The sequence below is a fragment of the Strix uralensis genome, chromosome 13 (assembly GCF_047716275.1).
Source record: "Strix uralensis isolate ZFMK-TIS-50842 chromosome 13, bStrUra1, whole genome shotgun sequence".
Classification (NCBI taxonomy): domain Eukaryota; kingdom Metazoa; phylum Chordata; class Aves; order Strigiformes; family Strigidae; genus Strix; species Strix uralensis.
This window is the reverse complement of record NC_133984.1, coordinates 20706097-20993266: the sequence shown is the minus strand read 5'-3', so window position 1 is coordinate 20993266 and position 287170 is coordinate 20706097. Positions and strand designations below refer to the sequence as shown.

Genomic DNA, 287170 nt, shown 5'->3' with positions numbered 1-287170 from the left:
AAGTCCTCCTGTTTATTCCCCGTATTTCTTGCATAAGTTCTTGTGATTACTTTTTGTGATTGCACCCAGCATATATCAGGAGTAACTCTGTGAAGTCAGCAGGTCATGTTTCGCTGTCGCTTACATGAATGTCAATCCAAATGATTCTACTGATTGGCAAGGAGTTATTTCAGATTTACTTGCATGAGGGTAAAGGAAGAATTTGGACCATTAAAATGAATTCTGTGTGAAATAGGTCTAGGCCAGGAGGATTAAGCATGTTTCTCTAATTGCTAGATGTGTTATATTGCATGTAATCAGTGTAGTGGCAATAAAATATGATTGCCACACCCGGAATATTTCATCACTGAGCTTTTTGGATCCTATAATTGTCCTTCCCTTGTTACTGTGCTCACATTAATAAGGTGCAGGGTTTTACATAATTGGGAAAATAAAAAATAATTTTAAAAGAGAACTTTAGCTGAGGTATGCATGCAAGCAGAGCATACCATGTAGTTTGTGCTACAGCAAAGCAGCAGAATGTGAGGTAGAAAAAGTCAGCTTTTGAGGTTTTATTACTTTTTGCTTTGTGATGACTGGCTTCGAGCCCACACATTTCTTGAATACACAATAGGGAGTTGGGCAAGACTGCAGAAATAAATTTTATTAACACACAATCACTGCAGCACCAGACAGAATAATCTCCTTTAGTCTCCTCTAGCTGGCAGAGTCCTCTTTGTACCAGGTCAAGTCAATTAGCAGTATAATGTACGACAGGTTTTATTTAAAAAGGGTTTAATTAAAGTTTTGTTACAAAGCTCATACAAACTAACAATCTGTCTTTTAGGGATATGTATTATGTAGAAATTGATTTTAACTTAAACACTAATTTATAGACTGTCCCCTTTAATAAGTATAATTCCTGGGAAGATATTAAGGTCCTCCTGCCCCAAATAAATTCAGGTGCTGATTCAGCAAAACACATAATTACTAAGGACTTCAATGAGGCCACTCATGCACTAAAAGCTGAAGGTGTGCTTCAGCACTTTGCTGAATTGGGACCTTACTGTCCAATTCAGCCATGTCTACTGAGAAAGATATCTAAAAGAATTAGTGATGTCTTTAAAATATCTCAAACAGACCATTAAAGATGGGAACATGCCCTACTGCTAGATATAGATGGTTTTTCACTAGTCCTGGTATCTTCTCAGTTCTTACATCTAAATACAATGATTTGCCTGTTACCTGTGTATATATTTTTCAAAAAAAAATTGACAATCCTTTTTTTTTTTTTTCTTCTCTCCACAAGAGAGCAAAGGCTGGCTTCCCAGCAGATGTAGCTAAGCACAGCTGCATTAACTTAAATGGAGCTATGTCAGTTTATGCCAATTGAGGATTGCACCCCAAAAGTTTATTTAAGTAGACTTTCTTAATGAAAACTAGCTATGTTATTGTACTGATTGCTAACTATAAACATTCACTTTATTCTATTCCCTATAGAACAATAATACCCCAAAAGTTGAAGAATATATCGCATTTCAGGATAACTTATATTTCATCATTGTGTATGACTTTATTTATTTATTTACAAGCTATATAATTTAAAATAAGAAACGGGTAGATAGAAAGGATTTCTGTGTAGAAAAGATACCAGGTCTTTTTCTGGCTTTCTCCTGGGCAGTGTGGTTATATTACATCAAAACCTTTGGATAATTAATTTGCTCAGTGGCTAGGGAAGCAGGCAGACTGGGTTCTGTAGTCAGCCTTGGAGACACCACTGAACTTGCTACATGTGTATAGCACGTGCAGGAGCCCAGGAATGATGGACCCCACTGGGGCAGCCAAAACAGGTAGGTCGGATGCTCCCCCCATGCTGTGAGCAGCACTGGGAAAGACCCAGCAGCACCTCTTTCATCAGCTTACAGCCATGAAGCCACAGCAATGGCTGGCGACACCAAGAAGCCTTAGGAGGCATCTGTCTTCTCTTCACAGCATATTTGGGAAAGTTGTGCCTTTTTGTTGTAATGTTTATTACCAAAGCAAAGCCCCCTCATTTTTTATTTTTACTTTTTAAATCCTTGAGACACATGGAACAGCAGGCCAGAATTTGCTTTGATTAATCTTCAGTCTGGTTCTACTGTGTTCTTCACCATGGTATAAATCTAGACTGCAGCTGGTAGGGGGTTGTATGCTCAAAAAAAAAAAAAGTTGTCTCAGCACCACAACATTCAAAGTAGAAAGCTTGTGTTGCCTACTTCTAAGTCTGAATAGTCTGAAAACCAAAATATAATTCAGATACTACTTTTTCTGCTGCCTTCTGCCTGAGCACAACAGAGATGAGGCAGGGAAGGCAGGTACGTATTTGAAATCTGTGAGAAAATAATAAAATGGGAGGGGCAAACAAGTGAATTCAGAAAACCTGTAGAAAGGAATAGAGAAAAACTTGTCCCTCAGAATTTATTTCAAGTCCTACACTGATGGCTACTGTCACAGATCCCTTGATTTCAGTGAGGCCTCTGACACTGTAAGCTGCTCAGGCTGTTTCATCTTGATGGTCTTACTCGTTTCAGCATAGCTGTTGGGTGGGGATGCTTGGCCCTAATATACATCATAGGCTGCCTGCTAGCTAGAAGAACAGGCTTGCTCATTTAAAATTGAATCAGGCTTTGAGCTTATGTTTGCAACAGAGAAACATAAGAAATGAAATAGTTTGCAAGAAAACCTTAAGCAACCTGATAGATTCTCAAACCAAATTCATCAAGATTTGTCCAGGATTAATGCCCAGTCCCCTTGCAAGTTAAATGCATGCCAGCCATAGCATATTTTACAAAACCCAAAAGTGCCTATGATTTGTTCTGCGATCCCCAGCACACAACAGGGTGCAGGGTTCTGCTGGAATAACCATCAGGCTCAGGTGTGCTGGGAGGCACAAGGCACAGCCTGTGCTCCTAACAGAGGTTACGAGGCTGAGGGAGGTCTGACCCATGCAATTAAACAGAAATATTTTCACTGATTGAATTTCTTGTTGGCCAGTCAAGAAACATGGGGTATTTTTACTTGCCATTTTACAAGTGTAAGTCTGTGTGACCGTGTTGTTCACAGTATATGGGAATAAGGGGGAGACGAGTATTTAAGGTCTTGAGTACTATTTTCCTGGCTCTGTGTATACACACACACAAGCGTATGCTAGATGTGTTGGAATGGCTGTGTTGGAGTGTGTGCAAACCCATACAAGTGTGAGCACTGACAAAGGGTCGAGGCTGATGGTATGCGGCAGTGAGAGGCAGGGTGTCAGGGATTAGCTGCTGTGTAAGCTACTGTCTGAAGTTGCAAGATGTTGAACACTAGCCAGTGCCAGGTGACTAAGCTTTCAGGTACACAGTTAACTTTTAAGGTCCTGCAGTCTTCACAAAGACTCTTGAAGGTTTAAAGTTAAGTGTGTTTTTAAAAGCGCCATTGGGTTTGGGGCCAAATTGATCAGTATTTTAAGAGTTCAAGCCCAGAACTGTAAAGCAGAATAAACCCAGGCCTGCATGTGCAAAAGCCTAATGTGTTAGCCCACTCTTTCATCCACCCTTTCCTCCCCTCCCCTCCAGAAACAGTCTCACCCAATTTTACTGTACTGTAATGGAAAATAGGAACCAGAACGCGCTTAGGCCTCCTTTACCAATTTTTTTAGTGTCCAAATAGGTCCCACAGAGCTTCTCACCAAGTGATTCTGCTTCTCTCAGTCAAAGTACCCATGTGGGATAAAATACAAACAGCATTAATCCTAAAAGACAAAGTACAGCAGAAGAAAGAATTGCGATGAGAATTAAAATATCTGTAAATTAATTTAGCTAGCATCCACTCTCCTTTTAACATTTGGAGTGATCTTCCTCTGGAAAAAAATAAATTAAGGTCAACACACAAACTTCCTCTGCTTCCTGGAATTCTTACATATTTTCACTATGATAACATGATTTGTGTGTGTGTAAATGCAAGGGGAGAGGCGGCCGAAAGCTGGCGGAGAGCCCCCTCCCCCTCGGTCCTGGGAGAATGCCTGAAGCATGAGCTCAGCTGTTCGGGCTCCGCGCATGGTGTCATACACTTCCACAAGCAAATTCACAGTGACATTAAGAAAAGAAGATCTGGGGCCCTAGTCTCTGAAGTGTTCACAGTGTCCATGAGACAGCTCCTACATAAAGGGCTGTTTATTTGTTGAATTATCAAATTGTTACCCATGGAGGGGGTTGAAAATATCGGAGCAGTCCTGGGATTTTCTTTGGTACGGTCACAAAAATGTGTTTTCTTCTGTGTTAGTTTTCTCTGACAGAAACACAGGTCTTTGCATTTCTGTGTCTCCCCCCTCCTCCCTCATATATAAATATTCTGGAAAAAAAAAAAAAAAAAAAAAGCAGCAGCCTAGAATTAGCCATTAATTAAGTCCTTTACAGGTTTAAAATAAATAGTTGATGAAAGCTTAGGAAGAAGACCTCAGCACAAAGCATGTCTGTACGACATAGTGTGCTTCTGAGAAACAGAATTTAAATGATTTGCATATGGGCACCTAAATATTTAATGGTTTTGCAGTTTAGGAAAACAGGCTTAAAACTATGCTGTGCAGTCTATGATCTTATCTGGCTCTGTTGGCTATGTTGGGTCAAATGTGTTGTTATTGTTAGGGCCTGATCCTGGAATTTCAGAAGCTGTTGGAGCACTCAGCACCGTTTTAAACTGAGGCTCCTCTTCAGTGTCGTATCAGCGCGCAGCTGAGGCTAGTACACGTTCAGGTTTCTAAAGCTGCTAGAGTGTTTGAGACCCTTTAAGTCAAAACCTGGCAATGTTGTTCTCCTTACAAAGAAGTTTCACACTTGCATCGTATCAGTTCTCAAGCCGCCTTACAGCCCCTTCTTTCTTTCCCCTGTCCCCATCCCCCAGCCGTGGCCCGCTATGTACATGCTCCCAAACTCAGCTAAGCATTTCGTGAGTGTGCAGGGCTGAATGCACATTCACAGGAAACAAAACCGTGAGATACTTTCAAAAATGCAGACACACAAAACACTTCTAGACAGCTACAGGCAGGTGCAGCGTTTTACGCTTCAGATGACTGTCCAGTTTTACAGCGCAGGACGGGGGCATTCTGATGAGACTGCTCTCCAAGGCCACAGTAAAATATTAACTGAATGGAAAAGTTAAATAAAAAGAAGCAGCTCTTCCCAGTGGAATTGTAGCATTCTCTCCTCTTCACATTCTTTTGAGCTCATTCATTCCTTTGAGCTGCAATAACAAGTCAGCTATTTGTATATGGTGAGACTTGTAATGGAGAAGAGAGACAAATCTGCTCAGAAGTAAAATCCTGTCTCGCTGCACTTTTTGCAGCGATCACTATGCTTCTTCCCCAGCTGCAGATAGACTTCATCGCAGTTCCACTTCCAGGCAGCCTAGCTCTTTGGCACAGACCCCTGGTCCCTGTGATTTAGCGATCAGGTCTCCCATCACAAACATGCATCCAAATAACCAGCATTTTTGGACCCCTTGCTCCAAGTAGTCCATCAGCTAAACGCTGGGGCTGAGGAGGCCGATAGCCCTGGGGGTTCTTAATATCATGCAGAGTCAGGTTTTACTGGTCCAATCCTGGTTACCCAAAATTCCTGTTGACACCAATGGGAGTTGCAGGTGCTTGAAAACCTCTCAGATATATGGATTGCTTCATTCATCATTCAGCTGCAGCCTTGTCTGGACAGGAGGACAGTAACCTTTAAAGAGCAACACCTCACAACCATTAAGCAACTAATATTTTATGCATTTGTATCACAGTTGGCTCCAAAGCCAACCTTGGCAAGTGTCTGGGGGTTTCTCTTGAGAGTAATTTTGTCTGTTTATACTGCTGTTCTGTTTAAGGTGTTTAAGGGTTGTTTCCTTGATCCTTCTTCATTAGAGGTAATTGAATAGTTTAGCAGCCCAATCATTGTTTGGCTGAGTTTTCCAGTCAACAACCCACTGATTGAATAATCGCTCACAAGATACAGAGGCACAGAAAGATAAGTTTATCACAATTTTCTAGCACTCGGAACATCTTCAAAGTGCTTGGCAGGCCACTAATTACATTTTTATAAACAGCTGCGGATTCAGATCTTGCCAAAATGCAGGAAGATTCCTGTAGCCCGTGATTTCAATTTCCCTACAACTTCACTGGTGACTTGGGCAACGACATCCTTTGCACAGGCTCCTCACTTGGGGGAAAAAAATTCCCTCCAGTTGCTTTGCAAGGAGGTTCTGCGCAACCCCAGGTGCCAACCCCTTCCTGCAGGTCTCCAAGCAGCTCCGTGTTGTTTCTGTGCTAAGAAATATCCTTTCACCACCCCCAGCGAGACAGAGTTTACCTCCTGCCTGAGGCAGAGCTGCAGCTCAGCCATGCCAATTATAAAAGATGCCTCCCAAACGTGTATTCCTGGTTTCCAGAGTGACTCTGAGGTGCTACCACACCTATCTTTAGAGTGGCTAAAAGTTACCAAGAGGCAATGTGGTCACAGGGAGTCACATACCGTGGTGATGAGCGTAGCATGAATCGCGAACTAGACGGCTGAGGACGCTTGGATTCTCGACCCAGAATCTCTAACTGACAAAGGGAAATTCTTTGTGTGTATGTGTGAATTGCTTTCTGGCTCTCCTTGCATTGCTGGGACATACCGTGCTTGGCTTCCCTCATACGCATTAAGCCCAAAGTTTCACTTGCCTGTTTCCCCACCCCTGCAGGCTGTGTGGGCAGTCCTAGCTGGGGGGGGAGGTAGCCAGAGGATCAGTTGGCCAAGTTGTATGGCCAGGTTCAAAACGGCTGTCAAACAGGGATCATTAACAGTGAAGATGGGAACTATCGTATTCAAACACAGAAGAACTTTCTGGAAAGAAATGTGATGATTGAACATTGTGCCCACCATGTTTGTACCACAGCTTAGCTGGCATCATCTCTGTACCAGAGGTGAGCCCCAACTGAGAAAACTGCTTTTAGCTCCATGCTGCTCCGCCTCGTTGTTACGAGAGAGGTTGGTGCTGGTCTCTTCTCACAGGTGATTAGTGACAGAACGAGGGGGAACGGCTTTAAACTCCAACAGGGGAGGTTCAGACTGGACATTAGGAAAAAATTTTTCACAGAAAGAGTGGTCAGACAGTGGAATAGGCTGCCCAGGGAGGTGGTGGAGTCACCATCCCTGGACGTGTTTAAGGGTCGTTTGGATGAGATGCTGGGGCATGTGGTGTAGGGGAGAACTTTGTAGAGTAGGGCTGATGGTGGGACTCGATGATCCCAAGGGTCTTTTCCAACCTGAATGATTCTGTGTTACTGACTTCAGTTCAGCTGTCTTGAAAACACTTTCCCATAGCCCCTACAGAAACTGTAATATGTGTTCATACTAACATCTTACAAAAGCCTTCAAAACAGTGTGAATCCTGGTGAATTTTGAATGTGAGATTGCTTACATCCTAGAACTGCTGACTCCCCAAAAGCCTCAGAATCATTGTACCAGAAATTGTATCAAGATCTGTGATAAGTGTCCGGAGGGCAATGCAGCTAGAGCAGAGTGGCATGACTACTCCATACAGGGAAAGGAGTACAGTAATTTGGCTAGCAGGCTAGGGTTAGGGTCACCTGTGCTATAGGTATTTCAAATCCATCCAATTAAACAATGTTAATTAACAGTGGTTCTTTTTTCTAGAATAGTCATAGCTGTTCTTCCTTGTCTAATAATGGAAGAATGCCACCAGCTTCAAAAGTGATTTCTAAGGACTGATTAAGGAATATTTGTTCAACTTAGAGAAGAATAAAGTCCTACATATATGTTAATACAACCCCACTAACACAGAATGGCTTTTTGTTGTTCTCCTCTGTCTGGAACGTGAGCAATTTATGGTCTGCTGCTGCATCTAATTAGTGTATCTGATCCTTAAATTGAAGCAGGAGAGACTTGTGATTTTTAAGTCCAACATTTCCTGGCTCTATCATTGAAAAAAAGGCTTCATCGAAGACTCAAGAGATAGAGTATTATGGTATTTAAAAGCCTAAGTTGGATACAGCCAGAAAATAAAGGCGTGATCTTAAGCAGTCGCATGGCTGTCTTGGTTCAGATTCCCAACATAGAGTGAAGGTAAACTGCATTCAACATAGATATGTGGGAAGAACTTGGCCTTGTATAGCTCCCTCCTTGGTACTAGCCAAGATAAAAATACATCAGGATTACCAGCAGCTAGGAAACTAACATATGGTGCTACCGCAGAATGACATACTAATATATTTTAGAAAACCATTATTTTTCTCTTTTTGTGTAGTTCCTCATTAATCTAGATGCCATTCATTCTCTGCCTAGATTTTTCCTGCATTTTTCCCATGAAAAGAGAGGATATGCTTGAATTAATTTAATTGCCCAATGTTTTGTTCAAATAGCTGTGGCAGAAATAACTTTTAGGAGCCAGGTTAAAGAGCCCCCTTGGCTGCAGCGGTTAACGCTCATTGTTGCTGTCAGCCCCTCTGCATTGATTCAGGATCATACTGCTATTAGTGTTGAAGTGGCTTGGGAAGTTGCGGTGCTTCCTTTTCTCTCTCACTCTCTCCTTTCTTTTTCCTGCAAGATCAAGAAGATCTCACCGTAATCTGGGAGCAAGTTATTTTCAAATACTTTAGGAAGAGCCAGAGTACTCAAAAGGAATTTAGAGGTTTATTTCCAAGGCAGCTGAAAATTGTCTTTGAATGAGCAGGCCTGATCCTTCCCTGGTGTAAATCGCTGTGCTTCTGTGGGGCTATACTGTCTACGTGAAGTGGGCATCAGCCAGGTGACATCCCCTACAACTGGAAGTCATCCACCCACCTTTTCCATCCTCCCATGGCAAAACAGAACTTCCCTCAGCTGTGTAAGCTGCAGTTGATGCTGCTCCAAACAACAGCGGGTGCCCAAGAACTGCAGAGCAGAGCAGGGTAATCGCCATCCCCTTTCTGACAGGGGAAGTGCCTTCCTCGTCCCAGCCCCAGCCGCCCTCGCTGGGCAGAAGGTGTGGAGGGAAACTGGTTCCTGTACTTCGCACTGTCTTTATCTGCGAAGGTTAGACAGGCTGGTCGTGTGAGGGCTGCACCCTCTTCTGCGGTTCCCAAAGTTAATCTATTCCGCACTGTACAAAAACAAGTGAGGGTGAAGTGACAAGACAAAAGAAAATGCAATCCTGTTGATTCTGTTGTTTCTGCCACTGCTGTCAGCCCTGAAGGTTTTGTATTTTAGTAAACAGAGAACTCATAATGACATGCAAGTTACTTGAGAAAAGTGATAGTAAAACAGAGAGTTCTTTTTTGGAGAAAAATACGAAAACAAAAACATACTCTGAACACTGAGATGGGTATGCACCAAAGAGAGCATGCAGCAGAATTGTCAGCATCTTTCGCTAAATCCCACAAATGCCATTGAACTTTCGTAAACAGCTAATGACTGAACCATAAAGGTCCAAAATCTCACGGGCTCTTTTGTTGGTCTGTAAAGGCCACTGTCAGTGGGCAGGTAGCCTGCTGCTGAGGCTGCAGTACTGTAGGGCACGTCCTGGCAGCAGCAGCCTTCAGCAAGTGGTTGGTCAGAGACAGACCCATCTCCACCGGGGAGCGTTTCCCTTGGGGAAGGGAAGGCAACAGAGGGGGTAGCTGGGATTAGAGGTGTGAGCACAGTAGAAGGACCAAGAGAAAGTCTTAAGGAGTAGTAGGACCAAATGAAAAAAACACTGTGCAAGAATGTGTCGGGTGACCAGGAGCAGAAGGTGGGCAGGAGAACAGCAGGACCTAGGGCGACAGGCTTGGAGGACACACGTGCCCAAATGCCCACTGGCTCATGGGGGTATTCTTTCTTTCTAATTTTTAAAAGTGTTCAATTCAACTATCACTCTTAGCCCTAATGAACAGAGAGATACTATCCCCACCATCCTTTTGCACGTCCATGTTGTGTAACTTGCTTGTGATGGATCTGTACCTAAAATAGTTAAATTCAAGCTGTTTCTTGAGCTATAGGAGAAGTGTGAGGCTGTACCTGTCACATAATTTAAAGACGCTCTATGAAATCTTCTGAGTAATTTCCTTTGGGGGGTGGGGTGGTGCAATTTCTCAGAACAGTGCCTTCTTAGTAATTTTAATAACAAAATGTATAATTCTGAATGGATGCCATAGTTGTGCAAGTCATGCTGCTATTGTATTGGACATAGAAATGTATCTTAATAGCTGGTATTCGTTCCTGCACTGAAGGGAAGTAGAGCTTTATTTTTTGGCTCAAGAAATCTGACACTAGTTGAGACAACACACATTTTTATACAAGGCTGCAGCCGCTAGCAAATGGATGCATATTTTTATGACAGGATATGCTCAGTAGCCCTGGGAAACCAAGATTTGAAATCAATAATTTCTAGTAAATCACAAACTGACATTGGCAACATCCTACTCTGGCTGAATATCTGTATCATCACAGACACTCTTCTTTAATAAACAGAACATACGATGTTTCACGCATTGGTTTTGCATTTTCTTGACAACTGCATAAAAGTATAATTTCCATGCTTGATCCAAGGGATCTCTGACAAAGGGAAGAGGATAACATTTGTTTCTGTGGGCTTTATGGTTTGAAATCTCAGGGCCAATTCTGCCATCAGGTAGTTTATGAATATTCATGTAAATTGTTTTGAGTTGAAGAATATGTAACTTTGCCATGTATCTGGCATGGAAAGAATAGTTTGACAGTCACGAAATAGAGAATGCTTTAAAAAATAGTGTCAGCTCTAGCAACGAGAGGACAACTCTAGGAACGAAAGGGAAAATTAAGGAAGAAAGGTGTGTGCTTCCTGAGGGAAGCAAAATTATGTGATCCTGTCTTAGAAACAATGACTATAGAACCATTTATGCAGACTTAGATATTTAAAGCAATTTGGAGTCTCTTGTACCAGATATGGGCCAGAATTGGCATTTCTGTTGACTTCTAGAGGAATTGAGGTGGGTCCATATGTTCCTGATCATTGCATGTGTATGTGAACTGTATGATCCAGCAGTGAGAAAACAGCAAAGCTAGAATTATTACTAAGCCTTTTTTTGCATTATTATATCTTCTGAGTGTTGCCTTCCTTGCAGTCAGGTGCAGGAGTCAAACAAGAGTGTCCCATTGCCCAGGGCTATTGTTAACTTGGAAATTTGGCAAGCGACACCTGTCAGTCTTTGCTCCTCATCTGATACCCCTTCCACAGGCTGGAAGCTGCTTTTGTGCCCACTTGGCTGCTGGAGCTCTGCAGCTACTGACAAATGTGAGGTAACGCTTGGAAAAAATGCATCCCCTGGGTAGTGGCAGGCACTGCAAACGCGGGCTCATTTCAGTGATGCCTCTGCCATTTGCATGTACGCTTTCGGTTGAGCATATGATGGCTTTTATTCCTAGATGTAAGTGAGGCTGCAGGTGAAATGTGCAGTGGCCTCAGCCCTGCCATCCCACTTCCTGCAGCCCAGCACCTTCCATGAGAAAGGCCAGCACACAGTCTGTGCTCGCCAGGCAAAGCCAGCAGCAGCCACGCAGGGAGCACGCGTCATAAATCAAGAGGGAAGATGTTTCATGCACAAGTCAGAACTGGAGAAATGCCATTAATTAGCAAACTTTTTCAATGTATTGTTGCTAACAATACAACTATTAAATGTGATATTATGTTCACTTGTATCATCTTCTGTATTTTTAATGGAAAATCTTATTAGCTGCAAGGCAATCGGAATTTAAATGACCGTAAGTCCCATACAAAGACAGTTAAACATGTTGGTCATAATTCAGCCTTTCTATAGAATATTTTGGCCTCGACGAAGGTGTATCAGGTATTTGATATTCTTCTAGCACTGCTTCCTAGACTCAGTCCTGGTGGAAATCTGCAGTTAGAGCACTTTGCAACTTGGTATGGCCTGATTGCAAGTAGAGTTGGAGAGTTAAAATATTGCAGAGCTAAATCCTGTAGGCCAGACTTCACTCAGGTCAAAAATTAAATGCCTGGATGAGATCAACAGACTTCTCTTTACATGAAAAGATTTTGAGTAGTGATCTTGAGTTTGGGATGTCAGTAGGGCTGGGATTTTGCCTCATGCGAGCAGGACTTCATCAGTGCTGATGGTGCAGATGTATCTGTGTGCTTACCTAAGCACTCAAGTAATCCCTTTGGTTTCTGAGAGAGTCATACATAAGAGAGTCAAGCACGTGCTTAAGTGGATCTTTGAGCTATGCAAATAATCGATTTCTGTATTTAAAATATAAGTTCAAAGTAGATCAATTTGGAACAAGCATTTGGCAGCCAAGCAGACTGATTTTTTTGATGATTTTAACCTATACTTTAGTAGAAGCTACATACTTCATGCTATGTACCTTTCGATGAAAATATGAAGAAATTACTAATAGCGTTGTTATCTCCTAACTCCTAAGCACAGAGATTCTGGTTAGATCTGTGTCTGGTTTTCTGTACAAAAGACAAAATCAGCATTCACTTTGATTTATAGAATTTCCTAAACTAGTTCATGTACCCACTGACATGTTAGCGTGCCTGTCCATCCTTTGATGATTTTTACCTATACACTCTTCCATGGACACTCATGTAAATAATGACCTACTGAAGGAAAAATTGATCAGGTGTGTTCTTCTTTCATGTCCAAATCAGCAAAGGCCGTGCTGAAACCCTTTAGTTAACTGCTCACAAACAAAAGATTTTTCCTTGAATCTCCCTATTTTCCTAAGAGTAATGTTTCTTACAAAAATTAGAATTGATACATTAACAATTATACGTATTTTTCTACATGACTTATAAAATTACTTAATGTAGCAAGCATTACTGAGGAAATTAAAATTGCTTATTGATGCAATTTATCTATTTTCAGGTATTTCCCACATACTTTTACTAGGAAAAAAGGGACATCCAATTAAACACATTCAGAAATGATCTGAGATGCTGTTTTGCTCAACACATGAAGTTACTGATGTTAATAGTATAATGGGTTTCAGAAATGAATTGAAATTTTGCATGCATTAGAAATCTCATCGCCAATATATTATAGTGTACTATGGGGGAAGTACACAGAGGATGTGAGCCCTCCTGGTTCTGAGCATCAGCCAGTTCGTTACAAATTGTCTACCCTTAGGAAGAAACTTGCTAAGAAATTTGCACTGCTACGTGCAATTTGTCCTGCAGTTGTTCAGTAAAGGTTTCTTTTCTGTCTTCTGAAGCATCAGCTATTGCCTGTGGTCAGAGACAAGATACCAAATTAGCTAGATCACGGGTCTAATCCAGCATAAGAAGTGCAATGCTGTCCAGTCAAGCCTAAGGTTCATCAGGCCCAATATCCGTGCCTTGAAGTGGCTGCCACTAGACCCTTTAGGAAGGAACCTGCTTTGTACACAAGGCCTGGACAGAGAGAGTCCTTCCTCCCTTCATATTGCCTGCCAGCTTCCAGCATTTAGTGGTTCAGAACCAGAGGTCACATCCAGACCTTCGTGTTAAATACCCACTGATGAATTTGCCCTCCACAAGTACTTCCAATCCCTTTTGAACCCATTTATTCTAAAATATCCATCCATAGTAATGATCTCCACAGTTTAATTAAGTGCTTTTGAAAATGGATAACTCTGATATCCCGAAGAAAAATACTGGTTAGATGCACCTTTGATCTGATGGGAATTCTTATGTTCTTATTTATATTACCCTGACCTGCAGTTATGCCACAGTTGTCTTCATTCCTTCAAAGCAAATGCAGTTAGATTTGGGGGGGATTCTGTAATTTTCTATCAGAGCAATAATTTAATCTTCTTTTATATTCTTCCTTATCACCTTATTTATGTTTGGCCTAATAATAATTATCTTTGCTGTGGGATGGAGTTGTCTACATCCCAGTTCATACATCTCTCCCTTGAATTTTGCACCTCATGCTCACGTGCCAAGGGTTTGTGGTTTGGATAGAATTAGGACAAACTCATGTTTTAGCTTATGAAGTCTTATGTATATCTGTTGCAGTTCATGTGATTTTACTCCCCAGGGGCTTTGCTTTGCATTTTAGCTCCCAGTAAACATACACTCAAAGTGTATTTCAGCCAAAGCCATTGATTTCACCTGATTTCAGGTCAAAAACATGCAAGTAGCAAGCATCACATGATTTCCATCCGATTCTGGGTCACTGACAAATTTCTGAATCCTTCAGTGAATCTGTGGTGAATCCTTGCACTACTCAATTGCTGCTTCCCTTCAGTGTACAAGATGTGCTGTGGAGCAGCCCTCGTCTGCTCAGACTTTTGTTGTCCTTACGGACGTCAGGAACACCCAGAGGCCAGCTGGGAGTCAGACATGGTTCTCCTGGGAGAACAGAGTCCCAGCATTAAGGTTACCTGGATGTGCAGTTTTAGCATGTTTAATTCACACCAGCCTTGAAAGATGCAAATCTTTTCTCTAGCCCTTGGCCATCTTGTATTGGCAGTGCCTGTTGCTCACGCAGCTCGAGATCGTCTCTGAGGGCATGATCCTTTCACTTGGTGAACATAACATTGGGCAGTTATTTAGCACATGGCAGCTTTCCAGCTATCAGTTCTCTTTAGGTAAAAAGATACTGCTTTTTCAAAAACAAAGCGTTGGACCTGTTTGGGGTTTTTTTTCCAGAAAAGATACGGTTCAGTGCACTCTTTTCATCAGTTCATTATTTTTTAGATACAGTTATAACTTCTCAGCTCTCAGACAATTTAGAAAGAAATGACGCTAGTTTTATTAAGTGAACAAAGCAAATTGTATTTTCTATGGTCATTAAAGATGCTAAGTAAAATAATGGCAAACTGCTATAAAATTGATAAAGAACAGGATTAATCCCAGCCAGACAGGCCTGGGTTTGATGCCCTTGTGGGAAGCATTTAAGGTACTAGGATGCATTTTGGCAAGCCTCAGTCTATGGCCATAACAACAGCCTTAATGCCCTTCAAATTGCCCCTTTTTCTGCAGAAGCCCACAGCTCACCTTTTCAAAATAAGACAGAAGCACAATAATAAGGTAGTCTGCAGTTTACTTAGGGTAGGCCTAACCTAGGAAGATATAATGCTGCCCTGAAGAAGCCAGTAAATGTTTTGTCCTTGATTCCAGAGCAGCCAGGGATTCCCCCAGGTCAACTGTAGTAAATACGCCTAAAGAAAGGGCTCATGATTTAATCACCAAAGACCAAAATTGCAGCCCTGAAATCCCCTCTTAGCCATTACCCATCGCTGAAAATGACTGATCTCTGTAAGGGTGTTACATTTTTGTTAAATGCTTACACTGCCTGGAATTAGGCTTCTGGTACAGCCAAACCTGTCCTTGTTGTGACACTGTCGAGCATCCCAGCACGTACCTCACAGCTTTGCCTGTTCGCTCCAGAGCACCATGGGGACACTTGGCACGGGGCTGCCAGAGTGAAATCCAGACCTCCAGAGGGTAGGTGCAGAAAATGTTGCCACAATTCTGTTGTGGACTAACCAACTGATAAACGTACTTGTCTCAATTTGATTTCCATCTGAGAGCATATCCCACCTTACAGAGGAGAGCACAAACCACTGTCTGGCAAGCAGATCTCCCTGACAGCTAAAGACAACAGCATCATTCCTGCTGCATCAGCGGGTACAGGCAGCACTCCTATACACCCTACTCCAGTCATCTTCCTTTGGGGAAGTCCTTTGGTCTATAGTTTTATGAAGTGAACAAAGCAAATGACAGTCCTTAGGACTTTTGCCACTTGTCAGGAACTTAGATGTCTGGCAAGAGTCATGAATGACATGATTTGTCCAAAACTTCTGGACAAATGACTGCTGTGCACTGTAGGTGCTGCACAGAAAAATTGACATGGACCTACCACACGTTCATCATCTGATCATGGTGTTGTCAGTAGATCCAGTATACCCATGGAATGTGGGAATCCCTGTGTGTCCCACACGTTTCATACGTGCATATTTTAGTCCAGAAAAACTCCAGGCAGATAGATGGGAACCCTTACACACACGTATACCTTCAGGGGAGGGTTCCAGACGTTGCATACTGGGCAGACAGCGGCACCTCCTTGCAGGTGGAGCTTAATTCATGCATGATGAACGCGTGTCTCCACTGAGCTTGCTCATTTTAAGTGACTCCTGCTCAGCCTGTTGGCTCCTCTAGGTCCCATGCTGATGCCCTAATGCAGTGTTTGAGCCCCGGCACCTCAGGCAGGGCTGTAGATTCAATCTGGGCAGCCCAACAAACCCAGACATCAGGTGTTGATACGCCTCCCCTTAGACACAAAAACCTTTTCAGATCTGGCCCTCAGAGTCTGGATAATTCAGGGTGCTCGCACCCACATAAATTTATTATTTTTGTGCTTCTTTTTTTCAATAGACAAAATAGATTGAAGTAATTTTAAATAATATAGAAGGCAAAATCATTACAAAGCAAACCAATAAACTTCCAAACTAAAGTAACACAAATACTGCTCAGGGGAGTGGGCCCATTATTACAGCAGTCACAGGAAAACTAGAGGCTTCAGCAAAGGTGAAGACAAATTTTTCCCTGTCGATGAACTGATATTCCTGATATTTATTAACTCGGGGTACAATGATGGATTTGGTCTGTAAGTTTACTGGAAGTTGAAGATGACTGACGTGTGGAAAACTTTCAGGAAAGTGATGCCAGATTCTGGCTCCACTTGTATGTATTTGGCCACAGTAATTGAGTTTTATTCAAATAATTTTCTTCTTAATTTTATAGAGAATAATTTACTAATATTAGTATTTTAGGAATGATTTAAAAAATCAGACATTTTATTAGAAATGGTGCTATGTCTTCCACATGTCATCCATTGAGTCAGTGTACCAGGACGGGGTTTCTAGCATCTCCAATGTATCAGGACAGGAGTGACAGTTGTACTGATTTAGCAAGGTAATGAAATGAAATTATACCAGCAATTATTTGTGGACCCAGTGTGCTCTCCTAGCTGCCTGCAGCTTGTTCTTCCCAGTCCTTTCCGCACAATCCAAGAGGAGGTCTGAATAGGTTCTCAGCTTTCAGTTGATGGTCTGTCAAAATTAATATTCAGAGATTGCAGCTTGTAACAAGCACATTTATAGTCATATGAGAAGTGCGTGGTTTTATGAGAGCTCTTTATTCAGAATTGTATCTGTCTTCAAAAATACATGTACATAGCACAACGGGGGAAAATGAAACAACTCTGCTGTTTCCTTCTTGGTAACCTGGCTTCACCTGTGTGAGATGAGTTTAACCCTTTTATGAGAGTTAAGAGCACTGAATATCATATTGTAATGGCATAAAGAGACAGGAAACTACGCTTTTTAAGAATAACTCAAACCTTGACACTTCATGCCTCGGGGTATCTTTTCAGTGATCTGTCCACTTTGATTTAGAAAAAAAAAAAAAAAAAATCTCCCTTAATTGCCAGTCTATGTCTGAGCTACCCTACTTTTGTACTCCATGAACTTGAAGCTCCACAAAGAAGGCGCTGAACATGCTAAGCAGCTTTTGGCGTGTTAAAATACCGTCCACAGGCTGCATGATTTTCGGCTTCATGCACAGAAGAAAGAAAAAACATTTAAATTCTTGGATCTGTGAGGTTTCCAGTTTCTAAAGAGAAGAAAGTGTTACTTCCCCTTTAAGCCTGGAGCCGTTCGTGTGTGTGTGTGTGTGTGTGAGCGTGTGTGTGTATGTGTGTGTGTGTGAGAGTGTGTGTGTGTCTCCTCCTCTTTGAGTGACACAGCACTTAGATATGCCTATCAGTAACTTAAACCCCACAAACTCCACCTTCTAAGTGAGGAAGCTGTGGGTTGATGGAAATGTAGTGAGCAGATTGAGACAGACAGTGAATCATTAGCAAACTGCAACGCCAGGATGAACTTGTCTGGAACCTAAAAGGAGAAAACCGTCTCGGAGTCCTCTGCGGTGCTGGGCTTTGCGAAATACAGCCAAAGTGGATCTAAAAGCCGGTTGATCCCCAGTCCAAGATGCTGCTGGTTTCCCAGCGGGTAGAAGCACCACGCATGGAGCCACATATTCCAGTAAGTAGCATTTGAAATCGATAGGGACTGGGAAAGTAGGAGCTGATGGAGAAGGACTGAAACACCCTCGGAGTAGTCGCTGGCCCAGGCTCGGCGCGGCTGAGCCGGAGCCGCTCTGGGCCGGGGTTGGAAAGTTTGCAGACGCGGTTCAAGAAAGTGCCCACCTTGTGCTGGCTCTGCCCGGCACTTTGTGTCTGTGGGGGCTGCGCCGGGGCGCGGAGAGGGAAGGAACCAGAAACTTGGGGTAAAAATTTCGCCCTCGTCCCTGGTGAGGGCGGCTGTCAGTCCAGGGAGAGGAGGGAGCTGTCGCTGGCGGCGGGCGGGAGGGGGCCCGTGGGCTTTAAAATGGTGGTGAACAAGGTGATCTCCAGGGCGGTGCGTTCTGCGGGGCAGCCGGTGTGTGGCGGCGGAGGGGCCGCTCCGGGGCTCGGGGCGGGCAGCGCCCGGGATCGGCGGGGAGCCCCGGCGGCGGCCGCTCCGCGGGTTTGCGTGTCATTGCTGGGCTGCGGGGAAGAGGAGGAGGAGGAGGAGGATGCCGCCGGTCTCGGCCGGGGTGTGAAACGGCGGCGGCCCGGGGGGAGCGGGGCTGAGGAGCCGCCGGTGCCCCCAGCGGCGCCAGCTCGGGGTGTCCCCGAGGAACAGCCGTGCGGCCGGGCTGCCTCAGCCCAGCGCGGGGGGGGCGGGGGGGGGTCATTTAAACTTCGATCAAACGGGCAGGGAAGGGTAAACCCGGCATCGCAAGGGGACTCCTCCGGGAAGGTGTCACACGCCGAGGGGCTAGTGCTGGTCTATATTATTCTTATTTTTTTAATAACTCCTGGTATTTGCGGTGTGCCCGGTTATTTGGGGAGGCTGAAGCGCACGCTGTATAGGCAGGATTTGGAACAAAAGGCTCCGCCGAGCCCAGAAGGAGCCCTCGGTTATTCCTGAAAAGAGTGCGGAGCCCAGCGCCGAGGCTCCTTCCCGGCCAGGGTGCGTGTGTGCGCTTCTCGGAACGGGAACAGCCCGAAAGTGCGGGAGATGGTGCAAACGCGGCGCGTGTGCCGCTCTCTCCGCGACTATACGTGTATTTGAAATAAAATGCATGCTGACTCACGATTTAAACTGTTTTGGTTTCTCATCCTGTGATTAAGATCGGGGTTTAGAGCAATTGCAGGGTAAACAAGGCGCTCGCTGACTCGGTCCCACGTCTCCCTCTAAGGCAGGGGCTGCCCCTCTCCCCCAGCCGACCGGCGAGCCCTCCTCCCGGTCCCTCCTCCGCCGCCTCCCCGGCCTGTTGCTCGGCCCGGGGGAGCGGCGGGGCCGAGGGCACCGCGGCTTTTGTTCGGGCTTGGCTGGCGGGGGGTTGTCACCAGGGTGACTCGGTGGGATCCCGGGGAGAACGGCCGTTTCTTGGAAGAAAACGGGCTTTGGTTTCCTTTCACACCGCTCCCCCCCCCCCCCCCCCCCCCCGGAACAATAAATTAAAAGGCCGCTTTTGTTTTCCACGGTGCTCCCGGCAGGGCGGCGGGGGGAGGCGGCGGAGCCCGGGGCCGGGGAACGGGGCCGGGAGGCGCCGCGGAGCCGCGGCCGCTGCCCGGCGCGATCGGGGCCGCGGCCCCGGGGCCGGTGCGGACGCGCGATCGCTTCGTCTCTTCCCGGCGGCACCAGATGCGCCTCTCGGGCACCGGCCGCTCGCAGGAGCCTCCTGGCACGGGCGCTGCACGAAGAGCCTGCCTCCTCCTCCGGCACCGGGGGGGACCCCGCAGTCCCTCCCCCGACCCGCCAGCGGGGAGATTAACTGCGTCTGGCCCCTTCCCCGAGCCGGGGGCGGAGGCGCCGGGCTCCCCCCGCCCCGCCGCCGGGCTCCCCCCCCCACTGCTGTGTGGCTGCCCCGGCTGGGGAGGGAGGAGGGAGGAGGGAGGGGTGCGGGAGCGCCGGGAGGGGCGAGGTACTCCCCCTGTTATATAATGTGAGTGTTTCCCTGTTTAGCCCTGTAATCCCCGGGTAATGCCTAATGCCCGTGCCCCGGGGGGGCTGGGGGGGGGGAGGGCTGCCCCTCCCGGAGCTCCCCCTCTGGGCCGAGCTGATGGGGAAATAAAGCTGCTGATGGGCGAGGTGGACCATATGGTGCCTCCGGGAGAGAGGGAGCCGGAACGGCCTTGAACCTGCCGGAGCCAGCAGCTGTTTGCTGCCGCCCCCGCCCCGGGCAGCGGATCCGATCAGCCCGGCCCCCCCCCGGCCCGGCGGCTGGCGCAGGGCATCCCCCGGATCGGCGGGGGCCGCCCCCCCCCGCCGGCAGCGACTCCTCCCCGCCGCCCCCCGGGACGGATTTTTGTGTATCCCCGTGCGAGGAGCTGAGTGCGCGCAGAGTAACGGCGGGGTGGGGGCACGAATAGTGCGGGGGGTGCCAGGGCTGGGGGGGCGGACACACGCGTCGGTGGGAGAAGCTGCCTCGGGGAGGGGGGGTAGGGGGGTAGGATGCTGCTTGCCTGCCCACGGCCGCACTCTCCAAGTTACAGGCAGGCAGGAGCAGTTTGAGCAAGTTCTACGCTAGCACCTAAAAAAGCAGCGATCTAGTTCTGGCACTGACCATTTTCAGTTCTCTCTCCCTGCCATATGTTTGGAAGGGGAAAAAAAAAGCAATTTGGGAAAGATGCTCTCAGCCGAAGGGAGGAGGTGGGCTGAGGGAGCGAGATACAAGGAAATTCCATGTTAGGAAAGCATTAGCAAGGGGTGACTTCTAATGTTTTCCTGCCACTGACGTTGACAGTGACACACATGTGTGGGTTGAAATTGGAACGTCACTGAGTTTTTAAACTCAACCAGGAAATAGTCTGTTGCTCAGGGATAAAAAACAAATAGTATGTATTGTAAGGCAGGTAACATGCAGTTAACAGCTCCTCTCGAGTGAGTGAAAAGCTGTTTAATGTTTAGAATTGAACAGCTCAAATTTAATTTAGCTTTTTGTTTTCAGAGTTTTGGGGGTTTTTAACGAGGTGTTTCATCTCTATTTTTAATCCTTTTAACTAATACTTCAGAATCAGAAAAGCAAATATTGACAGGGCTTCGCTTTTAGTCCCGTATAACTTAGTAGTTCGAACCTGCAAAGTCTCTTGGGTTGTTTTTTTTTAAAAGCTAAGGTAGTTGTTAAAGGGTTTGGGGGGGATTAGTAATTACAGGAGGCAGTTATATTTTTTTTAAATTCTTTTGTATGGCTTCCTGTTACACAGGTTGAAGTGTTTTATAAATACAGTGTGTTTGGTTTTGTTTTTTTACTGATCTTGTTACAAATGTTACAATGTGGTATCATTCAGAGATTTAAAATGGGATTAGGGAGCTATTGTGCTAGATGCTTTCTGAACATACAGGAAGATTTACAGCAAGAGTTCACGATCCAAGGTGTCAGGCTGACACTCTTGCCCCGACTTAAATAAATGGTCACTAACCTGCCTGGATGCAACTGCAGGACAAGGATCGACCTAAGAACTGGCTTCATGAGAGACAAAAGTTAGGAAGGCAGAAGGTAACACAAGGGCAAGGGTAACAGTAAGTAAAATCCCTGAGTCGTCCTGTAGGTTAAGTACAGCGCAACTCACTGGTTCCCAGTCATTTAATCAATAAATGTTCTATGTTACTTGCTACTCTGATGAAAGTCGCCTTAAAATAACTTTTATGAGTACGTAGCCATGGGAAAGTGAAGTAAATCTTGCAGAAGCTGTGACAAATGAATTTATCCAAACTGGGGGATGTGGTAGTAGAAGGTTGTCTGAGCTCCTTAAATAGGGAAAAAGGCAGGATCCCCAGGTTTTCATTGTTCCCTTGTGCTGGCTGTTTCTGAGTGTCAGCGGTTTTCAACATTTAGGCGAAGGTGACTATAAGTTACAATTCATTAGTAATTGGTATGGTCTCCAAATAAAGATAGCTAAATCAGTTTAAATGATGCTGGCGCCTCTCCAAGGAGCCCTCTTTATATCTGACACATTTGCCATTCACTTCTTTAAGGAACAATTAATATTGTACACTGCTATTTTTTTCTCTATGGGAAGAGCAGTAGTGCAACTCATTACAAAGGTTTTTTTACCTGATGTTCCAGTTTGACTTGCTACGTTTAAAAAAAAAAAAAAAAAAAAGTATTTTGAACTGAAGGAAGCAGAAGACACACCAAGGCTTTGCGTTGAACTGTTTTATATCAATATTGATTTTTTAAGGGGGTTTGTGTTATAAAGAGGGAGCCTTTATCCCCCTGAGCTCTTTGGCAATTATCTTCCTGCCATAAATGTTGATACGCACATAATGGATGTAACTAAAAAATCTCCTTATCCCAGCAGAAAAGGCTGACTGTTTGTTGGAGCAGAGAGAATGCTGAGAGTGTGAATAGACAAACCCATATGTCGCTGGTGAGAGAGATAAATGATGGACGAACAGGAGTTGGTTACTATGGATCAGCACAATAAACCAATTCCCATCATACACCTCTCTTAATAATATACCAGTTTCAATGCCATTGACGGGTAACCTAGGTAGCACCAGTCAACTGTAAGTTTTTCAACTGTTCTTTTATACATCTCAAAGAACAGTTGGGACTGTTCTAATTTTTTCAGATGTTGAGTGCTAAAATTATGCAGAACTTCCTTCCTTGCCAGTAATTTTGAAGGGGAACTTTAGAGCATTGCTGTAAAATGCCAAATGTGCACGATACCTTTGTGTACTCATAATAAGTTTTGTTCCATGCACCCATAAAAGGGGTGCACTGGAAAAGGCAATTGCTTAACAAATCTGTGAAGAAACTGTTTAGGCATTTAGTATTACCATCATTAGTGTCGTTTTGCATTGGAGTGGATATTGGAAGATACTGGAGTATTGTTTTAAGTGAAAATAGCAAAAGAACAATGCTGTTTTATTTTTAAAAAAAACACAGCCCTGCAGAATAGGCAGCGATCAATAACACAGTTTTAACTTTCTGTAACCCATTTCAGGGCTGCCAGCAGCTGAAGGGAGACTTTGCAAAACAGTCTGTGCTTGCATCACGGTCTCCTTCCCGTGTTCTTTATTATTACTGCTAGCGCTTTGCACAGAAAATTGAAGTCTTTGTCAGTTAAAGGTTTCACTTTATGTCCTTGTCTTCTGGTAGATATTTTTCATTGCAGTTGCTGTGGACCGGCCTGTTAGCTCTGTTCAAAATGAAAGTATATCTCAGGGTGACAGCGTAAGCAGGGCTCATGGCTCTTGGGATACGACTCCATCGTTTTTGAAGTCACCAGTTGCGCTACCAGAGAGTGGTGCAGTCAGAGAGGGATAACTAGCAAATGCAAATGAGCTATGAAGAGTCTTTATTCCTCTTGGGAAGCCTCCTCGCTGATAATAATTTTAATTTTTTAAATGGAAGAAAATGTGTTACAAAGTCATTACTTTCCTTCGAGAGGCAAATACTTACTTTGTGCAGAATTTACTTGCAAAGTTGCAGTAGCTCCTTTTAGAGCTGTTTACTGTGCTGTGCATCTGGGATCTACTGAAGGGTGTTTGTTAGGCCAGGCGGTGGGAGAGTACACCAGTCCTCCTCCTATCTGGGCCCAGCCTAGCAGTCCTTTTTCATTTTATATTACATGAGACTCAGATTTGATCCTAGAATTAAGGGCCTAAGGATCAGGCCCTTGAGTAGGGAAGGGGGATTGTTATGTGCCCCCCACCCTGCTCACTCTCGCCTGTTGGAAGTAGTGAGATGGAAACGAAGCAGAGCGACAGATAATAGTCTCTGCAGGCTGAATTTTAGCTGGCCCTTTGCTCCTGTGGAGGAACAGTTGTGCCCAAAGGGTAGAGCAGAGGATAGAGTCATGAGTTCCCTTCCTCCCCTCCCCACCAGGCAGCCTGGCCAGCGGGACTGGCTGGGGGACGCGGGCTGTGCCCAGGGAGCCCGCGGCCAGTGGCTGTGTCTATGGGGCCAGTGGAGTGCGAGTGGGGCCCAGGCGTGGGAGGTTGCAGGGGAATGCGGGATTTCGTATGGCCCTTGGCTCCGAGCGCTGTCTCATCACTACAATGAGCCATTGATAAGCACTGACCTGATTAAAGGGTGGCTGCTCACGGGAGGCTGGGGCGCGCCCCGGGCTTCGAGCGGGGGCTGCCGGACTGACCAGAATTGCTCTTTGGGAATGGGTGTCCGGGCTGAGGAGGGGGAAACCAGAATTCATCGTCGTAGCCGGTCTAAAGGCAGGTGTCGTATTATGACTTGTTGAAATCCGCTCTGCTTTTCCCTGCAAGGGACTTGGCAGTTTTATTGATAAAGAAGTGTTACATAAGTACCCCATCAGGCATGTCCTAATTTGTTAATAATTGATGATCTGGGTAGTACAGAAATACCAGTGGTGTTAATGCACTCCCACACTAATGTGCAATCTCTGCAAGCCCCCTGTTTTGCTTTTACTTTAATTGTAATACAGACTTTTTCTTTTTTTTTTTTTTTTCTTTTTTCTTTTTCTTTTGAATTTACCTGGTGATCCAACCACAGCTGCCTGTTGTGCTTTCCCGTTCAGGCAGGGACAGCTGGGGGCTCAGCCTGTGGCAGACATGATATAGATTACCTCAGCAGGGGAGGGTGTTAACTATGTTATTGTTTCACCCCATGTCAGGCAATCTATTGAGTGGCATCAGTGTTAGCCCGGGCGGAAGCCAGTTTTTTGCACCTTCCACCTTTGGAGGTAAGGTGTAAGTCAAGTGGGACGGACGCGGTGGTGCGTCTGCAGTTTCTGCGCCAGGATTTGTCAGTGCGGGGAAGACAGGGCACTTCTGCACAGCTCAGAGCAAGCACCCTTCTGTTTCTCCCCTTCTGATAACAGGCTGTATTTGCATGGATTTAAAAACAGGCTACTTTTGTCGTGCCACAGCTAGAGAGATTGGAAAAAACAGTTACTTCTGTTGACACGCACAAAAAAAATACCTTACTGGATATTATCAACATGATCTGGCTGCCTCTTTGTTTTGCATTGTTTTTCTTTTGCATTTCTGGGGAAGTTTCTTTTTCTCTAGAATTAAGTACCTCAGAATTCCGAGTGGGTTCAGGAGTTACACCTACCCGAGACATACCTATTTATTGTTTTTAGAATAACACAGCATATTTACTCTGTTGTGGGCAATGAAATCCATTACCTGCATTAAAATCAGAAGCAGCAAGCTAACTTTCTAGTTATGTTGTGAAATATAATGCCATTGTTCGCTTTTATTAACGTCTCAAGGTTGATTATATGGCAGTTAGAAGCCTGTTCTGCTGTGCAAAAGGCTGTCTTTAATTTCAAGTGGTTGATCCTGATCAGGCAGTTAGAGTGGCTGTAGCAACAATTGCTTGGAGCTCTAAATCACTTTTGTCACAAGATCTGCCTGGTGGTATTGGCTGCTCGAAGACTTACTCCGACTTTTCAGCATTACCCTTTGGTTGGATTGCAGTGGTGAGGGATTTGCCAATCTTGCCTGTTCTTTGTGCCTAATTCTGAAAGACTGGCAAGCTTTATGCTATGTTTTCTGAAGAGGGCCCAGCTTTACTAAGCTGCCTGTCTGTCAGGGATTAATTTAACCTCTAATTACTACATTTTCTTCACAGTTTGCTGCACATGAGCGTGTTATAACAAAAGCACAAAGAAGTATGTCATTTTATTTAGCCACTACTCTGAAATTAATTTAGGGGGTATAGAGTCAGATCTGACACACTTGGTGTTAAAATAATTGTGCTGGCATTAGAATTAAAGTACATAATCTTGTTGTTTCTAATGATACAACAGTACTAGTGTAAATAGAGTTGTTAACTCGTTAGTCATAGCCACAGTAATAGAAATGATATCTCGTTACAGAGAAATACTCAAATAAACATAGCAGCAAAAGTTTCCCCCAAATAATTCATGATTTCCCCAAAATAATTCACGGTTTCTGCTTGATTCCCGTCCACCATTTGAATTAGGATTACATGTTTTTTCTAAAAAGGTCTTCCAAATTGCAATAAACAAACATTTACAAGGGCTTGGGTTTCTTCCAGCCTGGATAATGATTTTTGAAATTTTTTTTTTTTTTTTCATGCGGCATCTTGGGAACAGTACAAAAGGCCATATGTCCTCTTCTGCCTGCTCACACTGACATCAGCGATGCTGCAGTTCATGTTGCCTTGAGAGCACTGTGTAGTCTTGAAGAAAGGGAAGTGAGTCTGTTTCTGTTATGAAACATAGGATGACTTTCTTCTTTTCCAGCAGTGTGTTCTGTAATATTTACAACAAAGGGTTTTTTTTTTTTTCCTTTGGGAAGGTTTGGTGTGGGAAATGCAGCCTATCTCCAGTTTAGGTAAGTGTAGTTAAAAGGGCTGTTGTTGTTACATAAGAAATCTGCAGTAGCCGTCTCTTCGTTCTGCCCCGTGTCCATCACCTTGGAGCAGGCTTGTTGAAATGACTTTGAAAATGTAATTTCTCACATCGGGTTGGATCTGCAAAATCGTTGGTTATGTACTGACGATTTATTTCTAGTGGAAACAGAAGATTGGTTGTATATTTTTGTGTCATGTATTTGAGTTATAAAGCACGGGCCCAACCTAGTAATTCTCCTTCAGTAAAAACTGTAAGTGCATTTGATGGGAAACTTCCCCCAAAGATTCCCCAAGGTCAGACAGGACACAGTTACAGAGTCAAATCTTGTAGTCCCTTTCTCAAAAGGAGAATTAATGTGGCATCGTTATCCAGGCTTGTGACAACAGTGACACAGGATTACCAAAAAGACTAATGGAAGGAGATGGATGATTGATTCTCTTTACAGTAGTAGATCAGGTTATTTCTCTGAATTCTTTCTTCAGTTCTCTCAATTCCCAAACTGTAACCAGTTACTGTAATTATTTACTCTAATTACTTCCAATCTACAAGTAAATTGAACATAAATTAAGATCAACTGATGTAAGGGACAGGATGGTTCAGTGAGCTGACAGTAAGGTATGGAGACGATTTGCTGATCAGTAGTTGCAGGGGATGGCTGTTTGATAGCTGTGTGGAGTGAGTGCTAAGTCCCTGCTCTAATTTTTGTGGATATGAGTTTTCATATAACAGTTCAGAGATTTCCTAAGGTCGAAGCCAAGCCCAAGTAATGCCTACTCTAATTTCAAAACTGTCACGATTTTGTTTCAAAGGGTCTGAATATCACAGGCCTCCAGAGGTGGAGGCAAATTTTTCCCATTTTAGCAAATGGGAATAATGGTGCTTTACTTTAACCTTCACACTAAGCATCCTTAACCAGTTAAATATTTTGTAAATCAGAAGTGCTTGTTACTAGCTGAGGTCTTTAGGGACTTTTCACATAGTTGGAAATGATATTCAAAATAAAGGTAGGTACATCTTACTCTAAGACCCCCTCAAGTGTGAATGATAGTTCTATTTCTTTGTTTTGGCTATAATGCCGACACAGGTGGATTTCCCCCCCCCCCCCCCCCCCCCCCCCCCCCCCCCCCGACATCACATCATAATATCTTCCTTTTCGCTGGAACTTCAGAATTGGATATAGGGGGAAAGAAGATACTTCAAGACAAAAATGGCATCTACTCTCAGGAATGTATTTTTATGTTTCATTCTCCGTCACAGATCTCCATAGGTTAAGTTTTGGGCAAAGGTGAACAAATGAATACTTTACGAAGACATTTGTCACACACAGTTCCACTCACACCTGAGAAGCTTTTTCCCCGTACATTAGGATGTAACATTTAGCATGTAAGCATTTTCATTCATTTAAGTGTGCAACACTTATTTTCATGTGGCTATCAGAATAGGCACTGAGTATAATTTAATTTTTGCTTTGACTAGTTACTTTAAATCTTACTAGGATTTTCACAATTCCAAATTTACATAGGGAAATAATTTCCGAATTCATCTGGTACTTCAGTAACCCACTAGGTCATGCTGATGGTCAGGTACTTTTAAGGACTTCACTTTTCCTGTTCCTTTAACTTACTTATTTTCTTCATTAACTGTGTTGATTTAAATAAAGTCACAGAGACTGAAAAAATCCCAAGTATATACAATCTTGCAGTCAGAAATACAGGCAAAAGGTTTTGATCTCTGACTGCCAAATGGTGACTCATTAAAAAGGAATTTTTGTTCCTCCCTTTTCAAAGGGTTACTCACTACCAGGCAGTAAATATCTAGTTTTGATGCCACTGCATTGAAATGCCTGACATTGTTGGTGTATTAAATCCAAACTCTGTAAGATTATTTGATCACAGGCTTCATGAAGTTTTGTTTTGTTGTTTTTCTTGATTAAAAAAAACCTGTTGGGGGATTTGCTTCAAGCTTTACCCTGTCAGTTTGAGTACAGTCTAAAATGAAATATGTTTAGATTTTAATAACAGAGGACCCTTTCCATACTTTAAGTACTGGGTCATTCAAATTATTTTTAAACACAGAGGACCATGCAAGCACTAACTTCTTTCTAATTTTGCATTGGGTAACATCAGACAAGGACGTTGGAATTTGTCTAAATCAAAGAATTCTCTTTGTATTCCACATCAAGGGTTGTGTGCTAAGCATTTTCTAATATTGCATTGCATAAAGCTGAAAATAAATTGTACTGAAGAGACACATTCAAAACCCAACCAAAGGCATTATCTTTTTCTCAATTTCCATATTAATCTTGACTCTTCAAGCCATCTCCTTTGTTTTCCTGTTCTTACCTGTTCTACACAGTTGATGGAAGGGCACAATGGCTTGTTTGAATCCTCCATCTCATCTCCTTATTTATGGATTGGTTGGTTTGAACTTTACATAGCGTTGAAAGGTTGTTTTCTAGTTTGCAGCAACACTTGTGTTTGACTTGAAGCAGAAGGAGAGCACGTTCAGGCTTTTCAGTCTATATGAGAAGTGAATCTTGGTCCGTGATCCCAGAAGGTAGATCAGCCTTAATTTCAAGTGAAAGTCCTGCATCTTCAAGTAACTTCCAATGTCAATTAAAGTTCAATGTTCTTGATTTCCAGAGATATATATGAGTCAAATCTAAAGTTTAGGGCAAGTGTGAAGGATGTAAGAGAAAATGTAGATGTTTCTTCTGATACCAGTCTCCCCTCCCCTGCAGGGCTCCTACAGTCTGTCAGCTGTAATGGAGTGATTTGATTACTTTGTAGTGTTAAGCTAAAAGAATAAATCTAAGCGCCTTGGGAATGGGGAACCAATCCAACAATCAGAAACAAACAAGTTAATAAATGTGAAGCATTTCTGCACGGTGCTGCTGCAGAAATGCTACTTCCAGAGATGCTTGGAGGCAGCCATGACTATTGGACCAGTCAATTAGTGTAAGTATGTTCACTGTACACACCACCATTAATTGGATGCTGGGGGAAGTACTTGGTGTTTTTGAAGGAGAAGTGTGTGTCTTCTGTTGGTTATAAATTATGAAAATCTTGAATGTCTCAGGCTGAACTGTTTATTGCTCACCCCCTTGCTTCCCAGTCACTCTAACCTACATGGAAAAAGCTTGACTTAGGCAGTCTTCATTGCCCTTTCTTTAAAATCATTCTGGCTCTATACATCATCTACAAATTCTTTTTTTCCCCTTGTCCACTATTCTCTCCCCCCACCTCAGCTCCCCAAACCCTGGCCTGAAATAGAGCATTTGAGTGACTGTCCACAGAGGCAGTTTGAAACCCAAATTATCCCCTCAGACTGGTTTCTGATGCCCACGTGGCAGGCTACGTACAGTCTGGAGTCATTGGTAAGGGCACCATGCATAGAAATATTGTGAGCTATAGCAGCAGTGTCAAGTGCTGTTGTGTAAGAAAACCCCTCCTACTCACCTGCATGGAACTGATTTTGGATGTTGGAACTTGGGCAGATAAGGCATGGATTAATTACCCTGAGTCTTATGCCAGCCTGTAGCTTTAATTTTATACCTAAGAATGGCGATAATGGCAAACTAGTGGGTAAATGGCCAGTTCTGGCTGCCCACAAGTCCTCCCTTTGGATCATCTATACTGGTAACTCTGTGTCTATTATTCAGGATTTAAAGTGGTCACCCACTTTGCAGCCTTCAGCTAGTTCAGCGAACATCCCTTTGTTGGTGTTCACACCCAGAACAGAAACAGGTGTCGGCCTTTGTATGAGGACTGCAAAAAATGTACCATTGAATGCTTTGCCATCTGCTACCCAAAACGTAGTGAAGCAAACTGTTAAACTTCACGTGGAGCTTAGGGTTTGATTAACTTAAATTACCCTCCTGTTGTACATGTTTGCAATGCCGACGGGATTAGGTGGCATATATTTTCAAGAAATACATGTTCATTATTAAGAAAGGTTAAGCAATAACTTCTAGTGGTCATTTCCTTTTGGAGCATAGCTGTGTCTGTAGCGTAATTTGTTTGTTTGTGTATACTGCTGGATCCTGGCGAGGAGGTGGACCAGCGCTACAGGCACGAGCTCAGTGGCGCTGGCTGGCCCAGCTGCAGGGGCTGGTGCTGCCGAGCTGCCGATGGAGAGCCAGAGACCGCGGGGCGTAGAGGTGAAGAGGTCCAAAGTATGAGGAGGCAATGGTAGGGGAGAGAGAGCAGGGACGGGCTGGGACTGAAGGGAGGGCGAAGCCAAGGAGACAGAGGGAGAGCTGAGGAAGCCGGGCAGGTATCTGCAGGGAGGATGGAGGCACAGCAGGTCCAGGCCCACCTCGGAAGGGCTGGGATCCCTCATGTGCCTGGTCCGCCAGGTCCACCATCAGCTAGTGCTTCTACTCAAGCAGTAAGTGTTTCCTGTGTGCAGACTTGTTCTATGCGCCTTCAGCCTGCAGAGAGTGCTTTTCTTTATCTCCATTGTCTTTTTTAAGTTTGCAACTCTTGTTTTTTTCCTTGTACTCTTGCTTTCATACTTCTGTTGTGATTGCCCCACTGGAGAAATGGGAGTCTCTTAGCAGCAGTGAAGAGATGCTCCAGGGAGCTAACCCTGTGTCGCCTCTTCAGAGGCAGGCAGAGCTGCGGTGGGGAGCAGGCACAGTGCCGGGGCTGCACACCTTTGATTGCCCTGTGATCACAGGCATGTGTTGGTTTGGTTTATTTTGTTAGAAGGATTTTTCTTTGGGTGAGTGCAGTGCTTGGGCAGCCCAGCTACTGAACAGCTGACCGAAGCACGCAGCTGCTATTCAGTGTGCAGCTGCAGTACATGCCAGTTGGGTTTTGAGTCGGTGCTAACACTGGGACAAAAGTCAAGGTATGTCTGTGCTGCTGTCCTTGTTGTGTAAATTGACTGGTTCAGGCGGAAACAGTGAAGACTGCTTTCACCTGGCTAACCTGCTGGTTACTGCCAGCAGGACAGCTATGGCTGCATGAGGTAAGTTTGAGCTGCAGAAGTTGCTTAAGACATTAAGTAAATAATCTGGCACTCTACCCACACGGAACAGCAGAAGTGCCCGGAGCAGCGTGGCTAGCCTTCCCCGGGCCAGCCTCGCGGGCACGTCTGCATGAGATCGGTGTGCCTCACTGTGCCCAGGAAGCTGGTTCAAAAGATCAGCTGAGCTGCTCATGAACCATCTTCCCAAATCTCCTTCAAGAGAAATTTGGGATCTTAAGGTGACCTTGGATTCTGTCAACCTAAGATGGTAATGTCCTCTTTTACAGCAGGCTCTGAAGCATTGTAGCTTCTCCAGTAAGGAGATGTAATTCAGCGTTTATAAAGGCAGACAGGAAAGTAAAAGATTCTTTGGTTCTCTCTGAGACCGTTTTCACACGTAGAAAGAATGAGTCACTCGACATTTCATTATTGAATAGGAACTGATTTACAAGTGTGTATGCTCCAAGATGAATGTTGGTGGATGAACTATGGTTTCCTCCATGACCATGCTGTAAATGGGCTTCAGCCAGTTTGATGTAATTCATTCTGTGGCACTGTGCTGTCTTTTGAAATGGAAGCATCATCCTTCTTATGATCTTCTGAAGGTTAGAAGGCCGATTAACATGGAAATTCTTGATTAGCTTTAATTCAGCTCTACTACTGCAGGAAAGCATAGTTCCTGAATTGCACAAAGACAGACTCTTCAAACACGGATCCAGATCAGCGTACTGGAGATCCTGTTGGTAGGTGTGGTGACTATGATTAATATTTACTTGATGCCTTTCATCTTCCAAGTACTTTACACAGAACAAGCATTTCATCTTCACAAAAGACGTATGAGTTAGGTGAAATAAGTTTTACTGTCTCTGCTTTATTAATAAAGGCAGGGAAACTGAAGCAAAGAGATTAAAGTAGTTTGCTTATGGTTACAAAGAAGGCTAGTGCTGAAACTGTGTAATTTCTGGTTTCTGTTTCTGTGTCCAGACTAATATCTCTTCTTTGTAAGAAGCAGCAGCAGGACAAACTTTTGAGTAAGAACATCATAAGAATTTAGTGAGGCAACTTAGCAGATGTTGCAGCTGCACCTGCGGCACCTAACGCTGGTGCCCCGCTGGGTGATGCAGTGCTCTCCTCCCTTGGCACTGCAGTCTCTCATCCACCCTTACGGAAGCATCACCACAGATTGCTGCTTGAGTCGCAAAGCATCCGTCGACCTTTTCTTAGGCTGATACAATGGCTCAGTTTAGTCACTGCTCCGGCTGGACCACTGGAGACATAAGTACGTGTTGAGATTTCTGGAGTAAAAGAGTTTCTGCTGGAGTGACTATGATACATACATGTATGTTCTATGGTGCATACATGATTTTATTCAGCTCAATGACTTCTTGAGATGTTTCTTTGGAGATGCTCTAGAAAGTGCTTAAATTATATTGTTGAGTTTTAAGCATGCAAGTGGTCACATTAATATGGAAAAATTATTTGTTTACCTTTGGCTTGGATAGGGTTACTCATAGAGCTCAGCTTTAAGTATATGCTCGAGTGCATTGCTGAATCAGGGCCCTAGTTAACAACAAAGGCTGTGTCACCCTGAACTGCAGACTGGCAGAGAAGCTGTTGAGGGCCCAAAGGTAGTTTTTGGTTTAAAGAGCTTCCTATCAAGATGAGTCAGTGGACAAAGCTTAACATCTGAGAAAGTTCTTATCTGAGAAGGCATCTGACCTTTTGAAAGAGAAACCTCCTTTGTAGATGCATACGAGTTGTGTGCACCCTCTATCAGATTGTACAGCCGGTTGACTGTAATGGAAATCCTCACCTGGGGAGGCCGTGCCGGCCGAGCGGGAAGCCTCCCTCCCTCTTTGCAAGGAAGAGCAATTGCGTTTTAGTTCCTCCAGTCCCACCTTCATGAAGGAAGAGAAGATGTCCTTGCCTGAAACTGGAGTCTGCTCAAGATGGCAGCTGTAGAAGCCACTTCATTCAGTCTAGATTTGACTGTAAATTCAGTCTCCTGTTTCATGTGGAGTAACAGTTTTTACGCTGCAGTGAGGAGTCACTCAGCGAGAGAAGGGAGACAGGAGAGCAGAGCAATGCAGCCCTGTTCTCCTCGTAAGGCCATGGTTCAAAATGTTTAATTAGTTGTTTTGAAACAGTGGCTCTTCTCCTTTGAGGAAGGAATGATGTATCAGCAAAAGCTGACCAAATTGATGTAGCAAATCAATTCTATGGTAATCCGTTTATTTAAACTTTGGTACTTAATTTTATAAGCGCTTCTCAAGTGTTCCTGTGCTCCCGTTCATTAACCAGTATTCTTTTATGCTATTGCTTGGAGGTTTGTGCTGCAGATAGCAAAATGGCCAGGACATGCCACTCGAAACTGCCTCTAAATGTAATCCAAGCAGGTCTGCAATAATAGTGCTAAAAGAAGAGCTGTTTAGCGGCATTATTAATGGGCAAAGAGTTCAGGCAGGATTATGAAAAAGTAAATTTTTATTAAGAGTGGAGGAGCTAGAAGAATGGACTGATTGCCCTGAGTCCTCTGGGCCCTCGAGCAATCAATTTCCCTTTCTAGTATTCAGTTACTTGCTAATTGTATTGATTTTTATCAAATATGTGTACAAATCAATTTTATATTTTAGTGCTGTTAAAAGCTTCCTTCCTTCCTCACAGGCAGGGCTGCTCTGATCATTCTCATTGTCTTCCTTTATTTTAATGCTTTTATCTTAATGCATATTTTCGTTAGGACACACATGTTTTTCTTTAGGACATTTAACCAGGTAGGGATTTTACGTAGATGCTCAGGGTTGGAGCAAGTAGGCATCTCTCAGACAAAACCTCTGTGAACTCAGTGGAACTGTCTGCTTAAGTAAAAATTGCAGGAAAGGGATGTGTTGTGTTGTAAAATGGGTGGGTGCAAGTGACCATATAGTGTGACCCCCTGAAGAGCAGGAAGCACTGCTAGCGCAGGAGGTGAATTGTGTTGCGGAAAGATTGTAACCAGAAACAAAGAAGGGGATAAATGCTGAACATGACGCACTCTTATTGAATAAACATGAAAATGAAGTCAGGGAGACAAAAATTAAACTCCTGAAATAATGTGAGCTGTTTTATCAGTACGGCCTCCATCGTTTTTGAAAACCAAGTCATCACTTGAGCACTTCAAGTGAAGTGGATGCTGGAGACATCTCCAAGCAAAGTGAATGTATTGAGCTCTGAACAAAATAAAACAACATTCTCCATTTGTGTTTGTTTATGCCCGTGGCGATTTAAATTGTTCCTGTCAAACGTACCTATTTTCTGAGATAGCGCACGCTCGCGCTCTATTTTAATGTAAGCCGCACAGTTTGGAGTTGAGGAGAATCTCCCTGGCTGTGTGTGTAAGCCTGAGAGATTGACTCTGGTAATTGAAATGTTTGGGGTATGCACAGCCATGCCGGAGATGCTGGGAGAGGCTTTGAACTTTTAATGGTGTGAGCAGTAGTCATGAGAACAAGGAAAGCTAGAGCTCTGCTTTTCCACTTGCCTCTGACTTAATATTACACTGCAGAGTTTTTGACACTGTGTTTTCTGCTCTTACTGTCAGGACACTTAAAAGACTTTTATCCTTTTTTTCAGGAGCTAAGAGTTGCATTAGCAAGTGTCCAGGTATACACATAGCCAGTAAAAATGCACTTTACATTAAATAATACAGCGGTAGAAGCATAAAGCATTTTATATTTTACGCTGATCACTTTGGTCTTTTTGTTCTCCTCCCTGGTTCTGCTGCTGTTTCTTCATTACACAGTGATCCCAGCTGGGAAAGTCAGCAGAAACCACAGGTTTCTCAGCCTCTCTTGTCTGCCAGTAGCTGCTCCCAGAGGCGGTGCTGTGGTATGAGAAGACATACCCAAGCCCTCCTGCCAGTTCAAATGGCCCTAGGAACTGGGGTGGGGGTTCACCAGGAGCCCCCAGACCACCGCTCAGTAAGAAGCAGGCGCCTTTTGTGCCCCGCAACAGAGTTTTGCTGTGCTCCCGAACTGCCACGGTGGCTTTTCTTGCTACAGGGTGCTTGATATTTTCAGATCCAGTGTAGGCACCGCAACCATAATCATCAGTATAATGTTTTAGAAGCTGGTTAGGAGAAACCAGTCTTATTCTCCTTTGATGTCTGTGCGCAGTGAGATTCCTCGCTGCATTCCCAGCTGGAGCGAGGGGGATGTATTCTGCTGTGTGAATAACTGCTGCCCCGGGAACCCGGAGGGCAGGGGCTCACTGGGAGGAGAACCTCTGCTAGTGCAGCCTCTGGCTCCGCATCATCTTGCAGACCGTGAGCGCGTTTTTGTCGTTGGGTTTATACAGCACCTCTTGTACGAGAAATCACAAACTGGATAAGCTGTATGAGGGGTCATTATAACACAGAGAAGATAAATGTACCGGTTCTGCTGGAGGCTGTCCTCAGGCTGTTTGTTATGTGTCTCTAACACTGTCACTACATCACACACTTCCTCGATCTCCGTATTACCCTACAAGCCTGTCTAATGGGATCCTCTGTTGCTGATTCCGGCTTACCCTGACCTACTTCTTTCTTGTGTCCCAGCAAGCTGTCAGGAGCTATCAGAGCACTGGGAGCTGAAATAAACACTCACTGAGGGGAAAAGCAAGGCTGTCTCTGGTGAATTTAATTAGCTTTGTTTAACTGGCTTGTTTGCTTTGTAAATCACATCATTTTTAGTCAAATTTAAGGGATAAAAAAATCTGTAATTAAAATCAAATGATGCACGACCTTATTAAAAGTCAAGGGTTTTAGAAGTTCAGTACAAAAAAATCATTTAGTTTGTAACATGTTTGCAGCACTCTGAATATTTTAGGGGGAAGAAGGATGAATTTGAGATGCTTTTTGGTTTTGGGGTCTTTCTTCAGACAGGAGGGAGATTGTTATTACTGAGTCAACATCTTTTTGATTTAAAAAAAAAAAAAGTCTTTTTGTTTTTAAATTAATACTTGAGTCTTTTCATCAATATTGCAAGCTTGCTGGATAAAATTTTTGAATCCAAATAAAGGTTCTTACTGTTCCTTTCTGTCCTGCGGTCTAAGCATCAGTGTATTATCCATAGTTTGAAGCCCTGCTGTTGTGTGAGACCATGGTTTAAATCATGGCTTCCCTTTGCACTTCTGTTGCATTTTTGAGCATAGAACAGAAGTCATTGTAATTTTGGCTCTGCCAGACAAATGAAGCACTGACTCGGGAAGTCATCACTGGGTTGAATTTGAAAGTGCTTATAGTATTCTTATCAGACAGTGTGTTACGTCTTTCAGGTGCTTTACTGCATTTCAGTGTGGCACATATTTCTTTTAACAATTGATGTTCTTGCTCTTGTCAGCATAGGGTCTAATCCTCTTGCTGTTGAAAATGATAAAAGCCCTATGAATTCCTAATATGTCTTATCAAAATCTGGCTAAAATATAAAATGTCTGACCCCAACTTCTGATTCTTCTTCAGCAGAAATATGTTTCTTCCTTGCACCACACATGCATATTGATAGAGCTTCCTGAGTACATGTCTTATAGAAATACACCCGTCCTTGTGCTGAGGCACGAACAGAAAAGGATTAAAGGACCACTGAGAAAGAAATGGGTATGGATGAACTTGCAGTGTGCAAAAAAGGTAAAATACGGGATAAAATGACTACCCAAGAGTATGAGAGGAATTAAAAATCTGTTTCGCAAGCTGCAGTACTTCTTCCAGTCCTTTGAAAAGGATGTAAGATTGGCCAACTTGCAGTACTGCACTGAGAATTACTCGTGGTAATAACTTTACTGAGGAGTATAACGAGTAGCCTGATTGTTCAGTCACTTCTGAGTAACTCACTAACTTACTGATCACTGCAAGATTGCAGAGGAGGAAAAGAGAAATGTTCTTTCCTCAGTAGGAGTTTTGGAAGTCCCTTGGCTCCACTGGAGCGCGTGGGGCTGGAAGCTCTCTGCTGTGCCAGGGGTGGAAGCTGTATGGAGGTCTTACCAAAAGAAACGCACTGGGAGACTTCAGTGGTTTGACAGAATTGAATCAAAACAAGAATAGTCTGGTGAGTGGAGTAAACCAGCACTAAACTGTTAAGTCCAGTGAACTAGGTTTGCTGAGTTACAGCAGTGGAGAAGAGAGAAGGAAAACTAAGACATCCCAGTTGAAGAATTCGTATATCTTGAATGACTCCACTGAATGAAGACCAGAAAATTTGAAGTATTATAACTTCAGAAACTTTGCACGCATTCTGCTGCTTTACCGGATCCTGCCTCTCCCTTGTGGATTGAGGTCTTAAGTATTTTTGGCATCTGTAGCTGAGATGTGTAGAGTAGGAGGCATACAAGTACTTCTCCTGGGTCATTGCTCCAGAGAAAGCGGGTGAGCTGGATATCGTGGAGTTTTTATCACAGGCATGGAAGCAGACATGTTTTATAATTTGATCCAGTGTGAATAGCAAGAAAAATGTTATGGTCTTAATACCCTAGCAGGAAGATGAGTGGTGGAGCAGTGAGATAACAAGGGGGCTAAAGCTAAATGCTCATTTGGACCCATAGCTGCTGAGTGCAGCTCGCTGCGGCGGAGAACCGGGTGTGAGGACAAGGAGACTTCGGTGCTGTGGGAAAGTGGGTATTTAGTGTGTTTAGCAACAAACATGTGATTAATAGATGCGCGCCTGTCATCTCTGCGATAGCACCATAGTCCCTCCATTCATCTCCCCAGCCGCTGGGGGAGGGGAGCAGGAGAGCGGCTCCAGGCTCAGAGAGCACGTTTGCTCTTGGTGTAAATCAGGAGCCGAGAAGGGGATCTGTCCCAGCGCCTCCCTCTGCGCTTAGAAAAGTGCCTGGCGTGTTCTGGGCAGCGCCGTAATCTGAATAATAAACACTTAATTCCAAGATCATCATATTTGGCTGAGGTTGTTCTGTTAAATGATGCTTTGCTTAGAGGACACAGAAAGGGGCAAATGTTCAGTAAGACTTGAATCGTTTAACTTAAATCAACCTCCTCCTACCCACTATTGACATATCAAGAGAACCAATGAGGCATGTTTAATTACACATGCACCGAGTTTACAATTAGTCTGCAGACAGTGATTTTTTTAATTTATTTTTTTCTTCTGACGCAGCAAGGAAAGATTTGATCCTGCAAGAGGTCTTACTCGCTGTAATACGAGCAGGGCTGGGTTGTTTTGGTTGGTTTTTTTTTTTTTTTGCATTTTAAATATAAGTGGAATGTTTTTATCTTCTAGGTCAAATGATTTAATCTGATGCTCTAATGTTACATGGTTTAGCAATCCGTCTGCTCCCCTTCTGCTTGTAATAAGTGACAAAAGTACGGCTTCTTGCTTGATAAATGGGTTAACAGTATTCACAAGGCAGGTAATAGAAATCCATATTAATAGGTGGAAATTGGCTCTTGATGCCAGGCAGGAGAGTCTAATGAAAGTATTATTGTTTTAGCTTCCAGCTCCTTTGGAAGCTGAAAGCTAAATGCCTGTATTACATTCTTATTACCTATTTATCACACCATATAGCTGAGTGGATGTTTATTAAATTACATTCATGTTTAATGCCTGTTTGTATACTTTTCACTGAACGTGTTCTCAAAGGAAATTTTCTGGAAGCGTTTCAGAAATGCACAACTATTTTCCCATTCTCTTTTTATAAATTAAAACCATTGTTGCCAACTGTCAATATACAATTGGCTTGGAAATTAAATTGTTTCCTGCTAAGCTGTAAGAACCAGCTAAACCTGCTCTATTTAATTTAGGAAATAAATATTTAAAAATCTGAAAAACACACGGTGTTCTTGGGTAGTGTTGATTCTATTTTAGTCTTTGAAAATACTCAAGATCCCAAGAGTTGGGCTTACCTAGTTTCAGCTTTAATTTAACATTAAATTGCTTCATCAGGGATTTTATATATGACCTTCTGTATGTTTGTGATTCTTTTGAGAATATTTAAAATAGTACTGAATACCATCAAAGATAAGAAATTAGGAGCCTGTTTATTAATATACCTACTTATGGTGCTTCTCCAGTTTTGCATTCTTATTTTCTTCTTAAGCAGCACTTTCAATTCATTCCATCTGGTTTAAAAGGAAAAAAAAAGGAGAAAAAAAAATGAAACAACCCAACCCCAAAACCCCAGCACAGCTTAAATATTCCCACATAGATTTGACCTGGAGAGTGCTGGGATCTCAAGGGGTTTCTGCACATTCTGGGGAAAAAAAAAAAAGAAAAGGTGGGCTCGCATTTTCTTTCACTTTTGTTAGTCACAGCTCATCCCCCTCGTCAGAGCACTGTGATCACGCAGCACATCACACAGGTGATGCTGCTTCGGTCACAGCGTGAGTCAGGTGAGGACCATGGCTGGTAGCCGAGGGCTCCTGGTTGCATCTCTACCTGGTCTGGCAGAGTCACACCGCTTCCTTTCCTGACCCAGCATCCTGCCTTGATGCCTGTGTCCTCCAAGACAAGAGGGATGCCTGGCTTCTCTGGAAACTCTGTTTACTGGTCCTGGGCTGCAGACACCCATGGTTGGAAACCTGTGCCAGTTTAAGCAATCTAAAAGAGGGGGTTTGGCTCCCACTGTCACACAGAGAAATATGCGTAATGTGTAGAAATCTGAAGTGTGTGTTCTTTCACTTCACCAAGTTATTAGCAGATGCCTCAGAAATACCTGGGACTTGATGTGGGTGAGTCTTGTGCTTGCAGAGAGCCTCAGTGGCTCTTGCAGGCACCCTGATCATGGATGACAGCAGCCTGAGTGCCAGTGAAATGCAGGGGCTCCTGCCTATGAAATCCTGCTTGGAGGATCAGGCTGTAAGATCTGGACTCAGATGAGAAAGACCAAGGGTTTTTTAATCAAAGGCTTTGATAGGTCTTGTCTACTTGAAGTTTAAGTTCAGTGGAATATTGTATTGATCCATCAATGCAACCTGTTAAATACTGCAATCTGAAGTATGCTTACTTGTGTATGTTAAGACTAAATAAAATAAATTAGAGCTGCTACATGCATTTCAGCTCTGCTGTGCAGATAATAATGCAAACACTCTCATTTCTGTAATGTGCAGGTTAATCACTTGATCACTTTTACTAAAATTTTGCTGCCACTGCCCTTTAAAGAGCTAATCTTTGTCATTAGTGGGTCCTAAAAATGCACAGTGAAGATACTTCCAAGTTAGAGTGAAACAAAATCTGTATAAAAGAATGTCATGTTATGCTCCACTTAGTACTGATTTACATTATTAATTTAACAGAACATTCAAAATACAGTTGTAATCATGCTACCAATTTTTTTTCAGTGGTGGGGAGAAACAAGAAATTGATCTCCTGGAGTGTGTGGAACGTATGAGAAGGCAGTATTTTGAAAAAATTTTAGCAGACTTATGGGTTTTGAAATTTCAGCTATCTTGCATCAGCAAATATTAACATTTTAAGAGCCTTTGCAAGTGTTCCTTAGATTTTATATATATAAAAATATATACACACTAAGAAAAGTTAATATATACTTGTATATGTATGTATAGAGAGAAGTTGCATCTCTGTTCAGCATCTTAGGTGTCATGGGAATAAGCTCTAAACTGTTATTCTTTCAGTTTTAATAACCTTAAGTTCCTTTTCAGTACTTGTACCTCTGCTTTACCTTTGTGTTCACTCAATTTGATAAAGACTCTATGGACTAATTAGTTTCATTTCTGCTTATGGCTGGTCTCTAATAGTTTTCATTCTTTTGGCTTCTCCGCTCTTGATCAATGCTTCAGTATGTTTGCTGTAAGCACTGCAGGGAATGATTGTTCTCTTTTCTGTACGCCAGTAAAACACATTTCAGCACTTTACTGGTTCCCTGTTTTGTAACACCTTTAAAATATGGATCAGTTTGAGTCAAAATGCATACAGTGCTTTCTTAAATCGTATTGATAGAAACATTGCATTAGATCCTTTTTCGTGTAGCGTAACAGTACAACAGAATTTATAGCATTGGAAGTAATCTGAAAGACATCCATAATAATATTTTCTGACCAGCCTTAATTTCTTTTCTTATTCCAGGCATCTGTAATTGACTGTGTTAACTTTTTTGTTTAATGAAGTTCTTTAAGATGAGACTTTGCCAACTGATGTTTGGGCAAGTCTTTAATAAGATTTTTTATTTTATGAAGTTATTATCTTACTCTCCAGCAGTCTGTGCGTATTTGAGTTATGTGAGCCCTTATTCTGTCCTTGGAAGTCGACATGAAGTGCTCAGCATGAGGTAGAGATCTTGTAGATCCTACGCTTAATATGAAAGCAGTTCATGGGACTGCAAACAACAGTAAAACCACTTACAGGTTTAATATGTTTGGATAGGGAATGCCCAAGAAAATGTATTTCTGAGCCCTGTGTTGTTTGTTAAGTCACGCTGACGCACAGCCGAGGGCCCGAGGAAAAGTTCAGGAACGGCAGAGCTTGACGGCGTAGAAATCGAGGGAGAAACTTGTCCGTGGAGCATTTCTGTTGAGATAGTTTGTCGGCTGTTTATTGATTGCGCAGGTCATTGGTGAAAGGTCAACAGCTCTGCTGTGTCGGCAGATAAAGATAGAGGAATGGCATGTTGGGGTCACATTGGAAAGGAATTCAGTCACGCTAAAGAAAGAACATTTTAAACCTTTATTTACTCAAAAAGGCTTGCGAGGTATTGAGCTTGCACATTTACAACCCTTCAGTGTAAGATTAAGAAACCTTATTCGCAGCTTTCCCTAGTTTTCCCCTTTGCTTGACAATCTGTTGTGAGAGTTGAACAATTTTTAGGTTATCACTGTAATTCCTTGTGCCTGCTTTTGTTTCTTGCAAAGCATTAGAAGGATATTTCTTTGTGCAAAGAAAGGCTGGTAATTTTTTCTGAACTAACAAATTTTGAAGCGATTATGCTCTGATTAATTTAAAATTCTTTTTTTCCTTTTTTTCTCAAAGTGCCTATAGAGTGCTGAGCACTGTTTATGCAGTTTATTTCTATCGTGTTTTGCTTTTACCCTATTGGAAGGTAACTATTACATGGCAGAGCTGAGATTTAACATATCTGAAAGGTAAACTGTTTATGTTCAGGACAGAACTTAAATCAGGAGGACTCGGGTCTTGTCTGCACGAGGTAGTTACACTGATCATCAGCTGGTGTATGCTGTGGTTTAGACAAGCTTGGGTAAAACCACTCCTTTTCATTTTATTTACCTCCATTAGGAACCGATTTAAATGAAAACTAATAGGCCATTATTATACTTTAGAAAAAGTGTTCTTATACAGTTTAAGCTCACCCTTTTAACTAACCTGATGCAGACTTGTTGTGCAAGCAAGGTGTAAGTAGATGGCTAGCTGTTTTCGGGAGTTGGGAGCCAAAACACCTTCCAATAAGCATGGTATTTTCTCTAATGCAAAGTCCTGGTCCAGACCTTCACTGTCACCAAATTCCATTTAATCCCTGGAAGTGGTGCAGAGCCTCTTCAGTACAAGGAACTTCATCCAGACACAAGGATACCTTCTGGAGAGACACCTCTGACAACCCCTTGGCAAAGTGGGTGGCAAAAAGCATGCCTGTTTCCTTTGTCAGGTTTGGCATGAAGGCAATATGAGAATAAGATTTGCCTTTATAGAAGATGTGAGAAAAGGTTTGTATGTTGGAGACAGGGTTTTTTGACTGATGATTTTAATATTGCCACTTACTCTGGGCTTCTAAACTCCAAAATTACATTAAAAAAAAAATCATGTCTCTTTCTCCAGTGACTCAAAGCCCCTGAGTTTATGATCAGGGTAGATTTTTTAATATTTTAATATTAAAACTAATAAATCCTGCCTGTTAGATCTTCCAAGATTGCTCAGGTAGTTTGCTTCCCCCCCGCCAGCCTTGATGCAAAGCACTATGTAAAGATAAACACTTCTGCTTTCATGCAGTTCCATGAAGACACTTAAAACTGCTCTAGAGAAGATGCTAAGGAGCACACCCAGGCACCAGACATGTCCCCGCCAGCATCCTTGTGCACCCTCTGCATCACCACTGCCAGGCAGGGCTTCTTGCTCAACTTTATAGGTTGATATTTTCAAGTGCACTCAGTTACTTTCCGTACCTCACAGGGAACACAATAAAAAATAAATTTCACTTGTGTTTTGCAATCACCTTATCTCTGCTCTTCCCCAGCAGCCCACGTGTGTGGGTGGAAGATGACGGTATCCCTGCAGGCTCTGCCCATGGAGCAGGGTCCAGGGGCTGCTGTGCCCTGCTCTGGCACGGCCCTAACAGTCAGAGCATTAGAGAAGCTGCTTCCAGCTGTTGGTGTAAGACAGCTGCGGTGGGAGCTGCGTTTTGGGTGAATTTTTGATAATATGGGGAAGAAAGCTTTTCAGAGGCTAAGACTGATGTGATGCTGAGCGCAGGATTTATTTAGTGTTATTGATGTGTGGCAATACTATGATTCCTCATAGGTCTTCTGAATACTGGAGGAGAGGGTAAGAGGTGTGTATTATGTTAGATCGACTGTAATAAAAAAAAAAAAAAACACCAAAGTAAAAACAACTAAACTGAATTTTAGTTTAATTTATTAAGGAAAAAGGAGTCTAGAAGATGCAAGGGATACACTGCTACTTGCCTGTAGTTGCTGAATCACATCCTGCTCCATCCAGAAGTAACTACATGTTGGTATCTAAATGCTGTTGAGTCACCTCTGCAATGTGAAGTGGTGATTTACATTCATACGTGAGAAGAGTATGTCCGTTTAATGGTTTAAAAAAACCCTGCTTTTGTAAGGGGCTGCCGCAGAAGAAAAATCTCTGGAAGGGGTTAAGACTTCCATTGGCAACAGGCAGGGAAAACTTTGCAAGGAACCTGCCCCACGTAGCTGCTGGGAGAAGGTGTGGAGATCGCAAATACCCAGCTGGCAGCCTTGGCCAGAAACGCATCCAGGAGGCTGGTGCGTGGTCTCGAAACCTGAAGCAGAGCCTGGGGAGCAGACTCCTACAACTACCAGCAGAGTAACTTGCCAGCACCGTGCCCAAAACACCATGACCGTGCTTTCTGGTGTGTGTGCCCTCCTCTTGCAGAGAATCAGGCCTTTGTCTGAACAACTCCTTTCTCCTTTTCTTTCTGAAGTTTTCAGTTGGCGACTAGGAAGGCGGGGGGTGGGGGGGGAGCAGCCTGCAAGGATGAAGCAGCTCATGAAAAGAAAGCTGCTGAATAGGCAAATTGTTTTATCTGGATGGGTTTTGTGTTCCTGACTCTGTGTTGCAAGGGAAGGTACAGTAGAAACTGTGTTCTGGCTCATGCACTCCTGCTCCAGCCAGAAGATCGCTCTTTCTCCTGCTGCTTCTGATGCTCAAAATCTCTGAGCACGTGTTATCTTTTTCCTCCTCCCCCTAAAGAAATCCATTTACTGCTGATGGCATTTTTATTTAGTAACGGCCGTGTTTACACACTGTAAAAAATGTGAACTAGTCTCAAGGATTCTGCAGCTTTGTGCGCCCCCGCAAAGTGGTATTTCCTATGGCAGTTGACTCCAAAAAGGTCCTGTGTTTCCAACCTCGTTTGCTTAACAGTCTGGAAAGAAATCTGGGAAGTTGAGGATAAATCATCTGCATGAGCTATAGAAGGAAATTTGAAATCCCAGGCTTGGAGTGGGGACCCCAACTTGCTCTGGCATTGGCTGAATCTTCTTCTGTTTCTTGCTTCTTCCTTCAAAAAAACTTTAGGACTAGCTGAGGCTCTGGTCAGCTGGTGGTCACTTTGGTAGGCTGTGTAATCCCAGGCTCCAACATCAGATGTGTTGATAGTCTTTGAAATGGAGAGGCGATGGCCTCCGTATTATTAAAGGTCATAAGGCATCTGGTACAAGCTGAAGGGATTTTGTACTGTGAAGGCAAAAGAGCAAAAAGGATGTATACATTTTTAAAAGAAGAAAAGAAAAGAAAGAAATGATAGTAAATTTAATGCCTCAGCTTCAACACTGCAGGGAGGGACACGAAGGTGGGATGTGTGTGTCCAGGCAAAAAATTCCTGATTAAATAAGTCCTGTTGATTCAGAGCCCTTGAAAAGATAATTCCTCATCTGATACGACTGGTTTTTTTTCCCATCCTGACCTGTGTCAGTGAGTCTCTGAAAATCCTCATCAGTGTTGGGGGAGAGGAATGGGGCTGCTGGTTTCTTAACGTGCTGAAATTGTAATTTAAGAATAAGGGGGGCTTTAGGGCTGCTAGAAGTTTTCTTGCTTTTCATCTGAGAATAAAGTGCTAAGGCATCCCCCTGCTCAAAGGTAGAAAAACAGTGAGCAGGACTCTCCACAGACACAATGGCTCTATCTTGCTCTATTATGCCACAAAGGAGTGGCTTGCTTAATCTCTGAAATTAATAGAGCAGAGAGGAAACGGCTCTTAAAGAGATGTGTGTCTGCTTCCTTCCTGTGCATAGCACGGGGAGCCTGGGGCTGTGAGGTAATGTCATTTCACATAACTAGAGGGCTCTTCTTATAAAGGACAATTACAGTAAGTGTAGCGAGTCTGGAATTTTTGACTTTTCAGTGTTGTTTTCCTGCTACAGCGGTGGGGATTTTTATCTAAAACCTGATGTATTATTTTGGTGAAAGATGATGCTGTGAGAGTTTGTCCCACATTTGATTTTCGAGAGAATTTTTTTTTCTGCTCTGCCTCTTGTTTAGTGGCATCAGAGAGAAACCAGCCTGCTGCTCCATTCCCTGCCATGCTTAGTACAATAGTCTAAACGTGTTTTGAGCTGTTGTCCTAGGAGAATGTCAGTTCAACCAGAATTAACGGAGTGTATTCTAGTAGAACAGCTCCTTTTTCACACTGTGTTGGCCCTTTATAGCAGTGTGTTACTCTTGGTGTGAAGCCAAATTGACTGATAAGCAATGGACTAGATTTTCCTGCATGTGGTCAAGGCTGCTCACATCTATCCAAGCATTTTTAGCATTAGGAAAAGACCTAGCACTTAGAAAACTAAACCCCACCTAGCCATTGTCGCTTCAGAGGGAGTGAGAGAATAGAAAAAATTAGCTTGCCAAGAAGCCTTTAGGTTTTTTTAATTGCTTCGGGGAGAAAGATGGGAAGACCAGGAAGAGATACCATAGGGACCAGGGCTCCTGGGTACCATGCTGCCTCCAGCCTGTTTGACTTGGGAACAGGGGGATGATGCTCAGCATTTTTCAGGAGCTGACTTTAGTTGCATGAAGCTTTGCTCTTCATTCATTCCTTAACTTTTGTTAATAATTTATGTGTGATACTGCACAGTAAAAATATCCCTCCAACACTGCATTTTAAACCACTGTGTAGAGCAGCATAATATAATCCAGCCATGTTGTGTATCTTGTGCATTTATTAAAAAGAAAGGATGCACGAAGTGTTTGTTTTTCAAGTCACAATCAGGGGAATCTGTAATAAAATGACTATCTATAAAATACAGGACAGTTTGTTCCCTGCTAGCAGCATGATGTATTTTACATATGAACAATGGTAGGTTGCTTTGCAGAAAATGTGTTTTTGATATAAAGATTATCAGTGCTGCCACCCCTCTTCCCTCATTTATTATGGGACTCACCACAGCAAAATTGCCGAGCTCCAAGTGCTTTTTCAGCTTTCATTCAGCTGCATGATTTGTAATGACTGTGGTGAGCTGGGGAAAGGAGGAAGTTTAAATTTGGGCAGTTGTGCATCTATCCACAGTTAACGAGGCATCTAATTTCTCTGCAAATTCAATACAGCTTTACCACAGTCCTGGCTGTAGCTTCAAGTATGCTGTAGTATTTTTCAATTTGTTTTTGTACCTTTGCTGTTATCTGTGTGTGTTAAGCTCCATCTATTTGTGATTTTATTTATTTGAAATACGAGATAAAGAACTGGCTTTGTATCAGTGCTGCTCACTAATGGCCAAGTGGGCTCAGCAACCTTTTGACTGCCTGACTCCACACTACCTATGGATACTGAAAAGGGACAATATTCAGTGGAGATGGTATCACTGCAGTGTCCTTTTCCTCTTGAGGAGTTTTCAGGAGCACCGAGTAGCTACATGCATCTGTCTGAACCATCACTTTAACACCCTGCACCAGATCTCCCTTACGTGTGTCGATAAAGCTTAGCTTCAGAGTTACTGCAAGCCCTTGGGGGCAGGGACCATCTTTTCTTCTGGTTTTGGGCAGGTACCTAGCACCAACGCTTGTGACCCTGTCTGTCTTGCAAGGAATTACTGTGATTCACGTAATACTGAGAACGGACGGCAGCACAGCACAAGGTGGGATGGCTGCAGTTTAAAATAGAAGATGGCATAATGAAGTTCTTAGGCTGAACGCCAACGTAAAATTAGCATGTAACCTCCCCCTTAGTATTTGCCTGTTAATTGGGTGTCACTGTCTGTATTGACATAGTTTTCAGAGATTGTTACAGCAATAGTAACATGATTGAAATGCATTGCATAAAATTATAATATCCATCAAAGTTTTCTCCTGGTGGGGGCTTAGATCATCCAGCCCACAGCTGGGAATGGTATTATTTTACTTGTTCTATTATAGACAACCAGACACATATGCAGCCCTCAGACGCACAAGAATGTGTCTGCAAGGTGAAATAATAAGCATATACTAGACAGGCCACAGGATTATAAGGCTATTTAAATGAGAAGAAGTTGGAGGCAAAGATGAGAAAGAATGGAAATATATGGCTTGTAATTATACCCCCTTTCACCTTCCAGCTAGGACTTCTTAAACCAGATCAGGGCACTGGGCTTTCTCATCTTAAAGGCAGGTCCAAGCATCCTGGAATAGGTTGACTAGGAGGATTTCCATCACATCCTTTCATTGGAATTTTTTTTTTTTTTTTTCACTATGTCTTAATGCAGTGCCTTTCATGAATTTTGATGTCAAGTTTCAACAACTTGCAAAAAGTTTTCACTGCTGGCTGTTCTCCCAAAAAAGACGTCCTGAGCTGCTGTTGCTGAGCTTCCCTCTGTGGCCCAGGGCCTTTCTGCAATCCTGTGAAGGTCTAGGGTCCCACGTGTGCAGGGCTGCCTGTTCCTTATACATTGCAATGCCTCCCCTTCCCATGCAGTCACTATCTCTCTTTGGGGGCCTCTGTGATGTGAGGGCCCATCGGCTGGCCTGTGATAGCTTTGCCCGTTCATTTTCCCCAGCTGTTTCTCTTCCCCCTCATAACCAGCATGGAGTTAGAGGGAGGCTGGGGCTGGATGCAGACTCTGGGGTCCTGTGCCATACACCACAGGAGTACCAGAAGGCTGGCAGTTTGCATTTTAATAACTCCCTCATTATGTATTTGTCTGATTTTGTCAATATTTTGCATTTTTTAACTTTTGCTGACTGTAGATGTTGTGGACTATCAAGTCAATAATTAGATTTGCTGATTTTAAACACCTCAGTTATAAATCAGGGCAGCCCAGTGCTTTGGCTGGAAAGCAGCTGTCCTGTATGTGGAAGGCAGAAGATTTGAGAAAAGTATTGCATGCAGATTTACTGTTGTTAGGAATTCCTTCATGAACATACTTAAAATGTGGTGGATTGATCGTTTTTCAGAAATAAAAATTACAGAAATTAAATCTTCATCACAGGATGTAGCATCACTGTGCCTGTCAAGTGAGCGTGGTTCTTTTCACACTGAGTAGGAGTGCCACAGACTTCACCTTCAGTTTATTCCACCTGTCTAATGAGGTTGGGGTTTTTTTGTTTCACCTAAAGCTTGAGCTAACGGCAAAAACATTAAATGCAAATTGCACCTTCAGGGTCCCCTTTGAATCTCACAGCACAGCTTGCACTGCAGTTGAAGCTAGGTTTATCTTGATTGTTGTCTAAGGCTTTGGAATTATAAATGTTTGTGTTAGACACATACTTTCTCTTCCATGTAGTGCAGTTATTTGTATTGCACATGGGGTTTGAAACAAGTCAGATATGGTGAATGCAGAAACAATAAAATCTCTTTATATGCACAGGTATGCGGATGGCGAGAATAAGCACTGGTATTGTTACAAAAGATGTGGCAATCATTTCGTTCTCAAAAGAGCTAACAGTGCGTAGATACGCCAAGAAATGCCCACTGAAATCAGCAGGAAGGTTTCCAGTTGTTTCAGCAGCTCAGGTCCCGTTATAAAACAGAACAGAGATTATTCTGAATATAGAATACCTCAAAGACAGATTCCAGAAAGGAGAAGACCAGGTTCTGCTTTTATTTTAAAAAATATTACTGACAAGCACTGAGATACCCGAACAGAAACGTGTTCGGTACATGAGGCAGTGGAGAGCCTGGACCCGATGAGATCTGCAGTTGGCACTGGAATGTGGCAGAATGGGTCCTGGAAGGACATCTGCCCAAAGGAGCACCCAGGAACAAGTGAGCATAGAAGAAGGCAAGTTTTGCTTTAAATTTGTGTCTGAAACCAAGAGAAAGTTGTGTGCAGATGTGTTGGAGAAGTAGGCAAAGCAGCATTAGAGGTTGCATTATTTCTCTTACTGTAAATAGCTTTTTGTTCAGCATGGAAAGACAACAGCTCTTCCTGGGGTTATTTGCTGTTCTTGCATGACTGTTTGATGGTTCAGCTCATTAATGACCAGGTTTCTATTAAAAGTATTTTGTTGTTTGACAGCCATGTGCTTCAGAAGCCAGGAACGTATCATGAGCTGGTGAAGGCTTCTGCCGCTTTCTCATATGGAGATAAACATAAACACATTTTTGTGGGGTAACAAAAATTCCTCCTTGCTCCTGGATTACCCTTAGAGTTAAGCACAAACCATTAGCAAGTCAAGGAAATGTACCTGAGGTTAATTCTCCTTCCCTCCCATTCAATCCATGAGCTTCTACGCATTTTAAATGAAAAAAAAAAAAATTGTTCAACCACTTTCAGAAACCCAAAACTAATATGTGATAGTGAGAGATCCAGGCCGTGGCAACGCGAGAGCTGTCTAGGAATCCCATCGCAGCTCCGTTTTGGCATAATTAAACGGGCAGTCCCGATGAGCTGGTGGTTTTCAGAGTCATTGTGCAAGAGCTGCCAGAGGCACCTTCCCGGCACCCGTGCCGCCCTGGCAGCAGGATGGATTTATCGACGCACAAAATCTTGTCTTGCACAACCGCTTGGTGAACAAACGTGGCGACACGGTGTCTGATCGGCTCATGCAGTTTTTGCAGGGAATCACTTTTTCTTCACTGGGTTGAGGAATCAGGCCTTGTGCTTTGCTGTCAGTGCCGCTCGCTTGCAGGCAGCCCGATAAGCTCCTTCCCTGCAGTTCAGTTTCATGTCCCACATTGTATCGTAAATGAGCAAAGTTTATTTTCAGGGTGTTGCTCATATTGACACTTCTGGCTTAGTGTCTGTCTTGTTACAGAACAGTTTTATCTTGCAAAAATCAGGAAACACCGTGTAAGGGAACATGCTGTGTGCTGCTGGAGAAGAAACTTCCTTAAATCAAAGTCTACCCCCGTGTAACCCCATTTCTTCCATGCGTTATTTTTGGTGTGTCGCTGTGTACTAACACAAAGTGCTTCAAATTGGGTTCAGTATTCTGAGTTAATTCTTAATTGGTCATGACCAAATATAATACACATTTGATTTTTCAAAAATGATCAGCAGTACACATGGCATGATCTGGAAGGTTCTGGATGATCAGTTAGGACCTGTCGATTCTCCAGTGATATAATAAGGCATGTTTACTTGCAGTAAATAGAAACTACAAAAAGGTAAGACAATTATTGTAAAAAGAAAGGACTAATCCAGGAGCACGGAGGGGTTTTTTTACTGGAGGACTGATAAATTGTGGTGTATTTTTCCTCTAAAGATACACTTGACATTTATCTTTCCCTGTCCACATATAATTAACAGGGAAACAAAAGAGGAAAATTGTGTTCAACTTAAGGTGTTTAAGAGGAAAAGAGGGAGAGTTTTATTAGAGAAATACACGCTGTATCTGATTCCACTTCCTTACTCCTTATGCCGTCATTTGCACGTGGATAAAGTGAATATAATACGCTGCCAGGTTAGAAAAGTACTATTTTACATCCATTGTCCAAATGATTGCTCAAAGAAGCAAGGTGAAGGACTAGGTCTTCGGTGGGCTTCTGCCTTGGATTTTTTAATGGAAGCAAATTTAAGATGACTGTAAAAGGGAGAGGGAGAAATATAACGTCTGAAACCTCCTAACTCATGTGTCTAATCATAGTACACCTTTTTTGTGCATCAGCACCTCTCACATCTATACAGAGCTCCAGGAATATCATTCTTTAGCAGTCTGTACACTGGTACCAGAAGGAGTAAAAAATAGGTCAAGTTTTAAAATTTTTGTTGATCTTACAAAATTCACGCAGTTAAAAATGCGCAGTTTGTTTTAGATTTGAGTACAAATAGGTATGAAACAAGGGGTCAGCTTTTTTCATTAAAAAAAAAATAAATTAGGCAATGGGTTTGGCTTTTTATTTGGTTTTGGCTCCAGATCTGACTCACATGTTTGTATAAGAAAGCCTGCACTAAAGAGTGCAAGGTCAGGTCTTGGTGTGCTCAGACGTGGCATGGAGGGAAGGGGAAGAATTGCTGCGATACGTAAGGTTGACGTTTCCTGCCCATTTCCTATATCATGTCTGGCAAATCTAGTGACTGAAGCACAGGAAACCAGGTACAGTTTCTCTGCAGTCCCCGCAAGCAACTTCAATAGGAAATAGCTTTGTTTTGAAGAACTGAAGCTCTCTTCCTTCAAAGCAACCGCAGCAGTGGGACGAGGTGTACGGGGTTGGGTATGCACCACACCACAGTATGGTACCAGTGGCGCTGGGGGGCACTAGGAGGGACTCTACTGAAAATTCAGTTCAGAAGAGAAGTTGGCTCTCTGTTAGGAACTTGGGAATGGGAGACTTGTGAAGTGCGTATCGATGCTCACAATGCTGGCAGGAGTTTTGCATAGCAGTAAGGATGGAGGTGAGGAGTTGCAGCCATGGTAAGCAGCACTTGGAAGTGCTCAAGTTAGTCCATTTGAAGAACTTGTGTTCCCTTTGACAAAGCAGTACCTGACAGCCTCTGTGCCATGATGAAATAACTCATACCTCAACCACTTTTTAGTGGCTAACCTGTTTAAATCTCCATTGCATTTGCAATCAGTCAGTGCTTTTCAGCTGGAGTTCGGCAACTTCCACCTGAGGGGCTGTCATTTCTTATAAAGGACGGTCATCTTACCACGCCTAAGATCTCCCTGTTCACCAGACCTGAATAAGCTAAGGGGACTTTCTCTTGGTGCAATTCAGCTTGAGACTGCTGAGACTACATGGGCACAGAGCACACAACGTCCTGCTGAGGTCCCAGCATGGCCCAGCACAGCGGCATTAATGCAGTGCTCACCCGTGCTAATTAGTCCCAGAGCTAGCTCAATGCAGCCTTGCCTTCAGGATGTCTGAGCCCCAGGGAAGGAAATACAATCTAAAGTGATGTAGGGATCTCAGGCAGCTCTGTTGAAATGAAGTGAACCTCACCTCTTTGGTCTAGGGTTAAACTGGTGCTCCTTCAATTCCCTTAATGCCCTGAAACTTGAAGGTGGACACAACGCTGTGTTTAGTGACAGATCAGAGCACTTCCAGCAAATCCAAACTTTTGTTCCCAGTTTGCAAGGTCCTTGTAGCTCCCCAGTAACGCTCCATAGTGCCATCCGGACATGACAGTTGTTTCCTGATCGTTACAGCAGTTATATCCTCACCAGACTGTAACTGTAACTGAAAGAGGAAGTTCCTCCCATTCTTTCAGAAAAAATGAAGAGCTACCCGCCCTCCAGCTCTGTATTTTAGGAGATTTCATAGTTCTTTCAGGTTTGCAAAGTTTGGTGCGAATGGCAGCGTGTGGCTCGCCTGGGCAGTGACTTGCCATTGGTTGCTATCCTGGCAAGTTGGGTTCTTCCAGCCCCTTCTCCTCGAAGGTGGACAAGGTGTCCCCACGTGCATGACTGCGGGTGGCTGAAGGCCTTTGGGGAAGGAATGGCTTTATTCTTGACAAATCACTGGATTCAGTGATGGCTGTGATAAGTTAATACAGAAAAAGAGCTTTTCCTTCGCTTTCCAACACTGGGGGAAAAGCATGCTCTTGAGCTTGAAAACTTTTAGGGGAAGTAGTGTAATTCTTGTGGGTAAACTGAAATGTCATAACTTAAAAGGCAACAACAGTTTTTTTCATCCTAAACTAGGTACATACAGTTTAAGTGTTCTGACCTTTCAAGAATGTGTTTGCTCAACTCCAGACATCGTGTCTGTATTAGAAAATGGAAGGGTAATTTACTGTTGATGTTTGAAAGTATACAGTGAGTTTTCCTGTAATTCCATTGTTTCTTAGTAAAGGCCACCTCTTGCAACCCACAGTTTTCAGTTGAGGAGCCCTTAGCAGGATGAGGACCATACCCCAGGATGTCAGCCTCGCATCCTGGGTGGAGGGGAAGCCTCTACTCATTTAAAAATTAAGTCCTGTAAGAAAGGGCTCAGAAAAAAACAAAGTACCTGTATTTTTTTTCTTCTTCACCTGATGCTCATGTTACATAATGTGAACACTTCGAATGAATAACTGTGATACTCTTGATTGAACACATGCTATGCTTAAAAAGAAAAAAGAACTCTGACCAGAAAAAAAAAAAAAAAGAAAAACTGCAGGTGTGTATTGTAGATGTAGTGCACAGTACGTGCTGCTGCGTCCTGTGCATCTCAGCCTTGCTCTGGTGCTGCTGCAGAGCCCAGGGACACCTTCCCAGCCCTGATGCTCTTTCCCCCGTTCTCACACCTCCCAGACATACAGCCATACCTGTGGTAGGGTAGAAGCAGCTAATGAACAGTTTGTTTGGAAAGTCCCATTATCATTTAAAGAATTTTAATAACAGAGTGTTTGACAGCAGGTAGTAATGGGAGAGAAGATAAGTGTAAATGGGGAAATGAGGAGCCCATTTATGAAGCACTCACAAGGTCTAAGGGTTTTCAGGTTATCTTGTCCCCTTGAAATTAAATTGGAGCCAAGTGTCTAGGCTCATCTGCAAACCTCAGCTAAGGCACTTAATGAAAAAATGGTTCCTTTACATAATTCCCTTCCCTTCACCATTAATGGGATGTATGGGATTCCATCAGTACTTCCTCTGTAAATCAAGATATTGGAGACTATCTCCATATCCACCTCTAGCTTGGTGTAGAAAGCATTTCAGATTCAAAGCTTCAAAGGTCAATCATCTGATTAATACTGCCATTCCCACGATGAGTTTTCTCTCTCTCTGTTGTAAACCGGTAGTTTTGAAATGCCTCGTACAGATAACTCTGAAAACATTTCCTACGCACTCAGACTTGACCCAGCTGCTATAGCTGCGTGTTGGAACTGGTGGTGCTGCAGCCCTTTTCGAAAGTTCCTCTAGAGGATGCAGGAGCAAGCTTGGGGCCACGCCCCAGCCATCCAGGAGGCTTCTGCAAGATAGTCCCACTACAGTCAGCAGGGAGTTTTCAAGCTCTGTTTTTTCATCCTGTAGTACATCTCCTTCCCAGAGTTTTACAAAGACACCAGGACCACGTAGAGTATTCCCGAACCGAGCAGCATGCTTCATTCTGTGTATTCAAAACTACCTCCTCTGTTATGACAGATAACTGCAGTCTGGCTACAAAATCTGTAACAGGGATTGGTAACCCTCCAGGATGATACTTGGCACTCAAGAGCTAACACATGTTTTTGTTACATGAGCATGAGTCTAATAAAATGGCTCACTGGTTTAATATGCCTCTTTGTAAAAACAAGACGGAGTTGGATTTAGAAATTGTGATGATTTGGCAAGTTCAATTATTAACTTCTCTTGCAGGGTTAAGCTTTGACCAGAAATTTGCCATGAACCCATGGGCACATCCTGCTAGGAAACAACATGCAGAAATCCTTCACTGTCCTCTTTGATTTATCTGCACAGTGCACACTTGGAGCGTAGAGCTGTATTTTCCCTGGAGGAAGTCACAGCAACCTCCATCACCACTCCAGAGCTCTAATGTTTTAATGTTTTAGTACTTTGATATAGTTCTGCTCTGCTCAGGACAATACATCTAAGGAAACTTTGGCAGGTCCTGTTGTATAGCCTGCTTTCACCATGTTTTGGGAGAAAAGTTGAATGTGGTGAGAAGCCCAAGCTATGTTAGCTATGCAGTGTCCTGTGGGATTGTTTCTGAACACAGCAGCTAAAGATAGAAGTGCACCATAGAGATGCTAAAAATACTGTCCAACTCTACGGTGGTTGTTTAGCATTTGGAGCGCTATAGTTGGCCTTACACAGACAAAGAGAAGATGCAGTTTTGCAATTTGAATATGCAAATGAAATCCTGATCTTGCAAATGTGCAATCATATGCTCAAATCTAAAAAGACCGCTTGTATTCCTGAAGTTAAGCCTTGGCAAGATTAAGAGTTTAATCAGTCAGATACGGTGTCATCAGAAGTTAGTGTGATTGCATGGCAATGTGGAGACTTTACTTCAAAAAACAACAAAAAAAATCACGTTGCGTGATTAAGATCAGATTTTACATTTCACATGTTGATACTTGGAACCGTGTTGTCTGATAAATCATCTCTTATTAACGCAGTAGGTTGCAAATAGTTTCTTCTTTACATTTATATGCATGATTTAGTAAACAGTATTTTAATATCAGTGGGAACACATGCTATGCTTCATAGCTTTCAACTGTGTGACCTTTAAAGGCAGAACAAAGGCTTAGAAATTAGAGTTTACATAAAACTGAGAAGTGTAGAAAGCTTGAAAGGCTGTGTAATTCACTTCTGCAGCAAGAACACCATTTCCTCTAACATTGTTTGCATAAGTCAGCATTTATGTTGTCAATTTGCAGTGATGAATGTGTGATTAACATTGCTTCTAGGACAGAGGGAAACTGGTATCTATAGCAAGTCAAGAGGTTCTTTGGTTAAAAACTGAGTAACTTAAAGCATTGCATTTTCTCTTGGAGAGAATTTCTCCAAATCCTGTGTATTTTTAATTCACTCCTTTAGTCAATTGTAATGAAAGAGCAAAGAGTGAAATCCCATCCCTGCTGAAGTCAGTGTCCCAAAATATTTATTTCATTGAGGCCAGGATTTCAACGGCTTTATACGGGATGAGGATTTCAGGGGTGGGGTGATGGTCTACGGTTTTGGGTTTTCAGTACCACTCTTGCAGAATCCCTTTAAAGGTCCCTGGGTAAGTAACAGGTACTGTTCAAAGAGTGTGTGTTGTAGGAGCCAGAGCTGCATGCTGGTCCGGGCGTCAATCTGGTCCATGAGGAAGGAAGCCTGCAAATAACATGTTGCCAGTGAACCGTGTTCCTATTCCAGTTAATGCATGCTGAGAGTAGTGGAGTTGCTGTGTAGGTAAAGATGAGAGTGGTAGGATAAAATGAAGTAGTCAGAAACAAATTAAATATTCAGTACCAGACTCTTTTGCTTTACAAAACATTTCTGCTTCCAGCTAAGACTTCTCTCTACACACATGTTCAGTGAGAGACTCAGTAGCTTCATGATCTTTTTACTCTAAGTGAGGCTTGTTTTTATGGTTCTGTATTAATCAATATCCTGTTTATTGTTTCATTTCTTGAAAGGCAGAGGAACATCCAGGAGGCTAACAAAGGCCCTTGTGAATGTGTAGGAGGGGAGCCGTTCGGGACATTTCCTTTCCTTGCCCGTTTGTTCCATCCTTCTTAGAGTTGTGCTCCGGTTTCTGCCACCACTTAGCAGAAACTTCAAACTGCTCTTTTAAATGTTTTGTCCCCTGCCAAGCCTAGAGAAGAGCTCTGGATGCAGTAATGCATTGCTTTCCAGCACAGAAAGTAACCAGAAAGCTACTCATGAGTCAGACGTACGCACGCGCGGTGTTAGCGTTCAGGTGTAGTCACACAGGTGAGGTTGGAGTTGTTATTCTTTGGGGGAGTAAGTGTGAGTACTTCAGCTGTTGAAACAAAAAAGCCTTTTTTTCAGACTGAAATCCCACTGTTTCTTATTGTTCTGAGATTTTGAGAGCTCGTTGGCCCCAGGTTTGACCTAATTGAAGGTTTTGCCTCCAGGCTGTTAATTCCCCAACCATATCTTTTGACAAAATGGAACCTGTAGTTTGATAAAACTGCAGGAGCAAGTCTTCTGGGATTTTTAAAAATAATGCAATATGTAGTGGAAAAGAAGTGTCAGACTGGGTTTTACCTGGTTATGTAGTAAATGGTAAACCTGTCTCATAATTTAGGAACATATAAAGCCTGTTCCTTGTACTTAGCTCCTGTTAACTTGTGGTCATTGCATAACACTGCCAGTTGTTAGGGGCTCAAAAACGGAGAGACAAAAGTGTCTTTAAAATCCCGGTAGATCCAAGTAGCAAAACCATCATTTTTTGTTCAGTGGAGAGGATCTGCAATTCTTCAGCCTAGCTATTGCCGTGAGAAATTAATGTAGTCTACAAAATTACTGGAAAGTGTTCCATAGGACTTTGAAATTAACGGACTATAAAAAAAGATATAAAACAATACTGCTGGTATTAAAACTGAGGTAAGATGAGGTAATACTGATGGAAAGGTGTTGAGTCTAAGATTGATCTTGATTTAAGGCCAGATATGAAAGAAATGCTCTTGTACTACAGCTTAAAAACCGAGAGGCAGAGAACTTGTTCTGTCTTCAGCTGTCTAGTTAATAACACTTGTCATTAAATGGAATGTGGAAGTTACAGCCAAACAATATGCGTGACGTGATTGCTGTAAGTCTTCAGATGACTAATTAAGAGGCATCTGTACAGAGATCTCCTGCTAGCAGTACAACACAGGAGCAAGCAGTAGTCCTGTTCCTCCAGATCCATTTGTCAACAGCAATTTTTCTCCTGGAAAAATTTCCATTTTAACAGTGCCGTTAATACCGAAAGCAGATGAATTGCTAAGGAAAGACAAGATGGGAAGGCTCTGAACATTTGTTTTGATAGGGCAGATCTCTGTTGGTGCCTTCTAGATGAGACTGGTGATTCTGTCTGACCTGAAAAGTAACAAAGATACTGGTTTGGGGTTTTTTCATTTTTCTTTTCTTTATAGTGAGTGTTACTTGGTCTCTTGCATGCGGCTGGCTTGTGTGGGATGGCCAAATAGGTATATTCTGGGCTATGTTTTTTTCACCTTGGAACTGATCCTACATTGATATCTTCACACAGACATTCATGATATTGTCGGTAATTTGACACAAGGGTAATCAGAAAAACCTTGTTCACAAACTCGCTGCTATGTAGCCTGTAAGATGTTCCAGTTCAAAGCAGGATATAGATGACATATATTTCTGTCATTATGAACGTAACTGCAGTCCCACAAATTGGTATGAGAAAATCGTATCTGTCGTATTTCCTTCCCCTTAATTTTTGGTTAAGATTTAGAAAAAAAAAAGCTAATACCTTAGGCTCTTGGTAGTCCAGGTTGAATTTCCTGTTAGTTTCTGTGGTTTTAAGCTTATTGTAAGATCACATCTTTCCGGTTTTGTATAGTCATGATGTTTTGGATTTTTGTGCTTACCAACTAAATGGTGCAGTTCTGAGTATTTGCAGCCAGGATTACTTCCTATAATGCATGGTGACTCGTGGGGAAGAAGGCCATGTAGACAAAAGAAAGTGCCAGGTTGGCAGTCACCATTTAAAAGTTCACATATATTCAGCAGTCACACAGGAGACCTGTTGCACTGCAGCAATGTAACAGGGAAGGGGAATTGGTTGTCGCTCTGGAGCAACAGTCCAAGGAAGCAAAGCCACTTGCTGTGGGCTCGGTGATGTACATGAGGTGTCTGTCAGCCCAGATCCAGCTGATGCATACAGGCATGGGAGCAACTGCCCTGTTAGTTCCTATATTTTTGCACTCACAGCAGGGAGCATTGCCACCTTTATTAGGCGAAAGCACACGCCTTGTTTTCTTCTTTCTCTTTTAACACAGCTTGAGGTTCCTGATTTACTGGAGAAGATCACAATAAGTGGTGACAGTAATGGGACAAAGGATCACAGCACACTGCCGTCAAGTCCACTGATGTTTGTTGTACTGATGGGAGATCAAATTCTACAAATGTATCAGTGGTGTTTAGGAGACGTTTTACATGTGCATAGCCTAAGTAGCAACTTCCAATCTATGTTAATATACTTGTTTTAAAGACGGCAGATTTCATATTGCCACTGTAAATTATAAATTGGGAGAAACTGTAGTTCCAGGTAAAAATAATCTACATAATGTATATAAGCTAGCCAATAGCTAATGTCCTTCCATGGTTAAAATGACTGCTTACATCCCCAGTGCCTCTTTCTACGTCCTCCCTTCCAGTTGCCTATTTCCATGAGCGTGATGAATAGAAGGAGATCCACCCCGTGAATTTTCCCTGTTCATAATCCTTTCTCCACTACCACACCTCATTACAAATGGATCTGCCACCTTTCCAGCCTACAAATACCCGACAGACCCCGAAGCAAACTCTACTCTAGTACTTCTTAGCTGAGGAGTTGGGGTATTGCTATTTTTAAGCATAGTGAAACACATCTCTGATAGCTTGGAATCGCAATGTGATCTCTTTCCTGACAATGTGAAGTGACAACTTTACGTCCATCCATGCTGAAATCACTGGAAATCGGAAGGGTCAAACAGCCTAAAGCAGTAGGGAGAATGTGACTTTAGCTTAAGTTTAATCTTAGTACAGAGAAAGTGTATGGTAGTTTTAATTGCATGAACCTCCTTGAGTTTTCCTTGTAGGCTGAGATGTGACTTTGATAAAGCATAATTTATGTTCCTCGTAGTCATGGACTGCTGTGGCTACTCACTGGTCAGCAGGAGGCATTTTTTTCTTGGATTCAGATTTACGATGTGAGTTTCTGTTACTAAACTGCAGCCAGCCTGCACGAATGGAAACTTGCAGATGTGCTAATTGCACTAATGCAGTGCCAGGTTCTGCTGTAGTTAAATGGGATCTTTGCCCATGAGCATTTGGGTTTTGTTGCTCATGTGCAAGCCAGAGTGCTACTGAAAGCAGCATGTCTGATAGTTCAAGCAGGGTTGCAAGTAACTGCTGCCATTTAAAAGGTAGTATGATATCAGATCCACTTTGCAGCCTTCAAACACACAGTCAAATTCATGAACTGTCCTTTAAGTTTAGCAGGACATTAAAATCTGTCTAGAGTGTGGATAAATGAGCAATAGCACAAACCTTTCCAAATTGTGTATTTAAGGCACAGGAGAAAAATTTGTGACGTTTTCTTGTTTTATATGGAAAATTGCCAGTTTCATTTTCTCATTACATGACTGTTTTTGTCAGAACAGATAGAAATGTTTTGGGCTGATGGGCAGATAGCTCTCGCTGAAGCTTGTTGAAGACACAGAGACTGAAGTCTTGATCACTGGATGCTGCAAACAGTTTGCCTCTGGCAAATACATCCAGTTTTGGCAGTGTCTAGTGTTTGAAAGAGACTGAGAGTGATAGATCCTCTGGTCAGCTCAGTTGAGCAGACCTTAGACTCAGGTTTTATACTTTGCAGAGGGGAAAAAAAAGTTTGCAATATACCTTGAAAAAAATGCTGGAAAAAAGACTTCTACTCAGGCTGCTGTGTTGCTCAGCTCTTCCATCAAAATTAAACGTGCTCTCTCTGTCAAAATAATTCAGATATGCCAGATCTTAGCAGCCTGTTGGTGACCTGGATTCTCCATGTTTCTGAGGCACCAGTATCTTGCTCTGAGAGGCTTTGTGCAAACCTGCCACAACATGAGCAAATCCCATTATCTGTGGTGAGACCGATATTTTCCCCAACTGCCCTGTCTCCTTTTACCATCATTTCTCTTCTTCAATCAAACAGAAAAGCCAACACCTGGGATTTCCCAAGAGTTACAAGGGTCTTGAGATTCCCAGTGAACGAAGGTTATCTGACTCCCATTCTGGATATCCCAGTCATGGATCCATAGATTTCATGCTCTTAAATCAAGAGAGTCTCCACTATGATGGTGTGTGCTGGAGCAGGGGGAAGTGGCCTAGCCGCCGAAGTAGAACGCAGCGCAGACTCTACAGACATTGGTTCAAAACGGCAATGTCCCATCGGGCTCAGTTCTCACTTGAAGAAGCTGCGTAGGTGTGGGAATCGCTGCTGTAGGTTGGATCTCTCAATGGCAGTGAGTGGGGTGGGGTGGTTGCAGATCAATAATCAGCACCCTGCGGTTGCTGTAAATCAAGGCTTGAATCTCTGACAGGCTGCAGAAGCCAGGAAGAGGCACAGAAATACCTCGCTTAACGTTTTTCCTCTCTCTCATTTCTGCATTATGTTGACCTAAACAGGAATCTCTGGTTAGATTTGGCTTATTTCTGGCAGAAGGAGGATCATTGCAAGGCGGGAGAAACAAGGCTCTCCTGAGCGAGCTGCAGTGGCTCTTTCCTCCCAGTTACCGTGCAGGCGAAGGAGCAAGTGACGGGTGGAGAATTAACAGGGGCTGGCAGCAGGGCCATGGGGCAGCCTGGCTCACGTGGAGAGCTGGAGTGGCAACTGAGGACAGCTAATGTATTAAGGAAAGGAGGAAGGCCGAGTGTCAGCAAAGCAGGGAGCCAGTCCAGAGGTGGCTGTTCAGTTGGTTATTAAAATCCAATGGAACCATCACAGTTTATTAACAATTTGTTCTCCCTGCTTCAGTTTTTGCTACTTTCAGCCTTCCTTTCTCCCTTCATTGAGAAATAGTAAGTTACTCAAGGCCAGCACCACCTCCTGAGTTTGTAAAGTGCCTGACACAAAAAGTCACCTGAGCGGTCAACTTCAAAGAGCTCAGTCTAGGAGAGGGTGCAGCCAAGGACTAGTTTTGCTTGCTGAGTCCATCTTCTTCCTTGCACAAGAGAAGCCTGTGGAGCACTCTGCCCACACGCAGGGAATTGGTGCTGGGCAAAGAGGTAGCGTGTGACAAATTAGATGTTTGTAACCACAGCTGTATAACTTCCTTGGATGGATCAGGGTAAACAGTTATTATTTATTCTTGTTATACTGCCATTATGAGCTAGCAGCACTACTTGTTTGTAACTTGGGTCTCTCCCGGAAAGACAGCCTGTTGGTTTTGAGAGGACAGTAGTGCTGGGATCATGGCACTCTCACTTCTAAAAGCAAACCTGAGATAATGGAGAACTCATAATTGAATATTACCCGAACTGGAGGGCCTGCCTTTGTTTCCCAGGTATTCCCAAACAGAAGTTAGCCTGTGCATGCTAATGCATTTTAATGAATTTTGACAAGGTCGCAAGAGCCCCTTTGTTGCTTGTCTGCTTTGTCCTTGCTTGCACATATGAATGAAGCTTTCCCATACATAGCCATAGACAGCCTTCAGCCAGCTTAAATGTGTGTGTGTGTGTTATGTGTTTCTAAAATACTTCTATTTGCTTCTCAGGTATTCAGTTTGAAGCAGAGCTGCCCAACATACTAATCAGCAGACAAAGGGGAAGAACATATTTTGGTGCTTTTCTTGTTTTTGTTGAAGCCCTCTCAAAGAAGAGGGGAAAGAGTTGGAATAAATCAGCTCCTTCCTGGAGAATCTGGGGCCAGATGAAGGAAATGGGCAGTAAAAATGTATTTAGTAAGGGAAGGGTCTAGAAAAGGATAGATAGGCTTTAAAGAGATCGTATTGAGATGTCTGAGAGTACTGGATGAATGATCTGCGACAAGCAGCTTCTTGAATTAGTTAGGTCAGGAGCTCCTGGTCCTAAAAGCTGTAGTGGCTCAGCAATGATCTCCTGCCACTGTTGTTGTTAGCGTGTCCGAGTCAGCCAGTGTCCCTGTAATATGACGCTGCATTACTGTCCCTTGCACCGGTCAGGGCTGCCACAGTGTCACGTTCATGGAGAGCAGTCACTGGGAGCTGAGGAGAAGAATGCTGGCTCCTCACAGCCCGCACCAGCACAGAGCATGCTGTGCGGGAGTAACCACCACCTGTGTTTCAGTGGAAAACACCGAAACAAACCTCCCAGCTAGCCTGTCCAGCCCAGGAAGGGACTTCTGTATGTAGCTGATACTTCATACTTAAGTGCCTGGTGAAATACTGTCATCTATTTTTTTCATTTGTGATGTGCTTGATGCAAAGGGCAGATGATACCCAGGTGTCCGTTCTAACCAAAATTACTCTTATGATTTGTTTAGTTGCTTTAAGGACAAGTATCTTTCTCTCTCAAATTTGGGGCTGTAGCCAAATCTCTCTTAAGCAAAAGCAATGCTACTTAATTGTGTGGAGTTACACCTGCCTGTGCGGGGGGAAATTGGTCTTCCGGATTTTACGGTCCTTGTGCAAATATTCACCTGGGAAACAGGAGTCTTGCTTTTCAAGAGAACATGACACCCAACTAATTTCACTGCTTCTTTTACAGCCAGGCTTCTCACAAGGGCTAAGCAACAGCACCCTATTTAAAAATCCTGTCTCAGTTTTGGAATGCCCATGCCATCTGAAAGCTATGGCCTTATTTTATCTGTTTATATCTAGTAATAGTCTTGGGGAAATGGAGTTTTGTTTTCCCATCACATTTACTCCCCAGTGCAACAGTGAAAAAGCTGTTTTTCAAAGTGTTTAGAAAGCCCAAATTTTTCCCCAATAACTCAGAGCATAGGAATGTCCTATGGCAAAAGAAGCACTGGCAAGGACATGCATGCCAGCATGTCAGCTGGCCAAGTATGGGAGATCCCCCACCACTTCCTGCCTGAAGGTTCCCAGGGTGCAACTTGGGAACACACTGTGTTTATTTTGGATGTGTGAAGCCCCTGTAAATATTCTCTATACATGTCTGGGTTTAAATATATGTAGTTATGCTCTACCAACATGTTTCAGCCTACACAGGGCAACATCTGTTGAAACATGCAACTCTGGCTTAGTTTTAGCAAAGAAAATGAAGGAAAACAATTTCATCCATCATTAGACCAACACTTGGGAGAAGATTTAGGCCTTGTTCCATTTCCTAAAGCTAAGCAAATTTTGGCCTCATCAGCCCAGAGGAATAATCAAATCACTGATGCTTCAGCTGTCTCTGGCTGTGATGTAAAGGCAGTCTCTCGCAGAGCAAGGATTCAAAGCCCGCGTAGCACTGCTGACTGGAGAGGGCTGTCAGGTAACCAGAGAATGGTTCAGCATCGGTTCTCGCTTGCCAGTGGTTTGTTGAGTGCAACCACTGTTAAAGCAATGCAACTGCAGGTCACAGGGGAGAAGCACTGATTGCTCTAGTAAGGGATAACTCTTAGAGCGTAAAGGGGGAATATCCATGTAAAAAGATCTCTTTGCCACAATGCCATTCAAAACTGCTGTGTCTTTTGATGGAGGGAGGGTGAGCTCCTAGAACCTGAAAAGCAGCTCTCCATAGTATACAGACCTGCTTTTCCATCTGCCATGATGACAATGTGCAATTAACTTGTATCCTCTCACTCTCCTCCAAATGTCTGTGTAAGCTGTATACTAGCATGGCAATGTACAATGCTAATCCTAAACTGCATCTGTAGCCTAAGCAGCTGTAGGCACAAATCTGCAATCTTCTCTTTGCCCACCAATTTAGAAATAAGTGATGAGAGAGCATTTGTGTGAGTCCAGCTGAGTAAGCCACCGGGCATCTCTCCCATGTTCCCAGGTCAGAACAATGCACGTTTGTGGTCGATTGCCTGAAGACAGGCTGAATGTATGGGTGGACGTTGGCCATTTGCACAGGGACCTTCATGTGCATATTGCAGAAGGAGCCACACAGGATGTGCCCACCTTGTGCCCTGAAGCCCCCGCACACCCTACGGTGATAGTCCTGTGACACTGTTGTCTCAGAGCACCAAAGCTGCTGGCCATTGCGTAGTGACTCTTAGGCAAAACTGTGATGTGCTTAATAATTAGTGTAAAATTTAGAAGGTTGTCATACCCACCAGAGCCCTGGAGTGGATCTGGTTACACTGGGGTTAGGTGGTGGGGCTTTTTTTGGTGATATGAGCTGTTAGTAGATGTCAATTTTTTTCATGGGACTAGATGACTGGCAGCACTTGCAATCGTCACCCAGAGCTGGAAGAGGCTTTACTGTGAGCCGGCTTAGAGGAACAGTGACTTTCTATGATTTTCCCATTGCTGATTAGATACTTTTCTAAATGCTACCTCCCTTTATTGATAAACAAGGATATAATGCTTATTTCCCTTAACTTGAAGCAGCAATGTTAACGTCTGATTACTCCTATGACATGCAGGTCATGCTTGTTAAAATTGAAAGCCACAGATGATTATATTTGGAAGAGATTGCCATATCACACTGAATTAGTAATAGAAGCGTTGTTTTCAGTTTCACTTCCTTTATATGTACAAGGCAGGTTTTCTTCCCTAAGATTTGTGGATTTACAACTCTACCGTTTCTTGTAGATCAAGATATTTATACAAATGTATTTTGAAGACACTTCCGTTTTTATGAATGAGTTTCAAAAGAACAAAGCCCATACTGCCTTACGCTTAGAAGAATAAACAAAAATTAAGAGGTTTAGCTGTTGCTTACTGTTTCTGAAATCTAAAACATCTGTGATTAGGACTCTTGAAAGTCTGTTTAGATAGATAGTTGAGAATTTGTTCTGTTTTGGTTTGTTTAGAAAGTATGCCCGTTATTTCAGATGTTCTGCCTATAAAAAATGTAAAACAATTTAGTTGTCTCAGGTCTGAATTTAATCTGAGTCACTGGCAGAAGGTCACTAAATTCAGTCCAGGGTTTCATTCAGATCTGCCATTTAGACCTAAAAAATGTTACCATAAAAATGTTGGCATGTTTGTTATGCAGGGAGTATAATGTCTTAATTGAAATGGTACCAGAAACTATTTAAAAAACTTCTATTACAGTTCACATGACAGACAGTATTTTATAGCTCCAACATCTGTTTTAAGGCCAACGTGTGAGATTTAGCCTTTGTCTGACTGTAACTCTCTTGATTTCAGTGAAGTTGTACCCACTTAAATCCTGATCGAATTTGTCTCACATGAGTGGTTTTTTAATTGTATGATTTAATTTTCTTTATCTCCACGCCAGTGTTACAGTATGGAGCTTCAGACATGTTAGAATAAGGTCAATAACAGATCCTTTCTTCTTCCTTTTTATTTTCACAGTTACAGGGATCCATTAAAAGAAAGCTGGAAGATGATAGCTCTCCTGCCTCCAGTGGCATGCCTGATGTCATTTTCCCAAACGACAGTAAAAGACTTTGTCTTGACGATGTAAACCTTGCCATGGGCCAAGGTGCCAATCCCAATGTGGCATGTCCAGAAATGCAAAGTCCTCCATTCTCCACCAGTCACAGCGCTTCTTCCCTGGGAGTTGCAGGTCACTCAGTGCTCCTCGAAAACAATCACATGAATGGCGGTGGCATTGGTTCCCCGTTTTCAGTGCCACCCAACACGGAAATAAATCAGAAGGGGTCAATAGGAGGGCAAAACAATAACATTGTCCACTATGATGAGAAAGGAAACAGCTTACAGTCAGTGGACCAAGAGCTGCAAGATCTGTTGGAAGAGCTGACAAAAATGCCTGATCCTTCTCCCAATGACCTGGATCTAGAGAAGATTTTGTGCAGCAAGGCTGAAGAGCCACTTGGGCTGAGTCATGCTCAACCAAGCATAAGTACCACTCCAAAGTCCTCCCCACAGACTTCCCACTTGGAGAACCATGTTACTAACAAAGATTTTTCTCCGGGCTGCAATCCAACCAGTGGAGGATCTCCTCAGATGAGACCATCATCTGCTGGAGCTAACTTCCAAGTTCCTCCCTCAAACAAAGCTGCTGCATCACCCATCTCTACAGCAGCTCAGAGCAAGAACCAGCCACCACCTATGCTTCCAGTACCCTTACCCAACATACCTGGTTCCAACTGGCACGCTCAGCAGCTAAAGCAGCTGGCAGCTAGCAAGCAGGTGTCTAGTACTAAGCAGCAAGTACAGACTCCCAGCTGGCCAACTATGTCTCCTCCTGGTCTCTCTCCGCCTTACAGGGCAGGATCTTCCCCCCACCATCAACCTTTCAGTCCTCAAAATGTTATGGTGTCTGGCATGCCTGCTAATAATTTACCAGGAAACAACATTCAGAGTCCTCAAAACACTCTGCTTTCAAGCATGACTTCCAGCAGCACCCCATCCAATGGCCCCTCTCCTCCTTATGGGTCTGAGAAGCTCTCCAGTCCAGCTCTGAACCAGCAGCCCTTCAGCCCGCAGAGCTCCATGCTGCCCACCCTGACAGCAGGCAGCTTACCAGCCAACAACATTAAAAGTCCACAGAACAACTTGGTTGCCAGCATGGCCTCCACAAATACTGGACCTTCTCCACCGTACAGGCCCGAAAAGCTGTCGAGCCCAGCTCTGCATCAGCAGCCCTTCAGTCCTCAAGGTACATTAATCTCTAACATCACTCCCACCAGCACCCCCACAAATATGCAGAGCTCGCTTTTTAAATCAATGACTACAAACCAGTCCAAAAATATGAACATAATTATGCAGCAGCCATCCAGTAGCTTACAGCCAGGTCTGGTGAATGAGAGCCCTGTTAGCCAAGAGCAGTTTTCTTTCAATAACACCAAACCACTGTCTCACTTTGCCTCAGAGTCAGCTACTCAAAAGATGTCACCTCTGACAGCAGGACAAGGGCAGCAGTCCCTCATTCACTATCTCCAGCAGCAGCAGCAGCAGCAGGCAGCTCCAGCCACGCAGCAGTCCCAGCAGGCTAACAACAGCCAGTTTCTCCAGCAGCAGTTTCGACAGCTGATACAGCCACATCGGATGCAGAGACACATGCAGCCTGCCACACTGCCATCTCAAAGCAGACAGGTGAGAACGTCTCTTCTGTCTTATAGGGCTTATGTGAAAATATTGACTGATTTATTATTTTTACTTTCCTTTGTGTTTCAAATGTGATGTCGCTAAACTTCTGGGGTGTGCGCAGTGTACGCATGGACAAGGCAATAACAACATTCTGGTGTTATCAGAGTAACTTTATTTCTTCAGTTGAAATGTACTGTAATTCCACCATGCATTGTCTCTGCTAGCCCAGTGGAGAACTTTGTGCTATTAGGCAAAACACATTTCATACCACCAAAATAAATTATTTTATATGTATAGGTGATTTTCTTACTTAGCTTCTATTGTAAGCTGTAGGACGTTCCTGTAACATGTTTCCCATCATCCTTTTAGTGGGATTTTTTTTTTTTTTCTTAGTGTCCTTCAATAAATTAACCTCTGTGTTATGCTTCTGAGGCTAGAAAAGATCGGGTGGGGTAAGAACTGAAGTTAAAATATGACTCCTTCATGGACAGCAGGTCAAACAGTACAGCTCCCGAATAGCAAAGAAGCAGACTTGAAATACCTGTTACTAGCATGTGCCAGAAGCAATGCCCTGCTTTGGATGAGGGCCATTCCCCACCCTTTGTTGATCTGCGATACTAACCAAAAATGCGGCTGGCAGGAGTGAGACACAGCTCTGATTTCTCTCCAGCAACCTTCTCCCTGAGACTCAAGGAGAGGTGCAAAGCACTATCTGCTACTACCCCAGATAAGAGAGGCTTACTGTGAACGGGGACTTCAGAGCAAGGAAGGGCTTGGGACTAGTCTGAGAGCAGTCTGGGTGTAAGGAATAAATAACTATCTTTTCGTTAGGAAGAATAGTAGGAATCATTGAACCTCACCACCAAAGCCATGTACCTTGCTAGGCTGAACCAGCACCCTGGAAGCAGAATCCTTCAAGCCGCTTAGCTGTGCACACAGGCACTCCATCAACTCCTCGTGAAGGATTGGAACACTTTTCACCCAGCAAACCAGAGACTGATCCCTGAAGCTCAGCTAGGATCTGCTCAAGAGCGTGGTGCTTAGCTGGGGAATACCCTCCAGAGCCTGGGTTTCTTTGCTCTTCTTCCCTGCTGAGTGACTGGTTCTTATAAAGGTAGATTTCTTCGGTGTAGGTGGCTTGGTTTAACCTTGTCCTATGATAGCAATGAGAAATAAGGGAATAGTTACTGAAAGTCAGCTTCTTAGTGGTAAATCAATGAGGTGCATTTCTACTGTGCCACTTTAGGACTGACTCACTCTTTTCCAAGTTGTGCACACTCCGTACTCCTTTGCTTTGACACAGCAGCTTGAAACAGACAGCTGGGAAGGACTTGCTGAATTTTCTTATCCAAATCAAAACCATGTAACAGTATGGCATATATAGTTTACTTTAAAGGGTTATCAATATAAGGCCCCTAATTCACCAAAGGCTTGAAGCAATTCTGTTGCTTGAAGCACTTGAGGAACCTGTTTGTGTTCAGTGGGACCTGAACTAAGCACAAAGTAGAGGGTCTTGCTGGCTTGGGAACTAGGAGTATGGATGGACGTACGATTGAAAGTAAGTTGCTGCAGCTTTATGAATTACTGCCCATCAGCAGGTTTATTCTGGAGGCAGTGTGGGTGAAGAATACATTCACGGTGTTTCACTGCGTCTCAGATGATGGCTAGTAAGTTGTTAACTGCAGTAACATGATTGCTTTTGATCATATGTCCATAACCTTTGAGCATTTTTTTTTTCTGGCTCCGCCACTGGGTGTGTGGAATTGCCACGTCCCTGTTGGATTCCTGAGGTTTCCTGTGCCCTAGTTTTCCCTACTTTGCATTTTTGTCTTACACCTCTGAACCCCCTACATTATTGATTAGCCAAAAAAAAAAAAAAAAAAAGAGCAAAAATTCCTGCAGTGAGTCTCTTTATTTGGCCAAAATAGCCCCTCTTCCAGCAACTTTCCTAGTGCTCTGCCTGTGCTGCATTTTTAGCTGATTCTCACTGTCAGAGAGAGAGTTGTTGTAATTTGGTGGCTATCAGTAAAGATCAAGGACAGTTAAGACAATGATTGCGTTTTACATTTTCAGACTAGTTAGGTAAGCTTATGGTGCCTCCCTCATTTTACAAGTAAGACTTATTACAATAATTATACACCAGATGACAGTGCTTCAGTTTTACAGTCTGTTGAGCTGCTGAAGAAAGATGGTGGATGTTCAGGAATGGAACTTTTTGTTAGGTTTTGATAACTTAACTGCAAATCTCACAGAAGAAAATGGAACCTGAGTGCTGAATTAAAAAAAAAAACATTACATAGAAAAATTAATCTAGGTAGGAAACCTTAAAATTCTGGGATACTTGCTAAGTTTCTTTGAATCTAGATGTAGATCTGTTATTTCTCTGCAATGGATTTCTTATTTACATTGAGACATTGATACTGAAATTTTGGACCTGACTTGCTATGTACCAATTTTACTCCATTATAGTGAAATCGCTCCAGTGACTGGTTTTGATTTCCAACAGTGTACCTGGAGCTGAATTAGAGCTTTGCAGAATTTTCTCCTGAGGCAGGTGATGAATAGGACTTTTCAAGCATAGAGCAGTTGTTTCATTAAAAGGCAAAATGTTAACGATTCAGAAGACAGGGGAGACAACTTCTGCATCTTCAAAAATCAGTAACCTTCTGGTGGAAAAATGCCTTTTTTAGGCTCATTCACAGAAATTTGCTCAAAGAAAAATAACAGCATTCCCTGGAATGTTGTTTAGTGTTTAAAAGTCACCCCATTACTCTGCGTGTGTGTCTGTAAATGTGACTAAAATTTGTAGAAATAAGGCGTAGTACTCTCTTCTTTTGAGCAAGAGGTGCAGCTTTGTACAGAAGAAGAATGTGGATGGTGGCCAGTTGGAGGGAGAACAATAAACCATGAAATTTGATCCTTGTAGCAGGCAGAGCAACACGGGGAAGAGAGCAGTGGCTGAGACATAGATCCAGAGTGAGCTTTTTGCTGTTGTTTTAATGTGTATTAAAGCAAAGACTCCACGTTCCAAAAGCTGAGTTACTACTGGCACCTCACAGCTCTTCCATTTTCCTACTTCATGATACATCTCTTAAGCGTAATCCGTCTGCATCCCAGATCCTGTATTGCCTGGACAACGGGTAGATCTGATAAGGGCTAATCTTTTCCCATCTGAAGCACTATGTCTTTATTGTTGAGCATTGATGGATATTGATTGAGGCACTGACAGTTTGCATTGTGCGATATTGCAAAGCCTGGTGGTGCTAACACTGCTCTTGCGGATATGGGCAGGTTTTCATTTTACTCATGTAGGACTGATGCTTGCTGAGTGAAATTATACTCAAAGGTCTGGACTCGTAAATCCACAATATAAAGATGGTAGTAAATGCCAGAGAGTCCAAGACAGTCTCTGGAACTATCACATGCTGTTTTCTGGGCTTGAGCTTAGCCACTTGACTGTATTGGCTGTTTCTGGGCTCATGGAAAGCTGCATTTGCCCAGGCAGGTTGAATAGTTGGGCATCTCCCTGATTTTCATGTCTAAATACAGTTTGTACTTGCAGATCTCCGATTCTGGCACATCAGAGATATTGGGCCCAATTCTGCCTTCAGCAATGCTGATGCAGGATCCCTGCTTCCAGAAGAGCTCTTTTTTTACTCCCACCCATATACGAACAGACACAGGTCTTTGCGAACAGAAAGGAGGGTTCCCCTGAAGGCAGGAAAATGAGCCGGTGATCTTTGCAGTTTAAGTCAGGATGAATAAAAGAAAACCCTTTGGGTGGCTATTACTTCCCCAAGCCCAAGTTTGAGTTAAAATTTGAGTCTCGGGGAGGAGGGCAGTATTCCCCACTGCTCTGTGTGTAAAATGTTGAAAACCAAACCACTACTTAAAAGGTTGTTTTGTTGGGGGGGATGTAGCTAATAAACAGCTATTGTTTGGGTGGGACACACTGTGCACTTCTGAGCTCCACTTGCACTGTAGGAACCGAATGTGCTATTCTTAGAGCTCTCTGCATTCCTGCTGGCATCCAGATAGTTGTATACTGGATTGTCAGTGAAGGGTATATTTGTTTCAGCTCCATTGCCAAAAATGATGGTAGAGGAAAAATGGTAGGAGAAGAGACAGAGAGAAAAATAATATTATTTGCAGTAAAAAGGGCTGCATTTTACTACATGTGGACTGCATCTGAGATAGTGAAGAACATGCTTGAAGGCTTAAAAAAAAAAACTTTGTAAAGGACTTTACAGTGTTTCTTTAACTGTGGTAAAAGCAGCAATACAGTATCTGAGTTGGCAGAGTAAATTATAGGTTGCAGAGAAACACCAAAACCCCTGAGCTAGATTAAATATACTAGGGGAAAAAAATTAAACAAAAAATCTTGTTTCTGAGCATGAGTTCTCTAAATATAGAAACAAAACTGAAGAAGAAATGCACTGTTATAAAGAGCAAACTGACCCGGAGCTTAGATGTCAAAGGTTAAATAAATATAATGCAATACAAAATACAACTTTTGTTAATATAAACAGAAATGTTAATACCATGGACTGATTCCTGGGTGTCCTATGTTATGTGAAGTTATTTCTGCCTGTGAAAAGTCAGTGCACCGTGACTGTTAGGTGAAACTGTTCTGATTCAGCAGCACTTTATGTTTATAAGCCCTGATGCAGATTGATTAAGAGTTTGGAAGAGCAGAGAACACAGCCCACAGCATCTGAGTACATACAGTCCTTTTGTAAGTACAGGGGAAAATCATGTTTTATTTGGGATTTCCGAGATGTCACAAGGAGTCTTCCTAAGACATAAAGCAACTACAGTATCATGTATTAATAATAAGACCAAAATTACTGGCCAGATTTCATCTGCAGTTTCACACACACCCCCTTTTTCTTTAAGTGTCAAACTTATCTTTAAAGCCACTTTGAATGAAGTTCCATTGGTATTTCCCTCTTCTCTTTTCTCTTCCCTCTTCTCTTCTCTTCTCTTCTCTTCTCTTCTCTTCTCTTCTCTTCTCTTCTCTTCTCTTCTCTTCTCTTCTCTTCTCTTCTCTTCTCTTCCCTTCCCTTCCCTTCCCTTCCCTTCCCTTCCCTTCCCTTCCCTTCCCTTCCCTTCCCTTCCCTTCCCTTCCCTTCCCTTCCCTTCCCTTCCCTTCCCTTCCCTTCCCTTCCCTTCCCTTCCCTTCCCTTCCCTTCCCTTCCCTTCCCTTCCCTTCCCTTCCCTTCCCTTCCCTTCCCTTCCCTTCCCTTCCCTTCCCTTCCCTTCCCTCCCCTCCCCTCCCCTCCCCTCCCCTCCCCTCCCCTCCCCTCCCCTCCCCTCCCCTCCCCTCCTCTCCTCTCCATTTCTTTTTCTTCCCTTTCCTCTCCCCCCTTTTAATTTCTTTTCTTTTTCTTCCCTTTCCCCATCCCTTCTCTTTTCCCCTCCCTTCCCTTTTTTCCTCTGGAAAAAGTTTTAAAAATATTACCTTTTTTTTTTCCTTTTACTAATGCTGTGGAGAAGAAAAACAGATTTGATTTCAAAGGGCAATGGTAGCACAATACCAAAGCAGAGCCTTTGAGAGAATGGAGAGCTTTTGAAGGCAAAGCAACAAGCCCTTCAGCTAATTAAGTGCCTTTGAATAGGTGAATAAAGGAAGCTGATGATGAATCTGGATTACAGAGAGCAATAAGGCTGAGTCTGGTGTTTGACCTCTCCACACATGTAAAAACATCTTCTTGATGTACAGATGGTCATTACTGAATTTATATTTATCTGTACACTTGCAACTGAGGTGGTTTTTTGTTTCAAACTTGGAGATTCTCCCCTCCCTTCTTTCAAGAGAGTCCAAAAGGAGTTTGACTGAAACTATCAGACTGCCATCTTCTCCCTTCCCCTCCCTCCCCTGCAAATAAATAACTTAAGATAAGTTTTGGAAAGTAAGGAGTAAGCTTATGGAAGGAAATGGGCTGTTTGGCCTCAGCATGCCAACAGTTATACAGCATTTTCAGAAGTGCAGTAATCAAGATAAATCTTAGTTCACATCTGATCTTCTTAGCCCATTGGTTTTTAAATTGCATGTGTTTGTCATCTTCTGTAGGTTACAGGTATTCCAAAGCATTTCTCTGTTGTAGTGGAGCCCTTGTAGCCATGTCTTAACCTTCCCAGTTCTTTGGTTTGTATTTTAAGATGTTTACAGACATTGGTATTTCTATCAGCTCTGCCTAATGCCCTCATCATTCCTTCCACTTTAGCTATCTGTTGTGCTGAAAGCACTTTTGGACACCACATAGCACATCATTAGGGGAAGCAATCTGCAGAGGAGAAGCTTGTAAATAGATCAAATCCTTCTGAACACCGTGTGGGGAGCATCCTCCCTCAAAATCACCCTCCTTTTGGATCTGAAATTAATGGGGACACTACATCAAAGTTGCAGCACTTCCCTCGATCCAGCATGGTCTTTCCCTTAGTTATGACCTGTTTAATAAAATGGAAGATGTTCTGCCAGCAATTTAGCTCTTAGGACACAGACAACTCTATGGGAATCTCATGCTGGACAAATTAAAATCCACTTGGAAAGAAAAAAGAGACTTGGGGTACTATAAACACCAGAGAGGGGTGCTGGGAGGTGTTCAAGAAAGTCCTTCTCTTCGTTACCTGCAGGACAATGAAGCGATGTGTGTGCAGGCCAACATGGTATTGTCCAGGGTTTTGGTGGAGAAAGGCAAGAGGAAGTAGTACTCATGTGCTGTGAACACGTAGATGGAAATGTGACTTATCCCAGAGAAATTTAGGACAAGGTGCTGAATTTCAGCCCGAGAGACTTCTTTTGATGAGTTTCCTGGTGCCCAGGTCACAGGCTGTATGTCAGTGCTCTATCCCCCCTCCTCCCCCACGCCTGGCAGGGCCGTACAGCCTCGGGTGAGCGGAGGAGAGTGTGCCATCGCACAGAGGTTCTGCACTAACTCTAAAAAAAAACCCCTTGCTTTTGTGGTTTTGAGCTTTGAGCAACAGACGGTCATTTCCTTCTGCTCTGCAGTGCAGGGTGGGAGAGAACCTCTTCTCTCAAAGGTGTAGGGAAAGTGGTGGTATCGTGCTAAAAAGCGTCTGATTCATGTGATGTGAATCAAATGAATTTTGATGTTCTGACACCCAGTTGTACCAAAACCACTCAGATCCTGCCAGCCTAGGTAGGCAGTTTCTCTTGGGTTTTTTAGGCAGCTTGGTAGCAGTATTCACGTGTTTTCCTGGGCTAAACATTGGCTGAATCAGGCCCCAACTCCAGATTTTCTTGTTTTTCTTTTTTTCAAGTAACTCATTTGCTTCCTTTATTACCACAAAAAACCCACATCCATATGCAGACATCTTTAATTTATAAACAGCTGAGCAAAAGGTTTTGAAAATACATTTTTTTCTCAACTGTGCCCTTAGATGCAATGAAGTTCTAAACTCCATAGGAATCTAGGGAAAGACTCAGCGGCCTTCTCATGACTTCATAATGAATGCCATAATTTCCTTCTGTGTATCATTCTTAAAAATAACAACAGGAATAGTGGTTAGGGGTGGGTAAGACACAGTACTTGCATCCTCACTTACAAGTCAGTGCACCCATAATTCTTATATAGAAAAGGTGTGTTCATGGCCCAGCATGCTGATGAATAGCAATGAGGAAATCGTTTCCATTACCCTATTGTACACCCAGCTCGTTTCATCTGTGCTGTAAATTCCCATTAATATCAGACCATCTTAATTCCATTTTTCCCCACATTTGTGGAAGATAGGTTTGTTCGTTGTCTGTATTTGCTCTATCTTTCTTAGTAAATGGCAGTTTGAGGAGCTTATTTTGAACTAAAAGCAGCCTGGCTTTCAGAAAATGTGCTCACTTCCCTAAAACCATGCCCTTCTTACTACCTCAAATTTGATGCCTACATTAATTATTAATTTTACTACTTTTTGCAGTGGTACTGTGAGAGAGCATGGTTTGTACCCTTGATTTTTGGGGTGGTTTTTACCTAGTGTTGTCTTGTAGGAGTCTAAAATTACATCTGTATTCCACAGGGCAGAAATACTTACAGAACCAAAGTCTAATTTAACAATTAGAATAAAAAACAAACAAATAAATAAGAGAGTCCCTCAGATGCTGTTAAATCATGTGCCTGGCGCCGGACGGCGGTTCAGCAGGGTGGGGTGACTGGAGCAGCCTACTTTGTCCTTCTGCTCCTCTCCTCTGTCATTTCTCCCTCACTGCAGTAAACGCTGCACACAAAATAAAAGTACAAACATGTTTTGTTTCAGATGCAATACCTAGAAATAACTTTCCTGGTAAAATGAACTCAGTCTCTTTTTTCTTTTTCTCTGGGCATTTTGGAGAAATTTCAGTGTGTGGGTGGGGGAAAACAAAGCCGTGGCTGTAAACAGGAACTGATATTGTCTCCACGTCTGAATGGGGAGAGAAACTGAACTGGCCTCGGTGGTTCTCTTGTACATCTGCGAGTCTGGAAACACTGGGATGATTCACAGTTTGCTGATTAATACAGGAGCAAGCAAAATGGTGTGAATTAACGGCCATTACAGAGCTGTGCTGGATGGCAAATATCCCCCTAGAACAAATGATCTTTCACGAAGATTGCTTAGAGGAAGAGGTAATGGGTCTTAAATACAAATTAGAAGCAGTCCCATCAAAGCTGTTAACATTAAGGTTTGAAAGCCAAACACTATTATGAGCTGTCTTCAAAAACTGTACATTTAGGAAGCATATCAGTCTGCCGTGTTGGCTGTGTAATATTTCTGTCTCGAGCACTTTGGACTATTTCAAGCAGCCAGCACTAATAATTGATAGAAATCCACAATCAGAGTGTAGCAGCTCTTCGTAGGGCTTTGAAGGCTAATCACTCAATTACATGTATGTTTTAAAGTTAAATTTTTTATAGCATCTATGAAGGCAAATATTATCATTATCAGTGTGTAATTCTTGAAAGCTCTACTGTTAACAAAAAGTAATTCTATATTACAGTTTAACCCTTTGCATATGGGAATGTTAAGAAGGTAGGAAATACATTACTTCAGCATAAATAATACTTTCTGTATAACCAGCAAAATTATTTAACATAGTGAATGAGTAATGTAAACGTGATACCTTAGATCGGTGTCAGACAGATGCAGATGTGAGTGCAGGTTATGGACAAGCTGTGCTGAGCTATTTTTCCCCATTACAAAACTGATAAGAGACCCGTGAGGAGGGTAAGCCCTGTAATGTAGACAAAATAGTATGATATCCTAAGACATTACATTAACAGCTTGATCTTGTAAAGATTCAAACACACACACCTAAATTTACGCAGTGGGAGGTCATTCCAGGACAACTACAGGAATATTTCTGAGAGCAGAGTGAATCATGTATGTGTATAGTCTTTGTATGCTCAAGAAAGTCCAAAGGTGGAGGAGAAGGATGCAGCAAAGGGCACAGTAATCATTGGCAATGGCATATTAGTGCTACACAAAAAAAGAGAGTTGGAAGCTTTGGTGCATTTGTTCTTACCTCACCTCAAGTTTACATCTGAATTATTTTTGGCTTTTCTGTTCTGTGTGTTGTGTTTTGGTTTGTTTTTTTTTTTTTCTTGAGGGTTAGGACCAGCATTTTGTAAATGTGCCAGACTTTGAATAAGTGTATGTTTTAATCAGTCCAGTGATTATTTGCAGTCCTCCGGGTTTTGTTTTTTAGAGTCATGAATGGCAAAAGCAAAATTTGCCCCTTGCCAGGAAGAAAAGCTGCCCCCTCCTCTCAGGCACAGGAATAACAAAAGCAAATGAGGAAAAAATAAATTTCTTGACAACGACTTTTTCCCTCTCTTTTTCTTTTGTGATTGCAGGCTGCTAATGTTAATGTGTTTCTTCCCTTTCCAGAAAGATGAGGACATGCTATCCTGGGATACCGGTAGTATGTATCCCTGTCATAAACAAATCCATTTCTCTCAGTACTTAAATACTCTTTTGTAAGCTTCTCTTTGCATAATAAATGTGTTTAATATTTCCTTTACTCTCCGGCATTATTAAGTATAAACTGTTACTGTGCTGGATTGAAGGGTAGTTTACACGGCAGTTGTGTTTGGATAGTCTGTTTTCTTTTACCATTGCTCCGAAGGGCGTGTTTAAGCAATGAATGAATGATCGTATGAGCATTATTTTTTTGTTTCGTACAACCCCCTTTTTCTCCTCCTTTCCAGCTCAGTCAGCACACTTTCTGCAGAAGCATTTTAGTTTTCTACGTGGAAATGGGGCGTTTCGTAGAATAGATGCATAACAAGGATGAGATACTTTTTTCTCCTTTCCCTCTTCTCCCAAGAGATACCCTGTGACTTCCTCTATTAGTCCATTAATCGCCGTAGCTCAAAATTCAGTCTGATCAAAGGAGCAGAACTAGGTTGAAAAGTGCAGATTCTGGCAATTGACTTGACTGTTTAGATTCCCTGCTGAGCTCATTTAGAGCTGGAATTAAGCTATTCCTGCTGTATTTTTCGTCCTTGGCTCAGCAATAGTGCTGCGCCTAGCGCCGCACCGGGGAGTGCTGACGGCAGCGCGGCCGTTCCCACATCCCGGACCCAGGCTGCTCTGGAGAGCAGCCTCCAGGATCTAAGGAGCTGAATCTCCCTGTGCCAGGAGAAAGCTGAGTAATCTTGTCTTAGTTTGATAAGAAGGTCTGTGTTTAGATTGCGTTCGTTTTTCGACTGCAGAAAAAGTGGAGAACCTGTTAACTGAAGGTGCCGGAGTCAGTATTGATCATTCTGTGGTTTTTAATTTAAGCATCAGGTTTCTGTCTCTTGCAGCTCTCTGTACCGAGGTTGGGGCACGTGTTATGAGTGGGAAGGAAAGAATTTTTAAAAAGTGTAAACGGGAAATTTGTAAACAACATGAAGTTTCTTGTAAAAGTTTTCTTTACGGCGCAATGACTCACTTAAGGAATACAGTTGTTTTTAATGCTTATTTATATGCAGTTAGAAGCTGGTGCTGCTTTCTCATTAATAGTCTTGTTGGTTCTTGTTTGCTTAAGGCAAAAATGCAGACTGCCCATACCTGTGTTGTTCGCTGCAGATTAAGATCTGATTTTGCAATCCTTACACATCTCAAATTCCTATTGATGTAACCAGGAGTTACAAGTTCTCCAGGAATAGTGCTGGACTCTTGATGTCATTATTTGTGACTCTACAGTTCCCCAAAGTGTGCTAATATTTCTCAAAGAGAGGTAGACTCATTTGATGTGTAAGTTCTTATCTCATTAAAGTGAATTATAGTTACTGAAATGTGAATGGCATTCTATTATCAGAAAATATTATGTATTTAATGGTTTAAGAGTGCTTAAGGTCAGCAAGAACAGAGAAATGCTGATAACATCACCATAGTCTGTGTGATGGTCCTGAAATTGAGTAATCTTTAACTGAAAAAAGTTTTGCTAGACATATCGATGTTTTCCCATAGTTTAGGACTTTGTCTAAAGTTCCTAACATTTATTTATGTTGTATTACTTTAAAAAAAAAAACAAAAAAAAACAAACCACAAAGCCTGACCATTTAATAAGACCCTTTTTTTATTAAGAAAAAATATTGTCAGTGAGGGGGGAAATGGACAAATTTGTTTCATGACCAGACCAAAGGCTGAGCTTTTTTCTACATAGATACATAGGCATATATCTATATGTCTATAAATTTTAATTTTAAAAAGAACTGTGACCTTCATCAGGGACCCCATGTGCAATAAGATTATAAAGGAACTCCTGACTCGGGTGTGCTGCTCCATTCTAGTTTGACACAATATATAAAGCTACTGTGCTCTAGCTTACGGAGGTTTCCTCGTACTTTATAAAGCATCTGTCTGTATGGCAAGCTAAAATCTTGTGCTTTTTTTGTGATTTCTAGTTTTTTCTGCTTATAACAGTATTGAGGTTTTTCATAAGATGAAATGCTCTCTAGCTGCATTTAAAATATACATTTTTGCCTATTTCTGTCTTGATCAAGTCAGAGGGAGGGTACCTACCTGCTGTCTAGATTACTGTCAAACTTAACTGAAAGTGAAGTTGAATTGTACTCTGTTCTCCTAACAGAGCCTATTTTCTCCTTCTGTCTGGGTACTAAAAGGCTTTTACTGCTACACTAACATTTTCCAAATGAAACGTTTTTGCCAATTTCTGAAGAAATAGCAGAACAAGTACCACCTTAGACATGCTGGAAGGAGTCCTGCGCCATGGATTATAAACTGAAACAGTTGGCCAGAATAAGGAATTAAAGTAATCCCTGATATTAGGAACATGAAAATAAGATGACCTTCTATATATGCCCTGTGTGAGTTTCTAACCCAGTTGCACTATAGGCTCCCCTTTATCGCTGTTCCTCCATACCTTTACTGTGCAGAAAACAAAAGACCAGCCGTTCAGCTGGGAAACTGGAACACATGCTTGCAAATATTACAGACTTTAAATGCATTGTATTTTTAACAGTAGTTCGTGATTGGAATGACAGGAAGGAAATGAGCAGAAAACATCCTATTCTATCTCTATATAAAATCTTGCTTGTGAAAGATACAGTTACCACAATAATGATCAGACGCTAATTGATTCATTGTGCTGGGAGACAAGTGCTGAGCGGAGGAGCCAGCGGGGTCATTTTCTTCCTCCGACTCCACTTTGGTTGTTTGCTGAGGAAGGGCAGGAGAGGGTTATAAAGCTGCTGCCACTACATTCAGCGCATGTTTTTCTCAGAAAAGAAGAGACACCGCCAGCCAAGATCTCTTTCCTTTGGAAATTGTGGCTGGGAAGGGCCCCTTTGGCTCGGCAGACAAAGTGGGCAGTCAGACAGCCCCTTTCCTGAATCCCAGGCAGGCACCAGACGGCTGAAGGAAGAGAGGCACCAGGCTGAATTAGATTGCCTCCTGCTTTGGACAGTAAGGCAGAGAGGCAGGCTTAATTGCTTTGCAGCTGTTCATTTTTTCCCCTTCTCCCTCCCCTGCCCTCCTCTCCCTCCTCCCAGCTGACCCCGGCGGCAGCCGCAGCTGTAGCCCCAAGGAAACCTCCCCAACTTGGGGAGAAGTATCTGTCAGCCTTTATACCCTTCCCTCAAGTCCAGCAGCAAATGGGAAGAGAAGTAAAGTATTAAGGAAAAAAAGACTCTTTGGCGTAACCTAGTAATTTGTTGCTTTTTTTTCTGGGTTAGTTTGCACAGGAGTGTCTGATCGCTGCTTGTGGCAAGGGGTGGGCAGGGCCAGGGGACAGGCAGACATCTCTGGTGGCATCCTTTCAGGAGAGGCAGCTGGGTGTCATCGCTGGCAGGTCCTGGCATCCTGTCTGAGGGGACAAACCGAGAGAGCCTTTGAACGAGCCCCCTGCGATGTGGCACTCCCTGCAGCGGGATTTACGAGACATTTGAGATTTCCGCTCTGGAGCTGTGATACCGTTTACGGAGATCTCCCAGACTGCTGCCTGGCAGCGTGAATGTCAGTTGGGGTTGATTTGGTGGTGCTCTCACTGGTGAAAGAGCCTCGACATCAAAATGTTCTTGACCTGACTATTAAAGGAAAAGCTCTTTTGAACCTCAGAGAACTTGCAGGGCTTTCCAGCCCTCAAAAACTGGCTCAGGCCAGGCTTGCAGATTTGCATGTATCTCATAATCCCAAACTGTCTGAACCTCGTGTTTGTCCAGGAAACAGAGTTTGTTTTCTTAATTGCCCTCACTCCATTCCCAGATTTAAAAATTTAAAAAGGTGTTTCTGTGCCTTAGCAATGAGTCTGCAGTCAGCATTCAGCTCACCTGCTTTGCAGAGAGGGGCTTTGCTCGCCTGCTGCTCAGCCAGCCTTCCTGGGTCTGTTCACCTCCAGCAGCAATGTCAAGCTAACCCAATTTTGCAGCTGGTATCGAGTGCCAGAGGCCAGCTTTGTAGATGTCTCTTTAATTCCTGCACTTGCAGAATTTAGTGTATATTTTCCCTCCAGTTCCACTGACTCACACAGTCCTTGGGGGTGGAGGCAGTGGGAGAACAAGAAGGCTATAACCCAGGTCTAATTTACTCATCTGGTAAAGCCAGTCGTCAGTGAGCCTTTCCCCTCTCTGTCCACAAAGATAGTCCCTCTCGGGAGTCTGTTTGGCCTCCCAGTTATAATTATGGCATCAGTAGTTTCATACTTGACTGTCCTCCTAGGCCGACTGCATCTCCTCTGCTGGGGTGTCATGTCTGGGTGATAGCATTAAAACATGAAATGCCCAGTGAGCCGACAGTACGACGCAGGGCATGCAGCCCCGCGCTGCTTGGGAGCACGGGTTGTCATGGCACACTAATCTCTTTATGCGGGACATATTTGCTGCTTATTTTTTATGATATCCTTAACAGCATAAACCAGAACTTGAGGTGGGCACCAGTGCGGGTTTTTGGCACGTTTCTTTTGAGGCACAAAACTCTAATGGGGATCTTGGCTCAGGGCCACTGGAGAGATGGAGGGTGTCATTCCTGGAGAGGTAGAGCAGCTACCAGATGCTTTGGTGGTCAGAGGGATTTGTGTCTGTAAGAAATGGATTTAGAAATAAGGTAAGGTAGCATGTAAGTGACTTCTTTTTGTTTCTAATCTGTTCAATATGCAGCCTACAATAGCTCTGCCAGTTAGATTTGAATTAAAACCGGCTCCACAAGGTACAAAGGCTCTCGAGCCTCATTGCCGAGACCGGAAATCCATTGTGGCGTCCTGATTAGTGCTGGTGAAATCGGAAACCTTTCTTGGGGCAGATAACAATCTCGCAAATGAAAATATAACCTGTTAATCCTGAATTTTAACAAGGATGGTTATGCAACTCCAGACCAGACGCAGGATGCGTCCTATCCATGTGCCCCTTGGTCAGTAAGGGTTTGCTGATCCGGGAGGGGTGGGATTGCACCCTTGCAGTACCCTCTCCCCAAAGCACCCCTGCTTTACACCAGGGCTGTGGCCAGAGGCAGGAGGAGGGGTGCTGGGAGGTGAGGCTCAGTGCAGAAATTGGGGTTCACCTGTTGGGACTGACCCCTCTGAAGCTCTTGGCTGAAGTATCTTACGACGGGGCCTCTATTTAATGTTCCTCCCCATGCCAGTTGCTGCTGCCAGAGGAGGGGTGGTCTGGCTGGGGTCATCCGTGCTTTTTCAGTCCTATAATGGTCCCTTTAATTACGGGTAACAATAGGTTCTGTTTTTTCCTATGTTAATAACAAGTTCCAGGGTATAAATAACTCTGCAATTAAAACAAAACGCCTAACGATTTACCATTTGACACCTATGCAGTCTGCTGGAGCCTTGTCTGTGCAAGGAATTTTTTCTCCTGCCCTGAATATTTTATAATTGTTTTACAAAGAGCAGGTGGATGCTCCAGTCATTAAGAAATGCCAACCAAGGTACATTGTGGCACCAGGGAGCAGAGAACAAATAGCTATGCCTGTGCTGTGGCTGTAGAGAGCTCTCCTTTTCCACATGCAGACAGGGTTTGTTTGACTACTTCTGTATATTGACCTTTGTTTTTTAAGAAAAACACAAACAATCAGGATTGCTTTATTGTAGGACCCATTAACTCCTTCAGAGACTTTGTGGTGTCTGTTGATAAGAGCAGCACATGTGTGGCCATGTACTGCAGGGAGACACTTCTGCTGCTCTCCTGAATTTGGATGTTTGCAGGCCCATGCTGCCTGTCCCTTGCTTTGTGCATTTGGAAGAGTCAGTCTATATGTAAAAATATGTGGAAATAGGCCTGGGGACTCTAATCACATTGGCCAAGGAGACAGCGAGTATGGGGTGAGGGGAATTCACCTCTGCTTTCGGGGCAGGGCATGGAGCGCTGTCTCTCATTTCTGAGACTGGCTGGGATGGTTTTGATGTGGAGCCTGCGAATGGAGTTGCTTGAATACACAAGCGTGCCTAAAAATGTAAAAATAAAAGCAGTGCTATTTTAAGACTTTAGAATCAGAGATTATAAATAGCCCAACTGGTGTGTTACTCCTGGATGGGTGTGTCGGTACTAAAACATCACCACAACTGTCAGTTCCCTTTGAAGCAGCTTGTCGGCTAATGACCGCGGCTTTGGAGCCTCCTCTGCGTTTCCATGTTCTCTCGATAAGCACAGGTCAATGACAAGATGCACTCCAGGCTGACGTGTCCATCACACCAGCCCTCGCTTTGCTGGCTTGGGCCTGTGAGCACACACAAGTGGAAAGGTGGGTGCACGCTGGCGGGGAGCGCTGCGGAGCTGGGATTCGGTGGTGGGAGGTAGTGTTAGCAGGGTACAGTGGAGCTCGCTCTGCTGAGCACAAACCGTGGAGCCAGGGCTGCTGAACACGGGACAAAGGGTGAAATAACTGCAAGGTGAAGTGCTGGTGTGGGACTTGTGAGATGTGGGTTCAGCACTCTCCATTGTCAGCCTTCCTCTGTGCCTGGTTGGGATTCATCTTCCTGCTCCCATCATTTAGGCTCCTCCTGTGGCCAGTGGGGGAAAAGCTCTTCAGATGATAATTTCACCTCATCCTAATGTGCACCTCCAAGATGTGATGGATGGTCTGTGGTGAGGGAAGCCTGGACAACAGGCTTAGGCTTGGCCCTTATCTGCTGAAGGTACCTTTATTCCTCCATCTTTGGAAGCAGCAGCAGCTGTGGTGATCTAGTATACAAAAGTCTGTGAAGTTGAAAGACATATAGTACCTGAAATAGCTGACTTCTGCCTCCGAAAGCATTTTTGTTTCTGTCTGGTTTTCCAGTGCGGTGGCTGGGAAGAAGTACCCTTGATGGTGTTCCACCACCTCAGTACCGCGGGCGAGCGGCTGGGGAACAGGCTCTTCTCGGGTGGCTGTTTCTGAGAGGAATTCTGGCCGACTCCTGCACCAAGTAATGATATGTTTATTTGCAATATATGGAGCCAGGAGACATCTCTGGATGATAAGGATCTGGAGACTAGTAAACAAAAGAAGGCAAGGTTGGAACTCAAACTGTAAGAAGGCTTGTTTGGGTCTAAAGAAAACAACTATAAAACCAAATAATGACGGTGTTCAAAAAGGTCTGCAGTGGTGTATCTCAGGACAAGGTGCAAATGTATCTGCCAAGCCCCTGCACTGGTAGGACGCCAAAATCTTGGTTGTTCTTACAGGGAGCTCTAAGCAGTCTGTACCCAGAAGGTGAAGAAAAAGGAGCTTGTTGGCAGCTCCTTCTTTTCGTAATAGATAGAAGTGGGCCAGGAATCTCTCCTGGTTTAGCTGAGTCTTCCCCAGGAAGGGGGAGCTTATTTCATGTTCTCTCAGTGGAGGAAAGCTTGCAAATAGGCTGTGTGTAGCCTAAAAGAAGCAGAACACCCTGATGTCTGAAGGTTTCCAAGAGTTCATGCTGAATTCTTCCTCCGTAGCCTGCTTGTAACACAGAGGAGCTATGTCCTGACGTGATGCTGCCCTAGCACAGAACAAGCCACTTGTATTTTATGGTGATAGAGAAGATGATTTCCATCAAGAAACAAATGGGGACAACAGCAGTGACAAATAAAGATCTTAAGGGTTCAAAACTGATAAGCTGACAGCTCTGTTTTCAAACCTGGATGTCTTGAACATGACCTAGAAACAGTATTTTGGCAGTGTGCTGACTGCAGCGGGCACCTGCGTTCTCTGCACTGCTGAAAATCAGGGAGCTTCTGGGGGCAGCCTGGATGTGGATGTGGAGATGAGAAGTTACAGTAAGTGCCAGGTCAAAAGTTAAAGCCTTTGTCTGAAAGTGAAGTTGTTACTTCGATCTGAAAATGGGGACTTTTCCCATTGCTCGCTGTGGTCAGAGTTGCTCCTGGAGGGCAACAGAAGGACTGATTTAATGCTCCATGTCTTTTTTCTTTTACACTGAACTCTTAATTATGCCTGCATTTCACTGCAGATTAGCAGGGAGTGCGGTGTGGAGCCCAAGACCCCTGGGGTGCAGCGAGTGCCCAGATCTCCTCTGCCCTGGCCCTGGGGTGTGTTTATAGACGAGATCTGCGGCTCTGCGAGGATGCACACACACACACGCACACTCTTACGGTATGAAGAAGCTCAGTTTGCTTTTTATTCCACCCCCCCTTCTTCTTTTCTATAATCATTGCAGAACAGGAACAAATGAGTGTGTCACTTTAAACCATGAAACCACTTAGTCCGTAAAGACAGATTTGGCGTCTTTGTGCTGGCAGTGACAGGCCAGTGCGGCGCTCCATAGTGATCCCACTGTTCTCCCTCTGCCCCGCACCCCGCCGCCGCTCCCCACCCCCTCCGAGATTTGCTCCGTGTTTGCCTGCCTCTGTTTTTGTGGTTGGTAACCAGCAAAAGAATGGAATGGATTTAATGATTTGTTGGCTGCGGTGCCAGCATGATTAAGTCAATAAAGCTGGAAGCTGAAAACAGTGTAGTTACAGTATATGACTTTAACCTTGTTAATGCATGTTTATGTCCTCCTGCCCACTGTATAGCTGTACATTGCATAAAGAAGATCTGACCAATCTTTAACCCATTAAATAATTCATAAAGTGAGAGCAGACATCAGCTACTTGCGGAGCGGATCAGTAACCATGGGGTCAGCAATAACTTTGGCTCCCTGGACCATATCCAGCATGTTTAAACTCTGGTGATGTCACCAGGCAAGCTTCTAACCTTAATCATTTGGATGGGAACAAAGGGAAGTTAACTGTTGACATGCGGTGTCTCCGTGGAAGAAACACTTGTGAGTGCTCTGCAACATCTCTGCCTCACAGGGGCTGGGGACTAGCTCCAGCCTCCTTGCTTCTTTTCTACACTTCCCCCTTTCCTTACAGCAAAAGCGCAGCTGGCCAAGTGTTCAAAGGCACATGTTGCCTAGACTCCTATTATCTCAAGTGACAGAGGCACCAAAATCCCACAGAATTTCAGAGCAATGTTGGCTGACTTGAGAAGATGGTATTTGGAGGCACTTGGATGGTTTTTTCATTGTGGATAAATTTTGAATGAAAAGTATCTCCTGCCGTGAAAAGACAAAGAAGGACATATAATGGGAATGGAAGCGAGCAGAAGCCAGGGATGCAGAAGAGGATGAGGAGTGAAACAGGACTGTTCTCACCGCAGTAAAAGCTCTGGCGATAAAATATCAAGCAGGACTTACAGGAAAATCCTAGGATTCTCACCCATAACTACCTCAGCCAGCCTCTTCTTTTCGTACCAAGTCAAAACACAGGGCTGACTTCTCGTAGCACACAGCCCTCTTTACACAGCTCCCAGCTGGGCACCGAGGGATCCTCCAGGTGCGGTGATGTCCGTAGTTGTTGAAACAGCTTCTTTTGCTGGCACTTAAGGAGCGAGTCATGGGATCACGGGGCGTGTGGCCGGGACATGCTGCGCTTCGCTGGTCTGTGCAGCCAGGTTAGAGGCCCTCAGGGACCATTACAACTTACTGCAGTTTAGTGCCGTTCTGAGATGCAACCAGCTGTGGCCGGACCCAGAGGACAGATGCAGAGAGGAGGACGCGACAAAATCTCGTATGTGGAGTGAAGCAGATTTTAAAAGCCCTTCGACCTCTCACCGGTGAGTAGCATGGAGCACAGTTCTGCTGCAGGTCTTTGGGGTCATAACTCGAGGGCATGGGAGAAGCACCGTTTCAGGAGGCTGAAGACATAACCCCCACACTGCACTGGAAACGGACCCTCATCCTCCTATTCAGGGAGTAACTTTTTTGGGGGGGGAAACTGAGACAGAGGGAGAAATGAAGCGACCTGTCCATAGTCGTGTGAAGAAACCATGTATGATGGCAGTGGAAACTGAACCTGGTCACGTGAGCCTGAGTCCATACAGCCAGCTTTTATCCTGTGACTCAGTCATGAAACAAACTCACCGTTCTAGATCATCTCCTTTAGAGGTGGCTTGGGAGTTCACCTTTAATGATCCCATTTTCTACGTCTCCTGACAAATTGCATGCTCACAGTCTCGTGAGCTAACCCTCCATTGTGTGCCCACAGGGACACTTGCTTGTGCAAGTAAACTCATCGGAGGCTGATGTGCCTACCTGCACAGCATATATCCAGGTGTGTTTGCAAAGAGACCTCTGTGATGTGCACGTCTTCATGGCTAGGACTGTTGGGGCTATTAAAGGCACCCAGGTAAAAACTCTTACACGGTTATTTGTGAGCCAGATGGCTGCGTACAGCAGAGCATATCTCAGAATCCACTACATCAGCCCAGAAGTGAATTTTCCAGGTGCCAAAAGATACGCACCTTGAGTTGGAGATTAGAGCCGGGACCTTCAGCCTGCTGTTGCTGGCATCTGCAGCCAGAGACCGGGGGGGAGACTGACCCCCAGAGCTAGTGCTGATTATTCTCAATCACTCAGTTATTCCCTGTTGCTTTATAGGTGTGGTAACGAATACGTTCAAATTAATTTACCCTGCTTTTTTTTGGGGGGGTGGGGGGTGTTGGTTTGTTCTCTTCTTGACGTAATCCAGAGCAGCAGTCTCTGCTACAGAGAAGATGCTTTAGAATTTATGGCAAGTCAAATCTGATCTGAGTAGAAATTCCATGTTCTGTTTTCTTTGTTTTTAGCTCAGAACATTGTGTGATGCGCCTGAAAATCTTTCCTTACCGGTCTATTGATTTCGATGAATGAACCCACATACACCTAGTGATGTTTTATTATCGCTCACCCACCATAGGGTATATAGCAGCTGGTAATTTTTGTGCATTGACTGCATTTTTTTTCTGCTTGATGGAAAACAGAGTTGCTCCAAGCATATGCTAATGCTGAATGGGGGGGTCCCAACTTCTGACCCATAGCTAATATCCTGCAAGTCACATGAAGCTACCAAGGATTCTTGAGCTGGAGTTCGAAATGCCTATGTTATCAGCAAATAAACACCATTAATTGCTTCTAATATGTCGTGCAGTGGTTAAATGACAAGATCCTTATTAATATGCGTGTATATCAGCCTTTTCAGTGTGTGTGAGGGGGAGTATGAAGTGGTAAAATTATTTAAAATTAGTGGGGAATATTTACAGGAAGGCATAAAGAACTGTCAGTTGAGGAAAGCAGCATTTTATGTTCTTGTCCCGGATGACCTTGCTCCAAGGACAAATCAGAGCTTGATGAAATGAAGCTGCAGATGGCTAGTGATCTCAACTCTGTAATAATGAAATGACACAAGAAAAAAATGAGACATCTACAGTTTGTAAATACAATCTGAATGGAAGGGGAGAAAAGGAATTTTTAAGGGGAGATTGAGTTGACTTGGTTACAGCAGTTCAGCTTCGGGTGTTTTAATAATAATTTCCATTTAAAAAAATAATGGAATCGCTCCTTGTTCCCCTAACTCAAGGTCACCTTAATACATTTTTCGTTTTTAACATGTCAATATCTTGGTTTTAAAAATTTGATCATTTGATCATGAGGACTACCTAGTCACAGCTTACTTTGTATCCATTATTTTAGCATATTATTTATCACTGCATTTTGTTTTGTAAGTCATGGTGGTGATTTTTGGCACCTGATTAGATCTGATACAGCCATTTTAGGTGTTTGAATAGTTTCATCTGCTAGGAAAGAGTAAGCTTGTGAGTGGTTTTATACTGAAAAAGTGATGTGATACTTTGTGCCAGAGGGTGCTTTGTTTGTGCACTTACATGAGAAATCGGGAGTATATACTGTTGGGTTTTGCATACAGGCAGGTTTTCATGCAAAGGGCTTCTCAGAAGTGGTTAGGCAGCCAACTGCTATTGAAAGTTAACAAGACTCGGGCATCTGTCTCTGCAAATTGAACCTGTGCATGAAAAAGAAAAAGAAATTCATGGAAACATTAACTTCGAGAAATCAAGGGATTCGCAAATCTCTGTGATCCAGACCACCTCACTGCAGTTCGCAGAGCTTTTCAGAAATGGGCAGGTAGAGAACTGATTTCTCCCAGTAGCTCAAGATTTCCTGACTTTCACTTTGTTAGAGTGAAATCTTCACTTTTTTTTATCAGATTTTTTCTGCTCTCCCTAATACATAAATTCGCCAGTCACTGCATTTCTCTGTCGGGTGTTGAGCTAACCCGGCTCCTTTTGAATCTCATCGACACCTCCGAGAGCATGCCTTGACATAACACAAGGATTACTTGAGTCAAACCACTTTATAGATACGAGATGTTGTAGTTTGTCATCACAGCTAGTGCAACCTTGTAGAGACAGGCAGAAGGACTACCAGCCGAAATTGGGTGAGATAAATACGGTTTTAGATTATCTCATTGAATTTATAGGCAAGCTGCCCTCCATGGGAACAAGAGTGTGGTGTCAAGGGTTGGAGAATCATGATAGCTGTACAAGCCAAATATAAATATTTTGTTCTTTGCAGAGAATTCAATTTTGGATCTTGACTATATGTTATATAGACAGGTACAAACCACCCATGTCTGCATCTTTGGGTGTATACACATAAAAACAGTAAGATACAGTTTATGTTAAAGTATGGTGGTACAAAGACTGGTGGGGATGAGTCTAGCCCTAGAGCATTGCTCTCAGCTGGAAGAAAAGTGCATTAACACTGCAGGTACCTAGGTCCCATTGCCATCAGGAGTCTGGCAGAGCCTCTGCGGGTCTCTACTCCTCCTGAAAGGTTTGTCTTTCACTTGGGATGGTGGAGCAGAGCTGTTCTCTGGGCTGCCTTCACGCGTGGCCAGGGAGTTCACCTGGGCCAAAGGATCTATCTGCAGGGGAGCTGCTGTTGCTGGAGTCTCGATCATGCATCCTTACAAGCACCGCAACCCCTGGGAGGTTGTGTGTGTGTCTGTGATACACCAACTCTCCCATCCGTGTTGTGCCTCAGGCTCTTGGCTGCTCCCAGAGTTGTTCCCCATGTTCTTTCTAACAACGTGATGCTGGTAACAGCATCACAGCTTGATTCCAACTTGCCTGCTAAAGGATGTGTTTTCGTCTAAGAGAAAAATCACTGTTTCAATAATTCACTCTGCATTTTCTGTCTCTCTGTTGATCTGATTGCTGCTGCTCTTCAACGGCATGTTTTGATGGATGAAACCAGCTCTGAAAATATTGGTAGAGTCTTTGCACAAAAGCTTTAACTAATCAGATTAATTTTTTTAAGAGGGGACATGTATTCAGTTTCCATCTTATTAAAATTCTGGGTGCATTTTTAAAAGCACTTTGGATACTTTGATGGGATTTTGTTTTGTTTTCAACAGCATGCCGTGTAAGAGCAGCTATAGGGAAATTAGTGTTTCATCTGCTTTGCTTGAGGGGAGGAGATCCTGATACAATTGCTAGACAGGTGTGGTGATATTGTCATTGCTCCTAGTAAAGAAGGAGGACTACCTTTGAAGGAAGCTGTGCATGCTCATGCTGTATGAAAAGAAAGAAAAACTTAAAAGAACTTTTCTTTTTAAACAAAACCGTATACCCGTGGATCACTTACAATCTTCAAACAAAGCCTTTTCCTGACTGACAGCCCCCAAGATAAGCTTAGAAACTTGAGTCTGGTAGTATTTCACATGCTTGTATATCAAGTAAGTGAGTGAAAGATGGGTAAAAAAAAAGATCCACTGAGGTGCACAGTTTGTTTTATCAATGTTCATACATTGTTTTAAAACAAACACGCAAACAAACAAAAAGCTTTGGAGTATTTCTGAACTGAAAGACTGTTTTATCTCAAAGAGCATCTCTGAATTGTGAGCAGAATAGAGGAGAGAGAAAAGACAGAAAACTTCCAAAGAGCAAAAGGAGAGTTTTGTTAAAGGCAAGAAGCAGAGGCAAGAAGCATACATAACCCCCGACTTCTGCATGAAGCAAAGGATCATGGCATCTCACAGACATCACACTCTTGAGTGGGCTGACATGATCATTCTGCCAAACCATGACCCTGGATTTTGTTTGCTTTGTTTGCATGCATTGGCCAAACAGATTCACCATCTTAGTACCTACTTGGATTAACAGCTGTGGAGGCAAGGATCCTCCTTTGTGAAGGTGGCATCAAGGTTTCCTGTGGGGCCGCACAAGGTTACGAGACACCGGGAGTCTGTGTGTGGCTTCTTTGTGGATCTGGACATGAAACTCTTACAACCGTGAAATTCTATGAGTGAGACAACTTTAATACTATTACTGTTTTAATTGCTTATTTTGTAGTATTTGAGGAGTTGTTGTGCCTAGGAGTCTTAGTCCTGGACTTCAGAGCAAAGTCTTGCCCAGGCATGAAAGCCCCCCCCCCCCAAGGAGATGCAAGCACACCTCCTAGACAGGAGACCATCCACTGGCAGGTAGGCGGGAGCACAGGGACATGCAGAGGCATTAGCTTGAAACTAGTATTTGCATTTCCTCACCCGAGTACAGAACTCCCCATACGTAACAGATGTTCTTAAAATACAGAACAAAACTTGGTTAGTGAAACTTCACCCCACCCCTAGAGAATAGCTGTCCCTGCAGATCCACCGAGAGTCCCCGGCCAAGCAGGCAGGGCCTCGGAGCAGAGCAGTGGCACTGGCTCCTGTCAAGTCCTGTAGCCATGTTTTTCCTCTCTGGTGTGGTTTTTTTTTTTTTTTTTTACTGTGTGATGTCTTGGTAAATACTTGAAGCTATGTTATCTTTGGTTACAAAAAAAAAAAACCTGGTGCAAAAAGCAGTTTGTCCCTTTCTCGTATTTGCAGCAAACATTTACCCTGAGCGACCCATTTCCTTTCGTCTTTTCCTTTCATGCTGGGGTGCTGTGGCTCATCTCCACAACCCTTCTGTTTTAAGCTCTATAATTACTGGATTCAGCTGGATGCCCCATTGAAAGTGGAGGGAATATTTCTCAAATCAGCAGTGTCTTTTGTAATGGAATAAACTTTTTAAATGCAGGTACTATACACATTTTTAATTAGACACATTTCTGTTCTTCCACTGCTGCTAACGCTTTCAGTTAGGAAGTGCAGTTCTTCCCCGACTCTGCAAATATCTACCGAAATTTGCAAAGCTGCCTGTCTCTCTCTCAGTAACCTTGCTGTGACCTGGTTATCTGTTAGAACCACAAAGAATTCAGTCTTTAATTAGTCCATCTGTTAACTATTGAAATTCATGGCTTAGTTTTATTGTCTGGGTCTGTAACATAATGCTGAATGGTCTCACCTGGCAGCTTATTTCTTATAAAGCAAATGTGCCTTTCCAAGAGCCATTTTGGTGCAGATAACTGTCTTTTCAGCATTGGACAAATGACTCTGTCTAGCAGCCTGCAGTCCCCTTCATGCCCTCACTGAAATAAATTGTACATCTCCAATAGCTCTGGGCTTAAGTCAATACAATTTAACATGTACATTTCTTTGTTATATTCTTTGGAGTTACACCGTAAGAGCAGATGGGAAACTTTAATAATGATAAATGAGTTTAGTGTTTTCACATAGTCCTAAAAAACAATGAATGCCCGTTATTAAAGATTAGAGGGATTTTTACATATTTGACACAGGGCAATTAAAGCTCTAGCTCAGATCCTCAGAAAGTCTTGCTTTTAAATTCTTTTTGGACTGTTTGTTAATGAGGATTCAGAGGAATCAGAGGCCATAAATTTCTTCATTCTCGCTTAAGTGAAGCCACAAAGTGATTACTGGGTATATAACTAAGTGCTGAGGACTGGAGTTTATCAACCGCATTCACATAGAACAATTCATCTCCGTGCTTATTTACTGCAGTTGTGCATCTTACATGTAATCAGATGATGGGGCTGGGCAGGTCGAGCTCATCAGTGGATTTTTAGAAGGATGTAGATTCATAAATATACGTGGTAGGTCTCAGTGGGACTGTTCGCACACTTTCCATTAAGTGGTGGCCCAAATATTTTGTTGGACCAGACCCACACGCTCACTACAGTCGGACGCAGTAATTTGCAGATGGCGTTTGCCCAGCCTGAACAGCCTGCCATTGTGCACCGGCTGGGCAGCTGGGAGGGACTGGTTCCACTGGGCTGTGCAACGGCTTTTACAATTACAGTCAGTGGCGGAATACCGACAGAAACAGTATACCTTCCCGCAAACCCGGAACCTGATTCTTTTCTCCTTGCTCTCAAAACTAGTGCATAAGCTACTCAGTCAAAACCGTGGTTAGCCCCTGTGCCTTTGTGAACAGAAATTGCCACACTGGGAAGCCCAGGGAGTGCTGCAGGAGCTCCGGACCTGCTGTGCGACACTTTGCCTAGCAACAGAAACACATGCTCTCCAACACATGCTCTCCAATTCCAGGTCTGCGTGGCGTGCCGTTTGGTTAGGGATTCTGCCCATTTGATGTTTTAATATGAGTTTTTGGAGGGAAGACTGGCAAAAAACCCAATACCTACATGCAAACACATTTTTTTTTTTTTTTTAAGTTGAAGAATTAGAATCCCCCGTAGCCATCTGTGCCCTCCGGTGTAGCTTACAGCTGGCTCAGCTGCACGCCCCTTTGCGTGTGAACACCCGTTTCCATCGTTCCCGACTTCGACACTAGAATCCTCCTCTCTTTGCTGTCTTCCTGAATTTTAAAATGGGATAGTCCAAACTACAGACAAGTCAAGATTATGGCTTGTTTGACTTGGCCTTACTATGGGAAGGAAAGTGATTTTTCTTGGGGAGTGATGAAAAGGAAAAATGTTTAAAGTTCATTACCCTTTGGTACAGATAGCAGTGTCCTTTAGACTACACCAGAGCTATTCTTAGTCATGACGTTTAAGTGGTTATTTTTTATTGTAAGGGAATACAGTAGTTCCCACTAGTGGTGAAAAGAGAGAACTTTTTCCTTTTTCTTTTTTTTCTTTTTTTGGCTTAACCTAAATGTGAACTTGTAGAAGGCAAGATTTTTAATTCATTCCGTGTCTTCCCATGTATGCTATTTTGTCCTAATTTCCCCAAAAGCAAAATTTATATCTATAGATTGTTTCTTTACTGGCTAATTAAGTATTATACAACTCTGCTCTGAAAAACTCAGCAACGCATTCTGTATATTTGCAAATGAACTTTGCTGATTGTCATTATTGCTATAGGGTGCCTGCAGAAAATCCCATATAATTAAGCTGTTGTACTGCCACAGCACAAGAGCTGCAATTAGTAATGTGATTTACACTTCTTTACCATTAATAATATGGAAAAATCAACATTATTTTCTTGATGATGTTTAGGAGAAATTAGAATGAGGTGGACATGATTAGGAAAAGAGACTTTAATGTTATGACTTGTTAATGCAATAGCCCTGAGCAAGACATCAGAATGATTGTCCTTGCACTAAACTCATTTGCTTCAGTAAGCACAGACCCTCTGCACGCAACAAGACAAGTTTGGAGGAAATTGGATAGATGGCAGGGATTTTGGTGGTATGAACATTTCAGTGTCTTTCATGTGCAGAGTACACAAACTGAATCCCTCCACTTTCAAATATTCCCCTAGAGGCAATCTGCATTATTCAAAGCTTAACTATGGCTGCAGAATCCTGTCTGACATGAAAGCAGAGTGCTAGCTTTACATGAACTTTCATATTTACATCTGTAGTAAATCATATTTACTTTTTTCCTCCCCTCCCTCTTTTTCTGTGGGAGAGAGGGAGTAAAATGGGTAGGAGGGGAGGGGGAGGAGGAGAGATGTCCACCAGAATTGTAAGCAAAGCACCAGTAATAAAGTCTAGTCTTATGAGACTGCCCATGAATAGGAATGATAATGAGAGCAGTGATGAGCTGCAGGTTTGTGTCTTTTAGTAAATTATCTAGCAGGCATTTACATTTCATCAATTGTGCTTTTGCATAATAGACCAAAGTGCTACAACAAAAGGAGGCACCATAAAAATGAGTAATTTCAGTGACCTTCTTGGTAATCACTCTTACAAAGAATATCTTGGAAGTAGCTGGGTGATTCCTCATGGTGAAGCTGCTGTGGAAAGGCGCCCCAGGCCCAAGAAGCCTGCCTGGTGACAAATGCCTTCCAAGGCTTTCTCCTGGCCACTCTGAAACATGGCTCGTATCCTGTTTTCTCCATCTGAGCATGCTTCTAATTGTCAGATGTCAAAAGGCAACAACCATTTTCTTCTTGCTTATCTCCTGATAACATTGATTCTCAAACAAAGGATGTGGGCTTCCATTCTGAAAACAAAGGAAGCATGGCCCAGCTAAGGATGCTGGATATAATATACATACTTCTCCCTGCCAGTAATAACAAAACACCATAAATAATACAGAAGCTGGATGTGAAAATGGAGAAAGGGGAATACACTGGTACTGCTGTGCCTGGGTACAGCACTTCCAGGATCGCTTCCCTTCTTGTCCTCAGTGAGGCCTTGACTTCTTCCCTCATTTTTTTTTCTTGTATTTCCCTGACTACCTGACAGATCCTAAGATGTTCAGACTTCTTTTTTTTTTTTTTTCCCCCTTTTGGGTTGTGTCTTTATGGTGTTCTTATCATTTTTTTTTTTCTTTTCTCCCCACAATGCTCTTTCTTTGGAGGCAAGCCCTAGCTGGTGAGAACCATCTCAGATCTTTCACTGGGGACTTACAGCGAGGCCAGTTTGCATCAGCCAGGAATCAGACCGAGTGCATTACTGATTTGTGCCTGGCCATGGCCTGACCCTACATTTTGTCATGCTCTCCCCTCCTTTCACAATTAGCTCTCCTTGTTTGTCCTATCATGGAACCCACAAGAACCACTTCAGTCCGAGGACCATGTCTTCCTCATCTTTCTGGGTCCCTGGTCTGATGGCACCTTTTCTCCTCTTCTGCCTTTAGTTTGCTGTTTACTTTTACTGTAGGCTTCTCCTTTATGTTCAGTTGCCAAATCTTACCCTGATGCAACTTTTCTTTCCTTATGTCTTTCAGTGTAACAGTTGGGGAACTGGTGGGAAATGTGACGCTTTACTCACATCCCTTCTGCCAGCCAGGCAGCCACGTGACTCCAGTAATGGTAGTGAATCAGTCCCATAGCCTTGGGCTAGTCACAAAGAATTTTGGATTAACCTTTTGCTTCTCTCACTTCTTCTTGTGCTGATCCTCAGAAATCAGAGCAGTGCCCTGCCCCTCACTGTCCTCACCGTGACATGCGGGTCCATGCGAATCCACAAGGTGTTTTGGCCTTGGGACAGCCAAAGACCGGAGAGAGGGCATCAGCAGAGAGGATAAGGGCTTCTGTTGTTATCTCCCTGATGAGATTAATTTTCTTTTTTCATCTTTCTTGGCAGGATCAAAATCCTGGAATTGTTGCCAGACTTCAGGAGCCGGGCTCCATCCCAAGCGGAGGCTCTGTGCCGGCACCAGCCACGGTGAATGGATACACGATGAGGAACCATTTACTGAAGCAGCAAATAATGAAAAGACAGCTGATGCAGGTACGATGCCGAGTGCCTCTGTGGATTGCTGTGCTGTCCACCTCACTGGGAAGGACAGGACTAACTGGAATGGGGAAATCACCAGTCAGCAAACACTACGAAGTGAACCTGGAATTGCTGGGTTGAGTCAGACTAGGGCTGTGGTGAGTCCAGGATGTCATGCCCAAGAGAGGCCAAGGCCAAGTGCTGCTCAGCAAGTCTGAGTGCAGCTCTGCCCACTCGTATGCAAGGGAAGGATTCAGTCACCTCCATATCATTGCTGTCATCCTTGGTCAGCCGCACAGTTGGGAGGGAAGATGAAGAGAAGGGAGGCTTGGAGGGTGAGTCAGCCCCAGGAGAGATGTTCTCCATGCTTGCCTTTCTCTCTGGTTCCCTGGGGAGTTACCAGAGCAGATATTAGGCTTCAGTTTGTCCTGGACTTAGCTGGACTCTAGCAACAGAAGTCCCTGTATGAGGTTTGTAACATGCTGTGTGAAGGAGCAGGGATGGGAGAGTCCCACAGATGGGTTGGGTGAAGCAGCACTGAACATTTGCCTCTGACTTTCTGAGCGTGCTGCTGCGTTTGGGTCAAGGAGGCTCATTTCTTTGGATGGGAAATGAGAAGAGTAGTGCAATGAAACCCTCAGCAAAGCACTGTCCTGCTCATTGATCAAACTCCCTTTCAAAACCAACTCTGCCTCTTTGTCATCAGTTGGCTTCAGGCTTATCTGTGCTGCTCTAACACAGCGGGAGCCAGGCCTCAGCTTCCACCGTCCACGAGGAGTTCCCCAGGTCACAGCTGCCATCCTCAGCAAGGATGCAAGTGCGATGGCAGGTCCTGGGGTTCAATAGTGGGAGACGCAAATTGGGTCACTTGGAGGAAGCCAGCAATGCCTTGCGCGGGCAGCACCTGCGGAGGATCCCTGGCTTCCTGTGGTTTACCGCTGTGTTCTGATTAGAAGTGGCAACCAGCACAAAAGGTGATGGTACACACGAGCAGAGCTGTCCTCCAGACAGGGTAATGGCCACCAGCAGTCTCCTCTTCGTCGGTGTGTCCCTGCAATGCTGCCACAGATCCTGTTTGTTCACTAATAGACTTTTGGGCACCTTTTGTCCCCGGATCTGGCACTTCAGAGAACACGTCCAAATAGTCAGCACGAGAGGCGCTGGGGAGACGCCAGGATCCCTGCAGCCTCCGGCTGTGCTGCACTTCACTCAGAAGCTGGTGAACATGAGGGTGTCCAGCTCCCCTTGGGCTGCCTGCACAGCATCTGCTGAAGGCTGCGCGTCCTAATGCTGGGCTGTTGTCAGGACACCTTTGCAAGAAGGGGCATGGGAGAAATTAAGATCTGGTCTGAAATGAACTGTCTGAGCTGAGTCTCATCAGAGGTGTGTGTGTGTGTAGGGGAGGGATTGTTAATGATGACAGTGGCTACACTTCAAGTGTCTGCTGCTGTTCTTGCTTGTCAGGAGGCTGCAACTTGACTATTATGCCCCTTGTTTTCCAGGAAAAGCAGAGACAGAATATGCTGGGAGTAACATCCGAGCAGAGGAGCTTGTTTGCGGCTCAGCAGATCAATCAGTTTCAAGGTAAGGAGGGAAACGGTGTGTTATAAAAAGCCTCGAGGAGCCAGGGCCTGGGGTCTGATTAAATACAGGGTGCTTAATGATTCTCTGCCCTGAAATAAAAACATTTCACATTTTATCACATATCACAAGATTGACCCATTTCCTTATCGCTCCAGTAATAACTCTGTTACAAAGAGCACAGAGGAGAGGCCCATGTAATGAAAGAGAAAGACAGCACAGCAGCCTTTTAAGGCTCTGCCATGTTTCCAGGGTGAACGTGTGCTCACCAGCTAACGTGTCCCTTTGTGCGCAGCCGTGCAGCAGCCCCTTCCCGCTGACTGCAGCCAGGTGATGCCAGCTCCTCCGCCCAACCACCGCATGCTGCCGTCTAACCCAGCCATGCTCCAGAGCACCTTGGGCTCTGGCATGGCCCCGGCCACCGCCAGCCAGAGCAGCGGGACAATGGTGATGATTCCGCACAACTCTGGCAAGCAGCAGGGGATTTTTCCACCTAATTCTGACTTCAACATCCCGCTGCGGCCAAGCCAGAACTCACTGGGCATGAACTCGGGGTGCCAAACAGCACACAGCCACTCTGCTGCGCGGCCAGGAATGCCGATGGCAGGCTTCAGTTCTGCTTCCTTAGCAAATCATTCTGCAACTCAGCAACACTTGAGGCAGCCGAGCATGCCAAGAATCCCTAACGTCTACCCCAACTCATCTGCCCAGATGTGGACGCCGACCGCTGTGCCAAGAATGCCAAATCAAAGCCAAATGGATACCAGCCTGCAGCAGTTCTCCGGTAACACTCTCTTCTCCAAACAGAACGTGCGACCAAGTGCACCGGGTCAGCAGTTCTCCCAGCAGGCCGTAGTGCCCCCAAACCAGATCGCTCCCAGCGTCCAGGTCAGACAGATGCAAAAACTGAGCATGGGGCAGTCTGGCCAGGGCTTGAGCTCAATGAGTAATCAGAACTTGAGACACAATTTAACCAGAGGACCGTTGCCAGCTATGAATGTTATGAAATCAATGCCACAGGGAGTGTCCAGTTTTAACCAGCTCAACCCTGCCTCGGGCCTTGGCCCGCCGAGCTACCCTTCCACGGGCCAGCCGCCCGACGCCTTCAGCAGGATGAGCGCCGCCGCCGAGCTGCCGCAGTATGACTTTGTGTCCCAGCACAGCAATTCGGTCATGCCCGCAAACTGCAGTGACACTGACTTCCTCGACTCCCTCATGAAGAACAGCAGCAGCAACGACGAAGAGTGGTTGAACAATCTGACAATGATAGACGACATTTTGGGACAGCATGCTCAAAGCTCCGGACACGTTTAGCTCGGAGAGAAGCAGCCTCGTTGTGTATAACGTACGTATGGCTTTTGAACATAACAGACAACCCGTGAAAGCCGCCGCCTCTTTCAGTACAGAATGAATAGACTCAGCCAATTCTTTGCCTGCATCAAAGTTTAATATTGGCAGTTTTTCAGATGACTGTATATATTTGAATATTTTGTAAATTATGTTTTCCTAAACCTTAAATGTAGAAGTATTTATACTTCTTTGCTGGACTGTTTGTAAATAAATCTATAGCATACCTTTTGGTTTTATTATAGGGATTTCATTATACCTTGTTATAAATATGCAAATAATATTGTTAGTTTCAGTAATACTGTGTATTACAGCATAAAATACTTATGTTTTTGACATAACTTAACACATGAACTAGGGGTGTCATTGCAACCAGACTAAGCAGAAATCAAATGTGGCATCTGTTCTCCCATATCAAGAGGAAAGATTGAAAAGTTGCATTGAAAAAAAATAAAATCCATAAAAGGAGCTGCTGATTCCCTCGTAGCTGAGTCTCACAGCCCGATTCTGGTATGTAGGTCCCATCTGGGCTCCCGGTGCATTCAGGGATCTGCCCGCAGAGATCCATTTGCAAGAACGTGGCCACGTTCTCAACTTGACACACTCCAGCAGGTCGATTCGACCGACACCGTGCCGTCCGTTGTCCTGCAGTGAGTGTGTGCTTGCGGTGTTCCAGGCGCTGCCCGGCGTGTGTGTGCGCGCGTGTGCGGGCATCGCGGGCCGGCGAGGCTCTGCGCCGCCTGAAGCGGGTGGCGCGGGAGATGCTGCCAGGCGACTGTACCCTTCCGTAAAAACGTAGCTCTGGTTTGCACACCTCTGCCATGTATATTTGTAGTGTACAGGTGATTTGTTCCTGGTTTTAAGGCTTTTCATAATTTCTGTTTTAATGTGAGACTTTTTTCAGGGGAAAAGTCTATAAACATTAATAGTTAATTTTTGATGTTTTTCTGTCAGCTACTATTGTCCTATGTATATTTAAGAGTCTGTTTATAAAAGATTCACTGTACTGTAAACTTCTTAAAATGTTCATACTTTGTGTAATCATATTTTAATAGTCACGTCATACTTCGCAATACATTTGTAATATAACGTCAGCTTCAAGCACAGAATGTTTTTTTTCTTCATACCATAATAAACTGCCAGGGGAAAACTGCATATAGTTTATGTGCTCATTTCTCAGCTACAGTGTTTCATACCTGCAGATATTTGAATTAATTTGATTTGTCCAGGATGCTACAACGTCAATCTAATAACCTGTACAAATGTGTGTGTGCTGTTAGTAAAAGAAATGGGCTAGACAAAGAATTGAAGCAGGCTTTAATTTTATTTTAAGGTGTGATTTCTTAGGCCTGCTCTCCTTTTCCAGTGTAATTATAGGTGAACGTGATATTAATCTCTGTTGGGTTTTTCTTTACATAGCACCATGTTTATTTAAGTGACAGTTCTTATTTCTAAATGCCCGTACCAGTTGGCCCATCAGAAAATAGAGCCGTGCCCAGCGTGAGGCGGTGAGGAGAGCTGGTGGGGCTCTGCAGTGCACTCCCACCTGGCTCGTTCCACAACCCCAGCGAGGGTGGTGCCGGGTACAGCACATCACTCCTTTGACACAGAAATGACAGGAGAGCTGGTGTCTGCCCTTGGAGGAGGGGTGGGAAGGAACAGGAACATTTTGGCAATCTTAAATAAATGCACAAATAGAATCTGTAGCTAAAATTGCCTCATTTAAACGGGGCCAGACACCACCTCAGCTTCCTAGGGCTGGTGGAGAAGACGTGTCAGTGCTGCCCTTTGTCCTGGGCACACTGTGGTCATGGCCAAGCCTGAGGAAATCTCCGGGGGGGATCTCCCTCAAATTGATCCATGCTGGAGGGAGGGGTTTGGCACCCTGGTGTGGGTCCTTCTAGAAGCCTGTTCTCCAGAGCTGGATGGCCGAAAACAGCTCCTGAAGTCCAAAATGAGAGGGGCCAGACAGAGTTTAAAGCAGTCGAGAACAAGCTCTGCTGCCAGTGCTCAGGTGGGCCAGAGACCTCTCTCAGGCACAACCACCCCCGGCCTTGTCGGAGATCTGTGTGGCTTTGTGATGGCAAAGGCAGGTCCTCGTGGTGCAAGAGGCTCCGAGGGGAATGACCCCGAACCGGCTTCGTCCTGAGAATGGCGTGTACTTCTGTGAAACCAGGGTGAGGAGGAAAGAAGCCAGTTTTTCCAGCAAAGGAAGTCAGCCCCACCAAACAATTGCCCAAAATGGGCTGTAAAACTCAGCAAGTGTCTGAATGAGACAGAAATGCCGACTCGCCTCCAGACAGCAGAGAGGGGGAGAAATGCCTGTGAGTACGTCTGTGGCGAGGACAAAGGTGAGTTTGTTTGGCTGTGAAAACTGGCACCGTTTCAGCAGCTTTTCTGTCGTGAGCTGTGTCCTGCCAGGGAGCAGTGCTGGCTGCGGTCGGGCTTCGCTGCTTTATGGAGCAGCGGGTCTGACCACAGGTCTGGGAGCCAGCAGCGCCTCGCCCCCTCCGGGCCAGCAGCACAGCGGTCACAGATGGCAGAGAAGGCTACTGCCCACAGGCTCTTCTTTAGGATATTAATAAAACTAACAAAAATGCCCTCTTTTCATTCTTCATTTTGTTTGTGTCAAAGCACCTTTCAGCTTTTCACTTCTGCAAGATTTGGGTTACAAATGCTGTGGGGGGGACGTCTTCAAAAGCCAACTGTTTCCCACAGAATTTATCTTGTACCTGCGTTGTGTACCCACTTGTTTTCACTCTGGTTTTTTGTCTAGCTTTTGAGCTGCTAGAGCTTTTCACCCCTCCGTATCACAGTTCCTCACGTCTTGAGGGAATGATGATCTTTCCTTGCCACAGGGGTGCTGTGAGGAGTCAGGACTATATCGAGCTTGGAAGAGCAGGACTAAGTATTATTGTTATCTTGCTGTCTCTGGTTGTACTTGTAACTGCTGATTCTTCAACATATCTTTTGGGGGATTGGCACATAACTGCATGGCCAGTGCTCTGCTTGGGTTGCAGCTCGGGCTGGAGCACAAAGCACAGGGATGTGCAGGGTGAAGGCGTGATGACCGCAGGGTAATGTTTCAGCAACCGGAGCACTAACACTGCAGTTCTGGTTGGTGTCAGGTAATGCCTCTATCACAATAAATCGTCTGTTTTGTTCGACAAAAAATACCTTTTTACTTTGCCTTCCCTTTTTCTTCTCTCCATTTAAAGTGTGAAAATGCCCAAGGTTTGATCCTGCCTTCGCCTTCACGGTCCATATCACTAAGGCAAATAGTTAGAGCTAGTGAGGAAGACTAAATCCTTCTGCACGGTTCTCCCATTGTATTTACTACCAGATCACACCTCAAGGCGTACGTAGAATTACACCATGAGCCAAATTCTGCTGCCTTGCGTGCAGTGTAAACACAGAATAGGTCTCCTGAAGGCAGTGGTATAGCACGGGATTTACACAGGCATAAATAAGAGCAGCATCTGGTGCTGTGGAAGCGCAAAATGAATTTGGATTTCTAAAATAGTTACAAGGAACGAAGTGTCTGAGAGCACTCGCTGTTGAAAGCTATCATTTATTTCCCAAACAAGTTACATCACCAGACTGCCCTCATAATTATGGCCATGAAAACAGAGGCAAGGCAGTAAGCTTTTTCCTCTTGGATTCTAAAATAACATCAAATGCCTATAAAGGCCAGAATTTCCAAAGACCTGAGCTCACTAAAAGCCTGTCTGTCTGAAAGGTTAGTAGCATAGGTAAGTTGGACTTACTACAGAAAAATTCTCATTGTGAATTGTATTAATCTAAAGCAGCGCATTTTTGACAAAGGCAAAACAGAAAAACACATCATTCCCATCAGAAAGCATGCAGGGAGTGCCTAGGGATAGATGTCATGGGAGCCTGGATCAGGCAATTTCCCTGGGAAGCCTGGCCCTGACTTATGCAGAACCTGAGCTCTGCTGCTCGGTGGCTCTCCAGGATTGATTACATGTCTTTCTTAAGAAGCTTTCAACAAAGGAAGCTGCACTGATGTTGAAGTGTAAGGTCAAGTTCTCCTCTTGTGTAGGATGTCGTAAATCAAGAGCTATTCCACTGCCTGCAGCAGGGTAACCCCTGATTTACACCAGTGTGGGAGCAGGAGCGAGCACCTGGTGAGAGGCTGGCACTTGCCTCGCGGCCCTGCCCCGATGGCCCCGCGTGGCAGGAGAGGTGATGGGGATGCGCAGGGTGGCCCTGGGAGAGGACCTGCTCTGCGCTGGCACTGGGCTGAGGGGCCGGCGAGGATGAGGGAAGGCGTGAGGGCGAGCGGCCGGCCACTGCGCCGGCTCTGCCCCCTCCCCTGCTGCGTGTCTGCACGGAAGGGCAGGTGGCACACGCTCCCGGGGGAACACTTGGCCCTGGCACATCTGCCCAACCATCTCTTCAGGCTGAGCTCAGGTTTTGGTGCTTAATGCCAAATTAATGCCTGTTTCACCTTCTATTCCCTGCTGTATATACAGCAAATCTAAAAATAAAAAAAAAAAATAGTCTGAAAGAGAGTGAGGTGTTTTAAATACCAATAATGGTCTCTCCTGGGCAAGCTAAAACACAAGTACTGGTTGGCAGCTGCAGGAGTTACTGAGAACTTAAGACTCTGGCTGGTCAAGAGGCCTCCTGTGTACAATCCTGCATAAAACCGGGGAAAGGCGCCTTATTAAAGCAGCCAGGCTGAAACCAGTAGAGCTGTAGTTAATCACAGCCATTTTCTTTGCTCCCTGCCCGCTCACTTGATGGTTTTGTAGCACTGCACAGAACAAATATGCTGTTTTATACACGTCTTGATCCATTTCCCATTACGCGGCAGGTCTGGGACTTGGCTTTCACCCTCGCTCTGCCTGAGGCAGCCATGTGCCTCACAAGGGCTCGCGCTGTCTGTGTTGGGCCGTGTGTGTTGGTGTTGGGCTGTGTGTGTTGGTGTTGGGCTGTGTGTGAGTGTTGGTGTTGGGCTGTGTGCCCTCTGTGTGGCCAAGCACTCATGACCATGCACGTGGTAGGGCCATGGAGCCTGGTTTCTTTGCTTTTCTGAGCTCAGAAAGTAGAGATGGTTGGAATTTTTTTCTTAAGTTTGACATGACAGTGGTCTGGGTTGCATCACGGCTATGTGTCAATTAAAACAACCCACAGCTACAGCAATGATTTGTCCCCACAGCCAAAAGGGCCTTTTGCTGTGTGGCTGAACCCTGCTGTTGGTCTCACATGTGTCAGAGCCAGAAACCAGTGAGACACTCCTGGGTTTTGTGCATCACAATTTGGTTTTGCCCTTATCAAGGTTTATGATCCTGCAATTTAATGTCTGAAATTTAAACCGTTTGGTTAGAAAAGAAAAAAGAAATGCCATTTTAAGCTCAGAGTCAGATTTGTATCAAAAAAGGACATATTAATTGTTCTGATGTTGTTTTAATCCCTTTTCAAGGAGCGAAAAGACCCGAGTGCTGACCCTGCTTGGTTTCACGTCCTGAAGCTGTGCTGTGCTTGATGAATGGCTGGGACAGACAAGACCTGGGGCAGTGGCAGGAGGTAGTGAGACTGGCCTATTTTCACTCCCTGAAGGGAAACCAGCCCGAAGCTATAAAGTTGTGAAATCTCTTTTTTTCTTTGCTAATATAGAGCTGTGCTTGACTCCATCCAGCTGCAGAAACATGCTTTGTTTCAAGTTTACAGACTGCTCCTTGTCAGACCTGCCGGCTTTGTATGGCAGCCGGGGAAACAGAATTACCTGGCAGACCAGGACCTGTGTTCTTTTCCTCTTCTCAGCCCATAAATTATTATTCTCTTTCACCTATTAGCTGGCTACACTATTTGCCTAAGCGGTTCCCATTAACCCCCTGTTTGAGCCTCACAATCTTTAATAAATATATATATTTTTTCCTGTGCCCTTTCAGGCTAGTTGATGATGTCCATTAGCAGTGGGGGACCGTGAGGCACGAAAGGCTCAGGACTCGAATCCCAAAGATATTTAAGTGCCTAATGAGGCAGGCAGACACCAGTAGGATTTTTCAAGTGTAGTTAAGCAGGACTAGCAGCCATGTCTCATAGCCCGTGGGTTGTGTATTACCGTCAGTAGCTGTGCACCAGTTTGGACTTTGTTTTACAGATCTGGGAGGAGAAGCTGGTTGTTTCTGTATGGCCTGTTGTGGGCAAAATGGGACTGTGAGTCAGGCCCCTCTGTGTCCTAATTTTCCAACCTCAAGAGCCAGTTGGCTCATTCTGTCCAGGGAGAGCATGCAGTCCGGCAGGTAGGCAGTGGAGGATGAACCATCGATTTCACCCATCTTCTGTGCAAGTTCTTTGCTTTACTCAGCACCTTGTTCCCAGCTCTGGGACGCGGCACACCTCGCTGCCGCAGGGATGGGGCTCATTGTGAAAACGTGAGTGGTTCACTCTTCTTGGCCAACAAACTCTTTGAAAGCGCCACCTGTGCATCTCAAAGAGCAGGTGGAGTCCTACTTCTGCTTCAAACCTCCAGATCTTTACTCTGTTAAGGTCTTTGGCTTATGACCAGTGGTTGAAATAATGTAGCAGTATACTACCAATACTAATGCAGCAAGTACCCAGACAGCTCACAAGGGAAAGACCTGTGGGGAGACAGCAGGAGAAAAGGGACAGATCTGAGTTTGATCCATCTCCAGAGGAAGCAGGAGGTTCCCATCGCAGCAGGACAATGGACACACGTGCTGGGGGGAGCAGCCCGGCGTTAGCCGCAGTGCAGCACAGCTCCTCCTGTGTGGGCTGGGACTGTTGCTTCTCCGGGTAGCGGGGTGCACTCTTCCCATGAGAATGCCAGGTTGGCCGTGGCCGGGTTGCCAAAGTGGGATTGCTGTGAATGTAACATCACCTGGGGAGAACCTGAACTGAAGGACAGAGGGAGAGGGAGGGAGAGAGGGCACACCAATGCACGGGAGACTGATATCAGGGCTAGGACTTCACTTACAGCCTCAAGTGACCCCTCTCTGCACAGGGATGATCTCTCCCCAAATCCTGTAGCACGGTCACCTCCCCCAGAGCCTGTGCTCAGACCAGAACATGCAGAAATGTTAGTGGAGAGCTGGGAGTGTGGTTGGGTGGGATTGTGCAGCCGAGCGCCATGGGATACTGTTTTGGGGCTCTGCAGAGCCCTTTCCTTTGCTTGGGGAGGCTTTCGAGCCCAGTGCTGTGCTTGTCACTATAAATCAGAGGCTACTAGTGTCCCAGCCAAGCTCTGCACCTCAGTTTATCCACCCATAAAATTGAGATAGTCCCCCTTCCACAGAGATAGTTTGAGGGATAATTGGTTAACACTGATAAAGTGCTTTGAGCAGCTAGGACTGTAAAAGTGCCAAGTATTATTATTAGTCCCATGTCTTTGCTTTACTGTGTCAACCAGATCAAGGAGCCTCGTGGTACCGTAGCAGCCTCCTGCAGCACCCGCTCCCCTCACAGCACAGGCCATGCAAAGCAGATTAGCCTACAGCTGGCCTTTTCAGGCCAAAAGCAGCAGTTCCCGTTGCCTGCAGCGGGTGACTGAGTATCCAAAGAAAAATTTAAACTAAATACTTGTAAATGCTTGGCTGCAACAGGCTGAGTTTTGCTGCTTGAGTGACTGAGAACCCAATCCCTTGTTGAAAAGGGAAATGAGTTTTTACACCAATGAATTTCAGGCCATGCTCTGAACCTACCTGGAAAATCAGTGTTTTGTTGGTCTTTCACAATTTGTGCGGGCAATTGTGCATTTGTAGTTATTTGCAGCCAGCCGCTCAGACACTGAGTTCATGCTGTTCAGCTACATGAGTACTCCAAGTGGGTATCTGCTCTTGGACTCGTAATTCAGCTTTAACATGACCAGTTTTTCTCCAAACAGCAGCTGGCATTTATAGCTGTTCTGACTCTTTAATTAAGGTATGCTTTTGTGGTTTTGTTTGGGTTTTTTTTTTTGGTATCTATCTCCTCTCACACCTATACATTTCCTCTTTTTTCTTCACATAATCTTTCACACATGTGACAATAACCTGTGGACTGCCATGTCTGGCTGTGAAGAATGGTTGATGGGAATCCAAGGCTGTAAGAGGTGAACTGGTGAGTATTTGGAAAGTGCCCCCCTTCTTCCTGGTTGTCTACTTTGTGAAACTTAATTATCTTGAGACCCCTAGTGTATTTTGAATTTGGTACAATTAATCAACAGTTCAAAATCATCTAGTGGGGGGGGTGTGCCTAGACACACAGAGAAATAATTGCATCAGACTCATTCTCAGAGGAAACTTGCTAGAAGTGAGTTGTGATATGAGTTCAGCATTCAACAGAGAAGAGCCAAATGTTGTTTTCTAGAGGCAGCAAAAAAAGATCATTGCACCTTGCAATGGCTACCAGTGTGTAAGCCAGAAAACATGCCCACATTTCCAGCTGCTGTGCCAAAAGCTAACATGCTAAGCCATGTGTAGATCCACCATCACAGGCACACGCTTCTCAAGCACTCTGTAACTCACAGGGATATGTAACCGCCTCATGATTTTACCCACTGTTTCATCTTGCAGACATCTCCGTGATTGACTGGTTTAGAAGCTCAAACACCTGACACCTCTTGAGCTTCTTATGGCTGGCTAATGTACCCAAGAGTGTAGCAAGACACCATCTGCAACCGTGCTTGGCCTGGCATGAAATCAGACAGGGAGGCTCTTTTCATCTTCTTGCACCTTAAGGTCTGATCCCAGAATAATGTTTTCATTTTAATTGTCTGTCAGTAGATAATTTTATTCCTGGTGTCAGCATCCACAATAAGCATGAGAAGAGTTTTGCCTCTGACTGTGGCAGTAATGATAGCTGTAGTACCTCTTGTCCACATCCTCAAATCATCCTCAAACTTAAACTGTGAGCTATTCTAGAGAACAAATATATTCTTTGTGTATTTTATGCAGTGCCCAACACAATGAGGCCCTGGTCTCTAGACGCTACCATAATACTACTAATAAATAATAACTCAACACTGAGATTAACACTGCCACACAGAGGCTTTCTGATTTGGTACATTAACTTCTTATTCTTTTCATGCTGTGAATGTAAGCTGTAGCTGGAGATGCAAAGTGCTGTGAAGATTACTGTAAGTACTCTGATCTTCTGAACCCTGAATGGAGGTCGCTGTTGTATAATAAATTGCATTAAAATATAAATGAAAAGAAATCATGTACAATTTTTCTAGCAAGAATTATTCACAAGAAGCTTATGGAAGAAATGACTGCATCAGCTCCAATAAAAGCCATTATTTCTTTCAGGTGGCTGCTTGGAGCTTTACTAATTGTCTGAAGAAACCTGTCTCAGCACCTGATGTGATACCTGGGTCTTCCGAAGACTCCACTTGTCTTAGTGATTTTGCAGAGCTGAGAGGGGTTTTGTTTCACTCATTAGATCAACTAAAGAAATTCTGCTTCATAAAAAAATGATTTTCTCCTACTCACCAGAGTGCAAAGATGAGCCAGGCTAGCTGATCCACAGCAGCATGGCTCTTTCAGTCCCATGGGAATGATCTTTGGTCCCACGGGAGTTAAGAGAAACCTTCATTGACTGCCGCAATGGAGAATCCTGCTAACACTATGAATGCCAGTTGTTTCTAATCCTGCCAATAAATGGCAATTTTCTCTAACAATGGGAAAGAAAATTGCATCTGAAACTCAGTTTCTCTTCTCCCGACCATGACATATTTAGGCAAACTGACTATGGTGGTGGGTTTTCTTTTTTATTATAAAGAATAACAAGATTAGATCCATTTTTCCTACAAAACATAGTCAGGGGAAATTTGAATTAAACCAAAATCAATAAAGCATGAGCTCCGGAGAACCCAAAAGAAACTATATTCTAAATTCCTCTAGCTGTGCACTGGCAGCCTCTGCTGATACAGGCTTGAATGCAACCTGAAGTTCATCACCAACACCTGAGAGCGCAGAATTTCTTCCAAATTAACGGATCCACTGGGCTTTGGAGAAACAAATCAGTAAAGCTCTGGGGGGTAGTGGTGCCTGGAACAGCTTGCCAACTCATTGATTGCCTACCCTGCATAAGCAGTCACTTCTGTTGACAATATGACAGCAAATACTATCACAGAAATCAAGCAAAAATATGTTCTGATCTAAATAGATGCATGTTTCTAAAGAGGAAGGAGGAAGGGCTTTCCCAGTGCTGATCTTTCTGCAGGCTCTCTGGCGGATCCTGTGACCTCGGAACTCTTTGCTGTTCAGCAACCGCAGCCTGCTGCCTGGAGCCTGTCCGGATTTTAAAGCTAACTCCTCTTCGTTGGGGGATGACAGCTGGGAGGGGCTGTGCCGTATTTTCAAAGTGCACAAATAATCCACCGTGAGCAGTAAATGCTGGTGAAAATGGTTTCCCTTCCTGTCCTGTCACCTGCCATGACTCTTGTACTATAAAATAAAGAGTATTTCTGAACAGATCATGTATCAACTCTCTTTTGACAGCCCACCTCTGCTGTGCTCCCTGGCATACTTAAAGTGATGCTTAAAGTACCTCTTACATGCTGAATTTTAAGTGATTCAGGCACTACTGTGGCTTAAGTTGTACACGTGTGGACCTTGAAGGAGGGTGTTGGGGGGGTCCATTTTACACAGTTTTACGCTGATAAAACTGTTTGATGCCAACGTGCTGTGCTTGTAATGAGGTGTTTTAATGTTAAGCACTTCATTGCTGCAGTCTCAGCTGCCCTGTGTCACTCGTTCTGTCGGGATTTGAATGAAACCTCAGCCCTTCGGAGAACTTCAGAGCACAGAGCAAAAGCAAAGCACTTACCAGGCATTTGTCTAAAAGCTCCTTCTGTTTTATGAGGTCTATTTACACATTTAACAGGTAACTTTCTATTGCAGTTTACATTTAAGTGTACTTGAAACTTATTTCCTTGTGTGCTATTTAATTTAAGAGGATTTTCTTCTATATCTCTTAATTTGGGGCATTGTTCTGATGGTACTAAAATTAATTCTACTAACAGTTCTGGTAATTCAGCAGATATTACTAACTTCCATTTGTTTGCTTCTTTTCATCCACGTTCAATCCAGTTCTCTTAAAACCTTTTACTTACTATGCAAATTAGGTATGATACACGCGAGAATGAGTTTGCCTTCCTGTGAAATGCAGCTATTTCTCAAATAAAACATGCTAACTGCTTCTAATATTTGCATGGAGAAAATAATGGGGATTTTTTCCTACCTAAATATAGAATCAGGAAGTACCTGATAGTAATTTTCTCTGTCTTTGAAGACAAAGAATCAGCATCTAATAGGAGGTATCTGTCTACTAGCCGCAGCAGATGTGTATATATACATATATATGTATATGTATGCTTCAGTTGCCATGTGCCAGGTTTTGGTGACAGCACTACTGTGCATGCAAAACCTAGGTATCTGAAAGCTAGCATCTGCCCAATTTCACAATAACAAGTACGTACATTCAGTCAGTGTCTCTGAAAATGGTTCCCAAAATACAGTTGCTATTTCCAGACCTTGGGAGTCGCAGGATCCAGAAATACAACCAGCCTCTTACATAACTCACCTTATTGCTATTGTGAATCAAGCAGCAAGGTGCAGATTTTTTTTTTTTAGGGGCTAAAGATGTTTTATTTGGTAACATGGCAGTTGATAAAGAAATGATTAGGCTAATTGAGGGAAAAGCTAGACAGAAATAGGTTAAAGCGGTCTTAAAGTACGGCTTAAAAGAATTAAATCTGGCAGTCTTTATTTAGCAGGGACAAAAATAAACATCAAATTAGCCAACAAAGGACAATAACAGGAAACAAAGGGTGTAAGTGGCACAGTACTAGAAAAGCAAAAGAATCACTGATATACCATATCTTTTCTAATATCTAACACACAAAAGAAAAAAAATGTACAAATATGAACATATAGACATATGTATGTATGATATGTGCAACACTATATTGTCTTTTCCATTTTATCTGTCACAACTATAACCAAGTGAACTTGCGAGGTAGATGGATATAAATCATCTTCAACTTGACATATGGGCTTGATTTAAAGATGCAGACTCCCCACCTCCACTTAGGTTTGCCTCTCTACTTTACAGAATAGTAGGAAAACAAGTTAATATTATTATTATCAGGTATGGTTATGCTCCCAAACTGCACCTTGTTGTCATCAATCTCATAATGCCTAGGCATCTCAGTTCCACACGCATATTTATTATTTGCATTATGATAGTGCTACAAGACCCTGTTATGGATCAGAACCAACACAAAGGGTGGTCCTGCCCTGAGAGCTTTACAAAGCATGAAATGAGAGAACTGAGGAATAGAGGCAGGAGAGGCAGCCTAAAGAAATGTGACATTGTATTGTACACATTAGAGGAAAGAAAAATTTTAAGGACAGTTTTGAAGAAAAATTATCAGTAACTTCTGTTTATAGGATCCTTGGAAATAAAAGGCAGCCAGCAGAATGCACAAAAGAACCTGTTTAAACATATCACAAGCAGGCTGTGAAAACTGGCATCATGAGCTGACTGGAGTGGCAGTTAGATCTCAGCAGTGAATGGAAATGGCAAGTAAGGTGAAGACAGGCTACCAAGGCCTTCCAGAGTAAAGACATGTAGGTAAGGATCGACATGATAGAGTAGGCTGAGCCAGCACAGGGATGAAAAGAGAGGAATAACACGGTGAAAATGACAGACTAAGAAAAATGGCCTTTGTAGCAATGTTCTCAATAAGTATGAGCAAGACAAGGTTATATTTTCCAAGGCCGAAGGAAAGGATGTTGCAGTAATTGAGATTTGAGAAGATGGAATTTTTAGCTATATGGACAGTTTCAGACATAGTTCGAACATAAAGGGCTAGGGAAAGGTCTGAGTCAAAGACGATTACGTACGGGCAGATAATAGTGCAATAGATAAAGTAGAGAGTACTTGTGAGCGAATACTTGTCACTATTTTAACTGTATTGAGCTTAAAATGACATTAGGGTTGTTAATTAACCAGTTTTTATCCAGATGGCCCGGGGATTGGAGGCTGAAGTATTTGTGTGCTGTCTGGGCTGATTACGATACCGGCACCATATGCTGCAATACAAAAGAACGAGGACCAGGCTCAGACATACAGAGACAACCTAAACATCCCAGAACCCCACTCACACACAAAACTTGAATAACATATGCTCTCGCAGATCCAAATAGCCACCAATAGTGAATCATCAGTCAGGCGACTCAAAGCACGTTTCTTCCAGTCACATCATCTTCAGGCATCTGACTGTGCAGGTGTGGGACTCACGGGGCATTTGTGACTGCGTGCAGCAGAAGAGCAAGTCCCACTGAACAGTCCTAAGAAGGTAATAGAGACACAAGTCAAGAGTTTAGTTAGGAAAGCATGCCAATCTGCAGTGAAGAGGCATAGCAATGAAAAATCTGAGTGGGAATTGTCTGAACTGTGGTTGTAGTACACATTATCTGGGGATAAAATGTAGAGTGACTAGAGGAGCGACTCAAGGGGAAAGGTCTGATTAGTATCTACTGGAAGCTGGAAAGCATGTAAGAAAAAGCCCCTCAAAAAGGTGCCAGTAGGTGGGTTAGAAATGTAGGAGGAAAAGAAGGGAGAAGGCAGTCACCGAACAAGGGTGGAGAGTATTTCACTTGACAGATTAGTGTGGAATAGTAGTTGTGATCATTAAAGGTCATACAAACAAGAGGCTGAGTTGAGACTTTCTCTTTATAAAGAAATGCAAAGGGCATAAACAAGGTTCGAAAAGATCTTGGACAAAACTGATGGGAAGAAATTTATGAGAGCATTTGTGGAGAGCACTTTTAGTGATCTGAACCATGAAGTATCAGAAATGAATAAGGCAAAAAAAAAAAAAATCTTTCTAGTTCTTATGCTGTCAGAGAAAAGCTTTAAAATGTGATCTGAATGAATGATCAAATAAGGACCCTCTGTGGTATACACAAACATGTATGTGGACCAATAAATGTATATCTATACATATAAATGATATATATAAACCAATACATTGATTTATGATTTATGGTTGGAAATACCACACTGGAATCAATCAAAGCAAGTCTTCAGACTTGCATCAGTGCATTTTCTAGCTAGTCTTTACTGAAAGGATGATGTCAGAAGCAAAGGTGTATCACACCAGAAGATGACAGACAAGATTGCCCGCATGAGGGAGGTGAACTAACGTTCCATCTCCTTTTGCTCACTGCTTGCTTCTGCTGCTTATTAATGTAAAACACACAGTTCCGTGCTTATTGTAGAAAAATATTTTTTACTCCAGAAACAATTTTTCCATCATAAGAGGCACCAGTCCAATTCCCTTGTGGATTTTTTTGTTTTGATTTTTCTAAAGATGTTGGAATTCCAGATGTAAATTGTTGATAGTAAAGGAGACACCTAAAGCTAATGAATAAAATTAGTTTTAAAATGATTGTCTTGTGGCTCCTTCTGAAAGTACATCTTGTCTGGTACAAATGCATAGTTCACCTCAAAGCGGTTTTAGCTCAGAATTGGCTGTTCAGATGGTGTAACTATTTGTTCATAGACAACAAATGACTGGCAAAATTAAACTGGAGAAAGACTTTTTCAGGAAGATATGGAAAAGCAGAGGTGATGGTTTGGTACGACAGGTGATGATCTCCCTCCAAAGGAGATAGCACCGGCACTGTGCTGGTGCGAAGCGGGCGCTGCTGGAGCTGTGAGATCTGGGTGAAACTGGGTATGAAACTCCTAAGTGCTTGGGCTCATGAATGAGCCCAAAGGTACTTTTGGTTTATATTATTCTCTTTATATTTTTTCTTTTATCAGCTCTTCTGTGGTATCCAGTCCTGAGAGGAGAGAGGCATTGTCCTTCTACTGACAGGGGAACAATTCAGGTCCGGCCACACCACCCAAGAAGCTGGACACAGTTGTTTTGTAATTTAAAAATACGTTTTATAGTTTCAAAAATGTTTTGTAATATCACAAATCCCCTTCACCTGAGAGCACACAGCATTAGTCAGCAAGGGGTCCCCAAATTACCACCTTGCCCCCTAGATGTACCCAGCTGCTCTCTGCACAGTGGCAATGGGCCATTTTATGAAGGATTTTTTTTTCTTTTTTAAATCTTACGTGAATAATCCTTCTGGCACCTGCATCGCCAATTTTTTCACTTCTTATCAGTTTTTACTTGTAGTCTGGGAGCATCCAGAAGGCTCGGGCTGCGGGGCGGCCTCCGATCCTCCGTGGCCATCCACCGCTCACCCTGCTCCGCTCTACACTGGACGCACGTCCCGTGTTTTCCTTTCCTCCGCTCCCTTTTTCCCGGCTGTTTCATTGAGGAATGTTCTGCCTGCCGGGAGACGGAGCCGGTAACAGCCCCAGGCTACACAGGACCCCGCGGGGCGGCGAGCGAAGGGCTTCCCCGCACTCGGCCCGGCCCGGCTCCCCTCACAGGCTCCGCGGCCGGTTCCCGCCGCCGCCCCGCGGCCTCCCCCACGGCCTACAGCTCCCGGCAGGCACCGGGGCAGCGCCCCGCGGGGCGGAGCGGGCGCCGGCCCGTCACGTGATCGGGCGCGGTGGGCCCGCGCGGGGCGGGGCGCGCTCGGTGCCGCACTCGGGCCCGTGACGGCGACGGCGGCCGCGTCGCGGTGAGTGTCCGTGGGGCCCGCGTTGGGCAGCGGGGTTACCCCGGCGGGGTCTGCTGTTGTCCCCGCGCCCCCCGCCCCTCCCCGCGCCGGGGATCTTTTCCTCCCGTGCTCGGCCGCCCGCCGGTATGCCCCGCCGGGGGCTGCTGCCGGCCCGGGCCTTCCCGCCGGCCCAGCCCCTCTCCCGCAGGGCACGGCACACCTCGCGGTCCCCGTCGCTCGCCTCTTCGCCTCCCGGGGTGGTCTGGGGGTCGCTGGAGGTTTCTGTGAGGGCGCCCCTTGCCGCCCCGAGCGCTCTGGGAGCCCCGCGGTGCCTGCCCGCCGCCCGCACTCACCTGCGGCCGCCGCCCGCGGAGCCCCGGCAGGGCTCGGCTGCTGAGGCTGGGTGTCGCTGGGTGTTGCTGTTCGGCTCCGGATTCTCCTCACTCACGCCCTGATGTGCTGAATCAGTCTGGAAGCGAGACAGTGCTGCAGCGCGTAGCCCAGCGCCGTGGCTTAGCAAAGACACCTTTGAACTGTAATTTTTACCTTTCCTGGAAAAAGCAGTTCTCTCCTGTAATATGAAAATACTCCGAGTGCTCTTGACTCGCTTTCAGGCTTTTAAGTCAATGTAGTATTCTTTTTTTTGACTGCATTAAATTTGGTTCTGAAGCGTGTGAGTTCTTTCAGTGTTCACAGCTGAAAAGCTGAAACCTTCCATCTCAGAGCAAACGTTTTTAGTTAATTTAAACCAAAAAGATGATGGACTGTTTCTCCTTCCTGGTCTTTGCCCTGTAGCAGTCAAAAAGCACAATTCCTACTTCGTGTGATTGGTGGTTTTTTGTTTGGTTGGTTTTATGTTGGGTTTTTTTTCAATGTACATGTAATTAAGAGCATAAGAAGGGTATTACCTTTTTTCTTTCCACAGAAAGCCCCATTTTTCTTGGTGCTATAGAAAACAATATAGACAAATTAAGTTTTAAAATTGTGTAGATGTTAAGTGTTTTGCAGTTGGCCTGTAGATTGACTTGTCACGGTAGGTACTAATCAAAACTGATGCTTAAAAAGTACCTTGGCTCTACTGCATAATACCTGTTTGGGGCAGTATTGTGCTCGTTGCTTGCTAATAGTCATGTATTTGTTTATCATTAACCAGATTTGAAGGGCAGATATCATGGTACAGGATTAGCACTGTGCAAAACCAGAACGTGTTTCCTACTATAGTTTTCTTTTTAATGTTAAATTGTGGTTTAGGTGTTAAAAAAGTTAGGCTGTAGTTATTAACAGAGCTGATAAGTGCAATGAGCCTTAACATACAGAACTTTTGGGGCTATATGTAGCTTTATTGTGTGACAAGCATCACAAGAGATGAGATATAGAGGTGTTTTCAGTAAAATGCAGGATTTGCCCTTTTAGCACTGTTTATGATTCGACACTTGGTCAGAAGGAAACTTTGGAAAGATGCACTTGCCAGAGAGACAGGCATCACTGGGGTTGAGCAAACTCTAGTGTTAATGTATTCCTGACATGTAGGGTTACAGTGTTAACTAACAGTAGTTAATTTAGAATGCAAGACTAATCTAATGAGAAGTAACTGTAAATCTTTAATATTGTGTGTGTTCTTTTAAAGGAGACAGCATACTAATTTTTCTAAGAACTTGAATCAGGCAAAAAAAAAAGTTTTGTTTCATGGTCTATACCTTCTGACTTTGTCAAGTTACATAGCAGATTTCATATGAAAGTCTTTCCTGAATGTATTTGGGAAAAGAAACAAATAAATGGCTGTATTCTTTAGGAAGGGATGAGAGAGGAAATGCTTAATTGTGTGCAGAAAGATGCCCAAATATGTATGGGGAACATAAGCATGGTTGAAACTCTACATAAGATTTACACATTAGCAACATTTCAAAACTGTATCTTAAAGTTTTAGACGAGAAAGTTCTTCTCAGTTCCAGCTACTTGATGCCAAACCTCCTGACACAAGATAAAACATAAAAAGAACTAATATTGTGTGTTTCCGTTCTCTGGAATGTTTTTAGTAGCAAATATTCAGGGGTTTGCTTCCTTTCTGAAGTTTTTTTAAAAGTAACATCAATTGAAATATTCTGGCAGTGCTAACAATGTCTTCCTACCTGTTCCATTCTTGTCAGGGGCCAGCTTCAGCACAAAAGTCAAACGTTGTTTGAAAGTTGGAGGAATGAACACACTGCTGTCCTCTCGTCTCACACCGAAGTGGGCCTGTCTGTATTTTCTACAATTGAAATGACTTATTAAACCTGGAGGCTTCTGAACAAGAGAAAACAAAAGTAAGTGTTTTCAAGTAGACTGGGTTACGCTATTGTGTAAGATAGGGTGTGGGTTTTTCACCAAAATCTAGGTAATTGGTATGCAGCCTCTTTGCTGGGTTGGTGCATGCAGTGAATGGAAAGGCTGTATGCCAGAGACTCTGTGTGATGTGACACACTAATGCATAACATAGACAGACAGATGTGGAATACAGAAGTATCAAACTTTCTGTACCTGGCAAAGTACCCACCTGTTAATTGAAAGAGAGCACACGTGGAAGTGTGGTGCTGCCCCATGGATGACTTAGGCAGGGTTGTCCCAGTTTCCCCTTTCTTAGGGTCTGAAGCAAAGAACAGTTTTTGGGATGACTTCATCAGAGTCCTTAGTCTGCTTCTTTTTAAACAGAGACAAACTCAGAATGGTACTTTCTCTGTGGTATTATGTGTATTGAGAGAAGCAATTCCTGTAGTGGAAGAAGGAACTAAACACAGCAGATGAAAGAGGATGAGTCTGATGCATCGGTTGCACATGCTCTCAAAGGAAAGTTGGAGGAAAGCCTGAGTAGGGGATGTCACTTTAATCGTTAACAGTGTCATTTTTTTTAATACAGTATATCATTATATAACAGATACAATTTCCATTTCTCTTGTGGAATCATCAGTTAAATCTTTAGCAATAGAACTGCAGTGGCCTAAGGGGATATCTTTCAAGAAGAATGAGCAGAGAGCAACTGAAGGCTTTCTTAATAGAAAACTTTGAAGTTGTATTTGCTATCCCATAGGCTTTCCTGTCAACGGCATCAGCTTTTGACAATGTGGGAGGTATATATTCCCTGCAGGGGATGCAGAGCAGAGAAAATAGACTGGGTGGGTTTAGAAAGCCACAGATCAGCCTTCAGGCATAGGTTTTCTACAGATGTAATGCTGATTCTGGAGGTAATGTGACAAATGGTTCCTAAAAAAAACCCACTCACTTCTGACATGCCCCCTAATCTAGCTAGATTTAACAGCTACTGGCTGTACAGGGCTACATGCATAGAGGGAAAGCTGCTGCTTTCTTTGATCCACTCACATGACTGAACTTTAACTTTAGAACGCAGTTAGCAGAGTAAATATTAAGAAAGAGTCAGGAAGAAAGGTAACTATGACAAGAGAAAGATATTATTCATAGAACAAATACAGGAGAAGCAGTAAGCAAGTACAAGTGGACAGAAATAATTGTTAGCATAAATTACAAGCAGTAGACCTCTGACAATTGCTAGAAAACAGGCCTTAACAAATATTTATTGCCACTGAAGTAGGTGCTGCTTTTCCTTGTTACTGTGGTATAAAGCATGAGAAATATCTAACTACCAGATCAGAGTCCATCAGTGGATGAGTTATTGAGTGTCCATGATGGTATGTGTCCTGCTGTATCATCTCTCTTTGTGAGTGAGCTTGTAATTCTCTTACAAGAAAGTGTGCCAGGATAAACACCAGGGATATCACCCTAAGATACACTTTCAGTGCAATTTGAAAGGAGGAAGCAGTTGGGTTGATAATTAGAGAAAATAATGTTACAAACTTCTATGTTGGGTCTTGTTGGAAGTTGTGATTTGCTTTGAAAATAGGGTGGGAGTCAAATTGCATAAGAAGTTAAAACAGTAAAAGAAAAACCTTCAAATGGTGATAGGAGAAATATCAATCAAGAGAGAACTGAAGATTTTTTTACTCCCTCCAGCTATTATTTATTCAATACCTGGCTTCCATGTACAAGGTACAAGATTTATTTTTTTAAAGAAACACATACACAGAAGTGTGTAGGATCTGGTGGCACTGAGAAAATATTTGCCAAGCTTTCTGCCAAGCTGTCTACTTGCTGCCACTTGTAGAACTTCATTGTCAGGATGCTACTTTTTGTTAGTGCAAGGTCTTCTTTCTAATATCTTCACAACTACCTGGTATAGTGAGCCTATAAAATAGGAGTGGACAGGCAACTGGTGCACTTCTGATTTGTTTGCTGAATTAGCAGTCACTTGACTGTTGTGAACTTTTGTTTGCACTTGTTCATCTTGAGTCCTTTGGGGACAATGACTTGCCCTTTCAAGTAGAGGGCACATTAGGGAACAAGAGAATGCTTTTTCTGGGAGAGGGAGCGCTTCTGATTCTTCACAAACAAATTCAGCAGTCCGTGTTGAGTTGTTCAGCTTGCTCTTCACAGTCTAGCAGAGAACTGGCAACATGAGGGATTCTGGAGTGCATTTTTCTTAATGACAGAAAGCCTGGTGGAGATTTGGCGTTTAGTAAACAGGTAACTTCAGATTGCAAGTTTTTTTTCTAAGAAGTGATACATTTTTGTAGGATGCAGAAATTTTTTGTAATGCATTACTGAGGAATTTAAGTGACTTAGAAACTTCAGTGTGGAAGGGCAGATACTAGTATGCCTTCTACATGCACATATCCCATTGAGGCTTGTACTGCTGGCATGCTTCTTGTGTTCTCGTTATGGCTTGAATTGAGAAGGCTTTCAAAGAGACTTGAAAGCTCATATGGTTAACTTGGAAAATGTAGATTTAGTAAGTACATGCAAAGGGAGAATATCATTTAGACATCAAGAGAGAAGACCCACTGGTGGCATAATCCAGTCTCAGATCAGTAGAATCATGAGGATCCCCTTGAGGAAAGGTAAGGGCCGCAGACTCTGTTACTGAGAGGTTGCACTTGGAAGGATTTTACACCTTGTAACTGTGACAGTAAAGAAGGAATAGGAGATTCTGTGATCTAGCAATCCATCTTGACTCCAAAGATCCACTCTGGAATAAGTGCAGGTAGAAGTTTATGACCTGAGATGCAAAGGTGGCTTGTTGGTGTACATCATAGGAGAGATTTGCCCTTGAACTCTGATGGTAAGAAATCATGAGTGCTCTCCTGAGTGGTTTAATAGACCCTCTTCCTTTTCCTGTTTAAGTGATACATCTCACAGGTAAGTCAGTTTTCCTTTCTTTCTGTTTGCCGTCAGTTGCGTAAGTGACAGGTAATTGCTACTGGCCACAAGTAAATACATGTAACTGATGCCTGAACTGGCTTTGCTCTAGGCATGTTTTTGAAGTCAGTACTGTATGACTTTTAAATGTTAAAATCTGGTTTTAATTAAGTAGTCTAAATGTATCAGGACAGAGAGCATAAGCAACATCATTATGATTAATGATCAGGGGACTGGAGCACCTCTTGTATGAAGAAGGGCTGTGGGCGTTGGGGTTGTTCAGCCTGGAGAAGAGAAGGCTCTGGGGAGACCTTAATAGTGGCCTCCCAGTACTGAAAGGGGGCTACAGGAAAGATGGGGACAAACTTTTTAGCAAGGCTTCTTGCAACAGGACAAGGGGTAATGGTTTTAAACTAGAAGAGGATAGATGTAGACTAGATGTAAGGGAGACATTTTTTATGATGAGGGTGGTGAAACACTGGAACAGGTTGCCCAGAGAGGTGGTAGATGCCTCATCCCTGGAAACATTCCAGGCCAGGTTGGACGGGGCTGTGAGGAACCTGAATTAACTGAAGATGTCTCTGCTCTTTGCAGGGGGGTTGGACTAGATGACCTTTAAAGGTCCTTTCCAACCCAAACTATTCTATGATTATTTCTAAAAAAAATAGTTTTGCTTCTAGTTTTTATGGGTTTTTTCTTATTTTCTTTGGAAATAAATATAAGCAAGTATTTCTGTGGTGTGGATTTTCTGTGGATTTTTTGGTGTTTTGGTTTTTTTTTTTAACTTCATCTGTTTGGAATGCTCTGCCTTATGCTACTTACTTTTTGTAGCTTTGTTAAACTTTGGAGACTTCTCTTACCTTATTTTTGTTTCTGTTACTGCGTATAGTTCCTTTGTGCTAAAATATAACTGGTAAAATGAGAGTGAAAGATGTACGCATTTCTATGGGCTTGATTAGTCAATTGTGGCACTTTGGTTTCACTGTGTTTCTTTTGGGTTGATTGCTGCTGTTTGGTTAGGGACAGCTCATGTCTGGAAAACTGCCTTCATTGCTGTAGATAATTCTTGTGGCTTGTTTTGTATCCCTGTATATCTTCATATATAATTCTAAAATTTTATTAACCTTTAATGAGATGAATGACTACTCTTGACTTCGTTAGATTAAATGCTCATTTACTAGTGTTAAAGATGCTGATGCTTGTTTTGATGACTCTCATATGGTAACTTAGATGCTGTTGGTGGCTTGACCCTTCAGAACTGTTGCTTTTCCATATATTTTTTTCTTTTAAAGGATTTATGTTCCTTTCTGCTTAATACTTAGAGTGAAATACTTTTTTTTTTTACTCCCTTCATGGCTGTCTTAGTTTAATTTTGCTACAGTCTTGGAAATTCCTAGAGTTCTCCTCTATTCTATGTGTTATCCCTGAAAACCTATGTATTATGTGTTATCTCTTCTGTGCAGTTGTGGTGGTGACAGATGTGGTTTTGTTTTTAGGACTTTGTATTTTATGCTTTTAATTTTATTATGTGAAACACGATGCACTATATTCATACTGCCTCTGTGGGTTGTTACTGTACCAAATAAAACTCTACAATCTTTGTGTAACACCAGCATACCTTGTCATTATAAACCTGCTTTTTCATTTTTTGCATCTTCTGTTAAAGTGAGAGTGCAAGCAGCTTTTTCTGTATGCCCACACTAACATACACTAACCTCTCAAACACAGTGAAAAATTGTTTACTAATATAATACTGTTGTTCTTCTCTTTGCAATAATTCCTTATTTGGTATCAGGTCTAACTATGAAAATAACTTCATTTTTATCTAGACTGGCAAATGCCTTGCAGATCTGAAATGATTAACCCAGTGCACTGATTGCTTTCAAGTGTCATATAATTGTTGAGTTGTAACTGTAACTCTCTTTAGAAGTGCTCTAGTTGTCTTCTGAATTACTATGACAACAAATGAAGGGGCTTAGTAAATTTTCTAACTATATTTTTAGGAGAGGCCTTGGAGATGCACAAATCAACTGGAGCAGGATTATGAGAACTTTGGCGTTATCCTGTGTCATGGTTACTGACGTGTGACAGAAATCGGAATGCTTCTAGAAAATGTTCAGCAAACTTTTTGTTGTTCATTTTTACTCTATTGATAAATCTGATTCTGGTAAAAGCAAATAATTCTCAAGTTTATCCAGGTGCCCTTATATTTTTTACATATATATATACACACACACTAACTTTTCAGCTGTGTCACTAATGTTTTTTCATCATGTTTACCTCTTACTCAGTATATTCTGTAAATGTCTTCTGTGTATGGTAATTTAGCAGTTTAATTTCCTCAATCTTTCCAGATTAATATATTGAATATAGACTATACAGAGTTTAAAACTTCATTTCGCATTGTATTGTCAAAATTGCCATTGCTCCAAATGATTGATACAGGTACAGATTTGGAAGCGTTTTTTTCCAAAGCTTTAATCCACTGACGGAGGGTCAAAAATATAAAATATCTGCAAACTGGTGCCAATTTACTTGATGCAGTTTACTTCACCTCAGATGTTTGTGGTAGTAATCCTTTGGCAGATGCAGATTATGTTGTGTTTGGGCACAAACTAGTTCTTTATAGATTGACGCAAGCGTGGCTCAGTTATACAATACAATAGTTAAAAATTATTTGGTGTGACTCTCATGTGAAGATGAAGCCTTAAAAGGACTAACAAAATGTCAAATGAGCTTTAATTTGTTCCTGTATCACTAACAATGAGAACTAGTTTCACCGGGCTGTTGTCAATCTAAATGCGGTTTATAAGAGTCTTGGTGGTGTTTCCAAGGTGCACTGCACACACCCTCTAACCTCTTGGCAGTGAAGAACCTTAAGGAAGGAGTAGCTGGTCATTTCAGGTTTCTTAACCCTCAAAAGCTTACTTACACGTTTTAAGGTTTATTTAGGTTTTTTGTGTGGCATTATGCTTGTGTCTGTCGGCATTTATTCATAAAGAGCAGATAGCGTCCTTGAATTGACTTCTTAAAATCTGGCCTTCAGTGCAAACCCTTTCAAATGTCGGTGTGCCTCCATTCCCATGAATCCTAGGAAGCACAAGTATAAATATAATCTTTAAAGAAAATACAGATCCCGAGTAGTTTAATTGTTATTGTAAGATCATTGGAGCCTACATTTCTTGGTAGTGTTACTATATTAAGTTCTGGTAACTTTAACAAAGCTTTGTTTATTAGTTCAAGTTAAATCCAGTAAAATTGCTTTGTCTCCTTGCTATTCTAGATTCGGGGAAGAATGTTCAACTGTTTGTAACTGCAGAATATCATAAACAAAGTTGTCTGATTTGTTTTAAATTTGCAGAGTAATGGTACTTCTGGTCGGCTGCTGACAAGCATGGGGTTTTTATGGTTTTTAGTTTTTGTGCAAGAATAGAAGTATGTATGGGTGATACTGGGGAATAAAATGTGTTTGCAGTGGAAAACTACTTGCAAGATTTTTCCCTGGGTGGAAGGACTACTGCTGCTCTGTGATAATGAGAAAGTTGTAGCTATTTTAAGACTATGATGGAGTGTGTTTTTGAATTGTTCGTGGCAATATTACTGTGGGAGGTTGCCAGAAGCTGTTTCTACAATTTGACAGAAAGAGAAATAATATTATAAAAGGAACTATTCCATGTTCGTTTTAAATGCTTCTGAAAACTTGTTTGCTCTTTTGTTACAGAGGAGTCCACTTCCTTAAGGGTGTGCCCTTGTTTGATGGGTACTTCTAAATGAGAGCTTAATCTTGTCTGTTGCCTGAAGATCACAGAAGCAGAGAGTAATTCACGTTGGAAGGGACGTCAGGAGGTGTCTCTAGTTCAGCCCCTTGCTCAAAGCAGGATCAGACCTAGTTGCTCAAAGCTTTATTCATTTGGGTCTTAAAAACCTCTGAGGATAGAGACAGCAGCCTCCCTGGGCCCTGTTTTCACTGCCTGACTGCCCTTACAGTGCAAAAGTATTTTTTTTTTTTCCCTTAAATCAGTCTGGAATCTAGTTTGTTTCACTTTCTGTTGTGTCTTGTCCTTTCATCACTCACCACTTTGAGGACCCTGGCGCTGTCTTCTCAGTAACCACCTCAGAGGTACTGGTGGGCAGCTGTGAGGTCCCATTGAAGCTGTCCCTTCTTCAGGCTGAAGGATCCCCAGCTCCCTCAGCCCCTCATTACAGGGCAGGCGCTCCAGGTCCTGGTCCTCTTGGGGACCCTCTGCTGAACTTGCCGCAGTTTGTCGATGCCTGTCTTGTACTGAGGTCCAAAAGTGGACACTGTTCTAAAATGCTGTCTAATGGGTGTTCTATAATGTGAAGTTTAATTACTTGACCATAGTTTACCTATAGGAATCGGGGAAATATGTGTGGTTATAAATGTGATTATTAGTATTTGGATTTTTAAAGTGATTGGATTTCAAAGCAAAATTTAGGTAGCCGTAAAAGAATTCCTCCACTTACATACCGACGTAATAACTTGCATTAATTTTAGTGAAAATGTTTGGATTTTGAAAAAAATCTGACAGATAGCTTACCTTCAATACATATTTATTCAACTTAGCTCTGAATAAGTCTAATTTGCATCATTAAAGTGTTGGAAATTAAGCAGTAGATAGTTGTAATTCTATAATGAAATATTCTATAGAAATTGAAGTTAAGTGAGTGAACACATTCTCGCTGTAAAGTATGTTTAAAGAAATTGGTCTCAGGGAGAGTTGGGGGAATTTTACGCAAAATAAACTTTAACATACACAGAAACACACACACAAAGGTCTGCTGCAAGAGCTGCACAGACACCTTGTGTGTTTGAAGTGGCCTGGCGGGGGGGGTGGCAGGGTGGAGGGGAGGCGAGCTCTGTCCTGCTGTATTGTCAGGTTCTACAAAGAGAAATTTTCCGGAGAATCTGAAAGGATCTCTGCTTATTCCTTACAATTTATACTGAGGTTTGGAAAAGTTATAGTCAGTGTTCTGGAGTCAGGTGATTATTTCATGTAATGCTACAGTTCAGCCAAAACTTAGTGAATGTGGAGTGAGGAAATAATACAGAAAGCAAAGGAGGAGACAGAAGGCTTTTCAAACACTTCATACCGTTCCCTGTGTGAGCAGCAGAAGTATGCTACGGTTGGAGGTAGTATTGAAAGGCGTAAGGAATGTCTGAACTTTTGTCCTGATGAGCTTTGGTTGGCACTAAGGTGAGTGTCCAAGATCCTGGGTGGGCTGGTGTGGCCTCTGCTGAAGCTTGTCTTTCTGTGGCTTCACTGGTGGAGTAGCTGCGGTCACAAGATCAACAGCTAGTTTGGGTGTGCCTGTACCTGCTACAGCCAAAATTTCCATTTTGCAGTGTGGTTCTATTCAGGGTTGCCACATCTTTTAAAAGTCACTTTTCTAGGGCTTGTTTATGCTCACTTGTCTCTCGTGGTTGGTGCAGCCTTAATTGAAATTTATGTGAGCTCTAGTTAAAACCACTTTCTATGCTGACATAGAAAAACTGGGGCTGCTGTGCCTTTGTCTCTTCGTCTCACCTGGTGTTTCTCAAATAAAATATGAACAAAACCCACTTCATATGGAAAACATTTTAAAACAAGCTTGTGAGTGAATACACCTTTTACCTTTATAAATATCTGGTTATTAGAAAACTTAAGCTTCTATAAATTAAGGAAAGTCATCTGAACAAATACTGGATGTTCACAAGTTAACATAGCAATACAGAAAAAGTTAAATTACCTTAAGTTTTATATTATGCAAGACATTGCAAGGAAGAAAAAATTGTGAAAATATCTTCTCTTAATCTTCTGAATTTTATAGTCAAAACATTAGTGTCCAGTGTTGCAATAGTTTTTCTGTGGAAGGTAGTTTGAAAGAACAATGATTTAATGTTGATTGCTAATAGCTTTTCATTTAAATTGTTGACGTTGCACTAAAATTAGGTCAGGACCCCTCTGTTGCAGTGTTTGGAGAAAACTGAGACTGCCGAACACCCAGAAGGGAAGTAATACCTCTGTGTGATACGGTCACACAGGCTAGGTGGCATTCGAAAATTTTTTTATTTTTCAACTTAATGTGGGTTCCTTTTTTTTTTTTTTTGTGGAGAAGTGTGGGTTTTATACTGATAACCTGTATCGCTGAATATTGCAGTTTTAAACACAATGTCAGGTTTCCTATGTTTTCTTTATGAGATAAGGAAGACTTGGGCAGTGTAAGAAGGTCGTGGTTTTCCACCTTCTTGCACAGACACATGTCTGTACTGTTACAGTAACATCAAAGCATTTTGGATCTTACAGTTTAATCTGTAGCTATCACTTGTGTAGGACTGGTGCAAGGTCACTATGAGCCCACTGTTATGCAGGAGCATGGGCTGATTTGTCATGGTGCAGAGACCTGTGCAAACTTTTTTCAGTGTTGAGAGGAAAGTCCTTATTAAGTCTTCAAGGTTTCATTTATGGAATAGAAACAAAGACTGTGTGGTCTGTAATCACCCATCACCACCCCCCTAACCAAGCAACCAACCACTCTTCAAGATTGCTGTACGGTGTCAAATTGGCTCGACGAAGGGCGTGTGACTAGGGAAAGGGAAGTATAATTTGGTACGAAGTTACTGTTTGGAGTAACTTCAAGTATGAGCATTTTCTCAGTGTTTTTTCTAGAGATCCCTTGTGCAATGGGAGGAAATGATTAAGAAGATGAATCCTGTGTCATGCGGTTCTGTCTTTAATCAATACTATTTAAAAAAAAAAAAGAATCCTTTTCCTTTAAACATATCAAGGCTATTCGGATGGCTGGATACTCCCCCTTCTGGTGTGCAAACTGAAGTTTCAGTCTAGGAAATGGGGGATTGTTTTTAAATGTAGAAGTACTGTGGAACTCCTGCTTTTTTCCTCCTTTTTTTTTTTTTTTTTGAACTTGAAATACTTGAGTATATGAACATGCTTGTGATTTCCAGAACTGTGCAATAAGTTTATAGTTTGTTCCTGTTTTCCTAAATTAAAAGTCCTAATACAAATGTCCCAAGTAGGTTGCATTTCATAGTATGTGTATCCAGTCACTTAAAACAAGCACTCTAATGTCTGTTGACTAAGCTAATAATAGTATTCAAACAGCTGAATTCCAAAATACATCTTGAGTCAGAATATTCCTTATAATAAGAACCAATCCGAGAGCTAGTAATGAATTTCGTGTTAGATTTGGATGCTTTTAAATAGTGACCTTCAATTACAAGGCATTGTGTAAGTTTTTAAATTAATAGTAACTTGTAAAACATTCTTGGAAGCTCTTGATGTCTACCTGTGGACCTCCAAAGTCTAAAATCTCTCCTGTAAATAATATGTAGTCCAGGAGGAAGTTTAAATCTCCAATTTGTGCTTTCTCATCAGATACCCAGTATGGCCTCATCATCAACACCTAAATATAATTCAAACTCCTTGGAGAGTTCTTCAAGTAAAAGGGTGAGTGTAACTTTTTTCATGTTTTTTACCTTAGAGGTTCGAGAATTCATTATCTTCCATATTTGGGTAGAAAAATGAGTATTTGAATGACTTTTTTTCTTGAATGTATATACTTATTTTTATTGCTAAAATTCTAATGCCGTTAAATGTGTTGATTTAAATATCTTTCAGAGTGAATGAGCAAAATACTCTCTGTATCACAAGTTACGAGAGCCTCCTTAAAATCAATTCTAATATACTTACTCTTATCCGTGCTTTCTACATTGAAATATTTTGTGACATTCTTGAAAATTTTTGGCACTTTGCTGTAGAAAGATTCTGTGCTGCAGTTGATAAGATAAACCTAGTTATGTTTTGCTGGCTCACTTTTAAAATGTTCATTGGTAGCGGGAAAGACATTAAAGCAATCTAAATGACATTCTCCTCTGCTTTTTGATGTGCATGGCTGAAGAAAAAAACATAACCTGTGTGCAAGAAAACAGAAACTAAGGTTTTATTTGGCTTTTTAAACATTTCTTCCAAACCAAATATTATTTTCTATTAATCAGTCTTAAAAACTACTGAACATTGGAAAGTCACAAATGAGTAGATTGTGTGTAATAGTTGTGAGTACATTGCTTAAGTGATTTCAGTTGATCTGTTCTTCCAAGCCCGGCATACATGGAAAATTAAATGCACAAAACTTTCAGAGAACTTACAGTAGAGAAATTCAATTCCAATTTAATGCAAATAGAGTTAACCATTCTTTTTGAAGGAGAAAGACTAAAACGTGCTTACATTTCAGATCTGTTCAATCTTTTTAATAGTTTCAGTCTAGGAGAGTGGTGTGTGTTCCTGTTTTGGTTCAGTCTGTCGATTTCTACCATGGAAAAACCTGTTCTTTCCCATGAGAAATTACCTTTAAGATTTTTTTTAACCTGGAACTTGAAGGAATTGTAAATAAAATATGATGTGCTGTTGTACTTCTCTTTCTTTAGACTCTAAAAGATGGAACTAACTGGGAACAAAATGAAGAAATACCTCGTCTGCCGGGAGAGACTAGAGTTACAGGTATGAAGCTATACAGCTGCTTAATGCAGTGTATGTTTAGGAGTCTGGCATATACACATATCTGGATTGTTTTGTAATTTGGACTGGTTTGGGCTGGGGATGGGGATAAGTCATGCTAAAATGTCATTAATTTTTATCTTAACTTTTTATTTTTAATTAACTTTTTTTTAATTAACTTTTAATTTTTATCTTGACTTTTTATCTTAACTCTTTAAAATCTTTAAAACTCTTCAAAATCTTGGTTTCCACACATGGCAGATGCTCCAATACAAAGAAATTGCAAGTCAAGATGTGTCATAATTGTATCTACAGACTAAGTAGCATGTGTCTAGTAATGAGAGCTCCTCCAAGCTTTCCAAAGTCAAGAGAATTCTACATGCCACCCACTATGTATTGATTTCTTGTACAGTAGTGTGGAACCTTAGCCCAAGCTGTGACTATCTTAAGTATAATCTTATGCTTCCTTGACACAACACGTAGCTACTATACGCTTGTTAGCCTTTACATACAGTAATGTTGTGGCATAAGGAAGATTAATGTATTGTGTACAGTGGTTTCTTACTTGATGGAGGCTCTTCCTGGAATGGAGCCTTCCACTCATGGAAGTTTGTGTTGAAGTATCAGAATGCAACTGAAAGTGGTCTCTCTTATTTGTGAAGCTTCTCCTTTCCCCCTTGCCTGAGGATATGTTAGGTGGGCTTGTAAACAAGATTGGCCAAGGTGACACCAAAGTGGTGATTCAGAGGAAGTAGTTACATTTTCAATGAGGAAAGTTGTGGGGAAGGCATGAGGGAGAGGGTGTGGGACTCAGATGAACGTTTGGTATGATCCTTATGAAAATTGTCTGTGCTTTGGGACAGCACCCTGGAAGGAGGATGCTCGTTGTGGAAGACAGATAAGTAGACTGGGCTAAAGAAATGAGGGGACAGGGAGAAATAGGTGGTTTGTAGTGCTTCACTTAAGTCTTTAATGGCGTTGCTTCAGTTAAATCTTTCTTGAGTAGTATGTGTTAGTACTCATTTTGTTACTGTCCTTGCTGAAACACTGCTGATGGCTCTGCTGTATTTGATTGCCTCAAATTGAAATGTAATGTTTCTCTTCAGGATGGTGGGTTCCCTAAACACTTTACAACTTAAACTATGTAATTCAATGCAGAATTGGTTACAGAGCACTGAAAGATGGAATACTATCAACAGAAGAATGTATTTGTTCTGGGATAGTGAATAGACGGTTTGGTAATCACAGAGAGGACTTGAATCTACTTGCTGTGCTGTGTCCTGCCCTCTCCCCTGTAGTGCCGAGAAAGAGAAGAGCACAAATGTAACTAGGGAAGGCTACTGAAACCTGCTGATTTAATTTGGGCAAGTTTAGTATATGAATCTTTCACATTTTCTTAATAATTCAAGTGGGCAGAATTCAGATTTATTACTTTTCAAATTCATTCATCTCTCAGAGTGGCTCTTATGAGTGCGGCTCGCTTTATTTTACTGCTACTTAACTGATGCTGTCCTTAGCTCTGATATTTTCTTTTTGCAATCTTTAAGAAATGCTGCATTTCTTACAGACAAGGATGTTATTTATATGTGTCCATTTAATGGCCCCGTTAAAGGAAGAGTGTACATCACAAACTACAGGCTGTACCTAAGAAGTGTGGAAAATGTGAGTAATATGCCACAATTACTTCCGTGAGATGAGTTGGCTTTAAACCCCCTTCCCTTCACCCCCACTGCCTTTGATTTATTTTGTGGCCAGTTCATTTGCTTTAGTTTTGGCACACGTATGCTTGTGGAATTGCATGGGAGGCTTTTTACTTGAAATAGTTTGTAATGTTTGTAATAACCATATCTTAATTGTGTAATGACTAAATAGTAATTGCCTTTGTGCCACTGAGAAATTGGTATAAAAATGGAAATTCTTTAAAGCTAAATGTGTTATAAAAGTGTGGGTTTTGCCTGGTAAAATTACAGTTTAATCACTTACACTGAACTGATACCTTTATCTTTTGTCAGTTGGAGCTTTTCTAATAGGTGTTCCCTTTACACTTATTCTGTGATAGATCAAGGGCAGCAGCTAATGGTGTGTAATACTTCTTAAAATGGCTATCAGTAAACCAAGATTTTGATTCTCCTTGCTGTTGCAAGAGAAAAATACTTTGATAATAGAACCACGTGTGGGAGGGGAGAGTAACAGTGTGTTTGATAAGCAGCAATATGAAAGAGAATAAAATGCGCTTGTTATCTGTTTCATAATATGGTTGGGTTTTTTTAAGTAAAGTTTAGGACTCTTGAACTGAGGTCTTTGTCACTGCAGCTAGCTCTACTAGTGACATCTTTTTCATTTTGTTCTACTTTATTCTGTGTATCAATAAAGCAGCCTTAGCAAGCAAAGGCTCTCAGAAGTATGTAGCAGAAGGCATCTTTCAGGGTGTTGCCACCTTTTTTCCCTGCATACTGTATTATGCATGAAGTATTTTTCTTGCATGTTAAATTGGATGATGTTCAAGGCTGTAGAGTGACTGTACAGACGTTGTGATATGTTGGGAGGGGAGACTCAGTTAAATGCAGAAACACACTTTTGCTTCCTGTATGTATTTCACATCTCCTTTCTATTCTAGAATGCATAAGAACAGTTTGCTTGAGTCCTCTTTTCACATTAAACTTCTCCTTACTCAAACTTTCCTTGCAGGATCCAGTTGTGGTATTGAATGTTCCACTGGGTGTAATTTCAAGGATTGAAAAAATGGGAGGAGCTTCAAGCAGAGGAGAGAACTCTTACGGATTAGATATAACCTGTAAAGTAAGACTTTCCAATAATTCAGTAGGAAATGAAATCTAAAAGTTCCTTTTCTCACTACTTACCTATTTTTAGGAATGAAAAAACACATCTTCCTCAAAGCTGAATTTAAAAAGAGCTTTTTGGAACTGGACGGGGAAATACCTTTTGTATAAAGGGCTATTTAACTGTCCTCTCTGCATACGAGGAGAGGGATTGCTCTTCCTTTCCAAATCACTAACTGACAAGAGGTTTTGCACAGTAGTCTTGTTTTAGGGCGTTATTCCTGCAGTGCTTCATTATTTAATTTATTCTAAAAGTGATTTTTTTTATAATCCTAAAATCTTTGAAGAACCCCTCAAATGGGGCTTTTGTAAGCTGTAAAGGCAGTGAAAAGCGTATGTAACAGCTATCTCTATTTCTTTAGTCTCACAAAAAATTCATGTTGCCATGAAAAAGTATAGTCGTAGGGGAGTTCCTAGTGGATAATTCAGGATCCTTTATTTGTCTCATTAATGGAGTATGTATACACATTTGATTCTTAGTAGTTAATGCGCAGATTGCTTATTTTTGACGTTAGCGATGAGAAAATAGCTAGAGACAGTGTAGTCTAGACAGATTGTTGGCAAATTTTCATTTTGAAAACACAGAGTAACTCCCATCCTGCAAACATTCAGTAGCCCATGAGACTTTTTAGTGAATCAGATAGTCATATCTGATGGCTTTATGCCAAAGCAGCGTTTGCACCACACAGAATGTGGTACTGCTTTATTTGTAGAATTCTTATGCTCTATTCTATTTTATGAGATAAGAAATAAAACTGAACATTCACAATGGTTTGAGGTGTGTTGCAGGCAGATTCTAAATCATGTTTAGTGTATAATATAGCATTTGTACATCAGATAAAAGTATCTTACTGCTTCGGTTCACTTAAAAGATAATGCCTTTGTTTTAGGATATGAGAAATTTACGGTTTGCATTAAAACAAGAAGGGCACAGTAGAAGAGATATATTTGAAGTTCTCACAAAATATGCTTTTCCCCAGTCACATAACTTGGTAAGTTACATCATTTATACTATTGAGTTGTCTTAATGCAGAGTTCTTGCCAATTAACTTTAACTGTTTTACCTAGTAATGGACATCATGGCTGCTTAAAAAGAATAAACACAGAATCTGGTGTCAGCATAAACTGAAGAGTATTCATGTTTTTATTTTGTACGTTTACAACACTTACATCTATGTATTTGTAAAATTATGGATGCTATATGCTATACTTCAGGTAAACTACCGAGCACCTCTGATCCATACAGATTTCATTGCTTAGAGACTGCAAGTTATCCTCCCTAATTAGGAAATATAGTAGTACATGCCTTGATTTCTTGAAAATGTTAAACCGCTGGGCAGTCTCCAAGGCAATGATAAATATGAATCGCCAAGAGTTTTACTTCAGGAAAAGAAGGCATGGGAAGATAACACTTGTTTTACAGATGAAACTGATGAAAAATGAAACAGGCAGCTAATAGAGTAATGAATTTACACAGATTTATTTCAGGTTAAAAAAAATTTTTGTGGAAGGAATTGAGCAACAGTCACGTTAACTAAGCGTTATCTTCTCTTTCTTTGCCAAAATCTGTGTACTGTGCTGGGTGGATCATTTTGACAACTCTTCAGTAAATCCTTTATTTTGTCTTTTACAAAATTCAGTTTACGTTTTATTGGGGTGCTTTCATTTAGGATAATTGCATAAGAACTCTCTTCACAAAACGTTGGAGGGTTCTGCTATGAATTTTTAAGAACTTTGTTCAGACAGTTGTTGAGTATATGAGGCTGCAGCAAGAATCTTTATTTCCTTTTCCAAAGATACATGTCAATCAATGGTCTATACTCTATAAGCATTTAATTCTTTAAAACTTCTTTGCAGAAGTTTTGCATTCTGTATGCAAACAGTCTGTGGAAAGAAAGCATAAGAAAAAAATAAATGCTTTTGCTTGGAATATTTTATAGTGTTGATGAATAGGTCTTAAGAAATGAAACTGAGATTTCTACATTTGGGTAGGTGTGAGGAGTTGTACTCACAAAAACTGTTGTAGAAGTAGTGAATATATCTCTAACTTTACTGCTGGCATTTTATGCATCTTACAATAGAGAATGATTGAAAACATAACAGGATATATGGACTTCAGAAGGATAATGGAAAAGAGCGAGAAAGCTATATGTAGAAATATCAAACTATAGAGAAGTTTAGGTCAAAAGGGGCTTCTGGACATCATCTGGTCCAGGATTCTGTTGCAAACAGGGCCTTAGATTAGTTATCCAGGGCACGGTTAAGCCTAGTCTTGAGTATTTCCCTGTGAGGTAGATTCCGTCATGTGTCTGGGCAATCTCATCCAATGTTTAATCGTTCTCATGGTGAAGAATTTTTTTTTTTCCCTTACATTGAGGACCTGTGTGGATTTGTGTGTAGTGAATGTGGACAAATTAAGTTGTAACTGACTTAGGAGAGTCCCTTGTGGGATATTTTTTTATGGTATCCCATCCAACTACAGGGCTTGAATAACATGATGATGAGATGTGGCTTGTATTAGGTTTTGTCATCCAAAAAGACCTGGTGTTCCTGTCTAGTGATGGTAGTGAGTAATGTGTGCACACTTCCTGCTTTATTTGTTGCACCTGTTGGACCTAGTAAAGCTCATCATTACGTGCCCTGGACCATTTTGAATGTAACTTGCCAACAAAAGTTATGCTCAGTAACAAAAGGCTTGGTCAAGGCAGAGGAAATTTTGCATTCAGATTCAGTAAAGCACAGAACTTGAAGATAGTGACAACATGGAGAATGGTTGTACTCTATATCTCCTAGCTATGTCTGGAGCAGGGTATAACCATTAGAAATTATGATTACTTAGGAGTAAAATAAAGGGAGCCTATGTTATATCATGAAGTTGCACCTGACCTTATTTTCTAATGTCATAAATGAGCCGTTAACTTTAAAATGAGCTAAGCAAGTATGTGATATTTTTGATGTGCTTTCACCATATTTTAGCAAGCAGCTTAAATTCATCCTACCAAAGGTGGGTGTTTCTGCCTGGTTGTTCATTCCTGTCTTGGTTTTTCCTGCTGCATGAGTTTGGGGCTGCATGACGAACCAGGTAGGGAACTGAAAGGGACTAAAGATAAGCAAAGAGAAAAAAAATAAAAGCTTTACCCTGAGTCATTTCCTCAATCTTGTTAGCCCAGTGTGAGGATGGGGTTGGAGCATCTGTGGGTGGGTATGAATGAAGAAGAATGATGGGACTGCCTCTTTCACGGGCTGAATATGACAATGTCTGAGCTGTGCATGCCTGCCTTCTCCTATGAACATATGCTAACACTGACTGTGCAGCCAGCTCGGTCAGGGAGATCTTCTGTAAAGAACGTGCTGTGGCTTCTCATGACAACTGGGTGAAAATGGCAGCCCTCTGCTACTCAAATGCTGAGCTCTGGCTTTTCTCTGGTCTCCTTCTCTCTACTTTCCAATGCAGCTCACTTATCCACCACAAAATATTCTGGTTTCTGACTTAGTCTTGTCCACTTTGAGGAGACCTGGTTTGAAATCGGTATGCACCAGAACCAGTGCAAGAGAGAGCATGCGAGTGGAACAGGGAGCAGGCAGGAGAGAAGAGAGAGGGGTGTCCTATTTTTCACAGTGTTAAACTGGTAATTTTTCTCAGACCACCTTGTGGAACTGCATCATTGATCTTCAGCTGGTTTGGCAACACTGATGCTTGTATAGCTGTGCAGTAGAAAGAAGGTATCAGGACAATAAAGGTCTAACCCTTTACTATCCTGATTTTTATCTGTATTTTTATACTGTATGCCAGATTTTTATCTGACTGATTTTTATCTGTAATGAAACCATATCCTTAGAGCTGATCCTAAACAAGAACTTTTAGAGATGCCATGCTTCCATTTTTCTTCATGCTATACCATTCTTGGACAAATGGGTGGTAAATATAGCCCAAAACATTATTTCTGAGTGGAGTGTGCTTATTGTTTGCAAGATTTTTCTCCATCACCATCCTAACAGCAGTGTTTGAGAGCCTGTAATAAATCACAGGTCTGTTTGCAACTGTTCATCTGTGTCTTAACATTGTCCTACGTGCCTACTTCCAGAAGCTAATTCTTGTCTCTTTCCAGTTTGAGTATAGGTTGGATTCAGATCTTGAATCAATTACATAATATAAAACCTAATAGCTGACTGACAGCTTACTTGATATGGAACAGGCAGCTGCTATCCATAATCCTCTGTTGCATTTGCAAACTTGTGCTAATTGAATCATTGCTGAAAGTGTTTTTAAAAAAGTTTTTTAAACAAAAAAACCCAACCCCCCCCAAATTAGATGTAGTACTTCACAAAAGATAAGATATATTTAGTCTCTGTAGCTTAGTTTCTGCATAGCAGCTGCTTCACTTCCTGATCTTACCTTGAAACTACACGTCATCATTTTTATAAGATTATTTGCCACCATAATACCTGCATAATACATATTTATTTCTAACCATGATAGCTCTGTGGAATGCCAGTTTTGACGAGAGACACTGGTAGTCATGCTGTCTGACTTCGACCTCTCCCACTCCCGGTGTAGCTAGTTATCCTGGTAATTCAAAATGTCTGAGAGTCAGATCATACCAGTGTTGCTATTGGACCTACAAAGATGATTTTAGATGGCAGTGAGGCCTGTTTGATGGAGCACTTGATTTTGCAAAAAACATCTTGACTTGAGGCTTCATTCTGAATGGCTTATGTCAGTCTCGGTGCAATAATGGTGTAAGGTTACCATATTTGCAAATGATGAGAAGTTAATTGTGTAAATATAATGTCTGATCTTAGTCTTTAGATGAACAGGTAAGATGTAACTGGCTGAGTTGTAGTAATGGCATATTGAAGGCGAGTATAATGATATCTTTATTTTTAAACACTGAGAAACTGACAGTCTTTTCACCCAGTAAAAGCTTAGTGATTTATAATACATGAAAAGCATAAACCAGTAAGTAAGGAATAGAAAAAACAATTTACTTTCTTTGCATGTGTGCAACACCTTCTTGTTCTAGTTTTGCTGCTTTCTTCTTTTGTAATGCATAAAGATTGGTCAACTATTTAATAAATTATATATATGTTATATGCTCATGTACAAGTAGAAGTTGTATTTATGTACTGTGATTCCATAAATAGAGTAAATATATAACTATTTGTAAATAGACTGCTTGCCAAACTGTACTGTCAGATTGCAGCTGCTCTCTCCTTTATCTCGCAGAACTACATTGTGTTGTGAGCAACCAGTGTATCGCATATTATTTTTGTGTGCAAAATAGTAATGATAAATTGAATGTTGAAGGCAAGCACTTAGTCTGTAGGAGGACTGAAAAAGAGACTGTGTGTGTTGAAATTGCTGGTTAGCACCTGCAAGGAAGTAAACAGAATTATTTGCACAGTGAAGCATAAAAAGTAGCTTACCAAAAATATTACAAGATTTGAAAGCCTTTTGTATAGTAGCCTTCTGCTTCAAGTGAAGCAGTAGACCTCTGCTTTTTAGGCTATGGATCTGCAGTGATATCCCTTTTTCCATTCTATGCAAAGAGGCTTTAATTTGCTTTTCCAAAGATCTTAACTGATGTATTATGTCCTGTTTTTACCAACTACAGGTATTGATAAGTCCCAAGCCTTGCACTCCATAAGTTTTCTGAGTGGTGATTTGCTATACTGTTTTTTATTTCTTACTTTTTTAATGCTTTCCTTGTTTTCTTCTCTCTGTTTCCTGTGGCAGATGAAAAGAATTTGAAACTGATTTTTAATTAGTTGATAGACTAATAGGAATTGATAGACTTCCATCAGACATGTAGCACTAGTCTTCATCAAACTCAGAACAGATATGGTCAGTACATTGGAAGTGATTGCAAACTATCCCACTTCGAACCCAACATGTGAGATAAAACCAGTAATCAGTATAATTTAAGGTAAATCTGTGCCTTGTGCAAGTGGCTTTTGGTTAGCTGGTCTCGGTGGTGAGAGGAGAGAGGCCATCTCAGGCTTGTTGCCTGAAACACTGATTTATTGAGCAGGTGGTCTACCTGAAGCTTGTACTGTTGCTTGTACTTAGTCAGTATCCAACCAAACTAATCTAGAGTTGGCTCAGGTATACCTGTAGAAACCACAGTTATGCTTTCTGATTATATTTTCATGATTTTAAAAAGCCTGTTCATGATCTAAAAAAAAAACCCACAAACAAACCACACTGTTCTTTTACTGCAGTATTGTTCTGAACCTGAATGTCTCTTGGGTGTATGTTTTATTTTTTTTTAAGTTTCCAACCATTTTTGTCAAATTTAGACACATCTGTTGAAGCTGCAGTTGATTGAATTCCTGGAAAAATCGACTGGGTGCAATAGGAGCTGTGGAGAAGTGCTTTCTGTTGGAGAGGCAGGATTAATGACGAGAGAAGGGAATAGAATTTTGTGTGTGGAGGAAGGAAAGAAATGAGTGGGAGTTAAGGTGGAGGCTCAGAGTACCTCAAGTATTGCTTGGGGAGAAGGAGGGTTTAGCAGGGATATACCATAGATGTGGAGGGAAGGAAAGATGTGAAGAAGGCACGAAGCAGAGCTAGCTGACTTTTTATTAAACCCTCTTGTTTGAAAGGCTTGCCTGTGTGCGTAATGACGCACTGAGAGAGGTTGGCAGGGCTTTTCTGCTTTGTGGGGTCATGCGATTCCTACAGCTGGTCTTGTAGTTTGCCTCTCCAACTTTCCTCTGCCCTCTGCCCTCTGAAGGATATAAATGTACAGCCAGCTGGTCCATACTAAATGCCTGTGGGCAGTGAAGTAACTTCCCTGTTTTCATCCTGACATGAGATGTGTGTCTGTATGTGAGAGGCACTAATATGAAGGAACCTGTATCCACAAAAACCTAAGCCATGTATTTTTACTAAGATAGTACCTCTCAAATCTTACATCAAGTGATAAGAGAACCAATGCAGCATATATTGTAAATGACACAATTTCTTCTTCCCATAATTTCTTTGTCCCTTTTTCCTGCTGCACAGTAGAACTGCATTCAGATTATATCCACCGTGATGTGAAAGCTTCAGCAATGTTAAGTTAATCAAGACATAGATACAAACATACTGCATTTAATCTGTAAATTTGGGTTATTTAGGACAAAAGTGGAAATATGTGGATCATGCAGATGTGAAGCTTACCTGAACTATAACAAACCCTTCTGGGATCTAAATATGTATTTATCACATTGATTTGTTCACTGTTGTGGGGTTTGTCAATTTGGTGCATCAGAATAATAAAAGGTTCAATTCAACAAAGAATGTTATTAAATAGAAATTATTTCACATTGCTCATTATCACATTTTGTTTCTAACAAATAAAAGTAATGTACGAATGTGTGCTAAATATGGCTTGTATTGATGCAGTAAGAAATTACAATTGTATCCAGGCATATATCTTATGTTTGCTTAAGTATATAATTCTGAGTATTAAAATGGTTATAAATGAGTTGCTTGTTACACTGAAGTTAAACTGTAGTTTGAAATTGAATAGAATTACATGAAATGAGTATAAATGTATGCAGTTTTAAATACTTCTACTTGGGCTTTTCTGCTGTGTCATGTTGGGATACATATATATATACAAATTTTACTTTCATCTAATCAGCTGCTTAAGCAGACATGAATGTATGAAAATCTTAAGTTGAGAAATTACTTTAAACTGTATATTGTTGAATGCAACCATGCTATGATTGTCAGAGTCAAAAATGAAGCATTTTTACTCTTTGAAGAGTAAAAGAGAGTGCTTTATATATTGCTTTGAATGTTTTGTTGTGAGAGACAGACCTAAGGTATGGTGGGGATGTTGCTGTATTTCAGACTCTGGCATTTAGCTTGGACTAAAGCTCAGGCCATCTTCACAGAATACTTCAAGACTTGAAATATAAGGTCTTAAGTGAAAGGCTGTTGAGGGTGGTGGGGGCAGCATTCAGATCTTTAATCTCTTTTGCACAATGAATAAGACTTTCAGTAGTAACCAGATTAACTGTACAGTCTGTACACAATATGCACACATAAAGGTGTGTATATACATTTTTGTTATAACTTAGTCAGCTCCTGCAGAAGAAAAATAATTTTTGGTCTTCAGGGTTTTAGATGCTGTTCATTTGAAAATGCTGTTCTTGTTGGAGTATACTTCAGGAGTTTTCTCTGAATTACTCATACAAAAATCTAAGACCAAACTTTGCTCCATACACCTTTGCATTCATTGTAGTGTTCTGTTACTTGTTAGACTTCAGATTTTTGCTGGTTGATCCATGCTACTAATGATTTTCTTTCTTTAGCAATATAGGAAGAATTTGCACTACCTGGAATGTCAACAGAGCTGATTGTCAACTTTAATAGTTGTGGGTTGCGTGACTCAAAGCTTTTGTAGCAGATATAGTAAAGCTGCTGTAGCTAAGTGTTTTAAATGAAACATGCTGTACATATTAGGACATTGTTCTTTCAGAAAGGAGTCTGTCCATCCCCTCCTCATGCATAGTAAATTTAACTCTGTTTTTTAAAAGGTGAAAACAAAATACACTTTTCCATCTGATTTCTTGTGGATTCTTTTGTGGGTGACATGAGCAGCATAGCTGCCATTTCTTTGTTTCTAGTTTGGAGCAGAACCTTCTTTATTTTTATCAGTAAAATCTTCTATGTAACAGCTATCACAGTGCACTGTAATAAACTCATGTATTTTACTGATCAAGGCTTAAGCTGGGTAGTTTTTACATTCTCATGAGGAAACTTGCAGTAAGTAGCAATTTAAGTAACATATTCCTGCCTTTGAGACATCTTTTAAGTGATCTGATAAGATTCCAGTGTTTCTGTTTCCTACTGTTATAAGATTCTCGTTTGTCTCTGGTTCCTTGGTGAATTCTTAGCATAGTTGCTCTTTGGGATATAGCAAATTCCTCTGGGGAGGAGGGGATGATTCTTGTGTGCAGCTATTTATTAATAGTTCAGCAAATCAGTTGCTTTAGCAATATTCCTAGTTTGCAATCAAAACACACAGCCAACCTTTTTCAGTTTTTCTGCTTAACTTCTGATACTTGCATTTATTTCTACTGGAATGTTTTTTTTCTGATACATAGATGTCCACCTCTTTCCTTTTCCTTTCTTCATCTCTCCCTCCATCCCTCTTGGTGGCAGTTTACTTAGTCAAAAGAATCTGTAATGTTTACTTACACTGAAGGCCTACTCCTTTAAAAATGTTGAAGACATTCAGAAAACACAATTTGGGAATGCATTGTTTACTTCTGCCAATGAATGTTCTTGCTCTGAAATACTGATTTAATTTAAAATTCCAGTTTCTAAAACTAGTGGGATAAAGTATCTTGTGTGAGCAGTAACGTTCTTTTAAAATACTTGTTGATTTCGAATACATGAGAAAAAACTCCTCCTTTTGGAGTGAATTAAGTTTTGTGTTTTGATTAGAGCTGTTTGTTTGCTGTTTAAACCATTGTAACACATTAGGCTAAGCAGAATTGCCGTGAGCAATTAGGGTCTGCCTTCATAAGATCTAAAGAAACCTCCATCTGGGCTGATGGTGCACTTAGGAAGCATTGCTTTAGTAATCATGGCACCTTAAGAACCACGATTTTTTTCTTGCTTGCCAGGTTTTCTGCATTTCTGCTTAGTTAAGTCTATGCCTGTGAAAATTATGTAGGTTTGGGATGATCAGTTTAGCATTCAATTTCTTCTTTTAATGTCTTTGAATCGCTAGGAGACTTTCAGCTTTTTTGTTACAAATGAGCTGTGATGGGCTCTTGAATGCTTTCTCCTCTGGCTGCTGTTGCTCAAGTTAGCTCAGGACAACACATTCTCCTCTGCATTTTATTTTTTTTTTTTTTTTAAAACAACTTAGTTTCATGCTCCAGTTGGCATCTGAAGAATTTGCAAGCCACCAAATTCAATTTTCTCAATGAAGGAGATCCTTAAAATAAACATTACTTTTGCTTTCATCATAAACTGTAAAAACAAACCAAGGAAAAAAAGGGTTAGTTAGGTAATGCAGCCCACTTGGAATTGGTTGAAAGGACAAGAAAGCTAAAAGGTATGAGGAAGTTGGGTGAGGATGCTGCGTTTGTTGTATAAATGTGTCTTGCGACTGAGCAACAAAGCAAGAGAAAAATAGATAGTGTAACCTGCTAGCAACATAGTTTGTTTCATTTTCAATAGCAACTTTTAAATTTTCATGGAGTTTTACAGTAAACTGGATTTCCGTTAGTAAGGATCAATTGGGAAGGGAATGTAGAAAGAAGGCTCCTTCCTAATGACAATGAATAGCAATTAAAACCTTTTTACACTTTCAATTTAGTATCTAAAATTTTATGTAGTAATTGCAGCTGTATCTATCGGAGAAATTTTGGTGAGAAGACAGTAGTTTATTTGGTGAGGACGTGAAATATGGAAAATAAGTTGATATAAACTATTTTAAAATATTTCAACCTCCTGACAGTAAAAAAAATCCAACCGTTTAAGATTTGTAATTTTTATTATTTTATCACTTCTTGTTTTAACTATTGTCACATTTTCATTATTTCATTAGCAGATCTGTATTGTTGGTTACTTCTTGCTTTACGGTCTTATAAATATCAGATATAAATGGAGAGAATGAGGCTGGCATGGAAAAGTCAGTCCTATTTTGTGGTGGACATCAGGTATAACTGATGATGAGCCCTCAGATTTGCCATTTTCAGTCAGAGTTTGGTAATAAGCTTCTTTTACATCCTACAGCTTTTTTTTGCATATGCAAATGAAGAAAAGTTTTCTGAAAATGGATGGATGGTGTACAATCCAATGTCCGAATACAGGAGACAAGTGAGTTGCTAAAGTTGCAGTTGCCTGGTGTTTTCATATCTGACTACTTTACACAGAGGAATTATTGTTTGTACATTTCTCTTATCAGCTGGGGGGGGGTGGGACGGGGGATGGGGGACGGACAAGAATAGAAGAAGATGGAAATAATTACAATTGCTGTTTAAACCATTTGAAAAAAAGTAAAGAAAATAAATAAAACACTGGAACCTTTAAAAAAAAAATAGAATGTCACAGGAAGGTAGCCTTTGCTCTTTGAAGGAAGTTATTGATAACTCTTACAATGTGCCACTGTTAACTGAGCAGGGGGCAGGGAGAATGTGCCAATTACATAACTACAGTGTCCTAAATATAGATTTGATTTGGTCTTTGATTTGGTCTACGTCTTCCTCAAGTGAAGGCGGGGGGGGGGGGGGGGGGAAGGCATCTTATTTTAGAAACAGCACTGCTTTACAGAAGTTACTTATATGTTTTTCGGTAGTCTACCTTGCTCTTTAGGTGATTTTGAAAAAATGTCAGTGAAAGAGAATGATATTATTTAATTTTAAAATGTCTTTTAGACAATTTTTTTTGCTTTAAATATGTTTTTTTAAAGAAAAAATTAAATAGCAAACAATAAGGACTTCCTTAGATTTTTTTTTTCCCTCCATAGTTTTTCAGTTCAAGGTTTAGAGGCCTAAGACCCAAAAAAAGGTAAAATACAAACACCCACACAAACCCCACTGTGCATGTGCCTGTGTGGTGGGCTTATCAGTCTTTCTCAATTTCCTGGCTGCTGTTTGTGAAATGCCTTACTGATCAGACTGCGACTAAAAAGTTGTTTCTCAGTAAGAAAGCTACCCTGAATCTTATTTTTAACCTGAAGGTAGTATCAGGCTACAGGGAAGAAAGGTTCAGACAAGACTTCATCCCCCCATCTTTTCAGCAGGCGAAATGGAAAGGCAGAGCTTTGAGAGAGGAGAGAAGGCAATTTTCTTTCCTCATTCCCACAGTTAAAGAAATACATCTACTAGTTTTATTCATTGTTTTGGAACTTGATTTAAGAATAGAATTGTGTATGTAAGAGTGTATGAGATAGCTGTGCAGTTGTTTAAGGCTGTGAATCCATCAGCAATGAGCTGTTTTGCAAGGTCTTGTAATCTTTTCTATTGTTTTGAAACAGTACTGTAGTTAGGTTAAATTGGTAGGTTGTTGCCACCATGTGGCCATAATGTCCCGTAAAATTCAAGAGCAGAATTATTGTTTGTACAGCCAAAAACACATTGAAAAACTTTGTGTTACATTTTAGGGACTGCCTAATGAACGGTGGCGAGTAACTTTTATTAATGAACATTACGGACTGTGTGACACATACCCATCGCTCTTAGTAGTGCCATATAATGCAACAGATGATGATCTCAAGAAAGTTGCTGCCTTTAGGTCCCGAAATAGAATCCCGGTGAGTATTATGTGGGGAAAGTTACCTTATAGTGTAGCTATAAGTTTTAAGTATGCATCTAAACAACTTTTTGATGAGCACGACACAAAGGATGCTTTTTTTGGAAATGGTTACAGCAAAGTAGTTTTGATTGGCTGGTGTTTTTTACTGCTTGAAACTCGTGTCTTTGCCAAGCCACATTTCCATTTCTCCCCCACAACAATCACCCGTTCCAGCTTTGTTGGTTTTAGCTTGACTTTTCTAGTAACAACTGCCAGTATTGCAGATTCCCTTTTCTTAATGAAGTATGAGCCTTAGACTGCCATCTGTACTAATTTGTTGACTATTGTTGTATGCACATAAAATGTGATAGCAAATGTTATCTTCCCGTAAGCAAACTGCATAGCATTTAAACATAGTTCCAGTGGTCAGTCCTAAAATAAGACCTCATGCATGGTCTCTGCAGTCAATTCTTGCTCTTTTTAGTTTTTTTAAATTGGGCTGTGGAATTGAAGATAAACCCATTTGACTTTTTGGGTATATTTCTCTAAAATTCTTTGAGGTAAGAGAATTTTTATGTATCAACTCTTTACAGCACTCTAGAAAATACTAATTTCTATCACAATGCGGTCTGTTCTAACTAATATTTCAATTTGGCAAACTCAGAAGAAGTGCTAGATTCTTAGCCAGTATCAGAAAGCTGCCTTGAATCTCAGTTAATTTCAAACAGATGTGAAACTCAGTATGATAAATATTTATTAGATATGGTATTTACTGACAGGCTAGGCCTATAATTATAAATTTACTCTCTCTGTATGTACACGTATGTATATGTATAATATATAACGTGTACAAAATATATATCTGAAATATACAGTGTGTGCATATAGTTCTTATAACCCAGCTGTATCTTCTCTGTCATCTCAGAATTCATGACAGGGCTTTTATATGCCCATACAGTGAAAGTCATTTCCTTGGTAATAGTAATTCTGTTCTTGTCAGGAAATAACCAATCATACTGACCCCCACACACACTGACAGCTCTCGTTTCTAGATATACAACTAAGGGTTGTATTTCAAGAGTGAATCTGAGGATTGTTTTTTTAAACTCTGATGGTCTTTCACTCTATAACCCACAATTTTCAGACAGGGTGAGAATACTGTTTCTTAATATTCTTCAACGATGAAGTTGAAGGTTTTGCCTGCTTCTTGGGCTGCTTATCTTTAATCTCTTGCACTGCAGTCTGTTCCCTGGGCAGCTCACTATCTCTTGTTTGTGGAAGTCCCTGCTGGCTCAGAACAACAACAGAGCCAGCGTGCACTTTGCTGCAATGCCTTCTCTTTGTAAAGAGGGCTGAAGAACAAAATGTACTTTAAAGAGAAGGGGAAACATTCAAGATGCTGCAGGAAGGTTGAACTTTCCTTCCTTATCCAAAAAAAGGGAAAAGTTCTTATAGAACTGGAGCATCTTAGTCACCATTTCTACAATGAGTTCATTCTTCTGAATTGTTTCTTAGTTTCAGCAGGCATTGCTACGTTTATTTCCAGTTTGCTTTTCAGAATTATTTGTGCAACAAAAGAGTTGTAGGAAAATATTAAAATGCAGAGGATTATATAGGTAAGTATAATTTCAATAAGTTAAATATGTAAGAGAATGAGCTCTTTTAAAGATCGTTATTATTAAATTTTATGAGACTGAAGTGGGAGCAGTTGAGATGTCTGGGGATTATCTTGTGAAGAAATAAATTAAAAAATGTTAATTTTCATATTAAAGAATGCAACTTTAAAATTTAAGTTATGATTTTTTTAATAAAATGTATTTCTTCTAATGTGTTTTGGACATGTGACTAGGTTCTGTCATGGATTCATCCGGAGACTCAAGCTGTTATTATGCGCTGCAGTCAACCCCTTGTTGGAATGAGTGGCAAGCGGAATAAAGATGATGAAAGATATCTTGATATCATCAGGGAGGCTAACGGGCAAATCTCAAAACTGACCATCTATGATGCTAGGCCCAATGTCAATGCAGTCGCAAACAAGGTAAACAGATGCTTTATAGTCTTATTTGTGAAGGGGGGTGGGGAGGAGTATTAGTTTGAAGTTTCCTGAGAGGAGATTTTTGGGAACAGTAGTAATCTTAATGTAGATAAATTTACATAATTAAATATATATTTACATAATTAAATACTGAGGCTCAAGGCCATGAAGGCCATGAATGCCTAAAGCGGGTCATAAGCAGGGTTTCAGGACCATACATGGATTTCCAGACACACTTTACCCTCTCTCTTATCAGTCAAGCACAGATCTTAGCGTGAGACTGCAATCAGCTATGACTATGCTCTGCACTGTGAGGTAGGTGTAGGCTGAGCTGTAGAGCATGTCCTCTGTTGGAATGACATGCCACCTCTGTGCAAGCCACAGCTCAGCTTCATATTCTCTGGGAAAGTCTATCCTGGAAAGGCCATGTGCATAAAGCCAAGCCCACTGATAAGTATCCTTTGTCTGGTTCTTTCTAACCATTACATGAACCATTTCAGACCTATCCAGGCATCCAGCAAATAAAGAGAATGTGATGAATAAGTTAACTTGGGCCTCGCACTCTATACAGCAGTATGGGTATGATCTTGGATACCTAGATACCTGTTCTCCTTAGGTGCCTGTAGTCGGTAAGTGCAGTAACAGAAGTAGTGTTTCCATCTGACAAAGTGACCTTTTCTTTGCTAATTTGCACTCAAAGCCTAAATGGGATCAGAATCATAAAACAGCCCAGGTTGGAAGGGACCCAGAAAGATCATCTGGTCCAACCTTTCAAGAAGAAAAGGTGTCCCTGTGCCTTGATTTCCTCTCTGCCCCCCCTCAACTCCGGTGAGGACCAGATTGTTCAGGCATACTTGAGTAATACCAGTCACAGAGTGTCAGTGTTGTGTTTGTCACAGAGCACAGCAGACATGGATGTGCTCCCTGTGTCAGTGAAAAGCCTAGTTAGGGGCAGGTGGTGAAGGACACAATTTTAATACTTTCTTCATAGGAGAACATACCAACTTCACTCCCTCCATGTCTAGGATAGTCCGTTACCTGCTGAACCTCAAGCATAAACGAAGTGGATGTGCTTTTCAGTACTTACAGTGAAGTTGTGTGTCTGCACAGCAAAGAGCATGAGAGATACCAGCTCAAGTGGGTTTGAGATCTCAGTGAAACAATGTGTTTATCTGGGAGAGAAGGAAGTCTAGCTTCTGAGTAGTTTTTTGCACAAAATGAACACTAATTTAGTGGAACTCTTCAGTGTTTGTGCTGAAAGGAATTTGAAATGATGAAACTTGTTTGCCTGTAGAAAGTTTATATGTAACAAATGTGAACTTGCTTCAGAATTCAAGAGGGACAATAATGTTAGTGTTTTGCTCTGTGCAACTTAAAACGCACGCATCTGTACCTTTATAGCCCTCTTCTCTATAATAGAGAATATAATTTATTAAGCAAGAAATAGGGCTTTTTTTTTTTTTGTATAGCACACATTCTTTCAGAGACTCTATCCTGGGGGCTGTTTGGCTAGGTTTTAATCTGAAGGTTTGTATTTTGAGGGTCTGCCTCTATTGCTTGCATTTTACTCTATGAATTGCATTATCCTCTGCAGACTGAATTTTTATGGGTGAACAAAACATGTAATCCTTTTGTTTGCATTGTGGGAGGAATGTCAATTCTTACATTAACTTATTTTTTTTCCCAGTTCTTGGACAAACTAAAATTTTTATCCCATTTGTTTCAAAGATGTATTACATCCAGACTTTATACACACATACTCACTGAAGTATGAAGCACAGTTTTCAGCTCTTTAAAATGGTCTATGTGTTTCACCCATGTTTTAATTAAGTCCTGATATATCTAAATAAAAAAATACTCAAATCATAGCAGTAAAAGCAGTAGGGTGCATTTCCGGGTCTGAGGGACTGTGACATAGAGTGAGAGCCAGTGTTGATCAGCACTGAACAAATTTTTCTTGAACAGCTTAAGCGTAAGCAAAATCTTGGGCTATGCTACTTGTGCATTCCTGTGTTCTTTTTACATAGGTCAAGACCACACGGTCAGTAGGAGTTGCAGCAGCCCTGATGCTAAAATTACAATCATTCCTCACCAGGACTTCATAATACTCGAAGGAAAGAGAAAAATACAATCATTACTTCTTTTAGCCCAGAGCCTGGCAGCTCTGAATACCCCCACATCTGAGGAAGGAGATAGAGAGCATAGAATAGAGATACTGTGCTACTGTACGGAAACGTAGGTGGTTCTAATGGGAGCTATATCGTAATTTAGGTTGTTGTCTGATGTGTAGCTTGTGGCTGTAATGGCTTATAAAGGCAGAATTTATTTATCACAATTCATGGCATGGCATGTTTTTGCTGTCTGCAGGAACTGCTGCTATTTTGCAGTTACCTTTGGAAAAATCTCATCACTGGCACTGTGTCCAAAAAATATGTGTGGTTTTCCCACTTCCTTTTGTGACCGGGCACATCCTCTGCTGTGGTGGCGATTAAATAACACCACAAGGAGAACAGACTTCCTGCTTACAGGACTCTTTAATTTCTTAATGATCTAAATACATGGTTAGTCTTCAGCAATAAAATTTAATGTTAAAAAAGTTACTTTAAACTTTAATGTTTTTACGAATTTACTACTTAGAGGCAGAATCTAAGATTCTTTAATTCTTAAATGAAACTTAGTTTATTCTGAACTGAACTCTTGGCCAAACATTTTATGATTTTTATCTATTTCAATATCAGTTCAATTTTAGTAGTAAATAACTAGGCAATTTTAAACACAGGAACGATTTTTTCTTTGGTAGCAAGTTTGCACTGGTAAACCTGAGACTTACTCTCTTGAATTAGTGGTGTAAAGAAACAGACGAATCCTTTCGACTGGATTTTTCTAATTGATACAGAAACAAAGAAATGAGCAATTTTATTCCCTGGAAGTGGTGATTTACTATGTTACAAGTAATTGCTGTTTTGTGTGCTGTGCTTTACATTTTAATTTAACCTTAATAATCTGCCTGGGAAGTAAGTTGATTCCTTCTATATTCAGAATCTTGAGTTTGTTTAATCCTTGGTGGGAAAAGTGAACATAAATGAAGAAAAAATACTGAATTTGTAATGTCAGTTGGTCAAGGAAAAGCTGTTTCCACCACGAATCTCAAAACTAATGAGGAAAGTACAAAGGTCTTTTTATTCTTAAAGCAGTCTGAGTCCTGACTGATGTGATGCTGGCCCACTGTCCCTCACCTGGCTAGTTCAATCCTATTTGAAGGTCTCCAGGCTCAACAGTACAAACAACCTTTTACTGTTAATCTAAAATCATTAGTTTTTCCTTTTAGGGTTACTCCCTTGAGGTTTTGAAAGGAGCTAGGCTCACTGGAGCAACTTGAATGTCTTTCTGGCTGTGTGCTATACTTAATAAATACATTTTGTCCTTCTGGACAAGCCCCTATGTATTCTTCTCCAGCATTTGCCCCTCCAAAGCTTGTATCTGAGACTGGCGTTTTAAAGAAGCAACTGAATATATTGCCCAACTACAAAACAAAGTATAAACAAAATTCAGTCCCTTCTTGCCCTGTTGAAAACCTGCTACAACAGTGTATATATGACTGAAGTTAATTTTAGATCTCTTGTTTGTAGGCAACTGGGGGAGGATACGAAGGTGAAGATGCATATCCCAATGCAGAACTTTTCTTCTTGGACATTCATAATATTCATGTCATGCGGGAATCTTTGAAGAAATTGAAGGACATTGTTTATCCTAATGTGGAAGAATCACACTGGTTGTCAAGTCTGGAATCAACCCATTGGTTAGAACATATAAAGGTAGCTTTCTGCTGTTTGAAATAATGTGTGTCCAAATCTGTCGTATCAGACTTGGTTTCTTTGCTAGACTTTGAGATAGTCCTGATATGGAACACATCAAACTACTTGGACTACAGAAACAGCATCACTGAGCGTTGGCTTTTTGTCAACTAGTCTTAGAGTATGTTATGAGGTATCATTACTAAGCAACAGTAGGTGAAATTCAGTGTTTACTGTCTGCCTCAAGTCGAATGTCAGTCTTTAAAAGAGGAAAGCATTATTAGTCTGATTGTCTTTACATGTGTGAGAACTGATTTATTTTGGTTTCTAGCAGTACAGGACTATAGATAACTGTCACTGTGAAGGATTAATAGTTACTTTAGGTGTCGGTATGTATGTGACTATTTTGTGAATTACAGTTTTGTAAATAAATATTGTAAATTCTGTAATTTTCATCTTGTAGCACAAACAAAATACTTAAACTGGTAATTCACCAGTGTTCTTACTAGTTGACCTTTGAACCTTTTGCCTCAAGTACAGCTGTGCAGAAGTATTTAGAATAATATGTAATGAATCCTACTTAATAAAAATTTTCATTTTAAGTTAATATTTAGAAAATAAGCATATTAGAAGAATACAAGTTCCTTTTTCCAACAACTGAGATATTTCAGTAATTTAGTTCAAAGAAAGGAGCCAAATGAAATACAGAGTTTTTAGAGAGTATATGCTATGGTAAATCCTCCCTTTCTTTAAAAAAGAAGCTTATGTTCTTTGGTTTATCGAGGTTACTGTTTTCTGCCCCATTTTTTAAGAATTTGCTGTGAGATGAATTAGATCTTACTAAGGGATTAGGGAACCAATCTGTTTCTCTTTCTATACAAGAAATTTAGTTGATCTCCTAGAAAATTCTTTTCCAGTTAACTACACCATTCTCTGTAATGGAAACAATATCAATTTAGATACTGTGTAGATACAAAGAAATCAATTTATTTTTGGTCGAATGATAACGCTAATCTGTGTTGTTTGGTGTCTGTTCCTCTTTGTTAGCTTGTCCTGACAGGAGCTATTCAAGTGGCAGACAAGGTGTCCTCAGGAAGGAGCTCCGTGGTGGTTCACTGCAGCGATGGCTGGGACCGGACAGCACAGCTGACATCGCTGGCCATGTTGATGCTAGACAGCTACTACAGAACAATTGAAGGCTTTGAAGTTCTGGTGCAAAAAGAGTGGATAAGCTTTGGACACAAATTTGCATCGGTAAGAGGAGATAATTGCAAGGACTAGGCAACGTTAACATTCTAAAAAGCTTTTAATGTTAAACTACTCATTGTGTCAAGATTTGACAATTCTTCTCATTATTTTGGAATTCTGATTTAAAACGTTTCCAGGTAAATCTGAGCAGAGCTTTTGTTTCTGGACTTGCTTAGTTAATATTTTTTTGCTTTTTCTGAGAACTGATACTTTGTCCTTTACACCCTTTTAAAAACACAGAATTGCTGGGGTTACTGTGGTTATTGAGCAAAGAAAATGAGAAGGCAGAAAAATTATGTTTAAACAAACTTTTCAGAAGATCAAATAAGACTGGGACATGAGGCTTTTCCCTCACCCTCCCTTTGGATTATTTTGAATGTCATGAAATGCAGATGAATGAGTCTGACCAATGTCTTTTAAGTGATGTTTTGAAAGCTTCTTCCAAGACTTGTCATAATAGCTCTCCAGAGGCTGTCACTGGGAATGCTGGCTCTAGTTCTGTTCAGTTGTCTTCTGGATGCTTAGAAGGTTAAGTAGAAATTGTCTATAGCAAGTCCTTAATATCCTACCTGTGTATAATGCAAAGTCAAGGGTGTTTGTATTAGGAAACTTTTCAGAGTCTTAGCGGAACTTCTCTTAAATTTGGCAGCTAACCATTTAACCAGGAAATCTGTGAGGAACCTGGCGAAGCAAAATAGGTTGCCAGGGAGAGTGTGCTGGGATATGTAAACATAAAACTTAAGTTGGAAGCTTTACGACAGTGTTATGTGTTGATGCTGAACCTTGTAATTCACAGTAAGAAGTTTCCACACCTTCAGTAGAAGTTATTTGCACAGACAATTTGTCCCTAGTGGAATATTCTAAAAATACTACTTAATATTGCTAAAGTTGGGAAAATGGCAATCTGGAAAAAATCAAGAAATGGAAAAGTATACCTGTGTGTGTATTTCATGCCCATTTTACATTTGCAAAAGTGTCTCAGACATTTGGAAATTCATGTATAGCTACTCAGCATGAATCACTTCACTATTTAAGTGTGCTTGTCTTTGATTGGACATTCTAAAGGTGCTTTGAGGCTTAGATTTGCATTTTGATTGTTGGGAGTGATACCTGCTCTAGTCCAACTTTTTGCGTACTTACCTGTAGTCTTCTAGTAGTGACATGTTATAAACCTTCGAAGTATTCTGTCTTGGTACTGCCACAGGAAAACACTGGCTTGCCTTTTTATTCTCATATTTTACTTTGTATTTTTAAAAAACGTTATAGTCATGATGCAGATAAAATTAGGAAACTTGTAGCCTAGTGCATATGTTATGGTTTAATACAAAGCTTAAAAGGTGTTCTGTGTGTCCTTCACCATTATGAATAAATTCAACTGATCTATGATTCTTTTTATTAAGCCATTAATTTTAATTTGAGTAGTCAGAGGAGTTTGTTCTCTCTCAACAGGTAACATTTTTCTCCTGTTAGCGAGGTAGGACTTTTAGACCCCTTCCAGATGACTAGCTCAGTCCACTGGTTCATCGCTGACAATGTAGCAGCAACAAGGGTGACTTAAATAGCTTGCTTTTGCTTAAACTACTATTATATTTTCCCTCCTTGCTCGCTCAAGTAGCAGTCTTTGGAAATGGTTGAAGCCCCTCTCCCTTAGCCAGCTGCTGTTTTCTGAGTGTACTGTATATGGTGATTTCATGAGTTGTTCAGCCTGTAGTGACGGTAGTCCTCTTCCAGAGTGTTCTGTAGAAGGGGTTGAGTCACCATCCCTGGAGGTACGTAGAAGATGTGTGGATGTGGCGCTTAGGGACATGGTTTAGTGGTGGACTTGGCTGTGTTAGGTTAACGGTTGGACTTGATGATATTAAAGGTCTTTCCCAACCTAAACGATTCTGTGATAAAAACTGATAATGCAAGCAGAAAATATTTTGATCGTATATGCTCTGTTTCAGTTTGGTGTAATTACTTGATAGAACTGTGAGTTTTAGTATTGAAGACTAGGCACTTCAGTGCAGTTAGCATTTCCTGAACCTCATCTCTGCAGCTATTGTTGTTACACCTTCCCTCAGGTGGGGAGCTGGAGAAGAGTAGGGTGTTTCTTATACTGGCTGGGTTAGAACAAGCTTCATGATTTCATGTTACCAGGGTTGCAGTTTGGATGTTTTAATAAGAAATAACTAAATCGCAGCCTACTTAATAGTTCCTCTCTGTATTTTCTAACGAAGCTCACAGTAAGTTTCCTTGTTGAAAAGGAATTCCCTACCCCAGCTTTTCTGTGTATAGTGACCTTAGTACACTATCCAGATGATAAAATTGCTTGCTATGTGGAATGATGTTCTAATAATGCATTCTAATATAAAAAAATGACACAGACATAATTATAGATGGAAAATACTCAGACGTCCTAAAACTGCTAGCCATAGTCAAAGTGGAAGGACTTTCACTCCTTACTGAACACATGTATGACTGTTAACAGATACCACATATTTTAAACTATGAAAACTGAAGAGCAAGGAGGCCGATTTGTTTGTCTTCCCTATAGTGCTTTTCTAGTCATTTGCTACTGTTGACTGAGTTCAGCTACAATGCCCCATCTTCAATTCTATTATTTTAAACTATCCTGCAAATCATTGTACAGAGTAGTGTACTGGTTTTATGATTTTTCACTTTTTTAAGACATTAAGCCTGCTATCTTATAGGCAGATAGACAACATTTTAGTTCAACATACATGCTCTTCTTTTGTCTCCTCCAGGCAAGTGTATTCAAGCAGAATTATGGAGTTAATAGAATCTCTTTTCCCTGAATCTCTTATCTGTTCTCAGCTATCAAATATGAAAAGGAATGAAACAGCTTTTACCAAACCTACTTTCTGTCTGTGGGGAGAATTCCTTTGATTGTTACTTTGGACTTCCCAGAATAAGCGGCTCACCCAAACTTTAAAAATGTGCGTTACTTTTCTGTCAAGAACATGAACGTTTCTTTGAGCTCGCTCATGTTCACTGTCTACCCCAGGGTGAATCTTTAGGTTCAAATGTGGAAGGGGAAGAGGAGAATCTCTGTGGATAGTTTGATCTAGGTTCTCCAGTGGCTTAAATTATGAAAGAAGACAAAGTATGTAATTTGGCTTTTAACAAACTTATTACGTAAATATAGTTCAAAATACGTCTTGATTATTTGCAAAGTAATAGATGCTTTAACAGTTCAGCTTGTCCAACAACTAGCAGGTTTTTGTAACAGGACCAATTACCACTTTGGAATTTTTCTCAGACACCTTTGGAACAACTTTACAGTATTTCTGTATATCTGAATCTCTCATCCTTGGTGCAATAAGTAAAACTAATAATTATTACAGAAGCATTAATATTCTTGCACAAAATAAGAAATAATGCCTATTGGCCATAAAATAGACTGTTTCAGTTAACAGGAGGCTGTATTGCTTCATTTCAGAGAATAGGCCATGGTGATAAAAATCATGCTGATGCAGACAGATCGCCCATCTTTCTCCAGTTTATTGATTGTGTGTGGCAGATGTCCAAACAGGTATGTTATATCATTCTTCAGAGGTAACACTGCTAAGAGATTACTGAATTAAAAACCTAGATCTTTATTTAAGCAAAAAAGGTATTTGAAGAGGACAGTATACCCCTCTGATACTGTAGTCAAAAAGGAGTGTATTGACTTTTAAACTGTGCCATCTCTCTACCCAATTTCTAAAAGTGGTATATGAGCTGTAGTTATCTTGCTTAACATGACGTTGGCTATGCATGCAAGGCTGGTCTGTCTTGGATATGGGCTTCTCAAAAAGATATTGAGAGATGTGATCCAGCAGAATGCTTTTACAGGAATTGCATCCAACTCTCTTTAATAGGGTCGGTTGTTTCATTTTAACCATTTTTGTGAAGCTGTCCCTTGAACTACAGGGACAAATGTTTTGTCAAAGCTTGAAAAGGAAACTTGGGAGCTGTTGACTGCTGTGATTTAAATGTTGTATTTTCAATAAGTAATGAAACAAAGCAGCAAACTTAGTCTGTTTAGGGCCAAGGATTAGGAACTAAACCCTTATTTTCCTGTGCTGCACAATAGAGAGTGCACTGTGGATACCTTACCCTGTCTTGCTAGTAAAAATTTAACTGTAACCATTCTATATCTTATTCCTCTTTTTAGAAATTAAAGGTAATTAGAACATTTTGAGAAGAGTTCTTTTCAGTGAGTAGATTGAGAAAGTGGAACACCTTATGTCATCTGATTATTTACTCCGCTATACAGTATATGAAAGTTTTATCTTAAAAATTATTGGTAGATGTATTCAGGCTTCTAAACGCCACCTTTAGCCTCTTAACCAGGGCATGTGCATCTCTTTCCTTTATGATATAAAGAACTAATTTGTCTTTTCTGTTTTTAGTTTCCTACAGCCTTTGAATTCAACGAGCAGTTCTTGATTACAATCCTGGATCACTTGTACAGCTGCCGCTTTGGTACTTTCTTGTATAACAGTGAGTCTCTTAGAGAAAAAGAGGTTAGTCAAACCACTGATTGTTTAATTGTACTGCTGTCTTGACTCTAGATGATTACAAAAAGTTTTGGTTGTATTGTATTTGGTTATATTCCTTGCATGACAGTGGTTTTGAACTTCTTTGTTCTTGTAGAACAGTTGCATGGTAAATTCCTTGGGTTTAGTAGCTTAAAGACTATACAGTCGCTAAAATACTTGTCAAGCACTGGGTTTGGGATATTTCTAATACAGTAACTTACTATGCTTCTACGTAAATCAGAGGTGTATTAGTTTTAGAATGTAATCATGACTTCTATGATGCATTTCCTGATTTTTTTGCAGATATTTACTGTTCTTATTTCAATTTCATTTTAGAAAGTGTCTGAGAAAACATTATCGTTATGGTCTTTGATAAACAGTGAAAAGTCTAAATACACCAATCCTTTTTATACTAAAGAGCTAAACCGAGCACTCTATCCAGTAGCCAGTATGCGTCACTTAGAGCTCTGGGTTAATTACTACATCAGGTGGAACCCAAGAATTCGGCAACAAGTAAGTAAATTCTCTATAATGTACAAAGTGCTTTTAGACTTAAGAAATAGGATTTTGTGTCACAACTGACTTGTAGAACAGTACCTGTGATCTGTTCAGGTTTTTAATACTTGTAAAGATGGAGAAAAAAGGTGAAAATGATTATTCAGTTCTCTCCTTTTTTTTCTTTTTTTTTTTTTTTTGACTCAGCTCTTCTCAGAGCACTGAGCTTATTTCGCTGCTTAGTATCAAGTCATCCTCAAGCTCTTTCTAACCCCTTCTCTTGGGGACAGGGCTGGGGGGGCATTTTTTAAGGGCATTTGATGCTATTAAAGGGTGAATGACAGTGTTTAGAAATAGGGCTTACTGATCCCTGAAGAGTTAGGGCATTAGCATCACAAACACGCTTAATTGCATTTGCTTGGTCTGTCTTCTTTTTCCCAGAGAGTGTATGAAGTCTTTTACAAATTAAGATGACCTATTCGGTCCTTTATCTTTCAAAAATGCTCTCTGTATTGATGGCTTATGGTAAGATTTATTTTTTTTTTTATGTAACTTGGATGATCCAACATTGTTTACACTGTAACTGTTGGATGAAAGCTGTTGTTGAAAATTATACACGTGGATCAGATTGGAAGCCCAGGAAAGCTTTTATCACATTACACATAGTTCAGTTCTGTGCTTTTAATGTTTTGTACATGGACACTCAGTGCTTGTTTTGCAGTCTTGCTAGAAATCTCAGCAATGTGGCATGTAAAGATGGTGTACAGAGACTTACTTGTCCTTCTTAATAAGTTGTGGAGTTTGGAGTAGGAAAAGATAAAGGAGCAATCTTTGACAGCAGCAGCCTTCACAATCCAGCCCCTGGAATGAATCAGGAGTTTTCAAGCAATGCACTTCCTTTTCTGCAGCTGTATTTACTTTATTTATCCTGTATTATTTACAACACTTTAGAGGCTGCAAGAAAGACAGTTTGCTGTATTTTCTTACAAGTATGTGGCCAGTTTTAATTTGAGGTTCTAGTTTTAAAGCGCTTGTTGCTTCTGTGAAAGATGAGGGCATTTTGCAAAAGGTGAATCCAAAGATTTATTTTAAAAAGTGAAGGATTATAGGGCATGCAAATTAGCTGTAAATCTACTTAAAAATGCGCTTTGCCATTATTCAGGAAAGGTTTTTGGCAGGAGTTCTTATTAGAAATGCAAACCCATGTGATAATCTTCCATGCTGCTGCTACTACTGGTCCCTCATTTTCACCATTTTTATATGCAAAATGCTACTTTTTTTTTTGCTGCACACGAAATCCATACTTCATCTTGACTTAAGCAACTGAATAGTGGACATGTGGCCTGAAACAGTTTTTCAGTGACCTTTCTTAGTGCCATTACTTAGAAACATGTTCTGCATCAGACTTCAGTCTAATGAAGAGTCTGGTCTGTTACTAGCAAAATCATTAACCCTACATCTCTGATCATCTTACGAAGTACATTCGGTCATTGATCTAACTTCCACAGTTGCTTCAACATTCGTCACCGTCCTCATCTGGGGTGCACAGGGAGTGGTGCACCTAATAGTGCTGGTTCAGCTGGTTTTGAACTGGCAAGGAGTTGGCATTTGCTCCTGAAACTGTGCTGCTAATAGCTTGTAATTACAGGCAGTTAACTGTGGAAACAGCAGCAACTTCCTGACAGGTTTTATACAGCTGAAGGTAACTTCAGGTTTTATATGTGTCTTGAACATTTGTAATACTTATTTTCTATTTGAAAAAGGAAGCTAAGCTTAAAATGGAAACAGTTAAGATGCTCTTTCTGTGAGTAGTCTCCTGAAACCTAGGGCAGTTGATTTTAAACACATTAAAGTTTACTTACAGAATTCAGTAATAAAGTTCTGCATTTATTTCACTTGTTTATTTACACAACGTTGCAAATTTACTATTAAAAACTGAAGTAAATTTCATCAGTAAGTGAAGTTACTTAATCTGAAGACGTGAATTTCATCTTAGTCTGATCAGTGTGGCTAAAATAGTCGGTCTGGCTAAAGACTCTTTTTAGGGAAGATGATGAGACATCTGACCTCTGGAATCTGAAACCTTTTAATAAGTCAAGAAAAAAGAGAAAAGCTTTGGACAAGGTATTCACACCTATCTTCCACACGGTATTAGATAATAAGAAAATAAAATCCTTATGCTCCAGGAAGTGCTGGCTGATTTTATTGAGGTAGGAAGAACTGTTCTGTGTAAAGATTTTCTTTGGGTGAGAAGAACTGGAAGGCAGAGGGCTCTTGCATTATAGAAATCAGTATTTCTGTTTAGCTACAACTTGTTACAGATGTTGGAAACTACAAATACTGAGAGTAATGCCAGGAAAACACAAATACTACAGCAGCCTAACTGTACAAGCAGTTGCACTGAAGTGATAAGACTAATATAGATCTCTTTCTAGCAGCCAAATCCAGTGGAGCAGCGTTACATGGAGCTCCTTGCGTTACGTGATGATTATATAAGGAGACTTGAAGAACTGCAGATCACAAATAATTCTAAGATACCCAATTCATCAGCCTCATCAGCATCTCCCTCACAAATGATGTCCCAAGTACAAACACATTTTTGAAGAAAATGTTGGCTTCGTTCTATACTGTAATAGCAAGTGGTGCTTAACGTAGATCTATCGTATAAAGAGGGATATTTTAATGCCTTACATTAGACTGTCCTAACACAAATTATTTTAGACTGTCTTCGTTTGAGGAGGACTTCAAAATAAACAAAACCAACTCTTCAGTTACGTGCCTTTCGGAACCTGTGGACTGGGAACATTAGTAATCAACTTCTAGTTATGGAGGGCTTTAAGAATTATTTTTGAAAGTCTGGTACAATTGAAATTAAATCGATTTATTGTTTTCATAAGAATGCTTTAATTTATTACGTTCTAGGTCGATGTTCCTATAAGGAAGTTCATGCTTAGTCTTACACGTCATGCATAAACACATTAATGGCAATAGGAATATTCACATTGTGTAAAATTAGGTATGTGCGTATTCCTGTTAGGAATACGTTTGTGGAGTTCATGAGATAAAAATAAATTATATTGTAAGATTTCAGAGACAAGTGTTGAAATTTTATGGTTACCTGAGAATTCCAAATTTTTCTTTTTTGAAATAAAGAAAAATATGGAAGGGTTTTCACTGATATGCTTCTAAGTAAGAAGTTCAAATAGCTCAAAAGATATAAAAATAAAAGAAAAATCTATTTTTTATTGTAAACTGATTTTATATTTTTTTTAAACAAATGACAATTGTACTAGATTCTGAGAAATCCTGTTTGGGCTAACTGTTCAGCACTAAAGTATATTATAAATTATCACTGTTGGCAATATTGGTTCTTTGGATTAATACAGAATAAAATGGTTCTGAAGAAGATTTATATAATTAAAAACAGACCCACAGAGACATTGCTTAGATATCCAGCAATAGCCATAGTATTAAAGCTTGTGTTTATCTTCTGAAAGTAAATGTGCCTGTTTAAAGGAGCTTTTATACCAAAGTAGGCAAAAATTTTCAGTTATAAATACTGTTGAAAATTTTACATTTATAGCTTACTGTTTAATTGAACTTTTTTGTTCAACAAATTTATTCTCAAGTATTTAAGGGACTTCAGTATACAAGATTTGCATATAGTGCGTGCGCTTATATTGAACCTTCCAGTGAATTCTAGCTTCAGTCCTTCATTTCAGAGGCTTCTTGTAAACCTTTAATTTGTTCCTTTCAGGTATTTTTTAGATAGTTACGAGCATTTCTTATGACAGTACAAACCTTTCTACTTGATATTTAATTAAAATTTTGCATCTTCTCAGAAGTTTAATGATATTTCAGGCAATCCAGGAAATACTGCAATTCAGAATCTGTAGAGGACTCTAATATGGTTCTTTTAAAGGAGATATTTTAATGCTTGAGGCTTCTGTCACTGTAAATTATTGTACATGTGGGGAGTTTTGATCCGCAAGATAGAAATATATATAAATTAAGTTTTGTGTAAGTATATATAATATAGTTTATTAGAAATTCTGCAAGTTTATAAAGTGTAAATAGTTTGCGTATGAAAACTAAATTTAAAGCTATAGTTCCAAAAAATAGAGTTTAGAGGACATCTGAATATTTTTAGAACAGTATTTTTTCAAAGGAATAAAAGTATACCGCCTCTTGATTTAATTCAGTATATACACTGAATTGCACTATTTTTTCAGGGAAGCTCAGAGCATACGATATGTGTGTTCTAAATACCCATGATTTATATGACTTATTTTTGTCCTCTAAATTTCATTCTCCCGTCAATGTTCTTCAGTATGTGTTTCCAAAATAACAGCATTGTCCCAAAATCTTGACATGTTAAGGTAAACAAGATGCATTACATCAGATAAATGAAGAAGGATACTCAGTTGTTCATGATACACTTTACATTTGAAAGCTATGCATACTCTGGTATATATGCCTTCTACTTACTTGTGGTTTATAAAAAAAGCTATTTTTATTAGAATATTTAAAGTTTCTGTATTGGAGTTGAACGTATGGGCGACATCTCTGAGCAGCGTGGAGAAGTTCGGAAAATCTAATAGTTTTTACTGTGTAAACACTACAGGATAACCTATTGCATTTAGGAAAGTGTAATATAATGGAATGGCTCTTTTTGCACTTACTTCGTTACATATATACACACCATTCTTTGTATTACTGGTTCAGTCGAATTTCAGTATTTGAAGCGCTCTAACATAACTCTGCGGGCTTGGATTTTTTTTCAAGTGAACAGGTAAAATACTTGTTTTAATTCTGTTTTTACATGTCAATATTCAGCAAACGTAGGGGTGTTTTTAATCCAATACTTTCTGGAAAATACTACTCTGAAGTTGTGAACGTAGGCGTACAAACTGATCAACGTTAACAGAAAACTTTTCTCCTCTCCACTTAAATGCGCTGTACGGCACCTCCTGAACCCCCTGTGCAGCCGCAGGGGCGGCAGCTGCCCCGTTAACGGCCGTCGGATCCTTCTTGGAGCTGGGGAAGCTCTTGAGGTGGTGGATGAGAGAGTTCCGGGCACCGAGTGCCTTTTCCAGGAGGGGTGAAAAAGCAGGGCCGGGATGTGAACACCACTGTCCATGTCGGAATGCCCAGTGTCCACGTCAGAATGTTATTGTAGTTTTTTCCTTTCTGTACTCTTACTTCCCTGAGCCGGAGAAGATAACATAGTTTTTGTGCAGGGCTCCAGTTAGTTATTTAGAAAGTTTATTTGTTGGATGCCTTCATTTGCTTACGCCTTATCCACCCCAGTGTCACTGTTATGGGTATAGCCTAGAAATGATTTGCGTACTACCTCCTTTTGATGTATTTTTAAACTCTGCCTTGAGTTCAGTTTATTGTCTCACAGCATTTTGTGTCATGCTTGAGAAAACAAGTTTTTATAACTGACCAGGAATCTCCTTCCATGACAGTGTGGGCCGCCCTCGCTGGGTACCGCGGGACCGCTCTGGGGCCGGGTGTTGTCAAAGCGCCTTTGGGGCGGGGGGAGAGCTAACAGCCGTCTGCCATGTATGCGTGTGAAGGGAAAAAAAATAAAGATGTCAATTTTAAACCCTTTGCGTCTGACGGACTGAAAGCATTCGCCTCTTTCTGGGCCTGCCGACGTCGGTCCGGCGCTGAGGGGGCTGGAGGGGGGCAGCCCCTGAGGGGGTGCCGGCAGGCCCTGCGCGCCCCTCAGCCCCGCGCCGGGGCGGCGGCCGCCCCGCCAGCCCTTCCCCCGCCGCGCGGGGCCGCTGCCCGCCCTCGCGGCGGCGCGGAGGCCTGTGGGTAAGCCCCGCCGCCAGGTGACAGCTCTCGGCCGCCGGGGCCCGAGCGGGCCGGGCTGAGGCGGCAGGGCTGGGCCGGGCCGGGGGCGGCGGCGGTGGCGCGGCGGAGGGGCGGGAGTCCGCCATCCCGGCGGCGCAGCGAGGCCCGCCGGAAACATGGAGCGGGCGGCGGCGGCGGCTGGGCCGGCGGTGGAGGGCGGCGGCGTGAACCGGAGAGCCGTGCGGGCGGGGGGCGCCGCGGCGGCAGGGTCGCGGCAGGCCAGCACGGAGACGCTGGACAGGTGAGCGGAGCCGGCGGCGAAGGGCGCGCCGCGGGCGGGGGGAGGGGGGGGGGGGGGGGCGGCGGGAGAGCGGGCTCCGCTTCCCGCGCTCGGGGGGGGACGCCGCGGCCTGCCCTCCCCGCGGCATCGGGCGCCCCTCGGCCCGCGCCGCCGCCGAGCGCGGCCCCCGGCCTCGGGGTGGCCTCCCCGCCGCCGCCGCCGCCCCGCCCCGCGGAACCGGTAACGGAGGCGGCCGCGGTGGCGCGGAGCCGGGCAGCCACTGCAGCGTAAATCTGGGGGTTCATTTTGTGTCACCGCGCAGGCAGATTCCCCTCGGCGAGGGAACTGGCCGTTGTCAAAGTTTCCTGCTTGCGGTTGTGTGTTTTTCGTCTTTAACGTCACCGTTTTTGCGAAGGCTGAGGCTGCCTGCAGGATTCGGCCCGGGGTTTTTTTTTTTTGGGCAGTGCGTAGTTTCCCATCGTCGCAAACCCAAGTGAGACTTCTCAGATTTTACGTCTTTATTCCCGGTTTTATTTTTCAGTCAAGCGGGTATTGGCTGTGCAGAGGTGTCGCGTCCCGGAGCGGTGTGGCGCTGGCTTTGTGTCTCGGTGGCAGAGGCTTGGCGGGGATGGACCCGCGGTGGGGAGCAGGAGCCTGGCCCCGGGCGTTACCGCATCCTAGTTCAGCACTCCTGGCAGAGCCGAGCCTGCCTGCAGAAGTTTCCAGCTGGAGGCAGACTAAAGAGCTGAATTTAAAAATCCTTAAACAAGGAGTAGAAACTAACGGAAATTTCACCCAGATGACAAATAAAGAAAAAAGACTGTATTTAAAAATCAACGCCAGGTTCCAGTCTCCATATTCTCTTTTCTCCTGTTAGGAAAAACCTGGAGTTTTACATCGTTCTAGTGAAAGTGGAAGTCAAATGTCCATTTTCTATCACCAAAACTTACATCTTTGTATTCCTTATTAATGCACTTCCTAGCTTAATTTTCATCCTTCTTTCTTTTCCTAATTTTGCTCTACCCTGGAAAAGTTATAATGTCCGTTTGTCATAGAATTTATTTATTTGCCAGTACGGTTGTACCAGGCTATGCTAACGTGCGTGGCCTCAGACGAGACAGAAAGAAAAGACGTGTACTGGTACGTGTCCCGCTTGACAGATGGTGATAAGTCACACCGGTATGATCAGCATCCTGTGGTACGCTGATACATCCTGAGACACTGACCGTAAGGGATGGACCTGCGTTCACATTCGTTTTCCTGCTGCTATTAATGTTGATTTAGTGATGCCCGGTGAAGATAAACCATGGAAAAATAAATCCTTTTCTTAATTAAGAAGTAAATGCTTATTTGTAAACAAATGTAGGCAAACCTTAAAGAGATGCGCTAGAAATGAAGAGATGTGAGAGGAGGAGAAATAAATGAGATCAGGAAGGGATTACTGCAGGGTCTAGCTCATGCATTCCTTCGCAAGTAAAAAGTTTCTCTAAGTGAATCTGGACTCGAGTTCAGTCCTAACCTGAGAGTTACCTTTATTGTTCGAGCAGGAGTATCACAGATGTGTTTCAGTTGCAAAACAGCATTTTGTGGGAGAGAGCTACTAAAATTATCAGAAAAGTTCTGAAAGAGCTTTCATTTCAGGTGTGAAGTTGTTGCATGCTCTTCACCTTCTATCTACCAATCCTAGCAGAGCTAATGCAAGGGAAGACCTCTAGTTAAGGAGTAACTGGTCATCTTCTGCCATTATCCCACCCTCTTAATGTCCAAGTTGGGGTGCGTTTGTTGGGTGCTGGGTATGCGTATGGAGTTACTCACTTCTGTGTCACAGGATACTCACAATTCAAAGCTAGTTCACGAATGAATTCTAAAAATGAATTAAAATATTCTTTCTGTATTTGACTTCTGAATAAACATTAAATCTGTAGAAGAGCCCAACTAAACTGTTTGAAGAAATGGCAGTTATCTAAGACATCAGCTGAGGTTGCCGTGGCACTCGGGGTCAGGCATTCCCAGTTTTTCGTCAGATGCTGGCATTTTGAAGCAGACCTAGAGCACTTCAAAGTGGCTGGCAACAAACTGTGCAATTTTTTCTCACAATACTGTTGTTTGTAAGCAGTGCTAGTTCAGGTGTCTGTTCCCAAAATGCATCGTCTGGAATTTAGTGTGATTTCTGCTGTTCAGATGCTTTGTCTTTAGGGTTCCTATAAACACCCTCTGCTGCAGAATTCCTTGCTGTGGCACGGGAAGGCCCGTCCTGAAGATTATTCAGAGATTATTTTATGAATAGGAAAAAAATATGGCTAACTAGAATTTAACCTTTAGAAAACATGTATTTTCTACATTTAATATTAATATAGAATACAACACTACGGTAGTTTAATTTTTTTAATACTACCATAGAGTAATTTAATTTTGAGGATTTACTGAATAATCAGGAAATAATAATAAGGAAAGTGTGAGGAGTTTCCTTTTACTTGACCAAATTCATTACATGGGTGGATTTTAAAAAAAGAAAGTGTGAATGAGGAAAAAATGTTACACTGGATAAGGAAAACAGCATTTCTATAAGTTCCTAGGAGCCTAACCTTGCTTTTAACCTACTGACAGCTCTACCTCTCTGGTAAAATCTAGTAAAACTGTTTTCCCTAATTTGATCAGCAAAATAGTTGCATTCTGCCCACAAAGCTAATTTTTATGATGTTAGTGATCATTTATGGTCTTGTTTTTTCTGGATGTGCTCAGTTGCTGCGCTATTCTGAATATACATTTCGAATTACTGCTAAATAATTTGAAATACTCTGTTTTTGTAGCCCAACTGGATCCCATGTGGAATGGTGTAAACAGCTGATAGCTGCAACCATTTCTAGTCAGATCTCCGGGTCTGTCCCATCTGAAGGTGTGTCCCGAGACTACAGGGTAAGTGATTTGAGGAATGCCTTGATTTAAGATAAAAGAGTGAATGATCAGGAAAGTCCTTGCTACCTTGATTATCAGGTGGTAAGTACTTAAGTGATTGCTGAATGTTTCAGAACTAGAAACATCTCATTATGCGTAGGAGTCTTTTGAATCTGCTTTGTTTTTTCCTCCATATTTAGAATAGTGGCATTGAAGTCTACAGAGTAAAAATTCAGACGGGTGAAAGGAAAATTAAAAGTCAGTGTTTTGAATAAAATGCCAAAAGGGAATTGTCTTTCCTCTTGATTACTATGTAAAAAAAAATTTGGTGAAGTAAATTAATAGTTACGAGTTGAAATTGTTTCTAGTGTGTGTCATTCAGAGTACAGAGTTGAGCTCTCCAGATTTCCCCCAAAATAAATGCTTATGCCTTTGTTACTGTGCAAAAAACATAAATTACTATAATTTTTTGTGGGGTTTCACCAGAGACAGAGAATTTAATATCAAACAAAATAACTTAGCCTTTTCATTCCCTCCCAGTAACGTTTTTGTCACTAAGGTAATGATTGCACAGTATGGTTTGCCTGATAGGTTCTGTTATGCCTTTTTACACCTATTCTTTCATGCTCATTTGCCATTTCCTATGTGCAGCCAGCCAACTGAACTATCAAGAGTGGAGCATATACAGTTTTCCTTCTCTTACAAATTGACAAAAGTCGCCTGTGTTTCAGGTCCCTTTAAGAAACCAAGCTGCTGCTATCTAGATCCTTTTTTCTTCCTAGATTTGAAAGAGTTTCATGGTCTTCATGCAAAATGGCTAAATGAAGATTTTATCTTTTTTGTTTTTAACTAGATTTTAAATTATTTTCCAATATGCTCTGTGATTAAGAAGTTTGTTGTCCAGAAACAGCGTATTTAGATTCTGTGACAGCAGGTCAGATTCAGCCCAAGCCTGAAGATGAATCCACAAAATGTTTTTGACCGTAGTCTACTTAAAAATTCACCTCACAGAGTTTCACACTTATCAGCACAGTCAGCAGTTTATACTCATAAAAAAGTGTAGCTCTTCCATACTATAGCAGCTGAATTGCAAATGCTTACTTCAGGTCAAGGCTAACATCTTTGATAAAACACTGTGGAAACCTTGCAGTACAGCTGTCGATGTTGTATTTGCACCGTAGATCAAGGACTTCATTTTAGTAAAATCCAAGTGTGTAAGCTTGGTGTTGAGCCTATTTCTGAGTTAGAACACATTCCTCTGGAATAAAGAGCATTTTTTAATTCTAAATATTTTAGTTCTAAATAACATCCTTCTCTATACCAAACTCGGCTTGGATATTATTTAACAGGAATAAGTCTAAAAGACTAATTAAAATTCTACCTCAGTCTCTGTTTCTTAGAAATGAAAGAAAAAAGATTAAGCCTGGTGCTATTCAGAAATTTTGTTTCTAAATTGTATTTGGCATGATTGCATTGCTGTGATCTGAAGTCCCATATATGTGTGTAACATCATGGAATTTTTTATCCTAGAATATCTTTAGTTACGTTCAGGACCAGTATCTTGTGAAGTGGTGTCTATGCTTTAGGAGAGGGTTTCCTTTGCACGTAGCTTCTGCGAAAGTTCAGTGGTACAATTAGTTGCTTAGTCAGTGCCACTAACAGGCTGGGTTTATTCATTATTACTATGGAATTCACATGTAAAAAGATAATGCCCATTTATAACTCAGTTTTCCTTTGAGACATCTTTCCTTTTTCATGCACGCCGATCAGTTTTCTGAGTCTTTGTTGCCTTTGATTATACCTCGAATTGCTGCATCTAGAGACTGTCTTACAACAACTTAGAAACTTTAGGTAGGGCCAGATGTGTGCGTTTGCTTCTGGAACTGGTCGGGCAGTTCTGTTGCTTTCCGCAGGATTTACCAGGACCTCACTGCTTTACTCTTTCTTCCATCCTTTTTTTAATGTTTCAATCAATATGTTTGCAAAAACAGGTAAATATATCGATTCTTGTATCTCCTGGTGTTACTGATGTTATTCTGTGTCGCTTACCTTACCAGAATGTAATTTAGGGGAGGGGGGAATCAAACAGAAGCAAAGGGGCTGCAAATGAAGTCACTGAAACTGGAGAGCACTGACCGAGCTCTGCCTTGCTAAACCCTACAGCAACATGAACTCACTCTGAGTTTGAACTCTGCTGTGTATGTCTTCTCTGACATACTCCACCTGGAGAGTATTCTTGAATGGGGTTCGTATAAATGAAAATTGCTTCAATTCTAATAGCTGAATGTAGACACCTTCAGAAATAAGGGGAGAAGAGTTGTCACTATCCTTGTTTGGCCATTTGAATCTAAAAGTCACAGTGGTTATACTTCATGGCTGTTACTGCAGGCTTACTGTCTTCCACCTAGAAGGATTACCAGGCTCTTTCTTCTCTTTTCACAATAGCACATTGTAACTGGATGATTAGGAATGAATGTTTCAAAAGAGCTTGGCATGTGTTACATCACTGAAATGAAGTGGCTAGATTGTTTTTAGACTAAAACAGTTCTGCAAATGAGAGCTACTAGATCTGCATAGTTTTGTTTTGTTCTTCTAAAATCCGGCTATAATTAAAATGTTTGGAAGTAGAGTTCTTCTGAAAATCTGATGAAGTAAGATACTGTATCTGTAACAACTCGAATCTGTGTGTTTTGTTGGATAACATTTTATATTTTAACTAACAGGTGTACAGGAGGCCTGTTATACGGGTAAGATTACCTTTGGCTAGCAGTAAAACGGCCTCCTACCTGTTTGTCTTTTGTGCTGTGTGAGATCTTGGTGTGTCAAGCGTTCTTCTTTACTTCATTAATGGTTTTATGAACCAGTCCGACCATTTTGCTATGCAGTGCAACAGCTTCTTTGCCATAGAAATGCTTTATATACATTACAGTGTTTTTGTGAGCAATAAAAGTCAATGTGTGAGAGAGCAGTATTTTTAAATTATGTTATGAATGTGCAATACTAACTTCAGTTTTATTACATTAATTTTGACAAAACGGTTGCTTGCAACTGAAGCTTACATGCTTTGGACTACAGAGTACTGTATTAGCAGCTCTAACGTGTTATCTATGCTAAAGAATTTTAGTGGTAAAAGCGTCACGTCTTTGTCTATCCTATTTAAGTAAGACACCAATTCATGCTTGCCTTTGTACATGTTTTACCTTAATTGTTGCCACCCTGCAGTAGGGTTGAAAGTTAGGTTTGAAGTTAGACACTAGAGCAATGACCTGCATCTTTTTAATGATAATTTTGAGACTAGGTCTTGCCCATTTTTCATTGGAGATATAAAAAGGGCATGCCTTGTTTTCTTGTCCCTCTCTCTTAGTAACATTTATGGAGTGAGAAATGATCTGGAGAGTGTTCTGACATTGTTCATGAAATGTGTCCAACAATTTTATTCAAACAAAGACCTCTTGTTCAGTCTCAAACCAAGAGATGAAGTCTGAATGATTTCTTTTTCTCATCCCTTGTTTACATATTTGAAAATGATGTGTTTAGTCCAATCATACAAATCCACAAGTTGATTTTTTTTTTTTTATTAAATAGATGGCTCTTGAAATAATTGGTCTGGGTTAAGTAACAAAAATTGATTGTTTTCGTTCAATTTTTCATACTTCTTTGTAACGGCTTTGATCTTTCAGTGATCTGCTGTGCTTCTTTCTGTTTCATTTATTTAAAATCTTTTGGTGTATTTTCTGGTTATCCTTCAGATTTTCTTCCAGACATCACAATATCTACTTTGCTTTAATTTTAGAAACAACATTTTTATGGTCTGAAGTTTAAGTAATCTCTGTTTAACAGAATTCCAGCAATACATACGTGTTAGGGGTCCTTTATAATTTGAAAGGGTTTTAAAATTAATTATAACTTTTCAAACTCTTGTAGAGTTCAAATTATCTGAAGATACCTGAAGTTCTTCTTCTAAGTTTTTCTTTTTTGAGGGTTCTGTAGAAATACTGTAAAAAAAAATTGACTTCAGCAAGCATCTGTAAATTTAGACTGAGGCTGGTTTTACAGTCTGTCAAGTGAGAAGTTCTTTGCATGTGAACTGGGAGTAATAGACTGTCATGAGCACAACTTCTCTCCAGTTAATAAAGAAAGAAGACGGGAAGAACAATTTTGACTGGACGTGTTAAAACAATTACTTCATATGACCCTATGACAGCTGTGCTTCTCTTTGGAGTGCATAGGGACCTTATGTTTATTAAAGAGAATTAATTAATATTCAGGATTTGCTGCCAATATGATGCAAAAATGAATAAACATTAAAATGTGAATTGTTTGCATATGTTGCTATGAGAAGTAATTTTAGGTTCTGTAAAGTTACTGACTAGGTTTCCAGCAACAACACAGAAGTTGCTGGAACAATATGTGAAACCGTAAAATGGAAAGTTCAACTGAAACATGTTTTACACAGTAGAGCATTTTTTTAAATTGTCTGGATACTTCTATTTGATGTCGACCTGTTTTTTCCTTGAAAGATTGCATGAGTTTTCCCCTAATGCTACCATTGCAAGCTGTACTCAATTTCTTCTATCGATAAGCATGTCGCATACTTTGAATTCATTTTCTTCACAGTAAGGTCGTTTGTCTTAAAAAGACAGTACATACTTTTATGTTCTTATCTACCAGCACTGACTTTTCTGTGAAAAAGGGAGTAAATTTTGCATTTTGTGATGTGCCAAATGACATCAAAAGGATAGTGCTAATAGCTTGGATTCCTTTCTGTGGAAAGCAGTTTGTGCCAGGAGTGGAAGATTTTGAGTAGCTAAACTGGAGTTAAAGTATGTGCTGTCTTTTTAAGGAAAGAAAAAAAAAGGGAAACAGAAAAAGAAAAGATTCTGTCCTTTCACCTGTTGTCTGCATGTTTTTTCCTGTTACTTCTCTCTTGCCCTACTGCTGCCTCATGCAATGCAGGAGATTCAGGATGGACACAATGGCTATCATTCTGAAGCAGAACCTGATCAGGTGGCAAGTTTTACTCATCTTTCGTTCATTAACTGTGTAGCAAGGTACTATATATTAGTACTGGTACAGCACATACAAATCTTGTATTTGTCATGAAAGAGAATCCGTAGAAAGCATTTAGTGTGTTAACTGGCTCCATGCTTAGGTAGGGTTTTCGTGTAGTGTCATTCATTTAGTCTAAAATTTAATACTGCACGTAAGCCCCTGTCTGCCAGAGCACAGCCGCCCTTCTAAGTCTGTAACTGTCGGCTAATTCTCTACACATCATCTTTTGTGATTGGGTGCTGAATATAAAATTCTGTTAGTTTCCAAGAAAATCTAAAGCCAGGGATCAATTTAAATATCTTTAGAAATTATTTGTTAATGAGGGCTTGGGGTATTTTGTTTAGAGTCAGTCTGATCCTACCAACTATTTGTATGTGGATCAGAGCTGCAATACAAGGGAAGAGTTACCTGTTTACTGTAACATAGCCCATTATATTTATTCTCAGTTCAGGATGTGAAAAATTGAAACCTTAGTATCTGATCGTGTTGACCTGAGAGACATCACTTTCTCACATGGTCCTTAAAAATCCTGCAAACCCTTTTATTCTTAATTAGAATCTTTAGTACCTTGTAAATCTTGGCCACCAGCAAAGGATCCAAAGGATCAATCTTGCATCATTCAGGAATGAAGCCATTTACCTAAATGAAAATTTATGGGACTAGCCCTTACTTTAAAATCGCTAATTTGTCTTCTGTATTTCATTATTACTTCATTCTTAATCTGACCTTCTGGATCCAAAATTCCTATAATGGACCTCTTCCATACCTGTGGCACTTTCAGTAGGATATTGATTGAAATAGAGCATCGTGGGGTGCTTCTGACTTCTTGCTATCAAAAATGCAAAGTTAAAATGTTAAATAAATAAAGCTTCTGCCGTATAATTCTCCCAGGTGAAAATACTAAAATATTAAATAACCAACATTAAGAATAGAAAAAAATTAATATGAACTTTAAAATGTTCTCAAGTAGCTAAAATACCCAAAATAATACCTGCATTTAGCAAAAGACTAAAAAATTATTAATTAGAAATTTGTGCTGATTGTGTTGTTCATATTTTTGTATGGTATATGTAGCTAGCATGTGAAACTAATTGTTGCATAAATGCTTTATTACTAATATGTATGTCTGTGTAATATTTATAATACCAAGTTTTGTGTTTGTTTGTTTGGGGTTTTTTTACTGTGGTACTGTTTAATACAGTTGTGCCCTGTAAAAAAAAGATATGCTTCTTGTGTTCCAGTAATCTGGTAGTAAAAGCACTTTGCATCAAAATGTATCGATGTAGTACAGCTGGAAAGAGAAATTTACTCATGGTTTGGATTTCTGCCAGGCACTGCGGGATGGAAACAAACTAGCACAGATGGAAGAGGCTCCACTTTTTCCTGGCGAATCAATCAAAGTTATTGGTAAGCATACCATTGAGTACTACACTGAATACTATTAAATCACGAGTTTACTTATTTAAAAATAAACTTATTTATTTAAAAATACTTTTCCTTTTGACTTTTGTTATTTTAATGCCAATTTAGATTAGCTGATTTGATGTGGATTTCTTTTCTTTGTCTTTTAAATCCAAATGCAGGAAGGAGAAATCCGTTCCAGAGGATGACTTGCTCCATGTAGATAATTTTTAAATTTTTTTTCCAAGGGTCGGTTTGTTCCATATAGGTGTATGGGTTATATTTCTGCTTGAGGATGCCAAGGACACTTCCTAGATTCAAAAGGTTCAAAACTGTGATAGCAAAGAAGATGAAGTTATGGAAAACTTAGTTTCCAGTTCTTATTGAGATTCATTTAACTTTGGCCTGTGATGGCAAGCTCTGCGTTAGCAGTGTGGGACTTGGCTAGAAAAGAATACTAGATCTTTCAAATAAAAGTGAAAATGAAGATACTGGCTGTAACTGAATTACTTGGAGGTCAGTTGCCTACACATCAGTAATTGCCCATTTGGATGCTCTCTCTCTGAGGTGCGTGTGGATGCTTTACACCTGAGGGCAGGGTCCCAATACGTAGTTGCTGAGTAGCAGTGGGACTCAGGGGTTGGGTTGTTTTCATTGTTGAGGTAAAGACAGCTCTTTCAGTCCTGACAGCATCTGATAGAGGTCAAGCATCAAAATCTTATGGAACTGCAAAAATCTTGCTGTTTTTAAATGGAAATAGATTTTTATGGAACAAATGTCTATAATAGTAAAACAAAGCTTTAATTGGTCTGTTTTCCAGCTAAAGATGTTATGTATATCTGTCCATTTATGGGAGCAGTCAGTGGTACACTAACAGTGACGGACTTCAGAATGTATATCAAAAGTGTTGAAAGGGTAAGACTTCGCCATCTATCTGCATATTGTTTCAGGTAGGAATGTTGCTGAAGTAGATTGCAGAAAGTGACGGATTTGGTGTAAGTGAAGTATGATGTTCCACAGCGGTCTGTTAAACAGGAATTACAGTTCACTATAATGAAACGTACATAAATCATATTAGTTTGTGTTCCTCCTAATGTAACAAAATTAATTTGTTTTATATGCAAATTTCAGGATCCACCTTTTGTTATTGATGTTCCCCTTGGAGTTATAAGTAGAGTTGAAAAAATTGGAGTACAGAGCCATGGAGACAACTCATGTGGCATAGAAATAGTTTGCAAGGTATGGCATGGTAGAGATTTATTCATATTAAAGTATTTTCATTTCAGTTTTCTGTAAGAGGAATCTGCATGCAAATGTGCTGGTTTTCTGTCTGATCAGTTCCCTGTATTTGAACCCTGCTTCATTTAGATAATAAATTTCAATTCCTTTTATGAGACTTGCAGTCTTAAACACTTCTGCCTTTTGTCTCAAGAGTGAATTCAAAGGAAAAATGGCTATTTTTATGATACCTAGCAACTCTAATGACAGTCCTGGTCATCTGATATGAACACTTACAGAACTCTCTTCTAATGTGGGTTAGATGATGTCAGTGACTTAGTGCTACATACATGCCTGCCTTCAATCAAATTTCCTGTAACTGCTTTTTTTTTTTTTTTTAAGTTATCATAGAGTAAAAGAGTGTAACTTATTTTTGACAGGATATGAGAAATTTGCGGCTGGCCTATAAACAGGAAGAGCAGAACAGATTGGAGATTTTTGAAAACCTTGTAATACGTGCATTTCCTGTGTCTAATGGCCTGGTAAGTCTTAAGGTGTAGAGGAGGCTGTCACTGACTCTCCTCTTTTTGGAAAGTGTAGGTGGGGAAATACAAGGGCTGTACAACAAACATTGGAATGTCGATTCATAAAATCTGTTACAGAGCAGGTAAGCTACTCTGACCCTGTTTCCTTTTTGCATTGATTTGTAAAACATTATGCTATGTTCTGCTATTGGTGAAGTTAGGTAATTTGTATATAACTCTTCAGATCTAGATTTACCTAACGTTGCTTATTAAAAATATGTATGTATTGACTCTTATTTCCTGCAGTAGATAATTCAGTCTAGAAGTTCTGTCTAAAACAACAAATAGGTACAATTGGTCTTATTATTAGTGGTCTGCAGAATGGTATTTCATTTGCTTGTACGGGTAAGGAACTGGTTGGGAGGTAGGAGACCAGTATCCTCATCCTGACTTTGCCGTTGATGTATGATCACCGGCAAGTAACTTCAACTCTCTCTGACTGTTTCCTGTCTTGATTTTGTTAATTACATAGCAGGTACTTGAAGGAGGAAACTTTCTTTCATTTTCTTTCTAGCACAGTGTTGTCCAGTCTTGTCTGAAGGTTTTATGTCTGCTGTTAAAGAGTTTTAGAAGTGTTACATTTGAAATATTAGAGAGTTCACTGTTTTGGAGCTTATTGTGCACACAGCTCATCAGACAGTAATTTATGCCTTTGCTTTGTTGTCTTTAGCCTCTTTTTGCATTCAGCTACAAAGAAAAGTTTGCTGTTAATGGCTGGAAAGTGTATGATCCAATGGCAGAATATAAGAGGCAGGTAAGTTATATAAATATTTGACGTATTGTTTTTTTCTCCGTCTCCCCCAGAGCCATTTAAACAAGAAAAAAATATTAAAGAAAACTCGAAATTTTAAGCTGTAGCTATCTACAGAGACTGTCTAGATGTCATGTTTAGATAATAAAATGCAAGTGGCCTGAGTGAGCGCCTGCTAAAGTTGATGGAGATAACAGGTGCTGAGTACTTGAGCAAATTGGTCTGTTTTAGCATGCATTCTTAAATCCGCGTTTTTCAAGTGCTGTTTCTAGAAAATACAAGCTTTGGTCTTGAGTAAGCAGCATTAAACAGAAGAGTAGTTTGTCATTGTAAATTTACAGTTTCCTAGCTGCAGAAGTTTTTATTTCACTATATAATCACTTTTTATCTGCATATGCAGCCTATTCAAATGGTTATTTTACGTATTAGTTTTAAGGATAATAAATAGGAAAGACTTTCAGTGTTTTGGTTTATGGTTCAGTATGAAGACCTAAAGTATAGCTAATTTAAAAGAAAAATGTGGACACTCTTCTTTTTTTAAAAAGTACATCGTGCATAAAAATTTTCATCACCCCAGACTCAGACATGTAAAGGTCTAACCTGAAAAATACAAAACTGTTTTGCTTTCATACAGGGCTTGCCCAATGAGAGTTGGAAAATATCCAAAATTAACAGCACCTATGAGCTTTGTGATACATACCCTGCTATTCTTGTCGTGCCAACCAGTGTAAAGGATGATGACCTCTCAAAAGTGGCAGCATTTAGAGCAAAAGGCAGAGTTCCAGTAAGTGAAACTTTCACAAAGGAGATAGAAGTGCTCTACAAATCTGTAGTTTATAAGAAATTATCAGTTCTTTTAGGCTCCTGTTTTTTTTAAATAACAGTGGGCTGGATTCCTTCCTGAGGGGGGGTTGCAAAGAAAGAAGAATTAAGCTTGATGGGTGTAGAACTGCAGAGAGCAGCTCAAATGTGACTCTGATTGCTTGGTTATTATGACATGTAATAAATTTTTGTTTGGAGTTAACACTTGTAAGCCACAATGGTATCTGATACTAATACATATTAGCTTGTGCTCGGATTTGGTGTGGAATGTGTTACAGCCATAGCAGTTTTCTTGAGAATAGACAAGTTTTGCAGGTAGCGTAAGAACCCCTTTAAATATGTTAGATGGTGACAGTTTTCATGCTGTAGGTCTGCTTAGCCGGGTACAGGTCCATAGAGTTCCATATGAAGCAGTTTTTCTTCCTCCATTGTTCTTTTTTTTTCTAATTAGTAAGATGCAGGAGCCAGCTTAGTTTTTATTAGAAATAAAAGCTAAGATGTTTAGAATCAGTTTGTATTTCAAGCTCAGGTTTGGAATGAGCAGTGCTAGTGTGCTGTAAATACTGTTTTGCATCAGCTTGTCCTTAAATTTGCATTTGTTGATTTGCCAGGAAATAATGCCACGTAGGCACTGTGATTGTCTAATTGCACTCTGGCCTGCTGCTTTTATAGTGGTATAGTAAACTAAAATAACTTTCTTTTATTCCAGGTGTTATCCTGGATTCATCCTGAGAGCCAAGCAACAATAACACGATGCAGTCAGCCGTCGGTAGGCCCAAATGATAAGCGTTGCAAAGAAGATGAAAAATATTTGCAGACAATAATGGATGCCAATGCTCAGTCACATAAACTTATCATCTTTGATGCCAGACAGAATAGCGTTGCCGATACAAACAAGGTAGGTTGGTATCATAACTAGCATTAGTAGTTCTGTGTTTATTACGAGGCTGAAGATTGAGTAAGAGATGGGGATGAGAAGAACTTGGTATTGAAAAAAACATCAAGGGTCTCAAGATAAGTTGCCTATAACATTTTGGAAAGGCTGGCAGGAATTGAAGGCAGCATGGAGACAAAGCTGAGAAATGTTGCAGGAAAGCCAAAGGTTTCAGTAGTAAAAAGGAGAAGGTACGTGGATGTATTATCAAATGTGTCCTATTATGATTAGAATTTCTTTCACCTAAAAAAATATCCTAGTACTTAGAAAAACAAAAGTCAAAAATATGCTTTTATTAGTGCTAAAATAATCCTTTGTCTCAGAAAATCCTGAAACCTGACCAGAATGTCTCAACCTTATACTGAAGTCCTGTACATGTTCTTTTCTTCATCTGTTTTTACTTTTTGAATGACAGACAAAAGGTGGCGGATATGAAAGTGAAAGTGCCTACCCAAATGCAGAGCTGGTCTTTCTGGAAATTCATAATATACACGTAATGAGAGAATCCCTGCGTAAACTTAAAGAAATAGTTTATCCTACTATTGATGAGACTCGGTGGTTATCAAATGTGGACTCCACCCATTGGCTGGAATATATAAGGGTAAAATACTTTTGATTTGAAAAATCAATTGTTTTTTTAAACCATGTTTTTAACTTACATTTCTGAAAATATTGCTAAATTAATGTCTAGATTTAAGCATAATGCCTAGATTTAAGGATAATCTTGTAAAAAAGCTTTAATTTTTAAATGGTCACTTAGAAGATAGCATTTTAAACATTCCATAATAACTTTGTATTTCCAGTTTTATGTATTGGTAGGTAATGAGTTAATCCCTGATAGCACAGTATCATATCTAGTGTTGGACAGTTTTATTTTCTTGAGAGGGAATGTTTGTGAGCAGTCCAGGGTTATCCCTGCTTTTTGGAAGAATGCCCTGGGAACTTCACATTATATTTGAACAACTGCCAAAAGAACTTGACTGTAAATTCTGCAGTCTTTCTCATCCTTCCCTCCCTCATTGCAATGTTAGTGTTCACGTGTTGGGCACCTACATTTTCATGGGCTGTTTATAGTCAGTGCTCTACTGGGTTATAATCTGCTCTATTATTTAACATAATATTAAAATAAATCACTACCATATTCAGTTTTACAGTCTGTTTCACTAACCTCTGAAATGCTTTTAGAATAGATTATTTCATTACCACATTCACTCCCCTGTTTATGATGAATATGGATGGAGTGGAATTTGTTTTATTAGCAACTGGCTCAAATGTCACTCGTGCAAAACATGTTTGGAATTGTTCATTAGTTTTACTCTTCTATTAAGTAGGGCTTGCTAACTGCTGCAGGAGAACCAGTAGAGGGAGCAAACACTTAAATTAAGAATTAAACAAATTTAATGATCTTTTGGGAACAGTTTAATTTTCTTGTTCGCTCAAAATTGGACTATTTCAAACAGCTTTGGGAATCCGGAAACCTCTTCTGATCAGCCTGGCCTTAAATACAATAGTCTGTTTTTAAAAGTGGAGTTGTTTGGCCCATGGTCACCTTTCATTGACATTGACTTCAGTGGGGTTCCTGGGCTTAGACGGTGTCAGAAGTGGACCTTGACACCACTGTTGCACAGATGACAATAGCATAGGAATTTGAAATTTCATTTAAATTATTTTAAAGAGTTGACACACGTGTAGCATTCTTCATGAATCTGTCCCTTACATTACAGTATTGACAGCACAAACTGCAGCCTGATTTCTTAAAAGCTGCCATTACTGTGTTAGCAGTGTTGATGGTACCTCCCTGTGCTTTTGCCCAAGAACTGCTTGCCTTCCTTGCCCGTTTGATTTGGCTTGTAATAGCAATTAACAAATCCACAGCTTTACCCTAATGCATCTTCTGTTTTCTGGGCTCAGACCAGTGTGATTGCGTCCCAGTTTAATGCAACGCATTACTGGAAATTCACCTTCCTAGCACTGGGCACCCACAGCACTTTGAAGATGGTCCAGCAGTGTCTGGGGAGGCACCAGTACCGTTCTGTGTGTGTGAAGACAGCAGTAGCAACAGGAGTAGGGTCACTTGGTGATTTCTGCACACCCAGGATGTTTCCTCATGGCCTCCAGGGTATTTTCTGTCTTTCAGGGGAGAACTTGTGCTATTAATCATTTTTAAATCAGTTCTCATTTTCTAAACCAATCCAAAGCCAGTTATTTATTAGGAGCCCTAACTGAAATACTGTGTTGGTTGCTAAGTTTTGAAACATCTATAAAGAATAATAATAGTTTGTGGAGGAAGCTGGTTTCTAAAGGCTTTTGTCCAAAGTAGAATAAAATGCTTCACCTACTCCCCAGATATTTACTGAATTAATAGTAACTGTGTTTTCTGTCTCCCATTCTCTGCTTATTGCCTGTATCTGTTCTATCCTTTTATTTTCAGCTGTACTCCTTCAGAGGCATCTGTGTTCTTTTTAGGACAATTTAGAGCAAGCTACTGCATACCTGTACGTTACATAGATTAGTTTTCTGCTTTTATTGAAGACCAAACTGTCTTAATATTTGCACTTTTTTAGTGCAGTAGAGCTTTGTAACGGAAGTAATTGTCAATTAACTAGTTCAGACCACAAGCTCTATTCCCTCATAGAAGCTTTTGTATTGTTTCCTGATATTTCCATCCTGGCATCCTTCAGTTTTACCATAAAAGATATGACCGATGAAAGAGATCATCAATGAAAATTGCCTCTGAAGCATGGTTCATGAAATAGCTTTGAAGACTGGTCTTGTCCACAGCTTCTCGACTAGATGATGACTTTCCTACTTCCCAGATGTTTTTACATGCCTGGGAAGGGAAGAATGCAAGTATTTTGCAAGATTCCATTATCTGATGTTGGAATGCAGAATAGGAGTTTCTCCTGTGGTCCTATTATAGTGGTTGCGTTTTTCCACATATTTTTCAGTGCCGTGATAGGTCATGTTCCATCTCTTCACAGGAGAGAGATTATTCAAGTTTTTAAAAAACTACAGAGCAGCATAAGAGAATAAGAGAGGGGTTTTTGTGAGAGAGAAGAATAATAGCACGTTCCCACGGGTGATCTCAGTCCTGTGCCATCTCTATCCTTTGCTCTCCATCATGCTTCTGAATCCACCCTATTAATGGTCTGCTCATGGGTTGAATACAATTTATACTTTATGCACCAACAAATCAGCACAGACTCCCCGCCAGGGGTTTCTGGGTTGGTTTGGGTTGTTTTGATTTAGATTAGCTGGATAGTTGGTCTTTTTCTCTGAACTTAGTAGCTGAGAACTGAAAGCTGAGGAAGAAAGAGCGATTGATTACTGTGAAAATGAACTTTGAAAACATTGAACCTTCAGCCTTTGGAATAGGTTACAGTATTTGGGTCTTTTTATCATGATACAGAATTTCAGATTTAATTTAGAGAAGGGATTCCCAGGTTCTTTTGCTATGTGCTACTAATAATGGAGAGCTGGTGAGAACTCTCTCCTGGGTAAGAGAATGCACGCAGCTTTTGTACCTCTAGGAGCATGCATACCACCATTTGGAAATCTCTAATTTAAAGCAATGTCATTCAGATGATTATGTGATTAATCTGAAATTTTAAAATATATTAAGCTTAAGAGTATAAAATTATAACTTTGTGAGAGTTTTGATTAGTATTTAATATGCTTGTTTATTTATTTTTGTTTATTTAAGATGCTTCTTGCCGGAGCAGTAAGAATTGCGGATAAAATTGAATCTGGTAAAACATCTGTAGTGGTACATTGCAGTGATGGTTGGGATCGAACTGCACAGCTTACTGCGCTAGCTATGCTTATGCTGGACAGCTATTACAGAACTATCAAGGGGTTTGAAGTTCTTATAGAGAAAGAATGGATAAGTTTTGGACACCGGTTTGCAATGGTAAGCTGAAAGACTTAGTGTGCAGTTTGTCACCTTCAACGCTTTTATTTTGAATAGCATGTTTTCGCCCAGTACCCTGCTGCATTTTAATTATTACCTCTGGTGTCCTTCTTTTAATGGTGTGAGTGTGTCAGAGAATTGTGACCTGTCCATTTTAACAGGAAATCTCTGTGTGAGGTATAAGATAAAGTAAATAAGAATTAAGTGGCTTGAACATAATGGTTAAAAAAAAATCACATGGCTTTTTTATGAGGAAGAGGGATTGTTTCATCTTTAATAATCTTATGAATGGAGAAACAAGGAAAACAATTAAGCTGTCTACAAGGTAAAACTGCTGGAACCATTATTCTGATTTAAGGTTGAAGTGTTTATTTAACACATGGGCTAGTGGGGAATTAGGACATAAATTATTACGGCATTTTGTGGGCTCTGACTCTAAGATGTTTAGGAGAAATGACATGTAGTTATGGCTGGTAGATACGGAATAATCGTTGTTTCAGTACAGTTTTAGTAAATACCTACCAGTTTGTCCCACTGGTAGAAATAAATGACCCTGCAGTGGAGGATGGGGAAACAACTGGCACAGCTTTGTTGAACAAGTGTCTTTCCAGCTGTGCTCAACAGCAAAGGCATGTCCGTAAGTGAACATTGGGATGCGTATTTAGTAGTTGCAGAATACAGGTTAGCATTGTGGAAGATTTGCTCATTGTTGTGGTTTAACCCCAGTTGGTAACTAAGCACCACGCAGCTGCTTGTTCACTCCTCCCTCCCACGGTGGGATGGGGAGGAAAGTCAAAAAAAAAGTAAAACTTGTGGGTTGAGATAAGAACAGTTTAATAATTGAAGTAAAATACAATATTACAATAATAATAATAATTGTAATGAAAAGGAAGATAACAAAAAGAGAGAGAAATAAAACCCAAGACAGGCAAGTGGTGCACAGTGCAGTTGCTTACCACCTGCTGACTGATGCTCAGCCAGTCCCCGAGCAGCGATTCGATCCTCCTGGCCAATTCCCCCCTGTTTCTATACTGAGCGTGACATTCTATGGTATGGAATATCCCTGTGGCTAGTTCGGGTCAGCTCTCCTGACCATGCTCCCTCCCAGTTTCTTGTGCACCTGCTCGCTGGCAGCGCATGGGAAACTGAAAAATCCTTGACTTACGATAAGCCCTACTTAGCGACAACTAAAACATCAGTCTGTTAACAATATTATTCTCATACTAAATCCAAAACACAGCACTGTACCAGCTGCTAGGAAGAAAATTAACTATCCCAGCTGAAACCAGGACACTTGTCTTGTTCACCACTGGAACATATTTACGAGTTACTCAGCTTTAAAGTGTTGGGATGGTACTGTAAATACACTAGACTGAAATGAAAAATTTGTTTTGACTTTCAGCGAGTAGGACATGGAGATGATGATCATGCTGATGCAGACAGATCTCCCATTTTCCTTCAGTTCATTGACTGTGTTTGGCAAATGACAAAGCAGGTAAGATGCTTGAGTGTATTTCTGTGAGGTCTCAGTCTTTATGTTGGAAGTGTAATTCATGGAGGAAAACACATTCTTTTGCAGAGCAGTAGCATGGTTTCCTGAAGTTGGTGGTGCTATGGCTGCACCATGCACACATAGCGAAACTTTTTGCTCAAAGTGAGGTAGAAGGAGCTAGAGTAGAAGTATTGAGTTGAAACCAAAATACCAGGAATCCTTTTTGTTTAAAATAGGCTTTCAAAGGATTCTCCATTTACATAAATGAGGGTTATTGACGAGATAAATGATTTGCATTGCATATTCACTGGTGGAGTAGATGTTCATATGGGTTTATATTGTCCTTAAGAAACAGCACAAATCCAGTCTGATTGTGAACTGAGGGGAGGAGAGTGTTCTTCTATGTATGTCTCAAATGTGAAATATAAGTTTATGTTGGCATCATTATGCATACAGGGCAGCATTTCTAACATACCAGCCTATTCTCAGATAAATTTTCTTGCTGCCAACACTGCTTTTACCTCTGGATCAGGGGAGGTCTTTTAAATTAGTGATATTTAAGATATCAAAATATTAAAATTCTCAAATTTTTTTCTGAATATGTTAAATTATAGAACAGCTTTAGCCTTCATTTTTCTTATTTATACCTCCATGAGCATAAACTTAAGATTTTTCTGAGCTTTTATATTGCTGAGGTTACTGAAATAAGTTGTTCACATGAAGGCTTAATTTCCAAGTAAATTAGAAGTGCTTGATTCTTTTTCTTTTTTTTTTCTTTTTTTTTTTTCCTTGAAGCCTTACATAGATCTGTTCTCTTACAGTAAAAGCTATTATACTGAAGTCTGTGTAGTATGTGATTTGTTTTGAAAAGAGGAGGGCAACAGTCTGGTTCCATATGATGCAGCACTCCCAGTTCTCTTACGTTAGTCTTCTCGTTCTGAACATGGTTCTTAAAAACTTACATCATAGTTTCCAAAACTTGTATTCAAAACAGCTGTCTTCGGTGCTTTATGAAAGTTCCCTGCTGTAATACTGGGCCCTTATCCAGAGTCCCTTGAAGACTTTCTCTTTCTGTGTATCTATATTTCAGCACTAATGGGCTGTTTACTATGACTGGAGAAAATAAATGAAAAATTCTGCCCCTCTCTCAGAGGAAAGCTAATAACAATAGCAAAGAGAAGCAGTTCTAAACACCTGGTAGGAACAAAAGTCCTCTGGGGGGATCCTTAATTGAGAGCAGCCTCTTCTATTTTTGTGATCTCCCTTGCTGCCTCCTATTTCTTGATATAAACAGTTTAGTTCCCTCTAGTTTAAAAAAAAAGGGACAGGGGCGGGGGGGAAATCTGTGAAACATTTTGCCAATACCACATCTGTTCAAAACCTGGATCCAGAAACTGTTCTGAAATTCATGAACAGCAGTGGCATTGAAAAATCATTAATGTTACAGCAGGAAAAAAATTGAAAATGTCATTCTTGGAGAGTTCTTGCCCACTTATTTCTTTAGTTGACTTCAACACCTAGAGAATAGATATGTAGACTCTGATTACCTTGACGTGGACCTATGAAAACCAGGATTCTGTTTTATCCTTGTGTAGATCACTTGCTCGTAAACCAGTGCTAGTTTCATGCTTTAGAATCCATGGTAAACATATGTGAAATGTTCCAAAGCTCAAATAAGTGTTAATGACTGCAGGAGGGTGTATGGGCTCGGGTTTGGGCATGGGCTCAAAGCAAGCAAATTTTCTCTTTCGTGTTCTGAGAATTACATTCTTAAAACAATCAACTTAATACAGTGAGAGAATCTCTAACTTCCCACTATGATATAAATTTCCGGATAGCTTCAGACAATGAAACTTAATCCTTGACAGCCTTATATTTTCCCTGGTGTTTTATGGTCTTCATGACACACAAATACAGTAATAGAGAACTTGAGAGAAGTACATTGATATCAGATTTTAATAAAAAGCATATGGTGAAGAGATTTCCCTTCTCTGTTAGTAAATTCTGGTGATTTTGAATAGTAGATGTCAGATTGGAAAGGCCACATGTGATCTGATGAAATACTGATGCCCCGTTAAAAACGAAACAAAACTGTAAAATTTGCATGTAGCATTGCAGCTCAAGTAGTAGCTTTCTACCTTTCATGCACAATACCCACACAGGAAAAAGGTATGTTTCAAGTTGGTAGAAAGTTGCATCCCGTTTGTAACCGGATGTCATCTGTTTCCAGAGATGCATATTTCATTAGTTTCAGTGGTGTACTCTGTGTATCTAGTGCTCCGTTAACCTGATTCCGTCCAATTCCACAATCATAAGAACTATTCTGCAAAGTTGTTCAACTTTAAATGTTACTGTAGTACAGAATGAGTTCATTGATTAACAAGCAAGTTTATTTTGCATGTCTCTGAATCAGATGTCACTTGGCATCATCAGACTTTTAAACAAAAGAATTCTTCTTTTAAATAACCTTCTTTACAAAAACCCCCAACTCCAGCAGCATCAAGTGGGAGATTTTAATGACCCATGTGTTCTCTCACAATTAGTGGATTTGACAAGAAGTAAATTTTCATTTGGGGAATTTTTCCACCTGAATCTTCAAACAGACACTAATGGGCTTGGAACTACAGAGGAAAGCATTTTTAGGTCAGTGATTTTTCAGCAGTGGTAATAGACGCTTTACAGTCTTGATACATCAGCTCCAACAGTACAACTCTTGTATCCAAAGACAGGGTTTCAATAAAGTGCTATCACTTATTAATAAATTAGTTGGAGTGCAACCACTGATGTATGGAATTTTGAATATGCTTCACTGGATTGGAATAGCGGCCATGTCGGCATCCATCTGATTAGTATGGACCTGTCACAACACAGAACCCTAATGTGACAAGGCTCATTAAGTGCTTTCGGTTAAAGAGAGTCCCTTTAGGAGAGGCTTTGTCTTCAAAGTTATTTCCAAATATCATTTTGATCCTTTGCAAATTATTTTTGCTCTCTGTATCTGATTTCTGCTTTGGGCTGGACACAGGAGATGGAGGTCTGAGACCCACTGAATTTTCTCCTGACGTGGTTTGGCACACCTGCTTATCAAGTTCTGTTCATGCTTTTTTAAAAGCATATCAGTGTTGTTAACATCATTGTACTGTAATTGAGTTATGGCATGATTTCCTAGAGAGAAGGAAGCGCTGTAAGTGGTAACTTCAGAACATGACTGAAAAAGAGGATTTGCTAATGTTAGGTTCCTATATGTCTTATGAAAACAAATGGCTAGGTGATTGAAAACAAACCAGTGGTTTGAGAGAGAAGCCTCAGTGTGAGCACACGGTGCTGTTGAACAGTGTGTAATCCATAACAGAGTCAGAAGAAGGAAGGCTCCGATTCATTTTGTGAGTCGTGATATTGAGAATTTCCTTACTCAAGACTTTCAGTTGAAAGTTGGTATATCCTAGCTTGAGAAGTCTTGGAAAGATAATGTTTTTGCAATGTCTGACTTAAATCAATCTTCTTTTAAAAGAACATTGCTTAAAATGTAGATCTTTCTGGGTTTAATACAAGCACACCCATTGTGTGTTATTCAGCTCTTTACTTTCAACATGAATAAACATTTGCCCTTCATAAATCACAGATGACACTGAAGAGGAATTTCTGGATCAGCTAGTTCATCCGCAGTCCCAGTTGCTGCGTTATCCCTCCTAGCTGTACGTGTCATCTTCTTTCTTTATTTAAAGTAGCTCTTGAGTCACTCATGCCAAGGTGTTCAGTATTCTTCAGTGGCACATAACAGAAACCAGTCCGCTACTTTCCTCAGATCTGAAATAGGGACTTGAGATTTCTCCATACGGCAGGAAATTCTTCCTTATGAATCTGTAACTTTGCATTTTAGAACTCTGTAGAGATTTACTCCTTTAGTGGGAATGAACAAAATTTGTTTCATTTGTCCTGAAAATTAGTCTCTTACAACATTCTGTTTCATGGTAATGAGAGAAATGCTACTTCTTAAATTTTCCTTTAGGCTTCTAAATTTTTTCGTCTCCTAAATGTTTATCATTCGGTATCTGTGTTTGAGACCCTTGTCATACTGAACGCAAAGTTATTTTGACACATCAAGCAGTTGCCATATGTAATCCTATCATAAAATTTGATTGAAGAAGGACCTTTACCATCTGAATAGGTAGCAGCCCATGCAGTTTGCATTAATTTCTTCCTTTATGATTTTTAGAGCACTACAGATTAAGATATATCTTAAACATTTTGAGTGTTTTCAAATTTCTAACTCTTTTTCCTAGAATGTGCCAAGTGACCTCTGCCTGTGAATAAAATACCTAGCAGTGCTCAGTGGAATAGCAGTTCTTTCATTTCAGATGTACAGGATTTACTTTCCAATATAAAAGAAGAGGGATTAAAGGGTTATTGTACATAGCTGATGGTAAACTCAAGGGGGGAAGTGGAGAAAAGTAACTTACTTGGGTAGAAAGTGAAAGAAACAATTTAAATATATGTTAAACTTATTGTACATGCAGTAGTTTTATCCAATTTATTGCATTTTAGAACAGAAAATAAAACGCCTTAAATATCATCATCATCTTTTTTCTTTTTTTTTCCGCCCCAAAAAAATGATTTCTTGTCCTGTAACGAGAGAAATAAAGCACATGTTGAAGACAGTTTGGGGTGGGTTAGAACAGAATACTATTAAAGCTCCTTAAAATGGATTGCTTCATGTCACCAGCTTCACATTAGCTAATGTTTCTATGTTTGTATTCTAGTGTACTTGCATAATGAATGTAAGGTTTGTCTCTGAGGAGTATTTATAAAGAAGTATGTAGGTGAAATGTGTTATTGCAATGGGAGCTACTGAAATTGCTGATTTTTTCTGAAAATAATCACTAAATAAGAAAAAAAATCTTACCTGAATCTTTTGGTTATTTCTTATGTCTGACTTTCTTCCTTTCTGCACTGCTTAAAATAAAGTTTAAAGTAATTTTACCAATTTTTTATTTCAGTTTCCTGCAGCCTTTGAATTCAACGAGTTATTTTTGATCACCATTCTGGATCACCTTTACAGTTGTCTCTTTGGGACTTTCTTATGCAACTGTGAAAAAGAGAGATTAAAAGAGGTAAATAGTGTAATACACATTCTTATTTTGTTGGTTTTGTATGAAAGTGCTTAGAATACAAGACCTAAGAACATCTGTGCTGTGTTTTTTGATACATTTGTCACATAGTCTTAAAAGACAACATGGACGTGAAATTTCATGGTATGAGAAATATATACTGAATGTCCTGCTATTAAATGAGGTGGCACTTATTTTTCTTTGGTTATTACCTGTTCAGGGGCTTGAGGGTTTTAGAAAATCCTCTTTCAGATATTTCTAGCCAACATACATGATTTTAAATAATCATTATAAACTTATATTAGCATTTCTTTTGCTATTTCCAAAGGAACTCCTATGGATGACTTTGCAGGTCACTTCAGGACATAATTAGGTGAAATTTATGATTGAAGACTACAGAAATTTAAAATATCTAAATGAATGAAGTTAGGACTCAAAAAAAAAAATCTGAAAGAAAAAATTTAAAAGTTTTTTAATATTCCAAGTACACTTTGCTTACTTTTGGCTTTGTTGGTTTTAATACTTTATATTTTTTAAAGGAAGTAACAATTCCTTGCCATATATAGCTTTGCTGTGTCCTTTGGATTTGTTTCTACTGCTTCTATAGGGAAAATGTTGCATGTAAATACCACAAGATGGAGCTGAATAACGTGTTCTCAGCAAATGCAGGGTTTCCAGACAGCTTGCTTTCATAGTCAGATGCAATTCTCAGTAAAGAAATGCAATTTAAGACACAGCAGTAGTAGAAACACATGCTTTACAGCACTGAAGGAGTGTAAAATTGCAAGATGAATCTGATGTAAGTTCAGATTTCCAATCTTTGATCTAACCATGATTATGCTGGTTACATGTAGAATAATACAACTTTCAGAAGTACAGATAAAGATAAAATAGGCATTTTAAAGCATAATATCAATTGATAAAAGCAAATAATGTGAGTTGCAGAATTGAATAATTCTTTTTCACAGATGCTGTTTTGGATCTTCCAAACTTCCTATTTCTTCACTGAGTTTCTTGTCAAAGCTAATTTAATTTTTTTTTTAGTTGGTCGGTATGTAACCATGTATTTAAGTAGCTGTAAACATTGCTGTAAATTACATGCAGTACAGCTTTCTTTTGCTCAACTAGGCCTTAGCGTCTCTGAAAATAATATGCCTGAATCTCCTTCCTCAGTTAGCCTTGGGCCAGAATAGATGTTCAAATGTTTTGCTGAAGTTTTAAGGCTGTTTAATGATCAGCTACTGGAAGTGTTCTCAGAGTGCTTAAAATTTTCTCGTAGATAAGGTAGATATCGCAGACAGAATTACTGATATGTAGGTATGAACCTTGTATTTTAAGGTTTTGCAATCCATATAATTTTTTTTTTTTTTCAATCAGGAGGTAAGCACAAAGACTATATCGCTGTGGTCCTATATAAACAGCCAGTTAGATGAATTCACAAATCCTTTCTACGTAAACTATGAAAACCACGTCCTGTATCCTGTTGCCAGTCTGAACCATTTGGAACTATGGGTGAACTACTATGTCAGGTGGAACCCAAGGATGCGGCCTCAGGTATGAGCTTTCACATGACTCTTATGTTTTAGTGAAGAGCACAGAGATTTAAAAAAACCTACTATTCTTCATAGTGTCAAACGCAGCATTTAATTTTAAAAGTGCTCATCTCTTGCATGTACTTCAGGTGATAGGGAAAAAGGTGATTTTCTCGAAGAAGATGCGGAATGTGTTCAAACTTGGTAAAGTGATGTTTTCATTAAGGTCACCAGTAGAATAGGGAGTTACAATATCACTTTATTGGGTTGTGAAAGGTAACAGATTAACAGTCTTTGTTGTCAGAAGATTACTTTTATTGCACTTCTATAATACTTTGTAACACTTTTTAATACTTTTATTGCCTTAACCTTCTTGTAGAGTTTAGTGTACCTTTGCTTTTAATCATGTTTTGCCCTTTACCGAAATGATATAAAATATAGCGGCAGTTTCTGAAAGAATTGGACTATGTACTGACTCATTTTGTAGCCTCTCTAAACTTAGCATCACATAGATGCTTGTTTTCAATTGACCTTTACAGTTTCAAGCTGGCATGCTAAAGATTAAACACTCCCTGTACATGCTCCTTGATTCATCCAGTATTTGTTCTTATAAGTAATGTCTGCTATTCAGATAAATCTCTAAATCTCGTCAGACAAATACTCCATATGCTCTCATGCTTAGAAGTCTGAAGAAAGAACATTCAGTTTGTGTCACAACTATAATATATCTGATGGTGCTACACCATCTCTTTATTAAGGTAACATTCCAAGGTACCCCCAAGCATATTATGATAAATTACCTGTGTTAAGTGACTGCTCGAAAGCTGCTTTCATCTTCTAGCAGTTAGAATGAGATGTGAGTTTCAAATTTATTAGACACCCACAAGTCAGGGGCTGTTGTAAAAGATGGTGTTCCAAGGTAAGTTTCAAGGACAGTGCACTGGTAGGAGTCCAGGCATCTGCGAAATACCTTTTAAGGTCCTGGAAAACTCTGAATTGCTTGCTTTCCCACTGAGATGTTTCCTCTGAGCTGCTTTGTTTCCCTTGTTCTGTTTTGGTTGATGTAGTCCTGTGACTGTTAGGTACTCGTTAGGTGTTAGCACATGTTAAAAGTCAAAAGATGGTGTATTTTAATCTTTATGGTTTTAAAGTAAAATTGTGAACTGCTTTTTAGCAAAATATCATCTCTTTCTTAGCCTATTTGCTGAGTTAGCATGGTTTATGCCTGCTTTAGTATAATCGACCTGTGGCAGTGACAGGTTATTACTTGTATTTAATTGAGATCTATAGGCCCTGAAAGTGAGCAGGCTTTGTGAACATATAGGAAAGCTAGACCCTGTTCGAAAGAGGTGAGGGTGGGGAAGAGATGACATAATGAGAAAGTGCCAGAACTGTCATATACCTAGTGGCAAGCTCTGCTGACCGCCTCTGTTGGAGAGTGCTCTGCCCACTTCTGTTGGAGAGCACTGGGCAGGCACTCCAGCATGTGTGAATCATTGGTCTTCAGCAGTCTTTGAGAGTAGGTCCCTAAAATCAGCAGGCTGAAAGTAACAAAATTTGATGATCCTGGTAACTGCCTTAACTTTACTACTACCTTCTTTTCTTGAAGAACTAATACAATTCTTCCGACTGTTTAGTTCTACCACATTAGCTTTGTCTTGTGAAGATACATCATGCTTTTCCTCTTGTCTCTGGCCTGAATTTATGTGATATTTGTGACAAATATTTCAAAGTGTTTCACATCTACTTGGATAAATTTGCTGCAGAAATTACGATTTTTTGTTGCAGAATTGCGTTCTCCAGTCTAATTATGAAAGCGCAAACTCATGCAAACAAGTAAATAGAGACTTTGTAATCACAATATGCTAAGTTTGCTTTCTTCTGTATTTGCATTGTCTAGTTTCACACCCTGTTAGCCAATTCAGTAACATTCAGACCCATTCAGTGACAGAAAAAAAGACAATGACCATTGTGATGCCCAGCAGGTCTTCACTTATCTTCAGTGAAAAAATTTCTTAATCAGTGGGTTTATTAAGAGAATGAACATCTCTGCCTGCTGATAAAAGGTGTTTTTGTTGAATACCTTTTAATGTGGTTCTGTTGGTTTTCAACTAGAATAAAAGACAATGAAACATTTAACATGAATGAAGAGGTCTCTGATGAATAGCAGTTCAAGGCAACCTCACGTGCTGTTTTATCAGCTGCAAAAACATCTTCAGGAAACTAGAAAATGTTTGTTGTTTTCTAGGAGCTCACCAAAAAGAAGGAATGCCTAATAGGTGAATTTAAGGGGAGATGAATAATAGTCCTGTAATCTAATCAGAATAGATTTTTGATACGCGTTTTCGACCAACTTTATATTACAGGAGAGAAAACTCACAAGAGCAGAAGGTCAGGTTTTGGTTTGAGGCAATATTTTAGGTTTTCTGATTTCAGCTTGATTAGTGAAGCTTGAATTTTTAAATGGACCGAGAGAAGTTAATCATTGCACTTCACTGACTTTTCTATTGGAAATGAGCATACATCACCTTTAATTATTTTAGTTTGAAAATTATTGAATGCTAACTGGATATAACCGCTTACTTTTGCATTGTTGTACTCTGAATATCTGTGTCGCATCAAACCTTTAACAGTACAGTAAGGTCTGAGCAGATTCTTCGTTGCCCTAAGACATAGAGAGTTTAGCATTATTCTTGTGTTCCGTAAAGAAAAGATTGCTTATAATGATGTATTTTCAGTTCTAGCTAAGTTTTGTGAAAGGCTGAATTGGTGGTTTTGATGGTGTTTATTTGCATCAAGAGCCCCATTTTAGGATTATAGTATATTGCAATAGATCCTGTGCAATTAGGATCAGCCTCCCTTCCATAGGGTTCAAAGCTCAAGTGTCTGAGAAGTGAACACCGTGGAAAATTCTAGGTTAAATATAGGCATGTCTTGTAGCTTCCCTTTTTGCTAAACTGCATCAGCAAGGTCATTCTAATTCTTAAGTGAAATAAAATGTTCCTTGGTTTCAGTTTGGAGGTGTTACATCATTATTGACTCCTTGTCCCAAGAAAATTAGATAGATTTTAGTCTGATCTTATTTGAGTTTATTGACTGAGAAGATTTTTTTTTTCAGATTTGCCCTTTCCTTGGGTTAGAGGAATGTGTATTTGTATGTGGCCTGTGGAAGATAAGCTCTTTCGTTCTCTCATACAAAGGTGTGTGCTCTGTGGGTACCTGCTACTGGACTTACAGATGACCCTACTAGTCTGGAATAGATAAGATAGTATGATACTTCTGAATTTTTCCACTTTGAGGAGTTCTGGCTGCCAGATGTCAGTTAGTTATCTGCTTGGGCAACTCCGGAGGGTGAGGAGAACACAACCAATGATGTTGCTGAATATGACTTCTGCAGGGGCAGTATTTTTGGACTAATATACTCTTGTCATTCATATATGGAGAGCATAAGTAAAAGTTCTGGTCCTTTCAATTCAATGTGTGTCTTGCTGTGTGAGAGGCAAGGAAATAATCTGTTTTGGTCACAAAATTTGCATAGTCCATTAGTATATGTTTAGTTGGTTTTATACCTTCTGGGAAATGACATTTTAACCCTTGGAGTACAGGGCTTAAACTTGTTTTGGTTTAATTGTGGGGTTTTTCTATGCCTGCTAATTTTTTTTCAAGCTCTGTTCTGGAAATTTGGCCACTGTGCTAGAGATAATATCATCGAAATCCCTATAAGTTCTTCAAAATTATGCTTTTCTTTGTGTGTGTGGACTTTGATTCAGAATGTAAGGCTAGCACCATCTATATCCTAGAAATTCAATTCAGCTACTGCAGTGGGATCATCTGCTAAAGGCAGTGTTTGGAGCTTCTATGAAAAGCCAGGGAAAGTCTGTTCGGAGGTTAACAACTGACTTTAAAAAAGGAAAGGAAAAGGTAGGAATAAATAACTGTTTGTTCAGTATATACAGAAATTACTGGAAAGCATATAAATAGGTTACAATGATTGCTGGGGTTTTTTAATGCTGTGTATAGAATTGCAGAAGCGTTTGATGTGTTGAATAGTTGAGTGATTGGATGTCAGCTGAACTTCAGTGTCAATAAACACAAAATATTGCATATTTAAAAGCACAAATAAGATGCTAAGCATTACTGGAAAAATTGTGGAGAATAAACTGGAAAATGCAGTTACTTGAAACGCTTATCCTGCACATAATGGCATATGACTTACTGTCTGGTACATGGGGTGTTCATATTATTTATACCTGCCCTCAGTCAAGTTGCCCAGCATTTTCCTCTCTGAGCATGTTGACATAGGTCATAATATTTTCAAAGTTCATACATTTTATTTAACACCATTTTGTGGCAGGACAAAGCCATCATATGACTCTGGAAATGCTTGGCATTGCTGGTCCGCGATACATGCATGGTCTTGGGTCCATCTTTTTGCATGAAAGAGTGAGGCAGGAGATGGCAGGAGAAGGAATCGCCTTGTGGGTCAGACAGATAGCTGAGTGGTGCCTTAGCTAAGGAGATTTCATCCCTGCATTTACCACAGCGTTTCCTGTGAGACAAGGCAAGTTTCTTAAGAGTACCTGATAGTTTCTCTCTATCTGGGTGTCTAAGTCAGGATTTCCAGAGTCTGATGTACTGCAGGTAGCTTACATCTGCAGATAAAACTCTCAGCATTCAAATGATATGGAATAAAATAAAGACTAACTGCTTATCCTGTGTGCTGAAAGAATCTGTAGTTATTTAAGAAAAAAAAAAAAGATGGGTATCCTGTAATGAGCGCAGCATCAGAACACATACAGAAAGGGAGAAACTAGTACTGTGCAAATAATCTTCCTTTTGGGGAGTTTCTAGCATATTTTGAAGAGCAAGCACTGAAAGCATTGCTGTAATCTATCAGATGTCTAAATCTAAATGGGCTGTAGGCTTTAACAAGTAGTGGCATCAGCTCGTAGCCTGTAGAGTTTCCTGAGTCTGGAAATCCGTGCAGTTTTTTTGCAAAAATCTGTGATCCAGTTCCCACATGGTAGGATTCATAATTTCTGTTTGCTAGTCATTGCTTTTGCAGAAGGCCAGGGTTTTTGCTTGGTTTCCCAGGAGCATACCTCTACAGTAAGTGTGGAAGTATTGATTATTACTGAAAACTGCTGTTTTCATCATTTGAGATTGCCTTTTTCTATGAGTATACTGTTAACTAGGTTTTAAAAGCAAATGTGTCAGAGTTCCAGCTCTTCGTGAAGAGGAACAAAAAGCTGAAGTGAAAGATATTGTTGTCTTTCCAATGCACAGAGTAGGTTTTTGAAAAACCGACAGTCTTAAGTCAAGCAATGAATTTAAAATAACCATTTTCCTCTGCAGCCTTTCTTCCCTGTTGCTAAAATAGATAAAGTATACTCGCTGAACAAGACAAAATGCATTCACTGTTGAACAATTTTCATGTGAATGACTGTCCTTGAGCTAGTACAGTAATACACAGTAGATATCCATCCAATTAAGACTTGGCGGTACTATAAGTGAGTAGCTATTATAATTTCTTTTATACCTATCCTTGTGTTGACAAATTTTGCTATCCAAAAGCACTCCAGGATCCTGAAGGATTACTTGGGAATGAAAACCTGAAAATCAATACTGAAAGTGAACTGTAGTAATTCTGTGAAGAGGGAGGTTTGATTTTTTTTTTTTAGGAAATGGAGCTGTCTTATGTCTGTGTGTTTTTAGTATGTGTTGCAGTGTGTTTCTTGTATAGTGTGATTGTAGTTTCTGTGTAGCTATAATTAAAAAAAACCCTTAATCTTCCTTCAAGTCCTCACCCAGCAGGAATAATTTACTATAACTGTGAAGTGGCATGTTCTGAGAGTTACGGTACACCAGGTTCTGATTTCGATGTACGTGTGGATATTCAGTTTAAAAAATGGTTTGGTATCACTGGTATTTTAAGCAATAAAGACTGTTTCTTTAGCAGCGTTCTGAGTATTTTTCAGCTCATTATAGGCAGTAGGTACCTTATCTTTGAAGTGTAGGAAAAGTATCTGCTTTTGAATGAAATAGGCGATAAAGCTAGCTAATCAGGCAGATAAAACCCCACCCGTTTTGACTGGTTAATTTGCAAGAACCTACAATCAGTTCTTTCTGGGTGAAAAACATTACTTGGCTCACTCAATTTTGCAGCATTTTGCTGTTTTTTTCTGGTTGGGGGTGGGGTTTCAAATATTGCAATTACCACTAGCAGTGGGAGTATTGTATATCATGTCTTACAGGAGAAAGAAACTGCTTGTACCAGAGAGAAGAAACTCTCCGGAGAGACAGGGCAACTGGCAATATCATCGGTGAGGAAGGAAGGGGAGAAGCAGCAAGTAGCAGGGAAGAAGTGCAAGAGTAGAAGGTAGATACAGGTATATACATAGTAGGAGGAGGGGGGGTCAGGTTCTAAGTTTAGTCATGGCTTGATGCAGAAAAGTTGAACTGGAAACTTAAATGGGCAAAAATGCAAATTGTTAAAAAGCTAGAGAAAACTAAGAACTTCGCTAAATCTTCCTGATCGGTTGATTTTATTTTTTTTTTTTAATTACAAAAAATTGGTTCTCTAATGTAACTGAATGAGAGAGGGGTAATGGAATAAAAAATAGGGATTTGAATGGGAAGGGACTGCAAAACTTTGTGAGAGCTTAAAACCAAACAAAAAGATGCTAGAATCATGGACAACTGGGATAAGTCTGTAAAGCGTATGTTTAGTGCTAAGGGTATTGCTCAGGACAGGTAAAAGGGCTAGGGACACGGGGTTTGGGTAAGTGGCTGGAAAAAGGTGGTTCTGAGTTAGGGAGGGGAACAACATGCAGTCTCAGTCATACTCTTCTTAGCTCCTGAGTCAATATTACAGTAGCAATTAAAAAGAAAAAAAGATCCAACCCACTGAAAAGTCATCTTGAACTGTTGCAGGTAGATTCTTCTCCAGCTTTTACAGAGCCATCTTTTTGGCTAACGCCTGCAGCCAGGTCACACTTCCCAAGGATCTGGGCCCTTTTCCCCACCACTTAGTGCTGCTGGCAAACTCCTTACTCTTGTCCCTGCTTGGATTGTATTGCTAGCTGTATTAGATGTGAATGCCAGTTTTGTTTTGGACTGATAAACTTCTTAATTTGTTTTTAGTAAATTTTATGTGATTAGGGAAATCTAATTTTATTTCTTATACATAGTCAAATGACAGAATTTTTTGATGAGGTTAACCCACCATAATCTGTTAAAATGTAGTACATTCACCTTTATGTTTCTACTGTATTTTTTACTGGAATATTTTGTTAAATAACAGAATATATATATAAAAAAATAACAAATGAAAATTATTATTTTATATATATAATAACAGAAATGAAATTTATTGTTTTTCAGCACATTGAGATAATAGTTTAAATAACGTGTAAAAAACATCCTGAAGCCCTAATGAGCAATGACCTGGCCAATTTTCCAGCCCAACAAAACCGCAGATGGGCTGCCGGGTTAGGTTTTGTCTGCGTAGGCTCCTCTTGTGCAGCAGAAGTAGGTCTTTGCTTTCCCCTGGAGTAGGGACAGAAGTGATGGGGACCTGGCTATAGTGGCCGGGTGTTGCCTAGCAGCATTACTGCAGCAACATGCTGGGAAGCTGGTGTTACAAAGCAAAGGGTGCACACTCTTCTGAAAATCTGGTATCTATACGGTGGAGTAGAGCAGCAAAAAAATAACTTGAACGCGACTGGGTGGTGGGTCCAGAGTCATCTTGTGAGCTTCCACTCCTAATTTGAGAGGCAGGATGAGAGAGTAGAAACAGTACATGGGCTGTCAGACCCCCAGCAAATTCAGTCAAATCAATTGCATGATTTCTTAACAAGACTGTAATAAAAGCTTGCCGTGGAGACACTACTTGTGCTGTGCAAGTATACACTTCTAGGGTTAAGGTGGTAACAAGGGCTTTTAATAAACGATCTCCAAACTTCTTGTTCCGTACAGAATCTGTCACTCTTCCACTTCCTTTTATTCTAACCAGTGGCAAAGGAGACCCTCGTTCACAGCAAGCCATTACATTTGTTATTGTGAAGGTTGTTGGACCCATTTTCTTCTGAAGAAGTCTGTTTGAGGGAGGAATTGCATGCTGAAATAAAATGGTGTGAAGTGACAAAAATGAGGATAGTTATCTGTAAGAATTTGCACAGGACAGTATGAGGAAACACGGGCAGCAACAGGTCTGCCTGGGAGTAAGTCTTCAGGAAATGTGGAAATGAACTAAACTTATTTTTTATTATTATTTTAATGTTTTTTGTGACAGATTTCATTTGAAGATGCTTCATCCTCTTACTCTTCCTCCTTCTTCCAAGATGGAAGGAGGCTTCCAGAAAGCTGCATAATTCCAGTTCTATTTGGTTCTCTTAATGATTTCATTAAAAAAAAAAAAAAAAACAAAACCATGACTTGAGGTTGAGGCTTTGTTTTGGGCATTTTCCCCCTTTTTCCCCTCTAGAACCACTGTCTTATCTTTTCATTCTTTCATATTTGAATTTGCTGCTTTTTTTCAAAAAAGGGAAGTTATAGTATCAGAATTGAAGACATCTGGGGAAAGCACAGCTCCTCAAGCCAGGCTGCTTTTCAGGTCTTTTTATAAGAACTTCTGTAATAGTTTTTTATATCCTTCAGCTGCCTATACCACCTTTTTCTTACATCATGAGGGTGTAATTCTAACATGGACCTTTATCACTAATAAATCACTTATTGTCAGCTGCTTGAAAATACTCTGAAAGTGCTAAAGATTTCTCTAGACTGAATCTGACATGTTGTTTCATGAAACTAAAGCATGTATCAGAAGTTTAGTGCGTGCAATCTGTTTTTGTAATATTGTTTTACAACATTGTGCATCTACATGATGCTGTATTAAATGGCAAGGCAAGAGTCTTTTCCTGGGAAAGACTTGACATTAGAAAACCATGTTTACACTACCATATGAAATGGCTTGTTGATATTTATGTAGAACTGTCTTGCAGTGTTGGCATCTAACATGCACTTCTTAAAAGATGGCCAACATTTTAAAGCTGACCCTTTTTTTTTCCCCATTGTAAGACCTACTCTGCCTTGCTTACAGCTATGCTGGACTCTAATTATTTGTATTGAGTCACCAAGTGTGTGTGTCTGAATTGTTTTGTAAAACTTCATCCAAGAAGGCTCAGTTGCTTATGAGAATGTGACTAAGAAAAACGTTTTCCCATATGAAAATACGGGTATTGTAGAGTTCTTTTGTTGGGGCAAGGGGCTGTTTTTCTGTAAATATTCCATCTCTAGGGCAAATGTGAGTTTTTAGTAAGAGAGATTATGTTTCAGAAATGTGCCTCCTCATATCCTGGAAGAAATCCATCCAATTCAGAGGCTGGAACAATCTCAGTGAATTCTCAAGGACTGAGAATAAATGAGAGTAAAAGGACTGAGAGATGGATTTGATACAGAGTCTATGAGAGAGTTGTGACTGACTGGGAATAGGAACTAGGAGTGAATAATGCTCTGAGTGTTGGAGGTCTTTGCTTTATGTTCAACCCATGGAATACAATCTGGGAAAGCAGTCTGGAGGGGGCACGGCTGCAGACAAAGGAGGAATTGTCCCGTGGGTGAGGGAGCAGGATGCTGCTCTGGAGAAAGGAAGTTTCTCCCTGCCTTTGCCACAGGATTCCTCTGTTGTAAGGGAGATCACCTGCAGCAGAGTGGTCACCATGTGTGTGCTCCTTATTTACTGGGTGTTCTGCTTGATACCCACAGGGCCGAATTGCAGAATTGCTAAGTTCTCTATTAAACCAATTTGAGATCCGAGGTATGCAAAATTAGGAGGTGCTTGCTTCAGATCCTTGTCTGTGAAAGTGGTGTGTTTGTACTCCCATACTTATTAGGGTGCTGCAAATTTGTTTCTTGACATGAGATGAAAGCACAGAAAAGGAAACAAGTATTTTAAGTTCAGAAGAATAAATAAAGGATGGGGTCAGACACTGCAAAGAAAACTAAATATTGAATAACTGCTCAGTAATTGAGTAGCATCAAACTGTGCACTGAATAAATGAAGAATACAAGGGGGAAGCTACTATTTTAATGTTTATTTAACCAACGATTTTATAGAGAGGTACAGGAAGGCTGAATTGAGTTTGGAGAAGTAATCTTCATTCTGACACCTCCTAATTTTTTGAGATCATAATTTTGCAATCTTAATGTTGAAGAGTTTTTTGTGTGACTTGACACAGACTTTTTAAATGTCATTATTGCTATTTAGCTAATTTATTTAAAGACAGTCCTGTTCTTTAAGATGGACGTGTGGGGAGAACAGCACTTGCGTCAGAGTTTGAGCATGTGTCTTGTTCAATTAAGTTCGAGGGGAATGCAGAAGAAGGATTGAGACATGCAGCCACACTTTTCCTCCTTGAAGCACTTTACCCAACATGCCAAGTTCTGCAGCGGCTTTTGTGTAGTGTATCCTGAAATGATTTGTAGTAGCTTCCCCAAAAGCCAGTTGTATGGAACAGCTTTTTATGAGTGTTTGAGCATTGTGCACTGGAACACACCGGCTAATGCCTGTGTGAAAGGTGTCTAAGAGAAATTGGGCTGTTATGCTGAATCATGATTAAGCTGTGAAGAAATCAGGTGTACAAATCTCCTGTGACCCAGGGCTTGCGTGACTAATGATACCAATGGTAAATCACTCTGTTACAGACCTAAGTGTTTCAGGAAAATGTCTTCATAAAGAAGAAATCTGAAGTGGGAGTGTATGAGCAAGGGATCTTTTTACTTGAGGAAAGAACAAAAAAATACGGGGGGTGCTAACTCCAGAAAGTCTTGGTCTTCACTGAAATTTGAATTTTCCACAGTGTGTATTACAGCATCTTGGACAAACTTCATCACCAGACTCAATTTTGCCATGTTTTTATGTGTATACTTTTTCTGTAGACCACTTCAGAAAAATGAGATTGGCTTTCTGGAGGGTGAGCTTTGTGTTTCGTTAGTGAAGGAGGCTGCTGTCTTGTGGCCTCGCTTGCTAAAGACTTTGCATGGTGGATGCAGGAGAATATTGCAAGAAGAGAAGGAATTCATTGCATAGTGAAGGCAGGACTCCAGGGTCATTGGGAGCTTGGTGGTGAGCAATGATTGTTCTGCTGAAGACTCAAAAAGTTACGCTTTTAAAATTGGTGTAGATGACATGCTGGATGAACTGATGACCCCCAGGGTACTGGGAGCAGCACTTTGAGAATGCACTGAAGTTTCTGTTCATGGGCTAAGCCACAAACAAGAAAAAAATATATGGCCAGAAAAATGTTGACCTAAAAGAGACTATTTGATACTATTTAACTCTTTTAAGTTTAGTTCTAACAGGTATTTTTCTGTTTCAGAAACACGAGTGCTAGGTTTTGAAAATATCAAAAGCAAATGCATGGATTTTTGATGTACTTTCTTCACAAAGCCAGAATTCACAAAGACTTAAATTGTGACTCGGTTGTGTGTTGATGGCAAGAAGAGAAACCCTTTCTGGTTTTTGATATCTTCTTCACATAGCACCGTGTGAAAATTTCATGCTCAGGTGTGCATCCCAGCCCTGTAATCACTTTTAAGCAGTAGGAAGTGATCACGGGTGAATGCAATTCCCTGAAGCCTGGCATTCCAGAAGCCCAGGGTATAAATTACTTACAACATCTAACAATCCATAGGTTTCCCATTGCTTCATTTCCCCACCATTGTCTTGCCAGCCCAATTAAATTCTTTTTCCCATCTTGCTCTTTCCAAAAGCTATAAACAATTAGAGTTTATACAGGATAAAATAGATTAAAGCAATTTACAGTCAAACTTTTTTGGCCTTTCTGTGGCATTTGGAAGAAGGGAAGGTCTCTCTCTGCTTTCTGAGATAACAGATCCAGCTGCAAAAACCAGTGTGTCTTGCATCTTCCTTTGGCCATGATATAGTTGAATGTTCCAGATGAGCGTGAAAAATGCAGAGTGGTGCATCTCTGGTGTTTTTTGGGCACTGTCAGAAGCAGAGACAGAAACCTGTACAACCACTTCTATAAAAGGTTTATTGGAGTGTGACTCTGGGAGGTCCACCACAAGCACAATTCACTTGGCTGCTGCACTTTTCTCACTGACAAGCTGGAAAGGGTCAGACTCTTGGAAAGATGCCTGGTTAGAGGAGTAACAAGATGCTTCGTACAGAGCCAGCTTTGTGAACTCTACTCTCTTTACATAATAAGTTCTGTCCCAACAGGCAGGGGCAATAGTTCCCAGGAAAGGCATTTTAAGTTCAGCTGAAAGTGGTATTGATAAGGGATAGGGGTACATTTATTGAAGTCTGTTTGGTATCCCATCAAGACCATTTGGAAACAGTCTTTTGAAAAGGTTTCCTGCCAACTGTGTTGTTAGAAAGAGACAGTTTGCTGAAATGTTTAATCAAATGACTAAAGAAACACTTTCCCTAAATATTGATATACTGAAATTCATAGGGGTTGGATTCCTTGTGTTAATGAAGAAAACAGTGGAAGCACTGCTTGAGAAGAGAACTCACTGTGAGAGTCAAAGCCTTTTCTTTCTTGTCCTGGCAGGTTCCAATCCATCAAAATCTTAAAGAGCTCCTTGCCATCCGGACGGAGCTTCAGAAGAAGGTTGAAGATTTGCAGCGGGAAGCTGCTACACGATCCATTTCTTCCTCCTCTGATAGAGGTTCGTCTCCTTCCCATTCAGCCACACCAGTGCACACCTCTGTGTGATGTGTAACAAAAGCCACGTGAAAAAATTTGTGTCAGGTAATACAGAGAGGGAGGATGAAATGCTTTTCCCGTCACAAAAGGATTGTGAGTGACTTGTAATTGCTATGATCTACTTGCCTTATTCTGTGTCTGATATTATCATGACGAGGCCAAAAAGAGCTTCAATAGATGTGATGTATTTTCTTGTTGGCAGTTCAAACATGTGTTTTGACATTCTAGCTAAATCACCAATTGTGAAATTAAACTTTGTTTTGAGCAACTAACAATTTAACCATCCTGAAAAGGAATCCATCTGCCAAGCAGACAGAAAAATGCCTCTCCCACTGCCTAGGGTACCATGCCTGGTTGAGAGAATCAGATGAAATGCCACATGATGCTTACACAGAACACAGAACGTTTTTCTGAATGGGAGCTCCTCATTTCACTCAGTAATATATATATTTTTTTTGGCTAGAGCAGTTTATTTTTTTTAGGTGATTAATGCACTTGGAAATAGATTTTAAAATAAATGTTTTCCAGTGTAGTCAGTTTTACATTTCGGCTAAATATGCCATTAAAAGTGGATGAAGTTAAGCTGGATTTATTAAGTACACCACACTGACTTGTATGATGTAATATATTTGGTAAAGCATGTATTTTAGGTTTTTTAATGCCTTTTGTACAAGTTGAAATGAAGTCTTTTGACTGTTTAGCTTATTGTTCAGTTCCAGCCTCCTGAGCGAGGGGTAAATTTATTCATGTCAAGGTCTTGTACAAAGTAAAAGTTTGTTTTCTAGGAAATGCTAATATTTGGGGTTGCAATGACACCCAGCTGTGTAAATTGTATAGTCTGTATAGCTCCACATTTTGTTAAGCGTGTTTTGTTTTAAAGTGTACACACAAAATGCAAAGCTGTGTGCGTTTATACACATGTGTATGTGATGTTAAACATATGCATACTCCCGTGGTTTTAAGCTGTAAGTTCAGAAAATGGATTCTGCCTGTCCAAACCCTTTTGAAGACCTTAACTTGTAATGACTTTGTTTGACAGAGTTTTTAAATAATATGATCTTAATTGGTTTTCTTGAAATAAAGCCTCTTGGCTTTTTGTTTTTTAAATTGCTGCTAGAATTTTTTTCTGTAAAGCGAATAATTTAACTGTGTTTTCATACAAAATATACATTCCCGACTTTCTTTCATCTCCTCCCCAAAATATTCGGATCAGAGAGATTTGATTACCATAAAATCCAACCTTTTAAAAAATTACTCAGTAGCCTTCTTGGAAGGCCCAGGAATGGTGCACACTGAAAATTTTCCCTGGATTGTTTTCCTTGCTGTGTTTCATGAGAGTCTGGTTCTCCTTAGGGCGCTTAAATACTGCAGCTCTGCTTTTTGACTCATGCTTGTATTGCTCCGAGTTCTGCTCGTGGGAATTAAGCCCCGTTCTTAAGAGCCAATTGATTCTATATGCCGATTGTGGCTTTTACTGTCTGTGAGTATTGTTTATTACTGCACATTTATTCTTAATATCTGATGGCGCTTTTCTGTTTCTCTGCATTCATATATATCTACAGCATACAGTTAATGAGTAAGGTGAGCTGCTGAGCACTTTGAACTTCAACTGGAAAGGCTAATGTGCTGTATCCAGTCTTACAAGTTTACTGTGCAGCACAGGGTATTTCAACATGTCCTTTTTATTATCGTGAATGCTTTTTATAATAGATACCTACAAGAGCAAAGTTTAGGAAGGCTTGCAGTGTTGCATCTCTTAATCAACCTCAGGCTTTTTATAAATAGATGAAAGATGTTTTCTTGTAAAAATGGTTCTGCTGAACAGTATGCCAGCAGTGAATTTTACATTGCCAAAATATGTTGAGCTGGTATTGAATTAAACTCTTCCATATTTCGGATTTCCTTGACATTTTAACTGTATACTAAAGTAAAGCACATTATCTCTAAAATGCAGTGCTAAAGAAAATCTTTTGAAGTTTTTCTCTTTATTGGTGCTAATAATCACAACATTTCCTCTATAATTATTGTAAAAGTGACGACTGGATTAGCTTGGGTATTCTGAGATTTTTAAAGCTTAGATTCCTAGAGCTAAAGTCTGAGAATTCGGTTTTGCATAGAAGAATACCAGTTATTTCAGCTGACTGGCTGTTTATCCGCGAGTTTCAGCACAGCTCAGTGAGTCCTCTCTGATCTGCGGGGAAAGCACTGGGGGAGGGGTCCTGCTGTTCTGTGTGTAAGCACAATGGATGGTTTTGTATGTACTTAGCATGGACATTTTCAGAGGTATTATATAGCTCATATATGCTAGTTAAAGTGTAGTTCTGTATTGAAGAGGTGACTGTCTTTGTACTCAGTCTGCTTCTTGATAATCAGATTTTTTCCTATTGCTTTAACAAATAATAGTCATTATTTTTTATTTTTCAATAAGGCAGTACTGAACTGGCTGAGGAAAGAGCAGAACCCCGTTCTGATCCCTGTCTGATGCACCTTGGACAGAACTATTAACTTCTGATTCAAAAGCTGTATCTTCTTTTGCTTTGGTTTTTGGTCTTGAGTCTGCTGAGTATAAAGGGAATGTGTAGAGACAGCAAGCAGTTAAGTTTGACCTACAGGATTTTCCTATTATCAATGATGTGTGAGAGGGGGAACAACCTGAATCTGGTGTCCCAGAATGGGATGAAGCCTTGGTAGCCAACTGAAACATTTTATGCTTATAAAGTCAGTTAAGTGAATCATCAGCATTAGACACTTTCCCATTTTAGTCCTGTTTCAGAGCTGAATTACACATTTCCTCCTTTGTAGATAAAAGTAATTTTTTGCTGTTTCATTAAAATGGAAGAAGGCTTTTAAAGCTGGTAAACATTCCTATCTGCCTGGTTTTATTCCCTGCATGGGCAGCCTTCCTCTCAAGGAGTTACAGCTTTAAACGAGAAGTGTTTAATTTTTCTTATTTTCTGAGAAAAGCTGTACTAATTCATATGCTGTATGTAGTAACAGCAAGAGTGGCTGGTTCTTGAAAAGCTGGAAATAAGGAATCAAGAGCTCCCATTCATGGGCATTGAGCCCCACAGCAGAGGACAAACGAAAATGGGCAGTTTAGAGCATTCCCCAGGTGAAGCATTTATGTTAAAAAGCAAAAAGGAATGTCCATTTGCTGAGAGATCACATCTGCTGAACTACGTGGGTATCATATTAGAGATCTTTTTGACTGCCAGATTTTGTGCAGTTGCGAAGAAAGAGTTTTATTTCTACAAGAAATACGAGTCGGAAGTAGCTAGTTTGAAATACAAACCACCTTTTTTGACTGTGAGACTAAGCACTGCATCATTATACAAAGATCGAAAGCTTAGTTTGCGCTGCATGGGAGATTCATCTACTGGATATGAAAATCCAAAGAAAACTGCAGGAAACGTAGGGCAGGGAAAAGGACTGAAAAGCAGCCGTGGTGAGTGCAGCCAGGGACACAGGGCACTACCTAGACTGTAGTCGCTGGGTGACCTGAGGAGAGCATATGTGTGTGTGTGTGTGCAAATATTTAATTTTTACCCTTAAATTGAAACTTTCATAACGATACTTGTTTTCTCACAAAGTCTAGTTTGTTTTGGTTTTTAAATAAAGTCTTTAGTTATAGAAGAGGTGATGTACAATAAGGATATGACCCACCATTTGCAGCTTATTTCCCACATAAAAAAACCCACAAAAGATCAAGTCTGAAATGTCTTACTAGTCAACTTGGTTTATTTGGTGTTTTCCAATGGCAGTCAAATTCTGGTTTTTACCCTCATGATCCTTACATGCAAATTAGCAAAATGAATCTTATTTTCTTACAGAGTAACGTTCATCTTTCATTTGGTAGAGATCACTTCTGCATCAGCAAACAATATGCCTTGCTTTTAAGTGAGGACTTCACTCAAAAGAAAGGATTCTCTAATTTCACAATACTGTTGTTTCTGAACTTCATTTATTCCTGAACCTCCTTTGTTGCAGAAGCAGATTTTTAAAGCCTTAGCCTGTCGACTCATCTTTTTCAGAATTCGAAATGGTATTTGAAATGGACTAATTCCACTTTTATCACAACAAATGAGTAGTTAAGAATGACAATATAGCACTTGTAAGGGTTCTTTAGTGGGGTTGCATGAAAATGACTGAGTGCCAAAAAAATCTGAAACTCATGTCAGAGTATTCTCAACTGAAGAATCTAAAACGAAGAAAGTACTACAGTATTGCCAAATCTCAGCTGAAGAAACTACTCCAGTATTGCCAAAGGAAAATGCAGGTAATTGATAGAATAAGCAACAGGAAGAGAGCTAGTTAAATTCTTTCTGTTCTCTATTTTCTCTGTAATTGAGAAACCTTTTCTGAATAATTTTATTAAAAATAGCTTTAGTTAAGCTGAAGTGAGGTGTGGTAAGAAAAAGCTCACAACACAGGTAGTACATAAACTCTCAGGACAGCTGTATATATAGTTTTTGGACTCATGAAAAAAAAAAAATCCCAGTTTTCCAGTGTTTTATGGCCTTTTTTTATAAAGGATGAGAAAGTTCATACCATGTATATAGAACCTAAGTGCAGGGTTTTTAAAAATTCCATATCCAGATTTAAAGAGAATAGATACTAATTAAATGAAAGTAGTTCGAGAGGTCAGTGCTGGGTCAGTTGTTTCAGAACTTGGATCACTACTGGGAAAGTACACAGGAATCCTCTCAGTTGCTATAATGCCTAAAATATAGATGATGTATAAAGTCCCTGCTTCTCAGAGACTGCTCTGACAGTTCAGATGGAGAAGGAGGCAGACTGCAGTAAAAAGCAATTTGAGCTTTTACTGACATTTAGCACATGAAGACTTTGACTTTTGTCCAGTTTTGAAGACCAAGTTTAACTTCTTTATTGCGGTATTTGTCAATATTTTCCTATTTGAAATCCTAGAGAAAGAGATCTTGAATTCTGTTACTGTGACTTTTTGAAAAAGTGCTCCCTTTCAGTGTGCATTTGTGGTTTTCCACATACATAGAGATTACACTAAGGCGTAAGTATTCACCAAAGTCACAGAAAAGGCCTTGGGGAAAGGAGCAACTTCTGAGTTCCAGAAACTGGGTGGGTTTTTTTCAGTGAAACAGCTTTGCTTTTTTTTTTTTTTTTTAACTGCAGTTTTTGTGAATTAGACATGTGTTTCTCCTGCGCTCTAGTGTAAGAGTTTCCCAAAGGAGGGGTAGGTGCTATATTCTTTAAGCAATGCTGGACACTCCATTGCACTGTCCGCTAGACAAACAGGGAGGGCACAGTTGTAGAAATGCAATAAAACTGATGATGTGCATCTACAGAAAACACAGTCATCTGCAAAAGGAGAAATGGAATTACGGTCGCTTGATCTAAGCTAGGAAAACGGCTCTAGGGATCATCACTGCCACGTTGTAACACTTCATCTACAGTAACTTTCTAAAAAAAAAATTTTTCACGCTACAGCTTTCAAATGTGTTCGGTTAAGAAAGAAAAACAGGCGCTGGTGCTTGGGAAGGGGGATGATACACAAACTCAGCTGCGTGGCTTCACTGGCGTCTGAGCTCCTGCACGTGATGATGCAGATCCTGCGGACCGTGCTTCCTCCGTGAAAACCCTTCTCTGGGAGTAAGCAAACACAGAGTGATCCCATCTCTAGTTCCTCTGCTGCAGCTCTCTGAGCAGCCACTAATTAAATATTTCTGTTTTCTAATCCAAACACATTCATAAAACAAAGCAGCAGTAGTTTGCAGCAGTATTGTTGTAGCCTAAGTGTTCTGAATACGTGTGAGGCACCATATATCCCTAGAACTCCTCTCCCTCATAAAACACTGTAGCTGTTCTGCTAGAGCTAGTGTAAGGCTTTAAAAATGCAAGTGTTAAAAAGAGCGTAAAGAATTGTGCAGCTATTGCAAAATACTTAACCATGTTACTAGACAATTTCCTTTCAAATGGAGCTGTTAGGCAGCAATGCTCCGAGGCTGATTCACCTCCTTCCGTAAGTCGTGTCTACCTGAAAGCTGTGAATTTGTACATCAGACTGAAAGGCTTTTTTTTTTTTTTACACACATTCACAAAATATGGGATTTGCAAAACAGTACAAAATGCACACATTTCAGGTTTATATATAAATAGTGAGTACCTCTTGCACCACGTAAAGTGAGTTTTCCTTCGCTTGACAGCATGCTTTTTAAGCAATCATGGATTTGGATAAATGCATCGGAAAGTGGCAGTATCCACATTTTAGCAGCGATAAAAAAGGGTTAGGGAGGGATCAGAAAGAAACACAAATTCTTGCAAGATAGTGAAGGTCAGGTCTTGATACCGGTTTCACGTTGAAGAGGGCCGTGTGAGCACCCGTCTGGGATGGGGGCGCTGCCGTGGTGGCAGCCCTGTGTCCTGCCGAGCACCGCTCGCAGCCACGTGCTTCCCAGAAAGCTGCAGGAACCCCACGCAGGACAGTGGTGGAGGACTTGTCCTCTCGGGAGATTCTGCCTTTTTTAAAGGTTAGTCGGTGACACAAAGGATGAAGCTTTAGGTCCTTTTTCTGCCTCGGGTGCCAGGGAGTGCTCTCAATACTTGCTGATAAAAGGAGAAGGTGGGGGACTGCATCTTGCTAAGCTTGACTCCTCTGTGGTAGCGAGTGTTAAGGTCTTAACAGATACCTACTTCGGTTGTTTTCTTTTGGGTTAAATCTGTAATTTGTCCTAGTGTGAATGCTGAACCTGTCCTTGAAAGCATCCAAACACAATTTTCACTTCAGTGACAACACAGGTATCTCATGTCACACAAACTATCGCTTGGCACCTGCAGCTCCATTCTGATCTCTAGCATAGCCAAGCGCTCAGAGGGTATTGGCTAGAAGTGGACACTGCACACACTGCCATTACTTGTATTTATGACTTGGCATGAAAATCAGGTCCTTTTATTTGGTTAGAAGCCCAGCGCTGTGTGGTGGTGAAGCACCCTCAACTCCTGCCTTCGGAGCAGGGACTCACCCGCCCCAGCCTGAGGCCACCCGAGGACCTACCCATAGGCACTTCAGTGGTAGGCGCAGCTATGCTAAGGACTGCAATCTCCCCTCAGGAGATGAGCAGTTTTCATCACCACCCTTGGGTGCCCACAGCTGATGGCAGAAGTTGGCTGGAGGTGCTTTACAAAGGGCTTTGAATGGTTCGCTTTGGATTGCTATGTACAGGCACTTCACTGTCCTCACATCTGTAACCTCCTCTGCTCCTTGAAAAGGGTCTTGTCCCTAATTGAAAATTGACCACGACTGAAGCACCTTCTGTTGGTTTGCATACAAGTGGACATCAAACCTACAATATTACTTGAATGTAAACATACACCTCTTTGCAAAAAAAAAAAAAAAAAACAAAACATAGCACCACTCTAACCCTAAAGCCTAGAGCAATAAGAAGCCAGTTCAAGCCTAAGTACACATTAAATAGCTTTGGAGTCAAATTAAATAAAAAGCAAAATTACAAGCATGTAAGATCTCCATTTGGTGCTGACTGATTCTTTTCTAGCCCCGGGTCATGCTTTATATCTTCGCGCTGTCTTGTTTTGGTGGTTCTGCTGACTGTGTTTCCAGTACTGAATATTTAACTAGGAAGAAAGAAAAAAAAAATCATTAATACAATAGCACACGATGGAACCAGAGTGCAAGCAACGGCTGCCTGGTACTGGTTGGTTGTATGTGACATTGGAAGAGCCTTTGCAGCAGCCTCGATTATCTGTCACTGAAAGAAGGATCAGGCTTTTCTTGTATAAGACACTCTTGATGGCTGAGAACATGAAAGCTAAATATTAACTGGCATCGTTTGCAGCATGAGCTCCTTGGTCTCACCATGGCTTTCCTTTGTGTGCAGTGAAGGGGGAGAAGCACTGTGGTGGGTGTTTCACAAAAAGCTGAAGCACCACCTAAGTGGTGTCTTCATCAAAGAGACACGGCAGCTCAGTACAGCACCAGGGACTGACTGACTTTCTTAAAGTCCTTCAGAAAAGCTGCTTTTGTGGCTGGATGCGGACAGGGTAAGGAATGCAAGGTTCTCACCTTGGGGTTCCTCGCTTACAACAGCTTCCATGTTTTCTCCTTTCACATATTCCGCGTTAAGTCCCTCTGAGAAGTAACAATAAAGAGAGTAAAGTGGGAGGGTAGAAAGTAAAAATGATTTGCTTTGATGCCTTAAAAACTCTGGTAATGGGCCCATCTGCTGTAAAAGCTAACATGCCTTTTTGCAACCTCCTCTGCATTAACAGCAGTACAAAAACATCAGTAAACCATAAACAGTGTGGAGAAAGCCTTGCTGGATTTTCAAGTGACCATGGAGGCTTGCCTTGAAGGCACAGCTTCTAGCAGCAGCCCTTCTTTCTGAGTCTCTCGCTTCATCTTTCTCCCGCAAAGGCTAATTGCTGTGCTGAGGGGCTCGGCTAGAAGTGCAGGGACTAGGTAACGCCTTGCGGAGGGGACGGCTGTGCAGCGGGGCTGCCTCCACGCCTCGGTGGATGGTGCAGTTCCCGTTAAAAGCTAAGTTACGCAGAGCTGCAAGAAGCAGTTTAGAGCAGGGCTGTGGTGATGAAGCAGGATCCCAGTCGGATGTCAAATTCCAAATAAGTCCCTTAAATGCAAAGTAGTTTCCAATGTTTGCATCGAGTGCAGGCTGGAGGAAGGGGCACGGCTGGGTGCTGCCGGGCAGGTGGGTGGCTGCAGGGTGGCAGCAAGGGGGTGCACAAGGGGCTGGGGGGGCTCTGCTCGCCCTGCGTCAGGTCAGAGCTGAAGAAGATTAAGACTGCCTGGGGTGTGCCACTGACCTCAGCCATGCTCTACAGCTTCTCTAAAGGACCTCTTTGGAGAGAGGCAGAGATGGGAGTGCTGTGCTAACCGCTGTGACCCGTTAGGGAGGGACCAGGGGTGGGGTGGGGGCCGTGCTGGTTGGCAAAGGCAGGCTGAGGCAATCCAGCCATGCAACACGCCTCTTTTTAGGCATCTAAACTTTATGTGCATCTAAAGGCAGCACCAAGCGCGACAGGGACCTGCTGTGCCTCACCACCGGGTTTTCATGGGGCTCATTCATACCTCACAGGGAAAAAGGGAGACAGGGAACAGTGCTGGGGCCAAGGCAACGCAGCACGATGGGAGCCCTCGTACAGCAGTGGGGCAGCCGCTGCCTCCAAGGCACGGCAGAGAAGAAAAGTTTCTGCAACTGGCTAAAAAACACCCCTTACACCCCATGCCAGCACAGACACTGCAGTCTGTGGCCGGCCAAGCCGTGGAGGCAGGAGAGGAGCTGGTGGAGCAGCACTGACAGCTCTGTCCTCCCCGGCACAGCGAGTGGCCCAGGGCAAGGGGACCGGAGAGGCTGAGCCATAGCCCAGGGCTAGTGAGCAGGAGACGTGCTGTAAGAAAAGAAACTGGGATAAAGAATCTTTTCTTGTACACATCCTTTAGAGGAATCGGCAAATGCTCACCAGAAGAGGCTCAAAAAGAAGAAATGGAGCCACAGCCTCGCCACCACAGACGGACGGCTGGGCGAGAGAAAAAGCTGAGCCTGTTCCTCTGTGCCTCAACGAGTGGTCATTACACACCACTGCTGCCTCCCCCAAGACATGTGTTTTGCTGGGATAACACCAAATGCAATTTATGTTTTTCAATAAAAAGCCACTTTTGCAGTGGCTGACGGCTCTTAGATTTCTGTCATGCATTGCAATGCATCTAAGGCCTGACATTAGCCCAGCATGCCATGTCTGATGGCTTAAATTAATCCTCCTTTATAATTAACTTTAATTTCCTGCCGCCTTTCTGCAGCTTTGTGTCTCTCAGCTTCCCCCTCATCAAAGCCCTTACTCTTTTTTTTTTTAATTATTTATTCTTGCCAAAATATCATTTAAGTGGGGGGAATATACAAGGGTGTTTCATTCCATCACATTCATTTGACTTTTCCTGCTGATCTAATTTACCAAAATGCTCCTGTTTGTTTCAGGCACAACTGGGAAAATAGCACGATTCCAGCAGAAATTTCCAATCCCGAACACCCTTCCCCCCAGCATAAAGGAGACTCGCAGGAGATTTCATTTGATTAATTTAAAAAGAACTTTTTCCAGCTGTTTGCCACCACCCCAGGAGGTGTGCAGGAGCCCACCATGGCCAGGCCAGTGCTGTGGGGAGACACTGCCAGGACCGCTCCTGCAGCGCTTACACCCAGCAACTTTATGGGGCAACTCCTGCAAAAGGCTCTTTCTGTGAATAGATTCTTTGCTGCTTAATTTGCACTTAATTGCAGTGATTGCTGCACACCTGTGGGAGGGTGGGGTGGGCTGGGCTGGGCTATACTACCCAGGGCTGCCACAGTTGCAAAGGTTTGCTGTGCTTCCCTTGCTGCTGCCCGGTGAGTTTTTACCTCTTGCTGAGATTCTGGGTGTTTTTTGGTTTATTTTGGGGGTGGGGTGGTTTTTTCCACATTTACCCTGTCTGGTGTTGGTGGTTTTGTCTGTGGCTGTGGCCGTCTGCAGGTGCGTGCGAGGGGCTGTGTGCAGCTGCTGCGGTGGCACCGGGTCCTGGGGGTGCTGGGGGGCTCCTGCCTGTGCAGCGCCCGGGGGGGGTCGATAGCCCATGGCTGGGGCTGTGCTCTGCCAGCTCCGGGTCACTGGATGCCTGATAACCCCTCCTGTCTTCAGACTGGAAAATGGCAGCGGGGTTCAGGGGGCAAATAGGTGGGTGCTTGCTCTGTGTCCCCGAGGCGCTCGGGGGGGACTTACGCTGGATGCTGAAGCAGAACTTCTTCTGCTGGTAGGAGATGTAGCTGGAAACAGCCCCGATGAGCGCCATGGCCAGGGCGCTGGCGATGCCGGCGATTGTCCCGGTCTCAGCCACTCTGCCTGTGAGGCACAGAGAAAGCAGGGTGATGGGTGATGGGGGCACACGCACCACCCATCCCATCCCACCATCCCACTGCTGACCCCATGGTCATGGTGGTACCCACCTCCACCGTAGTCACTATCGGTGCTGCCTCCAGCACCTGCAAAAGACACAAGCCCATCAGTGGCCCTGCACCCCTCTGCTTCCCACGCCGGGTAGCCCGGGGGGAGCGGGCACGCAGGGGAGGGGTGGCAGCGTGGCCCCAGCGGCACCCCTGGGCTGGGGGCGAGCGTGGGCCCCTGTGGGGCACAGTGTCTCTGTTGCCCCACACCTCGGCCTGGCTGCCCGGGGCGGCTCATTGTTGCTTCTTGGAGGGGTCTGAAGCTGCTTCTCTCTCCTGCTGCTTGTGCTTGGGGGGAGCTTTGGGGGGAGCCTCCACAGGGGACAGCTCTGCTTTGCACAACAGTTAACCTCACCTCCGCCCCACGCTGCTCTCAGTGTAAAAAGTGGATAAATAAAACGCTGTCAGAGAGTTACACAGCATACTCGTGCTGTCACAGGGAGGTGACTGGCTAAGCTCCATAATGTCAGGGAATCTTCACTTGGCTTGAAGTCTATTTTAAAATCACCTTCCCTGGAGAAACTGGGCTGGGAGGAGAAGCTGCTCCTGCTGGAAGCTGCAGTCCTTACCAAGTCACTTACATCCTGAATTTATGGAAGCAGGTCAGCATTGTATTAATGCCTCCGATGCTGTTTGTCCTTGGCACAGGGATTCATTAAATGTTGATTGGGCTTGTGGTGGTGTTCAGCTCTTTACTCGAGTGCTTTTAATATTTAATGCTGTGGATCCTCGTGAATGTGCAAGCTTATCCGATTGTTGCTGGTTTTCCTCCTTGTTTCAACCATTGGTGGTCGCGCGGTGGAAGGCAAACGAAGGCTTGTGCCCTCTCACGGCACAGAGGCGGGCATCTGCTTTCAAGGTGGATGGGGAGATACGGGTCCTGTCTGCCCTGGTGGCAGCTGGAGCTGCAGAGCCTCCATGGGATCAAAAATAATCACCTCCAACCACTGACACGAGGTGTGACCATGGAGGCCAAAAACCATGTGTTCCCCTTTCCCCATGCGTGAGCTCCCGTCGAGAAGGCAAGCACCGCTCTGCGCAAGGTGGTTTATAGGAGTTGGGCCAATATGGTGATTATTGCCCAAGCTGTGACTGCTAAAGCAAACAAACGTACGCAGGTCTACACTTACCTTTCTTCTTGTCTGGGCTATAACCGCCGTCCACGATGCTGGCCAGGTCGTCATCCGAAAATCCTTTAAAAATAACAGGAACAAATGGAGGTTGGCACCTGAAGGGACACACAGCCCTGCCATGAGGTAGCGCCTCACATGTGCTCCACGGCAGAAGGGGAGTTCACCCTCTCAACCTGCATAAAGCCAAACTCACCCAGCAAAACACCAAAGCTGCCTTCCTGCGAGGGCAAATGCAGCCAGAGCTGCCTAGAAAACAACATAACAGGAAGGAAAAATAGTGTGTGGCTTGCTTGGGATAAGAGGAATCCCGAAATCGGAGTGCTTTTGGATGGGCAGGGCCTGGAAATGGGACTTTTGGGGGATTCTGGGCAGTGGTCACCTGCGAGCATCACCCAGGGTGGGACTGGCCTCCTGCAAACCCCTGCTCCTGGGGAAATACTCCTCTGCTGGGAAGATGGAGGCTGCTCTATTCATTTGATTATTTTCTCTAAAACTCTGGCTATTTTCAAGAGCTGTGGGGGCTTTCTGTGCAGGAAGGCCCAGAGCAGGGTTTTGCACCCATTTAAACCAGCGGCTCCCAGTCAGCCATCTGCTCCATCCCCCATGAGAACAGGGACCAGCCAATAAGCAGATCTGCTTCTCTCACAATTACCAGATGTTAACAAAATGTTTAACCCCAAATTATTTTAAGCTCATAAAAGAGGTAATAATTGACTTTAAGTCTATCTTGAAAGAAATACCCCTGAATCAAAGTTTGAATACTACTGTATTACTTTTTTAACTGAAATACTGATGTACTTCATAGAATTATAGAATGGTTTGGGTTGGAAGGGACCTCAAAGATCACCTAGTCCCAACCCCCCTGCCATGGGCAGGGACACCTTCCACTAGCCCAGGTTGCTCAAAGCCCCGTTCAACCTGGCCTTGAACCCTTCCAGGGAGGGGGCAGCCACAGCTTCTCTGGGCAACCTGTGCCAGTGTCTCAGTACCCCCACAGTGAAGAATTTCTTCCTTCTATCTAATCTAGATCTACCTCTTCTCTTCTCCAGCTGAACATTCCCAACTCTCTCAGCCTGTCCTCATAGGGGAGGTGCTCCAGCCCCCTGATCATCTTCGTGGCCTCCTCTGGACCTGCTCGAGCAGGTCCATGTCCTTCTGATGTTGGTGCCCCAGAGCTGGACACAGCACTGCAGGGGGGTTCTCACAAGAGCAGAGTAGAGGGGGAGAATCCCCTCCCTTGCCCTGCTGCCCACACTGCTCTGGATGCAGCCCAGGAGATGGTTGGCACTTTCGAGTTCATGAAATGTTTTGGCTGCTCAGCCTCGGCTGGCAGTGGAGGAGGGAGGAAGAAGCGGTTTGTGTGTGCAGTGGCCCTGCTGCCGGCGACCAGTGAGCCACTGGCAGCACTGGCCAGGCCTGGGCCCTGCGGGCAGGGAGCTGACTGTCCTCCCTCCCAGAGGGACAGAGCAGCCCCGGTGGAAGAACTGAGCACCAGCATGTCTCGCTACAGGTGAAGAAGTCATCTCAGACACGGTTGCAGTGGGAAGGTTTAACTCGTGCAGGACAGGCGCAGAGAAACACGGTCTGGGAATCAGCAGCTGAATGAGTGGAGGTGTTGAACCCCTCAGCCCTGGCCCCAGAGGGAGCCTCGGGGCTCAGCAAGGAGTGTGATGGGAGAAGAGACCCAATGCCGAGCCAGCAAAAGGCTCCTCCTCTGATGCTCTGTTTTAGGAAGGGCTACCTTTGCCTTAAGGCAGTCTCTTCCAGGATGTTATTCACCAGCTTACCACAAAAAAACAGATTTATGGGCTTAGTAATGAGTATAAAAAGAAAAAAATCCCTGACTATGCCAGAACCTGGAGAGGTCCCAAGCAGTCCAGGGTGCAGCAATGCTGGGGCAACACATGTGCTGGTTTGTGACTGGTGCCACGTTCCAGCGGTTCAACACCTCAACCTTTCCTGCAGGAGTCTGAAACCTCAACAAGCCCAGAATATCAAAGTGCAGACAAGTCACCTAGTTAATACAATCTAATAAAATATCTGACTATTAATTACATGTGTGAGCAGGGTATACAGCCATCTCGACATCAATAAACTAGCCGTGCAAAGTCTGTTTTCTAGCTCAAGTGCTCAAGGGAACAATCCTTGTAGACAAATGATTCATTCACCGGAGTATTTTAGAGATGGAAAAAAAAATCTCCCAGCCCATAGCGTATGTTATGCCAGGACTAAAGCCTGCTCTAGATTTATGTCTTGGCAATGACTGTGAACCCCAACAGCACATGCCCTCGGTTAAATAGCTGTCAGGTACGGGGACGAGGGGGAACTTAACACAATCACCACAATTTAATGGGTCAGAAGAGACCCTGGGAAAGAAACTTGCAGACAGGCAACAGGTCATTAGGCAGAGCCCCTCTCTGCCAAGGTCCGCTGAGGCGGGGGCTCCTTCCCTTACTGCGTCCCCGGAGGAAGGGGTTGTGCTGCCTACGGAAACATCCCCCTCCTCAGCACGGGCAGGGCAGGGGCAGCGGGGTGCTGGCTGCAGGCAGCACCCTCGGACAAGGCAGCGCCTCTGTTTCTCCTTACCCCGTCGCTTGGCGGGGATGGTGTCTGGCAGGGAGAGCCGAGGGGCCGGGGGGATCTCCCGCAGGTCCCAGGGGACAGCGAGGCTGGTGGCGAGCAGAACCGAGAGGGGAAGTCAACGTACCTTCACCTGGCCTTACGTCCGGCCTCCCAGCATCTTTCCCATCGTTCTTATCATCAAGGGCATCAGCCAAGTCAAAATCCATAGGATCCTTTGCTAGAAAACAACATGGGGGTTAGCAGTGCTGGCCACAGGCTGGGAAACTCTGCAATTAATTAATTAATCAAGGAAATGTTTGGCTTTGCCAGAAAAAAAAGCTGGTGAAAGAGATGAAGCCCCCAACACAAGCATCTCCCGGTTTCACTATGCAGCATCGTGGCAGATCTTCCAAACCCATCTCGTTTCGTGCGCCGCTGTGGTGAGAAACGTCACGTTCTTCCTGCAGAAAGTCTCGCGCCGTGGCTCGAGCGCCAGGCAATCGGATAAATCAAGCCGGGTAGAAAAGGTCAGAGCCAAACGGGCGCTCCCGAGGGCCCAGCCAGCGGAGGGGAAGGAGGCAGCTGCGCCGCGCTGGCGTGCCGGCTGGAGCAGCCTGCGAGTTGATTGCTTGGTGTTATTTTCCTCCAAGAACCGCCCAGTTGGTACCCTGAGCAGCCCAGCTCTGACTGAGCAGCTATTGCCTTTGCTAAACGGTGGCTAAAACCACGGCACAGAGCCAGCCTGAGCGCCTCAGCCCTCCCGCCAGCTCGCACCTTAGTTTATTCTGATCCAAAACTGGTATTATTTTTTTAAAGCCTGGGAGCGCCTTTTGCCAAAACTCTGCCTGAGCAACATGCCCGGTGACAGGGTGCCCTGAGCAACAGCTGTGCCAGAGGAGGTGGGGGAATGCAAAATGGTCCAAGAGTCGCCGAGACCCCCAGGGAGGGCAGGGTAATGCCGAGATACCCTGTCTGCCGTGTGTTTGGGTTTTTGTTTGGGTTTTTTTGTCTAGGTGTCCCATGCGAACAAACAGACCAGAGGCTGGAAATACCAGGGCAAGGGGCAGCGCTGCTGTCACGGCACATCCCGAAGCCTCTGCCTGCTGGCAGCGGAGCCGGGGCGAAGCCACGGAGGGTGGGGAGCTCACACTCACCTGGGTTATGCTTGGGGGGGGCCCTTGTAGTTTTTGGCTGCTTGGTTGTGCGGATGACATCCCAAAAGCTGTTGTCTGAAGGGAGGGGAGGAAAAAGAGACAACAATGATGTTACCTTCTGAAATGTGCATTTAGACAAGTGCTGGGAGGGGAACCTCCTCCCTGCAGGGAGAGTGGGGCTGGGCTGGGACAGTTCAGTGCTCTGGTGTCTCTACAGCTTCAGCTGCCCCTGACACTGGGGGCAACCCCCCACCCATCAGTGTCCTGGGGAATGCTAGCCCTTGGTGTGGGTGGTGGGCACCTTCGTGGGGATCCCCTGCACCCGGGGATGTGTCAGCAGGGCTTAAATTTGAGAAGGGGACAAGCAGGGCTGCCAGGAAAATCCCCCCAAACATGCTGCTGGCAGAACACCCGCTCATGAGAGCTCTGCCACTGCAAGGGCAGCCCTGCACCAGCCCCCCCAGCTGCCCACGCCATGCAGGAGCAGGACCAGGCATGCTGAGAGGATACTTAAGGTTGTGCTACCTTGTCGATGAAATTTCCCACCTAACAGCAGTTAACGGCTCCATCCTGGTTAAAAACTATTATAAATGCTGCTCGGTGAAGCCCCCAGTATGGCTCAGGCAGGGGTGCGTGGGCAGCAAGGGAGGGAGGACAGAGGAATGCTGGTGCTGACCCTCCTGGCACGTCAGCAAGAGCCTGGAGCATCTCCTCTGCCAGCTCCACTATGACAGCAGAGCAGGAAGAGATGGTCACCTTCTAATGTCACCTGTTGGTGGTCACCAAAACTTGCCAGAGCTCATCTGTCAACACCCGATCCCAGCCTCCCGGCTGCCAGGATGGCTCCTGATTACCTCAGGGAGCGTTTCCCCCCGTCTGGAGCCCCGAAGGTGAGCACACATACACCCTCCCAGGGTGCAGGGAGCTCCGTAGTACCTGGCTTCCCCGGCCTGGGGAAGGGCTTTGCAGTCGGCTTGGCTGGTTTGGTGGTAGTCTCCAGAGGGGTGTCAAAGTAATCAGCCAGATCAAAGCCTGTTGCAGGAGAGAAGGGGTTACTAGAACCCCCATCGTTTGTGGGGATGGTGTGAGGCTGTCGGCATGCATCCCCCACACAGCAGCTCTGTGCGTGCTGGGCAAGCAATGCTGCACCTCTGCCAGAGGCCACCAGCGCCTGCATCAGCTGAAAAGGGCGTCCAGCTGCTCTGCTGCTCGATCGCAACCATATTGCAGAGCCTTCAGATCAGCCTGGCCATCGTTTAACTCTCCTCATCCAAGCTGTGGCTGCCGCCCACCCCCAGCCTGAGCAACCCCGAAGTAATGTGTTTTGGGGAGAGACCCGCTGGTGTCCTGTGGCATCCCAAGAGATGGTGTGGATGAGAAGGTGCTGTGGGGACCAAGCTGGTGGCTGGGACCCACTCTGCTCCCTGCACAGCTGCCTGCCAGTGACCCTGGGCTGAGCAGAGCATGCACGGGAGAGGGGCCAGGGCACAGGAACCCGCCACGGGAGCCCCTCGGTGCCATCACTCAACCAAAAAGCACTCCCCAGGGAAGAAGAAACTTGGTGAGATGAAGCCTCGGCTTCAGCATGTGTCTGTTTCCCGGCGAGAACTTATTGGATCAAACAGCCTCTCGTTCAGGCTGAAGCCCTGCTTGTACTTCTGGCACTTGGCTTTTCTTGTCTCTACAAAAGACCACAGTGGCCAAGGAGCTGGACAGTCGGATTTGCTTAAATTTGTGCCAAGATCCTCATGCAGAGGTGAGCAGATTCACTTCCGAGTGCTCCCCTGCTGCAGTTTATTTCAGGCTCCTCTGGCAGGGTTGAGCAACACTCGGCTCTTGTGACCGCGCTATATTTAAGTAGGTATGTTTGGCCAGAACTGAGTCAGAGGAACTGCCGGCAATGAAACTAGGGTGAATTTAAGGGAGCTTCCTCAACCAGGGCAGATGTTGTGGAGCCAGCCAGCCAGCACATCTGATGGGCACAAACAGTTGGAGAGACATTTTTCCCTGGGTGGGGAAATATCACCAGGCTGGGCCTTTCCATGGAGCTCAGGGATATCTTGGAGTAAGAAAATGAAGGAAAATATCCTCTGGGCTCCCTCCTGGAAGGAAAGCTAGCAGGTGCCATGCAGCCAGGAACAAAAAGCCCTTGTGTAGCTGAGCAGTGATTTGTGTCTTTTCCATTAGGATACTGCAAAGTGTGCAAAATTCAGCCTTGGCCATAAATGCTCCATTGCCACTCGCCTTCAGCATGGACAGAAATATCAATATTAAATTCACTTGGGCTGTATGGGAGGAGTGCACATATGCACGCTGGCACCAGCTTTCTTACAGGCAAGGGAAGGTGCCCCAAAGCCTCTGGTAAGGCAGCAGCACCCAGCCACACACATGTGGCCCATGGTGTGGCTCGCACAGATCAAACCCCCCCACGCTGTGCTTAAATGGAATTTATGCAAGAAGGTCTCACCTGTCCCACCTGCCGGCTTTCTGGGGCCCTTGGGAGTGGCTGTGACAAAACAGACAAGGAGGAAAATGTTAGTTGTGGGCATCACCGAAAACGTGTCACTTCTGGTTTGAGAACAAATGGCAAAGATTTCACCACGAGCTCTCCAGCTGATCACCGTTGGTCTGCGTTTGTAAACCCGGAGCTCAGAGCCACGAAACCCCCACGCACGGGGCGCGTGGGCAGAGGAGCGGGACTGCCTGTGCACGAGGGTGAGCAGCTGCAGCCCTGTGCAGGATGGAGCCCAGAGCTCCGCGGGGCACAGCCTGGGGCCGAACGCTGCTTCTGTGCAGGCCAGCATCCCACCGAGCGGGAAGCAGAGAGCTGTAATGAAGTGCTCTGAATTAAGACTCCGGGAGACAGCACTAGAGCAAGGACACATACTGTACAGAACAGCGTGGAAAACAAGAATAAGCTGCCAATGTTTTGCTGTCCCCTGCCTGGTTAGTCAGTTAAATGACAGATGATTTCCAGCACTGCATTATGTATGGGAGGTTCCCTGTCAGCTGGAGGAATTTTGGTGATACCCTGATGCTCACATCCCAGCTACCCTGGCCACTCATGGGCTAAAGCAACCTCCAGTCAGCCTTCGGGGGGGTTATTTATTTTTTTTCACCCCTGCAAACCACTATCTATTAATAGTGGCTAGCATTACCAAGTATATGAATAAATGATGAGCAAGAGTTGTGGCTGCTCTATTCCCATTAATTTCCATCTGCACCTCTGAATACCAGAGTGCTTCTGCTGGGCTTCATTTCCAGTGTGCCGGTATGGTTTGATGTGACCTGACTCCAGACCTTTCGTTTGCTTTTATTCCGGGGTTGATGCAGTGAGGTCCAGAGCAGGATGCAGCAGCTGGGGAGGCTGGAGGGACAGCACTGCCTCTTCGTGCCGCTCGTGGCTGGGAGTCCAGCCGGGGGAAACACTGCTTTCCCTCTGCACGGGGTGGCCGTTTGGTGTTTCTAAGCAGGTCTCCCCACATACTGTACTAAAGCGCTTACTAAATCCTAGATGAGATCTCTCAGACCTGTGACCAAGTCCATACTCTATCCTATCCCCCTCCTGCTGAGCCTGGCACGCCGCAGGAGAGATGCACGGAGCATCCTGACTCTTTTATTCCACATGAACTTCCAACATAACACAGTACAAGTGCTTGTGTGTTGTTAGACTATAAAGTAAGAGGTTTCAAACCCTGTTATAGCTTTCACTTAAATACTTGTAGGTGTATTTTGTGTGATCAGAGAGGCCAGCATGGCTTGCAGAGCGCTCCCCTCTACCACCCGGCTGGGCGCTGGCTCTGGGGACGGTCACCATGAACCGCCTGGGGAGGGATGGGCAGTGAGGGGTCCTGGGCGATGCTGTCTCTGTGGCCAGGCAGCAAAGGGGAGCCAGCCACATGTCCGGGTGCAGACCACTCTTGGGCTCAGCCCCTCCGCGCTGGGGGGAGGTGTGTGACATGCCCCGGGGAGGGAGATGAGCCTCCTCACATCAGCTGCTGTGCTGGCAGTTAGGTTATCTCTTCTGGGTGTAAAATGAGAGCTGCTCCATGGAATTTCCTCCCACCAGGGTGGTGCCAGCCCCCCACCAGCCCCATGACCTCGCCACTGTTTCCGCCAGGCCTGAGGCTGAGCTCTGCCAGGCAGTCCCCTCAGTCACACAGCCCTTACATAAAAATTATATATTTCAAAGCCAAATATTAAATATCAGCATGCCAGCACCAAGGCACCCCTTTCAGAAATGAGTTTCCTTTCACTGACAGCTTACAATTGGAATTAAGTGAAGCAAAGCAGCAACCCAACGTGCCATTTGCCCTCCCCAGGCACCGTGTTGCAGTGGGATCAGGGAAGGACCCGGCGCTGCCCCTGCCCGGCCGGGCTCAGCGGGTTGCCCTCACCCACTGGAGAAGGAGAGTGGTTAGCACATTAGCTTCCAGGCAAACAGGGTCATGTCTGATGGTAGGTGTTACTAATGAATGCAAGGAAGCCAGAAAGACGTGTTCAGTGTCGTTACTACATGAAAGCACTGGTGTGCCTCTGCAGTTTGCTCACGGGAATCAGAAAGCGAAGGGCACGTGGTCAGCAACCAGCTTCTCCAGGACTATCCCCAGTCCCACCTGTGGGCAAGCCCGGACACCCCGTCTCCCTGGGCAGAGATGATGAGGTAGCCTACATCCTCCACCACCCTCCCACCAGCATTAGATCCCGAAGAATAAATTTCATCTATTTATGACTACTTGTTTTCTCCTCTTTAAAAGAATAAATAAGTGTGACTTACGTCGCTTGGTGCTGAGGTCATACAGGGCATCTTCTAGGCTGAAGTCACCTGGGTCGTCCCCATGACCTGGAGACAAAGAATCAGCGCTGGTTGTACTTGCTCCGCACAAAGTAAACCACCTTTAAAGATGGTGTGGCTAGACTCGTTTGCTCAAATTGCTTTAGTTTTCAGAGGGCTTTCTGTTTTTTTCCAAGCCTGACCCATCATCAGTGATGAGGAAGACATCAGCCTTCTCCAAATGCTGTGACTGTTAAATTGCAGAGCAGTCATCTCTGGATTTTCCATTTGTCTGCCCTAATGGATGCGGTATAAAAACACATGCTATGCTTAAATTTGTCAAGGAGAGCCTACCAATTCATCTCTCGAGCTGCCATTCATCTGTGGCTGTGCTCACGATTATACGTTTGCTAAGCACCATGAAAACATTGGGACAGCGCAGACAAATTCAGAGAAAAACAAAAAAGCCCTATGCACCTCTTCTTTGCAAGTGCCTTCCAACATCAAAGGCTCCGTATGAAAATGCTGCTGCTGGCTGCCAAGCACAACTTAGCATTTCAGAGACCGCCTGCATCATTCTGCCTTGGTAATGCAAACCAGGACCAAAGCCCCATCCCAGGGATACACCTGACAGGCACAGGCAGATTTTTTTGTTAGGGATGCCTCACCACAACTCCAGTCACTTTATAATATCCCGGGGATAACTCGGCGCTACGCTGTGTTCTCCTGCGATAGGGCCAGCTAATCCTTCCTTTCTCTGTCTTTTTTTTTGCATCGCATTAATTACTGTTGACTTACCCTAGTTCTGAATGTATTTGTCTTGATAAATTCATGCTTTTACATCTCAGAGCATGCTGAGTAATTAATATCCTTTGGGTTTGCTAAGTACTGCAGCACTGCAAGAGAACATTAAAATGGCTTTCCTCTTATTCCTACTGCTAAATGGATTTAGCTATTGCCACCTGAGCTCCAGTGTGCTTCATGAATAAATTTAAAGCTTTACTGACAAGGACAATAACAACGGGAAGGCACCAGTCCATCAAAAAGCAGGTATCAGCATTTCGGTGAAAAACTTCTACCGAGAGTGGTCACTAAGTACTGCAACACCTCCAGCTCCGGTTTCACTTACTCACACATCACATCTCGTTTCATTTGCCATCTATTTAAATGTACACTCAGCCAACCTGAGGGTGATTTAAATGCAGGGTCTATGGCTGGAAAGTTGCTGTGAGCTTCTCTCCCCTGACAAAGCACTTGGCGTTAAGCTACTGCCAGGTGGGTGTGTGTAAGAAAGACACGTGCCAGCCCAGGGCTGTGTTTCTCATGGAGATGAAGGATGCCAATGCTTCCCTGTGAGCCTGGAGGAGCGGGCGATGCCCCGTTGAAGGTGGAGCCCAGTTACCACCGTGTGAAATACGTGGAGCGAGGCATGCGGACGAGCCCGCTGCTCAGCACAGCAGCGTGGCAGGGCTGTGCTTGGCACCCTCAGCTTGGGTGCCACACACCCACACACCCCTCTGCTCCCTTGCCAAAATATCTGCCTCTTGGGCCTTACTGCTGGCAAAATATTGCCCCTGTGAGACAGGTGATGCTCTCCCGCTCCGACAGCCCGGATGAAGCCACAGGGTTATAAAGTGGTCTGTCGGTGCAAAGGGGCAAAGTAAGGAACATGCAAGACCAAACACCTGCCCAGCTGTAGTGCTTGCACGGGGTGCTGCCGAACCACCAGCACGGCCCTACTGAGACCCCACAAGCTCACTACTGCTGTGGCTGACCATCCCAAGTTTGCTACTCTGGCAATTTCAAGCAGGCTCCCTTTCCCAGCACGGCTTTTTCCCCAGCTTTCAGGAACTGGCGTTGCTCTGTCATTCTTGTCTTTCTATTTTAAACTGTGTGTAAAAAAAGGTGGAAGGGGAAAAACCATGGCGCGTCTCTGGCGGGATGAGAAGCACGACAAACCTGACTGGGGGAAATGCGCCGTCGCTGCGTTTCGTTTCAGTTCCCCCTGCCTCTGCAGCGGGCAGGGCTTGCTGGCAGGGGGGATATGGTGGCAGCACCAAGGCTTGCATTGGTATGCTTGGAGCCATCCCTTCCCTCTCCCCCTGCTCCCTCTGCTCTCTGTGTTTAAGTAAATGTTAAGGGCGCTGATTTGCTGCACTCTGATCCCTGCCATAAGCGCATCCTCCCTGTCCTTCACCTTTGATGTATGAGCACAAATACAAGGTGAGGGGGAGCTGGCAGCCGTGGGGGTGTGGGCAGCTCGCCTGTTCTGCTGAAGGGCTACGGGGGTCGTGGGGCTGCATGGAGATGACCCCCGGGGGGGCTGTAGGCCCTGCAGGGAATGCAAGTGCCTCAAAAAATGGGCTTCCCCCTGCCTGGCTTTGAGGGGCTCACCGGACCCACCGGCTGAGCAGCATTTACACCTCCCTGGGTTTGGTGACAGCTCCCCTTGGCATCTCTCCCCACAGGACAAGAGGAGGGTGCCACTTCCAAAATCATTCTCTAAAGAGCCAGCTAGCACATGAGTGGGTCCAGGGGGACAAAGGGTGCTCAGGGCCCTCCATCCTCAGGGGGCTGATGTAAAGCAGCACCCGCTACCATGTCCTGGTCTACAGCTGCATCCCGGGGAAATCCCCGCTGCCAAGGAGAGGCATGCACGCAGCCTGCCTGAAGGTTAGGAAAACTGTCAACACACTGAATCACCCAGTAAAACCTTCCCTAGGAGCTGTAGCGCTTGGCACAGCCTGTTTCCCAGGGCTTTCCCACCGATGCCCACGGCAAACCCAGATCCTTTTCCAGGGCACTTTAAACCCAGGAATCCCCTAGGCGTTGCCAAGGATTAATAATAGATTGCCAGTTAATTGAAGCTGACAACATCTTTATTTCATGCAAAGGGTGTTATAGAGATGTATTACACCTTTTATGGATCAATAACCGAGTGCTGCCGTCAAAGACATGCAAACATGCCTGCTCGCTCTGACAGATAAGAGCTGAACGCTCTCCTCCTTATTCTTTTATTCAGTTATTAAGTGGTAACAAACGTGGCACTTCACAGCCAGATGCTTAAAACCCAACCAGCAGTCGGTATGCATGTTTACCTTGCAAATGCAGTTTTTCAGGAGACAGTGCTGCTGCTCCCTGTGCTGTCTTGTGCAAATCTCTTTGCTCCTGGGGCCCTGGTCCTGCTCTGCGATCACTGGAGGAGAAGGTCTCCTGGCCTCCCAAAGCCCATCCTCTGATGGGAACCCATGCACAGCACAGAATATCTTTTTATTAAGGGTTTATACTTTCCAGGAGAAGCTGGGGCACGTTCCTACATAGCAGAGCACCCCGCTGCTGAGCTGCAGAGGTGTTTGTAATGCATACTCATCAGTCGGGGTCGTGCATGCCCTGATGCTTCACCTCCCTTGCAGGATGTACCCACACAGTCTGCAACCTGTTACAGGATTATAAAACCACTGATACGCAAAATCATCCTCTGCTGCTTGCTCGGTGTTGGGGAGCAGTACAGGATCTTCACTGGGCTTGACGATTAGGCTAGTTTAGGTTTTTTCCCACCCTTGCACTGAGTCCTTGGAAGAACTCTTGTCTCTGGCTGCTGGGAGCAAACGCACATCCCCAGGGGCAGCGGGGAGGCGATTCAAGCCCTGCGTGCCGACTGACCAAGGGCACTGGAGCATCTGCAGGGCTGCAGATCTATGGCAGGGGGGAGAACGGGCAAACGAGACATGTTTTCCATATTTTTCTTTAATATGACAATCAAAAAAACTGAGCTGGGACATCTCATGGTACCTAACAGGAATCCCTCAACACCAGAGTGGGGAGGTGGGGGGACCCCAAGGCTGTAGCTGTGCCGTGCGGAGGCTGTAAAACAGAGGTGAGAGTTACAGCCGAGCCCGCACCGCAGGCTCCCCCGCCTCTCACCAAGTCCCCTCGCCTTGCCGGGGGTATTTTTAATCAGAACTAGCTGCTCTTTGAAGGTAGAAGGGTTTTGTGCCTTAATGTATTCTCTCCTCATTATTTTCTGTAGCAGGCAGCTCAAACGCACAATTGTACTCGTCAGCTTTTTAGTTTTTACAATTATATATATATTCTAATTAAGCCCCACTGTTTGACAAAGCTTGAATTACAGTATCATAATTCACACCCAGTATATTGCTAGGCCGTCTGTGGCACTCGGAGTGAGGTGTATTCCATTTTTAGCGCCAGCCCACAGATCTCTTTGTGCAATATATATGTGTTTAGCTTCCCTGGGAATTGAGAGCCCGCGACGGTCTGAGATTGACAGCCCAGGAGATTACGGGAGAATGCAAAGCAGGTACAAGGGCAGCAGAAAGTAATTCAAACTGCCTGACTTTTATGCATCTACCTTAGGAGCAGCGCGGCAGGCAGCGGGCAGGAGAGCAGGAGGGAAGCATGTGCTGAGGTAGCCAAAAGCACCAGGGGCTCCCCAGCGACCAGCCTCGTGGTTTTGGCTCTGAGTTACGGTGTTGGCACACGCAGGGGCACCCATGGCTGCGCTGTACCTCTGGGCAGGGTGCTGGGGATGGAGGGTTTTTGGGTGCAGGGCCGTGTCACGCTGCTGGTGCTGGACTGCATCCTCACAGCGGTGTTTCCTGCTGTCTCAGCAAAGGCACAGCCCCAAAGGTCTGTGGGGAGCAAAAGGCTGCTCCTCCGCAGGTGCAAATCTGCTCTGCAGCAGCTGGGGTGCCTCTGGCAGCACCGGGGGTCCCCAGGAACCTCTCCTGGAGCTGGTGATGGCACAGTGGCACTGGCCAGAGCAGTGACCCCAGCCAGCACAGACCAGAGCTTCAGACTCACCAACGCTCTCCACCACTACTGCCTGGGCACCGGCCCCAGCCGCCTACCAAACATGTGGGAGATTTACTTGCAAGTGCCAAGTTGCTTGCAAATCTCGAGTTCTTGCTGACTACTGAGACCAAAGCACAGTTCTATGCGTGTAGGGAGAGCAGAGTTCCTCGGAGCTGGGGCGTTACGGGCAGTCTCTGGGAGCAGCGCTGGTGGGCCAGGCCGGCAAGGACAGCTTCACCGCAGCTGCACTTCTCTCCAGAGATGTGTTCATGCCGCCTCCTGAACACAGATCTCCTCCTGAAGTTAGTTCTGCCTAAAAAGCAGATTCTGAACTTCCTCCAGCTCTTCAGCTGCTGCCAGGGAAGACAGGCTGCCCAGGGACATAGCCCTGCACAAACATCCCCGCCGGCAGCCCACCGGGGCGAGGGGAGGCAGGGCGCTGCCAAGAAGTGCAGCGGGGAAAAAACTCAGCCCCCTGCACCCGCCGCGGCAGCAGGCCCGATGGCTGACGCTGGGGGGACATCGCCCCGGTCTGGGGCACGGCCAGCTGAGAGCGGTGGGACACAGCCCCCCAGCTGGGATGGCCCCTGCTCCTTGTGGGGGACGAGGTAACACTGCTGGCCTTGTTCTCCATTCCCAGTGAAACATTTTGATTTCCAGAAGTACTAATCAAAATCATTCTTGATTATGGCAAAAACAACCTCTGCTGAATTTTTTTTTTTTATGCAATTAACAAGGGTATATGGTAATTCCAAGCAATCTTGCTCTTGAGATTAAAGGAAAGCCTGCCAGGAAGCACATGAATAAAGCTTTAAGATGAAAATTTGCATAATGAAGACTTTCTCTTTGTGGAGGGACTAATGGTGGTTATGTTTGAAACCTATTAACGGAAATGCCTAAAAGCCTCCGCTAAAGTCAGCGCCTTGTTGCAGAGGCACCATGACCCGCGCAGGCTCCGTCGCCCCCGCTGTCCTCTGTGCTGCCGGGTCCCCGCCGGGAACCTCAGCTCCACAACCCCCCCGGTTCTGCCCTCTCCTTGTGCCACGAGCTGGGCACGCTGGCTGGTGCAGGAGTGGCAGCGGCCCCGCACGAGTGCTGCTGTCCGCAGCTCAGGGCAACGCACCTCGTTTGCGTTTTTAAACCACAGGATAATTCTGCATTTCTATGTGCCGAGGCAGCCGGACGAGAAGCAGATTGCTGCAATTTGATTTCAAGGCTTACTAGGAATAATTTAAATTATTCAGCAGCAGCACCCGATATGCTCAGCACCCAGCAAGAGTGATGGAGGTGGCGAGGAAAACACGACCAGCAAAACCAGCGTGCATCTGGTGGGCTCCAGGCTCCTTCTCAGCAGACCATCAGCACCACAATTAGTACCACTGTCCCGGCGGGCAGGAGAAGGCAAGCTCTCGCTAGGAGCCACCCTGCCAGGCGCTGAACGCTCAAGGGACACTGGTGTCCATCTGCCGTGCGCCATGCCGAGGGCTGCCCAAAGGTCCCAACACATCTTGTCTCCAGCTTGGGTGGAAGGACAGACCTCCAGGTTGCTCTCAAAGCACCCAAGGAAACAGTGCTGCCCCACACACCCCACGGTGTCCCACAGCCCCAGGGAGCAGCTGGCGGCTCAGCCGCCGCCACCGCAGCCGCACCAGGAGCTGCCAGCAGGTCGCTCTGCAAACGCCAGACAAAAAACACATCGGGGAGGAGTTTCTCATCTGCTGTCATCTCCCGCAGCCTTTCTCACTCTCCACAGCAAGATTTAAAACCCCGGAGGGAAGAGCCCTCATCTCCTCTTTCCCAATAGTCATAACTGGTAACCAGCTCGCAGAGAGCCCACAGTATTTACCAGGTGCGCCTGCATGGAGGCTGCAAGGAAACCTCGAAAGCTCAGGGCTAAGGACAGGTGCTTCCTCCTGAACTCTGGCATGTGAGAAGAGCCCCTGCTCCAGACCTGTCTGCAGGAGGATGAGCTTTGCCACCAGGCTGCTCCTCCCACAGCACTGTCCTTCTTGGAGCAATGGCAGCTCCCCACCACCAAACCCGCCAGCCTCCACCACCACCCAGCCTTCACCATCAAATCTACCAGCCTCCACCGCCAAACCCACCAACCTTCACCATCAAATCTACCAGCCTCCACCGCCAAACCCACCAACTTCACCATCAAATCTACCAGCCTCCACTGCCCAACCCACCAGCCTTCACCATCAAATCCTCCAGTCTCTATCACCAAACCCACCAGCCTTCACCATCAAACCCACCCAGCCTTCACCATCAAACCCACCAGCCTCCACAACCACCCAGCCAGCTCCCAAAGGGGTAGAAAACACCCTGAAATCCAGAGGTGTTTCTTCATGCTAAACTCTCATCCTAACTTTCTCCTTCCCTGCATTTCTTTTTGACTTACTCTCAGTCTCACCGACTCAAACCAGTGGTGATTACTGTGTTTCCACGGTTTATCAATAAAATGAGATAAGAAAGGCTATTAGCAGAGTGGTTCACTTGCTGCCAATGGATTTTGACTTTCAAACCAGTGAGGGGCCACCAGCTCAGAGGCCGCAGGAGTGTGGCAAAGGGGTCTTTCTCCACATGCTTGGGGCCTGAGTTGCGAAGGAGTAAATTTGCTGTTGGAGGGAAACAAAACATTTCCAGGCGTTTGACTGCCCTGCCAGTGTCGGTGTCAGCGTGTCGCCGTGTTAAAGCCACGAGCGGGAGGGGGCTGCAAGCGCCAGCTGGCTCCGAGACACCACGGCTCTGCTAGAGACGGCCTAATCCCGGGGGTGACGTACCGAGCGCCCATGGGCAGCCACACAACATCTGTTTCGGAGAGGGGGAGGTTTGCCCAGCCCAGGGCTGTGCACAGTGTTGGGCGTGGGGGAGCAAGGGGCCCGCACCATGCGTCACGCAATGTGATAGAAGTCGGTGTAACAGCAGCGAGTCTGTGGAGGAGCCCCAGGGGGTGCCTGGGGGACCATCCTGTCCCTGCCGCCTGGCAGGGCGCCGGCCGCAGCCCCGGAGCTTGCGGCACAGCAAAGAGCCCCTGCGTGTCCTTTAACATGATTCCCACCCCACTCTTCGGGGACAACCCCAAGAAGGAGCGTGGCTGCACAGCACCATGAACTACCTCCCCACCAGCGGGGCGGGGACGGCCAAGGGCTGAATTAAAGCGTCTGGCCCCTGGGGAGGCTGCACAGCCTCAGGGCACAGCTGGGCTGGACCCTCAGCTCTGTGGGAGACCAGCAGCTCCTCAACTGTCTCGGGCACCTCAGGCTCCCCAAAAGCACTGGCCAGAGCAGTACCCTCCACCATGGACAGACAAACACCTCTGGGTGCTGGCAGCAACCTTCAACAGCTTGGAGTGAAAAGCAAAGCCCCATCAAGGGCAGCACTACAGGAGCTAGGAAAGGCTTCACATTGGGGTTTCCCACGGGATGCCTTGGACCAGTGGCCACTGCCCAGGTCTGCCCCGTCTCTGGCGCCACAGCATCATCCTCTCTCTGACCCCATTAAAACAAACGTTTCACCAGGTCTTCTGCCACCCCAGTGGGGTTGGAAAGTGGGTAGCCCTGTTAGGCAATACAAGATGCCAGCTGAAATAGTTTTCTTCAGTATCAACACTCAAAGCTGTCAAGGTTTCCAAGGCTCTCTGACATCTCTGCACGTAGAGTGGGTGACATTTTCTAAGCAACTTTAATTAGATAATCATTCTTTGAGGTTTGTGTCAAAGAGGTCTCTGCCACGGCATTGCCAAAACCTGCTTTCAATTAGTCCCAGATGAATTGCATCAGGAGCAAAAGGCTGGAAGGTTTTGAGCAGAGGTATTTAAGGTTCCTGTGGTGAGGAGGATGACTAGCTTTCTGTACCTGGGTTAGGTACAGGGATATTATGGCCAAGGAATAATAAGTGCAGGGGGAGCTCAGCCTGCTCAGGAGCTCTACCACTGAGCCTGGAAAGCAAATCTCTGACCCTCCTTGGGACTCTGGGAAAATGCCCCAGGTAACCCTCAATAACTCCAAGGTCTATCTGATGGAAAAGTGAGTTGTTTCTTCTTTTCACTCTTTTGCTGTTTGGTTGGTTTTGGGTTTTTCTTAAGGAAAACCAATTTATTATACCTAAGGGGGAAAGGATGTGGCTGGCATTATTTTTTTATTCTCAGACCCCAGCCACTTTGCAAGTGGCAGAGGGAAAATTAGCACTGACCCCACTGCACAGGTTAGGAAATGGTTAAAGGTGACTTTCTCAGGTCACAGAAGAACCAACAATGTCATCTAGGACTGGAGTTTGACCCCCTCCAGATAGTGTGTGCAGGGGTCTGCTGGACAACTGGATCACTGCTGTGCAGCAAGGGGAGATGTGGGGGTGCCGTGACCCTGCTCCCAAGCAGGCACCAGCCTGGTTTCCCCACAGTGGAGGGCAGATGGCTGTAGGCTGGTGCAGTGATGCAGAGAGCCAGCCCTGACAGGGAAAGGTAGGCTGGGAGCAGGAGGCAGGATCTGAGCTGAAACCACTTTGGGTTTGCCTTGGTGCCACCTGTGCCTGGGTGCACCACCCCTGGCCTTTGCCCACCCCAGCCTCACCAGGCATGGTGTGGTAAACACAGACCCCCCCCAGCTCACTTGGTTCATGATCCTTAGTGAAGGTCAAAAAACATTGCAAGTTCCTTTTCCTCCTACGACTGTGGGTGCTGGGCTGAAATTTGAGGTGCTTTCATGTTTTCCTGCATGCTGTCCACCCAGAAACATTATGCACACGTTAGCCACTTGATTTCTGCTTACACGATAGGTAATGGCTATGAATTTGCCTAGGGCCAAAGATGCCTGCTTATCAACCAGACAACAAATCGTGTCATGAAAGCATTTTGCTCATAACCCAGCGAGGAACAACTGATGACAAAGCCAGCGATGCAGGAGCCCAAAGAAAACTGAAGCAGGAGATTAAATGCTTATCACCTGATTCCCGATGGAAAGAGATTGCTCTCATCAGATAAAGATCAAGAGAAGATGCTGTAGTTAAAAGTAGGTAAATAGGGAATTACACGGTAAAAATGCTGGTTCATCACTTGGGATGTGCTGCTCCTGTCATACTGTGCTATTTAAAATTGGAAGTGGAACAGGAATGGAAATGAAGACTTGGGCGATGCTGACAGATGGAGCGAGGCCCTGGGAGAGCGTGGGGGGTGAGAGCCCTCTCCTCTGGCTGAAGGCATCTGTCTGCCCCTGTCACACAGCCTGCAATGCAGGGCTCCTGCCTGGCTGCTGCCGGCCCACAACTGCCTGCCTGCCTCTCTGTGGCACCTCACCGTGCAAATATTGGGCATCAGGACCAGGGGTGGGGTGTTGTTTAGGATCCAGGCTCTGCTGCCCGCTGTCTGCACCCTCCTCCCATTGCTGTGCTGGGACACACAGCGCTTGCCTGGCCACGTTCCTGCTGCTTCGGGTGAGGTGGCTCCGGTGCTCCTCGGAGCATCGCAGACCCCAAGTGCTGCCAAGGGACTGCTCCATCCTGCCGCGGGAGAGACAACAGGGTGGGGGGCTACACACACATGCACACCCCCTCCAAAGCAGGAAGCAGCAGCAGAGCTCTGCTGGAGGTAATTTTGAGCAGGTGGTGCAGGAACTGGCAGTGATTTTTTTTTTAACCACTGGCCATGGCCAGCTGGGCCAGGCCACCCGCATGCTGCCTGACAGCTGCAAGACCACCCCCTTGGCTCACCCACAGCAAGGGGAGCTGTGCCACATCCCTCAGCCTTTTGCAGCGGCTCATTTTCAACAAGGTGGGTTTGGTTCCTTTGCTTTCTTAGAGGAGTTTGGAGAAGTCCCCTGGGAAGCAGAGTTTGGGGTGTGTATCTAGTCTCTGCTGCTTCCCATGCCCAGCACAGGCTGCGCCTGCAACTGGGAAGGAGAAGCCAGCTTTACCCAGAGCCGGCCTCCTGCATCTGGCTGGTGAGCACCCACTGGGCTCCCACCTCCTCCCAGATGCTCTACTAGGAGGTAAAAGCAGAGTGTTCTGTTATGCAGGTGGGAAAGGTCTGTTGAAATACTTCTGCTGTGGAAAAAAGTGTTTCTGTTAAGTCAATGATAACTTATCAGGACAAAATAGGAAAGTTTGTTACAGAATCTCACGGGTGTTTTAAAAATCTATTTCATGACTATAATTTAAAATGTCATTTTTTAAGTCATAAAGACAGCTGTATAATCCTGAGATAAAATGCTTTTCTAGGTGAAGGAGGTGTACATCTACCTGGTTTTGCCTCACATCACCAGGGGAACAGTTGCCTTATAACCAAAGCACCATTTGCTATTGATGTGGCATGAAATAATTTAGACATAAAAATAGGAGCTCACTGAGTTCAAAGAGAAATCCAGCAACAGGTCTCTTGCTCTCTCTGACCCTACTTGTGGAGGAAATAGCACCAAATTTACAAAACCAACTGTTCGTAAACTGTTACTTTAATTCAAGTGTTATGGCTCTGAGATTTCCTCTGCAAAAGTATCTAAGTCATTCACTCTGTTAAGACCGTCACCTCCAAAGAGAAAGGAGGAATACACCTTTTTTCCAAACATATGTTTAACCTCACTTAAAAATGCTCTATTTTCTGCATGAGGCCAAAGACATGTATTGGGATCTGTGTGCATTTTTAAAAACACACATGCACTCAAAGCTTAGTGCTGTCCTATGGATTTTTAGAAATAACAAATTCCAGCTTCCTGGCAAATAATTACACACAAACTGCATGGCATCCGCTCAGTGTCTCTTGACAGTGCGTGAGACAGTCTGTCACCAGCAGCAGTAGCTGATGCCCGGTGAGTGTGGCCAGGCTGACATCCACCCCAGCTGATGCACCTGGGTTAGAAACCAGCCTGATTCTGGGTCAGAAAGCAGGGGTTTGCCTGGGGGTGAGGGGTTGGGTGCTCAGGGCAGGCTTGCACCAGCTGGAAGCATCGCTCTGGATGGTTCGGCTTTGGGAAGCTGCAACCTCTTCAGCCCAGTGTTGTGTTGGCATCAGGCTGCATGCACATTTCTCTGGTCAAAAAGAACTTCCAAGGTGGGAAAATGCGCTGGGCAAGGGAGAAGTTTCACCAATTCTTGGTCTTTCTACCTCTTTGCAGCACAAGAGTGTACCTCAGCCCAGGCTCTGTAGTGGAAATCATGCAAATAGCGGAGAGGAATGCTACGTGCCTGATGGCAGGATGGGGCCTGGGGAGGCTTTTGGTCTAAATGAGTAGACTGGCTTTGACATTAGCTTCGCTTAGGTCATATTGTCTAGAAAGATGACCCGAGTCCTGCAGTAGCAGGGACACCTGAGTGGAGGTGGCTGCTCATCACGGAGAGGCCTGCTTCACCAAGCTGCTTGCCTTCCTCCCATATAGGTCATACAGAGAGCTGATCTAGAGATAAAGACTTCTCCCTAAGCTTCTACCCCTAAAAGCACACATTTGACAGCAGACAACGCTTTACGGTCACAGGTTAATGTGCCGTTCAAAATCTTATCACGTATCTAATGTCCCTTCTGCAGCACACGCACCTCCTTTGTCACCCACAGCTGGGGCTGGAAACCTCTTCTGCTTGTTTAGTTTTTGCCTCCTACCCTCCTGGAACCCGCGCTGCAGTCACCCCTGAACACCCAACCAGGAGTGCGTCCTTCTGAAGTGGGATTTCAGTAAGATTCTTCCAACTTTGACAAGTTCTTTCCATCCAGATTTCTTTGTGTGGGGGCAAAGAGAGCATTTCAAAGGGCAAGGAAAATGCTGAGCAATTCTCTTCTCCCCAGCACCTCGTTTGCTGGAGACAACCCTGCGCCAGCCTGTGGAGCCTTCCAACAGCAGAACGATGCTGTTCGCAGTGTCCCTCCTCCCTGTCTGAGCCGCCACCTCCAAAATCTTGCCAATGCCTCTGGTTTTGCCTTCTTTGGCTTTTCTACATATATATGCTGTGCCAGCGCTGAATCCCTACAGCAGCCCTGGCCCACTCCTTCCCTGAAGATGCTGCTCGTGTGGCTGGGTATCTCGGCGAAGAGATGCTCGCACTCAGCATCAGCTTTCTGCTTGTGGCTCTGGTATTCCTACCGCAATAATCTTCCACGTTTCCTAGCCAAGCTTGGAAAGCAATGAAAAAGGATTTTGGAGTGACTACAAGGCAGTTTTGTAAATATGTATTAGCATTAACTTTATCCACATCACACCAGTAGGCTGAGCTTTCAGAAGATCAAACCTGACCCTGTGCAGCTCCACTGAAATCCCTGCAAGGGTATAGAAGGTGTTCGCCTCTGCTTTGCGACAGCTAATGGGCTTGTATCAGGGCCCTCTGTTTTTGTCTCAAAAGTGTCATTCACTCAGCAAACGTGTTCTTGTGCTTGCTTCCCAAATCACAGCTAGTGAATCCAGCATCTGGATCACCAACTTTGAAGTTTCCTTTTCAAAAAAAAGTCCTTTCATGTTCTGCGTTTTGATATGCCGTGTTCATCTTCTCCCGTTTTCCTCTATTCAAGTTCATCTACCAATTGTGAATTATATCAATCAGATTACAAAGGAAGTACTGCAAAGGTTTTCTCTTTGCCATCAGTGTTATGTAGTTTGTTAAACATATGTTTTGTTATTAGATGGCTTCAGAAGCACTGGCTAAAAAACCCCCAGTTTTTCCTTTAGTTAGTTGTAAAGTGAATGCCTTAAACCTCCAGGAGATATTTTTCCAAGAATAAACAAATTCGGTTTTAAACCGAGCAGTCCTAAAAGTTTATTCTAGTCAACACTGGAGAACAATAGACTCTTCTGTTTTATGTGCTTTAAGGGCTGAAACAGTTGCAACAGATGCAAGGAAAAAAATTACATTTTTGTAGAGGGAAAAAACCCCAAGAGTTAAATGGCTATTTCCAAGCATAGATATCACTAGACTGGTAGAAGAAAAAGTTCCAAAATACAAGCAGAAGTATGGAAATTGATTCTTTCCAAAGCTATGTACATAAATATCTGGGTATGGCACATTTAATTAATGCATATTTGTTCAAAGATCTGAGATAATTTGTAAGAAAACCAATTTAGCTTTTCCTGCTTTGTCATATGTGCTAAAGACACTATCAAAGTAAAAATTATTATCTAAATGTATTACTTTGACTTGCAGCTGATACCTAGTAATTATAAATTTAATAACATAATAATGTATTATAACTAAGATTTTTAGTGCAGGTAAACGTTTTACCCAATACTGCTATCTCCTTCAGTTTTGACAGCAATGCCAAACCAAGGCTTTTGCTTCTACTCTATAAATAATTCCTCCCTGCAACTCTCCCAGCACCACTGTGGTGAGCGACCCTGGCAAGCGATGGGCGTAGAGCCGGCGGGTCGCCTGGCACCAGCACCCCCTTTTCCGCCAGCTGCATCCACTGCTGCCCGCTGCAAAGCGGAGCCCAAACACCTGGAAAAACATCTGGAAAAGAGCTGGCTCTTTTCTGCCTTCTCTGCGCTCTCAGTTGGGCACCGTTGTGCGGAGATGGTGCAGAGGAGCCGCCTGCAGTGACTGCAGCCATCTGTGCAACAGTTATAAATAGCTAATTATACTGTCTAATATTACTTTCACATTTAAGTAATTATTGTAATTGCTGGTGGGATATTGTAGTCACACTCGAGAGGAGAGGTGATCTGTGAGACGCTGTCTATTAAGACACGGGATGACAACATGAAGAGTTGCCCGTCACTGCTGATATTGCAACTTTGGAGGACATGCTCAACTAGTCTTATTGCTGGTTTGTAATCATGAAGTTTTTCTTCAAGCTTTTCTTACACAACCTAACGCATAAAATGTGGACGTGTCCCTTCTGCCCAGCCTGTAAAAGGTAACTTTGCACTCCCTGCAAGAACGCTGACCTCAGATGTCAAATTTGCCGTGTTTCCATGAAAACACATCAGTGCATTCCTGTACTGGCTTGCCACAGGAGTGAGGACAGGAGAGGGGAAAAAAATGACTGTGGAAAGACTGTTTTCCTTATCCTTTTGCACAAACGTGTGGCTAACCCTGGATGACTCAACCATAACTAGTTTCTGGAAAAGCCACAGATCTGTGCATTTAAAACATCGTGCAACGCAGGGAACGCTCGCCTCCGGCTGCAGCGAAAAGGCTTTGCAGGGCTTTTGGTTTCCTCCATCGCCTCAAAATACTTTAATGCTTCTGCCCCTCACTGCCCTGTGAATACACTAAACAGCTTGGTACCCTGCGAGCAATTCCCATGTCCAGCGTTGCACCCGCAGCCAGACGGGTGGTGAGGGCGGAGGGAACACGGCGGCATGGCTGTGTCCGACAGCGCCCCGGGCACTGAAGTGCACAGTCAAGTATGAAGAGAAACTCAGTGGAATTGGACCAAAGAGAAACCCAAAACCTAACATATTTTTTCAGTTAAAAAGTGGAGGTTTGTTCCTGCTTTACTGGACAGCCACAGCCAAGATGCACATTATTCTTGTGTCAATGGTGGATCCGGACCTCAGCTGCAGGAATCACACTAAATACCAATTTTGTTGTCTAGTTTGGTATCGTTGGTTCTTGGTAATTTGTAAACCTCCAAGCTTGCAAGAGACTGGGCTGTCTGTGACCCACTGTTGGCAGCACTGAAAAGACTGTTTCAGAATAAGAAGCCAAAAAACAGCCAGCAGATAGAGGCAATGAAGAAATTTGATTTCTAATGCTGCTGTACTGAGGAGCTGGGGTAGAAAGCCCTGCCTCAGAAATCCCCATCCTTACCACCACCTGATGTCTTCCTGTGGGCACGGGCTGGTGGCGGGGAGGCACCCTGGCACCCGAAAGGCCAGTTCAGTGCTCAGGTGGGGAAGGGCTCTCCGAGCCTCTGTCAGGGCGCTGCAAAGCTGCTCCAGCACATTTGGGACAGAGACAGAGGGAGGAGCAGGCCCCCACCCGTGGGTCGGGGGAGCCACTACTGAAATACAAAACGCTGGGGGAAGAACCAGAGGCCACGTGGAAAGACTGAAGCCACACACCAGTAGCTCGTCCCGACGTGTCCGGTGTCGGCAGGGCTCTGCGCAGGAGAGGCTGCAAGTGCAGACCCCACTTCCCTTTATATAGTTATTTCCACGGAGAGGCAATTTAAAGCAGCTCAGACAGGAGCTGAACTTAATGTTGTTCAATTACCTGTGAAGCTTCACGCTGGCAGGAATGATTTATGAACATTTCAGTGAAATTCATTTTGATACAAACACAGCCAAGGATATTTAAGGGCTGGACCCTGCAGCCCAGCACTCCAAAATGAAACAGAACAGCACTTTTTCTTTGGCGATGTTGCAAACAACACAGAATGCAAATAGCTTTACTGCTGACTAATCAGATTATTTTTTTTTACTTTAATCTAAAATCAGGACTTTATGTACAGTCTCTTAGCTCAGCCTGTCAAACTGATATCCACCAATTAAAAATGTAGCGGCTAAACTGATGAGCATAAGCAACTCTGTACCATGCCATTACCCTTCCAGGTGCAGGAGCAGGTAAATACCTAACGCAAACAGAGACTAATTCCAGGCTGACTTATGGTAAACTTAATCTCTTCCAACAGCAAAGGCTGCTCGGCCCAGTTCACTCCTCGTTTTGATGCTATATCCTCTAACCAATCTGTGTTTGATGGGTGCCTCCTAGCAAATAGCACATTTTTTTAGAAAAACTTTCCCAAGGTCTTTTACATAATTGCTGTCTAGTTTCTCTGTGCAACCCTTAAGAGGACTTTTTTTCTATTCAAACTAGCAAGAAGCTTTTTAAGAGTACTTTTTTTTTTTTTTTTAAAGGAAACAAAGAGTTGTGGTAAGCCTTGCATTGATTTTAATTCCTTCCCTCCCCCCCCAAAAAGCATGGGTTTTTTTACCTATCTTCCTAGTTACTGTCCAGCTGGGACTGATTTCTGGGTTAGACTATTCCTATCTGCAGAAATAGCAGCGGGACTAAAAAAGAGAATACAACCAGCAGCCCAAGAAATTTGGGTCACACAGAGAATCCACTAATCCAACAGCTCAGTAAGCAGAGAGACAAAATCAAACTCCTTTCTCGACGACTCCGTGACTCCCTCTGTTTTGGATTATCCGAGACACAGGCTGCTACAGAGCTTTATACCTGCAGCATCGCACATTTTGTTTAAACATCATTGTGACACCTTCTCACAAAGAGGCACACGCCGCATTCTGAGATGCTTTAATCACCGGTATTGTCACTAAAAACGGGTTCAGACCCGTCATTTCTGTCAGGTACCTGTGCAGGAGCATCCCCAGCCGCCGGGCGGGGGGAGAAGGGGCAGGCGCCGTCGGGGGACGGTAAGAGCCCAGACGTGGGGGGCCGGGGGGGAGAGGGGGTGACTAGGGGGTGGCTTAGGCCGGGCCCGCCCTGGCGCACCGGCTGGCGCTCCGCCATCTGCTGCAGTGTCGGGGTGCTCTGCGCAGGGTGGGGCCCCGCGGGGTGCAGCCCCCCCCCCAAGGGCGATCCCCCGACTGTGCATCCTCCTGGGGGTCCTGTCAGAGGCCCTGCTGGGGGGGGGGGGTGTGTGTGCACCTCCCCGGCCCTGTGAGCCCCCCCCGGGGAAAGCCGCATCCTACCGGGGGATGCATCCAACCCGAGCAGTCCCCCGCGGCGCGGCGTGGGGGGGTTGAGGTGGGGGGCTGCCACCTCTGCGGGCTTTCCCCTCGGGGGTGCATCCTGCGGGGTGACCCCGGGCGGACGGGGAGGGGGGTTTCCGCCGTGCCTGGGCCGGGCCCGGCGCCGTGACCATGCGCAAACCGCGCCGCGCCCCGCGGGGACCCCCCCCCCCTCCCGCCCGCTGCCGCCCCGCGGTGCCGGCGGCCGGGCCGGCCCTACCTGCGCCCAGCAGCGCGGCGAAGGCGAGGAGGAGCCCCAGGAGGCGGCGGCCGGCCATGTCGCGGCGGGGCTGCACGTCTGCCGCGGGCTCGGCCGCTGCCTCCGCCGGGGCGGGACGGGGCGGGACGGGGCGGGCGCACGGCGCCGCCGCCCCCCGCTCCCCGCCGCCTCCCCCCGCTCCCGGCCGCCGCTCCCCGCCCGGCCCCGGCCCCCCGGCGGGGAGGGGCGCGCGTCCGGGAAGCGGCGGGGTCCCGGCCCGGCGGGAGCTGCGGCTCCCCCCGGGGCTTTGCTGAGCCCCGGCCGCGGGGGCTGCCGCGCTGGGCGGCTCCGTGCCCTGCCCGTTCCGTTGCGGCGGAAGCGCCGTCCTGCCGCCGGGATCAGCGCCGTGTTCACTCACCGGAGGGGGGAGAATCCGCGCTGCAAAGAGCGATGAGGAGAAGCGCGGAAAAGCTCTGCGGGGCTTTGGGTTGCTGCTGCCTGGATGGGATGCGCCGGGCGGGGGGGAACCCCCGGGGCCGTGGGAGCCGTCCGTGCCGGCCGGGGGGGACCCCCGGGGCTGTGGGAGCCCTGTGTGCCGGCCAGGGGGGGACGTCAGGGACTGTGGGAGCCCTGTGTGCTGGCGGGGGGGACCTCAGCGACGGTGGGAGCCCTGTGTGCTGGCCGGAGGGGGACCCCAGGGATGGTGGGAGCCCTGTGTGCCGGCCAGAGGGGGACCCCAGGGACGGTGGGAGCCCTATGTGCCGGCTGGGGGGAACCCCAGGGACGGTGGGAGCCCTGTGTGCTGGCCGGGGGGCAGCAGCGGTGCCGGGGTACGGCGATGGTGCAGGCGGGGGTGCTCGGCCCCGCTCCTGGGGAGGGGTTCCGCAGAAGTGCAGAGGAGGGAGCTGCTGCGATTTCACCCTTTAATGCCAAGTTTTTAACGTGGAGGTTACGGAGCCATAGAAATGTTGGCTGGAAGCGACCTCTGGAGGTCTCTAGCCCGAACGCCCCCTCGGAGCGGGACCCACGGGCAGCAGGTCACATCAGCCATGGCTTTGTCTGACGGGGAGTTGAAAACCTCCAGGGATGGAGGCTCTCCCACCTCCCTGGGTGACCTACGGCAGTGCTGCCCCACTGCCTAAGAAAGGAGATTCTCCCGGGTCCAGCCTGACCCTCCCGCTGACCCTGACCACTTCTTTAGCCATCACTCCTGTTGTGTTGCCTGCCACTGCTAAGAAGAGTTTGGCTCTGTCATCTTAATAACTTAGGGATATGGTGTAGTTGGGAACTGTCAGTGATAGGTTAACGGTTAGACTAGATGATCTTCAAGGTCCTTTCCAACCTAGGTGATTCTGTGATTCTTTGATTCTGTAACTGCCCTTAAGTAGCTGTAAACTGCGATTAGAGCTGCTGTCAGCCGCCTCCTTGCCAAAGCAAACAAGCTGCCCCTTGTAGTTCATGCTGGTCCCTTTTCCCTACCTCTCTTTTAAATGGGGGGAGGGAATTGTTAATAATACAGTAAATATCTTCTTTGTTGATATTTATAGGTTGTTTCACTACAGAAAATGGGGTGGGGGTGCAGCCTGTATTTAAGAGGAATTCCTAAAGCCTTAGTGGGGACTGAAAGCCTGAAGAAGTGTCTGGGTTGTCCTAGTCCCACCCCACTTTACAGCAGTTGGGCGATACTGCTGTCCCCGGCTGCTCCAGCCGAGTGTCAGTGCTTGGTGGGACCATCACTTGAAATAGTGAGCAAACAGACCATGGAGGAGTTACAGTCCTACGTAGAAGTTGTGTAGAAGAAGGATGTGGTGGGATTGCAAGGGGAGGGATGCTCTGTTGCTGATTTTCGTCGGTGGCCATGCAGAAGATTGTAGGCTCCATGGCTCCCAGTGCCTCGCCTTCCACAAAGCTTCTTGGGGGAAGGTCTCTAAAACCCTCCCCAGAGGGGTGTCGATACGTTAGCTGGCTCAGCGTGCTCGTGTCATGCCGTCGGAGCTGCAGATGCTTCCGTACTGTGCAATTCAGTCGCTGTGGCAGTGACTAACGGGAGTATCAGGGGTCCCAGATTGCAGAGAAGCTAAACTGGAGAAGATGCAGTTCAGCTGCTACACAAGGCCATCCGTGCCTCTCTTCCTATTTATACAAAGAGATATTCAGGATTATAGTCCTGTTCAAATCAAACTAAAGGAAACTAGCAGGACAACATTTGTACCTTCCCACTCTGGTTCCCCAATAACCTCTCCATCAGCTATTTGCATTTCAATGGCTTTGCAAGCCTCTGGTAATTGTTGGGGGAGGAGGCGGGTAAAAAGGCTATTATATTAGAGTTAGATCAGCTTTAGCAAGCCTGAAGGCATGAGAGAGCATCGCAGCAGCTGATGCAACCCGTGACAGTATATTGTTTGCCGTTCTGTGTGAGCCTGGGGTGTGCACCAATGCTTGTGAGTTGATTCATAATTACAAAGAAATGTATGAATGTAGCGTTTAATTGGCAGGAAGGCAGCAGCAGTGCTGCGCTCTGAAGCTGGAGGGAGACGGGGCGGTACAAACCCGGAATTCACGTTGGAACCACTCCTCTGGCTAAACCCCACCACCACCCGAGGGTGCCGTCCCTGGCCCGCCGTGGCCAGCCGGAGCTGGGGCTGTGTGTGACAGGCCCAAGTTGTGTCTTTAAGGGAGGCTGAGCCCAAGGCAGCTGGCGAGCCTGGGGACTGGCCAGCAAGTGACTCAGCATCGCCTGACCCATGCCCAGGAGTCCAGGCTATTCTTGGTTTGGGGTGTGTTTAAGGCAGGCAGCCCAGGCGTAAACGCTTCCAGTTGCTCCACAGAGGATGTGCCCGTGCTGAGGCTGGAGCCTCGTACACGCTATGTCGTCCAGGACTGCAGCGCCGTCTTCCCGTTGGATCACTTTCCTCCAAGCTCGAGGGGGCTACGACCTTTTCATTTGCTTTTCTTGAGCTAGGTTAAAGCTGTAATCTTTAAATAGCAGATAAACAGCCATTGGAGAAACTTTCAGTGGGAAAATATACTTGCTTCCCATTATGTTTTGACAGGTATCATGCTTAACTCTTCTTGCTGCCTTTGAAAATCTGCTCCCTGGGCTTAGCATGCTTTTGTCTCTGAGCAAAAATATGTTTAAAGGGAAGGGGAAACACTGATCAGGAGATGTAATGCTGGGTCAGACAAAAATCTGATTTAGAATCTTTTTCTTCCTAAATCTATTCAAATAATTTAGCAGGCTCAGAACATGTAATCCATTAGATCTCAGAGCCCCTCGCAGGCACTAATCAATTACCCTTGATAAGTGATGGACACATAAAAAGCATCAATTTAGCTGCTACTGAAGTGCTGCTGTTTTAAAAGCAGAATGAGCTGTCATGTAGCAATGCATAGCCTTGCCACAGCTATCTGTGATGGAAAATGAAAATACTATACACAATTTCAGAGGCTGAATTACATCTCCACCTGTGTCCATCTCCTGCCTGAGGTATTGTTGTTTTATGGCCCTTGTTTCCAAATACAAGTCTTTTTTAAGTAAAAAATTTGCTAATTTGGGGATCTTTTAAATTCCCTTATTAAGCTGGAATGAATCTGGTTAAATTTTCTAAATGCCTTGTTTTCGGAAGTCTTGATGAAAGTTCTGATCCAAGTGGTTCCTTTAAAAAAAAAAAAAAAAAAAACCAAAACCCAAGCAAGTAGTACTATAAGATGGCAACACTACAAACAGCCTTTAGCCTGCACCACCCCAGCAGCCCTGTGGTTAAAGGACTCGGGGATATTCCCAGTCTATTCCGTCACAGCTGCATCACCGTGGAGCAGGAAGGAGTAGGTTTCCCTGGGCAGTGGGCTGGCGGGTCGCCCTGCTGCTGGCTCTGGTCCTCTGCCAGAGCTGGGATCCAGCAGACTTCAGTGCCAGCAGCTGGGCTGAGGGAGTGGCTGGGGGTGTTTGGGTCTCGGCTCCCCCCCAGCCTGAAGCATGCTGTGGCTGGCTGCGGTGGCTCGCCCGGTGGAAGTCACGGCTGAGTAGAGCTCCCTGTAAACAGACTTACTTACTCCGCTTCTCACCGCCTGCCAAGCGCCGCGTACTACTCGCCGTAACCATCTTCCCAGAGAGCCTCCGGTCTGGGTCCTTGCAGGACTGATGCATTGGGGGATATTTGTACAAGCTAATTTTAAGTATGTCATTCCTCTGCTTAAATTAGATGTCTAGACTCCTGCTATAATCAAAGGTGAGAGGCAGGTTCCTAATTACAGTGCTCTGAATCACCCCCTAAAAGATCCCTTGTCTGTATGGGGAGCGTGGGCACCTTATGCAGATGCTTAAAACGGGTCTGAATATTCCCTGTTGTGTGCTGGGTCTGCCACTGCTACTGCAAACAAATACAGAACCTCCTCGCCTTGCGTAAATCAAACGCTTTAGCTGCACTCTTAAAGGAGAAATGTTAGTAGTACTCGGGTGGAAATTAACTGGAGAGTGCATTTATTTTTGGCCAGTCCCCTGGGAGCACCTGCCAAGCGTTACCTCTCATTTCAAGCCTGGCTGTTCCTGCTGAGAAAGTCTGATGGAGCTTCGAGTCTGGGTCAAGGTGAGTGCCTGGCTCTTCATCAGCTGTCTGTGCCATTTAAAAGGGAAAGCGGAAAGAAAGCGAAGCAGCAGATTGGGTGTGAGGAATGCTGTGCTCGTGCTAGAGAGTGCAGGAAAGAGAAGAAACAGGACTGCTTGGATATGGTTTATGTACTGATTAAATGCACCTGCTGGTCCCCAAGCATCAGTGTACAGTTTTAGAATAAAAATGTTGAATCGTAAATTAAATAGAGAAAATTAATTCTGGCCTCGTCTACTCTGGGACGATAGCCAATTGCTTAAAACAAGGCTTACGTGCACCTGTTTGAAACCGGAGTAACTGACACAAGCCACAGTGCCTACGTAAAAGGTTTCCGAGAGTCATTAAAGCCATCGTGTGGACACGCTTAAGCGTTGGCGATGGGGACTTCGGCACTGGGTGGACCAGGCTCTCCCCTTCCGTGGGAGCACGACCGGAGCGTGCACAGGGATGGGCCTTGCAGGGTGCCTGGAGGTCGCCGGTGCCGAGCAGTAGCCGACATGGCCAGGCCACCTCCTCTCCCGCTTCCCAGCATCGTGTCCCCAGGAGCGCGCTGGTCCAGCGCTGGAGGCTGCGCTTCTCTTCTGATGGCAGGACTTGCAGGCAGGGATGTTCAGGACTTTATTTTCTCAGAATAACTGTGATGTCAAATGGAAGGACACTGGGGCATTGGGGTCAATTCACATCTTTTGCAAATCCATTAGAAACTCATGTTTGTTCTCTGGATTCCTGAAAAGCAGAAAAACTTGGTGTTTTCATTTTTTTTAAATTTTCCACCAGGGACAGAAATTGCTGGCTGAGAATCTGAGGCCTGAACCCAAAGAAAACATGTCCCAAGAAGCAGCATAACTACTCTGGCCAAGGTTTTTATTTTTTTCTCAGCCTATCCAGAAGTCTGCAGAATCCAAAAGGGGCTACAGAGTGTAAGGTGACGTTCAGTGGATCAATGAACAGCTGTAAAAGAGTTTTCCTGCCTTTCCCAGCAGTTAATAACTTCATTGCACAGAACTTGGTTTTTCAGAAAGACCTCATGTGTTTTTTGGCTGACTGAGGACTGGCGAGGAATGTTCATAGTTACAGATGGGGAGAATTTTTTTTTAAGGGAAAAAAACCCCCAAACCTCAAACAAACAAACTTGCTTTCACCAAAATCTTTGTTCCTGTTGCTGAGAGTGTGCAGTATTACCTGCAGTAATAAAATGGTGCATAAAGCAGCCTTATTCAGACTGAGAAGTGTGGAAATTTGGTGCAGAACAGATAGTGTCAGGCAGTCAAGGTGTCAGCTTGGTTTTTTTTCCCTCGCACTGGACAGGCGTGATCTATGTGGCTGGGTTAGTATAATGGTGGAGTGGGCACTGGCAAAGAGCAGGTACAACTCAGGGCTGATACTGCTTGGGAGGAAAGCAGTTTTGTTGCCAAATCCTGGATGCTGGGCCTTGGAGGAGAGAGATGACTCTATCTTCTTGGCTCCTGAACTTAAAGGCGACTTTTAGCACAGCTAAATTGTACATGTCCCTTGGGAAGGGTTTTGAGGCCAAAACCACTAAAAAACCCAGACTTTCATCTAAATACAGTCCTAGGAAATTACTGTGGTCTCAATCTAATATGCACTCTGTCTTGTACAGTGTTATCCCTCTTTTGTAAATAAGGGTTTGCTTGTTTACTCGTTGGTCTACCTGTAATGGAAAAGTTTCATCAAGTGTAACAGAAGTTATGTACAGAAAAGGAAACTAACGCTTATAAAATCCCAAAAGTTTGGGATGGTTCTTAAGTTGTTGTGTGTAGATTGTTTGGGGTTTTTAACCATGTCACAGAATTTTGTAAATGGGCAGTGATTTTATATTAAATTTTGTTATAGGTTCAAACCCTATAGAAAAGTGCTCATGTGTCTGGTACTTTCTCTGTGAGTCTTCTGTGAACATGAGAGAGAGTTAAAAACCCCTGGTGCTGGAGATGGATAGGTTCCTCTCAGACCAGCACGCAGTTGCTCCCTTGTTGGGACTGTTCAGGCTCGCTACAGGCTGGTAATCTCTACCACATTAGCTGGATAGATATGAATTTGTGTTTTAAACGTAGTATTATGGGGGTAATTTTCTTTTTATCAGACCCTGGGGACTTATATTAAGTGCTATTTTGTGTGACTTCAAAATAGGAAAAAATCTACAAAATCCTGGCCCTTTCTCCATGGTTTTTGCTGTGCTCTGGTCCCGACTCTTGGGCTGGTCCCCACCGCACAGAGTATGTGACCTGACCTCTGCTGGTGAACCTCCTGGTAACGCGAGGCAGCCTGGAAGGGTTCACTCCACCTGCTCTTCACTGAGGTCATTTGCCTACAAACCCCGTTGTTTCTCCTGTTGATGCCATAGAGTGGATCTCCAGGTGTAGCAGAACTCCAGGGCTAGCAAAAAGTGGAGCTTGTGGGTGTTTAACTGCTGACTTAATGAACAGAAAAAGATCTGACACTATTTTGACACATGCCTGAAGTGATTCCTTTTTACGCTCATACGGCTTTGAATGTTTTTCCTGTCTTAATTTTAACTCTTTTCCTTTCCCTTTTACTGTTGCTGTGATCATAATGTTTTCCTTCCCCTCTTCCCTCCCCCCTCACCTCCTACGCTCTTTAACATCTTCCTGATTTTGGGGGAATGAAGCAGCCTCATTTCACCCAGTCCTGGTCTGCGTTCGAGCAGGATGCAAGCGGCAATAACAAGCCGGCTGAGATGCAAAGAGCAAACGCTATCCAGCAGAGCGGGCTGACATGTCGGGCAGACCTCCGGCTGCCGGCAGGTGACTGCGAAGTATAAACTCTGCCCATCGTGAAGAACAGAACAGACTCTCTGCTAGCACAGGCGCTGGCAGAAAGCATGTGTGTGCATGGATGGATTCAGGTCTAACGCAGTTCAGCCGAAGTTTTGTCCTCTGCTTGTCAGTCCAGGTGCTCTAGAGAGGAGCTATCTTTGTCTGAAGATCTTACCATAAAAATAGACTCTTATTGCTAGACTGTAATGTAACAACCAACTTCCATGCCCAGACAGAATTCCCACTGATGTCAAAGGTTTTATTTCCACTGAGAAATTAGTAAGCGCTGCAGATTTTGGAATATTATCAACATTAAAACAACAGTCTGGACTGTGTTTTCCCTGCTGTTGTCATGTGAAACACTTAGGGGTGACTATAAGTGTAAGTCTCTGTTACTCTTTCATTTTGTTCATTTGATGGCAGAATTGCTGTCTGCTCAGTTAATTAATTTCTCCTGCTGTGCTCCGGTCTTTCACACAACACCAGGGGAAAAAAAAGTCTTCAAGAGTGAGACAATATAGCGTGAACCCACAAAAGTTGTTAGAGGGACCCAGGGGAGGTGAGAGGTTCTGAAAGTTGGTTTTATTGTTTAAAAATGGTTTTCCTCTAGAACACAAGTGCGTGTGCCACTGCAGAGTCAGCAGTCAGCGTGGCTGAATGGGAAGGAGTTTTGTTGACTCGCTTGGAAACCCTTTATGAAATTCTGTGATAATTCACTGTAAGCGAGTTCATAAGTGATGGGGAAGCTCTTTCTTTCCCATTCAAAGCTGTCAGACCTTTTTACCGCTGGGGTGAGGTTTGTGCTATCTCCTGCAGCTCTGCTCTGGGAGCGCAGCCTGCTCTTTGGACTCTGTTGCCGTTCCTGCCATGGTCAGGCCATGAGCTGTTCCTCAGCGAATAATTAAGTTTTCATTCCCCCATCTTGAGCCAACTGCAGAAGTGTAAATATTGTTACTGCTGTTTTACAGGTGAGGGGAAGACGGGTGGGGAGAAATGTGATTTTCCCAGAGAGCTCAGCCCCATGGCCGCGCTGTGAACTGAGCAGCTTGCGCTGATGGGGTGACCTGGGAGAGGCTGGAGAAAGAAACCCCGTGTATTACCACCTCCAGGAGAGGGGGACCCCAAAACACCACCTGCTTGGCTCAGTGCGGAACACCACCAGCTCTGATTCACATGTCTTTAAGCTGTTGCACTGCTGGTGGCAGGAGCGGCTGTGGTCTGCCTCGAGCTGAGGCGCACGGGCTGCCTGTGTCTGGAGCCCAGGCTGGTGGGGCTCTCACGCTGCTGCCTTCTTAGCATCTCTCCATGGCCTGGGACAGTGCTTGGCCTCTTGCTCCTTGGTTCCATAAAGACTATAAAGTGGTCCATGTCATCTGGCGTGTTTCTGCGTGTTGCAACTCCTCAGGAAAGCTCAGTGCTGTGAGCCTACTGTCTTCCAGATGCAATGTCTACCATCCCTACTCCTCCCGGCGGAGCCAGTGCTGTCCCTGGTGGGAGTGTTTGCTACATCAAAGCCCTGGTTTGTGCTGCGAGCGGATGATTTCTCTGGTATATTTACACTTGTAAGGGGAGATTTTTTTTCCCCCTTGTAAATATCATGGCACTTCTGTTGCTTCTGTGCTGGCCCATCTGTGCACCATTTTCACTTGTACTGACTCATGTTCACAGAGTAGTAAGAACTGTCTCTAAGTGTTTTAATTTCTGCATTATAGTGAACCCATTTTGCTTTTCCAGTTAGCTCCTAGGCAGCTGAGAGCTGGGTTTTCTTTTTCCTTAATGACATTTCTGGACTCTGTTGGGTTGGTAGAGATTTTAATGAAGCAGTTTACATTTTTTCATTCAGATTTTTTCAAGACTTCCCTTCTTGTGTTTCTGGGGTTTTTCTCTGTAGTGAAACGTGTTTTCCACCTGTTTTTCTGCATGACCAGAAGTCACCGGGTGTGTACCCCCTCTGAAAGTGGGTACATCATCTTTAGTCTGTCATAAGGTTTCAAGTTCAGATACTCCCGAAGGAAACGTTAGGTTAAGGTTGTTCACCCAGATTGCGTTCAGGCCTGTTGAGTTGTGCTCTGCTCTTTTTAATAAGTGATCACGTACTCATTTTCTCCACCTCCGTCTCTTTGGGTAACCAGAGTAGACAGCAGCTGTTTACTGAACAACTCTTGAATATTTTGGCTTGTCTTTGCTGCTCCATGCACACCCAGGGTCATCTTAATTTTCTACAGGTCAGACCTTGCTCTGGGAATAGGCTGATCACAGGCTCTTTTTAGTTGCTACTTCCCTGGTGTTCACTGAGATGTAGTGTCCGTATCCTCACTCAGCTTGAACGGCCTCCTGGCTCTCTTCTGGCCTGGTACTGCAACCAAAGGGCACGTTTGCAAAGAAAGCCCTACCAAACCCGGCAGCCGCAGGAGCATCCTTGGGCACGGTCGGATGCTGCACATGTTACCTCACTGGTGTGTCTGGCACAGTGGGGCACTGAGCTTGCTCAGCGCTGAGAGTAGTCAGAGTAGCTGCCAGATCTCTGCTGCACATGTGTAAACAGCAAATATATATAGATAGATATATATATATACTTATAAAGTCTGAGGCTGAAAACAGCCAAATTATGATCCTTTTTTCCCCCTGTGAGTATGAAAAGACATGTATTTCACAGCAGTCAAGTCTGGCAGTATTTCAAGGTACTGCTTTTAGAAGCAAGGAGATGTGAGAGCATTTCAGCAAATGACAAAAAGATCCTTTTAACAGGGGCAAAAGAGAGTCTTTTTCCTTAAACATATTCTTGGAAAAGACTTGAGCCATTTCAGCTGAAATGAAAAAGTTTAGCCTGAGGCCAAACCCAGCCGGAGAAATTTTCAGCCCAAACAATTAATTATGGATGAAGTTATGAGCAACCAAAACTGGAGTTATACAATAGTCAACTGTAATTACAGTGGTGCTTTGAACTCTGCCTATAGCATCGGCACATGTGTCAATGTAAGTTCTTGGATGACTCTCAGGAAGAGCCTTCTTGCAGAGCTGTATATAAACCCCAGCTTGCTGATTTGAGGGGATGGGAGCAAGCGTTTCCCATCAGAAATAATCTGCTTCTGAAAGATTAATTAACTGGTGACTTTCAGAGCAGTGTCTTGCCTGTGTTCAGTGTTTACCCAGGGTCAGGTTTAGCTGGACTATTATGTTTCTGTTGCACGTGGGAGGAAGGGCATAATGAAGAGGGAGCCTCCTGTGACGGAGAACAGCTCAGGCATGAGGAAGCTGGGTGGCAGAGATTAATGGGGCTGCATCCCATCTGCAATATCTCCATCTGAGCAAGGCTTTCCTGGGAAACTGAAAGGTAACCTCCCAATGATGGAGGCTGTCAGTTGTCAAAGCGGTTCCTTGCCTAACACAGAGAACACACCAAGACTGCAAGTGTGTCCTGAACAAACAGTTCCTCGTGGAGATGTTCATGCCACACGCAGTCATGGGCGAGCTTTTTAGAAGCTTGCACATAGGGGAATATTCTCGCCTCCGTCAGCTGCTAAATTGAGCTGCATGTGAACTCTCTCAACAGCAGAGGTAGTGCTGACAAACAGTCATCTTCGGTGATGAAAGGAGTGCAGGTGAGAGTAAATTTTGTGGGAGGAGATCCTGCTCTGAATTTCTTGTGGAAACCGTAATTATGTGATTCAGTGTAGAGAGGTATGAGGCTTTCCAGTGTAAGCTATAAAAAATGCTTAGGGAAGCAACCTACGGATGAGGCTGCTCATTCAGACCTTATCTACTCATGTGGGAGCGTGGAAATCTTAGCACTCCACCTTATCTCTTCTCCTCTGGGAGATCAGTGTTGAGAGAGTTTGACCTCTCGCTTACCATTTCAAATCAAAGCTAGTGTAATAGTGGCTTTGGCCATGCAGTGCCTCAATCACTTAATGAAATAATCTTGTTCCCTGCCCTTGAGGGTAGAAATAGGTCTTGCCAAAATACCACTTAAGTGATACCTGGAGGATAGTCATAACTGAGTATAGCTACGGCAGAAACATCCTCCCTTCCACCAGGCTTTTCCTGCGGGTGCAGAGCTTAGGATGTTCGAGGTAAGCGGAAGTTTGTCCTGCTCCGGGGCGGCTCCTATTTTGTATGAAGAGGATCCCTGTTTCTGTGCTTGTTCCCAGGCTTTTGCAGTTCCCTGCAGATTTAAATGAACTTTAAATCAGCATTGATTCAAAGCATTCAGCGCAAGGAGATCCCAGATTTGGAATGGATGTTCTCCAAAAGCAAGGGCACCTCAGTGCCAGCACAGGAGTACCCATACAAAGAGCTCTCAGCCAGAGCGGGCCCAGAATCTGTTTTGCTTTCTCACACTTGGAGCTGGTATATTTTAAAGGATATCAAGCGGCAAATGTGGCAAAGGGGAAAAATTGTTACAGACTGTATTTGGCAGAAGACCAGCAAAGATAAAATACCATACGTTCTGTGCAATGAGCTCCTACATAAATGATTCATTCACTAGAACACAGCTGGGGTCAACACCTTCTATTTGAATAGCCCAAAGTTATGCAAATATTTTTATGTGGATTTTCTCAAAAAAAAAAAAAAGGACAATATATTCTGTTCCAATAAAAAGCTCTTTATCTATGTAACTTTTAAGAATCAAAATCCCACAAGAACAGTGTCACTGTGTTATACACATATATACAGCAGCTGAATAGCTAGAAAATGACAAGATATGCCCTAGAGATGCAAACTCTGAGAAGATTGCTTGTTTTCCTCTGTATTGCCAGCCAAGTCTGTTCTACAAATTGTGTGTGGTGGAGATCACACTATTTCAAAATATCAAATTGCTAATTAAAGAAACTACTCAAGGAAACTTTCCAGTAGAACAATATATGCAGTGGGATAATAGTAGTCACTATTTCTTTAATGAGTTTCTTTCCTAACCAGAATTTCTTACAATACATTCAGTGCAGCCATTCAGTTAGATTATTATGAATCACATGTGTATTATTTCTGATTCGGTATTAACATAAAAACTTCTGATGAACCATAGTATTACAAAAACAGGTCTAGTGTATAGAATGGCAATATCATTCCTGCAGATAAAAGCCTGGAAATGAAGGTCCTTATGCAGCAATACAATTTAATGTGTTAGTTTCTAGGCTTAATTTGCAAAGGTGCTGAGAAATTATAGGTCCAACTGAAGTCAAGAAGAGCAGGGTGTCTCTGGACGGTCAAATATGTTGATCCACAGCATGAGTGTTGCTCTGCAGTGCAGCATTGCGTTCTGTAGGATCTGAATCAGCAAAAGGTAACGGGAGGGAGAAATCTTTCTTGGTGGGTGTTTTCATAACATTGTTGGTTGAGTTGGAGATTTTCTTAAATACTTATATTTTACTATAGCGAAGTAATTTAGCAATGTCATCCAAGGGACAGTGTGTACAAGCCCTCGTGAAATGATGCGGGTAGATCAAGTCAAGCAAAAAGTAGTTTAGTTATGTAGCAGACAGAAGAGCAGAGAATGTAAGAGATCTCTTAAATGCCGCCTTCCCGGTTCCGTGAGAGGATGGGGGTGAAAATATTCCCTTCAGGTTCTGAATAGAAGTTGACATAATGAGGTGGATTTCCAAAAATATTCCAAGAAGGTGGACAGCTTTTTCAGTGGCTTGTTGGTGGTAACTAGGTGCCTCATTGAAAATCCTTCAATCCTCCTTAAGAGGTTTTCTAGCATCTGTTTCATTTTCTCTGGTGAACAAGAATGACTCCTTGATCTCGGGTTTTGCATTCCCAAATAGCCATTCTTCATATTCCCTTAAGTAAAGACAGCAAACAACCATTTAAAGCAAAGAATGCAAGAGTTTCCTAAGTGTAAAGGTAAGGATTTCCCTCCTCATATGTTTGGACTGGTTACCAGGCATTAGATAAGTAGTCCTTGATGAGTCCTTGGTTTGAATTGTATTATCTCACCACTCAGTTAGCCAGAGACCTGTGGACTGGCTGTTCTTCAGCTGCCTTAAAAATCTCACTCATAGCCCCTGGTGCTCTGAATACCTTTTCGTTATGATTAGACTCGATGATAAAGGTAGTGTTGGGATATCTTGTGGGGGCCGCGGCCCTCGGCCCTCAGCGGGGCGGGAGCGGGTGTGGTGGGGGGGGGCTCTGCAGCGGGGGTCGGGGGGTGCAGCCCATTGGGAAGGCGGCTCTGGGGGCAGCTCAGAGCCTTGGCGGCAGCTGCAGGGAGAGATTTGGCCTTTGAGGGGATCTGGGGCCAGGGCGGCCCCAGGGGGGTTTGGGGGGGGTGGCATGGCCTGGGGGTTCCTGCGGCAGGCAGCCCCTTGGGGTGTGTAGGGATTGGGGGGGGGAGGTAGGGCCTGGGGAATCCCCTGGGGGTGCAGCCCCTCACACGGGGGGCGCTCCCGGTATGGCTCAGGGTCCCCCGGTGGTGCAGTCTCTTGAGGGGGGGAGCTGAGGGGTTTGGGGGTCTCCGGAGGGTGAGGCACCCTCGGGGGCATCTGTAGGCCTTGGGGTGCTTAGGGCTAGTGTGGCCTCTTGGAAGGGGGTTGAAGGGCCAGGGGTGTGGCCGTGTGCTTGGTGTTGAGTCCCCTGCAGCGGGTCTTGGGGATCCCTGAGTTAGTCACGCCAGGAGAGGGTCCCCCAAGGGGTGGTGGGGGGCTCGGTGCCCCCAGGAAAAGGGGGGAGCACAGCTGAGCCCTGCCGGGGAGCGAGTTTACCTCTCCGCTGAGAGGGGCGACGCACCGGGGTGCCCGCCGAGGAGCCCCCCTGCTGCCCTCCTCCACAGGGGACGCTGCCCCCTCGCCCAGGGCTTGCGCCCCGTGCCTGTGGGTGAGGATGGCCTGGGCTCTGAAGCTGCCGCTGGTGGACGAGGTGATCGAGTCTGAGCTGGTGCAGGACTTTGACGCCAGCCTGTCGGGCATCGGCCAGAAGCTGGGTGCTGGGGCCTACAGCATGAGGTAGGTGGGCTGCACCGGCCACCCGAAAGGCTCCATCCTGCGCCTGGGAGAGGGGCTGGTCACCTCGGGGGGCTCGGGGTGGGCTGAAGAGCCCCAAAAGGCACCTAAAGATGGGGGAGTGCTGCTCGCTGGCGCGTTTGGTGGCCACAGCATTGCACCAGGGGACGGTTCAGGAGGGAGCGGGGTGCTGGGCTCCAGCAGCCACCCTGGGACGTGGTGCTGCCCGCTTGAAGTTGGGGTGGAGTCACGGTTGCAAGGAGCCCGTCGGCCGCTCAGGGCTTTTGGGGGGTTGCTGGGCAGCCGCTTTGGAGAGCGGATGCGCTCGAGGGCCTGGGGCTGCGCGGCTCCTGCATTGCTCTTGGTCTTTGGCCTCCTGATGCCCTCAAACTGCAGGGAAATCATCCAGTGGGGGATGTGGTGTAGGGGAGAACTTTGTAGAGTCGGGCTGATGGTTGGACTCGATGATCCCAAGGGTCTTTTCCAACCTGAATGATTCTGTGATTCCATAGCTGGTCCTCACCCTCGTGCTGGTTACCATGAGTTCTGCATTTCCTTGCACTGATTGACTCCCCCTCCTTTCCAAATAAGAACTGAAACAAGCCCCATGGGAATGACTCACTTGGAGGAGGGCAGCAGCTTGGTTTGGCTGTTATTTGAAGACAGTGGAGCCAAAGCCTTCAGGTCGGGGATCAGCACTTCACTGTGCTATATTCTATACTGACTCCTAGTAGAAAGATTAGAGAACTTAAATATGTCAGTTAATATGGTTGTCCATCCATTCTGTCCAGCAGAACTGGGCCAGGGTGCTGTTCCCTCTGTGTTGGTTGCAGATGGGCCAGTCTGTTAGGAAACTGATTTGTTGCTAAACATCAGTACTACAATACTGTGATCAGACTATGTGTGCCATGGTTTTCTTGGCATCTAAGCTTCACTTGGATGTTTGCCATGAGAGTTAGTGACCTGGTGAGCTATTTCCAAATACGACCTGTGGTGTATGACTCGGGTCAGGGAATATGGATCCACTTAATTCCCATGTGTCCAAAGCACTCTGTCAAACACTGAGAAAAATACTGGAGAGTCTAACAGGTCAGACTTCACTCATCAGGTCCAGACTTGGCTCTTTTGTCTCTTATGTCTAACAGGCAAGCCAGAATCTCAATCCAATCAATGCTGTCCTCAGAACCTCCAAAATATGGGTTGGATGTGGATACTGTCTGCTAGGCAAATTGTTAGTCAGTGTTTTAAGAAGCAAATAAATGTTGATGGTGGGACTCCTTCATCCCAGGAAGAAATCAGGAAAGAAAGACGGGAGGGATCAAAGACCAGTATACTTGTCTGCCCTCATCAGAGCCATCTCTGGGTGGCTTCTCTTGTCTCAGTCCAGAAGACATTGTGTCAGATCTGAGAGTTAGTGGTCTGGGAAGCTGTTGACACCTGAAGGGTGGGAAGCATAGAGAGAAGTTGGTGAGGGCAGCAAGCAAGCACAGAGTCCTTTGCCATTGACCACGGAACCCTTTGGTTTTCTTTGTTTGGTGATGGGTATTTCTGCACCACCTCAGATGCTCTCCCCTTTCCTGCCTTACAGAGCATTGCTCTTAGCATTGCAGTGGATTTATTCTCCTCCTTATCTAATTTTAATTAAAGCTCCTTTCTACCCTCCTCTCCCCTCCCCTTCCCCCCCCCAACATAATCAACTGAAGAAAAATGAGCTGGTAAGTCATTGTTTTTACCACTTTGGCAGCAAACGAATGTTATGTCTGGCATGCTCGGCACCAAGTCAGAAAATGAATCAGCAGCTGTTGTGACAGAAGCTTTTTCCTGAATGGGGAAACAGAGACAAAAAGAAAACAGGCCAAGGAGAGGTTTCTGCGGTGGGCATTGCCAGCCCCCCACTGCCATGAGGAACATCTTTGCCCTTCACTGGGGAAGGCAACCCGGCTGCCGGCGAGGCCTCCCCTCTTGCCCCCCGGCATGGCAGCAGGGCCAGGAGGTGCCATCTTGTGACTGCTGTTGGCCGGGGGCTGCTGCCCGTGGCCGTGCTCAGGAGGGGAGCGGTGGGATGAGGTGCCCTGGTGCTTTGGCAGGGAGCTGGCCGTTTAAGGAAAGCAAGAGGGACCCAAAATCCCTGCAGGTCTTCCTGAAAGCCCCGTCTCGGCCAGGCAGACGGTGGGGGCGTTTATGCAGGTGCATAGATTAAGAAACAGTTATTTGTCCCGGGACTGCACTATGGTGTTGTTTGCTTCGTGCCCATCCACGGGAAAAGGATGAATTATTTCTTTGTGTCTTGACAGACTTGGACTCATATTGAGTTGTTTTAAGCTGTAACCTTGCAGGTATTATACAGAGCGCACTGTGAGCTGCAAGGTCCTGGAGGAAAGAGTGGTTTACTGTACCCCCAGATCACCCTCATCCTTTATCTGATGGTTAACTTCTCTTAAGGACTCAATTTGCTTTGTGACCTTTGGCATCTGCTGCTTCTTTTACGCCAAACATTTGAGGGCACAGGAGAAATGCTTTTGGCTAATATTATGGCCTTGTTAATATATTGCAAACTATTTCTACAGGAGCAGCATCAAAGTTTTATCTGCTAAATAAATATTGCTGGGCTAAGCTAATACGCAGAGTAGATCTGGAGGCATTACCACACGGGAGCAGACACAGGGTCCAGCTGCAGAACAGCACTGTACAACTGGGCGATGAGCAAAACTGGAGCTTCAGCAGGTTTGTCTGAGACAGAGAACCAGCCTCCGTATCTCCTTGGAAAGGGTGGCTTTTGCTAGGGTATTTTTAATGGGAATAACAGACAACTGAGCCAGCTGAGCTGGTGACTTGCAGCCTGAATAGCTTCAGTAAAGTCCAAAGGGACAGTGTGTGGTTGTGAGTCAGGGCAGAGGTTGTCCTGGGTTGCTGGAGACAATTATCACAATATTTATAGCTCCTTTCATGCCAAATGGACAAGCGACATATTTGTCCTTTCCCTGTCTCTATAAATTCCCTCCTCACCTCTGCAAAACAAGGTGCTTTAATGCCTGCCTTGTCACATGCTACTGGTGACACAAGTCGGAGCAGGGGTTTCTTCTGTGGCACAGCTGGAGGGACTCTCTCTACCCCTGGTTTTCTCTTGCTGAGCATATGGTGGTGTTCACAGTCCAGCCCATGGTCTCACCTGGTTTTGGTTGGGTTTTGTGTGGAGTGGGATGGGTTTTTTTATGTTAGCAGGACAGAGTACAGCAATTACAGGAAGAATAAAGCTAACGGTCAGGTCCGTTTGATGCTTTGTGTATGGATTGATGAGGTTTTTGGTGAAGTTGTGTGCTCTGTATTTCCCTTTCAGCTTCTTTCTCTCCAGTGCCAGTTCCCTCATTCCAATCCAATAAAACTCTGGCTCGTCTGTGCCATAAAAACTTGCAGTCCTGTGGAAATGCTGGGCACAAAGCCCCTGCAACTCCACATGCAGCTGGAGGAGGAGGTTACCCAGCTGGAGGAGGAGAACGCTGTTCTGACAGCCTGGCCCACCAGTCACAGAAAGGTGTTTTGATAGAGATTTGTTATTTACTGACCAAAGCACTGATGTGACAAACAGTCACAGCCTCAGACATACCAGTCCTCTGAGTCCTCAATTAACCGGTTTATACAGGAAAAAACTTGAGGAAGAGAAAGATTGCTCTAATAGGTGTGTGGTTACTTGTTCTTTAACTTTGTTTTTGTTTTATGACTTGTACGACTGATGGATTTACAGTCCATCAAGAGGAACCCGTTAGCCATCACTTTCTAGGAACACTGCTTTTTATTATCTTATATAATTTATTTTCTCATCTTGATCCTGATCCTGCAAAACCTTTCCATCACGTGTAGATGCGGTGGTGCTCTTGTCACTTGTGTGGCAGCCACTTAAGGGACTCCAGCCCTGATGGAGCAGGGGCAGGACCCAGCGACAACCCAGCATTGCTCCTAAGGCTTCTTTAGCTCCTGAGTAGCTTCATCCTGCACTGCTGAGGTCAGTGGGAGATGGGCCAGTCCTTCAAGGTAACTTCCTATGAATCATCCCTGAGTGGACTTTAAGTTAATTGATTCTGTTTGCAAATGTGAAAAGGAGGAAATGGTGTGCTATTGGCGAGCGTGTGCCATGCCCTTTGAGGTGGCGTGGAGGGACCTCTTCCAACCAGCCTCACGCATGTAAAAAGTTTTGGGCCTGATTGTTAAAGTGTGCATGCAGCTTGCTTTGCGGGATTTAGTGAAGTCGCTCCTGATTTGCTCTGGGCTGTGATTATGTGAGAGGAAAATGAAGATCTTCGATTGTCTGAAGAATCAAAATCAAAGCTGGAGGAGGGAAGGGTGCAGTGAAATTTCAGGACTGACCGGCCATCTGTGCAAGCATCAGGTATCTCCTAACCAACAGGCAGAGTCCATCTCCTTCAAACACTTACTGCCGAGCTTGTCGGCTGTGCTGACAGCTCCGGGTTCTCTCGCAGCAGCACCCGCAGGCACAGCTCTGCTGTTTTAAAGGCTTTCAGGATTAGGCCAGGGCTCCTGCACAGCTGCGGTGCCTTGCCCCTATTTTACATCCACTGAAAGATTTTTGAATGGACTTCAGAAGCCATTAGGAACCCAAATGTTGACTTGCACTTGCAAAATGTCTCTGGTTAATGTTTTCCTACTGACGCTCTGCTTTGCTCCCTGCCTGCCAGAGTTTCCTGTGACCTATTTGAAATATCACTCTCCTAAGTGAAAATGTGCCTCTCTTTTTCAAACTTGCAAAACTCACAAAAATAAATAGCCTAATTTGGCCAGTTAATAGCCCTCTCCTGGGGCTCCTCTCAGCAACTAAGAGGCCTTTTAAATACAACATTTGTGACTGCGTCATTAAAGCTCTGCATGATCCAAGCAGACTAAACCAAAAAGAAAGAAATGCCTTATTTGATCTAAGTTTTCTTTTCTTTTAAATAGTGACACTAGAGACCCATTTATTTTTAATTACACAATTGCTTTATTAAAAGCCTAAATCCTGCAGTCCCTAGTCATTGCTCAGGCAAAACTGCTATCATTGAAGGAAGGACCTGTAGGAGTCAATCCTAAAAATAGGGCAGCTGACAAAGTCTGCTTTTCAAAACGGGTTTGCTTTATTTTTGAAGGATTTCCCAAGTCAAAGAGAACTTGCTTCTGCTTTGCTTTTCAGTTCAGCAGCAATCTGAAAGCAGAATGTAGGAAAGCAGTTGCTCCAGAAAGCAAAACCATCCTCAGTTTTTCTTTCAGATTGGCTGTGCTGCCCTTTCCACCCTTAGACACCACCCTCTACATAGCCATGTTAGTATTTACTGGCACACGAGGTATGCGTGAGAGTTAGCTCTGGCTCCTTCAAACATATCTCTGGGCCTGAGCCAGCTTTGCCCTGGTGGGCCCTGAGCAGAGGTCTCCCTTGCACGCACCCATGGGATGACTTGCACTGTGCCCAAATGATCTGTGTGAAGCCCCCGAGCTATCAGCCAGGCTGCTGGCCCCTAAATACGCACCCTGTCCTCCTACCAAACACAGAGCCTCCTGCAAACCCTCCCTGGGATGGGGTTTGTTCTGCTGTGCAGAGTTACGGGTACTGCTGCAGCAGCAGGCAAGCCCACCTCGAGTCCTGCAGCGCTTCTCTGCAGCCCTGCCTTGCACATGGGGAACAAAACCAGATGCTGGGAGACTGACAGAGGGCAGGACTGATCCATCCTGTGCTAGTACACGGGCTGTGCTGCCCAAATCCATTTCTGTCTTTGGACTCCATGTGAAGGGCAGATTTCCTTGCTAGGTTAAGACAGTGCTGCTAGCAGTAAGAGGGGGAGGAGGCTAGCCAGCCACATATACTGGATTATATTCCTGGGCTAACCTCCAGAGCCTTCAATTTTATTATCTAATTACCCAACCAAACTCATTCATCTTTATTTTTCAGTCTTACCCGCAGACCCCAGTTTAAATGCAGCTCTGCTATGTGAATTGCTGCCCAGGCACTCTCCACTTGGAAAAATTCACAGTTTCTCAGCTTTATTCTCAAACTGTATTTTCTTAGTGTAAAGGATGCATGGCAGAAATCCCAGCCCCAGTCAGTGGCACAGATCTACGTTGGGTTGTGCTGAGAGGGAGATGGCTGTGCTATCATGGGCAACTGTACCGGGGGAGCAAGAGAAAGAAAATAAACCTCTAATTTTATATGAAGGTTGTGTAGCTAGATGTGGTCTTCATCACCAGTATGACACGTCGTTAGATTGCATACAGGGCTTTGCGGTGTGGCTCTCTGCGATGTATGGCTTTATTACCAAGAGTTAGAAAATGAAAACAACAGGGGGAAAAAACTCCCCCCAGAAGTTAACAAGACATCAGGAATAGGTGCCTGGAAACTGGAGCCCACGGGGGCACCAATCCTAGTGTCCCATCCTTTCTCTCTTCAGGTCAAAGCGGGAGCTTGGCCTTGCCCCTCTGTTCTTGAGTGCCCGTGGCTACCGCGTGGCATGAAACCCTCCAGCCATGTGTGCCGGGGAGGGCAGCGGTGTGCTGAACGTGAGCCCTCCTCTCCATATGTTACTATCATGTATGTGTAATCCATGAGCCATGCTGGGACAGAGGGTCCCTAATTAGCATAACCCTGCCCCTGGGAGGGCCTTAGTTTATAAATATGCTGTTTTTTCTATGCTCCTTGCCTGTATTTCCCAAGGGAATGCAGATACTGGCAGGTTCAGTGGGCATCCCGAGCAGGTAAATGGCTGAAAAGGGCTAAAGTAGGAAACTTTCCTCCAGATTTAGCAGTATTCATGTTTGCTCTCCAGTTTGCAGGAGCTGGGAGGGGGGAGGGAAGGGAGAGGTGGCAGATGCTGCAGAGCATGAGGCTGCTGTCTCGCCAGCTTGCTTTCATCTTGGAGAGAGAGAAGAGACATGGGAGAGAAGCCCTCATGCAGTCTTTCTTCCTTAGAGGCCTCTTGCAGAAGGAGCCCTTCTGGTGCTGCTTTCCCAGCCCCAGCGTGCAGCCTGCTGGAGTTGAGGGGCTCTGTCTCGTAGGAGGTTGGGGCAGAAACACAGTTGCTTTGTGGAGCTCAGTCTCCCCTCCGAGCAACCAACTGCTCCCACTTCTCAGCAGACAGCACGGCCGGGACGAGTGCGCAGCAGGAGCAGCTGGGGAGATGGTGCGTGCTGTGCCGTGCGAGGAGCCTGCGAGCCAGAGCTGCTCAGCAGGGCAATGAAGTTGTGTTGCAGCACAGGTAGGTATGTGACAGGGAGATGCTCTGTCCTGGCCTGCTCCGGGGGAGGAAATGCTCTGCAGAGAGGTGGTGGCACCTTCTGCAGGACAGGCCTCAATTCGTGCTGAATAGCACATGGGAAGGAGCCTCCTGGAGCACAGCACATGGAAAACCCAGGACACAGAGCCAAAGGGGAAATGGAGGCAGGTCTGGTCAGGAGGAGGGAACGGCCAGTGGCGGGAAAAGCTGCTACATCTGGTGGTGGAGGTGCTGATCTCGGAGCGTGCCTGGTAGAAACCTGTCAGGGTCCCAGAAGCGTGTTGTGCTCTTGGAGGCTTCACTCAGGGATGCGTTCACACGTGGCCACAACTCAGTTCATTCTGCTCCTCTGGTGGCAGCGTTACTTCTCCTCGCCTTGACACTCTCTGCTTGCTGTTGTCTAGGCTTTCTCCAAGCAGAGACCAGCTGACTTAATCTTCCCAGATGTTTCTTATGATCTCTCCCATTCTAGCTTTTATCCCTGACCACAAGCAGCACTTGGAACAATTAACACCTTGTGCTCCTAACATCTTATGGTTTACAAGGCAGCTGGTTACTAGGGCAACAACTGCACTTTTTTCTTTCAGTGTATTGACTGAAAATCAACATTTTATTCTAAAGGAAAATAACAATAATATTCTCTCTAGCCACAGTGAGTTACAACACCATCTCTCCTGTAATCAAGATATTGCTGAATTATGGTGCTATAAACAAACACTTCTGATATAACCACAAACACTGTGGGACATGTAACACATTGGCAGTATATTTCAAGTGACAAACTCATTTATTGCGGGGAGTGGAGAGAGAAAAACACCTTTCCAGAAGCCACTGCAAGGAATTACAGCAAAGAATGACCGAAGCTTAAGAATACAGAAGTAAAGTAATTCTACCAACCTGACCGGAATAAAGCACTTCAAAGTATGAAGAAGATCAGAGCAGTACCAGTAGCTCAGAAGGTGAGGACACAGGACTTGATTATTCTCTCCCTCCCGCTGGCATAAATCAAGGTTAATTCCATAGCACTTAATAGAATCACCATGCTGTGAGACTGGTATAACGAAGTAGCTCCCAGGAGGTTGGGGAGGTGAGCCCACAGCTATCCCGTAACGTTAGCAGGCTGGTGTGGAGGCTTCCTTGCTTGCAGGTGGGACTTGAGTAACAATCATGAATCATTAAGGTACATAACTATCTGAGAGATCAAAGTGATCAAGGGCTCTAGATGTGAAACTAGCTTGTGCCAGATGCCGTGGAGGCAGAGAACAGGCTGGGAGCTGCTTGCCAAAGAGGTTTCATCTCGTGCTGTGTTCCAGGTGGCTACTGGGTCACTTTGGTCAGCGGGATTGGAAGAGAGCCATCATCTGCTTCCTCAATGGTCTGGCAGCCCTTGTGTTTGGTGAGTTTCAGATCATGAGACTTCTTTGCCCAAACAGGGTGATGTTGTATGCTGTGTTATTATGCCACAATGTGCTAGTCTGTTTTGGTAGTGATCTGCTGCCCAAGTTGTTAAATAGATGTGAGCTGTCAGTAGCTCTTGGCTGTAAACAGGACCACGGATGGAGCGGGAGGAGCAAGGTGGGCTGGGCAGCTCTTCAGTAGCTCCCCAGCCACATACAAAAAGACATCCATGCCATGCAGCAGTAATGGGAGAAGGGACGGAGGGATATTGTCTCCTTACATCCACTTAGTAAGTTTGCCCGTGGAAAAGATAATATATATAACCATCTACGTGCATACATGAATTTGATAATGATTGATTAGGAAGTACCTGTGCTTAAAGTTCATTGACTGTCTCTTATAACTTATGTATTTATACCAACATGCACAGTATGAATAGGTTATCCAAAGCTTGCATGGGTTTGCAGGGCTGACTTTGAAGTGTAAAAAGCCAAGTGTGTGACATAAGGTGACCTAGCCGGCATTGTGGGTGAGGATGATTAGGGTGCCATTGCTTCTGGAAGGCTTTCCAAACCTGCCATTACAAGAGCACTTGGGTTCTCTGCCTTTAGTTTTAGTTGAGTTTGGGGTTGAGGGGAATAAAGCTCCCAACTGATCCCACCACAGACTTTGCAAATGAGAGCAAAAATGCACTGAATGGGAGCTGTTCAGCTTACAGACTTCTGATGGTTTTGACAGCGGAGCTCAAAAGTTCCTTGAATAATAGGTCTGTGATTTCTGGCAGCCTGTAAGCACTGAACTTCTTTGGATTTCAAAGCAAATAGATACATCTTAACAAAGACCACCTTGTGTCAGCTATCCTTAAAATTATAGGACATAGATTAAAATAAAACTTGTGTACTTGTCCCTCCTGGGACACCAGGAAAGGGAAAAGCATTATCAGAATTCTTTAAACTCATCTTAACAGTATTGAACCAATTATTTTGTTAAATCTGGGTTTGTTTTCTGCCTCTCAATGAGAACATTTGAAGTCTATCATCTCCACCATTTACGAGTTACCAGTATGCAAGTGTAAAATTTCCAATTGGAACATATGGTATCAGAGGGAACGAGGGGGAAATATCTGATTGCTCGCGCTCCCCAAACTCCAAATCTACTGCATTTAGTATTTTGCTCACAGTTCCTGCAGGGGGAAATAAAAGAAATCATCTCTGATCTGAGACCAAGCACTGAACATTTCACCCTGAATAGGAATCTGTTTGAGAAACTTATAAGCAGCTGAAAAGGGAATAGAATAGAAACTACATTTCAGTTTCTTCACTGGGGTTGCAGCTATGGGCAGAACTTACCACCAGTAACAAACATCCTCTGAACCTTCTTCTCTAAGTTCTGACACCTGGTTTGGGGATGTGCCTGTGTGAAAGGAGGGACTCTCAGTGACTGCACTAATAGAGGAACTGACCGCTTCACCTGTGTTAACTCAAGTTGTTCGTGACCAGCTGTACCATTTTTTCAGAGGCTTGCCACAGATACAGAGCAGCCTTGGGCACTCACGTGTGGTGAGCCTGGTGAATAAGAACATGCTGGCAATTGATGCCCAGTCTGCAGGGATGGCTGAGCTGTCAAAGGAACCATTGATGTATAGTGTGGGCTTGCAGTCCTCCCTCTGCCTAGAAGCAGAGGATCACTAGGTGAAGTGTGACCAGAGACCCCTCACAGCTCCAGTCACTGTCTCTGCTGAGTGACACCAGATGCTTTGGAGAAAGATGAAAGGACCCAAGGACTGGAATGTCATTTTCTATGGTGAGATTTTACAAAGAACTAGATTTTGGATTTCTGTCTGTCTAAGCACAGAGACAAACTAATGCTGCTGGGGCATGCTGCTCCTGCACGATGGGGATGAGTCTCTTGAACCAAGTAACAAGCGATAGGACAAGAGGGAATGGCCTCAAGTTGCACCAGGGAAAGTTTAGACTGGTTATTAGGAAGTATTTCTTTACAGAAGGGGTTGTTGGGCATTGGAATGGGCTGCCCAGGGCAGGGGGGGAGTCCCCATCCCTGAAGGGGTTTAAGAGTCAGGTTGACCCAGCACTGAGGGATCTGGTGGAGTTGAGAACTGTCAATGTTAGGTTAATGGTTGGACTAGGTGATCTTCAAGGTCTTTTCCAACCTAGATGATTCTGTGATTCTATGATGGCCTTACCACCAGCCAGTGCATGGGGACAGAGCAAGGAGGAGCTCAGAGACCAGTTGTTCTTCCCCACCATGATCGCTCCCCCCCTCCCCGTGGCATCAGTGAGGCTGGGCCACTCAAGGGCCACTAGCAGAGCAGGGCGTGCAGGCAGCAGGGCTGCTGTGGCCTGCTGCAGAGACCTGGAAACACGCTCCACCTCTGAGCCCTGAGATGCTTGAATACTGTGCAGGACATCTTGCTGGGCATACTGCCTGGGTTAACCCCTACGTCTGTGTTCAGCACTGGTCTGAGTCTCGCCATGTGTTGTGGTTTAACCCAAGCCAAAACCAGGACACCGTGCAATGGTGCAAGCCCTTTGAGACCTTTGGGCAATACTAGCTATTAGGCATTGGGTAGTCACATTGCTCCTGTAATTAGTCAGTCCCTTGCTGGCACTGTGAAATGCGTGGTCTCCCTATAACACCACTGAGTTGAGTGATTCTTGCAGGGGCATCCATTTACCCCATTACAGAAAATAATCGTGCAGACCTTCTTTCCGTGGATCCCTCTCCTTCGCTTCCCTGCACAGCAGAGGCTGTTAGCCCTGAGCAACTGGGCTGTAGGATGCGAGAAACAGGCTTCTTACTATTCATCCTGGCAGAATAAGGAGGGACTGAGCCTGTAGCCCTGGGAATTGATGTGACCAAATCACAGAAGAGGAGCCTTTCACTTGGCAGCATGGACGGTTGTGTAGTGCCACGTGTACAACCAGATCTATCCTTCCTGCCATTCAGACAGAAAGCAGCATGTTTTGGAGTAACTTCCCTGGGAGGGGGAGGAACAGATGTTTGAACCAGAAGCGTATGTGACAGTTGGGAGAGACAGCGTGGAAACGCACAGTTGAAAGGAGAAGTCTGATGGGAGTGTGATGACAGCAGCAGGACTCCAGTGACAAGGAGTGGGAAGGAGAACAAGCAGGGAGGAGTGTTACTTCGAAAGCTGAGCAAAGTGCACAAGAAGATGTGTCAGGAAAGCGTCAGGGAAAGGAAGAGAGGAAATGTGAGAGTAGAGACAGGCTTTGGGATCTGTCTGCAAGCATGTGTGACCTGTTGCCTGACAAACGGAGAAAGGAAGGCCTTTTATTCCTCTGCCTTCTTCCACCAAGTTAACTCTCCCTGCGGACAAGCTGGCTGGCCAGCTCTGGTGGAGCTCTTCAAGTGTCCAGTTAGCACTTGTGATGGGTAAAGCTGCCTATGCTGCTCCAAAGCACTGAGGTCCAGGGGTACCGTGCAGCCCGGACTGTAGCAGGAATGCCTGGGCCTTTCTTCTGCCCAGTGCCTTTGCAGGCTAGCACAGTAGCCACACGCCTTGGGATTTCTGGATGCTACAAAAGGAACAGGAGTGGTGACAATCTCATAACAGGCTTCCCCTCTGCAACTGTGCAGTGATCGCAAGGGCAGGATGCGTGAGGAGAGACAGAGAAGAAGTGAGTGTGTTATTCCTCCTGCAGCAGGGAGGGACCTCTCCAGCAGTGTCTTTCCCTGGTGATATAAATCACAGCTCTGCAGTGTCCGGTTTTACCTTAGTTCAGCAGATGTGCAAGGCACACTGGGAGCGTGCCACTGGAGTGTAAAGCCCCTGACGCTAGAGATCCTGTAAGCAGGGGGAGGGGGACTATAACTTTTCCCACTGAGGGATTTACAAGTGCAGTTTTGCAGACCCCTTCCTGCACTCGAATTCACCACTGATGCTCCAGTCTGCCTTGAGAGATGCAAACTGGACAGTTCTGCTTTGTGCCCTCTTGCAGGGAGGGGAGAACTTCTCTAAGTATGGGGTGAATCTTGAAATGCATCAACGAAGTGATTGTCAGGTAGACGCCAGCCATGGCTTGGCTATGCCGGGAGCTGGGATCTGTCACTGGATGTCGCACGGCTGGTGCCTCTCTTCCCCTTCATAGAAACACTGGTATTCATTTCTTGCTGTGAAATCCCAGCAAATTAGGGGACAGGCGATATCCTCTATGTGAGTGTGCAAGGGAAAAGGCTGAGCCAGGGTTAGGGAGGCAGGTCAGAGCGTGCTGCATTTGACTCTGGGGGAGAGGGGCCTCACTGGGGAGCAGCAGGGACCTGTGAGTAGTATGGGCTGTGTAGGGTCAAGGCTTAGCCAGCAATGTGTTCGTTTGTTTATTTATTTTAAGGAGGAAATGGATGGGGAGGAACATGAGGGGAAAACACGAGAGACTCTTTCCTCCTTTTTAGGGTGTGTACTCTTGGCTGGAATGATTTATCCTACACCAATGCAATGGTATCCAGTTGTGTGTACTCATTGTGCCAGCCGTCATGGGAGAGCTGCAGCAGAGCCTGGGGGGTGTTCCAGTAACCCCGCTGCTCTGGAGAGTGCTCCCTGGGTGGATGATGGCTCTTAGTCCTCTTGGTTGCACCATCTCAGAGATGTGGTGAAGGGAGGAAGGAGAGGCCAGCATCTCCCCTGATCTGCCACTGTCAGGAGCAACTTCAGACAAAACCAAGACCTACTGCAGTTGCTAAACTAGTGGAAAAACTGAGGTGCCTGATGTCAGACATGCTGGTTCTCTCCCAGCCAGTACTTATGGACTCTTTGACTCACCTCTGCCTCCTTGTTGCTGAGCCAGTCCTTGTTGGCCCATGTGCCGCTCTGCGACAGCACAGGGTGTCTTGGGGGAGAGAACTGTCTTCCCTGATGACAAAAAGCAAGTTCCCTTGGCTGATCCCACCATCTGCTGACCTGCTCCTGAGCTCCCACGTTGGCTGGGGGCTCTGCCGAGCAGGTCCTGGTGGCCAGGCTCCGTGTGGGGGCAGTTTCTGAGACATCTCATCCAGCAGCTGCGACCAGTCTGGGTGGTGGAGCCCGTTGGTCGAGACACTGCGGCAGTGCAAGGGTGTTCGAGTGCTGTTGGAGAAACAACTTGATGAAAGTGTGAAAAGCTGAAGGATCTGCCCTTCCTTCCTCACCAGGAGCAGAGATGGCAGGCTCATGGCAAGGGAGGAAGGTCTGGGCAGCATAAAGGCAGTGTAAAGGTGATGTAGGGAGTGTAAATGTGATGTAGACCTGTCTGGTGTCTCTGCTGGTTGACTCAGCTGCAGGACCCTCCTTGGAGCTGGTCTGGGGGGAGCAGCCACGGGCAGTTCTCACTGATCCGTACTTCCAAAGCCTTCCACGTATGCAACAAATTGGGGACAGAGTGGCTTGTACTGACTGTTCTTCCCCCTAAGGCTGTGGTGTGGGGTCTCGTGGTGAGGGGCAGAAGGGGACCTGCAGGCTGCCAGGGTGGCTTCAGCTAGGAGGAGCGCAGAGGAGCAGGCACATTGGTGTTTTCACCCAGAAGCGAAGAACTTCGCAGCAGGATAGGGCTGAGCATTCCCCAGATGCTTGGCTTCGTGTAGCAGAATCACACCTTTCTTCCCATTAACTTGCACAGGATCTTGGCCTTTGACTTCAGTAAGAGTCGGGAGCAGATCCAAGGTGCATTTTCTAAAGTTACTCGTGCAGCTACTGAAATTAAAATCTCATGAGTGAAGACCTGTCTTCCCTGCAGTCTGAATTCAGAACAACAGAGCGGCCTTTAGTCTCTGGAGATAGTTTAAAAACCTTCTCAAGGTCTGTGCTCCTTGTGGAAAAAATAATTCAGACGATACTTGCCACATCTGACAGTTGCCAGCCTTTGTTCAATACGGTAAGGGCGCTGTGTACTGAATTCGTCAGGGATTCAACTCCACACTGCCTTGTACCTGGGAAATGGTGCATTGCCAAACCCTGAAAAGATGCTGGAGTGTCACTGGGAAATCAGGCTGCAGGAGAGCACGGGTGATTTCTGCCTCGGCCCTTCCAGCCCAGGCTTACAGAGAAGGTTTCCTTAGGACCAGCAGACTGAGTTTCTCTGGCTTTCACTGCAGCCACGCTCCTCGCGGAGCAGAGCCGTATATCACCCGGCATTTTATGTGTGCCTAGGAAAGGGAGCCTGAATCCCCTTCCTGCACAGAGAGCTGACAGACTGGGGGCCAACACACAACCCTCGGCATTTTTTTATTTACTATAAACCTCTTAAATGAAGGCTGAGGGATTTTTTTTCATTTACCATGTTACTGTATGGAACTAATCACTATAAATTTAAATGGAGAGCTGGTAGGAGCACACTTACCTTTTATATAATAATTGCGCGAGTGCCGCTGCTGAATGGCTATTAGGATTATTCAGACCTTCTCAGATTTCACTGTAAAACATTAGGCTGCGAGAGGTACTGTAAGGGTGTGATTATCCAAAGAGGGTAAGTAGTAGTGAGCGTTGTCGACCAGAATTACTACAACAGGGGAGAAATGCTGAGTAGCTGGGACTAGAGGAAGCTGAGGAGCATAATCTGCCATTCAGAAATAGTGGTCTGTGCGTGGAGAAATCCCACCTGATTTCTATCTGGATCTGCATGGGCTTGACAAGTTTGTCATAAATTGTCATCGGGTGTGATTCAAATCCTCGCCTGAGCATAGGTGTTAGCCCCTGTGCTCCCCGTGGAAATCCTAACACGGCGCAAAAGTCACGCCGGTGCTTGAGCCGTGCTGCAAAATCCTGCCAGTGTGGCCACGCTGGCTTGGGGCGTTGGGAAGTTGGGCTCTTTCTTTGATGGGATTGACTGGTAAGGACGTGTCGTAGGTCTGGCTGTGCTGGCAGAGGAGGTGTTCCACGAGCTCGGGGCTGGAGGGGGCTGTTGGTGGCTGCCCTGGTGGAAGGGGTGGCCTCTTTCGCCCCTGCCGCGGATGCAGCCCCCGCTCCTCCTGAGTGGTGCGGGAGAGCTGGGAGATGAGCAGTTGGTCAGGTGGGCAATAGCTGGTCCAGAACTGCAGACCTGACAGGGCCAGGGACCCAGGCAGGGCTCCCACTGGCCAGGGCGTCACTGCTCTCCTGCTCTAAACAGAACCCAAGGCTATGCTGTGCTGAGAAAGGATGCGGTGCTGGGAGGGTGCTTAACTACCCTGCTTTAGGCATTGGCCGTCTGACAGCACCACCTCAGCAAGGACAAGGCATTTACAACTTTTTCTAGGAGGCAGGGAGAAAAGAGCAGTGCTGTATATACACTCTGCTGCCTTGATTTTTCACCTGTGATTGAGATTTTAATTTTGTATCCCATATGATTTTCCTGTTGTAACACACGCCTCTTGGCTGTCACTGCAACAATGCCTTTTCTTGGCAGGGAAGGCAAATCTGAAAGGAAGCTCTTGAGCACTCTACAGTGTGAGTTCCTCAAATGATGGCTGAGTTTCTCCCCCTCATTCCACCCGTTTTCAAATAATTTTCATGCTGGGAATAAATCTGAGCGCATAGCAATCATGTTCAGCATATGATAACCAGAGACAATTGTATATATACAGCAGCCACATGGAAAACAAATGAGCTGATGGAAGGACAGAAAGAGCACAAGATGACCCAGAGACCACAGTTACCATGTTCACAGTAAGACCAAATAACTTTGCCATTTCCGTATAATTATGCTTGCTTTCCCCCCGCCCCCAGGAAAATGGGATTCCGAAAAACATTTTTAGTTACTAAATTTTTATCTCACCAGTTTATGCAGTGGTGGGAAAAAACCATCTCCCACCAACCAATATACTATGGGCCAATTATACTTAAGCAACTCAAAGTTGAATTCTGTCCTGAATTTCATCTGTGGAATTCCAGTGAATTCAGTGGGGTTTTGTAACTGGAGGTCAGGATTTGGACACTAGTTTATAAATTAAAGAACAGCAAGGGTTGTGCAGGGTCTAAGCTATTTGGATATTTTTAAATGCCAGATACACTGGGCTGCTGCTGATATCCTGAAAATGTGCTGTCTCTGATGATACAGGGAAGGAATTTTGGCGGGTTTTTGATTTTTATTTTGTTTTAATCTTTTCAGTCTGTTTGTCTGTCTTCTGTGATTGAAGCCATTTTTCTTTGAAAGGCATCTACTTTTAGTTGGGAAAAAGCACAAAGCTGAGACATTTTGGGACAATTTTACCAAACACCTTTGTCTTGATATGAAAAGTTGTAATTAAAAAAAAAAATATTAATTGACTTCAGTGAAATCTGTGATGATAGGTATATAATACACACCCACATCTCAATAGACAATGTCTTTTAAACCTGAAATGGGTTAACAAACGTAATAGAAAATTTAAATAGTTTCAAAGTTTTTGGGGGAAGTTCACCTTCCTTCAATTGTAAAATGATTCTTAATGTATGTATACATATGTGTGTCTATAAAAAATACGTGCACACATAAATTATACAATTTTAAAAACAATTTCGCTGTAAATATATTTGCTATTCACTGATTTTAATGTTCCTACACTCCTATGCAAAACAGGGATTAAATATGTTAACAAAGCAGATGTTCAACGAATGTAAAGCAAGAAGAGTAATTCAGGAGCACGTGGCGGAAATCTGCACCCTTTATTATTAAATTTCCCCCCAAATAAATTGTTCCTGCCACATCATCAAGGATAGATGTAAGCACCTGGTAGTATTGACCTGAGTTGGACACCTTGTCACAGTCTACGGCTCTCCTATGCTTTTCAGTAATGTGAAGATACTTGTGTAAGTCCCAAGTGTGTGTTGCAACACTCCCCTTCCTCTCCTTCATTGATTCATCATCCTGTTGACTTCTTTATCTCCCTGCTGAGTGCAATACCTCCATGGTCTAGCAGCAGGATTGAGCCTCATCTGCTTCTGTCTGTACTCTGGTGTCTTAGCTCAGATCCATCCTCGCTGCTGGGCACTGCTTGGGAGTCACCTGGACTTTCAATCTTTCCCAAAATCTCACCCCCAGGCTCTGGTAGCTGGGGCACCGCTGGCAGTTTGACCCATGCCAGCACAGAGATGTACGCAGGGGAACTGCCTGGGATGAACCCGGCTGCCCCAGTGGGGTCTGTGGTCCGTGTCTGTCTCCAGGACTTGAGATAGTTATTTTAAAATTAGCTCCATATGTCTACAGGAGCTGCTGTCATACCTTGATTACAGTGTAGCTGTATACAAAGTGCAGTGACTGAAAATATTCCTGCCTTCTTGATAGTTTAATTGGTGGCATTTAGTTAATTGTGTATATTCTCTTTTAGTGGAATTAAATCTAGAATTATGCAACTGATCGTTTTTCCAAAAGCAGAGAGTCACTCAAGCCTGGTGCCGCAGGAGAGCCTACCTGAGTCAGCCAACAACTTCCAGTTGTTTGAGCTGCTGTTTGCTGTCTGTTGCTATGGTGAAGTGACAGCACCAAACTGATACCAAAAAGGAAACAATATTTTCCGAACAGATTTAGGAGAAGAAAAAATGTATAGGGGACAGAAAGGTCATGGGGAAGAGTGGGGGAAGCTTAAGGGACTTTGAGGACTTTCCTGAGCCACTGTTTCTTATTCCCTTTTTAACTGAAGGTCCACCTAACCCTTTGAAGACAATCCAAGAATCATCTTGTGCAGTGTCACCCTGGTGGGTTTTTTTTACAACCAATTAAGTGTTCTCCTAAACTGTAAATACTTCAGTTTGCATTTTTTCCCTTGCTTTTTGGGAGTCTACACGCATACGGGCAATGTATTCATTTCCTAGCTTTACAGTCAGTTTTGGAGATCTTATGTCGCAGCAGTGTAGTGCAGGTCACAGATCAAGAAAACCTGATGCAGCCTCCACCTTTGCAGGACCTATATCATTTATGTCTTTTCCAACAATTAGATTTTTAACCCCTCTTAAAGCCCTCTTGTGCTAGCAGCATGTTTCACCAGCAGGCTGGAATCACCCAACACTCTCCTTGTTTTCTTAGACCTTCAACCTACTTAAGAAGCCAGCTGGAACAGCTGGTCTGTGCAGTGCACTCGCGCAGCTGATCGCCCCGGCAGCCTGACCAGGCAGGGAAGAGACCGAGTGCTTCATTCACAGTTCCTGCGGAGAAAACTTGTTCCTCCTTCTCTCTAGTCAAGGACTTTGTACGTCACTCCTTGTCTCAGCAGTGACACGGGCATCTGGAGACAGGCAGCCTGTCTTTAGAAGTGACAAACCATGGCCAGACCCAAAGCTTTATTCAGAAACATGTTGTGAGACAGCGTAGCACCGAGATTATGCTTCTTGCAGAATATTCTCCTTTTTCATTCATTTGAATGTGAGTGGTTTCAATGTAACATCTTGTCTGTATGCCATGCGCTGCCCTAGTCCTGTTTTGAAGTGTGGACAGGGGGAGGATGGACAAAGAGAAACACAAACTTCTGTTCAGATGTTGCTCAGTGCAGGGGGGAGGTGCGGGGGGGGTGGCGGTGGGGTGGGTATTAATGGTTTTGGAAAGAGTTATTTGATGATCTGAAAGCAACTCTGACTATAGCAACATTTCAGGACCGTGAAATGAGTATCCAGTGGTAGCTTTCTTGTCCCAGCTCCAGCCCTTCTGATTGCTTCTGTTAGTGTCACTTCAGTGGTGTCTGAACTACACCTTAGCCATATCATCACCAGCTTCTTTCTAATGTGGGGTCATGCCTCCCTTTATGTCTAGTCCTTTGCTGGACTGCTGTTGGGTTGTAATTGCATTGGATTCCTAATAGAGTTTCTTGGTCTGCTGTCACAGCGTGATTGCAAGAACTTGTGTTGCATTGAATGTGGTCTTGATTACTTGCCAATTAAAGTGCAAGGAAAACACTTACAATGTTCTCCTTTAAAATTACATATAGATTCCGTCTCCTCTGAAGGCTACGGGAAACTTGCAGAGATTGCTTCCAGTTGTCCTGTCTTCCTAGTCCTAGTATTTGGCTTGGTAGGGTAGGCAGATAAATGCTTTTTCTTTTCTCAGTGCCTTTGATTTTTTTGAGTACCGTTCTTTGCATGGAAAATGGAAGCAGAAACACCCTTCTGAAGTTGAATTTTGCTCATGGCTCATACGCCAGGTCGCTTGGGGTTTACAAGGTTTGGGACAGTGCCTCTTTAGAAAGAAGATAGGTGGAAGCAGATGGTCCTGTGGTAGCTGAGCATGGAAGGAGACGCCTGAAGAAAGTGTGTTGTGGCAGGAAGGATGTGTTAGATGAGGGAGCTGAGACAAGCTGGGATTGTAAGGAGGCAGTATGCAGGGGGCACGCAATTTCCAGGAGTCTGGTAGCGTAGGAGGTGCTATACTGCGGTGGCAAATCTCTTGGAGCAGGTGTGCAGGGGCAAACTGCCTGCCTGCCACCCCCTGGGCGGCTTGGCAGTGTGTGCTGGGAAAGAGCCAGGGCCGAGGTGTGAAGGGAAGCAAAAACAGGAGGGGGAGAAGGGAGAGAAAGGAAGAAAAAAGCCAAGAAGAGTGGGGACAACGTGACAAGAAGTGGGGGGAGCCCACCTGTGAAGGTAACCGTGAGTTTCTGTTTATCTTGCCTGTGGTTATACTGCAAGGAGGTTTTGAACTACTGCCTAATATGACTGTCAATTATTTTAACTTGTATTTCTCACCTCAGTCCCCATGAAGTGCATTTGACAATAATTAATTTTGTGTGTGCAACTGGGAATGTATCCTACTCCTGCAGAGGTGTCAGCTTAATGGGATATGGCTACAGGGGATAACAGGCTGTGCCACCCCATTAGGGGATTTGGGGGGTCACCTGTTCATCTGGACTAATATTTTAATTGTTGGAACATTAGGTTTCCTGTAGTTGAATTGGGATCAGATTAACCTCTGTCTCTCTGAACTTGCATGCTGGCAAGCTCCTTAAACACCATTGCTAATTTTATTTTCTACTTTCAGCATGTATTTAAGATAGCTCTTTTTGTTTCATAGGTTAAAGAGGAAATATTCTCACTGGCTGAGATCCCAGCGAGCAATTACAAATATTTTACTATAGTTACAGGACTTGGAATTCAGCCTCAGACCATGGGCATCAGAAAATCCATCCGTGGATATCCCACATGTTATAAGACTGGGAGGGTTTCATACAGAGGGATTCCTCCTCATCTTTGCTGAAGTCAAACTCTTGATTTAAAAAAAAAAAAAAAAAAAAAAAGCTCTTCTACTTGTAAATCAAACCTCTGCGAACAGCTTTCGACTATACCAGTTAGAGAAGGGTTAATTGAGCCTCTTCGTCTCTATTGCATGTTAACACAGAAGGTCAGTGATGGGAGAAGCTAGGTCCGAACTGAAGGCTTTTGAAACAGCCCCCTAACTAGCCTAATGAATATGCTGTTGAGATGAACAGGTCATTTAACACTTTTCACGTCGCTATTGTCCATCCAACCTTAAATGTCAACTCTGTCACTCTGATAGGCTGGTTCTGCTTAAAAAGGTTTCCGGCTTTGTTAGATTCCTAAGAGGGATCTCCCCCCGCCCTTACTCCTAATTGCTGGCAGAACCCTACGGATGTATTTATATCAGCCTTTTCATTAGGGTCAAGTCTTCACTAGAGAATTTTGCCAGTGGGTAAGGGTTGTGAAGAGATGTGATCCAGACAGAAGTGGAAGCGCCAAATGCAGTTGTAATTATACTGCTTAAGCTGCCGCTTACTGACCACAATGGAATAACTGGCTTTGGTAAGGGCAGGATCGTTTGATACGCTGCTGTGAGGAACATATGATGATGTGCGGGGATTGCTGGGTCTACTCTAAGACCATTTCACAGAGCTGGTGTGCCGGAGTTCAGCTGCCTGCGGACATCCGAGCCCGGCGTGGTCCCAGCCTCAGGGAAGGGCTGTGAATGGGCTGGTGGAAAGGACCCTCCTGCCGATACCTGCCTTGTAGCGAACCCCTCGTGACAGAGGTGGGTAGCCCCCTCTCTGATGTTTCTACCAAGGTCTTGAGCACATCTTTAGCGAGCTGACATTGGATGTCCAGGTTGCTTGAAAAAACGTTTCATGGGAACTGAGCTGCATACCTGGTAGAACTGAATATTTATCAGAAATGTTTTCCTGAACTTCCTCAGCCTGTGAACAGCAAGCATGTTTCTTCTTGGGAGACTTCTATGTTTCCTGTGTCCCACAGCATTCTGTGGCCTAGAAGGCCTCAGAAATCACTTCCTGGCTCAGGAGGACAGCAGGCAGATGGCCCCAGGCTTTCCAGTGAAACTTCTTGATGTACTCCTTGTACTCCTGTACTCTTTGCCTCACATAGACTCTGCAGTGCGGTGGTCAGGAGCACAACAACACGGGTGCTCCTAATTTAACCACACAGTCATGGGCTCAACATATTCCAAAGCTGGGTAAAGGGCAAAAGGACTGATGCTGTACTGGTACCCAATACCTTGTTGCAGTTATTTGCCCCCACAGACTTTCTTGGCTTTCTGATACCTGCATCAGCCGGCAGATAGAAAGGTGGAAACTCGGGTATCAGCACTGGAAAATAAAGGTGAAACAGCACATCTCCAAGCATGCATGCTGCAGTCCAGAAATTCAGTGGCTATTCCCGGTGATGTTGCTGACTCTGAGCCCAAGAAGCTCCTCAGTAAGGAAACTGCTTTGGCAATGCACTGTATATTTGTGCTGCCCCTCCAAAATGGGAACCAGGTAACTGACTTATTCCTCCTGGAAATGATCATGTATGTTTGGGAAGCTTTTCAGACACAGTAGCTTATTTTGAGGATATCATTGCATCAAGGGCCCTAGTAATTTTTCTGACCAGTGTGTTTCTGATTCACTGAGATGCTTTGAACTTTCAATGTGTAAATTCATACCAGCCTCTTCCTAGCTATTAGTAGGTGATGCTACCCATGATCAAGATAGCCAACACAACAAGCACGATGCACTCTGACCAACACTGGACAAACCCAATAAGGACCCAACATCAATTCAAATCAACTGTTTAGCTGAAATCTTCCCAAGTGCTGAGTAAACGCCTAGAGAAACTAGCAAGAGGTCAAGTACAAGTTAATGCCAGGCTAACTTTCTACAAGACCCTTGTTAAAGGTCTTGAGGACTAATCTTTTTCACACAGTTGTTGTCCTCCAGCATCCCTCTGAGGCGTTCATGGTCTCACTGATGGGAACAGGATGGTCAAGGTACGTTGGGAGACTGGCTGGATGAGCTGTGGAGCTGATCAGCAGTGGTGAGGGTGCAGTTTCCTTACTACACCTGTCGTACGGTGTTCCACAAAGATCAGTTATCGCTCTGGTCCTTTTCTGCACTTCTGATTTCTGAACAGCTTAAACGCAAGGTGGGCCTTGTTTTGCTAGCCATCTGACACAACTGGAGCAGGACAGAGCTGTGAGAAGGCCGACCCCACCAAGCTGTCGCTAGTGTTAAGATGAAATCTGACTGTTGGCTGCAGAACAGGTGAACTTACTCTAGACCTCAGGCAATTCCAGGGAGCAGAAGGCGGCATTTCATTTCTAACCGTGGATGACTTTCCTGAATTTAAAGTGTATTTATGTAATCCATTGATTTGTTGGAGGACTCCCTGGTGACTCCAGATTTTTTCACAGCAGCCTCCCTGTTCTATCACCTCTGGCTGAAGAGGAGGTGTCATTCCATCTTGGCAGGTAATGACATGGCCTCAGCTGTTTGCATCTCTGCTGTTTTCTGGACAGCACCAACATGATGTACATGGGCCAGAGGCCTTCAGTGCTTGGTGACTCCAGCTGAGAAAGGGCTTCAGTCAATCTCGGCAACAAGCTACTGCAAGTATTGGAATCTGTCTGCTTGCTGTGGGACCTTAAAGCAAATTTTATGCCTCGGTCCTTATATTCAAGATATTGCCTGGCCTGGGTCCTGGCTGTGGGACGCAGGGTACGGCTGACAGGTGCTTAAAAACATAGCATGTGTTTGCAAAACAAATCCCTTCTGTAGCAATAATGGTGGGGACAGAACTTTCTGAAGGGAAGGTACAAGACTGTGCATTGAGGTCTCCAAGCATCGCTGCAAACCTTGCTGCTTTCTGTGCCAAGAGCCAGGCATCCTGAAATTTCTTTTAGTTTTTGTTTTCTTCTCATGCTTCCTATAGCATAAATACATGGTAATCTGTAATATTGAAACAAACAAACAAAACCCCTAAAATTTGCCAAACCCACACTTCTTAGGAGTGTGTCCCTGCTCCTGGCTGTAACCTTCTGCACCCTCCTTTGCCTTGGCTCTGGTACATGCCTGACTCCTTGGTACGCTGGTTCAGTCTGCTAATCCAGCAGAAAACTAACCCAGCAAAAAAGGGAGGTTGAATTTTGGGCTTTGTTTGTTTATTTTTTTGTTCGGTTAGTGAGCTGCCTTGGCTCCCAGAGGGGTCAGGTGAAGGCCAGAGCTGGGGTGTGGGAGGAAGTGGGATTGCACAGCCTGGAAGAGGTTGCAGCAGAAGGTTGGATTTGCTCAGCCAACTTTCTAGGCTGTTTTCTTGGTGCACAGCAGGAAAGTGCTCAGTCGTGGGGGCCAGGTGCAACGTGCACTGCAGGAGAATTTCCTTCAGCAGTGGCAGTTCTGGGGGTGAGTAGAAGCTTTCCCTATGGGGGTTATGTTCACCCATTTGCTACTCAGCCCTCCGTTGCTTTCAAAACCATGCTGCAAGTGCTAGGACAAAACCTTCAACCCAGCTGTCTCTCAGCTACCAAAATATCTCCTTTGCCCCTTGACCAGCTGTCAAAACTTCCCTGGCCTTCCTAGAACAAGCATTTTAGGGAATGTGTTTCCCTTGGCCTATGAGAAATGGGAGGGATGCTCTGGAGATGGACTAGCAGGACTGCGCATTTGCTGCCAGGTGCCTGCCCTAAGCAAGCTCCTAAGCGAGCCTGTCCGTCGGGGCTGCCAGCCCTCGCCTTTGTAATGCTCCCAGCTTGGTGTGCTCTGTCGGGTGAGATTGTGGTTCAAGGAAGAAAAGTGTTTCGGAGCAAAAAATTGTGCAACTCCAGAGCCAAGAAAAAAGCCTTAATTATAGTTTAAAACACTTTAAAGTATCCCTAAAAATAGGTGTGAGGGATGTTTGTCAGCTACAAAGAGATTATCCTGCAATAGTATCTCTTGTCTTATTTTATGATGATGCTACAGAATACAGTCCCTCAGGTAGCCTCATTAATGTTTATGAATGAACACCTTGTTTTATGCTTTTGGTTTTAGAAGGCAGAAATAGGGCGAGGGGCTAGTAATACTGGTTTTACCATATACGCTTTGGAAAGCCCAAGGACGCGATATAAGGTCTCTATAAGCCTCGGCGGTTCTGCATATGGATGACAATTGGATTTGGGCACTTGCTAGACCAGCAGAGGTGTCCCCTAAGGGAGAAATCCCGGCAGGACTTTGGCTAAAATAGCGGGTGAAATTCTGCACCCTTCCCAGTGGATCTGTCAGCAGGAGGTTGGCACTCCTCTATGTCTCATCAGTCATTTTTTTTTGATCTCTCCCAGCAAAGGCAACCTGTGACTATATATTGTTATAGCCAGAAGCGCTTCCACGCAGCAGTATCTGGTAAACCTCGCTGCCTGTCACCATCTCAGCCCAGGGTGGAGGCTTCTTTTTGCTATCTATTCCTCAAAGAGGGCAACTGTTTCTTCTGGCTATCATAAAAGAAGGGTGGCAGTTACGCCCAGCCCATAACAGTATGCGGTGGTTTCTGAGTCTTACCACTCCAGCCTTAAAATAACAGCTCTTTTTTCCGAGCCAACCAACAATTGCGGTCAGCCACTAATACCAGTTTAACCATTTGGCAGCTGCCCTATAGGAAATGGCTCTTTCAAGAGAGCCAAAGGAGCCGTGTCCCCTTGTCCCCAGAGCCACGCTAGGTTGGTTTCAGTCAGAAGGGCATGTTTACAGATTTCCCTGTACCCAACCAGCCTCTGTAACAACCACCAAATCCTAGAAAGTTAATACCAAACAAATTGTGGAAGTAGGTTAGAAATAGTAATTCAAGTTAATTGTTTCGGTGTTTCACCTGATGCATGAGTGCGTTAAACTCTCTGGTTCCTCCCCCCCCGCCCCGAGACACGCAGTTTCTTGCTCTGTACTTGCTTTCCCATCCATCGCGCGTTGGGACTGTCCGCGGAGTTTATTTTGGGCTCCGTTCCCTCCCCGTTCTGCACGGTAGCACCGGCTCTGCAGGCAGTGCCATCGAAATGGGAGTCGGGCCCTTGCGGTTTGAGGGCAGAAAGTAGTAATAAAGGACTATGGCAGGACGGGGGTTCCCCCACTGCTTGCCCCGCGGGACGCCGCCGTCGCTGTCCCTCACCCCCCCCCGCCCCACTTCCCGCGGCTGCCCCACTCATCGCAGCGGATCTCATCCGCACTAGCGGACGGACCCACCGCTTGTTGCTGCCGGGCACCGCGCTGCCCTCCCCCGCGGCTCTCCGCCGAGCACCGCGCTGCGTTCCGCGCTCAAAAGGGGGCAACGGGCTGCTCCCCGCAACCACGTGGCGAGGGCAGTTTCCCGGCCGCTGGGGCGGAGGATGCGCGGGGCGACCCCCCCCGCCCCTCTACCCAGCCCAGCGCGCGCGGCCGCGCTCCCCTTTTCCCCGGCGGGCGCTCGTTTTGAATGAATGACCTCACCCGCGCCGGCCAATCGCCGCGCGACGCCGCTTAATATTCATGAGGCGCCGCGCCAATGAGCGGGCGAGGAGGTTGTTTTAAACGGCAGAGCCCCGCAGCCAATCAGGCCGCTCTCGTAGGCAGCCAACGCGAGGCTGAGCCGCGCCGCGCCGAGCCCCGCGTCGTGCCCTGCGCTCCAGCTCCTGTCCACACTACCGCGAACAATACAGGTACGTGCAGCCCCGCCGCAACTTTTCGGGGGGCGGCTGCCCCCTGCCCGCCCCGCCGCCGCCCCGCCCTGCCCCCGCGCCTTCGCCCCTCTCCTCTGCCTGCCCCGGGCTTTTTTTTTATTATTATTATTAATTTTTTTTTTTTGTTTTCCGTTCCTTCCTTCCTCCGAGTTTTTTTTTTCTCTTTTTAATTAAAAAAAAAAAATCGGGAAAATCACCCAAAACTTTCTTCCCCCCCCTCGCAAGGGGCTCGGCGGTGCCGGGGCAGATGCTGCGCGCAGCTGGCGGGGCAGCGGGCGAGGCGCAGCGTTTTGCCCCCCGTCCTCCCCCTCCCCTGCCCCGCCGGGAGCCCCCCCTCCCCACCCCCCGGCGCGGTGGGGCTACCTGTCCCCCGGTGCAGCCCGGTTTCTCCGCGCCGGGCTCCCGTGCCGCCGAGAGTAATATGGCTGGTGCAGCAACTACACCGGGACTAACTCCTCTTCTCGCCCGCATGGGCAGGGATTTTTCTCTGCCGCCTCCTAATGTCGCACGGCAAAACGCGCGGCGCCCTCGGCTTTTATTTGCCCCCTTCCCCCGGGTGGGCTCGGTGGGGCTGGCGGCGGTGGGAAAGTTGTTGGCCGTGCGCAATGCCGTGCCCGCTGTTTATTCTGCATTAATATGGCTGTCGCTTTAGCATCTGACAGGGATAAACCCTGCGCGCTGCGCCCGTCTGTCCCGGCGAAGCAGTTTTTTTCTCGCCGCCGCCGCCTCCAAACTCCCCCGATCCCTTCGCCTCTGCCTCCGCCGCTCTTCCCCTGCCCGGGAAGGTGTCTCCGGCGGGGCTGCGCCCGCGGCGGGGCCCCGCATCGCCTCTTCCCCGCGCCGCGCCGCCCGTGCTGTGGGCATTAATATGGCTGGCGCTGGAGAGCCCCGGCGAAGGGAAGAAAGACGTGTAAGCGGCATAGGGATGGGGAGGGGGGTCGCGGCGGGGGAAATCTCCTTCCCGGCGCCCCGCGGGGGGCTCAAACCTTTCGCTTTCGCCCCGGCTTCTCTCTCCCCACCGCCCCGCGCCCTCGGCCGGGCGCCGGGGGGCCGCCCCGGGGCTCCCCGCACTCTTTTTCTGGCGGCGCGGAGGAGCGTAGCGGCGGCGATAATGGCTGCACGGGAGCCTTTGTTAGAGAGCGCTGCGCTAGGCAGGGGCCGGGGGGGGGGGGGGGGGGGGGGCGCCTCCCGCCCGCGCCCCGGCCCCGCCGCCCCCGCCGCCCGGCGGGGGGCCGAGCGGGGAGCCCCTTCTCGGCGGGGGCGGCGTTTTGGCGGGGCCGGCGGCCGGGGGCGGCGGGCGCGGGGGGCCGAGCGCGGCGGAGGGGGGGAGCGCGGCTTTGTTCGGCGGCGCGGCGGCGGCGCCGGGAGAAGCCATCTTAGCGAGCGGGGCCGGCCCTGGGCGCGGAGCGCGGCCGCCGCCGCCGCCGCTCCCGCTGCCGCTCGCACCGGCCGCCCGGGGCCGGGCCGGCGCCCCGCGCCCCCGGCCGCCGCCCGGCCCCCCGGCGCCCCCCGCCCGCCGCCCCACCGCATTTCAGGGGCACTTTCTTTCATCAGGAGGCATTTCACAAAATGGAAGATGAATTATTGGCGTCTGGCGGAGCCGCCGCTGCCCCCTCCGCCCGCCGGCCCCGGCCCCGCCGCAGGTGCCCGCGCCCCGCGCCGCGGAGCCCGGCCGCCGCCGTGACCTTGGGGGGGAGAAGATGGCGGGAGGGGAGCGGAGCGGAGGCCGGGCCGGCCGCCGCGGGCCGCTCGCCCCCAACTTCGGGAGCAGACGGCGGCCCCGGCCCCGCTCCGCGCCCCTGCCTCGCCGCTTTCGCCTCCGCTCCCGCGGGTTCTCCGCGCCCGCGGAGCGCTTTCGGCCGGCAGCGGGAATCCCGGGAGCGGCCGGGGCGGGAGAGGGCGGCGGAAAGCCACTTTTGTGCGCGTGGAGGGGTTAATAGGCACAATTAAATATTAACGCTGTGCTAATAAAAATTAAATTTTTAAACGCTTGAGAAGCTGTAAATAGGAAATATTGCTGCGGGAATTTTTTTTTTATAGGGGGGAAAAAAAAATAGTAGGGAAGAAGGGCAAAGAAATACAGCCCAAAAGTTAGCATCATCCTCTCGGTGACTTGCTAATCACATCGTTGCACTGACCACTATGCCTCCGAACATGTGTCACTTGGTGGAGCAAGAGCAAGCGCTGCTCACCTTGCAGAGCTCCACGGGTCCTATTGTGTTTAAAACTAGCCTTTATTTGCACACCTTCTTATACGTGAAAGGTTATTGCACTTTTAGGGGGGAAAATAATCTGTCCTGTCTTTTTACCTGGACAGCAGCTCCTGATGTGAGCTCCAGCTACTAAAGGCATAAGTCATAGCCTGGCCCTGTGCGTGCCACTCAAAGCCCAGTGTGGTAGCCAACTAAACCAAATATTTTATAGTAGTTCATACATAACTCTCAATGGGCAGAAGGATGTGTATTTAATAGCCTGTCTCCAGTCTTTGGACATAATGTAAATATATATATATATAGATGTAAAACTGAAATCCAGTGATCGGTTTCACTTGGCTCAAGTCTGCAACCCGAGCATCGAGGAGGAATAATTTAAGTCTCTGTATGGGGGATGGCAAGAGGTGCTGGGGGGAAGAAAGGGATGTGTTGCTGATGGGACATCACTTCAGGGGGTGGTGGTGTGTGTGTATATATAAATATATGCACACCATATATACATGTACGCATATGTATACACATTCATCCATACATGCATTCACTTGTTATTTTTTTTCCCCCCTCCTTCCCTCTTCCCTACAGAGTCAAGATGGCTAAAGGTGATCCGAAGAAGCCCAAGGGCAAGATGTCTGCCTATGCCTTCTTTGTGCAGACGTGCCGTGAGGAACATAAGAAAAAGAACCCAGAGGTTCCAGTCAACTTTGCAGAGTTTTCCAAGAAATGCTCGGAGAGGTGGAAGGTACCGTAGTTTGTGACTTCCTGAAGGGATAACTTACGGTATCTACTAGGATGATGTGTGTGTGTCTGAAGGCGAAGGGAGCTGGTGCTGTTTTGGTCTGTGTGCCGTTCTTGGCAAGGCCATTGATCGGGTGCTGCTGACGCCTGTCACGATCGCGAAGGCTTCAGCCCAGTGTATCTGCCCGTTCGGGTGCTTCTGCTGCAGCCTGGGCTCTTCCTGCTTCCAAGCAGTGCCCTTCAGCAGCCACCTCCCTCCAGGCCTGTGTCCTCAAGGAGGACTCTGGCTGTGCTTGTCCCGTTCCCGTTGCTGCCCTCTCGCTGAGTATGCCAGCTGTGGCTGCGGTCCCTGGTACAGGACCTTCGTCCCCATGGTGGTCCAGTTAGCAAACAAACAAATCCTGAAACTCCCCTATTGAGTCAGTATATGTCAGCTTGTTTACTTACAAGTTTGCCAGCTATTGAACAGTTGGGTAATCACAGGTTTGGTGTCTTGTTTTTTGGTTTTTTTAGACCATGTCGAGCAAGGAGAAGGCTAAATTTGATGAAATGGCAAAGGCTGATAAGGTACGATATGATAGAGAAATGAAGGACTATGGACCAGCTAAGGGTGGCAAGAAGAAGAAGGACCCCAATGCCCCAAAACGACCACCGTAAGTACCTTTGAGGCGTTAAGTGCACACGTATTTTAGTTTGGTTTCACACACTGTAACACAGCTGATAGGTTTCCATAAAGTAAGTATGTGGGGTATACTGTTGGTATGGCTGTATTGGTAGTATTCATAGCTTACTGATACTGTCTTGTAAATCTTCTAGGCAGCTTGTAATCTTGAGCATGTAGAGCACTAACAGAAGCTGTCACTACTTGGTGACAGTGAGACTTGTGTGTCTAAGATGAAATCGGGTTAGGGGCATAGACAACACAATTAAAAACAGTATTGAGTTAAGGCTGCAGGTCTGGGCCTCAGTAAAATCAAAACATGTTTGGGTTTGTGGTTTGGTTTGTTTTTTTAAAGTAAAAAAAAAAAGCGTGTCTACTCAGTGTGTGTGTGTGCATGTGTGAACATTGTGGGTGAGGGATGGAGAAAGGGGGTGTGCCCCGGGCGTGCTGCTGTGGTGCTGACTGTCCTCTGGTGCTTCTCCCCAAGGTCTGGCTTCTTCCTCTTCTGTTCAGAGTTCCGCCCCAAGATCAAGTCCACAAACCCTGGCATATCCATCGGGGATGTAGCAAAGAAACTGGGCGAAATGTGGAACAACCTCAGTGATGGTGAAAAGCAGCCTTATAATAATAAGGCAGCTAAACTGAAGGAGAAGTACGAGAAGGTAAGGCTAGTTTTCACTTGTGCCTCTTCCATACCTGCTCTCGTGTTGCTGTATTTCTGTAACGTAGACCCAGCGCAGGCGGCCCCAGCGTAGTGAGTATCTCCAGCTCACAGACCCGTTCTCACTGCGCTGCGTGCTACGTAGCCGAACTTTGCGTACGGTGGGACAGAGTAGGTTAGAGAGCTGCAGGCGGATCCGGCGAGGAGGGAGAGCTTTCCCCCAGTGCTGCGCAGCAGCGGCTGCTCATGTTGCTCCAGCAAAGGGTTTGCTGTGCTGTTAAAGGAGTTTTGTCCCATTAGCAGGAAACTTTTAAGAGAGGCTGGGTTGTCTTCTCCTCCTCAAAGAAATGACTGTGAATGCAGGGTTCAAGACCTCCATCATCCGGAGGCAGTTGAATACGCTTAGGTGTCTGCATACCTGTGTACTGTAATGCTGGCTGTCTCCTCTTTCGGGGGTGCAGCTGTGGAATGCCAGTCCCTTTACGTTAACGCCCGCTGCTGTACAAATGCTGTATGTGTTTGCTGCTTAGAGCAAATTAAGACATCCCCTTGACTTTGCAGGATGTTGCAGACTACAAGTCTAAAGGAAAGTTTGATGGCGCAAAGGGAGCAGCAACCAAAGCTGCTCGGAAAAAGGTAGAGGAAGAAGACGAAGAGGAGGAGGAGGATGAAGAAGAGGAGGATGAAGATGATGATGATGAATAAAACTGTACAATACTTGTCTCCATGTGAATACCATAGAGTAGGGGAAACACCATAAATGAAGCACCTCTTATTTGAGATGGTGTCTCTTGCCCTTATTAGGCTTAATTAAAAAAAAAAAAAATTTGGATTCCGATCGCGTTGTAGTTTCTAAAAGTGCTCTAGAAATTGTAACTGGTTTACATGAAGTGGCCATGGGTGTAGTGAGCACCCTGAAACTGTATCAAAGTTGTACATATTTCCAAACATTTTTAAAATGAAAAGGCGCTCTAGTGTTCTCCTAACTCTGTGCACTTTGCTGTTGGTGTAACAAAGCATTTAAAAATGTTTCAAGCATTTTTTTAATTTGTAAGGTGGTGTTACTATATGGTTATTGGCTAGAAAATCCTGGGTTATAAACTGTACATATCTATAGTTTGTAAAAACTAGACAGATTCTTGTGGTACATGCTTAGAGTTATGATGCCTTAGAGGAGCAGTGATTACTTGGAAAGGCTGTACGTTCCCCGGGGTGCCATGGCCCAAAGCATGCACTGTGAGGGTAGATCTATTTACACTACAGTGGGCGTCCATTTAGCTTAAAGTTGTCTTTCTGTATATAGTGAAATAGCATTCTGCTGCCATTCTTAGTTGTGGAAGGGGGTTCAGCTGGCATGAGAAGTGTATGGATTTTTTTAGTTAAGTGCGGTAGTTTTTAAACTGAAACTGTAGACATCTCTTCATCGTCAACTAAGTGAAGAGCCAGTGCAGCAACTGAAGTTCAAAAACACTCTGTACTTAAACGAATTTGCAACGTTCTGTTTTTTTTGTATGTTTAGAATGCTGAAATGTTTTTGAAGCAAAATAAACAGTATTACATTTTTAAAACTGTTCTTGACAACACTCTAAATTTCTGGTTTAAAAGGATCTTAACAACAGCAAGAGGTTCATCTTGAAGTCTGTGGCATCCCTCAGGGCTGGTGACTTAGGAAACATTCTGACTCAAGGATTTAAAAAAATAAAAATAAAAATAAAAATGGTGGCCAGCCAAAACTGGCTGAATTGAAAGAGATGGCTGCTCCAGCTAATATGCAATCGTAACTGTTTATGGCTGAGTGGCATAAGATGCTATGCAAGTTTGAACTTTATTACTTGAACTTGGGAGCCTAAATGAACATTCATGACGTAATTGTTTGTTTGTGTGTGTATATAGCAGCATTCAGAGATGCAGAGAAAGGTAGGTGGCTAGGAATGAGGCTGACACCATGGAATAAGTATAAAAGCATAGTTTGGATTTTTTTTTTCAGTTGTGTTGGGTAAATTTATAGCCCAAATGCATTGCTGTACATATTAAAATGTGCCTTTTTTGTCCTGTGTTAAACTGTTTCAGACTTGTGGTTTTTTCTAGCATCTTGATTCGTGGCAGGAGCCAGGCGCCTAGTCTTAACTCCCTACTGAAATAGGAGCGTGGCACAGGTACTTAGTCTGTGTCCTTTCTCTAATGATGCAAGTTTTAAGAGGAATTGGGTACTGTGAGGTGGGTTGGCGGAGCGACGCAGCTATCTTTCCCCTTTGGTGACCAGCTGGCTGTGTTGCAGTCTTGCTGTCTTTCCAAATCCATGCAGGGGATGTTTTGCAGCCCTCCGAAGGGAAAGGTAATACCTGGCCTCTAGCTGGTGACTAAGCTGCTTTTTCCCTAGCATGAAAACTGCACAAACTGGGAAAACTGTAGCACCCCATCACTATGCTTGAATTCCTTCCTTGTGCTGGCTGTAGTTAGCAGTTGGTGTTTGCCTGGC

General features: G+C 43.8%; 5 protein-coding genes across 11 annotated transcripts; 4 read left to right on the top strand and 1 right to left on the bottom strand.

Annotated features, from left to right (window-relative positions):
- The first annotated feature begins 17649 nt into the window (after positions 1 to 17649).
- Positions 17650 to 101441, top strand: MAMLD1 (mastermind like domain containing 1). Its single transcript, XM_074882664.1, has 5 exons — positions 17650 to 18029; positions 66402 to 68108; positions 97227 to 97373; positions 98861 to 98942; positions 99235 to 101441. The coding sequence occupies exons 1-5, from the start codon at positions 17976 to 17978 to the stop codon at positions 100251 to 100253; spliced, it is 3009 nt and encodes a 1002-aa protein (XP_074738765.1). The 5' UTR covers positions 17650 to 17975; the 3' UTR covers positions 100254 to 101441.
- A 14411-nt stretch (positions 101442 to 115852) lies between these two features.
- On the top strand, positions 115853 to 162447 carry MTM1 (myotubularin 1). 4 transcript variants are annotated; one of them, XM_074882287.1, is made up of 16 exons: positions 115853 to 115915; positions 118042 to 118197; positions 128533 to 128604; positions 129582 to 129654; positions 131219 to 131313; positions 132340 to 132450; positions 133382 to 133483; positions 143239 to 143322; positions 144608 to 144757; positions 146588 to 146776; positions 150403 to 150588; positions 151615 to 151821; positions 155258 to 155350; positions 156213 to 156326; positions 156678 to 156854; positions 159275 to 162447. In XM_074882287.1, the coding sequence occupies exons 3-16, from the start codon at positions 128542 to 128544 to the stop codon at positions 159437 to 159439; spliced, it is 1809 nt and encodes a 602-aa protein (XP_074738388.1). In that variant the 5' UTR covers positions 115853 to 115915; positions 118042 to 118197; positions 128533 to 128541; the 3' UTR covers positions 159440 to 162447. The 4 variants fall into 4 exon arrangements, with proteins under 4 accessions (XP_074738388.1, XP_074738387.1, XP_074738386.1 ...); XM_074882286.1 differs by having other exon boundaries at positions 159272 to 162447; XM_074882285.1 differs by lacking the exon at positions 159275 to 162447 and adding an exon at positions 158871 to 159265.
- A 318-nt stretch (positions 162448 to 162765) lies between these two features.
- MTMR1 (myotubularin related protein 1) lies at positions 162766 to 202461 on the top strand. 4 transcript variants are annotated; one of them, XM_074883205.1, is made up of 17 exons: positions 162766 to 162942; positions 165732 to 165837; positions 168540 to 168563; positions 170773 to 170823; positions 172200 to 172275; positions 173090 to 173184; positions 173401 to 173508; positions 173928 to 174029; positions 174742 to 174825; positions 175457 to 175606; positions 176354 to 176542; positions 176994 to 177179; positions 180282 to 180488; positions 181891 to 181983; positions 186978 to 187091; positions 188466 to 188642; positions 201199 to 202461. In XM_074883205.1, exons 1-17 carry the CDS (start codon positions 162818 to 162820, stop codon positions 201361 to 201363), a joined length of 2052 nt encoding a protein of 683 aa, XP_074739306.1. In that variant the 5' UTR covers positions 162766 to 162817; the 3' UTR covers positions 201364 to 202461. The 4 variants fall into 4 exon arrangements, with proteins under 4 accessions (XP_074739306.1, XP_074739307.1, XP_074739308.1 ...); XM_074883206.1 differs by lacking the exon at positions 168540 to 168563; XM_074883207.1 differs by lacking the exon at positions 170773 to 170823.
- Positions 202462 to 205070: 2609 nt separating this feature from the next.
- On the bottom strand, positions 205071 to 239705 carry CD99L2 (CD99 molecule like 2). Its single transcript, XM_074883209.1, has 11 exons — positions 239597 to 239705; positions 221957 to 222022; positions 219647 to 219685; positions 218116 to 218211; positions 217180 to 217254; positions 216171 to 216263; positions 213461 to 213523; positions 212334 to 212369; positions 212110 to 212229; positions 209408 to 209473; positions 205071 to 208959 (listed from the first exon to the last, which is right to left on the bottom strand). The coding sequence occupies exons 1-11, from the start codon at positions 239652 to 239654 to the stop codon at positions 208895 to 208897; spliced, it is 777 nt and encodes a 258-aa protein (XP_074739310.1). The 5' UTR covers positions 239655 to 239705; the 3' UTR covers positions 205071 to 208894.
- A 40541-nt stretch (positions 239706 to 280246) lies between these two features.
- HMGB3 (high mobility group box 3) lies at positions 280247 to 286752 on the top strand. Its single transcript, XM_074882814.1, is given in 6 exon segments — positions 280247 to 280333; positions 280336 to 280400; positions 283217 to 283373; positions 283883 to 284022; positions 284518 to 284692; positions 285253 to 286752. Coding segments are annotated over 6 exon segments (768 nt in total). The 3' UTR covers positions 285397 to 286752.
- Positions 286753 to 287170: the final 418 nt, after the last annotated feature.

Coding starts and splice junctions, on each gene's coding strand:
- MAMLD1 (XM_074882664.1), top strand. CDS start 17,976: ATGCTGCTGGTTTCCCAGCGGGTAGAAGCACCACGCATGGAGCCACAT. Junction 18,030..66,401: donor GCATGGAGCCACATATTCCA/GTAAGTAGCATT, acceptor TTATTTTCACAG/TTACAGGGATCCATTAAAAG. Junction 97,374..98,860: donor TGAAAAGACAGCTGATGCAG/GTACGATGCCGA, acceptor CTTGTTTTCCAG/GAAAAGCAGAGACAGAATAT.
- MTM1 (XM_074882285.1), top strand. CDS start 128,542: ATGGCCTCATCATCAACACCTAAATATAATTCAAACTCCTTGGAGAGT. Junction 143,323..144,607: donor TGTCCGAATACAGGAGACAA/GTGAGTTGCTAA, acceptor GTTACATTTTAG/GGACTGCCTAATGAACGGTG. Junction 156,855..158,870: donor ACCCAAGAATTCGGCAACAA/GTAAGTAAATTC, acceptor GTCTGGCTAAAG/ACTCTTTTTAGGGAAGATGA.
- MTMR1 (XM_074883205.1), top strand. CDS start 162,818: ATGGAGCGGGCGGCGGCGGCGGCTGGGCCGGCGGTGGAGGGCGGCGGC. Junction 162,943..165,731: donor AGCACGGAGACGCTGGACAG/GTGAGCGGAGCC, acceptor CTGTTTTTGTAG/CCCAACTGGATCCCATGTGG. Junction 174,826..175,456: donor TGGCAGAATATAAGAGGCAG/GTAAGTTATATA, acceptor GCTTTCATACAG/GGCTTGCCCAATGAGAGTTG.
- CD99L2 (XM_074883209.1), bottom strand. CDS start 239,654: ATGGCCGGCCGCCGCCTCCTGGGGCTCCTCCTCGCCTTCGCCGCGCTG. Junction 212,230..212,333: donor CGATAGTGACTACGGTGGAG/GTGGGTACCACC, acceptor TGTGCCTCACAG/GCAGAGTGGCTGAGACCGGG. Junction 208,960..209,407: donor TGTAAGCGAGGAACCCCAAG/GTGAGAACCTTG, acceptor CTTTCTTCCTAG/TTAAATATTCAGTACTGGAA.